The 215,793-nt window shown below is 41.6% G+C and overlaps 1 protein-coding gene and 1 long non-coding RNA gene across 4 annotated transcripts; one reads left to right on the forward strand and one right to left on the reverse strand.

Annotated features, from left to right (window-relative positions):
- Positions 1–29,130: 29,130 nt before the first annotated feature.
- Positions 29,131–35,194, reverse strand: LOC125441074. The gene is made up of 2 exons (XR_007245786.1): positions 34,718–35,194; positions 29,131–29,592 (listed from the first exon to the last, which is right to left on the reverse strand). It is a non-coding gene; the product is annotated as an uncharacterized LOC125441074 (long non-coding RNA).
- CALCR (calcitonin receptor) lies at positions 34,974–191,552 on the forward strand. 3 transcript variants are annotated; one of them, XM_048511375.1, is made up of 15 exons: positions 80,349–80,405; positions 93,683–93,793; positions 94,248–94,286; positions 122,224–122,305; positions 126,934–127,087; positions 134,709–134,819; positions 146,771–146,883; positions 151,518–151,609; positions 153,264–153,390; positions 167,177–167,330; positions 171,359–171,419; positions 171,503–171,569; positions 177,177–177,395; positions 180,886–180,927; positions 189,973–191,552. In XM_048511375.1, exons 4-15 carry the CDS (start codon positions 122,261–122,263, stop codon positions 190,192–190,194), a joined length of 1,407 nt encoding a protein of 468 aa, XP_048367332.1. In that variant the 5' UTR covers positions 80,349–80,405; positions 93,683–93,793; positions 94,248–94,286; positions 122,224–122,260; the 3' UTR covers positions 190,195–191,552. The 3 variants fall into 3 exon arrangements, with proteins under 3 accessions (XP_048367331.1, XP_048367332.1, XP_048367333.1); XM_048511376.1 differs by lacking the exon at positions 80,349–80,405 and having other exon boundaries at positions 93,340–93,793; XM_048511374.1 differs by lacking the exons at positions 80,349–80,405; positions 93,683–93,793; positions 94,248–94,286 and adding an exon at positions 34,974–35,486.
- Positions 191,553–215,793: the final 24,241 nt, after the last annotated feature.

Genomic DNA, 215,793 nt, shown 5'->3' on the forward strand with positions numbered 1-215,793 from the left:
TGTGCTCTCTGCTGCCTCCAAGACTATGTGGACTTTGGTGGCAGTGCAGAGCTGAATGCTGGGCCAACTTAGCCAAGCCTAGCATTCAGCTCCGCACTGCCTGCTTTTTTTCAACCAGATATATGAAAAGACCAAACCAACAGGAAAATGAGAAGGAATAGTTTTTTTTAATGGCAGCAGGGCAAAGTAGCCCAAATAATGCCCCCCAAATCAGCAATATTCAGCATTATCCTTATTTGGGGGATTTGAGCAGGAATTTTTTGCCTGGGGAGGGGAATAATAAACCCCCCAAATATAAATAAGATATTTTTCAGATTTTTTTTCAGTTCAGCATTGCCGAATGCATACCAAAGCCATCTATGCCACATTCACTGAGTAAAGAAAAATGAAAGATTGACCAAAGACACTCAGTGTCAAATTCCCTAATCTAAACTGAGGATTGATTGTCCTACAGTATAGAAGACAAACTTTTGACTTCAGAAATGGATTAAAGTGAATCTACAGAACTGTCACTAGTCAAACAGTGTGCTTCTGGAAAACGATGTTCCACTATACCAGTTGAGAACAGAATGACACAATCTTAAGAACTACAGTGACCTAAAACAAAGCAATAATGGGATGAATTCCACAGACAATTTGTATCCACATAGTATGTTAATAGCACTTCAAAAAAAAATACCGTAAGTGCATTATGTTTCAAATCTATAGATAAAAGCAATGGCCCAGTCATTTTTCTCCCAGAGGGGTTCTAATCATAAGAAGTTGAGCAATTGGGCTGAACATTCCAATTCTTTTAAAACAGTGGTAATATCAGTTCCCAGGAAAATCTATATAGCACATCATCTTAGGCCTCAGAGCTTCCTTCCAACTTTCTTCCATGAAATTTGCTAACAATCTCATCTTATTAAGTAAGGCTGCTTTTGTAAACAGACTTACTTGAAAGCAAAGGCCAGTTTATTGGGGATGCTATTGAATTTCATAAGTTTCCTGGTGTGATTCAAATGTCACCTTTCTAACTTTCCTTCTCCCTTGTGCAGCCTCAACCCACAAATCTTCATTTCTGTGTAATTTTCTGTTTCGCTTTTTTGTCTTTCTTTTTGTCTCAATCAGGAAATATATGATAGAAGAAGATAATTCCTAGTTTTTAAAAGATTAAGGCTACACTTCAAAGCTGAGGAAAAATTACTTCATTGATTTCAACCAAAATCCACAAATTGAAGTAAATCCAACCATCCTTCAAGAAAACTTCCTTTAGTCTAGGGAGCCTTTCTCTAACCTCTGTAAATCTTCCTCCAACAGAATAGCTACTGAAGTCTGAGGAAGGCTCCTCACATTGGAGGAAAGCTTCACACTTTGCTCAGCAGAGTAGTAGAATAGGTATAGGATCCACCCCATTTTCTTTCAAAACTCTTGGCTTATAACCAACCAATCAACCAACCAACCATCCATCTACTGACATATCCAGAAAATGTTCATACTGCCTCATCAGGAAGTGCTCCAAGGTGGCTAACAAAATAAAAATAATTAAAACAAAACATTAAAAGATATTTATTAAAATTCATGGATTATACAGAGTAGAGCTTTCTCATTTTCTTCTTCTGCTGCAACTCAGTGACTCATATATAGTTCCCAAGAGACAGGAGGAAGAAGAAGAGTTTGGATTTATATCCCCCTTTCTCTCCTGTGGGAGACTCAAAGGGGCTTACAATCTTCTTGCCCTTCCCCCCTCACAACAAACACCCTGTGAGGTAGGTGGGGCTGAGAGAGCTCCGAGAAGCTGTGACTAGCCCAAGGTCACCCAGCTGGTGTGTGTGGGAGGGCACAGGCTAATCTGAATTCCCAAGATAAGCCTCCACAGCTCAGGCGGCAGAGAGGAGAATCAAACCCGGTTCCTCCAGATTAAATACACGAGCTCTTAACCTCCTACACCACTGCTGTGGTCTGCAGCCTGCAGTGGGAGCAGGGGAACAGACAAGAATTGCCACCCTTCTTTCACTAACAAAAATGCCCCTATATTAGAGAAACTGCAATGATGGAATTTTTTGTGTGCCACCCAATCACAGCTAACTCATGGGGACCCTGCAGAGTTTCCAAATCAAGAGATGTTCAGAGGTGATTTGCCACTGCCTGCATCCACATCACTACTGTGGTATTCCTTGAGGTCTCCCATCCAAATACTAACCAGGTCCAACCCTGCTTAGCTTCTGAGATCTGACCAGATCAGGCTAGTCTGGGCTCTCTAAGTCTGGGAGCATGCCAGTAAATGTAAAAGCGCAAGATTGTTTTAAAGAAATTCATAAATACTCTGGTGAAACATAACTAACAAAAATCTAATGTAAAAAGATATTTTCTAAAGTAGAGAACTAAAAATCCTAAACTAAAATCAGGAAATGTCGTTTCAATCCTTTGTCGCCAGACAGCCTTGCAAATGTACATACTCTGTGCCTGCTGTTGTTTAATAACTGAAACTGTGCACAACGATACACAACTGCTGCAATCCATAAAGTGATTTGAAAAATGTATACTGCTTCTTTCTTTCTTTAATTAATATTCTAAATAAAATAGGCCCCTTCATACAGTGCTAATTGCTTTTTCAGTTTCCCAACCATTAGCTAAGTAACCAAAATACACCTGTGAAACTAACAGAGTTGGGTAGGCTTGGCACAATTATTTAAAGCCCTTGGCTACTCATTCAATCAATCCACAAACACTTGAAAAATAGTTATATTTACAAGAAGTTATTCCATTCTTCTCTCTTCGCCTTATCTTTCTCGACCAGGTCCTTGTGTTTTCTGGGTGTCTTTGACTACATAAAGGGTGAATATAACTCTACATAAAGAGTGAATATAACTCTAAAGAGTGATTATAACTGTACGAAATGTTGAAGGCTGCTGGAAAATAGGAAGGTTCAAGATGAAATGGATTGGCTCAATAAAGGAAGTCACAGCCTTCACCTGAGCCAGACAGTTAACAATAGAACTCTTTAGAGATAATTGATTCAAAGGGTTGCCATAAGTCAGGAGTGAGCAGATGGCACGTAACAAACACACACTGCGGTTATTTAAAGCCTTTGGTTAATCATTCAATCAATTCACAAGCACTTGAAAAACAATACTCTTCATGAAGACTTGCAAAGCGATTTCATTTTTCTCTCAGGCAATGTGGTCCAAATCCTTGACTTTCTTGGGAATCCTTGACAGCATTAAGAGTGAATCACACACATATACATATTTAGATCCAGGACTTCCTGAATTCTGTGATTATTATCCTACCCACGTGAGCTTTCTGTTCGTTGAACTGTCCCCAGGTCACCTTCTCCCCTTAAGTCACCTTTTCCTATCCAGGAATCTTCCTTTCCAGTGCTGAAAAGCACATGGCAAAGAACCACAGAAATAATGGAATTGTTTTCCACCCCCTGCAAATATCAAATGTTGTATATGCTTGCCAGTGACCCCTGGCCTGTGTTTCAAGAAGCTACTGGATCTCATCCAGTTATTTCTAACATTCATCCAGTGGCTCGTGGATTCTTCACATGCTCCGTTTTTGTCTTCTATTGGCTATTGCTTAGTCTTCTGTTCTTAAATGCATCCATATGTCCTGTTCATTCTATCAGCAAATACAGCAGATTTCGTACACTTATCAAGTCCTAATCTGGTATTGCTTGCCAGCTCTGTTCTTATTCTGTCATTTGTTGTCCAAAATAAATATTTACTTTTCTCTCACATAGGTTGCAGTTTTTATTTTTTGGCATCAGCGGGGCAAAGAAATTGCAATCTGAGGGGAAAAACAGAGTTGAAATCACATAATCTCACAGAACACTTTCTGTTATGTACTGAGGATATAATCCATACATGTTATCCTTCTTCACTTTTTATATTTACCACAGCAAACCCCTATGGTGTCACATGTAGTTTGAATTTGCTCCAAGGGTACATCCACACCGAGGACTTTTTAAAAGTAGGTATATTGATTCCACATACTTGGCTCAGCTGCAAATGCATTAGGACTGTGTCACACCCCATGCTGTTTGCCACTACTCAACTCAAACAGCATGGCCAATGCACACAGATTTGTCAAATTAGCAAGTGCAAGTAACATTGAAATACTGTGTCAGTTGTGATTCACCTCACATATTTCAGATTTAGAATACAGAACTTGTTCCATCTCAAACTGGAACAGCCACATTTTTAGAGAGTCCTCTAAAATCTTAGGAAAAAAATAATCAATTCCAAATGTTTCCCTGCCACCCTTATTGTCCCCAGATCAGCAGCGAAGCTCCCATGGGACAGGGCATGCGCCACGCACCGGGCGCATGGATTTGGGTCACGTGGGGGCGCAAAATTAAATCTTTGGCTGGATAGTTGATTAGTGGGAGGAGGGCCAGATGGTTAGCCATAGCTGCCTCTACCATATGCCTGGTGGAACAGCTCTGTCTTACAGACCCTGTGGAACTGCCTTAGGTCGTGCAGGGCCCTGGTCTCCTCAGACAAAGTGTTCCACCAGGCTCAGGCCAGGGCCAAAAATGCCCTGGCCCTGGTTAAAGCAAACCAAAATTCCTTGGAGCTAGGGATCACCAACAAGTTGGCCTTTGCCCAACTCTTTGGGGGATGTACCAGGAGAGGTGGTCTGAGAGGTACACTAGTCCCAAACCATTTAGGGTTTTGCATTAATACAAGAACCTTGAATCTAATTTGGTGCTCTACCTGAAGCCAGTGAAGCTGGCAGAGTACAGGTTGTTTCCAAATCTGCCATGAGGATCCTGTAAGGACCCTCACCATCAAAGTGTCACAACAGAGCCTTGGGATCATTAATTCTTTATATTGTGTATTTGGGCTATACAATCTGAATTTAGTTTTACTTCAGAAACCTCAACAGGGACATCGCTTGTGAATTAGGCAGATGGTACACCAGCCAGATTGCCAAATATGCCAGGCCAACACATTCAATTCCTTGAATCTCCAGAGCAGGGAGTGTCCCAAAGGAGAAAGACTCCTGCATGACCGCTGCCACGCTGACCCATTGTTTACGACTGATGAAGGACTGAGAAATCTGGTGAATAGAACAAATTCTTTTTAAGGCGACTGTCTCAGCCTCTCTAACAGGAAGCATTATACTTTGAACAGGTTCCTTCTCTCCCCAAACCTTGTAGTTCCTAAGCTCCACCCAGGTATTTCCCAACCCAGAGTTGGCAACCTTATATTGATAGGATTTGGGGGAAAGGGAGGGAAAATGTGGGGGCAAAACATCAAAGAGATTTGGGCTCAGACTGTAAACATCTCATTATTCAAATATGTCAGTTTCTGAATTCTTCCCTTCTCACATATCCACAGGACTTCAGCATCACTGCAGAATGTAGAATGATGACAGTAAATCAGCCATAAAGAAATTGTACTGTGGATACAAATTTGAGCTACTACTCAATAGTAACTTTCACTTTATTTGATTAAAAAAAATCTCAGTCCAATACTATTCATTTTTACCTGAAAAGAAATGCCGCTGATTTCAATGGAGTTTTACTGTCAAGTAAGTGTGCCCCACATTTATCTGATGGTTACTATTCACAATTGGATGATAGAAAGTTATAAATTCTGTCATAGGACTTCAAACCACTGTATTCAAGGAGGGTTATGAAATGAATGTAAAAAGAAGCAAACATACTATTTTATGGTGTGTTATGTGTTGGACTTGTAAGGAATAAATTATATCATAAAAATCATGCTTACACAGGCTGCACACAAATTAATGCAAAACAAATGCCAGCTTCTTTCCAGAATATCAATTCAATTAAAACAAACAAGTCTTTTTTTACTATTTTCCATTTGCTTACAACAGATAAGATATGTGGGGTTAAGAGTAACCATGGAGGGAAGCAAGATATTACATCGGAGAATGATCTTTCCTGTATTTAAAGCTCTTTACAGTTGTTACAGCTGTTTTGACCTTTGATAGAGGACTCATTGGGGCCATGCAAACTACCTGAGCCATCTAAGCCCAGATGCTTCCTACTGCAAGAGCACCCATCCTGTGAAAGCCAGTGTTGTGTGGTTGGTGGTTAAATGCCCAGTGTCTGCCTTCAAAATACACAAGGTGACCTAGGACAAGTCACATACTTTCAGTCTAACTCATCTCACAGGGTTGCTATGAAAATAAAATGGGACAGAGAAGTATGTACCTTCTTTGGATCCTTCTTGTAGTGAAAGGTGTAGTATAAATGAATAAAGAATAAATGTTGCTAAAGATGAGGGGCAGATGAAAGGTAGGTTGGTGGGTGGTAAGAAGAAAAAGAAGCAAGGAAAGGTGGGATGGCAAGAGAAAGAAGAAATAGGGTAGGGAGGATATACAAGGGAAAGTGAAGTTTCCCCCGGAAGTCCTTGCAAATTCCTACTGGCCCAACTGGGCTGAACCTAGCAGCTGGCTTTCCACAGAGATTTCCCAGGAAGTGGCTTCCAGTGAAGGAAGGAGGGAAAGTTGAAGACAAGAAGGCAAACAAGGGTAGGTTGGCTGGCAGGTGGGAAGGAGAGAAGGAAGCAGGAAAAGGAGGGAAGTTATGGGGTCTCTTGGGGAAGTGAAAGAGGAAATAGTAGAGGAGGGGAATATGAGATGCCGCTTAGTCCTCGCCAGTCCATTGCTTGCCCTCGCCCCCCAAGTTTGCAATAGGGATAAAATTATGTATATCAGAGTTATGCCTGTAAACGTAGGATAGACTGTAAATGTAGGATAGACATTCACCTACCACATCAAAATCTGTGGGAGCTTTCAATGGATGTTGTCCTCGACCATATGACCTGGATAATGTTTGAAATACCGCTCATTGCATGTATGCTTTTGCACAGATGTATTTACCACAAAAGAAGAGCTATTGTTCTGTTGGTATGGAAGTAGGATTATCAAGGCCGTTGGCTTATCAAGGCTGTTTCTCCTTTAACTTTCATTATTTGTTTCATGTTGTTAGTTGAGTCAATTGTGATATGTGTTGGGACACACTATTTTCATTGCCCAGTATGGAACATCACCATAGCAAAAGCCTTTTATAGTAGATAAACTAACCTCTTAGAGTAAACTTCCTTTAATTGAGTTCTGATGATATGTTCCCTAATCTTACATGCTCAGTGGGAAAGTCTGAGTGCGTGTATATGTGTGTGTGAAGCTGAAAGATAATGACTAGCATAAGGCTGCTTTGTGAGTTTGGTTACTGATAAATATAGCAAAACTGGAACTGCTTTTCTCTATAGTTTGCAGGCTACCGTTAATCCTAGATGCTCAAATGGGATCCAGGCAGGACGGCAGGCAGTCAATAGTCCTACTAAAATAATAGAAAATTGCCACAGATGTTGGGAAGTCCTGCAGGGCTTAACAAAATGCCAGGATGTAACTGGCCGTGAACAATTCTAGCACAATTTCCATTCATGTCAAAGAGATTGTCTGAAATTTGCTCCTTTATAATAAAAAATGAGCTTGTTAAAATCTACAGAACTTTAGATCCTTTCAGAAATAATAGAAAGATCTTTAAAACAGTCAATTTGGAGCTAGGACCAGCTTAGAATGAGATCAGTTACTTACTATATCCTTACCGTTGTGATTAGATTGTAATCATGATGAAAGGAAAGTACATTTTCACTTCCAGAGTCTACTGTGCTGATATATGGGTGCCACAGGTGAGACGAAAGTAATATTTCACCTAATTATCCCTAAACTTAAAAAATACTTAAAATTCCCTGAATCTACTGTATAGATTCTTAGGATAATAATTAGCTTAGTGAAAACTAAGGTTGTCAACTCCAACTTGAAAAATTCCTGGAGATCTACAGGTGGAGTCTGGGGAGGGAACGCTATACAATCCATCCTCCAATGCAGCCATTTTCCCCAGAGAAACTGATTTGTGTCATCTGGAGATCAGTTGTAATTTGCAAAGACCTCCAGGTCTCACCAGGAAGTTGGCAACCCTACAGAATAACTTAGAGAAAGAAAGGTTGAGAACTTGACTTAAAAGTCATCTGATAAATTATGCTTTCCCATCCCCTACCTTTTGATGGCATTAATGTTTAATTTCTTGACTTTTGCCATCTATTAATATTCTATTTTTGTAAATCTGAGCAATGTGGAAAGATTTCCAACTCACACACAATGATATACAAGGTACCTGCCAATTTTCTTTGAATTTTGCTTTAGGCTAGACCCAGTTACAACTAAGGAATACACCCAGCTCCCTTTGCCAACCCTCTCCACCCCACACACAAACACCTTTGGTGTTCCCTGAAAATCCCTCAGATATAATAACTCACAAAATCATTTAGAACCTTATCTTAGGAGAAATGTTGGCAATGAAGTTTTAGCAGTGTCTTTAAAACAGAAATAAATTAGATATTACAGCCACCGTACTGTTAAATCATAATCATGTACTGTCGTTTTAATTGACAAACTAATTTAGAAAAATGATATTACCTAGTTTCATATCCCCTTGAGCCAACATATTTATTATTGAAATGACTGGATGAAGGGGGCCAGAAAATAGCCAAGTGGGACAGATGTCGCCTAAATGGACTTGGACTGCATTATGAGCAGAAGAGGAAATTGAAACTGCCTGACTCTTTCAGAACAATCAATGCTTGGTTGAACATATGTATGAGGCACAACTAGAGAAAATGATGTAAATCACTTTGGATCCCCAATGGGGAGAAAGGCAGGGTACAAATGAATAAAATAGACAAACTCAGATCCTGAGAACCAGATTAAACCAACCATGATTGGAAGACAGAAGGGCACAATTTATTTTCCTTATTTTAACAAACCTGGTATTTCAGCTAAAGCATTTTCAACCTTTAAAAACTATTGTTATCATATGATTATCATCTATGATCTGAAATGCTAGGTATTCTTATAGAAACCATGTGCTCAGAATTTTTCTGGACGTGATTGGCTGATTTCATCAAGAGCACTTAGCACTGTTAAGGGTTCATAAGAATGTCTCCAGGCTAATTAGTAAACCAGAAGTTTCAAGCAGCAGCTGAATAATTGTATTGACTTCAGTGCATTCGCATTTATTAACTGCTGATCAGATGAGTAATAGCCACTCAGCTGAATGTAGGTGCATCAGAAGCCCCTTTAATCACAAAAACTCAAGAAGTAAAACTGGTCCAATACAGTATTAAGTCAACTTTTTATGCATGAAATGAAGTTTTCAATTGTTTTTGGGGGGTGTTATTGACATCACGGGATGAAACTATAGGTCTCCATCTGATGCACATGTTTTCCCATTTTAGAAGTGATTACCAGGAGCTTACTAATATTTGTAGATTGTAACATACGCTGCTAGCCTGCATCCCTAGTGGCTTCAGGCAGAATTTTATTACAACAATGGAAAGGCAACAATGGAAAGCCATCAGACTGGCTTCAGGGGCCCTCCAGATGACTTGGGTTCCCTTGGGTTCCCCCAAGCCCTGCTCTCTTGGCAGCCCATCAAGCTTTTCTACAAGCTGAGTCAGCTCCCCTACTCATGAGAAGTAGTGGGGGGGGGGGGGCAGATCTGCAGTGACTTATTGCTTTTCCCTGCCATTCCCTCCCTTGTCCTTGTCCTTCTCTGCTCTTGGGGTCCTTCAGGAGACTGGCAGTGGGCAGGTCCATGCTGGAACCTCCTTTCTTGAGGGCCTTGCTGGTGCAGAGGGTTGCACCAGTGCACACACGCCCTTAGGGGAGGCGTGTGTGGTTCCTTAACATTTCACAAGTCTTTCCACATGAGTACCATTACCAGCCCCAGTGTATCACCTGGTATAAGTATAGGATACAGCTGGATTCTCTGAAACCAATTACATAGACATTCCACTTATTCTTCATGAAACTATCACCACAATGGTGTGAAGTACCGATAAAACTCCTCTGTTGCCCTTATCTTTGCATTAGCTCCTGGGTCATTCTCAACAACCTGATCCTCCTATCTGCTTGCAGAAGAATCACACAGGAAGGAAAATGTTTCATTGCAAAAACCAGGCTTTAGCAGAGACATGAGAAACATGCTTCAGATTCCTCAGATAGGCTCTAATTACTACCGGAGCCATGTTAGTCCTGCCGCTATAAATAATATGCGTTTTTTCCTAACTCGCAAAGACACTGGACTCAAACAGTGGTGAAGGAACATAAATTCTAAATTGCTATTTAAAATACAGTTTAAATTAAAAAACTGCATGAAATGAAAGCATTTTTGCAACATGAGCCCATACATGAAATACACAGTTGGCAGAACAGCTATCTAGTGAGTATGTGTAAGGGCCTAGTACCCCAGTCAATAACAAGACTCAAGAATGGCTTCAAGAGCTTTATTGAAACTGTGTCTGACCCATATGGCCAGGTAGCTGAGGTCCCAGCTCTCTGGCTTCTAGTATAAACCTTACAGTCACAGTCAGATAGCTCCCACATTTGCATTCCCCATATCAGCATGAGAAAGGTTAGTTGGAGACAGTTGCAGTAGATACATTGTTTTGGAAATGGCCTGGCCATTAATGGAAGAGGAGAGATTAGGGGCAGGTGAACTCTATTCACGACCTTGCTGCAAAACAGGAAAGCTGGGCCTCTGGCCTGGGGCAATGCTGATACAAGACCAGTCACAGCAGGGCATGCCCAGAAATGTCTCAGGTGCTTTGGCAGGCTCAGAATGGCGGAGCCTGACAGTATATTTCATTTTAACTCTGTGGGCATTTCCCCACTCAGCATGATCCCCCCTATGCCGCGCACTGCTCTCAGTGTGCGGCATCCCTGGTGTGCGCCCGGGCGTCCCCACAATGCTTTGCGCGGGGTCATCAAAAGGCGCCCTTTGCAAGAGCACCAGGGATGCCGCACGCTGAGGGGGTGCGACAGCGGCAGCATCGGGGCGGCTGTGCTGTCGCCGCCCATCTCGTGGGGAGTGCCGGGGGACCTCGCACTACTCTCCTCAAGTAGCGCGGGGCTTAAGGTAAGTGGGAAAAGGTTCATAGTTTCATAAATGATCCATCAAGCTCGTCTGACCCAAAGGCATCTGGTCTCATTTAAAGGCACAGACATTAGAGGCAATACTAATAACAGCATCCTGAAAAGTAGTAATAATGTGATAGTAACATATTTATATTTTCTCTTATTTTCAACCGTCCTTTTATTCTGGACTGTTTTATTGGTCTTGCCAGCTCTTACAAACTTGAATGCCATGAAAAGCTGAATGCATCACAATCACATTTTAGGTTGACTTATGAGTCAGTCAGTTTGTTAATCTCTGTATCCAGTCAGGGCCTGAACTGAACTCTGGTGCTCCTTCAACATCTCTGGCAAACAGTTATCTGATTATCCGTTTTCACCAGAGATGGAAGGATTCTTACAATTGTAAGCAAAGTCAACAGCCTTCTAAATTCAGAAGTCAATAAGTTTGGGAGAGAAGCCTTCTCAATATAATTGACAGCAGATGCAGTGTTTGTTTTCATTCAGTAGTAATCCACCCATCAGTAAAGATACTAACCTATACAGAAGTAACTACCAATGGTCCAAACACGCTGTTTCCAGTGAAGTGAAAACATTTTGCACATGACACATTCCTGAGTGCCTCTCAGCTACATGCAGAAATCCCTAATGAATGTGGATGTTGTCAATTGAGAGATTTGGGCAACATTGGACTGCCACAAGGAAGGGCATCTGTAGAAATGTGGCTTAGTACAGCTAAGTAGGCTACTAGAGCAGAGAAGGAAAGAGTTGAGCCCAGCAGTTGAAACCTCCTCCTGATTCCCCGCTAGAGGTAGAGTCTGAGTCTCTGGGTCCCTTAGGCTTCAGATTTGGAGGGGAAGGGCTGGTGTTAACCTGACTTCTCCTTCTCTCTGGGTGCTGCCTATGTGTCCCCCTTGTGGCCCTCTCTCTACTGGCGCTGAAACAAGGGCAGCCCCAGCCACTTTCTCCCTGGCCTGCAGCTGAGGGAGTTTAAATAGGCCCTCACAACCCATATAGCTTGGGTTAGTTGGCCCTCAGAGGCTTTTTGAATCCCCTCACCCTCTGTTCCCCTTCTAGTCAACGAGCTCCCTGGCTGGGTCTCTGCCCCATGGCTGGATTGGGCCCTCATTGTTCCTTGCCAGAGTATTCATGCTGCTTTCAGTCAAACTCCACTATGCTGCTGAGCTGTGGGAATGGCACTAGCCTCTGGTTGCCATCAGGCAGGGTCCCCGCTTTTCTGGCATGGCCTGCTGAATCTCCTGGGGTTAACTGTGGGTGTCACCATGGTAGGTGGGGGCACTGATGGGGTGGGTACTGCCTGTTCCTGGACATCAATCTATACTCCGAGGTTTTATAAGAGGTGCTTGGTTCATGTCAATGAAGGAAAAGTCTGAATGTTCTGCCAAAGAGGTAATCTACCCATTGAAATGATTAGGGCAGCTGTGCAGTTGAATGAAATCAACTGGATGAAAAGCATGTATAGGATCCTAGGTCATATTTGAATATATATTTTAAAACTTCAGATGATATATGATTAGACCCCCTCCTTGGTTTCTAGAAAAATCGTTCACCATTCCCAAAATGCTTCATTCCAGCAACGAATTTGAATTATTAACAAACACGAAATAGATTCTCTGAAAGTAATATTCAGTAGTTATTGTTTTAAAATAACATTAAGAACACGGAAACAACAAATAAATTTGATATTAACAAAACATTTTTCACAAAAATAATTACAGAAGGGGAAAATAATTGAAAAGAAAATACATATAATTTGAAAACCATCTAATAATAAAAAACACACAGCCAGCATTGATTCTATAAGACCTTTTTACATGAGCAATCATAAACGACTAGTATAAAAAGCCAACTATGTAGTCTTCATGAATGCAATGGACTTTACATTACAGGAAGAAAGATCATACTTTTTCATAATGCAGCTTAATGAGATTACTGCAAACTGTCCTTTGAACGGTATTAGAAATAATCAGTGGGATATTATGATGCCTCTCTGAGAGATATAATAACATTCACAGTTTAATTCTGCCTATGCATGGTAATCTAAAACACCAAGGATCAACAGATTTCTGTATTTACTTATTTTGCAGAAGTTTAAGTGTAAACCTATTTCATGCTACAAAGTAAGGTTCCATTTGACATATCATGTCAGTTATTGGATGTTAAATCCATCAGTACAATGGAGCAGAGAAAGCCGCCCTGAATCCTTCAAGGATGAGCAGGGTATAAATCGAACTACAAATACAATGGAACCTCGGTTTTCATTGGTAATCTGTCCGAAAAGAATCGATGAAAACCGAAACCAATGAAAAATGAGGCAAACTTCTCCGTAGGAATCAATGTAAATCCAATTAATCCGTTCTAGGCACTCCAAAAAACATACCAAAACCACATTTTTGGGTGAATAAACATGGTGTTTAATGCTGAAAACAGTAACAAACAATAACACTAGGGCCAGTTTCAGAGCCAGTGGACCAATGTCACACCAGAAAGCTGTCCAAAGAGGTCTGTTTCTGACACCTCTTTAAGATTTGTCTGAAATTGGGCAAGACATTGTCATTAAACAAGTTGCAGACACGGCCTGCAGCAGCTTTGTCCGGGTGATTTTTCTCCACAAACCCCTGCACCTTACTGCAAATCGATGAAAACCGAGGCAAATCGATAAAAACCGAGACAAATTTTTCACTGAAAAAATCTATGAAAACCGAAACCGATGAGAACCGAAGGCAATGAAAACCAAGGTTCCACTGTACAAAATTTGCTTACAAATAGTGTTTTAATTGTATCTCTATGGTAGATTTCACAGCTGCCAGATCTTTAGCTGGTTGTTGGCCTTCATTACAATTTGAGCCTCACCCAGAGGCCTAGGAAGTTGTAATGTATCTGAGTAGTATTCGTGTGGATCCCAGCAGGGCTGCCTTCTGAATTTGTCAGATGTTAATTTTGTCAATTCGAAGATGTTTCAAGTGCTGCCCTAGTGTTTTTGGGATTATTACTGTTGTTGTTGTTGTTGTTTTGTTGTTTTGTTGTTTTATTGTTGTTGTTATGCCTTTATTGGCATTAAATTGTGTTGCTATACAGGCTGTTTTGTCTACAATCTACAAAGTCATTCAAACTTCCCTAATGGAAAATTATTTCTATACAGAATTGTGGTTGGTTTTATTCATACATTAACTATAGGTTGTGCCCCATATGCTTCAGAGAGAAAAGGCTCTTTATGAATGATTCGAAAGAACTTACATTTATGCAGACAACTGTATTTTATAGAGGAAATTCAATTCATATCCAAGCTAGTTCATGCTGTGTCAAAGGTGCGCCAGTTACTGCAAATTCAACTGTCATCAGATATTCCTAGAACATTTCATTGCCAGCTGGATTAAAAGGTTACAAGTTCTGTGTAGAATACCTGGCTAGATGATAAGAAATATAATAGATAGACTGAATATTTCCAATTTTGCATCAGAAGAATAAGATTATGGTATCTTTGGTAAGCCTGTTAACAAAATTGCTAAATATTGTGCCCCACCAGATTTTTTTTCTCATAAGTGAGAAAACGCACACTCAAATTTCTGCTTGCTGGTTCTACATGATCCAGTCTGTAGATAAAAGCCACTTCCTCCTTTCTAACTGGCTGCAGTGACACCTACTGGAAATGGTCATCATTTCACCCAATCATTTGCTTCACCCACTGGTATTGTTTCTATGAAGATGTCTTCAGAAGTATGTTCCAGAACTGTAACTATGACAGGACCAGTCACCTTAGTTGTAGTAACCTAGTAAATTAATACCTGATGTTCAAAAAACAGATTGTTTTTAAACAGATTTTTTTACATTCTAGATTGACATAATGTCACTACTTGCATCATTCAGAGATTGACTGCTTTTATTCAAATGCCACTGATTTCCACCCACATCTACACAACGTATGATTAAAAAAACTGGTTTACCTTGATCATGTCATTCTCAGCTTTTCAGTGATGGAGCAAAATCAGATCCAAACTCAGTTTCAAATGTTAAATAAATCAAAGTGCCCAGTAGAAGTTAACAGGTGTTCAATAGCAACATTTGAGTCTAGCAGCACTTCAGAGACCAAAGATTTCCAAAGTATAAAGTATGAAAAGTCAAAGCTCCGTTCTTCAGCCAAAGGGAACTTTGACTCTTGAAAGCCTATAACCTGGAAATCTTGGTGTTTAAAGTGCTACTGGACTCAAATTTTGCTCTTCTGTTGTAGACCAACACAGCTACCCACTGCTTGTATAGGAAAATGCAAACATTTGTATCTTATGCAGTGCCTTGTTTTAATAACATTTTTCTTCCATAAACCAAAGTAGTTCTCCAAATCATTCATTTATATTATAGCTCAATGCTACTGTCAACTGCTGTCATTTTCACTGCTTGAAGTATCCTAGTGCCACTTGGTACAAACTGTCTTAACTTATTTAATTATTTAGCTATCTATTCCCACTTTTGGGGGAATGGGTACTTAAAGTAAAAATGAGGGAGTTAAGACTGTCTGGTTTTAAGATAACTGGGCCTCAAAGGTAATTTAGTACTGGGGACATTCTGTCAGCCTCCTGACCAAAGGGCTCAGGGTGATCTAGAGATGGAGAATGAAATCAGGGAGACATCCAAAGGTGATGAAGTAGAGGAGCAGCAGTGGCGTAGGAGGTTAAGAGCTCGTGTATCTAATCTGGAGGAACCGGGTTTGATTCCCAGCTCTGCCGCCTGAGCTGTGGAGGCTTATCTGGGGAATTCAGATTAGCCTGTGCACTCCCACACACGCCAGCTGGGTGACCTTGGGCTAGCCACAGCTCTTCTGAGCTCTCTCAGCCCCACCCACCATGAGTAGGGAAGTGGTTATCCTTCACTCCAGATGTTATGGCTTACAATTCCCATCAGCCCCTTCCAGCATGGCCAATTGGCCATGCTGGCAGGGGCTGATGGGAATTGTAGTCCATAACATCTGGAGTGCCAAAGGTTCGCCACCACGGTCATAGGGTGTTTGTTGTGAGGGGGGAAGGGCAAGGAGATTGTCAGCCCCTTTGAGTCTCCTGCAGGAGAGAAAGGGGGGATATAAATCCAAACTCTTCTTCTTCTTCTTCTTCTAGTCTTCCAGAAAAAGGTGGGGTATCAATATAATTTAATAAATGTATAAATATAATACATGCATACCTGGCATCCATGGCATCCATCCATGGCTTACATACATGGCATCCATACATGGCATCCATACATCCATACATCTATACATCTATACATCTATACATACATACATACATACTGGAAGACTTTAACTACCCTCATATTGACTAGATAAATGCATGCTCCAGTCAAACTAAAAAGATACAATTTCTAGACATCCTGAATGACTGTGCCCTTGAACAGATGATCATGGACGCAACCAGAAGGAAGGTGACCTTGGATTTAATACTCAGTGGTGCTGACAGAGGCTTAGAGTGCAATCCATGAGGGCAGAGCAAAAGGGATGAGGAAGCAGTGTGACTCCAACACCAGTGTAAGGGGCATTTACACCAGTGCCAGGGCACATACACTGGCATGGGGAACAATGTGAGAGCACAATTCAGGAGTGCTGGCGCAGCTATGGTGGGAGCACAGCTCTGGTGCAGCTCCAGCATCACAGGAGGCTTTCCTGGGTGTGAGATGGGATTAGTTCACTTCTGGAACCTTTTTGACCTGGGATACTAGTCATGATGCAAGCCTATTCTCCACAGGATCAAAGGATCATACCTGCTATATTAATAGTGGTGGAATATAGGCAAGATAATGCTGCTGCTGCTGCCTTGTTTTTGGGCTCCCTGGAGGCACCTGATTGGCCACTGTATGAACAGATTGCTGGACTTGATGGGCCTTTGTCTGGCCCAGCATGGCTTTTCTTATGTTCTAAAAGCATCTTACATCATAGGCTTCTCTTCCATTTTTATCCTCACTGCAACCATGTGAGGTAGGCTAGGCTAGGCTGAGATTTTGTGAATGTCTCAAGTTTCCCCAGTGAGTGTGCCGCAGACTGCTGCAGTAGACTGGCCCAGGCACAAACACACACACACACATTCCAACCAGACATGGTCTGAGCCACCGCACAAAACAATTGCTGAACCAGAGCAGCTGAGCAAAGTTCAAGCCAGTAGTCCTTTGGAAATCTACAGTAAAAGGTGAAAGATTGATATAATCTGAAGAGAAACCATAAGTTGGTCCATGTTCACTTTGAGCCAGCAGACTGATTAGGGTGGACTTCCTCGTTTACAGGCAGGGTGGGGGAGGCAGGCCAGAGTCACCACATAGGGCAAGCCTATTTTGGTGCCTAGGATTCCCACCAGGTGGGGAACCTTTGAACTAGAATTGTCATCCTCCTGGTGAGACTAGAATTACAACTGATCTTCAAATTGACAGAGATCAGTTCCCTGGAGGAAAAGGCTGTTTTAGAGGGTATGACTGTATGGCATTCATACCCTGCCTGCCCAGGCTCCAGCCCAAAATCTTCGGGAATTCCCAAACCCAGAGTCAGCAACCCAACTCTGAACAGATCCTCAAGGCTCTACTGAAGCCTGATAGTTTTCAAAGGGTAATTCACATTTTATATTTTTTTCAGATCTGATAGAATGGATTCTTTGGGGGGGAAATGCTGGTAGAAAATAACTTTCAAACTCATAATGGGCTGAAACAAACACCAGATGCACCAACAGGAACTAGATACATGAAATCACACAGATCACAGAGTCTGTAGATGCTGCAGTTTTCTGATAGCTGAAATGTGCTGTTGCATCCAGTCAGTGTAATATAGTGGTTTGCTATCATGCTACGTTCTGAGAGACCCAGGTTCAAATTCCTACTCATCCATGTAGTTCACTGGCTGACCTCAGGTGAGTTACTCCTTCTTAGCCTAACTGGGTACATGGAAGAGATGGAGCGAGCAGGAGTGGGACTGCATTGGCAAGACCATATGCCAGCCTCTATTCACTCAGCAAAAGGTCTAGACAGAGCCTCTATATGTACTTCTTCCATGCTCAGAGACTGTGATTGAGGTTTTTTTTTAAAAAAAAACACAAGCAGACTATGAATAGACTTGCCGCCAACACACAGCACTCGCATTCAAATTACCTTGTCTGTCACCTGATCAGGATTTTAAAAAATTATTTACATTTCTATGGATGGCTCACAGGAAAATAGCAAAATACAAGCCACCAGTTAAAAAACATAATTGCAATAAAACAAACACAAATCCTTTTGACTCTGCTTAACACAGGTCTTTGGTCTGCAAGCTATAGACTGAGTCCTTTAGCTCTTTAACCCATCCCACTCTGGCCTCACAGGTTTTTAATACCTGCAGAAAGAGGTGAACCAACTTAGTCCAGATGGACCTCAGCTGCTGCTAACTTGGGGCTTTCCCCACTAACCTTCTGCTGCGCGCCGCTCTCGCACCCCCTCAGTGCGCGTCATTCCTGGCGCGCTCTCGGGGTTCCCCACGACCCCGCACTCTCTGCGCGGGGTCATCAAAAGGTGCCGTTTCTTCAGTGCCAGGAATGACGCGCACTGAGGTGGTGCAAGAGTGGCAGCATCGGGGCAGCTGCGTGGTTGCCGCCCTTGCAAGTGGGGAGCGCCACTGGACCCTGCGCTACTTTCCCGGAGTAGCGCGCAGCAGAAGGTAAGTGGGGAAATCCCCCTTGTCTCTAACAAGATCTTGCTCACTCCTCTTTGTCAACCAGAGAATATAATCTCTTGTGCACGTTGTACTCTGAAATATAAAGCCAAGACAATATTGAAGCAATGCACTGTAACTAAAAGAACAATTGACTACTCAATAATTCTTGTGAAGGATCATAGGAAGTAAAAGTTTTAATTTCACGCACATACTAATGCACAATATATTTTTTACTATGAGCTTGTCTGTAAGCTAGAAACATATGGCAGCCACCTGGAACTTGATTTATGATATCTTCAGAGTTAATCCAATTGGGAACATTGATGCTGATAATATACACAAAACATTTCTCCCCTTCTGAGCCCTGAAGCAGTAAATCTGACTGATAAAGTGACTTCTGCATACCTCTGTTACATTGTTTTCCATAAAAAGCCCATGATAAGATTGATCCTCATCTAAAACAAACCCACTGAACGAGTTTATGGTTGCCTGGAGTAAATTATAGAGGACTAATCTGCTGGTGTTCCTAGCAAAGGAAACATGGAACAAAAACAAGTACCATATGAAGATAATGTTCTGGGAATGGGCGCATAGAAGAAAGCAGTCCTGGGGAACACCAACAGAAACTGCTGCATCTCTGGAATTCTGCCAACAATTTGGCAATTAAACACAGATTCTCCAGTAGGTGCTGCAAATGGACTAACTAACTAACCAAAAATCTATGATTCAGTAAACTACACTACCTAGTGGACCCAACAACATCCTTCCCTAGTCCCGCCAGGAATCTTACAAAGTACGTCAGTGCCACAACCAATCAGAGTCAATTCAGAAGACCCAGGTATCATCAGGCTACCATTTGGCTGATTCCGCATGGGCCAAAAAAAGTGGTGTGAAAATGGTGTGAAAACAGTATAAACTCTTTTACACTGTTTTAAACCCTTTTACACCATTTTCACACCGTTTTCACACCACTGTTTTTGGCCCATGCGGAATGAGCCTTTGAGAGATAACTGGACATGGAACAGTTTTTTCCCTATGAATGGCAGGAAAGCAGAGTGCACAGTTCATTTGACCTGCTCGCTGAGGAGAGCAACCAAGGTGGCTACTTCAGTAGTTGAGAAGCAAAGGTCACAGTTGCCTAATGTCTCAAATGGCCATTTCTTTGACCTTTGATCTAAGAACCTCTGACCATAAAAGCAAGCACACCAAGACCAAATCGAAGCATTCACACACAGACCACCAGCCTGTAGGCACTATCATTGCTAGATCTAAGCCAGGGAAAGAGTTCACCCTTATACACATGTACTGGATTTTTTAGGGCAAGGATTGCATTTATAGGGAAAAATGGGCTCTAGTAAAATGGTGAAACTATTGTCTAAATGCCCGTTGGAAGAAAGGACTGCTCAGTGTCCCAAATGTTAATGACAAGGGGAAGGTACAGTGAGTTTCAAGGTGACAGAATGTGCTGATGAAGCCATTTTAGTGAAGGGTACTCAAGGGAGTTGGAAAGATCTCCAAAAATACAGAACAAAATTAGAAAACGACTGCATCACAAGGTAGAAGAGATGAGTGCAATAATATTCTAAATCAGTTTAAAGGATGCATGATTTCTCTTCTTATTAATGTTTCATTATAACCAGTTCTGAATGTTTTGTTTTTCTGTTCATACTCAGATTTATTTTCCAAGCAAAAATGATAATGACTTCTAAAATGCTCGTGCTCTGTTTTGGACTGAATTCAAACCCATCTCCCAGTAACCAGAAAGTACTTCTACTAGCTTCAGGAGAAGAGTGATTTTTCTATTTACCTTGTGTCTCATCGGTCCTTTCTGCACAGCACAAATATAATGTCCTGGGGCCATTAAAAGAAGCGTCTTTTAGTGAGGAACTCTCAGCTCAGCTTTCTCCCCCAAGAAATATTCAGGTCAAGTTTTTTCTCCCAACCCAGGTTTTTCAAAAATTGCTAAACTAACAAGCTTCTTTCCCCAGGATAGGTTGAAGACACTTTCCCCAATGCTGTGTGAAAAGCAGTCTGGTTCATTTTTCCCAACCAACTTAAATCTTTTTACTTCATTTTCCCCCACCAGCAATTTGCCACTTGCTTGCTCCATTGTACCCACCATTTTGTGAAGATCTCCTGGGATGTTTGCTCTGCAGGCATTGTGGCCACCTGCCTTTTACTGAATAAAGTACATGATTGAACTTAGGTATTCTTGCAGATTTCAGCAATGTACAGTTTTCTCATTTTTTAAAAATAGCTTTTAGTGTCTTTGAAGCTTCCCAGACTCGATATGAGAATTGGCATGGTAGAACATCTCCATCTTACTAAGTCCCCCAGGGCACAGGTCTCCCTACAGACAGTTCCACTAGGTTGAGGTCAGGGCTGAGAAAGGTTCCAAAATCAATACCAAAACCTTGAACCTGTTCCAATATTTAATCTGGAGCCAGTGCAGTTGGTGGAGCACTAGTTGGATGTAGGCTCTCCATGGTGTCCCTGTAAGCACCCATGCTGTTGCTTTCTGGACAAGTGGTATTTTATGGAACACTCTCTAGGGAAATCCTACATACAGCAAAATACAGTTGTCTAATCTAGAGGTGACTGTTGCATAGACCACTTTGGCTAGATCAGTGCAGGACAGGTAAGGGGTAAGCTTCCAGGCTCGTTGCTGTTGGAAAAAAGCATTCTGGTGATGTTTGTGGCCTTGACTTCTAAAAAGAGACCATTCCCAAACCCCTGGTGGAGGAAGCTAGTGCTGGCTGACCCCCATCAAGAGGAGCAGCAGTGGCATAGGGGTTAAGAGCAGGTGTACTCTAATCTGGAGGAACCAGGTTTGATTCCCCGCTCTGCCGCTTGAGCTGTGGAGGCCTATCTGTGAAATTCAGATTAGCCTGTGCACTCCAACACATGCCAGCTGGGTGACCACAGTTCTTCTGAGCTCTCAGCCCCACCCACCTCACAGGGTGTTTGTTGTGATGGGGGAAGGGATAGGAGTTTGTAAGTCCCTTTGAATCTCCTACAGGACAGGAGAGAAAGGGGGGATATAAATCCAACTCTTCTTCTTCTACAATCTTTTTGAAAAATCTTTAATAAATCAAAATTAAAATTATTTCAAATTTGTGTTGCACTCAGATATCTTTCAGGGCCAACCTACATGGTTCAGTTTTTAACAAGCTCCTGCCTTCTTCCCCACGTTGTTTTTGCTAGGTAGGAACAGTGCTGAAGGTGAGTTATTTCCCTATTTTTGCTGCTCCATGTGGAGTATTATGTGGAAATATGCAGCAGCAGAATGTGGAAATAATTGCCCTCCAGTCCTGTTTCCATACTGGAAAACAGCTGGAGGAAGGAGGCAAGAGTCTTGTCCTCTACAGTGGCATTCTGGGGTCATTTGAACTATCCTTTATTTTTTAAGTCATTCCCTGTACTTGCTGTGTGGCTGCAGGGAATTCAGATCCCCCTCATTAAAAACCTGAACATGTAGTTTGATTCTCACAGTCTCACCAGTGACATTTTCTATAGCACTTTCCCCCCATTAGATATTGTCTATTCTTACTATATTTCTTAATTTATTAGTTTATTTAAAATTAATATCTTCATTCAAACCTCTACCATTAAAACACATTATATAGGAAGCAGCAGCATTAGGAGTTTCACCTACTGAAATAGGTGAAATAACATCTATGTATCCTCCAGAGCTTTAATTACAAAGTTCCAGTTGTGTTAAGTTCCCTGAGTTGTTAACCTGAAAGCCTCAGGCTACATTTATTGTAATGGAGTTCTCAAGCCCTTCTATTAAAATTCATTCCACTACACCTTCCCTTTCTGAACAGACTTTCAAATTAACTTTTGGATCTGACAAAACTTAGATTTCTTCTCTGCTTTTCCATTTGCGTAATTTATTTAAAATATTTATATCCTGCCTCTCTACAGATCTGTATCTGGTTACACAAGATGTTGATGAACAACGAAAAAGTAATTAATTTTTTTTAAGACACAATTTTACTACTGCAGCAACAAAAGCAGATGAACAGAAAAACCACCAGCAATAAAAGTACACCCGGTTGAGGCCTAAACCCAGACCACAGTGCAAAGTTCATAGGGATGCAATTGTTAAAAACTGTTGTGGAGTCTAAAACACCATCTGTGGTCTTAAGAAACATAAGATGGATGGTAGGCAATATAAGATGGATAGTAGACAAATCTCTGTAGGGATAGAATTCCAAAGTATGGATGCCACTACTGAGCAGTCCCTGATCTGGCTACAGTAAATGGACACACACAGCAAGGTCTTCAATGCTGACCTCAATGGGTATACAGGTACATAGCGGTAAGAGAAGGCAATCAGGTACCCTAATTTCAGGCAAAAAAGGGCTTCACAGCTGTTAGATAATCTCCTTACAATAAGTTATTTTTAAGTTTAACTTCTGCACACCAGAGTTTGAACAAAACCAAGGAACTTGGGGTGCCAGGCCATTGAATGGTATCCCTGGGAGGACTGGGGGCCAGGTGTACTAGAGTCACTTTCAGTGAAAACCAGAAGTGATGTTGAGGTGACAATCTATGATGCAATTATTTTGGCAGATCCTAGAGTGTTGTTGTCCCAATGTCATGACATCATGGCTGAAAGTTTTCACTGGAAGTGATATCACACACTGGGGGCTCCATTGCCCCCAGCTTTTCTCCTGGAGGATTTTGAAGTTCCAGCAGGCAACAGAAGAGATTATTTCCCTGACTAGCCTACAAGGAAGATCCAATTTAGTTTACAAAATTAGGGTTGCTAACTTTGGCTTGGAAATTCCTAGAGATTTAGGGGTAGTACCTAGGGAGGGTAAGCCTATATAGATGAAATAATTGTTATTTTATTAAAGAAAATTTCTTGCCACCTTTCTAGGGAAATTGATAAAGGTGGCTGACACAGTAAAGCATGAGAAAAAGAACGTTAAACATTAACAAAAAACAACCCCGTGTGTAAAGGGCTGTCAAACTGACTTATAGCAACCCTATAGGTTTTCAAGACAACCAACTAACAAAGGAGGTTTGGCATTGCCTTATTCTGCATAGCAACCCTGGTATTCCATGGTGGTATCCATCCAAGTGCCAAATAATTAAATGCTAAGAAAACCCACCATTAAAACCCCAGAATTAAAACCCCAATACTGAAATCCCACTGAGAGTAACAGCATAAAGCATCGTGCAGTTTACAGGGGGAACTCTCAAAACAGTTCACAGACTAGAAGACTGTAAAAACAATGGTTAAAAATAATCCTGTTAATTAAAAGAAGTGTTTTGATCTGGCACCTACCAGAAAGCCAGGCAAATCTCAAGAAGGAGAAAGGGCATTCCAAAGGTGAGGTGACACCACTAAAAAAGCCTTGTCTGGTCATTACCTGTCTCACCTCTGATCTCAGCAGCACAGGCAGAAGGATTGAGGGGAGGATTTTAGCTAACAGGCAGCCAGTACAGGCTTTTCAACACAGGGTGATGTCCTTGTATCCCACCCCGGACAGCAATCTTGTTCCCATGTTTTGGACCAACTGAAGTTTCCACACCATTTTCTAAGGCAGCCTCATTTATAGCTAATCCAGTCTAGATGAAATCAGAGACTAAATCATCATGGGCAGATAAACATAAAGTTCTTTTTAAAATCACAAGTCAAACATTCTATGAACTTTCTACCCTGCCATTTACAAACCACAAATTTAAGTATTTAAAACAAGCTAATAATTGTATTTCTGTGCTATGAAGCACAGACAAATTCTCAGGAATGGGATCCACCAAATTCTCAGGAATGGGATCCATTAACTTCAACAAAACTCTTTTAGGATTAATAATAAGTCATGGAATAAGTCATGGCAAACAAGAAGGCCAAGATCTTGTGCAACTTTCGAATTCAAATGACAAAGTGTTAGATATAATACAATGGACAGTGGTTGAAGACAAGAAAGTGACCACCATTGACATAGCAATACCTGGTGACAGAAGGGTAGATTAAAAAGAACACGAGAAGGTCACTAAATACCATGATTTGAAAATCGAGATTCACCGACTATGGCACAAACCTGCTGAGGTCATCCAGTGGTAATTGGTACCCTGGGCGCCATTCCAAAAAAAAAACTCTTGGGCCGCACTTGAAACATCTTCAAATTGACAAAATCAGGATCTGTCAATTCGAGCCTCTGCCAAAATCAGAATCTGTCAGATCTGTCAATGTAAAGGGCAGCCCTGCTGTGATCCACATGAATACTACGTTGATACATTACAACATCCTTGGCCTCTGGGAGAGGCTCGAATTGTAATGAAAAGCCAACAACCAGCTAAAGAACTGGCAGCTGTGAGATTAAACAAAATTAAAATAATAATAATAATGATGACAATAATTAAACATGCATGTACTTTAAGAGTTCAAAAGTGTATTTTCCTTTTGTATTGGCCTGACAGAGCCTCTTTTTTACTTGAGGTATAAATTCCTTTAATTGTTCTGCTTTCCCCCTATAGTAGATCTCTTTAGCCACTTTTGACTTTTATCAGCATCCATTAAAGAAAAAGCTCAGGATTTCAAATTCAATAATAAACAAGTGTAAGAGGCAAAATGACTTATTCTCAGGCAAGCAGCAGCCGAGTCATTGCGGGCTCTCAATAGTGGCAGTCCTCTCCTCATGCTGAAGGTCTTTGGAGTCATGCATTTTTCTAAATTACACTGACAGCTGGGATGGCTTTTGCTTTTCCTGTTCAACTTGCTGTACAATAATTTAATCACTTGCAATGTGCTAAGAGTGTCTTTTAAAAGTAACAAAAAATGAAGGACATGATTTGGAGGTTTCGTTCCATCCTCCTTTTGGGCAGAGTGTTTTTGAGAAATCTCTTGAACGACTAGCGCACAGGTGTCAAACTCGCAGCCCTCCAGATGTTATGGACTACAGTTCCCATCATCCCCTGCCAGCACTAGCGTATTGCCCTTGGTTTCTAATGTGAAGTTGATGACTTCCTGGAACTGACATGGAGCTTGACGTGCCACATCACACTGGGTAAAATATGCCTTTATCAGTCAAGATGTTCTGAACTTCTGGGCTTCTTCATTCACTTCTAGGGATGTCAAACACAAGCAGCCTGCACAGACTGGATGGCACGTCTTCTGACATGGAAATCCAGCATTTCAGTAGTAACACTACTACTTCTGACAGTTCATACGACATGCTGAACTTCAGTATGAAATTGATATGCATGTTCCCCTTTCCAAGATTAGAAGCAACTGCCTTTACATTCCTGCCATATTTGCTTCTAGCCTGGTTTTAATGGGTTTGTTGGTTTATTAAAATTATTATGTACACCTTCTTTTTAAAAATATAATCTGCTCAAAGTGCCCAACATCAAAACAATTACAAACTAATAAAAAATGAATACAAAATACCCAGGAGAACAGCAGGGTGATCTTTGTAATAGCAGAACAAAACTAGAGGCAGAGGAAAGACAGGAAACACACCAGAAAAGAGGGTCTGCCTAAAGCACACCATGATCAAAAGACCTTTGTTTGGGCCTAAATGCTAACTGATGAAGGTATCAGGCAAACATCACAGGGAAGAGCATTTCAAGGACACAGATCCCAACTGAGAAAGTCCCAGTATGTAGCATAATATGTAAAATTGCCACTTTCCATTTTGGCCCATATGGTGCAGAGATACAAAAGCCACTGCTGGAAGTTATACAGAGCTTCAGGGATTTCTAAGAAGCATCATATTGCCAGTTGCATTCAGCTACAGCAAAAAAAGGGTCACTACTAGTTACGATAGTTTAAGTCAGCCTGTAAGATTGAGGTACATTCTGAAACCTACAATAGCTTTTGCTGGACTGTACCAGGTTAGACTGCAACTGTCAAATGTGTTTGCATGTTCTCACTTTAAAAAAAAAAGGCAAACTTAGAAATTTAAGCCAGTATCCTCCTTCCTGTCATGCAAGTTTTGTTGGTATATAGGGAGATTTTTTTTTAACGAGGGCACATTCCAACATGCAACTCTGCATTTGCTGTGTGAAGGACAGTCCAGAAAAGCCATGAACAGTGCCATCCTGAGCAAAGTTATCCCTTCTCAATCCATTGAATTCAATGGACTCAGAAGGGTGTAACTTCATTTAGGGTGGCACCAGAAATGCAGGACTGTCCTTATCTGGTGTAGTGCAGTGGTTAAGAGAAGTGGACTCTAGGTTTGATTCCCCACTCCTCCTCATGGGCAGCAAACTCCTATTTGGTGAACTGGGTTTGTTTTTGTTGCTCTACCTCAAGAAGTCATCGGGGTGACCTTGACTAGTAACATTTCTCTCAGAACTCTCTCAGTCCCGCCTACCTCACTTTTTTTCCTTTTGATAATTAGAAGCCCAACTAGAAGGGCACAAGACTCTTTGTGGAGTGAGCAGTTTAAAATAATATGTAATATCGTGTCTGGCATCTCAAAGCCACAGGGACATAGTCTCTCCTGGAATGGAACATGATGAAATCTTCCTGTCGTCACAGTGGAGGGGAAGGCATTCAGCCTCACTAGAGATAATGGTCTTTGTTGAATCAGACTGGCTAGTGAAGTTAGATACTTTGCTCTTGTTCCATACTGTAGCATTTAGGACACACAAAACTGGTGCTGCAGTAATAATAAAGAGATTCAATGAACAGGAAGACAACAAAATAAACAAGAAGAATAGCTGAAAGTGAAAGACATTATACAACCAGGTTTTTTTAAAAAATAGATGAGGTATCTTTATTGGTCCCCTTCTACATGTTCATGAGTGTTATAAGGTGCTAGATGTCTGTCCAGGTTCTGGGATAACTATTAGTGGACAGATTTCATCTTGCTTGTTTTGCAGAACCCATTTTGACTCTGGTATACTACTGTGACATTGTAATGAAAGGACGATTAAAGATGCCTTTGTCCCAGTTATTTCAAACCTGAACTCTTCCTTCAGAATATCCAAGGCATTTTCATTGAAATCTTGCAGTATGTAGATACCTACATTTTATCTAGTTATTGCTCATGTGTTTTTGTTTAAAGTGAAATTAAAAGAATGCTCCTTTTTAAAAAAAATGTAATTGCTTAACAGCCCATTCTTAATTTGATACATGACAAATGTAATTAAGATATTATTTATTATTAAGATATTATCTGTGGTTATTATCATGGTTTAGATGACACTGCATTTCCTTAGCACTATCAGTGTGTGCGTAGAAGGGTAGAATAGCCCTGAAAGTGGAGTTTTCAGATTATGAATATGCTGATATCTTCATTGTATTACTGGAAATGAATGTTTCTCCTCACAATAGGCTTAAAGTATTCAGGAGCAGTCATTCTTCATGCATGGTTATTCCTTCAGGCACAGATATGCCATTAGGCTCACACAGCTTGATAAGAGCCACTATAAAAGCAAGAGATAAATCAAATAAACACATCCTGCCATTAATCTAGACTAACAAATGTTTCTGCTTTTTGAATTTCACTTTTCAGAGAATCTCAAAGCTCCACATCAAAAGGATCAGAGGGGTCCATTTTAAAATACAATAGCATGCATGTTTTGCCAATCACCTTAGTGTTCAAAAACTTGTCTTCGGGGGTCTGTGAAATATATTTGAAAGGTGTATTTCAAAGCAACAAGAAGTGGTTCAAACATAAACGATTACAGGACGTCCTCCATTATATAATTCAATCGAGAAGAGGTCTTTTTGAATAATATAGGGGGCTAAGGATGAAATTTGGAGCAAATTTTAAAGCCACAATTAATTGAGACTTGTCTCTTTCTCACTGTATTTACTAGGAAGTAAATTCTATTAAGCTCATTAGGGCTTACCTCCAAACAAATTATTTTGGGCCAGAGATGTTAAGTATGCAAACAGCATTATAACATATAAGATATGCCTTGGCTGGAAGTTCTCACAATTCCTCACAGCCAAACCAGTCTGACCCACACTATCTTGGTTACCAGTGTAACTGAGGTAAAACAGATAAACAAGAGTCCAACTTCTTAGGTCAACTGAACTTATAATTGAAGGAAATGGGCTGATTTTAATATTTCTTTTTAGGCATAAATTATCCTTCAGTAGAAACCCACTGTAAATTCCACAATTTTATGCTTTTCACCATTTAAAAAAAATATAAGAGTTCAGCGCAGCTAACTGTAGGACAATAGATGGTAACTTTTATTTATGTACCACTTTGAACAGTTTGGATATATTTTCTTAGTTATCCATGCAACAGCCCTTAAGGTCAGCTGGGATTATTAAACCACCTTAGGGCAAATAATGGACTGAGAATAAAAAAAATAATTGATTGGCATGAGGCCAAGTTCATGGCTGAGAAGATATCTGAATCCCCTTAGCAAACACTGTTTGCCTCTTTTGCCACAAACTGAAGGACAAAGGGGGCAATCCTAGGCAGGTCAGCTCAGAAATAAGTCTCATTTTTCCCCCACGGGCTTAATCCAAGGAAGGTTGTTTTAGAATTGCAGTCAAAAGAATATGAAAAATATGAATAAAACAACAAAACAAATCAGAAATGCATGATCAATCTTGTTTTCTTCAGTGGTCATAAAATATAAACAATATACCACAATAAAACATTAGTAGGATACATAAAGTATGTACTGTTACAATATGCAAACTTAAACAAATGAAGAAATTTTTAAAAAGTTTTACCAGCTAAATACACTTCTCTAAAATGTGATTCTGAACAGAATTATTATCTTTCAACTGTATTGAAGTCAATGGATGTAACTCTGCTCTGTTACAGTACTAAGAATGATATTTGGATATTTTTCTTGAGTTGTTAGAAATGGCTTCATCTTAACTTCCTGTTTTCTTGAGTTGTTAGAAATGGCTTCTTCTTAACTTCCTCTTTTCATAGTCCTTTTCTAAAATTTTGCCCTCTATACTCCTTTCTTCCAGAATGTTCCTTTTCCTCCTTCTGTCTCTAGCAATTTTCTTTACACCTTAAGGAGACCTGTTTCAAATTCTGCAAAAGAAGATGGTGTGAAATTAATTAAAGACAACACAAATGTTCCAATGATGTCTCAGAGACCGTGGTGAAATAGCTTGGTTCCCATTTCAAAGAAGGTGAAGGAAGCATGGATTCCTACCCTTCATTAATTTTTAGAGCTTTTGCATGACTTCCCACCTGACCAAAAGGGATCACCTTTCTGGAGTTGCTCCTAATAGCAAAGACTGGCCATAGCTCAATAGTAGAGCATGCATGACGACAATCTCAGGATCAATTCATGTTATTGCCAGGACTTTTTTTTCCTAAAAAAAAAAGATCTAGGTAGCAGTATTGTGAAAAATTACTATATAAGGTTCTGAAGGCCCTGACCTGGATAGCCCAGGCTAGCCTAATCTCATCAGATTTCCTGGCTAGTACTTGGATGGATGATCATCTAGGAATGCCAGGGTCACTATGCAGAAGAAAACATTGGCAGACCTCCTCTGTTAAGTCTCTTTCCTTGAAAACCATACTGGGTTGCCAAAAGTCAGCACTTTAGATGTACAAGGTTCTAGAGAATACTGCCAGTTGGACTACATAGTGCTAATGGCTTATCTGCAAGGGGGACAGGGGGGTGTCAAATGACCCCAGGTACAATGGCTGCGGTGCTCGTCTGAGCCACCCCAAGCCCTGCCCCTGAGCATGGGGGGGCCACAGGGATGCCTGCGACAGGTGTCATCCCCAGGTGCCATTTCCCCTCGATACGCCTCTGCACAGCACTAAATAAAATGGCTGGCTCATACAGGGCAATTTGTATGAACATCACCAATATGCCTGTTTGATTATATGAACCAGGATTAAGTGCCAATGATTTCAAGAGAAAGGATTTAGATTTTAGGCAGTCGTGTTAGTCATTGGAAACTTCTCCCTTTCTGGATCACTTCAGTAGAAATCAAGTCACTCACATCTAAAAAGAGTCACCCCCACCCCCACCCCCACCCACCCCCCCGGTTTTAATGTAAGCCATATATTTAACATGCACAAAATAGCAAAACTCAGCAATAGACAAAGAGATATTATTCTCAACTTCTAAGCTATCTTAACAAAAACCATGTTTCATCTGTGGTTTTACTAATCTCCAAATGTTAAATCTGTGTGCTAATCAAAGTGGCTGGATTTTTCCAATAAGTATAAATGTCAGATTAATCCAACTTCCCGTAATCTGGAAGAATTTAATGCATCTGGCTCTGACTTCTAAGAGACAGTCCAATGCTTGAACAGAAAAGATATTTTAGCCTGGAACAGAGGCATATTGGCGGAGGTGTATGGTGAAGCTTCCAGGGTTCTCGCACTGCTGTACTTAAAATAAAAATTCTTGATTTCTCAGAACTATAATTCCATTTCCCCTTTGCCAGTACTTTTTTTTTGGAGAAGAAATGTTCACAAGAGAAAGTGATTGAGTTTTGATTGAGCTTATATGTTATGATAGCAGTCAGGAACATCAATAACTCCTAACATGTTTGGGATAGAAAACTCAATCACTTTCATATGAAAGGGACAGGTAAATTATGCACAATAAATGTATTCTATCAGGTAACTGATGCAAAAGTTTTCACAAAGTTTCTTATAAAACTCCTCAGTCATGTAACTAAGTCACATATCTCTGAAACAAGTCTACAAATGAAAGCGTTCCTCCTTTTTTCTTATCCCAACCTCCCAGAAAGCAGTGCCGCAAACACTGCTTTTCACAAAATGGCAGTTGTACTGGGAAGATCTGTAATACAGGAACAGTCACAATATATATTTTAAACACTAACCCGGTGCATTTTACATAAATGATTTTAAGAATTTAAACAAGGCTTGCACATTCTGTTCTCTTTGTAAATAGATAACAGATGAAGGAGCCAGTTTAGAATTTATGGCTAGTGAGATCTGAACCAGGCATTTCTCAAACAGTGCAAAATCTTCGCCATTACTATGTGCATTGTGTTTATTCATCTCTACCAAGAAGAGAGGTGTTGCATTTCAAACCTCTTTGAGTTAATGGTAGCTCCCAAGTAGAATACTCTGCACATACTCAGATGTACTCTAAACTACTCCCTATTATATTATCAGCTAGATGATCCTGGCAACATGTGGAGCAGCCTCACAGCAATCAGAATTAAACCTTACAGCACAAAGATGAAAGGAAAGGTATAAAGTAACATAGGCCAAGACAGGTGTGGGGCACTACACTTCTGTGACAGAGATACAAAAGTCCCATGGAAAACAGAAATAGATCTCTTGGGCTTTTCTCTTGCCTCTCAGATATTCATTATTGTTTTTTTCTTATTTCAATACATAATTTTGTGAATGTGATATCACCAAATATATTAATAACAATTCTGAATTATACCTCTTAAGAGCAGTCATATTGGGCCATGTCAGATTTTCCAGTTACTGGGTTTGATCCATCCACTTTTTTTGCTTAGTATTACTCTATTGTATTGCTATATTACACCCTACCCCCACCTTCAACCCACATAACAATTGCCATGTAGTTTCATGTTCCCCAGCATAGTATTTTTGGGTGATCAAAGGGGACCTCTCCTCCACATTTCACTGCTCAAAATGTTGGCTGGATCTTATCCACTATTCCAGTTTAGAGTGACTATAAATGTAAGTATCAATGTCATCTGTAAAAAGAGGCTCATTTCTGACTTATTTATTGAGTAGAGCTGCTCAGGCAGGCTTGCTCCCCTACAGATTCCTTTCATCCTGTCAAAATCAGGAAATCACTGAGATCCTGCTAGTAATATGGAGAGGAGGGGACCGCACACAAGAATTGTTTGCATGGCTCATTTCCCCAGGTGATAAAAATGTCATGCAACATCTTTACAGCACCAGTTTTCTCTGGACAAGAGAATTCTGGAGAAGTGTAGCTGATGAAATATCTACTGAATTTCAAATGTACAGTTTGAATAGGCAAAAGAAGGAGCCTCGGACTCAGTACTCAGTAAATAAACAAACAAACAAACAAACAAATAAATACTAGAACATGTGCTCAGCTTGTAGAAGGTTCCGGGTTCAAACATAACATCCGTGGTTAAAGTCTCTTGGATACCAGATGTTGGGGAAATTTTTCTTTCTGTCTGAGGCTCAGAACAGCTGCTTGCCAGTCAAAATAAATAGTACTGAGCCAGATAAATCAATGGTTTGGCTCAGCATAAGGCAGCTTCATCTGCTCAGACAGACACAAAGATAAGTAGCAAGAGTAGCGTTGCCAAGTTCCAGGTGGGGACAGGAAATCTCCTGGAATTACAACTCATTTCCATACTACAGAGATCAGGGTTTTGTTTTGTTTTCTTGAGGAAACAGCAGCTTTGGAAGATTGACTCTATAAAATTATATCTTGCTAAGGTCCCTCTGCTCCCCATAGTCTACCCCCAAATCTCCAGGAATTGCTCAAACTGGAGTTGGAAACCTTGACTGAGAATCTAGAATGTTGATCCCTCCAAAGCAACGCAAAACACTGCATTCCTTTCAGCGAGGAAACAGTCTTCTTTTTTGCACTCAAAGCATGCTGTCACCCTAGGAGCTAAGTCTAAGCAGCACTCCTCAGAAGACTCATTCTGATTAATGGGCTCCCTCCCAGAAAGGGTTCTGAGGGCCACAGCCTTGCTTGCCTTTTCGAAACTTCTCATTTGCACCAGCAGAACTAACTCCGGCTATTAGATTGAGGCATACGAAACTTAATGAAAGGCATCATTTTTCTCCTAAAGTGCGGAGGTGCCCATGCCAGCGTGATGTAGTAGTTAAGAGCAGGTGCAGTCTAATTTGGAGGACCCGGTTTGATTCCCCGCTCTGCCACTTGAGCTGTGGAAGCTTATCTGGTGAACCAGATTTGCTTGTGCACTCCAACACATGCCAGCTGGGTGACCTTGGGCTAGTCACAGTTCTGTGAAGCTCTCTCAGCCCCACCCACTTCACATGGTGTTTGTTGGGGGGGGGGAGGGAAAGGAGATTGTAACCCCCTTTGAGTCTCCTTACAGGAGTCTCCTTACAGGAGAGAAAGGGGGGATGATAAAACTCCAAACTCTTCTACTCTTCTTCTTCCATCTCTCCTTGTTCTTACAAAGGCACCCCTGTATTCCAAAGCCACAACATGCAGCCGATACTTCTCACACTGATCAATTCCATTGTATAAAAAAAGAAAAGCTGGTTTTTATACCCCACTTTTCTCTACCTTTAAGGAGTCTCAAAACAGTTTACAATTCCCTTGCCTTGCCTTCCAACAATAGCCATCTTGTGAAGTGGGGCTGAGGGAGTTCTGAGAGAACAGTGACTAGTCCAAGGTCATCTGGCAGGCTTCATGAAGAGGGGTGGGGAATCAAACCCAGTTCTCCAGAACACCATGCTGGCTCTCCACCGCTATCCTCCACTGGTTCCCTGCACGGTGATCTCTTCAGTCCTGTTTTTCACACATTTCCACTTTTCGCCCTTCAAAACCTCTCCTACTCATAACTTTGGTTATGGCCTTTTGAGCGAGAGAAAGGAAGACTGTTGTATTGGGGCAGGCCCCCATTAAAGCAGCCAGGTTGGTATGGAACATGTTCTCTCTACTGGGGCAAAACCCAAACAATTTCTGATTTAAAAAAACAAACAGGAAGGACTTTATGTAATTCTCTCCCAGGATGGATCCTACCAGCCTCACAAACATTGGAGCGCCACCATCTGCCCTGTTGGCGAAAAGCCTGCCGCAACACCTGGTTGGATATTATATACCAGTCATTCATGACTGGGTTAGTTTGTGCCACACAGGGAAATCCAGGAGCAAATGATTGCAATTGCTCAACCAATAAGATGGAAATGCAGGTAGAGTTGCTAAATAACGTGCGTTTAAGGCAGAGCCTGCATCCTGGAGTTTTTTCCAGGAGGACATGAACTGGAGTCCCATCAGCCCCTGCCAATTGACCATGCTGGCAGAGGCTGATGGGAATTGTAGTTCATGAACATCTGGAGAGCCACAGGTTGCAGACCCCTGGCCTAAGGGGAGGGGGTATTAGCAGGACCTGCATTTCATAGGGAACCAACCGCCCCCCTTCCCTCAATGTCTGCAGCGCTCGGTCATTGCAAAACAAAGTAGCCCCTAATGAAATGTACATCCATCTGTAGACATTACCTCTGGGAAGCGACAAAGGACTGTAGCACACGCCTCTCATGTAGCTTCACCCTAGCCTTCTCGTAAAACAGCCTTTCTAAACCGGAATGCAAGCCCTCGCTCCCTACGGAGACCGAGCGCAGCTTCTGATGTGAGGAAGCAGGCGCACTCTGCACATGCTCAGAGACGCTCTCCTCGTTTCTCACTCCTCCCATCGCGGGGTCGTTTTCGGGTCACGTTGCAGGAGCGCTTTCTTGAGAGCTGGGCGTTTGCTCATCCTCCCAGCCGGCCGGCAGCTCCACTCCCTTCCCCGCCCCGTCGCTGCTGCCCCCGTGACGCCCCCTTATCCCCGCTTCCTGGGCCACTCCGCGACGCTTGCCTGCAACCGAGCACGCGGCTCCTTTAAAGCCGGGGCTGAGCCTCCAATTCGGGCTGCTGCCGCTGCCTCCTTCGCCAGCCGGGACTCGGGCCGCTCTCAGCCACCTTCCGCGCCTCCTCGCTGCTTGCACTGACTCGGGGGTGCAAAGAGAGGCGGACGGGCGCTGGCTGGTCCCAACTGCACGAGCCAAGCCCCCCGCTGTGAGCGCCGCTGTCGGGGATGGCTGGGCTCTAGCGCTGCAGGCTTTAGGGCTGGGCAGCGGCACAGGACCCTTGCGAAGCTGCGGCTGCTTCCCTTTGGGATCTGGAAGGGCCAACCCCGCCGATGGTCCCTTCCTCGACATTTTAAGTAGTTGAGGGGTTCGTCTACTGCTGTGGGAGGCGGAGAAGACCCTTTCCACTCTAATTCCAGGCAAGTTTGAGACTTCTTTGTATGGGGGTTTGGGGGGAGAATAACAATCCTCCCGAAAGAGGAAGGGGTCCCGTCGGAAGTCTTTCACTTCGAGGTGCTGCCTTAGTCTTCCCGACTGTGAAAGGGCTCTTCGGGATGAGCCGTACTTTGTTCCTTGGAGAAGGAGGCGAGGTGTCACGGAGAGGCGGCTGGAGAGAAGAATGTGTCGCTCAGTCACTAGCTGTTTCTAAGCCTGGGGTGGGAAATTTCAAGGGGAGCTGATTTTGCACTTGGGTTACCCCCTGCTGGGCTTGGACGACCCCTCCCGCCTGTTTTCTGACCTGGGGGGGGGGGATTCCTTGTCCAAAGGAGTGGGAATATGAGAAAACCCATACCTTGTTGTCCTTAGCATCTGGTCTTCATGACCTCTCCCTGGAGTCTAACTTGGGTGAGGATTTCCCTGTGTTTATGTTACTCCGATCCTTCTCCGGGGATCATCTGTGGACTCCCTGACATGTGTCATGTTGCAAGCACCTGGATTTTTCTGCAGTGCTCGAGAGGGAGCTGAAACCACAGTCTCCCAACACAGCTGCTAGCCTTACACTGCTGGAAGGTTGCTGGACATGCTTTGAACCAGCCGCTTGTGTTGCCCTAAAATTTGACACATGAGAAAGAGTTGCTCTGTCAAGAGGGATGTCTCAGGAAGGCAGCGGTTGTGGGGAATTTAGTAACTTAGGCAATGGGATTGGGAAGCCAGCAATTTTACTGTGGCTTTTCTGACACAAATGCAAACTGAGTTAGATGTGCCAGCAATCTCCATCCCTGAAGCACAGGGGCATTTAACTGGCATTGGACAGACTCTGTGGCTTAGTTTTACGTCTAGGATGATGATTCTCGAATTGCATTCATGCCACTTAGGAAGCATTATAAATGTTTTGCAAACAGGAAATGTCAGTTTCAGAATGACACCTTTTCGTGGGTCTGGATGGTTCTGTATGGCAAATAGATTGGGCATCTGTTTTTCACTGCATACTCAAATGCAAAGCAAGTATTTTTGTGATCCTGGATTTCTGTGGTTATTGGCCCTTCTTCCTTAATGGGTTTTAGGGGGTTTCTTAATAAGAGTGTATATTTGTTACTTTAGAAAAGGTGAGAATTGTTCAAGGAGCTTTTTTCCTTTCTGTATGGATCAGTTTATGGATAAAGAGAAAACGAATGGCCAAATATCTAAATCAGAAAATAATCCTAAGTAGGTCTATTCAGAGTTCTGTTTATCTGTTTGATGGTGGTTAATTCAACAGAAGTGCTTTTAGGATTGCATGATTAGAGACCAGCCCTGGGAAGATCTACTTGGAATCCTGGTGAAATCTCTCAGTAGGTCTTCCTGACTTTAAAATTCCACCGTCAGGCTAAACTAGGTTCACAAGGCAACTTACAGTGAAAGTAATTATACCAGAGAATTGCTCTGTTGCACAGAGGTTTTTTAGAACGTCACATTTATCTCTATATGGCTGCTGCTATTTCTGTGTATTTGTGTGCTGGCTGTCACTCACTTTTGTTAACAGGACCAGGGTCCCCAATTCTGTTAGCAGAAATATTTGCCTCCATTAGGTGAACCAAGTAAATAGGATCGGGGTGAGCTTAGCCATTTAATTTGTCTTGATATATTGGTGGTTCCTGCCCCCACCTTTGCAGAAAAAGGACCCAATTAAGTGTCTTTGTGTGCTTAGATGTGATGTGAATGCATGTATTTAAGCAACTGGCAGAACTGAGCTGCTAGTTCAACATGGATACATTTGCAGAAATGCATTCCTCCTGTGAGCTTTCATAGCTAATAAATAGAAAGATTTCATTTACTGCTAAGACTGGTTTTAATACAGCGGATCAGAACTGGAATGAAATGCAAAGGGGTTTTCTCACACTTGACTATTTTCTGATGCCTGATAACTTTGGCAAAGCTAATCTCTGTGGCATTAACTTGAGGCTTCCAGTTAATGAGTGAATATAACCCTGGAATTTCGTGGCCCAGAAATGAATTCTTAAATAGCATAACTATTTTTAGAACACGTTCTATGAAAATGTACTGAATGAATGGTACTTGTTACCATTCTCAGATGTGGGGTGTATGTGTATATGTTTGGAATCAGCAAAGTCTGAATATGATCTGTTCTGGAATTTACAGCACCTCTTGTTCTCCTTTTTCGCACCACATCTTGAATTTTATAATGATGCAAAATTAATGAACTATTCCATTCTAGAGAAGAAAGAGGAAAGGTAAAGTGGTTCATTGGGATCTACCATTGCTCTTTGTCTTTTGAGGGAACATCCACTCCAAGAAACTTTTTCCATTTTGATTCCCTTATTATTGACAGGGAACAGGATTCTGAAATTCACAACAGCTTTAGAATAATAAAGGTTGATTTTTTGAACTGATGTGTTGTGCTATTGCCATTATTATATTTCTGCGTAATTAACATTTGACAGATGCAGCTGGAGAGACACTATAAAAGAGATAGTCTTGTGAAGAAGAATCTATTACGTTAACTGGACAGGAGATAAAGGAAGACAGGAAATTAAATAAGCATGCATGGTAGAATACCTAGGTTAGAAACCTCTTCTTATTCATTGTTAAATACACTATATGTGAACTACCTTTAAACAAAGTTGTTCTCTTTGTATTTTAGAACTGAAACGTAAATGTTTGAAAAGTATATGTATATTGTTAGCGCACTAACCAAAAATGTTGTGTGTGTGATATATTTCTGTGTGAAGAGCTGTATCCTTGTTTGCTTGGAAGATTTGGTGTTTCTGTCAAAAAGCTCTCATGACCGTGTATTAAAATGTAGAACAAATCTATAACAAAGAAGCTTTGACAATAAAAATGGTGGGCTACAGTACAAACTAATAATATAAAAAGCATAGATTTTTTTTTTAAAAAAAGTAATTTGTATATAAATGCTTGTGCACTGGCAGGCTTCCCTGGGAATATTCTGAAGTAAAATTCCAAGTCCAGCATTCCCAAAAAGTCCAGCATTCCCAAAAGCAAAACTAACTTTCTTCACATGAGTATGTTCTGCGAGGTAAATAGCAACTAGTTTTAGGATTTTTTTTAAAAAAAAATCCAGGTTCTAAAATATGTTGGGAGTAGGTTTCGAAAGCAGAGTCTAAAGACACAGAAAGAACATTTCAGTCTTGGAGAACTGGGGTAAAGCAGAGTCGATCAAAGAAGAATAGGAGACTGTGGGGAAGAACTCTCTAAGGTACTATACTGCTTGAGTATAACTTTCTTATTGCTACCCACATGATTTCAGGATTTTCCCTGCAAATATAAGAGTTAGAAAGCCCAGATACATGTGGATTTTGTAGAACTGTCTAAATTCCACACTCAAGAGCATAATTTGCTTCGTGGCAAGATTGTGGCTGTGTAGATATTTTGGCTGTATTAGTTCTGTCTGATTGTGGCCATACTAGATAGTTAAGCAACTGATAGTAGGTGTTTTCACACTTTTAGACCTTATTTGTCACAGAAAAGTGTAGTTTAATACTGTGCTGTGTTCCTTTGCTTGTTTTGTATTTATATATTTATAGCCTGTTTTTCCCCCTGTCATGGGGGCCCAAAGCAGCTTACAGTATTGTTCTCATCTCCTCCATTTCATCCTCACGACAACAGTCCTGTTAGGCTGAGAGAGAATAACTGGTCCAGAATCACCAAGTGAGTCCTGTGGTAGGGATGAACCTGGCTTTCTCAGAGCCCGTCTGATACTCTAGCCTCTATACCAGTGGTGGCGAACCTTTGGCACTCCAGATGTTATGGACTACAATTCCCATCAGCCCCTGCCAGCATGGCCAATTGGCCATGCTGGCAGGGGCTGATGGGAATTGTAGTCCATAACATCTGGAGTGCCAAAGGTTCGCCATCACGGCTCTATACTATAAGAACTTCTATATGATTATAACCACATAATGAAAACATTTTAAGCAACCTTCATGAGCCCTTCGGGTGAGGGCGGTATAAAAGTAGAATAATAAATAAATAAATAAATAAAAATAAAATAATGCCCCAAGCCCATTGCCCATGGCAGATGGCTTTCGCTAGCTTATACTAAGGTTACTAAAATAATTATTTCTAAGCCTATATAACAAGATCACAATAAATAAAGTTCCAGAGCATACAGGATGTCTGTGTTTTAAAAATGCTTCTTTGCGTGTGGGCAGCCAGAACAAAGTAACAGTTAGGAAAGGGACTGTTTTGAAGAAGGAATGATTTAAGTTGATTTTTTAAATGAAATAACTTCCCTCAAAACATTGACAGATAATTTTCCTGCCAGATGCTTATGGAAAACAGGAGAGAGGCAGAATCATGCACTTAAACTGGTGGTACTTAAAGTCTCCGGTCCCTTTGAATGTAATCCCTCTGTGCCTCAGCCATCATCTGTATTTGAACCAGGCGAATAACAGTGCCTTCTCCACCCCCATCTCCCAAGGATTTGCAGAACTTTAAAAAAGATGGACATGTTAACAGTTTTTCTTACTATGTAGATGTAAGTTATGGTAAAATCTGTGCCGTTACATTTCTACCCTCCATGCAGGTTTTGAAGGCACAGGATGCTGTCAGAAAAGGAAGAATTATTATGATCTAGCCCAAACTATGAAAATAAGTAAAAGAGAGAACATTGATGCTATGGATGTATCTTTGGGCCTTTCATGTGTCTGAGAGCTGAACAAAGGATAAGTAGTGAGGAGTACTTTAGTAGCAACTTGTTTATGACTACAGCATGTGGAGTGGCATGCTCTTTACTCCTTCCTTACCACTTCACTTTCTTAAATGTTAAATTTTAAAATAGAGAGTTGAGATCTGCAGCATCAAAGTTATGCAGAGGGATCATAGAACTGACTCACACCAAAGGCACCTTGCTGATGATGGATATGTACTTAATAACTTTAATAAAAGTATACCTAGTGATGCTATGACTCGCACCAATAACATGCAAATATTGAATTCCTTGACTTGTAATACCCCACTTCCTGTCCCTTGAGTTAATCTCCCAGTCTCAAATTGCTGTTCAGGGCTGAATTCCCCGCTCCTCTACATGAGTGGCAGACTCTATACTGGTGAACTAGGCTTGTTTCCCTACTATACATGAAGCCTGCTGGGTCATCTTGGGCTAGTCTCAGTTTTCTCAGAAATCTCTCAGCCCTACCAACCTTACAGGTGTCTGTTGTGGGGAGAAGAAGGAAAGGAGTTTATAAGCCACTTTGAGACTCCTTACAGTTGAGAAAAGTGGTATATAACTCCAGACTTTTCTTCTTCTCTTTTATATCAGTGTGATTGGTAGCGTCCATTAACAGCCACTGTGCTAGGCAGCCTGCAGGTAGTCACTGTTGTTGCATGCTCAAAATGTACTGTATTGCAGACCATGTGCCGCAGGATTTTATTAGAAGTTACATTATACAGCCACTTGGTTGAAGCTAGCCAGGTCTGGATCTTGTTAGTATCTGGAACTCAAGTATTCCTAAATTTCATGGCAAAAGAAAGGTGGTATCAATCAAAATATAAGTGATTTCAGATTTATGTGCAGCTTTAAAAAATCTGTATGGTTTCTGGAGACATTCACGAGTTATCATTAAAGTGGGCAGCTGACTGGCACTTGCTGTTGATTCTTTCTCAGACTTACTGGCTTGCTGCCACTTCTGCCTAGGGTTTCTAACCTCAAGGTGTGGTCTGGAGTTCTTCCAGAAGAATACTTGATCTCTAGACTACTGAGATCATCTTCCTTGGAGGAAAGGACAGCCTGGAGTGCAGATTCTATGTTATACCATGGAGTCTAAGAGAAAGGGAAGCCCTAACGGTGAGTCACATCCCTGCTGAGTTCTCTCCCCATTCCAAATTCCACTTTCCCAAGGTTCTTCCCCAACTCTTCGGGAATTTCTGAAGCCAAAGTTGGCTGCCCTACTTATACTTGGAAGTCAGAGCTAAGCCAACATCATTTTAAAGTTCTCCTAGGACATTATCAATAATAGAACAAGTTGGCATGACCCATAATGTGCACATAATATTCCTTGGTTGTCTAGGCAATATAATGCTGTCCAATCATAGTTCTGTAGTGACAGTGTGAGATTATGCAGTTTTGCAATCCAATTTAGAACTCTTGCTGTTAAAAAAATGAGCCCTTTTTTGAGAATTTCGTTGTCAGGCAAAGCCATAGCAAGATCCGGTGTGTGTGTGTGTGTTCTAAAATACCTTACCAGTTGTGTCTTGGTATCATAGACAGGCTGTCTCTAAGATTGATGGTCAATCGTAATTCATGGACTTGATATTAAGAGGGGTTTTGCCTGACACATACTTTTCCTTCCCAATTCAGGTAAGTATAGCAGTAGCCAATGCCTTTCCTGAAGGCTCAACCACTCGCTCTGGATAAAAACAGCACACCACACCTGTCCTTGACATCACAAAGAAGTTCCAAATGCCTCACACCTAGATTTAATCAGCAATCCAGCTTGATCACCTGAATCCTTTCTCCCAAACATTAATTTAATCTTAAATTTTATGTCCAGGTATTAAAGAACTATCAGTCTTCTGGGGTTCCTTTCTTTTAACATTTCAGGCTTAGTCTGATTTAGAATGCCCCTGGTCCTAATATCATCAAACTAGTCCTAAACTAATGAGGAGTTGGGTGCTCCCAATGAAGCCTTTTTCGATAGCATTGTCCCTGCCTGGGACCAGAATTCTGCTTTGTTTCTTATCATTTTCCTGTGGCTGGCATCTTCAGAGGTGTATCACAGAAAAAAAGTCTGTTACATGCTGCAATGTGTAACAGTCTTTTTCTCTGTGATACACCTCTGAAGATGCCAGCCACAGATGCAGGCGAAACGTTAGGAACAAGATCTACCAAACCACAGCCACACAGCCCGGAAAACCCACCACAACCAGAGCAGAGGATTATTCATTCATTACCAGTTGTGCCAGTCTAAAGCTATACTTTTGTTTTGAATGTAAAAGCAATTTCACACAGTGTTTTAGGTCTGTACAAATGTAAATATGCTTGCAATAATTAATGGAAAAGAATATTCTGTGTTACAGTATTCAAGGTGTTATAGATAATGCACAGTCCCAATGCAACTGTTGTGATAGGCCACTCATTCTGTTAAAATTACTGCATGAATATGGTACATTAGGCTTTTACATTAGTGCTGTGATATATTAGTATTAATATATTAAAAAGAGGCACCAGTATATGAAAGCCAAGGCCAGCATCCAAAACTGGACTACAGTTTGTGGGCAGAACCTATTGTCATCCTTTGAATTTACATTACTATTTAATACCTAATGAAATTATGATTAACAGAGAACATTAAGCTTAATGGAGTGTAAAGCTGGCATTCCCCATTAATTCTAACCTTTCTAATTGTCCAAACAGAAAAATAAATTTATATTTCTTATCCAGCAGGTGTTTCATAGCATTCTGGGAGCGATGTATGACTAAACTCCATAAAAGGTGAAAAACACTAATCTCCCTGCCATAATTTGGCTGTGACATTTGATAAATTCCTCCTGCTATTGTACACAAAAAGACTGCCTAGATTTAATGCACATTTGACCATTTTAATTGTTATAATTTACTGAGACTGTGGTTCGCCAACTCCACCTGCTGATGTGTCATGGAGAGTGTCATTGTACTTTGCAGTAGTCAACAAGGGTGAGGATTCCTTGAGGAAGATCACACCAGAATAAGTTCAGCGAGTGGTGTGTCCAGACTATTACTGCATCCCTAAAAAAAAAGGATCAAAGCAACTAGGATTTTTAAAAGCAGTGCACCATATTAGATTATTCTATAACATGACATTCATTCATGCCTTGTTTACCCGACTAGCAATCCTTGTAAAATAATCTCTGAAATCACATTAGCCTCCACAATGTTCAAGGGGTGAACTGGAGGCTGGAGTGAGCTGAATCAACACCTCCTGGCAAGATCAAGATCTTTTGGTGTTGCCTGTCTTTCATCCTTCCTTTCATCATCCTTCCTGACAAATGGGTGGATCTTTTGAAGTAACAATGTTCAGTGTGCAAAGGAATTGAGAAGAAGACCTAACAGAGCAAAGGCAAGTAATCAGTTCTATAGGGCTGTAAGGTCAGAAAACCTTCTATCCTTTTGTGTCACCCCTTGTCTGTCCTTATACTGATAATCTCAAATGTGATTTCTTCCTACTTCTTGAAAGTTTCTTTCCCTTCTTCCCTAGCTAGCAAAGAAGTGGAAGGCTTTCCCTGTCTTTCCTGAAATTTAGTTCCAAAATAAACATTTAACTTTACCTTTAATCAATGAGTCTGCTGGTTCTCTGTGTAACTAGCTCTTTGCCAACATGGGCCCAGATTAAGCTATGCTGATTAAATGAAACTTTGCCCCAAGGCTCAGAAGAGCTAGTAGACAAAGACGAAGGAGCTAAGAGAGCTACTTCCTGTGGAGATAGGTATGGCTTCCACACTGAGGCATTAATAGACTTGAATTATGACACTTAGCATGTCAGGATGAAAGTGCTTTTACAAGAGAAGCTATGGCGCTTAATCTCATCAGACCCATGCAAGAGGACCTCCAAGCATCATGAGAGAGGAGAAATGACTAGGCCAGAGGTATTATAATTTCAGATGTCTCTGATGACTTGCTGATGAAAATAGTGAATCTCAAAACAGCCAAAGAAGTTTGGGTTGAATTTGATAAATCCTTGGTCCCTGAATTTCAGGCAGGCTCCATGCTTGCCTTGGCTCCTCCCCTTCCCTGGTTCTCACACTTTTCACTCCTTTCCTCCTCATTGTCTTTCTCTCTCCTGCTTGCTTCCCTACTGGGAAGTCTGATACTGCCAGGGTCTACTGCCTTAATTGTCGCTACACCAAGGCCCTCTTCGGCTGATGTGGCCCCAGTAGCTTGGGGAGGAGGCTGCTGCCATTTCCATGTGAGTTTGCCCCCCCACCCCAGAGATGACCAGAGAGGCTGATCCTGGACACTACTATTATCTTGGAATACAAATAGAAAGGGGATAAGATGGCAGTTACCTTAACAGAAAGCAGAAAAATCCCTGGACTTTTTGAATATGAAAGATCCTAACCAAGCCAGAACGCCTATGGAAACCAGATACTTGAATCAGAAAGGAACCAGTAAATTTACATCCTCCTGCCGGGCAGGACTCTGAGACCAGCCCAATCTTTGCTGGCCCTAGCCTGGGATAATTGCTCCCTGACTATCCCACCTCCTTGGATTGCTGCAGTTTGCAGGTAAGTGGCTTTGGGGGGGGGGGGCGATTCTGGGGTGCTTGGGGAAGTCCAGAGCCCTGGGTTCTGGACAAGAGAAGCAATTAGGAAGTTGCTGTACATAAGCACACTGACATGCCCTGTTAGGCAAAGTGACTGAGTCATCAAACACAAGAGGCTGAAATTCAGTCAAGAGATTTGCAAGATATCTATATGCCACTACTCATCTGAAACTAAAGTTGCCAACAAGTGAAAATCACAGGCTGGTGAAACACATGAATGCAGACTGGACAAGAGATACAAAAGATAGAAAGTCAACTAGTGGACACGTGTTCTTCTATGGAGCAGTCAGTTGTAGCAGCAGAAAAGCAAGAAAGTATAGCTGTATCATTGATGGAAGCCAAATATGTGTCTGCAGCTGAAACATGCAAGACAACTTAAATGGATACTGCAACTGAGGCAAGACTTGTTGGCAAGACATTCGGATAAATTAACCTAAACCAGGGGTAGGGAACCTTTAACACTCAAAGAGCCATTTGGACCTGTTTTCCACGGGAAAAGAAAACACTTGGAGCCGCAAATAATTTTTGACATTTAAAAGAAAGATAACACTATATATATAGGGGTTTTTTTACCTTTTACTCCGCTCATTCTGAGAAGCGCATGGATGCGCCCACCCTGCTGCCTGCAGGGTGGGCAAGGATGAAGCTGGCAGCTCGGCTCGTGGAGCCACAGTGCAAGGGCAGAAGAGCCGCATGCGGCTCTTGAGCCGCAGGTTCCCTACCCCTGACCTAAACCAACACAGCTTTTTGAAGACCACCAAGGATGCATAAAGCTTACACAGATGGTGAAGATAAGCTCCAGAACCAAGCACATGAATGTAAATTGGAAGAAATGTACAGAAGAAATTATTATAGATGCATTTACCAAGTCCTTACTTGGAAACAAGTTTGAAAATCTATGTAAGAAGATGAGTCTTGTGGACTTTGTTACTTCCCTTCTCAGGGTCTAGTGTGCAATGTCTAGCCTGTAGTGGGATTGAGAAGAAGACCCAGCAGGGGCACGCAAGTGGTCAGTTAGATAGGAGTGTAAAGTTAGAGACTCTTTCATTTTTTTGGTCAACTTCTGTCTCTCCTGAGACTGATAATCTCAGGTCTAATCTCCTCCTTCTGGGAAGTCTCCCTTCTTTCCTAGCTACAAGGGTGTATCTGTTAAAGATGGCACACAGAACAAGCATGGAGCTGTGCCCCCCCCCCCCACCTCCCCATGGAATTGGGAACACACACAGTTCAAGGCTGGGCTTGGATGGGTCTAGCTTTAAACTGCAGCCTCCTCCTCCAAAGCTTACAGTTTAAAGCTGGACCCAGCCAGATTGAACCCAGACTTGAACTACAGACTCTCCCCTGGTAAAATCCAGCTATATACTACTGACTCCACCGCCAAAGCTCTGCCTCCAACTTGATAAATATATCTATTTGTTTATTTTGATTTCTATACCTCAATTTTATGTTGGCCACAGTCAGTACTTGGGTGGGACCACTGAAGAAAAGTGGAGCTACTATGTGAAGGAAGGTAATGGCAAACCCCCTCTGATCCTCTTTTGCCTTGAATGCCTTTGTTGAGGTCTCCTTGAATTGGTTGTGACTCAATGGCACATTCTTATTTTTTCTTCTTCAATGGAGCCACAGTTGGCATGTCAGTTACGCGTGGCTCCCAAGACATTGAATATTACCAAATTAAACACTACTGTGATGGACTGCTGATGAAGAGGGTTTTTTTAAGTGCAGTTCTGTCAGGGGAAAGGAAACTAAGGTGTTAATGCTCCTGATTGGCTGGCTGGTACTTCAGCTGTTTATAAAAGGCCAAAGAGTGAGTGTTCATGAGGAGAGTGAGAGGAGAGTGGAACAGAGAGGGAGACGGTAGGAAGCTCTCAAAACTGAAAGAGAGCTTTACTTCTTCAGAGGCTGGATAGCCGGTTTTTGGATAGCCGGTTTTTGGTGAAGGACTGGGAAAGGCCAGGCTGTATGTAAAACCTGAGCCAAGATCCTGGGAAAACATCAGCACGGGAACAATACTTAAAACACACAGCGTACTTGTTTGGAGATCTCTGCAGAGAAAGCACCTAGATATGGAACAGTGAAGTCTCTGTGGGTGTGTGTTATTTAATTAACAGAGTCAGGAGTGGGTTTCCATGTGGAATACCCCAGAGCCTGCTCTGTAAAGCCCAGTATGCCTCTCTTTTAGAGAAAGGAGTTGGAGATTTAAGTATCTGTCAAGTTCTGTGAAGGAAGGATTTTCCCTGTGAAAGAAGTTTAGTAAAAAGAAGTTTCGTTAAAACTGAGTCAAAGAACTGTCTGGAACAACTAAAGCAACATATTCTTGCCAGAGAAAAAGAAAAGTTTAATTCTCTCTGTAATTTATTTTCTTGTAAATCTATAAATAAATGTTCCATCTTTGTTTGCTTGTCAATAAGCCTCAAGGAGTCAATTAAGTGTGCCCAATCCAGCCTGATGAGAGCAGTCAATTTTGGAGGGAAAAGTAAAAATCCCCGCACAGAGCTATCAATATACCCAAGAGGTGGCAGTTAGACTGAGGCTGACAGGATCTCCTGTAGAGCCTTAGGAGTGTGCCTGCACTGTCTGCGCCTAGCCCGCCTTTACAAGTGGTATTTTAGGGCAGAGAGACTTCTACAACTACATATTTTCATGTTTACAAATAACTCTTTAGTTGCTGAACTTTGCTTATGGGAATAAGTCATGCAGTGGAGGCACTGTGCAGTTGGTCTGAAAGGATCGAACACAATTTACATTAAAATAAGTCCCAGCTGAGCTGGCAAGGTTTTCCTCTCTGCAAGGACCGAGTTGAAGGCATTGTTTGGTAAGCATTTTAATGGCAGATGGTGATGATGATGACAATAATTATAGAATTGGCACAATGTAAAATGCAAAATGACATGCTGAGTCCAAAGGAGTGAGTCCTTGTGATTAGAATAGGAGGAGTGATGAGGTGGCAGCATTCTTGGAAGGGTTTCAAGCAGCAGAAAGCAAAGCAGAGGAGGTTGGTGCAGAGGAGAAATCCTGCCATCATACTCCAGTCTTTCATGATGGTTGACTGTTATGGCATGCTTCCCACAAAGCTATAGCATGCTGCCCACAAAGACAACATGGAAGATACTGTTGGTTAATTGTGCTTACCTTCTATTGGATTCTTGGAAATGAGACAATTTTCAGCTGTTTTGAACAGGTTTCAACTGGTTTCCTGTCTTCTTCTGGGCTGAATTGAGGGTTCTAGAACCCTTGTTGCCTGGGGCTTACATAGCTTGAAGACTTCTGCTTCCTTTTTGAATCTTCCGACTGCTATGTTTGGCAAGTTGGGCTTTGCTGTAAGTACGCTTGCTTTCAGAGGTACTATGCAATGTGATCCTTAGCATGTATTCTCAGAAGTAAGTTAGTCCCCTAGTATGCATGCTTAGATTGCAGCCACCATCTGCTGCTGGCAGCACAGCATTGCTTCTATCTCTAGAACTTCCTCCTCAATCAGGTGCAAAATTGTTCCTCCATGGTGGCCTGTTCCATAGACTGGAAGGCAAATATATTTGAGAGTTGATCTTGTCACTACTTGCAGACATATTTTAGTTATTATGCTGACTTTATTATTCTGGTGTATGTTTTATCTTTTGAATGTCTTAGCAGATTTGGTGAAGTGTATGGAAATATGTCACAAAATACCATTGCAGGAGTAAGAGTTTAGTCATTTTCCTCCACTTCTATCTACTGGGACTCTTCCCCTGCTTGCTCTACTTGCCGATTCTGTAGCTTGTTGCTCTTTCAATATTTAATGGTAGTTTAAATACTGAAGGAGCAGATATAGCTCCTGTTAAACGAGCTGCATCAATATTGAATGAAGCAACCAAAAATAATAATCTTTTGTTGGTAAGCTGTAGACAAAATTAGATTTATAAGAAATGGTCCAATTATTTTCTCTCCAACAGTCACCCAAAGTTGCTTACATTGTTCTCCTGTCTTCCATTGCATCCTCAAGACAACTTCCCTGTAGGTCTGGCTGAGAAGGTGCAATTGAATCCAAAGCTAGCTAGCAACCTTCCATGACTGAGTGGGCGTTCGAACCTGGATCTCATTGACCACTGCCCAGCATTCTAAATACATCACTCAGTCCCTGATAGATCAGGGGCAAACCCCTTTGTTTTGTTGGCTTCTTGTGGATTTCCCAGGCTGTGTGGCTGTGCTCTGTTTGTTTTAGCTTCTCACATTTTGCCTGAATCTATGGCTGGTATCTTCAGAGACATGTCATGGTAAGATGTGTTTCTCTCTGTGACCCAGTGTGGAGTGTTTTGTGTAGTTGGGTATTTCTTTTGTCTACCTCTGAGGTGGGAGGTGGAATGAGGTACATTTTTGTTTTGTCACAGAGGAGGTATTTTTACCCTCCCTGCTTGCATTTTCCTGGCTTCTGGAAAGTAAACCTTTGCGAAAATGTTTGGAAGATAATCCGTGCCAGGATACTCTTCAGATACTCTTAATTTCTGGCACTGCAAGTCACACCAGTATCCTGAAGCTGGTGGTCAATTTTGACACTCCCAGGTTTGTTTTCTGATTAATTATGTCTGCCACAAATAGAGTACCTAATATTTCATTGTAAATAGCAAAGGGGGAGTGGCAGTTTGTCACAGTAACCTGCACCAGGATTTTCTGATGGCTTTCAGTCTGGGCACTGCAACTTCAATGATCAACTTGAAGCTGGTGACCTGTTTGAGTCTCCCAGTTTTATTTTGTTCCTAGTTATGCCCGCCAGAAACAGACAATATTTAGCTTACATTGCAAAAGGACCTTCCTGAAGCTGGTCGCCAATTTTGAGGTACCCATCTTGATTTTCTGAGGAGCTATGCCTGTTGAGGAGATGGACAGACAGATGGATTTGTTTATTATTCTAGAAAGATGTCCTTCACTGAATAATCCTTCAGCACAAAACTTCTTGAAGTAGTACATGATGCATTGTGCTTTAATAACTTACACTGTCCTTTCATCTTTGATTCTAAAGAAAATCATAGGAAGATGATGTGCTTCCTGTATTTTTAGTTGAAGAACATGAGTTTGGATGGGTGATATGGTATTAGAGAGAGGAGAAAGATGAAGTGTGAGTGTGGACAAACATAAGTTCAAAACTTGCAGGAAAACCAGACGAGGAGTCACTCTTTCTTCACCTAACCTGTTCTGTAGATCGCTGTGAATGCTGCCTTGAACTCCTAGGAGAGAAGACAGGATACAAATGTAATAAGAAGGCAGCAGTGATATGGGCTGAAGCTGTTATTTGATGGCAGCCATGTTCCTGAAGCAATGTAAGAAAAATGATTTAACACAAACGGAAAGCTTTTCCTCATGCTGAAGTTCCCTCCTAAGAAACCACTTCCAGCTGTTGGCATGATTCTCTCTGACTATGAGACTCTTTTTCACAGTAGCAGCAAAGATACTACCAAACATGGCAGCAGTGGGAGGACTTCTCCAGGTTTTCTCTGACCTTTCCATCTGCTCTAGCTTGACACCCTGGCTTCTGGGAGCTCCTTGCTATGAGTGCAGACAAATAATCTTCGTCTGGCAGACGGGTCATATGTGCTGTTCTGCAGAATGTCTAGATAAGCCCCACCCTCCTCCTGCTGTTAACAGCTAAATTTTTAGATCAGACGTTGTTAGAAATCTTCAGATGGCACCGCAAAGGCATTTTATTGATCATCACCAAAACTTCTTCTGGGGTATAAACTGCAGGTGTCAGGGTGGGGGGGTGATTTGGCGTTTCATCAGGTTTTCAATTGTAATGTTTTAATTGCAACTTTCAAGCTGCCTCCACCCTTGAGGAAAGAACTGATGTAAATAAATGATATAAATATTTATGATATAAATAAATGCTATAAATATGATGTATCAATGATATATCGTTTATATCAATGATATAAATATTTGCCTTGCTGTAGCAGTTTTGACTTTACATATAGGCATGTACATTAGCAGAAGGAATTGGCTTACCTTTAACGAGTGGGCTACAGTTGATTTCCACACGTAGTAGGTCTCTCCTCTCAGCTGCTGAACTTAACATCCTAGGTTTTTTTTCTCCTACCTTATCAGAACTTATCCTGTAGTTCTATCTTAAATGGGGCAGATTTGAAGGCCTGAATTAAGAAGTACTTTCCCCCTCTCACTAAAACTTGGTTATATGATGGTGGTGTAAAATGTTATCAAGTTGCAACTGGCTTATAGCAACCCTGTAGGGGTTTCAAGGTGACTGCATTAAGGTTGCCAGCTTCCAGGTGGCAGCTGGAGATCTCCTGGGATTACAACAGATCTACAGGCAACAGAGAGCAATTAACTTGGAGAAAATGGTAGCTTTGGAAGGTGGAGTCTGTCATTATACTCCATTGAAGCCCCTACCCCCATCACCCCCCCCCCCCCCCCCCCCAATCTTCAGTTATTTCCCAGCCTGGAACTGACTATGTCTGACAGATGAAGGTAATCTTTTAGTTAAGGAGCATATTTAATTATGTCTTCCTCTCAACTTCCATGCATTAAAGTTAGGGCTGGTTCTAGCGTTTTCTACCTAGTTCTGTTTCCAAGGAACTAGGATCCAAGCAGTGCATTCTAGAACAAAGAAGGTCCAGGAAATGGCAGATCAATATACAATTCTATTGTCATCTTTCGGTGGAAAAGAGCATAGTAAACATTGTGCTATGTCACCCCATGAATTAGTAGTGAAAAGAGAAGAAGAGTTTGGATTTATATCCCTCTTTTTGCTCCTGTTAGCAGTCTCAAAGCAGCTTACAAACTCCTTCCCTTCTCCCCACAACACACCTTGTGAGGCAGGTGAGGTTGAAAGAGTTCTGGCACAACTGTGATTAGCCCAAGGTCACTGAGCAGGTTTCATGTGTAAGAGTGGAGAAACAAAACCTGGTTCACCAGGTTAGAGACTGCCACTTATGTGGAGGAGTAGGGAATCAAACCCTGTTATTCAGATTAAAGTCCACCTGCTCCTAACCATGGCCCCACTGCTTGCACAGGGGACCGCTTTTACCTGATTGTCTTGTGAGGGGAAGAATGGTACAAGGACACACAAGAGTGATGCCTGGGACTAGCCCAGCTCTAACAGAAAACAGAAGTCATAGCCAAATGTGGGGCTGAATTTGCAAGTCTGTTTCCACAGGTGTTTTTGCCTGGTTGAGCCTTAACAGGAAGATTTACCCCTCTTTACAGAGATTGACGAAAGCTTCAATGCTTTGAAATACCATCACTCTCTGCTCTTTTTTTTCCTTTTGTGCAGGTGTAGCCAACCCAGCTGCCGGTTAAATGAGCGACCTTAAAAAAGCTACACTAGTCCCTTTTAAGACTACAGTTAAATACTATTTGTAAACTCCCAGTGAGCCCTAAAGTGCTACAATTCCTAGAAAATAAACAAGAGTCTCAAGTGCTACTAATTGAGCTGACCTTAGTTGCTCAATGTCTTTCATGCTAACCTCTAAAAAATATGGTAAATGAGAGAGAGAATGAAAGAGAAAGAGGGGGAGAAATGGGCCCTACTGAGAAAAACATAGTGCTTGGCATTACTCTGCTGCCAAATTGTGCCACTTGGAAATTGGTATTTACTAAACCTGGTATTGTGAAAAGTGGGTATGAAAAATGTCATCCCTGGCATGAAGAAGAAAAGTTGGTTATTACATGCCAATTTTCTCTACCTTTCAGGAGTCTCGAAGTAGCTTACAATCACCTTACCTTCCCCTCCTCACAGCAGAGACCTTGTGAGGTAGGTGGGGCTGAGAGAGTGTGACTAGCCCAGGGTCACCCAACAGGGAGAAGTGGCGGAATCCAACCTAGTTCTCCCAATTAGATGGAGCTGCTTTTAACCACTACACCATACTGGCTCGGAGCACATGTCAGGGGAAATTGGCTTTGAGGCTTTTAAAATGTGTCCCTCACTGTAGAAGGAAATTAAAAAGGATGCAGTAAATGTAAAAAAAGACCTTTATAAAAGCTGCACTTACGCAAATAGAAATCACAGGTGGTGACTAAAGTTGAAATGGTTTTATCATGGACACATATTAAAGTATCTCAAGTGACAGAGAATGGCTAAAACCATAAATCTAGCTCAAACTCCTTTGTTTTTTCATTTGTCTAAAGATAAGAGTGCTTCAATACCTTCATGAAATGCTTGCTCCATCCTAAAGGTAATTTATCATTTCTATTTCCCTTCATTAACAAAACCTTCCTACAGCTAACCAGAGATTCAAAAAGGCCATCCTTTTCTCTTCTTTGAAAAGAAAAATATTTACTGTCACCATTGAAAGCAGGAAAATTGGCAAACACAACTCACTTTTCCATTTATTAATCTGAAAACCAATTTAAAAAATAAAATTCTCTCAGTTGATTATTATTTCCACCCTGTCAAAGCCCAGTTAAATATTTGGAGGAGGCATGGGAGCATCTCTGAATTGGTGTTTTCATAGTGTGAGATATATGTTGCATCAGCCAAGTTATGCTGACATAGTACATCTATACCAGTGTAGCAAAGTTTAGGAGGAATTTTAACACCTCTTCTGACTTGCTCCTACCTTCCCCCTTCCCTCCACAATGGCATAGTCAAGTGCCATATGAACAAGAATCGGTTGATAGGGAGTCACAAAGTATTACACATACACCCATTCCCACAGGCATTGCAAAAAATGGGATTCTGATTAATTCTGGCACATCATTGAGAAGAAATAGGACTCAATGTGAGACCTCATATATCAAAATGGGCAGTGTGGGGCAAGCAGGGATTCCATGATGAAAACTTTTTTGACGTGCAAGCCAAAGGGAGGGCTTTGCCCAGTAGCGAAGACTCAACATCTAGGGAGGTGGAGAAAATAAATCAAAAGCAGATAAATAGTCATGCCTTCTTTTACAGATGCCCCATTTCAGGATTCAAGACACAAACATTTACATCTGTCTGTCTGTCTGTACCCTCTATCTTCCCTCCTGCCCTCCCTCCCTCCCTCCCTCCCACCCACCCACCCACCCACCCTCCATCTATTTATTTATTAACTGCTCTCCCCCAAAGGGCTCAGGGTGGTGTACAACACAAAGCTTTAAAACATTAAAATTATTTCAATTTAAAACCTTGTAAAACATTACAATTATTTCAATTTAAAACCATGTAAGACACTATAAAACTGTAAAAGATGGTGATAAAACCTCCCCCCCTCCACCCATCTGCAGGGCTTCTAATTCTCTGACTGGAACTGGTGGTCCGGCATTCAACCCAGGCATGCCAGAATGGGAGCTTGCATCTCAGAACAGTATCCCTGTACCACCTCAAGAAAAGAAATGGAGGTGCAGATCAGTCCAACATCCATTGCCTGTTGCACTATAGGGAGGCTATGTTCTGACTTGACAACCCTCTGTTAATCAACAGGGTAATCCCATATATCCTGCACAGAGTAAGGATGCACTGCAGATTGGCCAGCCAACCCAGAAAAGATTTCACTGTACACTGATGAACAGAATAGGAAGCACAGTCATACTGTGGTAAGGAGGAAGCCATGTATTTCACACCCTCTGTTGCCTCTGCTGGTCAAATACTCAAAAGGGTTTTTTCCCTTGGAGACAGGAAACATGGAACAGAATTAACAATAGGTGGAAACATCACTTTCTGCGGTGGTTATGTTAATACTGCATCAAAGATGCATTACTTCCCCTAACTGTTGGATCTCCTTGAAGTCTACCTGCATCTCCCAGATGATGGAGGTGGACATAAAGGGCATCACCAATGGTAGAGTATAGCAGAGGCATGTCAATGACTTGGGTCATGAAACCATTTTTTCCTCATTTACCTGTCTGGGTAGAATTATGTATAGGGACGCATGTTGAACAGGTAGGGTAACTTTGTTTTAGCTTTCATGCCATCGCCATTAAATGTATGGCTAATGTGGGCATCCATCTATGTGCATATTACAGTTGATGGGCGACAGTAGAGTAGCCAGGAATTATCAATCTTATTGCATTGCCTCTTGTTTCAACAGCTGCTCTTGCATAAGAACATAAGAACGAGCCTGCTGGATCAGAACAGAGTCCATCTAGTCCAGCACTCTGCTATTCGCAGTGGCCCACCAGGTGCCTTTGGGAGCTCACATGCAGGATGTGAAAGCAATGGCCTTCTTTGCAATCTTTACTTTGTTGCTGACGTTTCATAGGGTTGTGATTTCGTTATGCTGGCATTAGCCCTGGTATATTGACCAGTGGCATAGTAGAAACAGAACTGATATGCCTGTTTTGCAGCTCACTGTAGGGTTTCCCATCCTCTTCCTATGCTGTGAACAATTCTTACCTGTGTAACTACAGATCTCCTCTTAACATGTGCTTCATTTGAAAGTACTCTATACTCTATTCTACTCTTTTCCACTGGAAGATGACAATAGAATTGTATATTAATTTGCCACTTCCTGGACCTCTTTTGTTCTAGAATGCCCCCACTTGGGTGCTAGTGCCTACCTAGTTCTTTTCAGTGCTTAATTAACTACTGCCACAAAGTACAATACAAGGAAGAATGTGGATTTGAGAATACCATTCTAAAATATTATATCAGTTTATGCCTGGTGGAATGCTCTACCTCCAGCTGTCCTGGTTCCAAGCATGTGGACCTTTGCAGTGAGTTCGCCGTGAGGGCCTGTAAGACGGAGCTATTCCACCGGGCTTTTGGAGGGGCTGGCCGCGGTTCTACCACCCCCCACTGAAACTGAAACTAAGCTGCCTTTTTCCATCTTGGTAGGGCCCTGATTCCATCTTGGGCCCTGCCTTCCCCTCCCCTCTCTTTTGGCCTTTAGATCGGGCGCCTGCGTGTGTGTTTTTACACAACCTTTGTTGTTTAATCTATATTTATTGCTATTAATTGCTGCTTGAGTTTTAATGGGTATAGATTTTATGTTCTATTGATTTACTGTTCTGGAAACAGTCATGTTGTGAGCCGCCTCGAGCCCTTCGGGGATGAGGAGGCCTATACATTTAATAATAAATAAATAAATAAATAAATACTATTGATTTACTTACATCCTTGAGGGTCATAGAATAATAAATATAAAACTATCCATTGTTAGTTACTTGTTCATGAATTTGGGCAAGAGAAAAGAAATGTCCCCCTTCAAAGCTCCTTTCTAGACTCGTTTGCTTCACCCTGATTTCATATCTTCTGATATATCATTGCATCTTATGTCGATTTGGAATGAGATTCTTGGTTTCATATAGCACAGCTAGAAGGGGCAGAAGTGATTTTTTTCATTGGGATTAATATTGTGTTCACTGCTGTGCACTGGCCTGGTTCCAAGGCTTATCCTGGGAGCTAAGTTACTATGGCTGCTAGTGGCACACAAAAAATAGCCAGTGGTTTCCCAGCAGCATGGTGAGAGTCTTGATCTGGTTGCTTAACTTCATCTAATGGATGCATTCCCTTTGCTCTGGGATAAGCAGCACTCACCCTCTTGGCCAGAACCATTTTCTGGCAACCTCAGAGTGAGTTTGTCTTTCTGGCATGGGCAGAAGGTCTAGTTGGATATGACTGCACTGATACATGGCACTAATGGTAGGCACCATGGGATCTCACTCACAGTATGAAATTCAGTTTGTATGTTGCTTGGCGCAAAACCGTTGGAAGCAGTTCCTTGGGTACTAAAGTAGGTCGCCCTGCACTACAAAACCATCTACTGAGTTCCACTAAAAATAAAGATAATGTACACACACACCCCATGGAAACTTTGGCTTAAATCTAAAGACATTTCTGTGGTAGGGTTCAACAGTTTTAGTAGCAGAGATTTCCATTACACAATAGTTGTACCCTGGGCAATTGATTCGCAGACCTTGTCACGTATTCTATTTCCTTCCATAAATGAGGCTTGATCTCAGGTCAAGGAAGACATTATCTCAAGATGCTTTCATTTTTCTTGGAATTAATGGGTAGACTGTCACTTCTAGCATACACTTTGAGAACAGATTCATTTTGCAAGAAAAGTTCTTGGTGTAGGCTTTTAACACCACACACTTCAGAATATGCACTGTTTACTACAGTGAAAATTCCCTACACTTATAAAACTAGCAGATTGGGGGAAATTTTGTCTTAGAACCTTCCTTCTGAAGAGCTAGTTTCCAGATACAAGGAGTTTTGACATTTGAAAGCCGTCAAATGAGTGATTCTAGAACCACATTCTGACTTTTCAAGATTTTTTAAATATTCAGGTTGGTTCTAAATAAGGTGTTCTTATGAACATTTTGCTAGACATGAAACAGGGTCTGTAAGCTGGGGAAACCATTTAGGTGACCAAACTTTAGGACAGAAAATCATCAATTCTGTGACAATTGAAGTTAAGGGGTAGGGGTGGTTCCTACTGATTGTCCTTGGTCATTGTGGTCGGGTAATTTGAAAAAGTCTACCAGCCACATGAGAGTGGCACCAGGCAGTTGGAGAATGTCTAGATGGCACTTACAGATCTCATGGATTACATGGCTTTTGATTTGTTTTGTTGGTCTTGAGAGCCAGTGTGGTATAAGCCCCTTTTGCACACGCAGAATAATGCATTTCCAACCACTTTCACAACTGTTGGCATGTGGGTTTTGCTATTCCACACAGCTTCAAAGAGCACTAAAAGCAGTTTGAAAGTGCATTATTCTGCATGTGCGGAAGGAGCCTTAGTGATTAGAATGTTGGACTAGGATCTGGAGGATCCAGGTTTGACTCCTTGCTCTGCCATAGAAGCTTCCGGGTGACCTTGTGCCAGTTACATCCTCTTAGCCTAATCTACCTTGCAGAGTTGTTGAAAAGATAAAATGGAGGAGAAGAGTATGTTTTAAGCCACTTTGAGTCCCTATTGGGGAGCGAGGCAAGGTGTATATGAAGTAAATAAATTATTTTTGGATTTCATTGAACCAACATGAGCCTTTGTGTGGGCTAAGCCATTGTGATCAATGGGCAGCAGGAAGGATGTCAAGTTACCTTCCCTGCTGCACCACACAAACTGCTCTTTGGAAGAAGTGCTGCCACCTCTAGCTACTGCATCACCAATGTGTGAATTAGATCATGCTGTTAAAGGCAAAAATTGTGGCCAGAAATAGCCTTGGCAGGTTTCAGCACCAGTAGTGTATCTATGAGGGGAAAGGGGCAACATTTGACCCAGGTGCCACGTGCCTGGGTCACATGGGGGTACATTTTGGGCCCCACCCCCACTCCTCCCCCTCTACCACTACCCAACACCTGGCCAAACTTCCTACCCCCACCAAACTCCCTGTGCCACCATGCTGCTTCCCCTGAAAACACAACCCCCCCCCCAACAAACCTTTTCCTTCTCTGAGCTGGGCCAGCTGGCAACATACTGGAGGAGGGGGGTTGGCCAGGGCAGTGGCGGGGGAGGTCAAGCAGGGGAGTTTGAAAGGGAGGAAGAGTAGGGGAAATTCAGCAGGGCCTGAGCACAGTGTCTGGGGCTTGCCCCAGGAGCCGCTTTGTGGTACACAACTGTTCAACACAAGAGTGACATGACCTTACTCTACATCCAGATGTTGACAATGGCCTCATGGCCCCATTTTATACCAGCTGACATATCTGGATATATTTCCATGTAAAGCACTTTACAGTAATCTGAACTGGATGTGATCAGCACATGGATCAATTAACCATTTTTTTAAAAAATAAAATACATCAAACTGAAGAGCAGGAAAGAAGGGCTTAAATAAAATGTTATGTGAACAAATTTTCCTAAGGATGTAATTGCCATCACAAAAGAAAAAAAAGAGGCACATTTGAGACAGTTTCTGCAAAGTTAATAGCTGACTCCAGAAACTGACGAATATCAGAGCAAGTGATATTAAGAGGTTATTTTTAAAAATTTAGCACACTTTGTTGCCAAAGGGATTTATTTTGGTAATCTCTAGCACTTAGTTTATTCATAGCCTCTTATTGGAGGGTGAGACCAGTGTCCAGCAGGTGGCAACATATTAACATAGTGTTTGTAGTTTTCTTTATCCTTGTAGATTTTTAAATGAAGTATATTTCTGGACTCCATTTAAATAGTCTTACAGACAGAAGAATGTTGATTATACTGCATCAGTATTTTGTTAACATTGTTGCCAAAAGTTTGGGTATTTCAGTCTTGCTTTCTGGTACTTAAATTCTTGTATTCTTCATTAACTGCATTATGCATAAAGTTGTTGGGCACCTAAATAACAAAGGGAAAGATTATCATTCGGGTTTCTTTCTTTTCAGATCCTTTCAGCTAGGTTTTGGCAGAAGTTATCTTGTAAAAGGGATGTTGCATATTTTGGGATTCCACATAGTAAAACACTTTTAAAAGGGAGAGTTGCTGTCTTTTGACTTGGAAACTGTTGTATGTGTGCTATTTTATTTATTGCTTTAGCATTTGATTTTTTGGCTTTCTATAATATTTCCCAAGTACTTGACCACATTTTATGTGTGAACTAAACTACTGAAAATCTTTATCATTTTGCCGATACGCCTAATCACTTTTGGCATCTTTCCGTACAAAATGAGGGCTGGCACAGGACAGTATGTATAGCTGGCATTCAAAGATCATGAGCAGAGTTCTGCTAGCCAGCGGAACAAATCTTTGGCCCCTTCTTTTCCTGTAGCTGCATGAAAGCAACTCCCAAGGACTGGAGGCTCTTAACAAGAAATGGATCTAACCATTTTTTAGATTTCGTTGGACCAAAGAAAGTTTCAACTGGTCAAATATTTTGTCAGCACCAACTAGCCACTGATTTTGGATTTCTCTTTTTAGTTAAAACAGGTTGCAAGAAAATAATAGAAGATAAGAAGAGGAGTCAAAATACCACATCATATTCTCTTTAATATATCTTCTGCAAACAGTGGCCAGTGCTTATTCTTTTAGTCCTGTGCAAGTAAACAATGATGCAATGCAAGGATTCCAGCAATTATTCTCAATTATTTTTTCTCCCTTCCAGCATTCTTTTACACTAGGCAAGTTTGCACATTATTGTTTGCTAGATCTTACTTGGCCATTTTCCTAGTGAGTGATGGTTTCATAACTGTTGTTAACAAATCAGCACCTTCCATTGGGGGAAAGCCACATATGGACCTCCAGTCTCAAGTCAGCCAACAAGGAAGGAGGTGGTCCCTTAGATATTCTAAGTTAGAACTTTGAAGGTCAAACCTAGAGTTTTGTATTGAGCACAGAAACTAAGCAGCAACTGGTACAAGGGGCACAGAAGTAGTTTATTGTAGTTAGCCTGATATATCTGTATAAGGAGCCTGACTTTTTCATTACATTCATTCAAATAGCAGCGTCTAGAGTGAGAGACAGAGAAGACCAAGAAATAACAATGAGAACTGGCAAAGATCATTAACAACATGAGCAGAAAAAAGGCACCACTTTGTCTGTTGCCTTGAAGGACAGCAAACTCAGGCCCCTTCCGCACACGCAAAATAATGCGTTTTCAAACCACTTTCAGAACTGTTTGCAAGTAGATTTTGCTATTCCACACAGCTTCAAAGAGCACTGAAAGCAGTTTGAAAGTGCATTATTCTGCATGTGTGGAATGAGCCTCAGTGCCATCTGACAATCTCTGGGGAACATTTCCACCAATGAAAATGTTGTGTCTTGGTTGGTTGCTTCTCATCTAACTTCTGCAGGCAAGGTCACTTGCAGTGGAGGTACTGAAGCTCATTTTAAGGAATAGGCCACCTCACATGGCGATGTAGAAATCGACACCATGGTCTTTCAGTGTTCTAATTAATTAATTATTTTCATCCAGACATTAATGTGCAGCTACAACATCTAACATGACAATTCAATATAAATATTCTTTAGGGAGGGATGCTCAGCAGACCACTTTCTGTTTTCTTCCTAGAGGACCCATTAATGCTAGTTGGAACCTTTAGAGAGGGAACGTGGGTGGAACAGGATTCAGGTACAATCCATGCACCTGGTCTCTCTCTCTCTCTCTCTCTCTCTCTCTCTCTCTCTCTCTCTCTCTCTCTCTCTCTCTCTCTCTCTCTCTCTCTCTCTCTCTCTCTCTCTCTCTCTCTCTCTCTCTCTCTCTCTCTCTCTCTCTCTCTCTCTCTCTCTCTCTCTCTCTCTCACACACACACACACACATACACACACACACACACACACACACACACACACACACACCTTGTTGATGTCAGTTGAGAATTTCAGAGAAGGGTCTTGGGTGAAACTGAATCCAGACATAGGGGATACCTGGCTGCTTCCTCTCTTTGCTCATCTGGGTTCTCTATGTAGAAAGAAGATAAGTTTCAATGCAGTTTTGTGCTGTGTACTGTGAAAGATGGAGCCAAGTGCTGTCTATAGCTTCCGGATGAATGAAAGCAGAAGAATAAATTTTTAAATGTGTGCATCACTAGATGAAGAGATATTAGAACATGAATGTACTCACTTCCTGTTCTTCTGTCTCCTTATCAAATGCTCCATCCATTTAAAAATTCATCCCTTGGTTATTAACACTGATTCTAGATGTAATGTTTTCTCTTTTAACGTCATTTTAACATTTGATTATCATATTATTGTGTCAAGAGGCTCCACTTTTATTCCATCTTTATATGAATGAACAATAGAAGCATACTCTTCAGAAGGGCATACAGAATAAAGATATAAAAGAGATTCAAGCAGATGTAAATTGGTTCAGTGTTGAATTCCAGCAAAATTTAGGGGACAAGAGGTGAAACAGGTGTTATCTGGAGCAGCACTTCAAGCCTTTGATCTTGAGTATCAGGTGGAGAAATAGTGCTTTATTCCTATGGTAATGTGACCTCTCCATGAGTAAAATAATTCAGTGCTGTGGAGGTTTTAACGTAATGCATTTATGTGTGCCGTATCTAACTTGCTATGGAAGGATAACTTTGTGGAATGTGAATTTGATGAATATATTTTCATTATAAAACCTCTGAAGACCGAATTTCTAAAAAAAAAAAAAGAACCAGACATTTATGTGGAAATTTATGTAGAGAACTCCCCTTTTTCCAAAAGAGAAATAAAAAAGAGAGACTGAAGTACTCACTAAAATTGCATGTTGATGCTTTCTGTGCTGAAACATTTCAACCTTACAGGGAGGAATAAGCCATACTCTATGGAACTTGCTTCAAAGTTTTGGAATGTTACATTATTAATTAATATAGTCATTGACCAGGCATACAAATAAATAATAACATTTAAAACCTTAAAAGCTCTGAATAACAATTCTGTTTAAAAAAATCCATAATATAAAACTTACATCAGAAGAAAATGATAAAAGGTAATTAAATTTCTAAGGTATCATTATTCCAGTTGGCATTTCTATTTGGCTACCTATGGATGCACTTTGCACATATATGCACAAAATTCCACAACTTGCAGAGAGATCTGGGACTTATCATCGAACAAGAACTTTTTGACTAATTCAGAATCAGATCCACCTGGAATTAAATCTAATAGGGTGTTGGGTTTTTTTCTTGCTGTATGACCGTGTTCCAGTAGCATTCTCTCCTGAAGTTTCTGATAGAAGCCTGAAGCTGAAGCCACTCAACTTCTAGCAAAGCAAAAAATACACACGACAGAGTTGCTTAAGAAAGTTACTTCTCTTTAGAGTTTAAAAATAATGCAGGCTACATAAAAACATATTTACAAAAGAAGAAGTCATAAGACAGAAGTGCTCAAGCACTGGAAAGCAAAAACAGACTTACATGCATACAAAGCATATCATAGCAACACAGCAACACTGCAAATAATAGATGGCAGGCAGCATGTGCAGCAACAGCATCAAGGAGAGAGAAACACACACAAACGTGCATATGAATAGAGGAGAGAGAGAAAGAGTGAGTGTATAGAAGCTACACCACTAATAAGCTGTTGGTAAAGGTCACCCTTATTAACCAGCTGCCCAGCATTAACTTACAATTAAACCCAATGGTGCAACTGACATTGCTCCTACAAACACTTGAAACATATAGCCAAATACTCCCAACAGTTTCACCTGCATCTGTGGCTGGCATCTTCTCTGAAGATGCCAGCCACAGATGCAGGCAAAATGTCAAGAGAGAATGCTAATGGAACATAGTCATACAGCCTGGAAAACCCACAACGTCCTAGTGATTCCAGCTGTGAAAGCCTTTGACAATACATTAAAGCTAATAGTGTATGGATGAGCTTGAATTGAGAGGTTTCATAGAATGAATAGTGGGAAAAGATTCCACTTGCTTCCATTTGATTCCATTTGCTTTAGTTTGCATGGGCATAACCTGTCTATTCTAGGGATTTTTACCCTCCAAAGTACTGCAGTGTTCCATGAGAGTAGCCTGCGATGCAGAGAATCCTGATATTACCATCCTACGACAGAGTCACCTAAGATATCCACCTTACAACAGCTGTTCATGTGTTGCTTCTTGGAACAGAACTTTCTTCTTAGAAGTCTTCTATGCAAGAAAGCTGATGTGTAACTTTTACCAACCACAAGGCAATGCGTCAATTACGGTGGAATCTACCTGGCGGTATTATTTTCCGCAGTTGTCCACTATTTTGAGGATGTGTTGGAAAATTTAAATGGCTCTTAATTTAATTAAGTTTAAACTAAAGCTGGGCAGTGCCTGATTCCCTGCGGTGAAATTGATAAGGACTTCACATTATTTGGTTAATAGCCTGGCTCATTTCATGTAATTTGGGAATTGAATTTTTTTTAAAAAAAAAATTAAGCCAGTTTGAAGTTACAAACTGAGAGATTGCTTACAATGTAATACAATTTGTAATCATGTTCACACTTGGATCAGAATGGCAGAAATGGCCTAATATTTGATCAGAAACACCCAATGATCTATAACATTAAGGCTCACAGATATATAAGGCAGTTACTATTTCAGTTAAAATAATCTAATTAATAGCAAGGACTTTTCATTAACAACCCAATCCGGAGTGAGCAGGTGGGGACAGCACCACTTTGGTGCTGGCCTAGCCCTCCTAAAGGGCTTTCCTGCTATGTGGGAAGCCTGGAAAACAAGAAGTAAAACAATAACAGAATCCCTGCACTCTCCCATACTCATCATGTAACTTCTGTTCATGCTACAAAAATTATGGGTTGGATCCATCAAACTTTCTCACACAGTTATTCTCGTTCTTATTACGCCCTCGCCATCAAATACAGCTTTTGTCCATGCAGGTTCCAAAATCCCCAACATAACATTTTGGGTGGTCTTCCTTTTTCACCCATATAAAACTTTATTGAAACCACATTGACCTGACATGTGAAACCACATATTGAAACCACATTGACCTGGGAAAGTAGGACGAGCACGATGTCTCTTCCCTGACCCTGATATTATAATTTCTAATTTGTTCCTTGGCCATCAGACTATACCTCCTAATATTTTTCTATCAATGTTCTTACTGGTATATTTTTAACCATTTTTATTTAAGTAAAAGGAGAAGGGATAGCAGGTCTTTTCATTGACATTTTAGGTACATATCTTTGGTGTTCATAGGACACTTCTGACTGAACATATATATCCTTCAAAATTAGGTCTGAACAGTTAAAGTTGATAACTCTGGCTTTCTGGGCTGTATTGCACAAAGTTTAAGAAAGAACAGAATGTGACTGATGGCTATAAGTGAAAAAAAATCACCAGCTGTACAAATATGTATTAACAGGTTAAAACGGTTGTGGATAGCACTTTCTTGGTGTGTTGATAACTTTTCTTTTAAAATACTGATTTAAGCTGAAATCCAGAGGTTTTCACTTATAAGACACAACAAGCTTCATCACCTTAGTAACCAAGTATATCCCTATATAATTCAGCCTATGGCTTAAAAGTATTTCTCAAGAAATAAAAGATGACACTGTAAAGTTGAAACTGCAAAACTGGAGAAGTTGGAGAGCATTCATTGGCAAGGCCAGTTGTCTGGCCTGACTTAGATATTCCACATTAAATTTAGTTTTCAAATGTGACTGCACTCTTATAAACTCATGATTTATTATATTTCAGAGGTTACAGTCTAGCCTGTTTTATGTGGCCTCTTGCTCTGCAAGGTGAATGTTAGGATGGAAATAGATGAATGTATAACTGCCACTAAAAAGAGAATTGCAAACTGATGCTTAAGTTGTTCCCTCCTGGGGTCAGAAAAAAAACAACGTAACCATACCCTCTCTGGATTGTTGGACCACACACGTTAAGATGTGTAAAAAAAAATACTGGCAAACAACTGATCCACTCACCAAGAGTTCTGCAGGGTGAGCTTTCCCTTTGGAGCAATGATGTTGGCAACTATCATAGTAGTGCTCTGCCCAGGCTAGAGAGAACACTTCAGGTTTATCCTAAACACTATATTGTTAGTAGATGGAAGGAGGAGTAGAAGGATGAGGAGGTAGGAGCTTGCTGGACTGTAAAGAAGTGATTGTTGCCTGTTGTTGTGCATGCTTGTGTGGAACTTTGATGCTTCTTGAGTAAAAGTTGCCCATCAACGTGGCTGAAACGTTATGTCTGTAAAAATCACAACAAACTTGTCTGTTATGTGAATGAAGTTAGGGGGAATCTTTGGATTCATGGGGTTGTTTCTCCCTCTCCCCACTCATTCTTCTTCATAACCAGCTTATTTGAAGTGTCAAGGTTTATCTAGAGTTACAGTCTGCTGTTATCTCTGAACCAGCAAAGTATGGTTTGTTCTTTCTTGCAAACCAGTTTCCACGGAAAGGGATTCAGGTTTTCAGAGAAAGAGTAGGCCATAGTTTGCTAGTTCTAATATTATGGGAAGCAGATTTGTTATGGACTCAGAGATTTTTAATGTAGCTCACCATGTCAAAGGAAAGAGAAAGAGGATAACTAAAGCCTGAAGATTCCTCAAGCTTAATTTCATAGTGACAAACCATGGTTATGACTGAGTTAAGGCCACTGACAGCTGATGTAGCATAGCGACTAACAGGTTGAATGTGAGGTGTTGGAAGAAGAATTGGTTTTTATACCCTGTTCCTCTCTATCTTAAGGAGTCTCAAGGTGGCTTTATGTAGAGGGATGGGAAATCAAACCTGGTTCTCCCAATTATAGTCTACCACCCTGAACTACTAAACCATGCCTGCTTAGGAAGTAAATGGTACAAAGTCCTCTCACTCAGTAAGTCCTCTCACTCAGGTTCTATTTACTAAATAACCAAAACATACTGTTCTATCTAGTCAGCTGTATTCATCAAGAGCAATGTAATGAATTAAAGAAAGGATGAATTGCTGCCATTTAGTAGATCTCCAGATCTGTCACCTGAAGCAGCTGCCTCACTCTGACTAGGAACAGAGCTGGTCTTTATGTGGACTGAAATGCTTATGGTTCTGTCTGGGATGCCTGACCAGTTGAAACAAGTAGGAACTGGGAGTAGAGTATGGAATATTTATTTGTTTTGTGCATTTGTATCCCACTTTCTTAATTTATATTATTCAACATATTTAGCTGTTCCTCTTCTGCCAGATTGGCTGCCAAAGCAGTTTAAAATTAAAACAAATTTTAATTAAAGCGAGTTGCTGATATATTCACTTTAAAGGGATCAACAAATATTGCAAGATCTGTTAGGATCTGGCAGAGCCATGAGAAGCTGAACTGGGATATGAGGGGGGGGGGGTTCGTGTCCCAAGTGGTAGTCATGCAGTCTCACCCCCTTCTGATAGTAGGTTTTAATAGCTAAGCCCTCTGCTATAGCTGCCCATTGATAAAGCTTTCTGATCTAGAAGTGTACCCCAACAAAATTAATCCAGACAGTGGAAATGACCTCCCTCAGGACAGACTCGGGAACTGTTAAAGTCTAGCCAGAGACTAAAATAGCATCGAACTGCCCTCCACAAACTGTGCTGGAAGAATATGACAGACGTCTCAGATAGAAGAGACAGAAAACAGAAGCCAACGAAAATATTGTGACTATGTAGAAGGAGTGCAAGAGGGAGGAAAGATAGCCTTTTGCGGAACTCTTAGACTGGCATGCAACAGAGTTGGGTGATAAAGCCCTGAGGTAATTGAGACAACTGTATACCTTCCTACTCCAGGTAGGGGATGCATGATATTTTGATATTTCTGGCATATACAATAAGAAAACTAGTATGAGAGGATTTAACCTTCTCTATGTTACGTTAATACATTACCTTCAGATACTTTTTTTTAAAAAAGTATTTTCTCCTTAAGTGATACGGTCTATTGTCACCTCGTGACTCTATTGGCCCATATCAGTGTGTGGATTAACTCTCACTGGCTCTCATTTGTTAGCCAATGCTAATTCTTTAGTTCATGCATAAGAAGTAAAAAATGTTCTGTTCTAATATAGTACAATTCAGACCAAAAATATGGTTACACTTTCAGGGTGGCATATTTGAAGCATTACTCTGTCGGGGGTGTTATATGAATGTGATGAGTTGGCTTAGTTCAATCTTTAATAAATTCTGTGTAATGATATACAAAACATAGCATCATAACACCAATGCTTAGAACAAAGCTTGTTCAATTCAGACATTTTGCTTCCTTTGTCTTAATTATTTTCTTGTTCTTCCTGGTTAGAGGGATAGCAGTATTTGAGTGAACTTCAGTGCCAGTCCGTAAAAGCAAAGTCCAATCACTCCACTGATGCTGAGTTCAGAGAAAAACACAACTCTGTAAAGCAAAGGAAACCTACACAGTGATGCCTTCTGTTTCTCTCATGGATGTATTCTGGCCACTCACACAAATTAATGTCTCATTTGGGAATGCTTTTCCTGCTGACAGCTGGGAGAGAGGAAGGCTGGTAGAGTCAGCTCACAAGTGTAAAACATGAATTATAAGGAATATGCTGTAACAATTGAGGTCTGTAGCTGTTAATAGATCCTAGAGAGCATATTTGGCTTGAGAAGGTACTGTGAAATCAGAAGCAGAGGTTCCCAGATGAACAATGTGGAGAACATTCTAGCATTCCCATGGATCTAAATATCCTCCTTTTTCCAGCTGCTCAGTTATAAGACACAGTTAAATTCTCTCTTTTGATAGCAATGAATGGGAATGCTCAGTATATTCAGTAAATGATGAAAAATGTCAAAGAACTAACAGAGTCACAAAAATAACCCCAATATCATAGGGTTATGATAGGTACAAGGTACAAGGCTAGATTCACTGTTGTTCTTAGTTGCCTACCACAACTATTCACTTTATTATTACTGTGAAGCAGATTTTCCTGCCTTTTCCATTTGGGTCCCTTGCAACTAAGTAGCCTTTCTGGTAACCTGTGATAGTTTCAGATTATAGTTCTAATATTGTCCCACCCTAAGGTGTAGCATGCTTTTTTCTTTCAAAGCAATTCCCTTAAAAATGGCACTGGAGAACTGAAGTAAATTAAAACAAATTAAAATAAAATTTATTGAACAAACAAAATGTCTGTCTTTTGTTGCCTGGACACTACTTTTTGTATTTTGACTCAAAATTTTAGGTGGGAGGTGAGTGTCAGAATGTAATGTAAAAACAGCAGTTTAATCGCAACAGCTTTCCGTGGATCTTCCCTGGACAAAAGCCGCAGAACTGGATTTAAAATGGGCGCAAGAAAGAATCCAGTAATTGACGCGAAACGGCTTGCACCCCCCATCCTGGGAAAGCGCGCCTAAAACAACGGCAAAGGAGATAACAGTGAAGATGCCCAACCACTGACCTTGAGCAGCACCTGGGGAATGAAATCATTCTCAAGAAACAGATCAGAGACAGACAGTATTGCAATTAACCCATTCCACCATCACCCATTATACAGAAAGCAGCAAACGCAATCCCAATATAAGCAGGCCTCCTGACATTCCGCTCCCTCTAGTGCCCTCCCCCCAGCTTGCTTGGACAGGAATAATGGAAAGCTTTAATGAGGCAGGGGACTTTCACATTTTTGGCAAACACCCATTCATTCTGTCCAGGTAAACACCCCATCTAGGAGACCAAATACTGCAAGCGGTTTCAATAGAAGCGAGAATCCAGAATGGCAGAGATTTCGAAGTAAGCAAGCAAGCCTTTATTGGCATAGACAACAGTATAATAGTAAAAAAACCTGATATGTTAAGTGGAGGGAAATCTACTGGCATTTAGTAATTTCCAGGAGAAAGTCTGCCACTATCATACAGAGAGAAGGATCAGGATTGTCCAGGACGTAGTGTAATCTAAATAAATCGGGGAGATTGGGTAAATTTAAAGGAGTAAGATTCACATATCATATTTCAGATCAGATTCATTCTCTGACTGAAATCCTCTCAGGGTATATTTTCACACACAGCCAAGGGACTTGATGTTAATATGCAGGAATCCAAAGCCAAATCTTTCTCATCTCTCAGAAAGATACCTCCTCCCTCTATTAGTCAGCTAGCTGCTCCCCCATCAGAGTGCAGGTCAGCTTACCCAATCAGAGTGCTGTCCAGTTCTGATGAAGATTTTTTCCCTTTTTCCTCTGTTTGTGACTGCACTTCCAAACCATATTTATCTGTGCAGTCTATTGGCAAGAACAAATGCATTCAGAGATGTGTAGTCCACAATAGTGAGAAACAATAAACAGAGGGTTATTTCACCAACTGTAGGAATTTTTGTATAAAGAAAACTGGCAGCATGACCACCATGTTTCTGTAATTCCATCTTTGGGTCCAAGTCACATATTATATGTTATCGATGACAATCCAAAAGCAGTAACAATTAGGAAAGGTAACATCAGCCCAGATTATGCGTTGATACATAAAAATGATGAATAATAGTAGAACATATTACAAATCTGTGGCACAAATTAAACATGTTTTTCTAGTATGTTCTTTGTATGATGACAGAATAGCTACAATAAAATACTTTAGTAAATGATGCGATTTCTTAGGCTGAGGCCCCTTTCGCACATGCAGAAAAATCTACTTTCAATCCACTTTCAATCCACTTTCCAGCTGAATTTTACTGTGCGGAATAGCGAAATCAACTTTCAAACAATTGTGAAAGTGGATTGAAAGTTTATTATTCGGCTTGTTTGGAAGGGGCCTGAAAATTTCAAGAATCTTCATATTGTGCGTGCGTGCGTGCGTGTGTGCGTGCGTGTGTTGCCACTGTTCAACAAATACTGCACAATTTCCCCCATTTACTTACCTAGAAAATCAGCTTGGCTTTCTTTCACAGAAAATCTCTGTGTTTGTGTGTGCCATTTCTTGCGTGTTTGCTCTTAGTGGATCGTTTTCCATGGTTACTAAATCATACCTACAAGGTATGTGGCCTGTTCTTAACAGCAGAATGTAGCAGTTATTGTAGTTGCCAAATAACCTTTGTATAATTCAAGATCAGGAAAGAAACATGAAGATTCATAAATTTCAGTAGGCAGAATAATTGGAATCTTGTAAAAAAAAAAATTCTAAAACAAAAATCCTGGAGATAAAATTTAATTGTGCACATACTTAGAGAAAGGGGGGTTCTTTTCCCTGTACTGAGGTCGATTCCCCACTTCGAAAATAAACTGTGTTTCCTCTGGTTCCATTAGAAATGGCACCTTTTCATCCTGGGCTCTGCCCTCCCTGCATCATAGAAAGCTGCAAGTGCATCCATTACGAGGGTCAAAAGCGTTAATCCCAGGATCGGGAAACAAATCAACTCTTTTCCCACAGGCTTCCACGAATCCTGCTATGTGGCTCCTTCTAAGTTCAAAGCATCTCTGATTGGCTGTTGTGTTGAGGTGGAGGAGATGACCAGTGAAGTGGGCTTCCAAAGTTAATTTAGCACAACCGGGTTCTGGTGGTGAGTATTTAAATGAATAATTTAATTCAACTGGTTCGTTTAAAAAAGCATCATTTCTTAATCAAACCGGTTCTGCCAAAGTGGTGCGAACCTGCTGAATCCCACCACTGAACGCGACCTCTCCCCTCTGCCTCAGGAAAACCTTGGATAGGCAGGGGAACATGCACCAGGGTTGGGGCAGAGTTAGGCGCTCAAGCCGTGGGGAAGCCTTTTCGAGTGAGTATCCCAGATTATTTTGACCATGGGGATTCGCCCCAAGTCTTTCTTTTTAGAACCTATTCAGATGTGTATGCTTGATTTATCCAAGTATAATGCTCAGTTTTTTCAAAAGCAGATTTATGTTATTTGTGTTTCATATAATGCACTGATACAATTTAAGTGATTTCAATTTATACATCATCAGCCTTGAAGTTTTATACTTCTCCAGGAGTCATTACTTTTGTCGTTTTGATGTTCAGCCGTAATCCTGCTTTGGCACTTTCTGTTTTAACCTTCAGCAGGAATCATTTCAAGTCCTTGCTATTTTCTGCCAATAGTGTGGGGTTATCTGCATATCTCAAATTGTTCATGTTCCTTCCGCCAGTTTTCACTATGCCTTCATCAAAAAATTATCTTTGGTGCAAAAAGGAAATTCAAATTCTGTGGATGAGAAATCCAGTATTTTGGTGAGATAGTAGATTTCAGCATTATAGCTTTCCATTTCTCACTGTTTATCCTGTTCTTATTCCAAAGAACCCAAGGTTCCACACACCCACATTTTTTATTCTTGCAAGCACTCTTTGAGGTAGGCTAGCTCAACTCCTCCAAATAACTGACTCAAGGTCTTCCAGTAACATCAACTGTTTGGGGGGTGTTAGGAAATATTTTATTATGCACCCAGGCGCGAGTCATACGATACCCCCATTGCTATGGCTGAAACCCTGCTCCACATCAGCAACGCCATTGGGGCCTTCTCTGCCAGTCCAGTACACCAAACCACACTCCACCGAGGTTCTTTTTTAGCTATTGCCTGCAAATGAGATCACCATCCAGCTTTCGCAACCAACCTTTGCCCCATCACGTAATTTCTCTCTTTTTCTTTTTCAAATCACTCCGCCCCTAATGCAGCAGCCCAAATTAGGGGTGCCCGTCCATGCCGTTGAGGTCTTCGCAATCTTACCAGAATGGTTTTCTGGCCCACGTTTGTGTAATGTGTCCTATACTGTTAAGAGGAGAGCATGACTGGTATCTTGCAGCTTGATATTCTTGTTCCAATTTCTGTCCCCGGTGCGCTGGATTAACATCTACGTTTTATGAATTTGGATCACTCGGTTGCTTGGTCGCGCCTGGTATATCTGACTTTCTTTCCTGAGTGACATTTTCCGCAATTAAAAATTTATTGTCACCTCATTTTGAATGACTTCTATCCAAAAGTACCATTAAGTACTAATTTTACTAGTACGTTGTCACCAAGACTTTTTTTCAGGATCCTAACTATTAAATTAAGTGACACCGTAGTAACACCTTTCTCCCCGTGCCTTTTAGTTAGAAGTATTAATTTCCAGCTGGTACTCTTTCGAAAAGGACTGCTTATTCAGGAAAATTTCCGGTTGACTTCTGGCTGGGTGTATTTAAGCACTGCCGCATATAAAGCCCCGAGCGGTGCCAAATCGTTCCAGTTCCTAACCGGTTAGCTAAACGATGCACAACAGTAGCCCTAATAGAGTTCACAGCCTCTGCCAATCTTCATCCTATGACTATTTTAGCTCTTTGATTATGAAGATAATTAAAAGATTATTAGTTTTAACTGCTGTGTCCCAAAATCTATGGGCGAAGCTTTGATCAATTATATTTCTTTATTCTGCAGTGATAAGCCGTTCAGTACAATACGATTTATGCCCAAGTCGTCAATCTATAGAATAATTTCTGCCGTTTTCACAAGCAAACAAGCGTGCCAGTTATTGAAACAAGATTAAAAAGTATCTATTAGGGGATACCAATTGTTTCTCCATTAATAATGGACAGGCAGTATATGACTATTATGTTCACTCCATTAATCTGCAAGACCAGTATGCAAATCCTGTTCCTACCAGCAATGCTGCTGGTTGGCTCATATTCAAGATCTTATGAGCAAGATAAGAACATAAGAACATAAGAACAAGCCAGCTGGATCAGACCAAAGTCCATATCGAAGTCCAGCTTCCTTCTGCTACTCGCAGAGCGGGTCTACCTTAGGTGCCTTTCTTTTGGGAGCCTGTTACATGTAGGATGTGTCCAAACAATGGCCTTCTGCCGCAGTTGCTCCCGATCACCCGGTCTGCCGTGTTGCTACCTCAACCATCAAAGAGGATCAAGATTTGGTAGCCATATAACCGGATTCTCCTCCATAAAATCTGTCCAAGCTTCCTCAAAGCCAGGGTCCAGGTTAGTGGGTCATCATCAAATCTCCCTGTGGTGAAGCATTATTCTAATGAATCTTCAATCACACTGCTTGCGTGAAGAAGTGTTTCCTTTTATTAGTCCTAATTCTTCCCCCCAGCATTTTCAATGAATGCCCCCTGGTTCTAGTATTGTGAGAAAGAGAGAAAAATTTCTCTCTTGTCAACATTTTCTAAATTCTGGCGCATGCATAATTTTGTAGTATTCTAATCGCGTCCTTCCTCAGCCGCCTCTCCTGTAAACTTTAAATAGAATCGAGTCCCCAAACGCTGCAAGCCCCCCCCCCCACAGGTGGAAGGTGCTCCAGTCCCTCAATCATCCTTGCCGCCCTTCTCTTCCGACTTCCCTTTCTATCTCCCCAACATCCTTTTCGAGATGCGCCGACCAGCACCGAATACAGTAAAGCAATTGCGCGCCGCCCACCACCGCTCGATATAAGGGCTTAATAATATACGCTAAAAGCCTTTATTACCGTAATTCCCTTCTTTCCATAAATGACCTCCCGCTACAGAAGCCTGGTACAGAGCTCGGAGAGTTGGTTTCTTTTTTTTTCATTAGGCTGGTTATGTATTTTATTTGTCATCCCGCCATGGAACCATCAACCAAATAACGCCTAAATCCCTCTCCACAGGTCCGGGTGACCGACAGCACCGACCCCTGCAGCCGTACAGAAGCCTGACGTATTCAGCCCCTATGAACATCAATTTACGTTTTCGAAGTTTACATTGAACTGTAGGAAATTTCCGCCATTTCGGAGCCTCCACCGCCCGAATTTATCAAGGTCCGCCATGGAGCTCTTCGCAATCCTTTGTGGTTCCTCAACACCCTCTGAAGAATTCGGGCATCTGATTCCAGGTAACTTTGGCTACCACGCTATCGGACGTTTACTCCACCTTCTAAAGGAGCTTATCCAGTCAGTATCCACCGAGCAGTTCAATCGTTGGAAAGAAAAATAATAACTTTAGAACCAACTGCTCCGAGGTATCGCAGTTGCCGGAAACAGTAGTAGAGCTGTTAATTTGCCGGGCGAAGCCCTTCCCTTGTAGAGTGCGGAATTAACCCACGTTGTTCCTCGGTTTCGCAAAAGGTTGGGCAAGCATGCCGATCTTGACCGCCCACAGCCTACAATTGAAGTCACTTTTTGCACACACACAAAAGCTCACAGGAGAGTTATTTGTGCCCAACCACTTTTTGTAGAAGGCCTTCGCCACCACGGAGATGATAGTAAAGGTAGTACTATTGCCATTGCATGACTAATCGTAGTTTTTAAGCAGTACACACACATAGTCCTAAAATATAAGCAGTTTTGAGTGGACAGGTCTGGAATAGAGGAGGAAATTGGGGGAAGTAAGGGTTTTAGTCACCTGATCTTGGAGTGGAATTTCTCGGTGTGGATGACCAGGAGCTGGAGGGACTCCAGGCGCTTAGCTTTGGGAAGAACAATGCATTGTGGGAACAATATCATTGCGGACAGAAGAGCGTCCACAGATACGAACACCTAGAGATCAGGCAAGCGCCAGAGCAAAAAGTGACCCTCGGGTTTTATGGTAGAGCGACTCCACCTCCTATGGCAAGGAGAAGAGCTCAAGTGCCTTCTCCAGGGCAAGTTACGAGATTAAAACATCAACCTTAATGGTTTCGGGGCCAGCTGATTCCATTTATTTTTATTTCTATTTATTGTTTGGACTTTGAGCATCACCAACCCCTGTTGTGGGCTCTTTAATGGGTTAATGCACTGGCGCCTTTGATGTTCCCAGCTCCGCAGTGCCTTCAAGGAGGAAGCTAGCTGGTGAAATTACAGCTAAGGAATAGTGATGATGCAAATGAGGCAGCCATTAAAGGTATTCACCAAAGGAAGAAGCATTGGTTAGAATAACACTGGGTAGCTTCATAGGGTTTTTTGATTTTGACTCAGATTCAGTAAACAGCTTTGCACAATTCATAGGAGGTTTTGACTTAAATATCATGTACAATCTCCATGCGTGCCCGTCCTCGCGTCGACCTTACCCTTCCTTCGCTGATATTTTTAATGCATTTTTTTTGCCCTTTCTAAAGTGACTGCAGAGCAAAGAAGATGTGCAGTTTCCAAATGCTTGTGTGTGTGTGTGTATGTATGTATATATATATGTATTAAAAAACACTGCTGGTCTAATGTTGGAGCAAGGGACTGATCTAACACTGGAGCCGCCGAGTGTGCAGCCTGCATGAAAACAAGCGCTGTTACGCAGGACTACAACTTCGTAGTTCCTTTTGGACCGGCTATGCTAGAGTACCCGCAGTATTTAAAAAAGACCCTGCAACCCAAAATACTTGTTAATTCCAACTCTTTGTAGTAGATTACCACTCTATTTACTCTTCCCTTTTCTTTTAAAAAAGAATGTCTGGAAGCTTAATCTATCAAACCATCACAAAGAAGCCTTTCAGATTGAATTGTATTCCTAAAATAGCATATTTAATTGCTTCAAAGTTTGGATGGAAATTTAATCCTATAGGATTACTGCAGAGAAACACAATACTGCTAACTAGGATCAATTTGTGGTTCAATTCTATAATCTCTCTCCACCCATTTGGGCTACCATTCTAATATACAAAATTGTTCCCTGTCCCCAGAAGGTCAGAAATAGTAATTAAAAAGACACTTTTAATGTTTAATTTTTAATATTTCAGCAGTCTAAGTTGTATGTGAATAAATATGTTCTACTTAATAGTGAAGTCTCCACAGAGAAGACTCAGCTTTCTCATTTCCATAAGAAAAATAGTTATATTCCCATATCATTGAATTTTCAACAGTAAACACTGTCCATGTTTATTCATTCTTTAACACACAAGGACAGATGGAAGTAAATTATTATACATAACACACAGAGGCAAATTCTTATTTAGCTGGCACCATTGCAGCCTTGAACACATTTGTAGTTCTTTGTATCAACACAAGCAAAAACAATAAGGAAAATAACCTGCTATGATAAAAGTGCTATGGGAACGTCTGTCTGTCTGTCTGTCTGTCTGTCTGTCTGTCTGTCTGTCTGTCTGTTGTTGTTGTTGTTGTTGTTGTTGTTGTTGTTATTATTATTAATTCAATTTATTAGACCGCCCTACCCCCGAAGGACTCAGGCAACCAAACACAATACATTGCACAAAACACAGGCAACCAACACAATACATTGCAACTAAAACAATTGAATAATCCCAATTAAAACAATAAATACAATAAAAACAGTAGCAGCAATTACCTTTCCATAATTAATAAATCAGGTGGATGATGTCCGGTAAAACCCTGGGAGGGGACTGGCAGATTTTCAGATAAGCCAATGACACATAGGGCAACAGAAAGGGGCGGACTCAGTGGCTAGCCTCCCCAAAAGCACGGTGGAACAGTTCGGTTTTACAGGCCCTGCAGAACTCCCCAAGGTCCCGCAGGGCCCTAACAGCTGAAGGAAGAGCGTTCCACCAGTCAGGGGCCAGGGCTGTAAAAGCCCTGGCCCGGGTGGAGGCTAGCCGCATCATAGAGGGACAAGGGACCACCAGTAAATTCACCTCTGCCGAATAGAGAGGGCGACTCGGGACATATGGGGTAAGGCGGTCTCGCAGGTATGAGGGCCCCAGGCCATAAAGGTCCTTAAAGGTCAATACCAACACCTTGAAGATAATCCGTAACTCCACTGGGAGCCAGTGCAGATGGCACAACACGGGGGTAATATGATCTCTAACTGAACCACCCGTGAAAAGACGGGCCGCTGCATTCTGGACCAGCTTCAATTTCCAGATCAACCGAAAGGGAAGGCCCGCGTAGAGTGACAATACCATGTAGCCTACCAAAAACATCTACCATGTGGCCTACCAAAAACAAACACTAGGACTAAAAGGGCTACATTAGGTGCACCAGATTTAGGGTTAGTGGGTTAGAGCGGAATTTTTTATCTTTGTAAAAAACTTTGTGCAATGGATCCTTGAACAGGTTTTCAGGGCCATATACAAACTTTCTAAATAAGCAAGCCATTAACCCAAACAAATTGCTCTGTGTCAGAAGTGGTTTGCTGATAATTAATGTACACAAAGGGCTTTTGTTCACTTACTGCTTTCCTTCAGGCTGATTGCTTTGTGATGGGGTTTTCCCATGATTTTCTGTCTACACAAAAGATTTTTATGTCTACACAGAGTACACACACAGTTCTCAGGTCCACTCAGCAGAAACAAGCTGGTCCATGACAAGAGTGTTTATTTGCAAGGAACCATCTTACAACCATCGATATTAGCCATAAGAACTAGAAACTGAATCCAAGAGCTTCAATAGGACCAAACTAAATTACACAGATAATAGGGGATGAGCAGAGTCTTCTATTCTATACATACATACACAATAAATTTATCACCATAGCAAAATCCCTTTTGCCTCCAGTATTTGATTTTACAGAGTCCTTTATTCTTATAACTTTCCTGTTATGATACAGAGATGAAGTCTTATAGATTCAAGTAATGCTTGGGGACAAAAATAGGAACAGGAGAATTTGAGTCCACATGAGGCTGTGAATGCAACCACTGATTTCTAGTAAACTTTGGATTTTGATTCATTGACCAGGAAGACTAATTCTACTTTTTATTGCTGTTCCTTTACATTAGCTATACTTTCAGTGATTGGTATAAAGGCTGTTATATGGAGGTTGCCACTTTGATCCTTGGGCCCTATTCTGAAACCATCTCTGGCTTCCAGGTAGGTGGAGAAGTTCCTAAAGATAGCTGACCACCTCTCTCCTATCCCCAAGCTTGATCAGGGGCCCTAATTTCCTATAAAATTGACAAACAGCTTTTTTTCTTCCAAGCTGAGTTTCAAATTCCAAAAATGCATGTAAGCCCCTGATACTTTCAAAATCTTTTCTCCAGTTTAACTGCTGTTGCTGTGGTAAGCAATGTAGCTACTGCCTCTAGAATAAATAAGGCACTTGGGCAATTAGTTTAGTAATTTATAATGCCAATAAAGGCTTTGGAATTGGCATAACTTCTCAAGTCACCACTCTCCTCATTGTGTAAAAAAATGGAAGGGGCCATGACTCAGGAGTAGAAGACAAGCAGATAGAGCTCATTTGAGGAAGACCTCGATAGAAATGTTTGTGTGAGTGAGAATGCATCCTAGATATTTCCAGTGAAAAGATATGAGGTAGCAGGGCTAAGATTGACCTCTGTCTGAGACCTTGGAAAGCCATTGCCAGACAGATAGGTAGTTCAGAGCTAGGTGGGCCAATAGTCTAACTTTGCCTGAGGGAGTAGTAAACATTGTTTATCTGGAAAATCAATAATCAGTTCCTGGCATGAACATTTATTGCTACCCTGAAGGCCAATTTAAAACAGTAAAAAGTTTAAAATTACCTCACTGAAGGAGAAAAGTGAGGTACCACAGGTGGCCCCAAAGCAAGGCATTGTATAGGTCAAAACAATTCCCGACACACAAGCTGATCTCCATTTCAGAAGATATGTCAGATTTTTTACCCAGTTTCCTTCAATTACCTAGGGGCAATATTCATGTCAAACCAAACTGGATAGAGGATCTTATTTGAAGACAGAAATTCTTGACAACCTTTGTCAGCTACTGTGTCAAACTACACAGGGAAGACACAAACACTAGGTCACTTTCAACAAAAAGGAAGATAGTCTGAAAATCAACCAAACCAGGGTTTCAGTATTAAAAAAACCCCACCAAAACCAAAAACCGTAGACATTCAAAGGCAACTGCAAATGAACTCCACCTAGACACATGCTAATACATTAAATTCATTTGCAATTGTATGTGCAGTTGCATGTGCAATTGCAGCTGTGACTGTGAGTGCTGTTGTGAATGTGATTGCAAATGTTACTGTAAATGAACTCCACCCAGACATGTGCAAATGTGCCCAGAAAACCCACAACAGACAGCCGGCCTTTCCCCACTTACCTTAAGCCCCGCTCTACTCGAGGAGAGTAGCGCGGGGTCCCTCGGCACTCCCCACTGAGAGGGGCGGCGACAATGCAGCCGCCCCGAAGCTGCTGCTGTCGCGCCCCTCAGCGCGCAGCATCCCAGGCGCTCTTCTTAATGGTGCCTTTTGATGGCCCCGCGCAGAGCGCAGGGTCGTGGGGACAGCCGGGCGCGCGCCTGGGATGCTGCGCGCTGAGAGCAGCGCGAGGCATAGAGGGGAAGGACGAGACTGGGGAAAGGTCCAGCGATTTTCCATTCCTCATTTTATTCTCATAACTGCTGTGTGAAGTAGGTGAGACTAACTGGCCAAACATTTCTCTGTGAGCTTCATGGCCAGCATCTGGATGGAATTTTTAAGTCCGCTCCAATACGAGCCTCTGTACCACTCACACTCTGTCTTTCCTTCTTTGTTATCCTTATAAGATTTTTGGCATCTTTATAAAGACAAAAGATGTAATGTTTTTACTTGTAGGTCAAGATTCAGGTACTCAGTCAGATTCCTGCTCTAAAGGTCATGGAGCAGAGACAGGTATTAGAGAAACTAGGGTCACCGGATCCCCCTGCAACCAGGGGGGCAGGGGTGACTTTCTGGACAGTCAATACCTTGATGTTGCCATGATGTCCTGATAGCACTTCCTGGGCACACTGCAAGCAAAGTCAGTTGCTATACTGGGGATGCTTTAACACTTTATGGCTTAACTGTAGAATTTTGTCCAAATACCTAGAATCCCCTGGCAATGTGCTTATGTCACTTCTTGATGCATGTCTAGTGACATTAGTGTGCCAGGAGAATATCAGTCCATGAGACTAAACCAGCTTGCACAAATATCAGACGGGAAGCAGACTGTTCTATGATAATATATACAACAAGTATACCACTCATGTAATTTATCAGCTCCTATGGTTTCATTTGAAATGGCATACAGGTTTAATAGAAAGTATTAAACAGGAAAGCTGAAATAACAGCCATTTTTGTTATGGGTACTGGTGGTGTTTTGGAAGCCATTCTTCTACAAGTATTTCTCACCCAGGTATACAAACTGTAACCACAGTTTCGCAGACTTTTTCGAGGAATGAATAGCTTAAATATGAACCTTTTATGAAGAAACCAGGCTTAATGGGAAGAAAAATCTGTTCTACAAGTGAAGGTGTTGCTTTTCACAGCCATTTTTGAATAGTTAAAGTATTTGCACATCTTTGCACAGAACTTGATAAGCATTTTTGGGTTATGAAATAATGTATCTTCAGTAGCTTAATCGCTGGCTAATTAATCAGTTGATCCAAATTCAAATTAGTGGCAATTTCTTTGTTATTTCATTTTCTGTCTTTTTTTTTTACACTGCTGTCCAGAATAAATATCACAGTCTGCTATGGAACATTTGGAGAGCTCTGATCTTTTATTTTCTGCAGTGGCTTGAGCTTCTATGGCATGTTATAGCTGGCAAGAGAAGGAGACTTCAGTCCACTCACTGTTTCAGTCAACATAAGTCCACAGGATGTCATCATTTCCATTTTGCTGTGTCTTTTGTACATCCATTAACTATCCATTTCGGAACAAAGTAGTTTCTCAAAACAAGTAAGTGTTTCCTAACTCTCAGCATTACTGATTAGAATTTCCTCACTTGTTAATCAACTAAAGTTTTAGTTAAATAGTGTGCAAGTCCTAGAGTAGCCTTATACCCCTACAGTTATCAATGGAAGTTGCTTGATATTAACATTTAGTGTATGTGTGTAGGGGAGGGGGGAATTCTGAAATGCATAGATCAGGCATAAATTTACATATTGTCAAAGTCTTAATACAGGTATGCATTAAGATGTGTAAAAGGAAGTTTGAGATAAATTAGCTTTGATCAAACAAAGTAAATAATAAATAGGAACATATTGTAATAAGGAAGTAATCTTTAGTGTTTTCCCCTATGCCTGGGAAAGAGGTCTACTTCTCTTAAACAGTACAGGATGCCATGAGATTTAAAGCCAGAACATGGTCAAGAAAATGGAAAAACAGAAATGTTGTTGAAATTGGTACTTTCTGGGTTCAGAATATGAGTTTCAATACACTTCAAGCCATAACAGGGACCTTCCTTTCTCCTGCTGCCTCCTCCTCCTCTTCCTTTTTCCCAACCCTCCCACTTGTTGCTGATGTTGGAAATGGCTGGCAGATTGACAGCAGTGGTCAAAGAGACAGGAAACTGGCCAACCTGTAGGCAGGCTGGTGGCTTTCTCGCTGCCTCCCCTTCCTTCTGTTCTACCTTCTTTGGGTCTTGGACACTTTTTAGCAGTGTTGGATAGCCAGAGGAATCTGCTTGACAGGTTGTGTTTCAAGAAGAAGAATTGGTTTTATACTCCACCTTTCTCTACCAAAAAGAGTCTCAAAGTGGCTTGCAATCAACTCTTCCCCTACAAAAGCCATCTTGTGATGTGGGTAGGGATGAGAGAGTTCTGAGAGAATTGTGATTAGTCCAAGGTCACTCAGCAGGCCCCTCACCTGGAGGAGTGGGGAATCAAACCGAGTTCTCCAGATTAAAGTCTGCTTCTCTTAACCACAACACCACACTGACCCTTCCTGCACAAACCTTTTAAAACAGAAACAAAACTTTTGTTCCATGGAGTTCCACACTGTTTTTTCCCAATTACATTCTGAAAAGATTTCATCTCCAGCTGCAAAAAATTGTATTGAATTCCCTTTTAAAATTATTTTGAAATGTTTTCAATAGTTTGAAATGTTTTCAAAATATCTTCACTTTCTGTGCAATCTATTTACTACATTTTCCACACCTCTGTCCCAGAACTTTCTCCTTGGTGCCATTTTATCATGCTGCTGAGCTCACTCCATTCCTACTTGCCTGTTTATTTTCATCATTTCTGGGAGAGGTAAAATCTTCAAATCCTTGATTATATGAGCTATAGAGAATTGTAACAAGAAGAATAGAAGCATCAATTCAAAAATAACTCCAAGGGATGAGTGCAGACTAACATCATGGTAAAGGGAGAAGACTGAAAAAGTTTTACAAATGCTTTGGGTGATTTGTACAGAAAGGACCACTGGCACAGGGAGAAACTAGATCCCTATCTACCTGCGTACCAGCTTGTGTATCTGCCTGGATCCGTCATCAGCTTGCTTGCCTGCTGGCCTCAGAAACAACAGCACTCACAGCATATCGAATTGGAGGTGATGGAATGGCTGAAACCAGGAGGTAGCTAGTATGGGAGCAGTCAGAACATTTGGGAGTTTGGGAGAAACAACAGCACTCACAGCATATCGAATTGGAGGTGATGGAATGGCTGAAACCAGGAGGTAGCTAGTATGGGAGCAGTCAGAACGTTTGGGAGTTTGGGAGTTAAAAGAAAGTACGTTTGGGAGTTAGAAGAAAGTACAGCCTCTTGAGGAAAACTTTTTCAGAGAGTTGTCCAATATATTGGACCCTTTCCAGACTGAGCCTGGAGCAATTCTGCCATCTCTAAGTCAATAATAAAGAGTTACTCATAATTCAGATTAGTGGCATCTGCTTTTCTGTATCATTATCTATTGATATTTTTGACACTTCTATCCCTAATAAATTTCATAGTCTGCTAATAACAATGTATTTGGAATGCTCTCATTTTCTTCTGCATCTTGATAAGGCATTTGACATGGTCTTTTATTTTAGTAAATCAATTCAGTCGAGCATCAAATGGCATTTTAAATATGATTAAGTCTTCTCAGCATCAATAAAAGAAGGAATGGCACTTTAGTATTTCACATTTCCTGCCAGCGGTTTCTCTTTTGAGCATCATATGACTATTAATTGATGGAATGGATTTTGAAAATAATAATAAAAAAGCATCTCCTAAAATCAAGAAAGGCTGTAGCAGCTCTCCCATGTGCTCACTGGTCTGCGGACTTAAAGCATTATTAACACAGCAATAAAGATTATAAAAATTAGCTGGCTTTCCTTGAGACAATTGTTTTGCAAGATCATGCCATCTCTGGTGTCTGGGTAAGTACCAAAAATGTGAATTTTGACAGCACATTTCTGTCTACAAACTGGCTGCATCAGCATGCCTTAAAGGGATTTTTCAGACGGTTTGGGAAAGAGCTGGAATGGAATTTCCTCTGGCTTCAGATGGTGGATGTCACATCAATTAATGTTGGAGAAATTTCTAGGCAGGTCTGGCAAGCAAAATGAACAAGAAAAATGTGGCAGATAGAGACTGGCAAATCCTCCAGCCTATACAAATCTTGCCATTGCAGGGACTTCAAGTTGAAAGAGGTTCACATAAGTGATGCTTTACCAGGGGAATAAAATGCTAGGCCTTTGAAATAAGTGCCTTGGATCCACCCTTGCCTCCATCTCCAAATTGGCCAGTTCTGTGGTTTTGACATCTATTTGTGTCAAGCTGAGCTTTGGCAGCAATTATTAAATGTTCAGTCCTCAGTTCTTAAACCATGGTCTTCTTTCTGTCTTGGCAATATCCTGCTTGATCAAGACCTTCAGTAGACAGCTGAATACTGTTAGATTCTCCCTACATACCTGGGCAGTAAAAGGTTCCAGGGATAGTACTTATGTGGGTAGATTCCCTTATAAATCAGGTGCACTGGTTGCTTATTGGTTTCTGAGTGAAGTTCAAGATGCTGGTTCTTATCTTTAAAGCCCTAAATGATCTGGGACCTTCATACCTTCATATCTTTCATTTCTCCCCATATGCACCCTTAAGAATATTTCATTCTTCCTTTGAGCTACTGTGGTAGCCACCCAGTTTGACTGTCCTCAAAGAAGGACAATCTGCCAGATGTTATCTGGGTCCTGCAGGATGTTCTAGATTCCAAAGGCCTAGAAGGTAGCATTCTGCTGAGGACAGCCAAGGCCAATTTTCCATCTTACTGGCAGTGCTGCCTGGTTTTGATAGCAGTCTGGGATGTAGGCTGCCTGTGCCTACTGATGATGGCTTATTGAATTGTTGTGAGCCGCCTTGAACCCTGTGACCCAGATAAGAGGCGGGGTATAAGTCTGAAATAAAATAATATTTAAAAAATAGTACAAAGGAAACTTTTTACATATTGTAGTATTAGTTTTATTGACAAATATACAAGTAGAGAATATCTGAGATGATTATGCACTCCTGCAGCCTGCTAACCCATATCAGATCTTTAGAGAGTGTTCCTACGCTCCTGAAGTGCTTCATCTTGCTGCAGCTATAGCAGCAGCAGCTGCCAGCTTCTCTTCCAGAATCAAAACAGCATCTTCCACACAGACTCAAAACTGACCCCTCTCTTGAGCTGGGGGTTCTTGGCAAGCTCTGATGGATGCATGAACAGAGCTGTATCCTGATGATCAAGGCCCATTGATGAGATATCTGCAATTTTTAGGAAATATTACCATTCCTTTTTTCTTGGGCTCTGATTTCTCCTGTATATTCAAGCTTACAACAACAATGTGAAATTCACATGGATTTACTACACCTCTTAGTTCTGAGAGGCTTAGTCTTTGCTAATCAAAGGGTAGTGATAGCGTCTTCAACCATGGCAGATGCTCCACCAAGAGAGTGGATGATTGGAATAAAGTTGGCAGCTCAGAGGAGGAATCATGTATCTGATGTTGGTCATGGCTGTAATGCAACATTCAGAAGCACTAGGGCAGGGGTGGGCAACTATGGCCCTCCAGATGTTCATGGACTACAATTCCCATCAGCCCCTGCCAGAATAGCCAATTGGCCATGCTGGCAGGGGCTGATGGGAATTGTAGTCCACGGACATCTGGAGGGCCATAGTTACCCACCCCTGCACTAGGGTATGGTAAAGGAAATTGTTTCAGAGACTGACTCACCATGGGATAGCACTGGGACGTGTGACCTGAATTTCAACTGGTTACATCACTATTCTGAAGCTAAATTGCAATCATTGATGCATATGATGAAATGATACCTTGCTTGAACATGGTGTTACTGTTCAGTTCTTTTTGCAACCTTCTGGCAGTTTTAATCATATTATTTATCATCTGGAATCACTGGACAATGACTCATGTGAAACTTTCAGTAGAGTCCAAAGTAGGCTTCTTGGGGGAAAAAAGAACTTGGATTTGTTTTGTGCCCCAACTGACCTTTCCTAAACCTATTAAGAGTTTCCTCCCATTCTCTATCAACTGAAGAAAGGCCAATAAAGCATCTGCTGAAACAGCATGACCTAAACACAGCCAATACATCTTAAGTTTATATTCGTCTGTGTATCATGTTCGCACATCTGCCCAACTTCAGTGTATAATAGCATATCTATAAATATTGCTTGGTATTGCTAATAAACAGTTCCCTCCTCCTGGATCAAGTTTAGAGTAGGAAAATTGAACTGCCCCAATTTATCCTAAATCTTTGCTGGGGTTTAGGGAGGGCCTTTTTTTGTGATGGCATTCTTGAATAGTTAGTACTGACACCTCTTTTCACAGCTGAGTCAAGTTCTGCAGAGTGAATTGGTGGAATTTGGTATAACTTTACATATGAGTATCAGTGCTTTTTTCATTTTATCAAAGAAAAACTGTTGTAGGCAGGCCCTGTTGTAGGCAGGCCCTGACCAAGCAGAGTCAAAAGCAGTTCACAGCTAGGTCAGTAGTTTAATGGAATCAAGTACCAAGTACAGAAAGGTGAAGCAGTCTGGCTCCTGCAAAGACTTCTTGTCAACTCCAGCTCACCCCAGAGCTATTCTGCTGCTACGTCTTCTTCCCTGCAAACTGGCATGCAGGTTCCTGCACCTTCTTCCTTGCAATTGGCATATAGCTTCCTCTGGCGACACTCTTGGGGTGCTGGGGCCAAAGGGGATAAGAGGGCTGGCAGGGCTTCCCCTCCTTTGGTGTCAGGGCACTGGAGTATCTTGGAGCTGGGGACTGGTTGTTGCTCTCAGTTTCCTTGCTCTGTCGGAGCCTTTGGTTCTGCAGAGACTAGTGAAGGTTCTGCCTGAGCATCTGGGCCAGGTCCTGCAGAAGCCTCAGGCTCAAAGCCTGCAGGCATAACCTGGGACTCTAGGCCAGGGGTAGGGAACCTGTGGCTCTCCAGATGTTCAGGAACTACAATTCCCATCAGCCCCTGCCAGCATGGCCAATTGCCATGCTGGCAGGGGCTGATGGGAATTGTAGTTCCTGAACATCTGGAGAGCCGCAGGTTCCCTACCCCTGCTCTAGGCCAAAGCTGTGCCTTTTCCCACGATTACTCCTCTGAGGGGTCCCCAGACCTGCTGGACTGGGCCACAACACACACACACACAAGTAGCCAATCCAACCTCTAGAATTGTCTGTAAGTGCCTCTTTCTGCAAGCTCTTCTCCTGTACCTTACATTCTGCCTCTCAGTAATGTTTGGACTCTTGCCAGATTTGCAGTGCATACTGTAGTACATCAGTATGCGGCATTTCCAATATGGAGTCATGATTTGTGACACTGCATGGGTGCAGCTCAGTTGCATAGTCTTCTTTCAGTGGGTCTATTTGCTTGTACCTCAACTACTACAAAAAGGCCTGTTGTTTGATACAAGTTCCCAACATGCAAAAAACAAATTCTTTGTTCAACACTGCACAAGTGTAAATATCTTTTTTTAATGATAATATTCTTTGTGTACAGCAGGTAGGGAAAAGAGAGTCCTAAATGTCTGCCCTGGAGCTGACAAAATGCTGTGTCAACCTTCTAGTTGTAGTGTGGCTAGCATTTATTTTCACCATAACCTTCCAGAGTTTGCATTTCAAATTGTGACCTTTTACTAAACGTTCTTAATTTTGAAGACTACATAGTATTCTTTAATACAGCTTATTCTGTAAACAAATGGTTTAAATTGAGCTGTAAACCTCAAACCACAGGTTTATGGGAGAAGAAAAGAGCAGTGACGCACTTGTTCCTACTACCTTTATTCACATGTTAGCTTGACTTCTTTCCAATTGAGATCTCCCATTATAAGGAGAGTGCAAATCACTTCTAGGCAGCCATTTAGTCCTTGCTGATACATTAAACCATGGAAAATTAAAATAACTGCTTTCAGCACAGAGGCTGATCGAAGAGTCATTTGAAGGAGCGGCTGGCACCAGTCCCGTGCCATAAACCATTGGAGAGTGGAGTTTAAAACACGCTCTGCTATAAAACATCGGTCACAACTCAGGTATAAAAGGGTTAACTGCTGCTATGTAAACAAGTTGCTTAAGTCACTGTTTATGACCTGATCTCTTGATGAGCTATTGGTCAGTGAGATAGCCATTGCTTATATGTTAGTGAGCACGTACATCTGAAGTTATGAAGTTAACTCTGTTTCTTTGTTTGGGCAGACACTCCACCAGAGAAGAGACACGAGGTAGACGACATCATGTGAGACAGCAGATAGGTAGCGAGATGTAACCAAACATACAATAATGTACATGTGTAACAGGAAAGAAAGAATTCCTTATTATATCCCCATGTAACCCTCCCTTATAGTTAGTAAACTCATTTATATATACCCAACAGAAACTTCTCAGGGACATTCACATAGCAAACCCTGTTGCTTGCATAGTTATGGTAATCCATGAACATAACTGGGTTCAGGAATTATTCAGCACATGATGATAAAACCCAGAATTAAATAACATGGTTTATACAAGAGAACAAATGGACTGGAATTGTATTACCACATCAGGAAGTCTGAAAAATCAACTAAATGTAATTCCTCTTTCTAAATGGCACATAACACAGTTTCCTCTGTTTATTCAATAGTTTCTTAGTTTTATTTTGTGATGTCCCAAGCTGGCAGAACATGATGAGACCATGCCAAACAAAATTATGATGAGAAAATAGGATCCTTATGCTGTGAATCTATTTTTTGTCATTTATAATGTATTGCATCATTATGTCCACGGTAAGACCATAACTAAACTTGTCTACTTTAAAATAGAGATTTTTATATTAGTGGAGATGACCAAGGGAGGTTATCAAGGGTGGAGCCAAGGATAACAAACAGAGAGGGGGTTGAATAAATGCATTCTGGTGAATTTAGTCTGGTTCAAATCATTCCTCACAGATTAGACTCAAAAGATTGGTATTGGAAACCAATTACAGTATGTTCAATGTGGGACTCAACCTGTGGAGTTCCACCAGTGCAGTTTTATCCCCCATGCTTTTCAATCTCTATGTAAAGCCCTTAGGATAAATCATTCATAGCTTTGGGTTGGTTGTCATCAATATGTGGATGATATGTTCTTATATGTTCTTATCCAAGTCACCTAGAGATGTGATAGAGGTTCCAAATCGCGGCCTGGCTGCTGTGGTAAACTGGCTAAGAGTGAGTAAATTGAAGCTAAACCCAGAAAAGATAGTGATAGTGCTGGTTTGGAAGGTGGAAATCTTGAAGGACATTGGACGTCTAGCTTTTGATGGACTCTTGCTGACTTTTGCTGACTAGGTTAAGAATCTTAGGGTTATACTGGACCCAGTGTTGTTACTGAAGAAGCAAGTTAATGCAGCTGCAAAAAGGCTTTCTTCCAACTCAGCATAGCCCGAAGGATAGCTATTACCTCAATATGGCTGATCCAGCCACCTGGAGCCATTCCACAGTAACATCAGGGCTAGAATGCTGTAATGCACTATACAGTAATCTATTCTCAAAATCAATATGATACTCCAACTGGTGCAGAACACTGTAGCTAAGCTACTATTAGGAGCTAGATCGAGTGTGCCTATTACTTCCTTTCTGTAGTTATTTGACTGTCTTCCCATCAGTTACAAGGCTCAGTTTAAGGTAATGGCTATCACATACAAAGCCCTTCATGTCTTTGGACTCTTGTATCTGCAAAATAATCTCTTCCCCATGCTCTACTATGATAGCGTTGCTCATCTGAGCAGAGCTTTCTGATTCTAGATTTCTTATTGGTTCTACAACCCCAATCCTATTGTATTGTTTATGGAATATTCCATTCTGTTGCTTGTATTGACTCACTCTTTGTAACCCCCCTTGAGTCCACGTGAGAAAGGCAGACAATAAATAATGTAAATGGTGTTAACCTTTAATTCTGTGAGCGGTCTTGGACCCAATACGTGCAGGATCGTGTCTCTCCTTGTTGCCCATGAGGTCCCTCTGCTTGTCAGAAGAAAACCTGCTGGTAGTCCCTGGCCCAAAAGACATCTGGCTGACTACTATAAGGGCCAGGATCTTCATGGTCCTGGCCCCCATCTGGTGGAATTGGCTCTCCAGTGAGATCAGGGGCCTGCAACACTTAAATTGTTTCTGCAGGGCCTGCAAGATGGAGCAATTTCGCCAGGCTTTTACATCTGGCCAGCCAGGTTTGAATTGATTTAATTTCATCATTAGTGGCCTCCCGCAGATGCAGAGCGGGTGGAATGTTGCCATCTATTGTTACTTTTGATTTTATGATTATTTCTGATTTTGATTGTTGATGTTTTATGCTGTTTTATATTATTGTTGTTTGGCACCCTGAGCACCTACGGGAGAGGGCAAGATATAAATCGAAAAATAAAATAAATATAAATAAATAAATATCTGTAAAAGTAATGTTCTGAAATGAAGTGTGGCGTCTCATAAGAATACTGATCCCCCCACACCAATTGCTAACCTTAGTCAATGGCTTTTTGGTCCTTCCAATCATCCAAAGTCTTCTTTCCTTGCACAAAAATTGAAAGAGTAATCGGGCAGTGCTAGATATATTACTCTCGTTGGCTAATAGTAGACATGTTTCCAGCTGTTGCAGGCTGCTTGAGCACCTTAGGAATGTAGTTGCCATGGTATTTTCCGGGTTTAGGCAATAGGAGATAATTATATCATTTGAACCAAACATTCTTCCTTTCTGATTTGTATTTGGGACCAATACAGATGTGTCAAAGTATGGAAATTCCCTTTTGAAGCATGGAAACATCTGGAAAACCACAGTGTTTAGTTCCCATGCAACTAAACATGATGATTTGGTGTCTATTTCTGACAGGCAGATTTATTCCTTTGTTGTAAACAATATATTCCCACTTGTTTTTTGCTTTATATCTCACCATTGTAACCACCATTGTAACTTTTAGGAAAAGCATTGGCAAGAAAATGCATATATCAGTATCACTGGGGAGTTGTGAAATGTCTGCATGCTGGGGAAAATTGGAAAATACTCTCAAACACACATATGGGACTTTGCAGCTGCAAGTCTTAAAACAAAGGTGAAGGAATGCAAAGCATTTCTACTGCTGGTGAATTTAAAAAAAAGAGAAGAATTAAAGTACCCTTAATAAAATTAGCCAATATTTTAAGGCAGTTTTCTTGATGAAATCAATAGGGATTGTTGTGTCCTGATATTATCTGGAGAAGATTAAAAACCCTTTATAAGCTGTATATGTTCATTTTTTTCACATCGGCATAAAATTAATGGCATAAGCCTCTAATTTTTATGCAGAGGAAGGCAGTGGCAAACCACCTCTGTTAGTCTTCTGCCTTGAAAACCCCACCAGGCTTCCATAAATCCTCGGCAACTCGATGACACTTTACATTATCCACCTGAAAACACAAAGATGTCTTGGATTGGAGGAAAAGTTCTAGAAAAACCCTGGATGAATAGTTTTGGATGAGGAGAGAAATTAAGAAGCCAACATTGGTTTTCCATGGAATAGTTTGTCATTTTCAGTTACAGTCAACATGCATATTTTTCTTCCATTCGGAAGAATGAAAAGATGGAGGCATACAGCTTGCAGGAGAGGAGGAGACTGCCTTTCCTGGGTGTGGTCAAACAAGAACTAATATAATATAGGTAATGGTGGCTGAACTAGATCAACAATCAACCACAACCTTTATTGCATGAACGTAGGTAAGGGGGGGTTCTCGGGTTTGAACCCCCCCATTCATGTCCGAAGCTCCGCCCCTCCGTTTGTGGGTTTTTAAAACATTTGAGTGCTTTTTTGGTTTTTGGCCTGCAGGGGGCGCATTGTTTGGACTAGCAGCACCAGACTTTCAGAGATTGTTTGGGGGACTCTCCTGATGATTCTACCGGGGTTTGGTGAGGTTTGGTTCAGGGGGTCCAAAGTTATGGACTCCCAAAGGGGGTGCCCCCATCCTCCATTGTTTCCAATGGGAGCTAATAGAAGATGGGGGCTACACACTTGAGGGTCCATAACTTTGGACCCCCTGAACCAAACTTCACCAAAACTGGGATGTATTATCAGGAGAGTCTCTTATTGATACCACCCGTGGTTTTAGTGTGTTTGGTCCAGGGGGTCCAAAGCCATGGACTCCCAAAGGGAGTGCCCCAACCTCCATTGTTTCTAATGGGAGCCACAGAAGATGAAGGCAACATCTTTGAGGGTTTACAACTTTGGAAATCTTGAACCAACCTTCACAAAAACTGGGATGTACCATCAAAAGCGTCTGTTCTTGATACCAATCTAGAGCCTAGTGAAGTTTGAGTTCAGGGGGTCCAAAGCTGGGACTCTCAAAAGGAGTACCCCATCCCCCATTGTTTCCAATGGGAGTCAGTAGGAGATGGGGGCTACTCCTTTGGGGGTCCATAACTTTGGACCAGCCTGAACTCAAACTTCACCAAACCTAAGTGGCATCATTGGGAGACTCCCAAAGATGCCCTGAAAGTTTGGTGCTTCTAGCTTTCAACAATTGCACCCCTGACAGCAGGCACCCTCAGAATTTCCCCAGATTCTTCTTTTAAATCCACCCCCTTTGGCATAGATCAAAGGGAGAATCTGAGATCCCGCAGTTTAGAAGAAGAAGAAGAGTTTGGATTTATATCCCCCCTTTCTCTCCTGTAGGAGAGACTCCAAAGGGGCTTACAACTTCCTTTGCCCTTGCTCCCTCACAACAAACAACACCCTGTGAGGTGGGTGGGGCTGAGAGAGCTCCAAGTGTTGTGACTAGGCCCAAGTAAGGTCACCCCAGCTGGCATGTGTGGGGAGTGCACAGGCTAATCTGAATTTCCCAGAGGCCTCCAGGCTCAAGTATAGAAAGCAGGAAATCAAACCCAGTTCCTCCTGTGATTAGAATGCACCTGCTCTTAACCACTACGCCACATTGAAAGTGATTCTGTTTCAGAGTGGGGAGGAATTATTCTGAAACAGCATCACTTTCAATGTTGTTTAACTAGGGACCCCAGATTCTCCCTTTAAGGTGGATTTAAAAGGAGAATTTGGGCCCTCTAGTTTAAACACCATTGAAAGTGATGCTGTTTGGGGGTGGATTCCAGCATCACAGCGTCTGCCCAGAGTGTGTGTGTGCAAAACTCCGATTTTGCACCAGGCTCCATTTTCCCTCTATGCCTCTGCCCAGAGTGGAGGGGCAGGGCAGGGCAGGGCAAGGGAGTCTGCCATCCCCGACCTCGGAGAGCTGCTTTTATAAGCGCTAGGCATGGGGCGGGGCTTGGGGAGGCGTGGCCATGCCTTAGGGGCAGGTGGGGGTGTGGCCCCACCTCGAACCCCCCCCCCCCATAAAAAATCTATACCTACGTCCTTGCTTTATTGCCATAAAATTAGGCTGAAATGTGAATTTGCACTTAGATTTTAAACAGAAAAAGACATAAAGAGAAGAGATAGAAGTAGGTATTAAGAGATGTGCTTTGGATTGTTTCACGTGTTCCTTATGGGGAGAACTCAGAAAGTTTATATAGGGGATATGTTTTCTTCAGCGTGAGACTGTCTTGTGGATTTCCACAAGGTTCACTCTTGTCTCCCATGACATTTATTCTCTATATGAAACCTTTGGGATAAATCAGTCATGGTTTTGGAAAAAAATAGGCCATTGATATCTGCTGACATCTCTACATTTCTTTATCTAAATCACCTGATAATGCTGTAGACTTTCTTAATAGGTGCCTTACTGCTGCAGTTATAAATGGCTAAAGGTAAACAAGCCCATACTCAATCCTGACTAGATAGAGGTAATATTGATTGGGAAAGCCAAAGCCATGAAGTTCATGTGGCTCCCTACTTTTGATTGGGTTCAGCTCTCTTCTGTGTCCTACTGCAAAGCTCCATTCATCCAAAACCTTCTGAAGTTGCCACCCTAACAACAGGTAAAACTGCTGACTACCTGTCAGGGGGCTTGCTACGTGTGGGGTAGGAGTTTATGATATGTAATAGGCATTCTATTGTACCTCCTGATTTCCTTGGCAAATGGAACCATTGCGTCACAGGTGATAAGAAAAATATAAATTTCTGTAATCTCTATGCTGCTTTGAGTAGAGCAGGAAACATCACCTGCTCTGCTCCCTTTATTAATAAAGCTGCTTTGAATACTGACCATTGGGCTTGATGATTTGTTTCTCCTGATCCTGATAGGGCAGGTAACAGGTTACAGAGAGTCTCTTGAGAACCTGGTAGAGCATAAGAACAAAAGAAAGAACCTGCTGGATCAGACCAGAGTCCATCTAGTCCAGCACTCTGCTACTCACAGTGGCCCACCAGATGCCTTTGGGAGCTCACATGCAGAATGTGAAAGCAGTGGCCTTCTGCTGCTGCTGCTCCCAAGCACCTGGTCTGCTAAGGCATTTGTAATCTCAGATCCAGGAGGATCAAGATTGGTAGCCATAGATCGACTTCTCCTCCATAAATTTGTCCAAGTCCCTTTTAAAGCTATCCAGCTTAGCGGCCATCACCACTGCCTGTGGCACCACATTTGGGTGACTGAGAGTTTTTATAACATAATGGTAGAAGAATGTATGAATATGTATGCTAATGCTAGATGGAGGGGAAAGTACTTGATAGAACTGTGTAGGTTTTATAGAGATAGCTGGTGGAATTATGAGATTCAATAAGATAGATTTATCCCTAGAAGTGCACTAGAAATGAAGCTATCAGCTAAGCAGTAGAAAGCAAAATGTTATAGAATAAAAACAATTTTTAAAAGTCTAGAGCAGATCTCTTGGCAGACTTTTCCTTTTACAGAATGCACAAACAACTTTGAAAAGACCAGTAGCTCAAAAAATGCTACCTGATGTGGACCCCTTATCCAGAGACTTCGTATGGCCTTCAGATCACTGAAGATAATGCCCCTTGGTATGTTACTACTGGAGATCCGTAAGGTGTGCTTTTCATATGGTCCTTGCTAGCCTAAGCCCCGGCCTCAGAGTAGAACCCTGTGTACAGTGGAATGCAGACATTAATAGATAGCATGCATTTCCTATATGTCAGAAGCATTAAACAATACATAAGAAGACAGCACATAATTGTAAACACTGCCTTTCCTAAAAAGGCACGAGAAAAGTGGAAGTGCAGTGCAAGAGGAAAAACTTGACAGTCTTCATTTGATGGACATTCTGTTCCTGAGTTCCGGACAGTTCTGACTGCATTCTATAAATAGACTTGATGGATCAGTGAACTGAGTGCATCTGAGTCTATGTGCAATACCCTTTGGTACAGAGCAGGCGTTTCACATGAAAGGGGGTGTGAAGTTTTAGCACTTTTAGCCAAACATATTGATGGTGGCTTTGTTCTCTGTTTTGTGTTGTAGGTCTCAGGAGCTTAAAGTACCTTGACACACATCCAAGCGGTGAGCTCAAGTTTTGAAGAGGACATTAAAATCTAAGCAAGGTCTCACTAGCATCAGGATTATATAGGCCATTGTACGGGGCAGAAGGGTAACCATGACAATGGGTGTTGTATCCAAATAAATCATGTTTCTGTTCTGCCTTTCATCCAAGGGGCTCAAGGCAGCATACAAGGCTCTCCCCTCTTCTAATAATGCCGCCATTTGCTGCATTTGTTGCAAAGTAAGAGAATTTGACTCTCCATCTTAGGAATGGTCGTTGGGGTGGATCCTACCCAGAGGTGGGATTCAAATAATTTAACAACCGGTTTCGTTGGTGGGGTTCAAATAGAAGAAGAAGGAGAAGACGAAGAAGAGGAGGAGGAGGAGGAGGAGTTTGGATTTATATCCCCCCTTTCTCTCCTGTAAGGAGACTCAAAGGGGCTTACAATCTCCTTTCCCATCCCCCCTCACAACAAACACCCTGTGAGGTGGGTGGGGCTGAGAGAGCTCCAAAAAGCTGTGACTAGCCCAAGGTCACCCAGCTGGCATGTGTGGGAGTGCACAGGCTAATCTGAATTCCTCAGATAAGCCTCCACAGCTCAAGCGGCAAAACGTGGAATCAAACCCGGTTCCTCAGATTAGAATGCACCTGCTCTTAACCACTATGCCACTGCTGCTCCATTTTAACAACCGGTTCTGCCAAAGTGGTGCAAACCTGCTGAATCCCACCACTGATCCTACCCCTTTCCTACCACTCTGTTTAGCAAAGCTGGAAGCTTTCCTCAGGCCTAAGAAGCCTTATAAGATCCTGTTGTGGGCAGTGGATGCTCTGCTGTTTGAGGGCTCTTTTCAACTACTGCTCAGCTGGTCAGTAAGGAGAGGGGAGAATTGGTGGAAAAACAAGGAGCAGCATTGGAAGATGAGAAGTAGATAGGAATGAGTATCCCCTTCTCCCCTTGATGTATGTGAATACTGGAGATCACAGTGAATCAAATGGATGCACATGCAAAATTGCATTCGTTAAGTGTTATAGTGGATCTCTACCTGTAAATGCATGTCTTGCATTCCTTTGACTTGCATGCTCCCAGAGGCAACTGGAAAGCCAATTCTTGCATCTGTTTATTTATTTGGGTTGTAGTTTTGGTTTGGTGTAGTTTTGGGTTTGTAAGCCCCCTTACCTCAAGAAAGATGCTCCTTTGGAGTGCTGGAGTGCTAGCATACTGTTATCCTTTTAAAACAAAGTTTGATAAAAAAATTCTAAGGATATTTTAGGGCAAATTATTTATCACTATGGATTATTAAGAAACTGTTTTGAAGATAATGCCCTGGAAGAACTGAATTCTGGGATAAAGTAGAGGTTTGCCAGAAAGGTGAACATTTTGTGAACTGGGGCTGATGCTCATTGCATAAGTTAGATAACTTTTTTTTTTTACATTATAGTAGTGACTTTTTAAAATTTAGATGTCATCCCCCACAGTACTATATTGTTAAAAGCTTTTATCAAGTTGCTTTTCCAATAAATAAATAAATCTAGACTGTATATCACAATAAATGAAATTCCAAGTTGTAAAAAGGACCTGCTGCTAGAAAACTACTTTATTTTTATCATAGCAATCATAAGCACCATCTCTCTGAGAAATATATAAATTGCTTTTCTCAAATAGATTTTTGCTAGGAAAATAGAATTGTTTTCTTCAGTCAGACACTGTCTGAATACCATAACTTTCCTGGAACTTGAGGTAATTTTCAAAATTAAAAAACAAAACACCGTCTACTCTAGGTGGAAGGTTTCCAAGAACCATTGCGGAAGACATAAGTTATTTAGAAGAAGCAGTAGCTCTGAGATATAATAACCATTGAAAGTTTAGAAGTATCCTGAAAATTTCTTAATAGTAGAGCCCACTTTGATTCTACTTATGTCAAACAGCTGTTATCTGTGTATTAAGTTTAAAAAATCATAGCCAGTGTTTTAATCTAAACCTGAGTGTCTTCCAATGTTTATTTTTGCTCACAGCCATCTGAGGGCAGATTCAGACCAACAGATATTTGATACTGAGTCAGATCATCAGTATTGGCACCTCTAGCCCTTCATCTTGGTTGCCAACCTCCCAAGTGGTGCCTGGAGAGCACCTGGATTATAAGGGATTTTTGGATTACAAAGGACATATCCCCTGGTGAAAGTGACTGCTTTGGAGAGTGGAATTATGGCATTATGCCCTTGTGAGGGCCCTCTTCTCCTCAAATCCTGCCCTCTCCAACCAGCACCCACAAATCTCAAGAAATCTCAACCTGGAGATAGTGAACCCTAGTCTCAATACAACCCTGCACACTTCAAGGATTAAATTGCAGTGGTGGCCATCCATATGTAAATGTGTTTTTTAATCAACAGTCTCTGACAAAGTACAAATGCAGAGACCTGTGCAGGCCCAACACAACTGTAAGTCACAAACTTCTGAACAAATTTATCTTGTCAGTGCTTAACTGACAATACTTTTCCTAATTGTTTTCTGATATGTTGTTTGTCTCACACTGTGCATGATTTAACAGGCTTTCAAACAAATCAAAGTTTGGCTTACCAGTTCTGCAGATATTCATGCCTTTTAAATGTGTGGTTTGGCTCACCTTCCCTGTATGACACCTCATTCTCCATTTCCCTCTTCAACACTGTAATCTAGCATCTCTTTAGGTTTACAGAGGAGGTTTTGAGTCCTCATCTTGGTTTTTCCATGCATAGGCTCCTCTTGTGCAGTTTCCGTTGAAATCCTTCAGGCAATAAAGAGTGTTATTTTCAGAAAAAGAATATTTGCAAGGACCACTGGTTTACAGGGTCACAGGCTTCGAATAAGTTGACGCTACCTATGAACCTGGGTAATTTTTATCTCACTTCTGTATGCAGTGGAGATCACTGTGAGTGAGCCACTGCAGGGAAGCCAAGGAAGATTCACAGTTAAAAGAGAAAGGGTTGGATCATCTATGCATTCATTTGTGGTAAAAATATAAGCAAGAGGCAAGTTACTGTGCTTAGAATACAGGACATGGAATAACTTGGGTAACAGTTCAAAAGGAGATGAGTGTGTAAGTGCTGAATTAGAGTTCATCAAGAAGTTTAACACAAGCCATGGTTAAGCTATTCATCTGTTTGTTCTGTGTCTTAACATTTTATATTTTTTACTTATGTATATGTCTTTTCTGAAGTTTGATTTTTATGTTAATTCTACTCTGAATATCAATCAAGAGTTGGGAATAGTTCCCACACGCCAAGTGGATGTATTCTTCCTTGGTTCTCGTTTTATACTAGCCTGTCCTTGTAACTTCTCCATTTACCCCTTCCCGCTTCTACAACTTGAAGTATAAATGTAGCTGTTTTGATAGGTTGCTCTAGGCATCTAGTAAAGTAAGGAGTTCTGACTTTAAAAAGCTTGTGCTAGAATAAATTTTGTTATTCTTTAAGATGCTTCTGGGCTGTTTAACTTAGGCATCATAGGCATGGGAAAGTTCAGATACTTTAGAGACATTTTGCTCTAAGCAGGTTTCTTTAGCAGACTACCGTAGATTAAACTTTTAATTTCATATTCATTACACTAGGAATGCCAGTCACACCTGAACACTGCATGCATCCATCCATAAGGAAAGGTAATTTACATAGTGACCTTCACTTATAACAAATAGTGCTTGATACCATAACTCCCACAAAAGATAAGAGAGCTGACTGCCAATTACTCCTGCTTAATTTTTGAAGCGCTAGAACAGGGAAGGCAGCAGTTTATGACTTCCTGTGACAAAAACAGGGTTTTTTTAAAAAAATTTAATTATGAAAAGATGGTTCGTTTACCAGCCTGGAAACAGTTTGATGACAGATTTTAAAAACTGAACTACTTGCAAAATAGCAAGTTTTTTTTTTTAAAAAAAACCTAAATCATTGTGTATGCTTCCTTTCCACAAAAAAAGAATGCCTAAAGAACTACATTATATTAATTGGGTGCTTTTCACAGTTTGACAGTTTTTGAAAATCATGTTCTAGTTTTAACAGATACACATTAAAAATGTGCAGTTTGGAACAGGTAAAAGTTTAGCAATTGAAGTACACACATATTTTTAAACTTAACTACAGCTTCGGGAAATACCGTTGTCTCAAGTCTTCTGGCACATGTTTTGGTAGCATATACCATGTGCAAAACAGAGTAAAGGCATGAATCCAAGACATTTTAAATGGATCTCCCCCCCCCCCCCGCCCGCCCCCCATGGCTGATGACTCACTCTCTTTTGTCTGCTACCTCTATGCTCAGTGCTTGAGCTAAAATACTGAGGCAGGATTTCTGGGGCAAATTTCATCCAGTTTGGGCTTATTCACTGCAAGCTGGACCAGAACCAAGATAGTGCCACTACCACCCAAGGAATCTAGTTAAGGAGGAAATGTTTCCAATATGTTATTAGAAGAGATGACCTGGGTCTACTTCAGCTAAGCATGAGAACTGCAGTTCAGATTGTTTATTTTGGAAAAGTGGCATGCAGACAGAATAATTTAAAAGCTTGACATAATACAGCCTTGTTGGCTGAAATGACAAAAATAAATAAGTCAACCATCTTTCATGGACGAACCTGAGCATTAATATTCTGGAAGTAACGTGTCTTTGGATTTAATGTTATAGAATATGAATTAATGTTTTATAGCTTGAGGTGAAATTAATATTATAGCAATTATGTAAATTGTTCCGACTGACATCTAAAAGAACAGATTTATGTCTCGAAAGGAAATCTCAGTCTGCAGTAGTCCCAACACACTTGAAATACTTTTTGTTGTGTGACGCGCTCAAATGAACTATCTGTTCTGTCATTAGCTATATGTGTTAATTACACATAAAAAAATCAGTAATTATAATATAAATTCATCTGGCAAATCTACTTTGCACAATCTTCAGGTAAGTCATTGAGAATTTTGACCTGAATTAATTGATGCTTTAGAAAAAATATTTTACTATGCAGACCAGTATTGTACATCTTGGTCAATAATGTACAAGGTGCTCAATGGGGGCAAATGTCTGTTGTGGCAAGATTTCTTGTATGGACATTTTCTTTGAGTCTCACTTTCACTTTCCATTCTCTCTGCAGCTAGCATGACTTTAATTAGCTTCACTGCTAGAGTAAGCAGATTTGCCAGTAAGCACAGGTTTGACCCGGACATGTTCCCTCCGCCCACAGCCAGCTTATCTAGCTCCACCCTTCCCATTCCCTCACATTGCTGTCCAAGCCTTCCCCCTCATCCCCCTTCCATGCTGCCAACTCCTTCCTGCTTCTCTAAATACTCATATTGAGATATCAATATCTTGATGTAATAATAACAGAAAGAGCTTTACAAGTAAGATTTCTCTTTGGCTATATCCCACCTCCCGTGCTGTACTTGACTGCAGTGGCTGCTGTGCCATAACAGTGTTTGAATCCAGATTGGGGGAAAAAATAGATTCTTTGATTCAGATTAGGAGGGTTGGGAGCTGATTGGCCACCAAGATTTTCCCCAGAAGTCTGACATTAGCACATTTTAATCCTTTAGGTACTGTGCCTTCCCACAGCGAACGATTCATACAGATCTTATGGGCAAATGTCCTATCTATATCTTCAACTTGAATTAATTGAAAAGTTATCTGTAAGAACTTGACAAGTAGAAGCCTCTGGAATATTTGCCGTAACTGTTCTTGATGCAGAGTCCAAGTGTATTACATATTGTTATGGAATATATTACCCATGGCAGCTGTCGTGCTCAATAGGCAGTAGCACAACCAATGGCAATTAGAGTTACTGTGATCTACTAGCTCAGAGCAGATCAGGCCATGGCTTCGATCCATGTGGGTCAGGCAGAATCAAAAAGCTGAGCAGTTTTTAATGGAAGAATGGAAATATCTGGCTCTTGGTTGCCTTTGGGATCTTTGACAGTGCAACTCAAGTGATGCTAGAAGAAGGCAAGACCTTACCTTACCTCTTCCCACTACAGCCTCCTATGCCCTCTCAGAAACTATATTCTGACACATCAGCTGATCAAAAAAACAGTGAAGGGAGTTTGCAGCAGGAGGTGGAAAGTGGTAAAAAATCTCTCTTGCCCTTTCACAGTTGAAAAAGCCATGCCATTGGACAGAACAGCACCTTAGGATCCAAGCTCCAGCTTTAAAATATTCAAAAATGCTTAATGATCCTGCTAAAATAAGTTGGACATAAACACATTTAACTTTGGCTGGATCATGCTCAGGTTCAGTTAAGCCAGCAAGAGTGACTGAGTCTGGTGCTTCCTTCATACAGTTCAGCTTTCTTACAATGCATATAGTCAACCACTTTCCCCCTAAGAATACTAATTCTTTCTTCAGTGGAATGCTATTATTCATTTTTTGGTGCTAATTTGATTTTTATTTTAATGATACACTGATAGGCTGCTTGATTTGCAGGATTTTACTTACTTTGTACTGACTTCTGATTTTCTTAGCTCTATCCTACTTTTCAGGGATAGGGGCTTAGAAATCTTATAAAGGATAGTTATAAAAGCCTTAAAGAAAGATTGTCATAAATATTAGCATGTAAGTGAACATGAACGCAGTATCAGTGGGTTTTAAAACTGTATTAAAACTGGTTATTGAGCACAGTGTAGAATTTAATTAGGATTCTTGCTGTGTTCAACTATATTACAAATTCATTTTGCTTCATAGATATGTTTTAGTAAAACATCTGACGGTTAGAAATTAGCCATAATTCAGTACAGGAAAGTTTATTCCATGCATGATATTTCCTTTGAAATAACCTAGGTAATATGTTAGGAATTTTTAAACTTTAGATGGTCGTCAAAAGGTGGGAAGGTTTGAATTCTTCAGCCTTGCTCAGCTTGCCTGTAGAATGTTCAGACATGTAAATAATGGACATGTCAAAGGGGTCTCCAACATGGTTCCTGTGGATGTCATGACATGCGTCAACACTTTTTCTGATGCCCCTCAAGTGTTTTTAGGAAGTGGGTAGGGCCAGGTAGGACTTTTGCCCAGCATGGCTTCTGATTGGCTATTGGAAATTTGATTGGCTGCCACCACAATGCAAGGATCTGCACTGTGTTACTGAAGTTAAGCTGAGGCAGTCATTTTGTGATTAGCACTACTCCTGGAACAGCCCTTGTGTGGCAGCCATTTTGTAGAACCCACGATTCCATATCAAAATTCCAAAGGGGCTCACGGGTTCAAAAAAGTTGGGAACTCCTGGTCTGTAGGCTACTCATGTAATAATAGCCTCTAAATCTTCACTGAGTCAACCTTTTCCTTACTGCTATTCTTAGGGTGAAGGAGATGTTTATTTTTTAACTTTAATCAAATTAATCTTTCATATCTCATTTATTTTTAGCTTATTTAATGCTCAATCTATATTTGTTTTCCAAATGAGAAGTAGAAAATGCACTGACTCAGTTTGCTTTTTTCCCTTCAATCATTTTTAATCACAACAATTTGTCATTGAAGTAATGCAGAAACCCAGCTGGAATATTGTAAGAGGGCGTAAAACCCACAGCTCAATAGATATTTATTGTGTATGTATGATCACAACTTGCTATTGCTGGAAATAGCATTTCCAATTAAGATTTATATGTTTGATTTAGGGCTGACCCAGCTACATCTTGAGTCTCAGTAAGAAAAACAGGTTGTAAATAAAGCAAACAAAGTAAATAAAATACATAAAACCTTTTTTAGCTATACTAGTATGGACAAAATAGAGGCATCTGCCAGACAACTAAACTGATTTTCTGACCTTGATTAAAGGGATTAGAAGTAGTTGTCTGCCATTTCCACTGTAGTGATGCTTCTTCACTTTCAGCAAAAAGAGACCTTACAGACTCAAGCAAGATTAGCAGAGGACAGAATTGTCCTGCTTGTCTCTAACTAAATGTCATACTCAAGAGGCAGTTGCATTGAACAGAAGAACATACAGATCAGGGATTGTATCCAAAGATGCTGTTTCACTGTTGGAAGGGCAGTAACCCCAGCAGAATCACACCCCTGTTGGTAGGTGACTTCTGTTGATTCCTCCTCCCATTACAGACTCCCCACTTTACCCATCACATTGTTCATCAGAGTCCCTTCAAAGGGACAGAATTTCAAGTAAAAAAGTTTGGAAACAGCAACTTCAAAAATTCATGCTGTCTACTTCTGTTTAAAGATTTTTCCCAGCTATTCTGTGTCTACTTCTTTGGAAATAGATCCCACTGATATGTGTCAACTTTGTGAGAATGATAAATTGTCAGTTAACAAACTGAGGCAATTTGCTTCACAGGTTTGTACAGTAGAGATTTCAAAACGTAGTATGCACTAAGTGTTTGAGAAGCTGTAATACTGGTGGGCACAAACATTTTGGAAGGATTTCATAGGCCCTTTCTGCACGGGCCAAATACAGCCTCCTGGGGATGGCAAAAATGCAGTCCCTAGGGAGTTGTTCGCATGGGGGGCACGGCTGCTTCGCAGCTGCACCACCCTCGCACCTCCCCAGTGGCGCGAAGCCACCATTTTCCCACCTCGCTCCCCGAGCGAGGTTGTTGGAAAACAGCAGCTTCCAGCCACTGCCAGGCGAATGGCAGCGGCTGGAAGGCGCTATCCCTCCCCGCTTTGCCCGATCAACCTACCATCTCTGCGACCATCCGGCGCGTCACTGAGGCCTGGGAACACGCCCCCCTGCCCTGCAGCTCCGGAGCGGTTGTGCAGGGAAGGGGGCGTGTACCCTGGCCTCGGCGACACGCCGGACGGTCACAGAGAAGGTAGGTCGATCGGACGATGGCGCTTTGCGGCGCCGTCTTCCTGTTTGTTACCGGGACCGTTCGTGCTAATGGCCCCGGGGGGGGGTTGGGTCGACGTCATGTACGCCAACCCAACCCCCAGTGTGGCCGTGCAGAAACAGCCATAGACTGAAACCCAAGCCTTAAATTGATCACAGAAACAAATTGACAGCCAATGCAAAACTTCCAAAATAAGTAGGAGATAAGCTTGTCCCTGACAACATGGGCTGCTGTTCTTTGCACTGACTGCAGTTTCCAGGTTGTCTTTGAAGGCAGCCTCACATACTGTGGCAATCCATCCTCAAAGTTACAAAAGCAGGGATCAGTAGAGCTTGACTAAGGGAGTCTGGAAGCAGAACTAGTCTACAAGATCAGAGACCATTGTCCCATTTAAAGAAGTCAGCTCACCTGTTGGAAGCACTCCTACAGCTATTGGCAACCTAACATTTAATGTAATTATGATAAAAAGCACACATCTCAGAAAAGCTACAAATTCCCTAACTAAATATTGCTTCTTTTGTGCAAAGAACTGCCACTTTTCACTCAATGTGCAAAAGTATTATGTTCTCCCTTATCAGTAAAGAAAATGGGTTGGATACAGTCAACATTTTCTCACATTCACCTAACCCTCCTTTGTATTACTGCCCCTGTTCCATAAGGGAAATTTACATGCAGATCTCGTGATCCCCAACATTTTCTTTTTGGTGGTCAAAGCAAACACCCTCTCCTTTTTTTCACTAATGGGTAATATCAGAATAAGGCCATAGTTGTCTACTCTCAAAGCCAGCTGCTCATGGGCTCATCTCAAGGCCAAATAGAGATCTGCAACAAATTTATTTATTTATTTATTAAACTTTCTATACCGCCCACCTCCGAAGGGCTCTGGACGGTTTACAATGTATAAAATGGTAACATAAAACCCAATACAGTATAAAATCACTTCAAATTAATACATCAACAGATATAATAGTCAGCATAAAAATTTTAGATGGCAAGATGGCAGTCCTGTTTGCATCAATGAGGGTAGAGAAGGTGGTAACAGCATCAGATGTTACAAATTCAGCCACCAGATGGAATGTAGGGGATGGCACGTCAATGGCTAGCCCCCTCCCACAAAGGCCTGGTGGAATAATTCTGTCTTATAAGCCCTGTGGAACTCTGCAAGGTCCCATAGAGCACGGACAGATGGTGGCAAGGAGTTCCACCAGGCAGGCGCTGAAGGCAATCAATTTTTTTTTAAATGGAATACATTCTATAAAACGCCACTTCTTTCCTTTACCAGCATTTTCTTTCACAGATGAGCGCTGCTGATGACGGGTCTTGAAAGACAGTGTAAAAAAAAAAGTGCAGCTCTTCCCACCCTGTCTCCTCCACCCGAGAGCAAAAATGAAAAGTGTTTTGAATTGTCAGCCAGCTCAGAAAACAGCTGCCTGTCTCCCGCTGCACTCTGCAGTTGTGGATCGAATCTGCCATGCTATTAGTTCACTATCACAATCCACAGTTCACCTTCTCAGCAGCAAGAGTAATTTTTTTTATCTCTAAATGCCAAACCCTGGAATGCACCCAGATAACAATGGCCCTTGGAATCAAATTTCAAGGAAGCGATGATAGGAGCATTCATGTAAACATAATCCTCCTCCAGATTTGAAATGACATAATCATCATTCTGGGATTAATGGAGCTTCATGCTGTGTGTTGATGAGGTTCTCACAATTAGAATGCTTCCTGCGTCTTGCAGCCTTGTGATTGAACCTACTTGTGAAGCTGAAGGAAGCAAGACATCCTTCATAGCGCTAAGACAGATGTTATGCAGTGTTAAGAGCACTAGAAATTCATTAACGGGGCCAATCTCTTCTTCTTCTTCTTGGCAAAACCAGAGGCCCAGGCTACATGCTGTAGACAGGGACACCTGCAGTTTTTGTGAACACTTTGCAAATTTTCCTTTTTTTGATCCAGAAGTACAAGTGGGAATTGGGCAAAAGACTGAGAAACCTTAATCTTAAATCAGTATATTTAAGATAGGAAAGGATGAGATAAAGCTGGCAGTTGTATCCACTTCAGTTCATTTTCAGCAGTTGCTTTCTGGCAGCATTACAGCAGTCTGGAACATTGTGAGCCAGAATTGTCAGACTGTTTTCGGTTTCAGACAGTCTGCAGTCATCTACTGTAGTATTCCTACTTGTGGCCTCTGACCAAACTGGACATGTGTTTATTCTTCTTCACCTGTTCTTGATCCATTACAGTTGCCATGTCTAGGCTGGGGAATATCTGGAGTTTCTGAAAGTGGAGCTTGGGGAGGGCAGGGGAGGGGGAGGGCAGGGTTGGGGGAGGGGAGGGGAGGGTAATGTCCTCAGTAGAACATAATGTCATACCGTCTGCGCCTCTCAAAGCTGCCATTTCCTCTAAAGAAAATGAGCTTTGTCACCTGGGGACCAGTTATAATGCTTGGGCATCTCCATCCACCACCTGGAGATTGACGACATAGATCTGTTGCTTGTATCGTGTACATAGGTGCTTTGCTTTTAACATACTTTAGAAACAAGCACAGCAGAATATTCTCACAGTACAAAATAGGCAAGAAATCATGTTGATATGGGGTCAGCACAATATCTGACCTCTTCAGGTTAACTGTTTCTGAGTAATTATCAGATATTGAACAGCTGAATCGGATTCCTTGAAATTGATCTAAATCTGGAAATCTTTTTCTAACTTGCCCTGCTCTTTAGATTAGAGATATTAACTCTAGATTAGAGATATTAACTCATCAATTATTATTTGTCAGCTAGCAAAGTTGTAGCTATACATCATTCTCACAACATACATACTTCCTATGTTTAATCTCTATATCGCCAAGACAACAGTGGTATCATAAGTAGTCGCCAGGGCAGCAATGTTCAGAGAATCAAGGAGCTAAGTTTGATGGCTGAATTCTGGTAATGTGGTAGAAGCATGTTTCTACCAGCTTCTTGTACCAGAAGAGAAGAATCTTGGATTTAATACTAGGTTCTAAAGATAAATTCTATTCCTGTATTTCCCATCACAATCTGCTAGGGAAGAGACAAGAATAGGATTAGGTCTAGGACAGGGGTAGGGAACCTGCGGCTCTCCAGATGTTCAGGAACTACAATTCCCATCAGCCCCTACCAGCATGGCCAATTGGCCATGCTGACAGAGGCTGTTGGGAATTGTAGTTCCTGAACATCTGGAGAGCAGCAGGTTCTCTACCCCTGGTCTAGGAGCTAGTGTCAGTCAAGGAAGAGAATGAAGGATGTATGGATTTTTCACATCAGCAGTATACATGACTGGTGCATTCATTCTCTTCCTGAGTTTGCTTATCTGGATCATTTCTTGTTATAGCAAATATTCGTTATTGTATAGCAGAGCTATAGGAGGACATTCATGTTAGCAAGGGTCTATGCCTTACCCTCTGCTTGCTGGAAGGTCGATTAAAAAAGACCCCGAGGTCAGAGAGAGAATGCCTATATAAATCCAAAAAAAATGAACTCTTGAACATTTTTTCAGATGCCTCTTTTATGAGGTACCCTGCTCTAAAATTATTGCCCCTCTGCTGCACAAAATTTTTGAGGACTCAAAAAGAGATTGGATTAAGGTGCCGCTGTCTAGTGGAAACGTTCAGCAGATTGCTAAGTTTTATGCAATAATGTGAAAGGTACGGCAAATTCAGGATTAATTGGGAACTAAATATTTTTATGATATAAATTAAAAATTACCTTTTTAGCTATTAAGAATAAATTAAATTTTAAAATTCGCATTGTAAATTGAAATTTGTATATTGGGTCATCTGATATTTAATTCTTAGTTTATATCAGTCATTTTAGAGTTAGGGTGAATTTTACAATCGTATAAGTTCTCTTGTGTATACATTTGGCTGGATGCCATATTACACTTAACTAACATTATAATGTAGCTTGTAACAATTTATAATTCTTGCCTCTAGTTTTAAGAAATGCTGACCATGTGCTTTGTCCTAGGAGTGTAAAGCAAAAAGGCCCTCATATGTGCGCTGCAGCGTTTCCTTTTTCCTCATGATTCAGCATAGTTATAAGATTTCTTTCCTATTCCTGAAAGATTAGCATTCAAACATTGTGCTGCTAACTCACAACAGATTATGTGCCATCTTTGAAATATTGTGTTGCCAGGCAGTGCAGAGGCTATCAACAGATCTAAATGGGCTGAAATAACCCATTATAATTTGCAGCCTTTCCCATCATTTGCAATGTTGATCTAAAACTACAATTAGCTAGCATACATCTGAATTGAAAATGTCTCCATCTCACATTAACCAAAATCTGGAAAAAAAGGCTCACAGATATATTGTATTATTGCTGCTGCTGTTTTTTATGGTTATCGATTTGTAAATTGTTTTAAATTTGTTTTAAAATTGTTGTTTTTAGCCTGCTGTGTTTAATGTTATTATGTATTGTTGTTGCAGGCCTGATGTACGCCGCCCAGAGCCCTTCAGGGATGGGCGGTTTAAAATCTAATATATAAATAAATATAAATAAATAAATAAATAGCTTAAGAGGGGCTCAAAGTTCTTTTTAGTGTCATGGACAAACATCAAGTAATCCCAAGAAAATGAATACAGGTCATGTTTTCACCTAAATAAGTTTAGGGAAAGAAATGATGCTCCATTACATGAATGGAGGGGCTGTTATCCTGGTGACAGGGCTCTGCACAACTGTGTGGCACCCAAACCCAGAAGCTGCCATGCGCACCAGAGCCCCTCCGCTGCTGGAGCCCATGCTGGCAAGGATGGGGGTGTTCCAGGAGTGGAACCAACTTTAGTGTTGTTTCCAGTGCCCTTTCAGCCTGGGAATGCCTTTTCTAGTCACAGACTTAGCTACCCAAAAGGATAGTGAAAGCCATCGCCCTCAATGAGACTTTTTACCAGCCAACAGGTTTTTTCCCCCTTTTGTCCTTGGTGGCTGTGCTATCTCTGGAGGCAGTGTGACAGCACCATACCCAGCCACTGCGGATTTACCCCCCTTTGGATTGGGCTGTAAATTTCTTTGAAATAAATGTGGCTTTTTTAGAAGTTTAAGAACTTGCAATGAATGTACCTGTGGTCATGTACCTATGCGTAGAACCGGTTAATGCACAGCTTTGCGATTTGGATTCATTACTTTTCACATGCTGAGAACCCCATGTGTGTGCTCTTATGTATACATAGGTCATCTGCTTATGTTCTGATGAACTTATGTAGGTCCAAAATGAAGTTTGCAGTGATAACTGTGATCCCACCCACATGCCTGAATTATGCACACTTTGCTGTAGAGCAGAATACGGAAAAAGGGTACATATGTGTGTTTGTTTATCCTCGGTCCTGACTGACTTTCAGTTCAATTCCCTGTCAATATTATGAATTAATTTCATGTTTCCCTAAAGTGGCAATAGGACAAAGTAGTATGATACACACACCCCATAAAAATAAATGAAGACAAAAATACTTATTATTTCAATTTATTTCAGAATCTTTTATATCTGATCTTTTTCCTTTAAGTGATTTTAATTTATTGAGCTTTGTTATTTTGTAACCATTGTAAGACATTGTTTTTTGACCCAAAACTAAGAAGAGGGGTTTAAAAATAATCTATGTTTGGCCTTTCCAACATCTTTTACTCTGTCCTCACAGTTAGATGCCATGTCAGTACTCAACTGGCTCCCAAAAGAGACCAAGGCCCTGCGGGATTTACAAGCTTTTCGCAGGGTTTGTAAAATGGACCTGTTCCGCTGGGCATTTGGCCAGCAGGGTTGATTAAGACCCCAGTTGATCCTGACCTTCAGTGGGCTCAGTTGGGGGGTGAGGGTGGGTTTATCGCCATCTGTTACAGTTCAAGTTCCTTTAGTATTTATTGTTCATGTTTTAAATGGTTTTAATCTGAAATAATTTTTAATGCTTTTATAGTTTTATGTTGTACACCAGCCTGAGCCCTTTGGGGAGGGTGGTTTAAAAATCGAATGGATGGATGGATGGATGGATGGATGGATGGATGGATGGATGGATGGATGGATGGATGGATGGATGGATGGATGGATGGATGGATGGATGGATGGATGGATGGATGGATGGATGGATGGATGGATGGATTTAGCTTACATCTGTGATTTTTTTTCCCATCTGCATGCAACATTGTTAGATACATATGAAGTCTCTGTAAAGCTATGGTAACTCTTGAATCATAACCACGTTTACATAAAAAATACTGTTTGTTTCAGTGGGATCTACTTCCAAGGTAGTGTTTTCAGGATGTGAACCTAAGTTCCAAATTTCTGGTTTCTGAACTATAGTTTGTAAAACATCACATCTCTGAAGAGACTTGAAAGCACCAAAGCATGTTCTCGTTACAACTTTCTTGACATTACGATTTTTAAAATACATAGAGAGGGGCTTTAATCCATGGATATTTTCCACAGATAGAAAAGATTTCCATTTGTGGAGCATGACTTCCTCACTTGAATCATTCTCCTGCAGACCAAAAAAGGTCCTTAAAGGCTGCTTATGGGGGACAGGGAAAACCACGAACAGAATGTGGGAAATCATAGTTGTGCACCACAGAGAATCAGCAAAAATCATTTCCATCCACATAAATCTTGTCCTGAATCTAAGCCTGAGCCTTGCCAAATACGGTATAAGTAATATCACTGGAAATAACATCAAAACATACATTTGGTTATGTGCTACAACCACCCAAGTACAGAATAATAATTTATCACTTAAGCCTTTGGTGGTTCAAATGCCATATTAATGCACAGTTTCCACACTATGCAGACCAATTTCTGCAAAGAAATTCAGCCTAAATACAGATGCTAGAAGCTATACCATGCAGAGCAAATGCAAATATAATGTGTTCAAGATGTGGAACCGAGGCTGATGGAATACAAAATGCCCTGCTTAGCAAAATAAGAGTAGCAGTAATCTTTTTTTTCTTATCTAATTTTCAAAGTGGCTAGATACAACAGAGGACAGAACAAGTAATTCTGGTAGGCACAGATTGTCATGAAGGGATAAAAAGATGCATAGTAAAAAAATTCACTTCAGTACAAAAATTATAGATAAAGAGGGTAGGTCGTCCTTTGGATTTGTTTATTGGCGCTAGGTTTTTCATTCTCATCTTTATAAACAACCACATCTCTCAAAAGCATGCTGGTGACCTTGCTCAGACTCATTTTAGGTAGGGATTGTACCTGCCTGTTGGTCCCCAATTGCTGGTTGAAGATCAGGACTGCAGTTCCATTCAGATGACTGAGATGCTTTTGGTCAGTGATGCAGCCATTTAAGGATTAGGAGTCAAACATAATTGGATCATATTGCAATTCCCCCTAAAAGAGCAGAGTAGCTTGAGGGCTTCAGCAAGTGAACAGAAAGCCTTTATTGGCATATTAAAAAAACACAATAGCTACAAAACAAACCAATACAGCAAAACACATCCAATGCAAACCTGCATGACACATCGATCCATGTTCACATCTTCAGCAAAAAGAAGGCCCCCAGTTCTCATTCCACTGGGCCCGAACCACCCAACAACAAGCAAATTCTGTCTGCATCATACTGGCCATGTTTGTTATGATTACTATTAGCAAGAGACAGAAATTGAAACACATATTAAATCTAAAATTAATACCACATGTAAACATTTCAGAGCTGCTACAGAGACATGCTAAATTCCCAGGTTAATATATTGGTAGTACTAACAATAAAAAATATTAAAGTAAGGTGGCGTGATAAGGAAGGGAGAAGTTAATTACTTATGCTCTAAACATACTTAGACCCATTGCTAGATTATTTGCATTCAATTATTTCAAGGAGAAAGTTTGCCACAATCTCAGGGTTGGTATTATTCAGAAGAATTGGAATTGCGTAAACCAAGTCAGCCTAAAGTAGGGCCATGGTGAGGTAGTGGTATGGAATTCTACATATACTCGATCTCTGACTCCCTTTGGTTCTCGAAAGAGCAGTGAAACAGAGAATGGGCTATGGTTTCAATCTGGCGCTTGGTTGCAGGAACATAATCTCTTTGAGTTTTATCAAGATTATTGAACCTGCCACGCAAAAAAGCCGTGTGAGGGCATAACATTAAATTCTGGCAAGCCAAGGCTCGGGCAGTTGTGCTGGGTTAACCTAGAGTAATTAAATAGTTAGCCAGTTTGGCCTTGGATCGGGGGGTATTGCTAGATTAAGTGGTGAGCATGTCCTTTTGCTGCCTTGGTCAAGTAGTTTGGAATTCCACATCAAAGCAGTTTCCCACTTTCAGGGTGGTTATAAGCCCCAGTAAGGGTAAGCATTACTCGAGCGCATCTCCCAAGGATAGACCAATGGTTTCAATCTTTGTTTTTGATAATATTTTGACCATAACATTGATTTGCTATCTTGTAGAAAAGAGTGAATGAAACTGGAAGAGTCCTGTTGATAATGTATTTTGAGCCAGTATTTGAATGCTATTAACCAAGCCAAGGTCTCAAAAGTGATCTGTCCCGTTTCCAGGCAAATAGCAGCAAAGGGAACACAGTTAGGTAGGAAACCATTATTTTGTGTAGTGAAATTCTGATTGTAGAGTGTTAATGGTTTTATTAATCTGTGAGATCCAAATTGGGGACCCATATAATATCTTTGTGTGTCGACTTGGCATTAAATACCTTTAACTGCTGCAGGTATATATCTATTACCAGTGTTGTAAAGAAACGGGAGACTGCTCTAAACGCTTATTGGAGGCCATGGTTGAGGAAAAGATTGGCGATGCGGGCGCCAAGACAGATTATAAGAGAAGGTGATTCCTAGGTATTTAAAATTGTTTTGACCTGCTCCAGAGTAATATTATTGACTTCCTAATTCTGTGCATCTTTCAACCTGCCGTGGAAAAAAAAACTAAAAATTTTGGATTTGTTTATAATTACTAATCTCCAGTTTATTAGTTTTACAATACTTGGGATGCATCGCTTCTAATCAAAACGGAGAAGGCCCACTTAGATCTTGAAAGTAAAACTCGCATCATCCGTGATATAACATTAATGGTATTGGCAAATGCATTTAGAATAGGAGGATGACTATTGGTTTCTGATAATGCAGGGGCTAAATCATTCAAAAAAATATTGAACAGTGTGGGGGCTAGTATGCAGCCTCGCTTGACTCCTTTCGGTGGATTGCGATATTTTTCTGTTAGCAGGCTCCTCTTACGAGCATTTGACCTGGCAAGATGTATTCGGAAAGTGGAGCTTGTTGGATCAGTGAGGAGCAGTCTTGGGTCCATTCTTAAAACCCGGAGTTTCTGCCATAGAAGTTCTCTAGAGATGGAGTCAAAGGCTCCCTTGAGGTCAATGAATGCTGCATATAGTTTTCTCTTTCCCATGGTAACATACTTGTTCGCTAGATGAAACAAAATAAGGCCGTGATCTAAAGTTGCTTTTCCTTTTCGGAAGCCAATTTGCTCAGCTCCAAGAATTTTATTGTGTAGCAGCCAAGATTCTATTTTGTTCAGCTTCAGCAAGTGAAAGTTCCAGTCATCTGGAGAATGGTCTCAGGGGAGACATGAGCAGGACTCAGCAAATCTCAGCTGACAAACCATAACCCCCAAGAACATCAGTGGGACAGGTGTAGTTGGGAAGTGGTGCCATGGCGGGATGTTGGTGGTCTGTCACAGCCACTGTTGGAAGGGATAGAATTCTCCTGGGGCTGTGTGGAATGTAAGATTATCAGACAGAAGGAGAATTCTAGCCATAGGGGTTTCTCCAGAGGTTGGGCACAGTCTTAAAAGAGCTAGTCAGTATGGCATAGTAGTTGGGAGTGGATGACTCTAATCTGGAGAACCAGGTTCGATTCCCCACTCTTTCACATGAAGCTTGTTGGGTGACCTTGGGCCAATCACAGATCTCTCATAACTTTCTCAGCCCTACCTACCTCATAGGGTGCTTGTTGTGAGGAGAGGAAGGGATTATGATTATAAACCGCTTTGAAACTCCTTAGGGTAGAGAAAACGACCTCTTTTTCTTCTTTTAGCCAGGAAGAGCCTGTAGTGGATGAAGAAAGCAGGGAACTAGCTAACTCATTGAGAACCAGGCAAGTAGGAAGAGCAGAAGCTTTGTACTGGAGCCATGATGAGGAACTTTCCCCTGTATATACTCAGCCCAGGCCATTGTAGATTTTGGTCAAAAGGAATGGGAAACTGGCCAAGCCCAAACCTGCTGCTCACATCCTTGTTCCAGGGCCTTCGGGCTTCTACCATCCCACTTACAAGTAGGTTCACAGCTGTAGGTGCTATTGGATCCCTGAATGCATTTGGAGGGGCTCTGGTGTCATTTGTGAATGTGGCTCTTTCAGCAAAGCAGTTCCAGCCCTTCCTTGAGAAGGGTGATTTGGCTGTGCATGTCAAGCAATTCCATGTCTTGCACAAGTTGGCAGAGGCGTAGCAAGGGGAGAAAGCGCCTGGTGCACTGGTGCGGCCCCTCCGCTCGAACACTTTTGGCCTCACCACACACCCCTCGCCACACCCCACAGTGGGCATGTGTGCCTGATGCGCTACATCGCGACCAAGCATCCGCCCTGTCCCCTTGGAGCTACGCCTCTGCAAGTTGGTTATTTTGGTGATCTGAACCATACAGCGCTGGGGAATTCTGTCTTCCTGTGAACAAGATTGTTCTCTTCTTAGCTGGCAAAAGCAGTCACATGCTGTGATTACCAGATGGCTACCGTATAGTTACAAAGCTGCTCAGCATGGTAATTTTGCCAGGAACATCAAGGCATTATATAATTGAATAAATTCAGAGAATATATGTACACCTGGCAAATATGTTTGCGGGAAATTTCTTAGGATAGCTGCTTCTGAATGCATGCTGAAAGCCAAGTGGTTTATGTGGTTCACCACCTTTTAAAACTGAATAGCACATTTTGAATTTTTTATTCTGCTCCTGCATACTACCTTATCATTCTCGAAGAAATAGTATGGTGTGAGGCTTACAACCAGTATGGCCAGGATGTAATGTTTGTTAAGTTTTACATTTACTTTTAGACCTCCGCTATGTGTGATTTGTTATGTATGATTTACCTTAATTGCTATGTATGATTTACCTTAAGCAGTTTTCAAAAACCATCCTTTTCTCCCCAGGAGAGGTATTACCCTTAATTAATAACAATTTAACATTTCTACAGGACAAGCACTATGCAACAGATATAACGTACATGCTAGGATTGAGTACATCTTATATTAACTGTTTCAATATTCTTCAGGTAGAAGAATGATGCTAAAATAAAAGAACGTGAGAAAAGAAGCGGACCAGACTTACCTGGGGGGTCGCGGTTGCCGCCCGGGGAAGGGCGCTGCGTTGCCTCCTTTCCCCTCTTCCGCCAGGCTGCCGTGTCACAGGGCCGCCCTGTGCAGGCGATGGGTGGCACAGCCCATTGGCTGTGGGGCGGGGCTGGCCAGGACGCAGGGTTTTGACGCCAGGCCTCGTCGCCGCCCATCGCTGTTAAAAGCCAGGGTGGGCCATGTGCAGGCCCTCTTTGCCTGGCTGCCAACCGATCGACCCACCCACCCTCCCTGTATTTCCCTGTTGGGGTTTTTCTAGTTGTTAAATTGTGGGGTCGCGGTTTGCGCATGGGGAACTGATCCTTGGCCAGGTTAGCTCCCTGCTAACCATTTTGGGAACCTCCTTACGAGGTTTGGGGTGAAGCAAGCCAGGACTCTTAACGCCCAGGTGTGGGCTGAGCTGGCTTGCACCCCACAGTAAATGGGGGAAATTTTCAGGCAGCGGTCTACCACCCATCTGATATTTCCCCCTCATTGCTGCCAGGTTATCGGTTCGTGTTTCATTTCCTCAAACAGGCGGGTTTGAGGAATCCCGGGTTGGGGGACAGCCTTCTGGGCTGCCCAACACAAGGATCAGACCCCATGCTGCGCCTTATGCTTACTATTCTGTCAAGCCAATAAACTCATGGCAGTGGCCATTTTTTATCCCACAAATAAAGTGTTTGTCTTTTGTTTAACTGCTATCTTGTTCGGTTCCTGTGAGGCATACAGCAAGCTATCTCTCCCTCTGGTGGCAAATCAAAACTGCAGGAAGAATCAACAAGGCATCCATAGGATCAATCAATTATGCTTTGGTACCTTTCCCAGGACTGGAATAAATCTCTTGCCATGATAAATGATAGCAAATTGTTCCCTCGTGTTTCTTTTCTTGCCAAGGGTGGCTTTAAGTCTCTTTAAAGCACAAGCATTAGGAAAGGTTAGTAGTAACTCACTAGACCTTAAATTGGAGCCAGTATTTAGGTCCAGAACCACTTTGCAGTGCCATGGCTTTGACTCAGAATCTGTGAAGTGAAAGATGGATGCATTTACATTGGTTTCAAATGCTAAAGAAAAACAGATTCAAGCTGAAGCTTTCCCAGATACTATCATTTGAGTTCTAGAAGTGGAATGTACCTTGGGGTTCTGGGGATTTTCCCACCTCCATCTAGATCATAAATCATTCTCGTTTACTCTTGGGTTTTTGTGCCAGAAGTCTTCTATCAAATGTTGTGGGACACTGAAGAACACAATTCAAGAAATAAAGAGAAAAGTTTCCTTTCCAGGAACTAGTCTAGAACTAGTCTTTACTGTGTGTTTTGGCATCCAGGATTCAAATTGCATACTTCCTACCATGCAGTTAAAAATATTCAATTCTCAAAGAAAATGCATGTTAATATTATGAAATGTTTACTGCATTGTAGCACAAGTGGCTACATGCAAAAGAAGTGGCTGAAGGAGAAAGTAATAGGGGTGGGGCTAGGAATGGGATGGGATGGTCTGGGGACTGACCTTTGTTGCATGACAGATTGTGGCAGAACACAACTGTTTCCTCCCCCCAAAAAGCTTTAAACTGCCACATCCTTGGGACAATGTTGAATGCAATAATGTTCACAGAACATCTGACTCAAACAAGCTGTCCCAGGGGCTTTTCATTACAGGTCATTGGTGCCTCCCTCTCCACCACCTCATTACAGGTCATTGGTGCCTCCCTCGCCACCACCTGGGCATACGTGGCATACGTGGCATACGTGGAAAGACAAGAAGCCAGCACCACTGCTGCTAGTCAAATGGCATGAAACTAGCAATTGCCTTCTATTTCTTTCTCATGCCCTTGGAGGTAGGGCCAAGAAGGGGATGGTCTGGGAGAGGTGGAAGACAGACTAGGCATGTATGCCATTCAGTTGCTACATGTTCTATTGGGGTGGTCTATCCTGATTTTAAATGTAATCCTTTGGGGTAAGGTGAATACTTTGCTTGTAAGATTTTCTATGCCTTTCATTATTTGTAGGCTGATGTTAGCATCATGTATTTCACAAAATGTAGAAAAATTGCATTATACTAAATAATCTGTTGAGGGTTTTATTTTTGTATGGGGTTGGATCCTGGTTTGTATGGGGTTGAATTCTTTTGGCGTAATGGAACTTCCCTGCTTCATCTTTCCTTTGCATCCCACTGATCTTCACAAAATGATGCTCTTGGGGGACAGGAGACTCAGAGGGAAATTTCAGGTAGAAGAGAACGTGGCCAAACTAGAAGCCATTTATCAGATTTATTTGGCCATTAAAAATGCCATAAGGGCCCAGTTCTAATCAGGCCCATAGGCCCCTTCCGCACACACAAAATAATGCGTTTTCAAACCACTTTCACAACTGTTTGCAAGTGGATTTTGCCATTCCGCACAGCTTCAAAGAGCACCGAAAGCAGTTTGAAAGTGCATTATTCTGCATGTGCGGAATGAGCCATAGTGTAGTAGGATCAGGAGATCTTGTTCTTCTCCCCTCCCCAAAGGACCTTTTAAAATGCTGAAATATATATATATATATATATTCTTTCTGCCCTACTTACTTTCTGCCCTATTGTTCTTTCTGCCCTACTTACACTGACTCCCTTAAACACATCAATCAGGCCAAGGGATGTTTAAGAACTGGCCTTGAAGTCAAGACGATGGAAAGGAATTGCATCTTGTCCTAGAGCAACAGTAGGAGCGTACATTAAATCAGGCCAAGTCCTTGCTTAGGCTATGGACTTCCACTAACTATTTGTATCAACCTTGTTCCATGCAATCACACTCATATATAAACTTATGAAGTTACCTCCTATCTATAAGACCCCAGATTTATTTAGTGCATTATTTCATACTCTTCAACTTGTCAGACCAAAAAAGATCTTGAGTCCAGTAAGTGGAGATGCCAGCAATTGAACCTAAGACCTTCTATTTGTTTGCCATCACAAGTCCATTGCCTTTCCCTGTACACACAGTAGAGGAATGCAACATTCAGTGGTTTCCTAGTTAAATGCACACAACTTTGTGCTTCGATTTCAGCAAAACTTTTTTCTTTAAAAATCCTGGCCTTGCAACCTCTAACACTGTTCTCCTGCGCTTTTCTCTTCTTTGAGCTAGAACTTCTGTGTATGTAAAGGGGAGCTAGAACTTCTGTATATGTAAAGGGTCTCTGAGAAGCATTGACCCTGTGTACCCAAAGGTACTGGCAGCAAAGGAAATGAACTCTGCAGTGGAGAAAAGTCTCTGCACGGTCTGGGAGAGAAAAACAAGAGGAAAAATGTTAGAGGATCCAAGCATGGTTATAACCTGACCGACTAACGTAGAGGAAAACTAAATCAAGACCAAACATAGATAAAGCACTGTGTTTCTAGATAATTTTCAAATGAGGTTTCTAAGGCGTTTTCCCCATAGCCAGTATATCCTGGGATAAGGAAGTGAACCATCCTGATTTGGGCATGGATTCCACAGGGGTTCCAGGCCTAACTTGGGCCCGCACCGTGAGATTTCCCTTACCTCGCACCTTTCAAGAAATGATGACATTGGGGCTTCTTTTTTAAAAAACTGCACCTATCCCGTTCCTATGCAAACATCATGGGAGACAGACCAGTTTATTTTTCCCACCTCGCCGGCTGCAGCCAATCAGAACGGTGGAAAAACAGGACAGTTCGCGCATGCATGGCAACATCAACGAGGAAAATGAAAGTAAACCGGAGGCCATGCGTAATCACCTAGAGTTCTTCCTCCCGACCTGAACACGCTGACGAGCTGCCGTGTGTAGGGAGGAACCAAGATGGAAACATCCCAGTATGTATGATCCGGGTTTTCCCCCAGGATGTTTTGGCTGTGGGGAAAACGCCAAAGTCTGCCACTGGGAGACTGGGAACCTGTCTTAAGAGAATCTTTTGATCTTAGTGAAAATTTCAGGTTTCTCCCCAATCATTCGGTAGAACAGGAAGGAAGGAAGGAAGGAAGGAAGGAAGGAAGGAAGGAAGGAAGGAAGGAAGGAAGGAAGGAAGGAAGGAGCTACACATCATAGACTTACTTGTTAGCTACTGTGCTGTGCCAACCATTAAGATTGAAGACAGGTTTATTCTAGGAGATTTGAACAAATGTGACAGCAGCAATTCCCACTTCCAATTAAGATAAAATCATTGCCAATCCCATTGCATAGTTTCTACCACTCCAAACAGAACCTGCTCCATTAATTTCCAAATTATGGAAGCAGAAAATACATGATGTGGTAGGATTAAAATTAATGATTTAAGAGATTATTTATGAAAGACTGAAGGCAAAGATCTTGTCTTTAAGATGTGCTGTAAGTTATATATCAGTGTAGCTGTAGTGTTTTTGGAGTGGTGCCCAGGATGCTGAGTACCATTGGGACGACCTCAGCTGGTTTGTGCCATAGTCACTGAATCTCGATCTTCAAATCATGATTTTAAGTGCCCTTCTCACGTTCTTTCTCGTTGACCCTGCTAACATCAGGTATTGCTATGTCGATGATGGTTACTTGCTTGTCCTCGATCACTGTGATGTCTGGTGTGTTATGCGCCAACACATTGTCCATTTGGACTCGAAAGTCCCACAAGATCTTGACCTTCTCATTTTCCAAGACTTTCTCTGGACAACGTTCATACCAGTTTTTAGCTGTCCTGATGCTGTGATTTTTGCATAAATTCCAGTGAATCATCTTGGCCACTGTAAAAATTGTGCCTCTGTTTATACTCAGTCGGGGCGATCTTTTTGCAGCAGATGAATACATGATCTACAGTTTCATCGACTTCCTTGCACAATCATACTGAAGTTCTGAGTGCACAGAGTTGTGCTCTGGGCCTCTGTCCTAAGTGAGATTATCTTTTATTGTTCAATGGCTATTGATTTTTATTTTACAAAAATGTTTAAAAATTTCAGAAGTAATATCGAGGAGTGCATCCAACAGAAGACTTCAGCATTTATAAGTCCCATTGATTTCTGTTAGAAGGGTTGTATATTTGTCTCATTGAAATCAATTAGACTTTGGAATGCTTAACTTATAACTAGGCTGTGTCCCAATAAACTGGATATAAAGTGTTATGCTAATATTGAACTATTTTTGTGAGTTAACAGCATCCTTAAGCATTTAATAACAAAATATTGACTTACACAAATTAAATATGGTATGTGGAACATACTGGAGGAGAAATTAAAATACATTACTATTCTGTCACAGCAGTCTTGAATAGCATATAATGTAGAATGTAAACAAGACACCCCTAATGGGATGACCATGTGAACGGTCCTGGAGGGGTACATCGGCATCGTTTATGCCGATGCACCCCTGCTCAAGGCCCATGCAGAAAGGGCCAGAGGCAGCGGCCAAGGTGATTTTATTTTTGAGGTGCAACAGCCTCCCAGGTGGCTGACCTGTTGCTAGTCTCCTGTTCTGCCAGCTGCCTTCACTGATGTCTCTGCTGCCCATGGTCATCTTAATGCATGGGCACACTGGGCCATTGTCTGGGGACCCACAAGCATGGTAACCCCATGAGAATCTATGTATGTTGTAACTCGCTGTCAATAAATAAATACACTATTCTATACTAAATTATAAATATTTGTTTTTGGAAAATGCCTATTTCACATATGTTTTACTAAAGATAATGAACAATATGAATGTTAATTTTTATGATAAGAAATGGACATTGGTGTTCACCTCGGATTCAGTATCATAATCACCTCTGCACCCACGTGGGCATGTACGTGTACACGTCTCATGCACTACATAACATTAAAACATATATATTAATGTCACTTCAACTCACTTGATAGTTAATAGCAACGATATTGGTTATATTTATATGCCATTGGTTATTAGAGATTGAATCTGAGATTCATTAGGATTGCTTGTAGGGCAAGCATGTAGTAGTTATTCAAGATTATGAATTTATGATGCAGTACTAGTAACCAGGTATTGACAGTCTGTGATATGTAAATGGACAAACTGTTTATAAAAGATGTGAAAAATTGCTGTACACCATGTTTTTAATGAAACACTGATTAAGTACCAATAAATTATACGTTACATTTTATCAACCATTTGCATTTTTATTCCTATGAGTGGTTGTGTAGGTAGGGGCCTCGGTGCACTGCTTTGCCCAGGGGCCTATAATGCTGTTAGGACAGCCCTGCTGCTGCCTCCATCTGGAAGCTGCTACACCTAACACACTTCTCCTACTCTCTCCCAATCCTTTATAAAAACAGAACTGTGGTGACATGTAGTAGGTTAACTGCATTTTGAAATGACCTTGAGAAGCACTCTGGCAATCTTTTGGAGAGGGGAGGACAGAACAGCAAAGGAGAAAGACTGGCAGAGAGGAAAGTGAGAAAAGAGGAGTGGGGGAAATAAAGGTAATATCTTAATGTGATCCCATATTAGGAGGCATCCTATTATATTCTGAGCAACAGGTTGTTTTGTAAAGAGCGCAAACCAATCTTATGTTTGAGCAGTTGGAACAATGATCTTTAAGTGGGGACATACACTTCCCTACCTCCTAAGGGCTACCTAGAAATCTTGGAGAACTTTTGGAGGCAAAAATGGGGGTGTTTGGAATTCATGGATTTTAGACAGCTCCTTCATTTAACTCACAGTGGCTTCTGAAAGCTGTCGAAAGAGCACAATCCTGTTCCTGGAGGCAGTTGGGGATGGTGCTGCTACCGCACCAGGGGCGGAGTGAGGGAGAGCTGTGCCCGGGGCACTGCGTGCCCTGCGCCCCTGCCACACCCCCACCCACTCCGCCCCAGAATGCCCCCTCTATGCCCCAGCCATGCCCGCCGCACCAGCGTGTACCTGGGGTGTCACACCCCCGCCCTTCCCCATTTGCACTACACCACTGTACCACACTGCCCAGCTTCCCTGCCACAGAAAAGCCCTCAATAGGGATCAATGGACTTCCGCAACCCAAAAGATGGACTTACACCACCCAACTGGCCACAAACCCAGAGTAGAAACCAAATAACATTGGCATCACTCCTGAGACTGCCCAGGTCCACTCCCATCCATGCTGGTGCCCAAATGCCACCAGCACTGCTCCACAGCAGCCAGGACTTCCAGCTTTCCCTATAGTGGAGCTGAGCAGTGGACAGGGGCTAAAGATAAAATCCCAAATTCCAGATTTCTCCCCACTTCGATAGAGCTGTTTGAGTATCATGAATTGTGGGACATCATGGAGACTTTAGGGTCAAGCCATTTACTTATGTCCAACTTAATATAAAAGAGCTGCCCGATGTTTCATAAAATGTGTGCCTGAGAGATCTTTGTATATCATATGCATATATCAGAAATGCACTTTGGCAAACAAAGATGCTGTGTTGGAGGTGTTCTTCGGTCCTAAATTTTTGTTGTCTTAGGGAGGGAACATTTGATGATATTATTGCATCCTTAAGAGTGCTGAGATGGATTGCAGGTTAAGAACTGCTCACTTGGAGCTGTTTTCCATTGTAAGAAGCTACATATTTTTATGGGCTATTTAGGTATTACAAAAGGAAATCTTCTCTGTGTTATATTTGACTGGCTCTCAGAGCACCTGCACATTCAGAGCAACTGGCTCGCAGAACACCTGCATGTACATACATGTAGAGCAGTGGTTCCCAACCTTTTTTTCACTTGCATACCCCTTGGTAACCCATTTTGCTAAAACTGTACCCCTATATTAGCAAACCCATTACATATTTTTCACTTACCCCCAAATGCTGTGGCATGAACCCTGGGGACAAGCTTACACCAGGTTGGGAATCACTGATGTAGAGTGTTTATGATCCCAGCTGAAGACCAGGGTATTCTCTCGATTGCCAATAGATAAATTAGAACTAATAGTGTTTTTCTTCAATTCCCAGTAGATCCGGAAAAGAAATACTGCTCTACAGAGGATCTATAATGGGCAAAGAAAGCAATGGCTTCTTACTAATTATTCTACTAATTGTAAGTAAAAATATCAGACTAGCAACCAAAGTACTGCTATTGTGTGCCATAGGAATTAACAGAAATGCCTGAAATACATATTCATGGAGACTTGATTAATGATGTTCTTATCCTGCATCAAGGGATTAGTTCTTTTATACACACACACACACACACACATGTTTATCTATTTATTTACAAAATTTATAACCTGCCTTTCTGCCCCTTACGAAGGCTGCCAAAGCGGCTAACAATTTGAATTAAACATGATAAGATACATCGTAAAACCATTTAAATACACCCTCCTCCCAAATATACCTGATTAAAACAGTTTTAAAAGAATTTTAAAAAACAGTTAAAATGCATATAAAATATAAAAATGCATGCAAAACATAAACTATTGGTTAGGAAGGTGGGATCAGTGAAGGAATGCCGAACAAAGCAAGAAAAAAGTCTTCACCTGCTGGTGGAAGATGGTAACAGAAGGGAATCAACAAATATGCCTAGTGAGAGCGTTCCAGAGCATTGGTGCCATGACCAAGAAGGTCCTCTTCCAGCTTGCCACCCAAGTAATCTCAGAAGGCAAAGGCACCCAAAACAGAACCTTTGAAGATAACAAGTTGGGTGAGCTCATAAGGGATTAGGCAGTCCTTCAGGCATGTTGATCCCAAACCATATAGGGCTCTGAAAATCAAGATCAACCCCTTGAATTATGCCTGGAAACAAATTGGAAGTCAGTCAACATCCCAGCTACAATGTTCTGTACCAGTATAAGTTTCCAAACACTTTTCAAGGGCAGTCCCATGTAGAGTGCATTGCAGTAATCAAATCTAGATGTAACCACCTTAAAAACTAGGGACTTTTTCAGACATTATAATTGAATGGACCAGGCGGTCATCAACTTCACATACTGTAGTTGTCTCGATATGTGCAGCAGCCATTTCATCTGAAATGGATACCATGTGTATTTTCTGTTTCTGTGCATGCTACCTCAAACCCTGATTTTGAGGGTTCGCGTTCATGTGTATTGAAGCTGAAGATATCTGTGGTGCTTTTTTTTGGACAAAATGGCAACCATGTGTACTAGGATATTTACCAGTTGTGTGAGCTTCTGGAATTCAGAGTTTGATACCCTCAAATGTGATGCCTAAAAAGGTCTTTTGATTTCTTGCCATTAGCTTGAATATTTATTATTGTGGACACCATTGAAAAGTCTTCAACACTATATGAGGCGTTTTCTCCATGGACAGAATATCCTGAGATAGACCCAGGATCATATATCCCAGGGTGTTTTTATTCCAGTTTCTACCTTTGCAAGGCTGCCCTTCAGTTCGTTCAGGCCAGGAGGAAGAACTTCAGTGAATTATATATGAGCCTCCGTTGGGCCTGGAAGCCAGGGAGAAACCATGCCCAAAACGGGATGTTTCACCTCCTTATCCCAGGATATTTTGTCCATGGGGAAAACGCCTGAGTTAACCAAGCATCAGCTTTATGATGTTTTACTACAGTGAAGATTAGTTAAATATTGACTGAGTGATTTAAGAATACCAGCATTTGGAAAATAAGAGATTTTATAGATTTTGTGTAGTAAAATACGATAAATCAAATTTTGATATTTTAAAGCTGCATGTTGCTAAAGTTCACTGATCTTTTTACAAAACTGAATGATGGTCTTTTTAAAAAATCGGAATTGTATGAACTTTGGAGGATTCAGTTTACTATGCATCACTTCTAATAGTGTTGCATTTGTAGATATAACTTTTTCCCTTTCTAAATATTCACCATTACTCTTGTAGGCTCAGTAATTGCTTCTCCATAGATTTCTGTTGACTTTTCCATGTGTGATGGGACTGTTGTTTTTTGAAAACTTATTAATTTTATTTGTGAATTGCATGAGGGGAAAAGTGTGGGTGTAAAAATGTAAAATAATTTACAGAGTAAATCACAGACACTGCTGGTTAGCTTAAATAAAGTTTTCTAAGAAAAATAGAAGGGAAGGGTAACATGGTAGAAAACAATAAAATAATCCTCTTGCTGCTTTTACATTGTGAGGTGTGGCTCCAGCTGATTTAGAACAAATAAGTTTCTATCCTCCTCTCAAGTGGACATGTGCTTGGAAACACATTATCTATGGCAATATATTGACTAGCCAATGACAATCAGTAGATCACTTCATTAATGCAGGTGCACTTCATTAATGCAGGTGACTAGTTACTCGACACCCCATTGGCTGTGCTAATCTAGCTTATGTGTACTAACAAACAGCATCGTTACATCTTTCACAACTGAAGAACTGACACTTGCATATACCAATGAAAATTTTGTGTGTAGTGGAGAATGGGTTACACATTGTAGTCATCTTTGAAATGTGTACATTTTGTATGCAGTTTTCCACACCCTTCCAGAACTAGTCATTAGCAGCACTCAGAGTATGAACGCTGACAGCATATTGTGAATTTTTCCATTTGTTTTTGTCCTCTGGAGTCTTGGCTACAGAAGCTGTGAATTCTCCTCTTCTTCTGATGCTGTTCAGTTGCGGGTTATTTGAATGTGTCCAATATCAAGTCAAAAATGTGAAAATTGCTTCTAATTAGACTACTTCTAACACCTTTTAGGTTTGAAAAATGTCATCAGTCACAGACATCTACTATTTTATTCTATATTAATGTAATTATTATAGCAATCACATGATGCGTGATAGCTTGGTGGTCGTATGTATGACGTCATTTACTTGTACTTTTAGGAGTGACATCATATGTATGGCTGCTAAACTGCCACATGGAACATCAGTTAATCAGTTCTCTTCCAAAGGGTTGTGACTGACTCCTTTCATCATATGACAACTTGATTACAAATCTGTGAATTACTTATTTTTCTTTAATAAAAGTTATTTTCTGTGTATATGTGTGTGAGGTATTTCACTTTTTTCAGGTCCTTTTAAAATACTGCCCTGGGTAATGGTTGTTTTTATATACTGTGAGAGTGAAGGCAGTGCTCAGGCAATGCTTAGTGTTAGCCAGGATCCAAAGAACAGTGCAAGTAGGTCCATACTTTTAAGGCAGCTTTGGGCTTGTAGTTAGGGTGGTGTGGTGTGATGGTGTGATGATACCTCCAGTCAGTGGGCAAGCAGGCAGTGACCAAATGCATGTGGGGAAGGAGGCAAGGGGGTTCAGAAAACTCTTACTGCCCCTGGCAATGCTGAGTGGTGCCATGAGTGCTGAAGCATGGGAGTGGAGGTAGCCTAGGAAGGAATGAGAAGTGTGCGAGCAAGGCAAGCCTGTGCTTGATTCAGTAGTAGAGGGACCCTTGCATGGGCAAGCTTTGGCAGCTGGAAAGAGGGGGGAGGCGGGGGGGGGATGCAGTGAAAAGGGAATGGGGCACCCTGACAGGGGGGGAAGACTCCACTCCCTCAACACAGGCACTCCAAGAAGACAGGCAGAAACAGAGAAACTTCTAGTGTGCCCTATTCCTTTGCCTACTACATACAGAATAGTTCTGTAGAGCTGAGTTTGTGGAAAACTGACCTTGTGAAAACTCAGGAGGGTTTGCCGCTCCCTTTAAACTGCTGCCTGAACTGTTAATGCAGTCCTTGACCACATCTGATTCACTGTGTCTGCTAATTGGCTCTTCTGCATGCTTACTCTGATTGCAGTGACTGTTCTGAGTGCTCCTGTGTATTCACAGTCCAGCAAGAAAACAGGATGGTTAGGCTTATAGAATGTGCATTGTTGAGGTGAAGGCCAATGAGTTGTCAAATCTCAGGGCTAGGACTTAACCACTCTCCAGTGTAAATGGAGCTCTGAACTGTGCTCTGAACAATAGCACTTTCGAACTATGACAAATGATGTACAGCTATATTATAAGAACAGGAACAAAAAAATCAGTTACCACAATAGGTTGCCAATGTCACAAAGTCTCAGAGTTTTAATTCCTGCTGAGTAACATACTTATGTATATGTGGTAACATACTTATGTGTATTCCATTCTGGCAGTCTCCCATATAGAAAACGGACAGTGTAGCTAGCACAGTCATTTCTGTTGAGGAAATACCCAACGATGACAGTAAAACAAATTTGTGATCTAGCAAATTCCTTTTTTTCACTGACTGGCCCACTCACAGTGGGATGTTTTGTTTCTGTTTTCTTCCAAGCAGCTGCTCAACAGGAAAAAAAAATCTCAGTACACAGATGCGCTCACAGCATGAGGTTGTGGCTCCAGTGTGAAATCCATGCAGAGTTAGTGCTGATCTGCTTTCCTCCATCCATAAAGGTCAAGTCTGGAGTTCCCACGCAAGTCCTACTGAAATGAATGGATGTTGAAGCCATGACTCCTTTTGGATCAGTACTGTTGGGAAGCACAAGAGATGCTGTTGTTGATCATCAAAGCCAGCATCTCTTGGCAGTGTTTTATTTAATCTAGTATTTTGCCTGTTCTAAAGGAGCCTGTTGTGAATGAAATGGTATATACATTTTGCTAGCAAAAATGGAAACACACACACACACAGAAACCAATTACATTTCCATAGCAACATTGAGTTTATGAGCAGTTTAAAAGGTCTTTGAAATACAAAGGACAGGCGACTCTTGCATGTTTGATTCTTTTCTCCCACTTTCCCTCACAAACTTTGATGGGTTTTCCTCTTTGCACAGAGAATGACTCCAAGTCTCTCTTCTACTGTCAATGATACTGAAGCCACACTAGAACCTATAGCAACCGAAAATGCAGCAATTCGCCAGAAGATAGTTGATTCCCAGTTCAAATGCTATGAGAGGATGAACAGAGAGCCGCCTTATGAGAAAAAAGGTAAAAGAAGAATACAAGACTTTGAAGTTAATTTGGGATTAATCAGGGTTACGGGAAGAAATGATGATTAATGTAAGGCCAGAAATCACAAGGGAAGTTCTGCATTGAAGTTTTGTAATGGTTTTCCTTACAGCAGTTTTGTGAGCAACAACATAAATATTAATATTAAAACCTAGCTGGATACATTGTAGTAAACTGAGATACAGTTTTCTAAGTACAATTTATGAGGGTTTTAGGAGGGTGTAATATTTTAGGATTGTGCAGTTGGTGAGGCAAACATTCTTCTTCAAAACTTGATTGTGGATTTCTCTGCTATTAAATGATCCTGAAGCTTTTCCCAAGCCTTTGGTTAAATTGTGCCCTTTTCTTTTGCCTACTACATTTGAAGGATTTAAAAAATATCTCTGTTTGCACAATAAAGTCATTTTCTAGTGTTTGTTACTGGATTAAAGCTGGATATGCCAGTTTGTAGGGGATGTTTTGTCCACTAATAGACTGCTTTCAATGGTTTCTAAGTCCTGCTCTGCTGTATTTTATGCTGTTGGTTTTGCATGGTTTTCATTTTTTTAATTGCATATTATGGAAGATAAGCATTTTAAATAAACAAAACTTGTGGAAAGGGATAAGTAAAAATAAGGGATAAGAAAAAAAAAGAAAAAAACCTGTAGCCTATCTAGATTGTGCATAAATCCGGCTTTGCTTCATCTCAAGCCCCATTCTCTTTGCCTCCAACTGCAGAGGAGAGGTGGCTGAGGATCAGAGACAGGGCTTTTTAGTGGTGGCCCCTTGCCTTTAGAATGCCCTCTCATCTGAGGCTCACCTAACACCTACCAAATTGTCCTTTAGGCACTAGGCCAAAACAAATATTTTTACTCAGGCTGTAAAGTGTGGTTCTTGATTGTATTAATTCTTTTATGGGATGCTGTGTGGTTTCCGGGCTGTATGGCCGTGTTCTAGCAGCATTCTCTCCTGACGTTTCGCCTGCAACTGTGGTTGGCATCTTCAGAGGATCTGATGCAGGCGAAATGTCAGGAGAGAATGCTGCTAGAACACGGCAATGCAGCCCGGAAACCACACAGCACCCCAGTGATTCCGGCCGTGAAAGCCTTCGACAATAAATTCTTTTATGGTTTGTTTCTAGTCTGAATTTTTTAATGACCCTGGCTTGTTTTTTATCTTATTCTGATATTTACAATTTTTATGCTCTTAGACTTATGATTTATTGTATATCCTTTGTGCTCTGCCTTGAGTACATCTCTAGAGAGGCAGAGCATTCATTTTCTAAATAAATCAATCAATAATCCTTGTCAAATACAAAATGTTCCATGACAGGCTATAAAGTAGAATATTAAGCTGAGATTTGATTTAAATGTGACTTAGGGTTATGGTTGCCAACTTATGGTGGGGAAATTGCTGGAGATTTTTGAGATGGATCCTTGGGACAATGAAGTTGTGGAGGGGACAACCTTCCAAAGCAGCCATTTTCTCCAGGGAAGCTGACCTCTATCATCTGGAGACTCTAATTCTGGGAGATCTCCAGGCTCAGTCTGGAAGATGGCAACCCTATCTGGGACGCAGGAAAGAAATTGCAGCTATGGAGCTGCTCATATTTGTCTTATTTTACATTGGGTTTTCAGCTACTATGCAAATGGTGTTAGCATTGCCCGTGATATGAGCACAGCTAGGCACTGCTGTGATGTGCTAACAGTGTACACATAGCCGGTGAATGCCCAGTTAACAAGGTGCTGAATTGTACAAAGTGCATACACAGGTGAGTACTTGCTCGCCCACTTCATTTTTCAGTCAGACCTGAGAGAATTTCACTGGGGAAAAGGACCAAAAAAAAGAGAGAGTCTGATTATTTTATTGCAGCAGCCAATAATTTGAGATTAAAAATGAGTGAATTTCAAATATATGTGTAAAATAGCATTGCATAGAAACAAAATTAGTTTACCATTTGTCATAAAGCAAGAATAATGGGATGGTACTGTTTATTTCCCCTGGGGGGAAATGTGTTGGAAAACTCTTTTTTTCCCTATTTCACTGAATGACAAAAACATGTTAGAATTTAAAACAAAAACCTATATACCCCAAACGGTTTACTTTCAGAAATGCAGCCAGGTTCTTTTGCTTATCTGTTTCATTGTTTGTATGAAATGATTATTTTTCAGCTCATGCAAATACAGACAAGTCCTGGGAGAAAACAGTGTTGTCAGAAAGAAAAATGATTTTGCTGGGGGGAGGCGTAATTGGATACCAAATAGAAATTCTACCATGATTTGTTAATAATTGGACTAAGTATTTAGTTCATCCATCTTTATACAGAAAGGAAAATATATACATCCCTCTTGGATCACAAGTGAGACAAAATGGACTTGGATTGTTTGCCGGTTTCTATTATCAGCCAAGCCATCTTCTTGCCTGTCAAGAGTCAACACTAAGTTTCCATAGTCATTGTCATCTTTTAAAATCTCCCTGTGTCTGTAAATCTGATTACTCTGCTTCTTTCAGAAATGTTTGCCATCCTTTGAGGGAAGAGTAAGAGCTTTGAAGGCTCAGTTCAGGATTTATTCAGAGCTTCCTTCTCCAGTATACAGAGGCGTTTCTAGGCAAACTGGTGCCCAGGGACAAAAACTTGGCTGGGCTAGTCACAGCTTTTTGGAGCTCTCTCAGCCCCACCCACCTCACAGGGTGTTTGTTGTGAGGGGGGAAGGGCAAGGAGATTGTAAGCCCCTTTGAGTCTCCTGCAGGAGAGAAAGGGGGGATATAAATCCAAACTCTTCTTCTAAGACTGCACAGCTTAGAGAGTGGCAGGAAGGTGAGGAGGTACAATCCATGAAGAAAAGAGACTGCACATTTCTGGTTATAGTTGCTCACTTTTACCAGTTCCCCTGACAATTGTGCGAGCTATAATGCCCCAGCATGTAAATAATCCTTCCCCTCCCACTTTCTCCCACTGTAACTGTAAAAAAGAGCCCATGCAATGTGCAAGAAGTAAAACAATCAAACGGAAGGCTTGCAATTTAGTAGTAGTAGTTGTAATAATGTGTGTGTATGGGAGTGAGATGAAAATAGAAAATTGCGTTAAAACAAAGTGGGACTGCCGAGACTGAATCAAGATGGTATAATTGAGGGGGAGGGGATACAATTATGTGGGTAGCAATGGGAAAGGGGGAGGCAGGTTCTGGCGAAGAAGCCCAAGGAAAGGGAGGGGGAGCGCAAAGGTGATTGTGCAAAGTGCGTATTGAAGAGTGTGCCTTTCTACAATCAGAACATAACAGCCATTCTTCTGTGATCCTAAATGGCTTTACTCGGATTTCCATTCCTTGCGCCCTAGTAAAGCGTGCACAGCACTGCAGGAATAGCCTCTGCCGCCCAGCACTCCACGCTGGAAGGAGGCTTCCTTCCATTCACAAAAAGAAGAAAAGAGCCCTTCTACTGTTTTTTGAATGGAAGGAAAGGAAATCCACCTGCAAAATCACCTCTTTTCCCGCAGGTGGTGCAGGGGACTTGGGAAATGCAAAGCCCCCGTGCACCAGCTGAGGGGAAAGAGGTAGTTTTGTGGTTGGATTTAATTTTTACAAGCCTCATGAGGCAATCCCCCCCCCAGCTGCCCCACGAGGCTTGTAAAAGTTTTAAAACACCCCACAAAACTACCTCTTTCCTCTCAGCCAGTGCACGGGGGCTTTGCATTTCCCAAGCCCCGTGCATCAGCTGAGAGGAAAGAGGCTCTTGGGGCTGGGGAAATGCATGGGGTTGAGCACCCGATACTGGCTGGCCTGGCACAAATGGAGGGGAGTGGGCAGCGCCTCTCTTCTGCAGGGAAGGGACTCCCCTCAAAGGGGAGGGAAACAGGCTGCCCTTCAACCTCACACCCCACCTGAAAGGGCCCATCGGCCAACGTTGGGAGATGGAGACCCAAGAGAAAATGCCCTCTTGAGCGCCCCACCCCATCGCCAGGCCGCCCTTCGCTTACCTGGGTCTGCAGGGGCTGGCTGGACTTCCCTTCCCTCCCATGCTGCTGGCCAGGCAGCCGAGGAGAAGGCTTGTGACCACACACAGGAGAAGGCAAGACATGTAGGATTGGTGGGAGGCGGAGCTCCCCGTCCTCCTGCTCTGGTGGCTTGCTGGGACTGGGAGGCGGAGCACACTCAATGCACAGTGGGACTGGGCCAGTGGGCCACCGTACAGAGTGGGCGGGGCTGAGGCAGCCTGAGCCGGCTGCTCTGTAAAGCTTGCCGGTGCTGCTTGCTTGAACTGATGCAGTCTATGGGGGACATTTTGGCGCCCCCCACGTGACTGAAATTGTTGCGCCCGGGGACAAGGGGTACCCCTCATCCCTAGGCAAATTCGCCACTGCCAGTATATAAGTATGCAGTACAGGAGCACAGCCCATTACCTAACCCCAGCCCATAAGCAAACCCATTGGAATGTAAGGAAAGAACAAAGGATATGAGCGTGAAAGACTTTCACTTCATTTTCTGTTTCTTTTTTATCTTGTTTTTATCTGTTTTTTTCCTCAAAAAACAAAGCATCTGGCTGCACAAAAAATTAGGTCCTGTTGCACATTTTTCCCCACAGCACAAAATGTGCCCTTGTATATGAAAGAATAAGCCCCAGCTCACTTCAAGCCTGGCTATCAAAACCAATTAGTGTTTCCTCCCAGATGACTATACAAAGGATGGTGAATTCCTTATGATCTCAAACACGCTTAGGAGTGCTTATAACCTCTGTAGTGCTGGGTCTGCTAAATAGCAACTGTTTCCAGCAACAGAAAAGTAATTCTACAGCCTTGGAACATCCCAGAAGTATTCACATTGAAGCTCCAGAAACGAGGACATGATTGTATTTAAAAATATAACGTAAGAATCTCCAGTCATATTCTCAGATTCTTTTAAAAAATATATGCATATAGTAGCATCATTACAAGGTGACTTTTACTTATATTTTATCCAGCATGTGAAGTGGGGGTTTTCCCCTTGAATGTGTCTCGCATTTTAAGGGTTAGAAAAAGATCTTAGCCATTGTGCAGCACATCTCCAAAAAATATTCACCATATGAAAATGATTGGTAACAGCTATAATAAAAATCAATGTAAAGAAATAGTAACCATCAACAAAAAAAGAAAGAAAGAACAAGAGATCTGTTTCTGAAGATCCAGGAGATCAAAGAGATATTTAAAGTATGGGTAGGCATGTTGAAAGATCAATATAGAAACACATTAACCAAATAGGACAAAAAAAGATGGGACCAATACACTGACGAACTGTATCAAAGAGATGAAAGAATGGCAGATTCCTTCCTAGAAGAATCTTTTGAAGAAGCACTTGCAATTCAAGAAAGTGAATACTGCACTCAAAGCAGTTGGGAGGAGCAAATCACCAAGAGTAAATTGAATATCAATAAAGCTATTTTGAGCCACAAAAATGCAGTCCATTAGAATCTGAACATGAATATGCCAACAAATATGAAAAGAAAACAGTTGCTCATAGATTGGAAATGCTCAATCTACATTCCATTTCCAAAGAAAAAGATGTCAAAGACTGCAGCAACTATTGGATCATCACATTATTTTTATTTATTTATTTTATTTATATTTTCGACTTATTGGCCGCCCTCCCTAGAAGGGCTCAGGGCGGCTTACAACATAATAAAACAATAGTCCATTTCCTAGAATCATTATTATTAAAATCAGTCAAAGAAATAATCTAAAACCAGAATAAGATCCACAACAGTTTGGATGGCAATAAAATCCAACCCTCACCCCTACCCCAAGCCTACCGGAGGCTGGGACAATGTAACCACACTTAGCTCGGCTTGCCAAATGCCTGGTGGAACAGGTCCATTTTGCAGGACATTAATTTATCATGCTAAGAAAGTGAAACTCAGGATCTTATTTTTGTAATTGTAAAGTTGACACTGAAATAGTTGATATTGTTAAAAGATTTTCTATTCCTTGATTTGATCATGAACCAAAAGGAAGACTGCAATCCAGAAATCAGACAAAGATTGTGACTCAAAGCAATCCATGAAGGATTGCTCAGACAGCCTTGACAGGAACTAAAAAAGATCTTTCAGTGTAAGGATATGGGCCACTCCCCACTTACCTCGTCTTGAGTGCAACCCCGCAGCGACCCCTCGTAGAAAAGCTTCCGTGGCTTTTGACAACGGAGACATTTGTTCCCCACCCATTTTCCATTCAGGAAATAGCGCGGGGTTCCACATCAAGAGTCAAAGAGGCAATCGAGCGTTCTGATTGGCTGGCACTCGTGTGCATCATTTACACGTGGGAGTTGCAGCCAGCCGAAGGCGGGGCTCCATTTTGATTGGCTGACCCGAAAAGTTCGGTTGAATAAACTGAACGCATTGTTTTGAGACGTCTGCACATGCTGACGTCACTACCTGTTGCAAATTGCTTGGGCAGAAAAATGAAAGTAAAAATCGGTTTCGGTTTACACCGCCGACAACCCTGTGCTCAGCGGCACTTTGCCAAGCTGCAAAACAGTGGAGCTCGAGCAAAAAAGAGCAAAAAAGAGCAATGTTGGCACGTCTTGTTGTGCACACGTCTCAATTTCCGAGCACTTTCTGACGGGGACACCCTCCCTAAACAAAATGGCGGTTCCTGTTTCCTGATTGGCCGGAAGCTGCGCGTCAGAGTGAATCAGCCGCGCGTAAACAGTCGAGGTTCCCCACCCCCCTGCGGCACCTGCGGGGTTTTTGAAAATGTTGCTCTTTTCAGAGCACCTAATTTTCCACGCAACAAGGAGGTGGGAGAGCGACAAATTAAGGGCAGCTGCGCAGTGGGCGCTGGTGACGTGGGGAACGTCCATCCTCCTCGTGTCTTTTAAAGAGGTGACCCTGCGGCTTATGGTGAGTGGGGAGTGGCCCATTGTCTGTGGTGACCAAGATAAAGATAATTCATACTAAGGTATTCCCCATTACTATGTTTGGGTGTGACATCTGGACAGTGAAGTTGCCAGGAAGAAAATTAGTTCATTTGAAATGTGGTTTTGGAGGAGAGTAGTACAGTTACCAGGCAGTAACGGTAGTAGATCAAATCAAGTCTGAACTCTTCTTCAAAGCTACAATAGTCAAAATGATAATGGATTCTTGACAGTGATGGGGCCAGCTTTCCATGAACCACAACTGATACTTTTCAATCTCAGTGTGCAAATAGATATTATGACCTTTGTGATATTTTGGACAAACCTTAATCCACATCCAGTTTTTAGATTTTTGCTGTTATTTAATGTAATTTCCAATTTAAAATAATAGAAGTGTTAATGGCCCTGACCTGGACAGCCCAGGCTGGACTGATCTGGTCAGATCTCAGAAACTTAGCAGATTTGTCCCTGGAAAGAATTTGTATGGGAGACCTCCAAGGAATATAAAGGCCATGACACGAAGCATGTCAAGCCACCTCTAAAGATCTCTTGACTTGAAAACCCCACCAAGGAAAACCCCACATAAGCCAGATGTGATTAATTTTTGTGAATGCTATATTTTATTTGGTAATCAAAGCAGACAGATCATTTTTAGTATAGAAAAACAACAGAACAAGGTAAGTCGCGTGTCCCTGCAAAAAAACTCTAATGAAGTCTTGCTCTTTCTGATTTACTAGGTCTATTCTGTAACCGCACATGGGATGGATGGCTCTGTTGGGATGACACCCCTGCTGGAGAAGAAGCGGAGCAAAATTGCCCTGATTATTTTCCAGATTTTGATCCAACTGGTAAAGTGCTCCTTTTCCCCACCTCTTTTCTTCTTCTTTTTTTACTTACTTAGAGAATGTGGTGAAGAGTTTAGAAATGAAGGTGAAAGTCAATTATACATTTAAAAATGAACATTTTCAAAGGGCTTGAATCAATCTATGTTGCCACAGGAGGTGGTGATGGCCACTAACCTGGATAGCTTTAAAGGGGGCTTGGACAGATTTATGGAGGAAAAGTCGATCTATGGCTACCAATCTTGATCCTCCTTGATCTGAGACTGCAAATGCCTTAGCAGACCAGGTGCTCGGGAACAACAGCAGCAGAAGGCCGTTGCTTTCACATCCTGCATGTGGCCTCCCAAAGGCATCTGGTGGGCCACTGCGAGCAACAGAGTGCTAGACTAGATGGACTCTGGTCTGATCCAGCAGGCTTGTTCTTATGTTCTTAATCTTATTTATTTGTAGTCTATCTGAATTGCCTGTCCACCAGCTAGACACCCAAGAGGAATGCTTCTCTTAATAGCCTGTTGTCCCTTGACTTTATCTGTGTGCTCACTGAAGCCAAAGTAATGAAAATGGCGGTGTTTGTTTTTAATGCCTGCCTTCTTTTATAATCATTTCATTTTTAGATGTAGCAGCTGCTAAAGCTGGTTCTATCCTGTAAAATGAATCTCGTTATTCCCATGGTCTTCCTCTTGTATTTCATGCTTCAAGACAGCTTTACAAAGTTCCTGGAAGAACAGCAGCAGCAATAACACTTTATTATGCCACAGAGGCCTCTTGCCCATTATTGCTTCATGCATTATGCATCAATGTGCATGTAACCAAACAGACTGACAGATTGCAGCCTTCAAAAAGATTATTGTAAGTTGTGTGTGTGTTGTCAGTAAACAGACAACGTGGTCAGCCTGATCTACATTCATTGTAGTTCAGCAGCACAAAAGTAGCACGTGTTGTTTTAGCGCAGCTTCTGAATGGTTGAAACTGCAGCGCATCTGGAATCTCCTAACCCTTGAATGTTATCTAATACATGTGCACGGATTAAAAACTGCATACACTGGTAGAACCAGAAATATTAGCTTAATGGTTAGGTAGGAATAAAATGACCTGGTACAAAGGAACTCAAGGTTTTTGTACAATTGATGGCTGCCCAGAGCAGAGAATTTTGGCAGCAGATCAGGCAGAAACTGGATCTGCTGAAGTTCCCCCTTTCTACAAGACTGTGAAAGATGTGCCACTCTGTGCCCACTCTGATTGCTGAGTGGGGAAATAGTATTGCAAGCTTCCTGAAACTGCTGAGAACTACTTCAGACATTGCACATTTATTTTCTAGATATAATTATCAGTTAGAAAATTGCATTCTATGTATGATTTATTTGTTTATTTACTTGTATCCCACCTTTATCAAATCGGAACCCAACAACAAAAACATGAGAAAATAAATTTAAAAAACAGGAGGAGGAACAGTTTCTAATTATGGTGGAGATACCCTCCCCCCCCCCCCGCCCCCCGCCTCCTGCAAATCTTCCTGCTGGATCTAGGCTATGACTCTCAAGCTAAGTACCTAATGTTAGGTCTCGGACCCTTAAGCCAATAAACAGACTCTGAAGCATTGATCAGTAGCATTTATTGAGTAGGCATCAAAGCACCACACCAGTAAAGCCAGTTCTGATGAAGCTAGCATTCACAGTCCCCATTATCGTCCAAGCGAGCCCTCCTTCCCGTTTTCCCAAGAATTTGTGAAAAACAGCCTTTGGAGCAAAGGCGTCTCAAGGTTGCGAGCAGATAGCAAAAGAAAGCCACCTGGCTTCCTGCTCCATGAGATAATGAATACAACATTGTTGCCACGGGACAAGAGGACCAGGGAAAACCTTGTTGTCTACAAGCATGTGAAGCCCTAAAACAAAAATCAAGGAAAGAATGCGCAGATGGCAATGGATGCATGTAGCAGGCTGGTTACATATATTGTAATAGCAGCAGCAATGTGTTATTTTAAGCAGTTACATAGTTCCAGGAATGCATCTCAATCACTAGATAGCATCCCCTGTCATAAATAGCATCCCCCTGACACCTGCACAGGAGAGACACAAATGCTTAGCCTGACTTCCCTTCTCATTTGCTTTGCTATTTTTACATGCTGTGGAGACTCATTATGAATCAGAGTATCACACCCCATATACTTGTCAATAATCAGATCTTCACATATATAAAATCAATGTTTTCACTCTATTTAATATGCAGATGTGGTATCTGCAATTTGCCACATCAAAACGCTGTCTGTAGGAAATTTATAGTGTATGTATACACCAGCCCTGACTGAAAAGGTGTACAACTACTGGTTAACAGGAGAAATGGTGCGGCACATCCATGCCTTCCCTCCATCCATTCCTTTTAAAAACTACAGTGAGCATTTTTGGTGATTGAAAAATGTACTCCAGTTCTTTTATCTGTCATTTTTTCTTTGTCTCATAAGATATAAGATGGAGAGGAAGACTAGAATATAGAAATGGTTTAAACTGTGCCCACATCAAAGCCATGCATATGAAATATACTTCTACCGTAGCCAGCTGTAAAAATATGAAGTTACAGTAGCAGACCATTGATGGAATGGTCTGTGTCACTGCCCTTGGGGAAATGGAACATCATTTAGGCTGGGGGAAAACTTCACTCATGGAGTTAGATGGCTCAGCTGGGAATTGAGCTGCAAGGAGGCCAAGTACACCAGAATTACATATGCTAATTAGAAACAGGCAGTCAGATTTTAGCATAAAATCTTTGTTTTTATTATGTCAATTTTACAGCAACCAAAAATGGATAAATCACCCTAGTCTGGGCATAACAGATTAATTCTACATCCTAATTCATGCTAAAAGGGCACAGCAGACACTGGCAGCATCAGATACCCCCAAAACTGAATTACTTCCTAGTATCTTCCTAGTGACCTTAGGAAAGGCAGTTCTCTTCAATGACATGCGCACTGCCATTTTGGATAGCCAGTTCGAAACCAAATGCAACCTTAAAATTCATTATAAAAGATGGATTCCCATTATTCTTTCAGGGTGACATTATTTGGCATTAACGACAAATGTCTGCACCATATCTTACATACAGCTTCTTCTATAAAAGCTGTGTACCAAACGAGCTTTTGGAAACATATAATTCATGTTCTTTCTTTTATTTGAAAAGTCCAGATTTTCTTTCACTTTCCATTTTTTCATACTGTGGTTTCTGCCTACTGGAGTCAAGGGCTCTCTTTACTGCTACTCTTATGGCCATTTAAAGTATGTATCCATAGTCATCACATTTCCCTCCATGCCCACCCATTCTTTAGCTACCCTGAACTTTTTCAACTTGAGGCTGTTCCCTTACCTCTCTGACCTACTCATTAACTTCCACTTCAACTGAAGTGCCTTCTCTGCAGGGCAGTTTATCAGGTTTCACTGGTGCACATCACAGTTACTCAGCATGTCGGCCTGAAGTGAGAAATGGACTTCACAGGTGATTGATCATCACAGCAGGGTTTAATCAGAAATAGAGAATCAGGAAATCTCGTAGAGACTGCAAACCAGTTCCTGCTAATAGATGTGGCTGCCACTTGATTGTGCCTGTAAAAAACATGTACTATACTGCATTGTCTGAAGAAATGTGTTAGGCACTGACATACAGATAATTGTCTTCAAGCCTGATATGTTCCTGCCAAATGAAACCATATAGATTCTCAGATTGAAGGTTTCCTGTTGTTGTTGTTTTTTAATTCCTTTTTTTAGAAAAGGAATTGATAATAAAACTGCAAAGATTGTCATGCCCTTATATAAAGCAGTGGTGCGACCGCACTTGGAGTACTGTGTCCAGTTCTGGTCGCCGCATCTCAAAAAGGATATTGAGGAGATAGAAAAAGTGCAGAGAAGGGCAACAAGGATGATTGAGGGACTGGAGCACCTTCCCTATGAGGAGAGGCTGCAGCGTTTGGGACTCTTTAGTTTGGAGAGGAGGCGGCTGAGGGGGGATATGATTGAAGTCTACAAAATTATGCATGGGGTAGAAAATGTTGACAGAGAGAAATTTTTCTCTCTTTCTCACAATACTAGAACCAGGGGACATTCATTGAAAATGCTGGGGGGAAGAATTAGGACTAATAAAAGGAAACACTTCTTCACGCAACGTGTGATTGGTGTTTGGAATATGCTGCCACAGGAGGTGGTGATGGCCACTAACCTTTATAGCTTTAAAAGGGGCTTGGACAGATTTATGGAGGAGAAGTCGATTTATGGCTACCAATCTTGATCCTCTTTGATCTGAGATTGCAAATGCCTTAACAGACCAGGTGATCGGGAGCAACAGCCGCAGAAGGCCATTGCTTTCACATCCTACATGTGAGCTCCCAAAGGCACCTGGTGGGCCACTGCGAGTAGCAGAGAGCTGGACTAGATGGACCTTGGTCTGATCCAGCTGGCTTGTTCTTATGTTCTTAATTTTACATAATCAAGGGTCTAGGCAAGATTTGGAAAGACAATCTGTTAGTAGATCCAACGTCATTTTTGCATATAGGTAAAGGGTGATGTTCCAAGGAAGTGAAATGCGAATGAATAAAGAAATAGAGCACAGGCTTGTATCTCTTCTGGGCCACTTCCTAGTGCTAGGAATCAAACCCTTTATTTCTGTGTCCCCCCCCCCCCAAAAAAAAAATAGAAGCAAAGCCAAGACTTAATTGGTATGAGAGGTTCATTGAACAGAACATTTCAAATGGTGTGCACACAGCGCATCAGGTCTTAGATTCTTGGCTGTAGAAAAATAGATCAGAATCTTTTCCATTCATACCAATAACCACAAAACACTCTCTTAAGAAGAATGGCATTTTGGATTCACATCCTTAAAACCATGTCCCCGTAGGACCTTAATGATAGGCTGGCTCTATTATTATTTGTATGGGTTAACTGGAAAAATGACGTTGTGTCCTCATTTACATTGAGTACAATTAGAACATGTCCCTTTAAGTCATTCTTTAGAAGCTGTTTTCTAAGGCGAGCAGCTGTGTCTTGTTAATTCTTATTCATATCTTTGCCATGTATCTTATCTTATGCATCATACCTTCCACTTTAGTGGTGGACACAGAAAAGGTGTTACAATCTTTTCCTTGATTTAGATTTCATATGCACCTTTACCACCTGAGGAGGGAAGAGGGGTGTTGAGGGCACAGAAATAAGATGCAGAACAAAACATGTTGTGGAATAAAATTTGGCCACAGCCTGTTTTACTGGTTATACTGGCTAAGGAAGCAGAGGCGCAGCATAGGGGACAGATCCAATCACTGGACAGCCTGTTGCTGTCCTCCATTGATAGTTGTTTTGTAGCGTATGACAATTTGTGCAGTGTTTTAAAGTGCAAAGTTATTTTTAGGCCTGATGTTAATTTTGGGTTGAGACCAAAATGATACCAAAGGGTTAGACTTCAGCAGTTTTATTTTTATTGTCCTTCTATGACAATGTTCATAGTTATTAAAAACAACCTGTATTGACTTTTTTGTGTTTTAGTTACACAGCACTTGAGTAGAACTGCCATCTACTTCTGTGCTTTCAGGGTAAAAGAAGTGAATTACTTTATAGCTGGTTAGTATTACAATAAATTAGATGCTCTTGTAATATCATTATATTGATATTTCAGATTGCTAAGAAGATACAGTGCTTTCCTATCCACCACTACTGTGTCTCTTGATGTTATCTATAGCTTCATGAATTCCCATGAGGATACAGTCTTTTAACTTAGGAATTTTTCAATATGGTCTATATTATAATCTGAAAAAAATACTGTAAGAATATTTAAATGATCTTGTCATTCTTCAATCTTTCGTGATTTATTATTTGTATATTACATATTATTTGTATATGCTTAATTGTGGGAAGATTATTGTCTGTCATATTTGTCATTTTGTATTGCTCATGTTATCAATGGATAGCATATCTAACATATAAAAATATCCCTTGGCAATTTTATTCCTGTGTTATCTATCTTTATTATTCTAATATGTTGTGTTATCTTGAACTATATCTTGAACTTGAACCCGAGAACCCCCCCCCCCCACTTATCTACGTCCTTGTCACCAGGTCTCAGTGTTCTATTTCTAAATATCAGATCAATTAATAGGAAGACTTCTGTTCAGGATTTAAATCTTACTGAGTAGACTAACCTGGCACACGTCGCCAAAATCTTGCTGAAGGAAGATACAGGAGTGGGAAATGATGGCGCTCTTTTCACAGCACAAATAAAACATCTTGCAGATGTTTTTAAAAGATCCATTTCAGCTTTTTTTGTCCACCTCCCACCTCTCCCTGCCCCCAGCTCTCACTTTGGATTTCTCCACAGCTCACATCTGCCATTTTCTTCCCCCTTAGGAGGCTCCGTGCTGCTGCCATTTGCAGAATGTCCCCACGGAGTTTCCTCATATCATGACGACTCATACCATGATGTCATAGCTTTGCAAAGAAAGAAAAAAGAGCATCACATGCATACCAGACACCCACCATATTACACCAACAAAATAAAACCTCTAGTAACCTTCCCAAAAAAGACAACCCCGCCAAAAGAAACTGGAATGGATTAGACACAGGCCGTGGTTGATGCAGGTGGGCTACCTTAAATGGGGAAACAACCATTAAATGGCAGCCTGACAACCTTAGTAAGTTCATAAAGATGTTACGTGAACAAACGGTCTTTAATTCTTTCCATTTATATACCAATAATGTGGTCAAAAAGTATGTAAAATAGATGTCTTAGCTTCACTAAAGGTCAGTTACTAGATGGGAGATATTTTAGAAACTCTGTGGCATAAAAGTTTGATAGTAGAGTATCACATCCATACCCAACACCTACCATATTGCATAAGTTATACAATTTCCACAGGGTATGGTACCATACCATTGCTTAACACTGTTCCCTTATAGTAAACCTACTGGAAATTTTTGAAAAATATTTTAAGTGGTCTTCAGTGTTTCCAGATCTGTGACCCACCCATAACAAACCCAGTGAAAGCTAGGACCTACTGAGCAGCAAGCACATGATACCACATGATACCATAGTCATGTGATATGAAGAGTTATAGTCTCAGGCCCCTTCCGCACAGGCGGAATATGGCGGCCTGGGGACGGCAAAAACGCCGGCCCCAGGCCGCTGTTCGGGGCGCAGCTGCATTGCAGCAGCGCTGCCCAACCGGCAAGAAACTGGCGTTTCCCGGGTGTGCTGGGAAGCGCACTTTTGTTGAAACGCCGGCTTGAAGCCGCTGCTGTGTGAACAGCAGAGGCTTCAAGGCGCCTCCCCCCCACTCCCTCCCTGCACTTACGTTGTCCCCGGGCCTCCGGCGCGTCGCCGAGGCCTGGGGACACGCCCCCCTGCCCTGCGACACAGGAGCAGGCACGCAGGGCCGGGGGTGTGTGTCCTCAGGCCTTGGTGACGTGCTGGAGGCCCGGGGACATGCCGGATTGGCCGGGCGACGGCACTCTGTGGCGCCATCGCCCTGGCTCTTTCTGGGACCGTTCATGCGAACAGTCCCAGCGTCGTCGGGTCGGCGTCAAGTACGCCGACCCGGCCGCTTCCGCCTCCGTGCGGAAACGGCCTCTGACTTTTCCTTTGGTAAAAAGGAATCTTTTGCACCAGCAAATCATTCTGCATTCCTGTTCTGCTGCTCCTGTCAGAATGCTGCTCCCTCAGAGCAGAGCTGATCGTTGTAGTCTGGAGATCAGTTGTAATTCTGGAAGAGTTCTACGTATCCCATTGGGGTTGTTAACCCAATCTGAGATTGTAAAACCAGAGGGATTTCACCCCTTTTTTTCTCAAGCCATTTTACTAATGAAAATCACTTTCAAGTGGCTATTTTTCAGCAACTGCACTGTGCCTGTAGAACATCCTCACAGAATATTTCAGGGGGCTGCTACGCTTCTGGCAAACAGAAAGTCTTATTCAATGGAAATTTTGGAGCAATCTTCTGGGGAAAGGGAACACGTGTTCAGAGTGTTTGTTTTTAATGTTATTTAATTGTATGTTTTAATTATATTCAATGTGGTTTTATTGTGTTTCATTATTTTTTTACCATTTAAATGTTTTAAATAAATATTATACCTCAAAAATGTGTGTGCAGTGCCTTGGATGTGAGTTGCAGTCATGCAGAGAGCTTGCAGCCTTCACCCCTTTCCAGTTTTACAAGCAGACCACCCCCCTTATTAGCCGTTTTAAATGTCAGTCAAAAAGGCTAAGAGGAGCATGGGAATAATTTGGAGTTGCAAAACCTTCTTCCCTCCTCATAATGCCCAGTGAAACTGTGGAGCTATAGTTTGCCTTTTAAGGACCAAGGGGACTCATTATTTCTATCAGGTCTAGCTTGGCTCACTGTCCACATCTTTCATTGCCTAATCTGGGTTTAGACCAGTGACTTGGTTTTCCATGAAGAGTGGTGGAATGAAGCGATCACTCCCCCCCGCCCCCCAAATCTGGCAACTTGCTGGTAATTAAATCTCCAAAACCTATCTTCCAGCTACTTACTAAAGCCATACAGAGCAGAGAGTTGTCAAAGGAAATGGCTTCTGATTGATTACTGTTGTTCATTGCCAATGAGTGAGGCTCGCTGAATAGACTCTTGGGAAAAGAGACATATTGTTTGGATTGCATGATTACCACCGCAATGATTCTCCAGTCCCGAATCACAAGACTTTTCTAAGCATGTAAAACTCTCCAGCTACTGTTGTTGTTGTTAATGTTATTATCCCTTGGATATCAATGGAAGGACATGAGGTAAATTTTTCAGTACGTTGTGTTCTATGGCAGAGTCATCTTTAATATGTTTAAGAGTTCTGATGCTTTCCAGCTTTAGATGGTATCTGGCATCAGATGCAATGGAGAAGACAGTAAGAAAGCAGTCTAAGATTATCTGCAAGTTAAATTGATGGGCAGCTAAGATAATATGTTCTTTTTTTTCCTTGTATTGCCTGTGCACGTACTACAGTTGAACCCCCAGTGTGATTGTTCTGAAATCCAGTTATTCCATAATAGTTTCCTTTTGAACTGCTCCAATGTGTTTATTCCAGGTGTTTTCATATAACTTGTGTTCCTGATCATAGAAAGAAAACACATACCATCAACAGCTGGGTCAGCACATTTTTTTCTTAACATGGGTCAAAAGAAGAAAAACACTACAACGTTAGAAAAATATTTATTATCTGTTTAGAACATTTTTATGCCACCTCTTCAGAAACCTGTCCAAGATGGCTGACAAAATAAAAGAGCTTACAGTGCAGTCCTAAGGAGAGCTATACTCTTTAATGTTCAGTGGATGTGGCAGAGAGGGTTACTTTGCCTTTAGACAGGGTTGCCAACATCCAGGTGGTGGCTGGAAATGTCCCAGCATTACAACTGATGTCCAGGCAACAGAGACCAGTTCTCCAGGAAAAAATGTTTTCTTGGGAGGTAGACTGTATGGCATTATTGCCCATTGAAGTCCTTCCCCTCCAAAACGGCACCACCCTCAAGGTTCATCCTCCAACTCTTCAATAATTTTCCAGCCTGGAGCTGATAGCCCTAGTTTTAAATGTAGTACAAATTCCTCTACAGATAAATGCGCTCAGAATAGAATAAAATTTAAAAAATGTTAGATCGGTTGATATTAGACTAATAAAATAATATTAGACTTATAATAAAAATGTTAGATTGGTTGATATTACTTACCAGTGTGTGAGCCTGTAATAGCACACTAGTAATTCACGTTGAAATGTGTGAAATCTGTAAGGTGAATAAAGTTATGTAAAGGACAGTGGGATTGGAATAATCACGCTAATGTTAGGGTCATTTGTTTCTTTCCCAACACATCACTTCTCCAAAGCAAACAACAAGTTCTGGATTTACCGCCCTTGAGTTGCGAGATAGTCAGGAAATATAACTCTTAAAACAAATTTAAAATATCGAAAATAACTGTTCTCAAATCAAGATATGTAGAGAGACATTACTTGGTTTCTATCAATAGTTTTAAAAGATTTCATAAATAAATGAATAAATAAAATAACCACTGTTTAACCATTGATAAGAGTCCTGAACAGGTGTGAATGAGAGGTCAGAAGTGCCAAATAGATTGAAGTCATAGCATTCCAAATGAATGAAAGCAGAGACTGGAAAAGGCCAGATTATTGTGTTCATTAGAGCAAAATAACGAAGGATGATAATGACAAATTAATAGGTGCAGTTTGTTCAGCCTTTATTATTTTGCTTCCTCTTCTTCATCTTCCTCATTGGCATACAGAATGATTGTTTCTGCTGCCACTAGGGTTGCCAACCTCCGGAGGGAGGTATGGAGTTCTGCTGGAATTACAACTGATCTCCAGACTACAGAAATCAGGAGAGGCTCTATGGATTAACATAGTTTAGGAGAAACAGAAGTTCTTCCTCAGGTACTTCCCCAGATCTCCAGGAACTTCCCTGGTGTCTTGGGGTTCCTTCCTGAAATATGGCAATCAGCTTAAAACTACCGGATCCAGAATGCACACACACTATGAATTGGCAAAGGATAATATTTATATCCCAAAATGGGTCCTGAGGCAATGTGAGATAAGCTGGCAGGAAGGCCAGAGACAAAGAACCGATTGCCTTCTGAGGTTCCAACAAAAAGATAGGAAAGGTCTGATGAGTCTTCAGGACCCAAGAGCATGCCTGAGCTATTCTCCTGAATACTGATTGATTATTAGGATGAGTGACACAATGACACAATGTGGATTAGGGTGACACTATGGAGATTAGCTATCCCCTTTGTTCAGCCAGGCATACTTTATGGCCAGGAGAAAAGTTCAGAGGTCAGCCACCTTCCTGCTCAGGCTTGACACACAAGATGGATCCCAAAAGTCTCAGAGACATGTCCATTTCGTAGGGAGCAGTATCTTGCTCTGTTGCCAGTCTTCCTTCCCCCCCGCCCATCGTCCACTTCGTGTCCCCCGCCCATCATGCCATCTTAGTGGAAGAAGGGGTCCAACTGCTTACAATGTTTCTGGAAGTGAGTCCCATTTAATAACATTAGGTTTATTTATGAGGTCAAAACATTTTGCCATGGCTCATGGCCCATGAGCTCCATTGTTATCCTGGCGCAAAACAGCTATGGGAAGGTGTTATTTGCCCAATTGGTGGCTGCGCACATATCCCATCAGCACACATTCAGTCCTCCAGTGGGAGAAATGATATCCCCTGGGTCTGTTTTGGAACTGGAAAACAGCAAGGGAGGAGACTAAAGCTGCTGCTCCTCCCATGCCACAGTCCCAGTCTGAATCAGGTCCAGGCATACTTAGAAACTTGGGTCAGGGGGACCACAAAGAAAAACATGTTGCCCTTTTGGGACTTGAGCAAGCCTGAACAGAATTGTACCCATTGTTTTTGCATTCTCTTTCTCAGTTCCCATTTTCTGACACAAAAATATGTGACATACTTTGAGTTGCCATTTCAGCCAGCAGCACCACTTGATTCAAAAAGAACTAATTGGTAGATAGGTGGGAGTGGATACAGTCTGCAGCCCAGTCATGTGAGCAGCTGCATCAATGCACTAATTCATAGAATCAGACTGGCATTACTTTCCTCTTTCAGGAAGAATGTGACACAAGGAATTCTGTCGGTGCAAGGTGGTTTTCTCTTCTTCTGTGGCAGCCCAGATTCTACTCCAAAAATCAAAAGCATTTTAGGATGCCACTTGAGGGAGAAGATGGGAGACTCATGCTCTGCAGAAAGGTGTTATTGTGCCCATGGAAACAAATGTCTGAATCCATCTTGTGTACCGGCCAAGTTTTGTTATTTTGCTCTAGCTAAGTGAACATTAATGCTGTGGTATTTTATAGCCTGTTTTCACTGAGATAATAAATGAGAGAGAAATGTCATTTGTAATTAATTCGATATTTAAAAACTAAGCATGTAGACAGTCTTATAAATGAATTACGCCCACTGCCTTTTTTAATTCACAGAAATGGCCTCAAAGTCCTGTGATGAGAATGGAAACTGGTTCCGGCATCCTGACAACAACCGAACTTGGTCTGATTACACACAGTGCAATTCCTTCACAAACGAAAAGCGTAAGGTAGGCTATTAACAAATCCATGTGACTCTGGCTGCCGCTCAAACTCTGCACATTTTCTATCAGGAGGGTGGCAGCTCCTTCCTCTCCCCCCCCCTCCCACATCCCCCTGAGTTTCATGCAAATGTACCTCAGGAGCACCTATATCAAAACTCACATGTTGTAAATGACAGATAGGTATACTTTACAAACTGAATGAGTTTATCTAGTAAGTGGGCATACTTTAATCAGGTTTCAGCAGAAAGCTGGAATATCTAGAAGAAAGGAGGATTGCCGTCACAGCAATAGTCTGTCAAGTATCTCTCAAGCCAACTGAAGCCTTTCTAAAAAGCAATCTCTTTGCAAGGTATATGTGCAGTCATTCTGTCAGGTAGTCCAGCTGCAGATGAGTGCTGTGATGGCTTGAGCAATCTTTGCAGTAGCAACCTGTATGTGGACAAAGGTAGCCAGAACTGCTTGCCTGCACTGAAGATCTCTGTTGACTACGTCTCTCTCTTTGCCTTGCTCATACGTTCCAACAGGGCGGCCCAGCTTCCTGCCCAGCCAATATGAAAAATGTATCAGCATCTGGAGAAAGAGGCAGAGTCCAAACATGTCAGCATATACCTTTCCTTTATTTGTTGCCTATTTCATCATAGTTTGGGCAGTACATATATGTTTTGTGGCTTAGATTGCATTGCCACAAGTATCACTTAGCAGTAGATTAGTGCCCCAGCTGTTGGCTTTGTTCCCCATTAAAGGATGTGGCTGGAACTAGCTTTGCTTGCAAGAGATTTGGCAGCCATTCTTTCTTTTAAAAAAAGTAAAGAAGATATCAGGATACATGCATTCCACTACTAGAGGTGGGGAATATTCAGACTTTACGGAAAAAGAGAGTCAGATCACACACACATGCAAATTAAGACAATTCTGTGGGCGAGCAAGTGGTTTTCCTGGCATTTGCCAGCTGGTGTTTTTATTTAAAAGGTTAAGAGAGCATTCTCACCGAAACTGCATATCAAGAAGCTGGAACCCCTAGCGAATAACCCTTAGCAGCCGAGAGAGAGAGAGAGAGAGAGAGAGAGAGAGACAGAGACAGAGAGAGAGAGAGAGAGAGAGAGAGAGAGAGAGAGAGAGCAGTTTGAAAAGCTTGAAAATGGCACAGGTGCTAATAAGCACAAACAGAGCCAAGTTTGTGGGTTCTAAATATAACCAGGTCACCAATTATGGGTGGCATCTGTGATTGTTGCTGTTTTTTTTAAAGATAAATGTTTATCAAAAGTTTTAGCTTCCCTGGGTTTTTCCCCTTTGACACATGTGCATTGTTCTATTGCCACTGGGATATTCTGGTGATAGGAGAATGCAGCATGTTGCCTAGGCAACTGTGTGATGCTTCTTTCTCTGCATGTACGTTGTGTGTCTCTACTAATGGCCTATCATCTCATGCTCCACATTGACCAATATGGATTATCTTATGGAAGAGAAGAAGGAAGCTGCAGCCACTTTGATGGCTTTAGAATTACATTCACAGAAAGTCCTTTTTAGCAATCAGGACTGTTTAACTGGTGTGGAGGACTTGGAGGGCAACCATAAGCAGGTCTACTCAGAATCCTACAGAAGTATTCTCAATGGATCTTACTCCCAGGAAAATTTTCCTAGGATTGGACACTAAATAATCTGCTGCTGAGAACAGTAGGTTAGACAACAGCAATGGCCCCAGCATCTGCTGTCCAGCATGATAAACGGCAAGTGTATAGTTGCCAAGCAAGCACATAAGCTCAAAATCACATCTTATTTTGAACTACAAATGGATTAATAATTTTGAGGCACTGGGATATAACTCAAAATAAAAATTCATGCTTGGAGCAATTTAAATTTGTAATAAATACTTATTAATTCAAACTTTGGTGTGCTACTATTTATGACAGGGAGAGGCCATGGCTCAGTGGTGGTGTGTCTGCTTTGCATGCAAAGGCCACAGGTTCAATCCTTCACATCTCCACTTAAAAGAATAAGATAATAGGTGATGTGAGAGACCTCTGCCTGAGGCACTCTGCAGAGCCACTGCCAGTTAGAGTAGACATACTGGTTCTGATAGACCAATGGTCTGGTTAAATCTAAGACAGTTTTGTGTCTTCCTATGACCTTTAATATTTCCACCAAACCTGTGACTTATTTCTGCAAGAAGAAATAATACTCTCAAAGGCTTTCAAGTGAACATCTGTTTAGATTTCATGGGTCTAGACAGCCAATGGAGAAAGGCATGACACCTATTAAGTGTGTCATTCGTGGGAACACATATGAATGGTATTGATCTTAAATGTAGAGGAGAATAAAGCGGAAACAATATGCAGCAGAGCATGAGTCTTGTTCTCATGGGTTCCAAGCATCTGAAAACAATTGCCACTTATCGGGGGGGGGGGGGGGGCTTCATATATATCAAGATCTCTTTCTTGAAAAAAAAGGAGTATTTGCCTTTTTTCATTTTCCTGTGGTTATTTTCTTTTAGCAAAAGAGTTTTGAAAGTTTTCTTGTTACACCCACGTGGTTACATAAGGAACAAGTTGGGTAATTAGGAATTTGCAAAGATGCTAATTGAGTTAGATTTATTTATGGATCATTCAAAGCCAAATTATATGTAATGAACACAGAGCCATTATTTACGTACAGGCCTGTTCCAATGACATATAAGGTAGATGGACAGAGAATGGCACATGAAGAAAAGAAGTGAACTCTCCCTTGGCCATGGTTTACCTCAAAACAATCTGTCTCTCCTCACTCAGTATTTTTCTCCTCACAAAGTTCTGAAGCAAGTTTGACTAGAAACATAGCCTGTGGAAGAAGAGGGAATAGGGGAGTAAGTAGTTGGAACTGGGAAGATTCAGCTTTCCTCACCCGCCTCCTTCCATTTGCTCTGAAAATTTCACATCCACCCCACTTAATGTTTAGTTTATTAAATGTCTATACAGGAATGGTCTTAGTCATGCTGTGGCAACTATCCATGACCCTGTGGTGGAGTGTGAAAAAAATGGAGGCTCTTACCACTGCTACTTGTATCTCTCTCATTGAGAGGTCAGACTACCTGGTCACGGTGACAGCCACTCACTCCCACCCCATCCCAAGCTCAGGCAACCAACTTAGCAGCAGCAACTTGTGCCTACTTCATTTGGACTTCCAGCAATTAGCTCACAGCAATGGAACTACCTACCTCATATAAGGTCAGGACTCACCATTTGCTTGTCCCTGGCAGGATGACCCTAGTGGGGGGGTGAACTTTTGTCCAAGACCCTAGAATCACTAAGACATCCTTGTATCCATAATTCATCTTTCCCTTTCAACTCAATGCAGTTTACCATATTAAGTTTTAAAACATCTATAAAATAAACCCTCTGCTCGCCAAAAAAATGCCAGCAGCTTAAAGGCCATTCAGAGTCCTCACAAGAAAGTCCTTGCCATACCTTTTGAAGTCTAAAGATGATTCTTTCCTTTCCTCCTCTCAGCAGGTTCAGGATCACTATAAAGAAGGACATGCCCCAGTAAATGCCACATTGGGCACCTTAGCAGTGCAGCAAACAGGTGGCATATCAGGGCAGACCTAGCTTTAAACAAATGAGTTGTTCCGATCATACTCAAGTTGGCTCTCACTTTCTATTCGTGTAACAGAATGCTTGCAAAATATGCTCCCAAAACAACAGAATTCCATAATGCTTCATTATGGAATATGGTAGGGAAATAAGCCCATGGCAACCAAGTCAGTTGTGTATTGTTTGAAGGGCATGCTTTTCTGGCATGTTCCGGCAGCATACAGTCTTTGTAGACTACACTCATGTGGTGACAGGACAGGGAAGGGGAAAGAGAAGGAAAGGAAAAATAATGGCAGATTGGAGCCAAAGGAGACTGTACTAAGGCTCTTGAGATGTACATGGACACATTTCATGAGGGATGTGGGCTGTAAATGAAGATGAATTGAGTAGACCCAACCCATCCTGAGGACTCTACACAGTAATAAATGGATGAAGCCAAGTAAACTCTCATAGCTGAATGAGGTGGCACAAAGTGGTAAAGTTCTGAAGTTGTATAATTGATTGCACTGTTTCCGGTGTGAAATTATATTTCCAAATGCTTCCCTGCATGGGGCCTAGAAGGAATGTGTAACCCCACCTGAACTGGAGGATACATCTGAACAGATCAATATATGTTTCATGAAGGATGCAGTGTCTTCATGCAGGATGCAGGAGCAGCAGTGGCGTAGGAGGTTAAGAGCTCGTGTATCTAATCTGGAGGAACCGGGTTTGATTCCCAGCTCTGCCGCCTGAACTGTGGAGGCTTATCTGGGGAATTCAGATTAGCCTGTACACTCCCACACACGCCAGCTGGGTGACCTTGGGAGACAGCTCTCTCAGCCCCAGCCTCCTTCGGAGCTCTCTCAGCCCCACCCACCTCACAGGGTGTTTGTTGTGAGGGAGGAAGGGAAAGGAGATTGTAAGCCCCTTTGAGTCTCCTGCAGGAGAGAAAGGGGGGATATAAATCCAACTCTTCTTCTTCATGTGTTCTACACAAAAATCAGCCATAGTAGATCCGGCAACATTATATTTACCTAATATATATCTGAAGAACTTCTGAATGCCTTGCAGTTAGTATTCTTTTTTGAATTTCAGATGATAATGATACTATATTATATGGCCATAGTAGGACATGCATTATCCATAACTTCCCTACTGATTTCCTTGGGGATTTTCTTCTACTTCAAGTAAGTATTTTCTTCACGTTTCTGATTTCTTCAGTGACTTAATGAAGTTATCCATGTTTATGCTCACCAGTTTTCTCTGCATCAGTCCCTACCATGCAGTAATATATCAATTAGATAAGATGCTGGGCAAAGTGGTCTAAAATAACCTCTCCAAGTGCCATTTTGAATTATGAAAATCTGCAACTGGTTTTGCAATCTGTTATCACTTCTAATCCATTTTATTTACTATTTGTTCAATTCAATAACAGCCTGCCTTTCTCACTGAGAATCAAGGCTGTCTACAAAATATAAAGAATTCAATCAAAGAGCCTAGAATATCCAATCAAAATGGTTCTCTCCTGAACTTTTTCATTCTACTGCAGTTCCAATGCTTTTATGAAATGCCCTCCTGAACAATTCTGTATTAAACAATCTGCATAATGATAGAACTGTGGTAGTCTTTCTGACCACCTCAGACAGGCCAAACCACAACAGAGAACACACATGTAAAGGCAGTTGTCAATCTTACTCAGTTTCACCTTTGGAGGGCTTTCCTTTGCTAATCAAAGTTATTGCAGCAGAGCAGAGAAGGAGAGACAGTCTTGAAGATATGTGGATCCAAACCCATGAAGGGCTTTGCAGGTGAAACCCAGTAAATGACTGGTAACAAATGGAGAGATTGCAGAATGTTTGCACTCTGCATACCACCCAGCTCTCAAAAATAAATGTCTTCAAGGGCAGATCTAAGAAACAAAATCTTATGCAAAGTAGATTCTTATACTGGACCTTTTATTTATTTACTTCATGTGTTTATTCATTGATAAGCTAAATATCTGAAAGGTGTCAGTTTTTTAAAAATTGTATCACATTGCATGGTATTTTCACATCCTTTTACTTTAGGTTAAGAACTCCCCCACTTGTACTGACACTGCAGTTATCATGGCTTGTCATGTAGCCTAGTATATAAGAACAGGCATGTCAACATTGGATCTCTATACCACCAGATCCTGAATAAGCAGCAACTAGAGTTAAGGAGAAACCATGCTTGTAAACCTGAAAGTATGCAATACCATATAGTTAAACAACCCTACAACAATTTGTGATTAGTTCGAATACAAATTTGGCTCCAAAGTGTGGAAATGATGAAAAACAGGCCCTTTTCTTGATAGTCTGGGCCATAACTAAACGGGGAACAGTCTCTTCTTGTCATCCAAGGAGGAATCAAAACCATGCATAATATGAATTCAAATATTCTGTCATCCAGAGAAGTTCCAGGTCAAGGTTCTTCCCTCTGCTGATTACCCATTCCTACCAGATTGTGTCATTTCCATTTAAACGCCCCTAAGGACACGTCCTTATAGAATAGTAATTCTGCAGTTCATCATTTGTAGTCATGCATACATTCTCACTTACCGTAGAGTACTTTTTTGGCCCGTAATGCAGGCTATGAGGTCTTTACAATGGGATCTGGAAAACGTGGTTTTAAACAGGTGTTTAAAAAAACAAAACAAAACAAAAGCCTTTATTAGCTCCCAGGGCTTCAGTGCCAGCCATGTGTTCTGCAGCTGCCTGTTGCCAGTTTGCATTCTTCAAAGTCAGTTGCCAGCATGTGCTTGTAACAAAATGACATCAGAATCAAAACACTAATTTGCAATTTCTGGTGCTTACCTTTCAGAAGCCTCAGCTGTCAAAGGATAACACTGCACAAGAATTTGTTTTTTTCGTATGTTCTTAACTCTGTGTTTACACTCGCCTACCTCATTGCCGTTGTTTCTGAACCAGGCCTGGTAAAAAAAGATCCAGTAAGTACTTTGCTTTCCCCCTGGCTTTTTGGAAAGGAGAATCTGTGGTAGATAGAATGACTGGAACTGAAAGCTTAGACAGCTAAGACAACGCATTGATTTCTGCTACAAATATTCCATGAAAAAAAATTAGATCGTAGGTGATTATTGTGGGAAGAACTGTACATTACTGAAGATGGGTTGGATGTGGAAAAAGAAGAGGCGATCCCATTTGATAACCAAAAAGCAGCATAGAATCTGCATGCACAAAAGCCATGTGTGAATGATGCTGCAATAAAGAGGGGAGTTGGGTGAAATCAAGCAACAATCTGGTTGGAGCGTCTATCTGTCATCCATAACAGCAGTTCCATGTCAGTTTCAAATCTTTCCATCCACTGGCATCACTGACTGCTATATTGTGGGTTCTACAATTGTGGGTTCTACAATAATATCCAGACTGGATATTATTGTGGGTTCTACAATATTGTGTCTATTGTGGGTTCTACAATAATATTGTGGGTTCTACAATAATATCCAGACTATTGTGGGTTCTACAATAATATCCAGACTGCTGCTGATAACAGACTTAGTTTCTTTCACACTGCTCTGCACAGCCACTTAGATCATGCTTATAATACCAGCTGCTTTGTGGCAATTCCATCAGTGCACTTGCCATTTGAGATGGCGTCTAGATGTCAACTGAAGAACTGGTGGCTTCTCCTCCAGACTGTCTGGACCCTTGGTAGCAAACTCTTGCTGTTTCAATTTACACATCAAGTTTGACTATTATGAATTATGAATTGAGCAAGACTGGCTCCATCAGGGCCTTCACCTTTTAACTATGGCTGATTCCGCATGGGCCAAAAACAGCGGTGTGAAAACGGTGTGAAAACAGTATAAACCCTTTTACACCATTTTAAACCCTTTTACACCGTTTTCACACTACTGTTTTTGGCCCATGTGGAATCAGCCTATGTCAGAGGTGAATTTCACAAGATATGTATGCAGGCAGTGGGGGGCATGTTATAGAGAGGCTCAAGGACATTCTGACTATACTTTTCAAGATGTTCTCCTTGTCTCAGAGGATGAGGAAAGACATTTATTTGCCTCTTGGATGATGGGTATATGAGTTCTGTGACTGAGAAAATAATTAGTATCTGATATAGACTGTTATGGAATATGCACACTTGATGGCTAACATTTTATCTGATTAGGTAGACCATTGTGCTATTTTTCAGAGTTTTAAATTTGTTTTTATGGGACATCTACATTTTCTTTATATTTTTTGAGTTTTCATGGTTTTTGCATAGCCCTTGTATTTTTGTTTTAATGCCATAAAAGAGGGGAAAGAGGCAAAGCCATGTGAAGACAAGAATACTTTGTTTTCATTTATATAACAATAAGTCATAGGTTCTAATTATGTGTCATCTATGCCATATATCCATGTAGTAGAATGTCACTGGTATCTACAGAAGAGCAGTGTTTGAGAGAACAGTTGGAGATTATTTGCAACAGTTTTCACTTTTAAAATATGCCTATTTTAGGAAAATATGAAAATACTTCTGATATTTGCAGATTACATTCTTGCACAACATATGCACCAAAATGTCCATATTCTGCTGATAAACTACTGTCTAGGAAGATAGTTATTTCTGCATTCAAAATTTAAAAAATTAGACCTTTTTCCACATTCCAAAATATTGGGAAATAAGGCAGGGAACTGCACATTTAATTCTTACCCATTTGTCAAAAACATTGTCAAAGCTAGCAAGTCAAAAGTTTCCAGCCTAATCCTCCCACTGATATGGTAATTTGCTATGGTGCATGGAGATTTTTGAGAAATGGGAAAGCATTTGTGACTGGGGTGGATGGACCCAGGGCTACCTGAAGCAGCAGGAGGTATAGTAAGATATTGGGGTAGGGTGTTGGGGTAGGATGCTGGTCCATCTCTTCTCCTTCCCACAAACTTCATTCTAGGCAGGTTCCAAGCAAGCAGTCTTTAATCAGTTTTTCACAAGGTATGTACAAAGACTCCACACTGTCCTGCCTGACCTTTCCTTTCTCAGACAGGGTTATGCTGCCCCAATCCAGCCTCACTCACCCATCTCAGGCTCCTCTTTTAAGGCCTGCCCCAGAATTTGGACCCTCTCCTAGGGCAGGGTCCACCCCCAATGGAGCATCTTAATGCTTAGTGTAAGTCCAGAATAATGTCATCACTTCTGACAGCAGCAGCAGTGGCCACTCATCTGTGTCCCACTGCATTGTTCCTGGGCCACTCCTGCTCCATGTTGCTGGGAATTTTAATACTGTATCAGGATTGGCAGATTGCTGTCTGGCCTGCCTGTATCCCTACTATCTATGGTTTCTACCTCATTGACTGGGTTGCTACTCAGGCTTCTCTGGGGACAGCATCCAAATATCTGTTTGCACCATCCACTGGAAGCATAAACCTACCCATTCATTCATGAGACCCGTCTACTTTGCAATTCAGCTTCTTCACATAAGGAAAAGGAGCCAGTTGTGCTGTTTCTCATTTTCAATGCCTTCTTACTCTCCCACTGTTTCTATGAACTATTTTGATAAATTCCAATTTGCGGTAAAGTAGATCAGGCTGAGAATCTCAATTCAGCCAGGAAAATCAACCCTCAAGGCTTCTTGCTAGCTGTATCCTCTGTTTTAAGCAGCTGGTAATGCTCAGCCAGGGCTGATGTTATTCCACAGCCTCTCCACAAAATATATTGTATTGATTGCTCCTATTGCCCTGAGTAGGTAAGAAACTTTTCATCATGTTTACTCTAATTCTGTCCTCCTGTTTTTGTAAGCAATCGTCTTCCCAGCAGACTGAATCCCCTCAGCACTTTCAAATCATGTTAACATCCTTTAAAATTCTTAGCATGTGCCTCCCTTCTGTTCTTTGACTGGATATATCCAGTTGCTTTAGCCTCTCTTCATATCATTTGTTTTCTAAAACGAGCGTCTCTCTTTTTAAATAATTTCTGCATCACCAGCATTCTCACTAAATTGCAGCATACAGAATTTAAGAATGTTCCAAAGGATATCTTACAAGGGCTTAAAACATGGCAAAGGCTACCTGTGTATTAAAATGAGGCAGATTAAATTTACAAGAAAATCTGTCATAATAAATTGTTCTGGGAGATGAGAATATAGATTCTAAAAGAAATTTAAAGAACTGTCCATTTCTTGCTGAACTTGGTCACTGAATACTAGATGTGGCCAGTTTGTCAAAGGTCAGCCCTGTTGAGAGGAGCTAGTTCGGCATGCCTGAACTGGGAGGAGCCTGAGAAAAAGGAGGGGGGATGGGGAAAGGAGATTGCGGGGAAAGAGGTTGGATTTTCCTCCCCTGTGAGTTTTGCAGGCACCCAGCTTGTCTTCTAATATGTTCCAAATTTTAGGGACTACAGACCTCCTTTCTGTTTTGCCACAACAGACAAGCTCAGTAAAATGAAATTTATAACCATGAACATTTCTAACATTAAAGATGATCTGCTTATCCTGAACGTTTAGTCTCTTTTATTGCACTACGTTATGTTTGTATCAATGTCAGAGAGATGCTATCTAGGTAATTGAGATACATTCCTGGAACCATGCAATTGCTTAACATAACAAATTGCTGCTGCTAGAAAGATATATGTAATCAGTCTGCCATATGTATCAACTGCCATCTGTGCATTTTTCCTTGATCTTTACTTTATGGCTTCACACACTTTGTAGTTAACTAGGCTTCACCTGGTACTCCTGTCTAATGGGAACTGTGTTACATCCGTTACCTTGTAGGGCAGGAAGCTAGGTGGCTTTCTCTTGCTATCTGCTGCTGACCTTGGGGCGCCTTAGCTCCAAAGACTATTTTTCACAAACTCTTGGGGAAACAGAAGGGGGGTTCTCTACGGGGGATAAAGGAAACTGTGAATGCCAGTTTCATCAGAACTGGCTTTGCCAAGTGTGGAGCTTCGATGCCTATTCATTAAACCCTACTGATCAATATTTCAGAGTCAGTTTATTAGCTTAAGGTTGCGAGACCTAACAATCATTCAACTAGCTTCGTGTATATAATTGCATTTTATTGAGCACTCATTTAGTTGTGACATGCACAAGAATAATATTGTCTAAGTTCATTCATCAGCTTTAATCATGGGTTTCTACTGACTTCTGGTTTTTTCAATAAAATATCACTTTGAGTGTTAAGACTGTATAGCATGGTGTTTAGAAAATCATAGTTCTCTAAAACAAATACCATATTTCCTTGCAATAGTACTGTATTTGAAAACATCAGCTGTATTTTTGTTTGTTCAGTCATCTTTTCCCCTATTCCTTAAATTTTTTGATGCATGATATAGTTTCAGTTATTTTTAGTTAATTGAGTAAAACCACTGTTGAGTAACTCCAGCACAATTTTTTGTGTGTCTTTTGTCTCATCACTGGTATCTTGATGTGATGAGACAAGGCAGACAGTGATACTTATCCCTATCATATCCTCACCCTTCAGTCATATTTTTAATAAACTAAATTCCTTCACTGCTTTAGCATTTCCTTGTTGGGAAAATGATCAGCTGATTATTTGGGTTGCACTTCTATGATGTCCTTTTTGAAATGGACTATCAGAACAGTAAACAATATTTCAAACACAGGCGCATCATGTAATTATAAAAAATAGATGATATTACAGATTTTATTTTCAGTCATTTTTCCCTAGCATAGAATTATCCTTGCTCTGTGCCACTTCACACAACGCTGATAGTTATATTAAGCCAGCCATCATGTTCCCAAAATCCCTTCCCTAATTAGCACCAGTTCAGACCTCATTAGTGTTTAAGTAAAGTTAGGATTTTCCACCATAGTATAATCACTTTACCCTAAATACATTGAAATTTCACTGCCATTCTTTGCCCATTGTTTAGCGAGATCTTTTGGGAGCTGTTTACTTTCTACCATCGGTATATCTAATTCTCAACATGGCCAGATCTGTTGATACTTAAATCTAGAGACTGGAGTCATGAACAAGCAAGACAGAAAAATCTGAAATTATTAAAAACGATTGGAAGGGACTGGTTGTTGTGGGTTTTCCAGGCTGTGTGGTCGTGATCTGGTAGATCTTGTTCCTAATTTTTCGCCTGCATCTGTGGCTGGCATCTTCAGAGGTGTACCACAGAGAGAAGTCTGTTATACACTCTGTCTAGTGAGAAGGGAAAGTTTAGTGGGGTCTATATTGCCCATGTCCCAGGGTGGGGAACCAATCAGTAAGTGTTTGGGTGGAACTTGCTATGCAACGGTGTGGTTGACTGCATTATAATGCAGGTGGGTTTTTTTCAGTCCAGGGAGTGATTCACATTTCCCTGAAGCAGCAATAGTCTTAGTGAATGCAACCCCTGTATCTGGGTGGAGTCAATTGTCCACAAACCCAGCATGCCCTTGGCCCTTGGTTCTGGTGTTTTTAAGTACTGGTAGCCAAGTTCTGTTAATTCTCAGAGTCTCTTCCTTCTTGTTGAAGTTTTCTTGGAGATGGAGATGAGATGATCCCTGCAATTCCTTGCAGGTCCCCTACTTGTCCTAAATAATTTCCTCACCATTTATTTCACTCCATTAGAGGAAGTGTTGATTTAACCCTACACTCTGCTTCTTTTTCTCTAATTAATGAGAGGCCTGTCCTCTCATCCCATTGCTTCTGAACTCCAGAGTATCTTTTCAACAATGTTATTATAATTTATTTTACAAGATAGATCGATGGATTGACAGACACACACACACACACACACACACACACAGAGAGAGAGAGAGAGAGAGAGAGAGAGATCCATATCAACCCTCTGGCAACTTAATTCTATCCACCATCAAAGACTGGATGGCAGTTGTATAGACCTTGTTTTCTACTGTAGTCTTGCTCTACTTGTACATGCCTGATAAATATTGTCAGAAGCACCAGCTACCCTAATATAATACCTTGTAAAGAATCAATTTAAAAATTATTTTTTAAAAAACCAAACTTAATAGTCTTTGGAGGAGAGTTTTAATTGTCAAATTTTTTTACAGAAACCAATAGCAAATAATTCCTGGTCTGAAAATAAGCAGTGGCTTAACAACAGTTCTAATATGTTCTGACAGAAAATGATTTAAAGTTACACTTGCTTAATCAAGTGGTATTTTGGAAAAGGTCTGTTTCTTATTTATTCCAAGTTATGGACACTTGGAATTTAAGCACTCTGTCACAGAGCAATGCTCTAATAACCGGAGCCAGTTTGATAATCCAGATTCAATGCAAGCCTGTTTGAAACAGAATTATATTGTCCAAGGAAAATGTCTTAGTGTCTTCTTCAATCTGAACTCAGATGAGAGATGTAATGAACTGTGGGACATTTGCTGTACTAACAGATGGTGGGACAAATATTCAGCTGTATGCCAGCCTCAAAGAACTATTGATTTTTTGAGATGATGTGACCAGAGTTGTGGATATTATGCAAAGTTATTAATTGCACTGTCACAAGGGATATGTCTATCCCTAAATGTTATGCATTGCTTCGCTGTGATTTGAGTTGCATCACATCAAAATGGACTTGCAGCAAATGGGTCTGTTTTGATAAAGCGTTTTCAGAGAACTACATGCTGGAACTGTGTACTTGGGTTATAATGTTACAGCTTGTTATGAACCAGCCCTTGGGAGGTAAGGAACCAGATAAAAAGTTTGAAGACACCATGGATCAGGAACTGACTCCTCAAGAGGAAACTTAAGCAACAGAGCCTGCTCCAAGCCTTTCCCTGCCAGCTGAGGCAGAGTCAGAAGAGCCAGGTGCTGTGCAGCTGGGAGAGCCCTCTGTGGCCTCAGATGAGCTAAATCATAGGTGTCAAACTCGCGGCCCTCCAGATATTATGGACTACAGTTCCCATCATCCCCTGCCAGCATCATGCCGGCAGGGGGATGATGGGAACTGTAGTCCATAACATCTGGAGGGCCGTGAGTTTGACACCTGTGAGCTAAATAATGACCCAGCTGCCTGAAGAAGGCAAAGACAGATGCACCAGCTAAATAATAGAAGGAGAAGTGCCTGCATTGCAGCTCAATATAACAGAAGGCTCTGTGAGATGGAAACATCAGCATTAGAGGAGAACTGAGTCTTTTTCAGGATTCTTTAGGAAAGGGTGTCTTATATAAGCCTTGTCTTGGGCTTGTCTGTGTCTGGGTACAATTAGTATGTTTCACATGGAAGCTCCACACACCTGGTTCCCTGCCTGGCTTCTCTGAACCTTGGTTCCTAGCCTGCTTGCTTGAACTTCTGATCTTGGACTGCCTGAGCACGCCTGTGCCTGTCATGACATTGGACAGCCTGGCAATGCCTGTACCTGCCTTGATCTTGGACTGTCCAGCCACGCTTGTGCTTTCTGCCTGCCCTGACTTAAGACTTAGCTGACTTTCTGCCTGCCCTGACTTCAGACTTAGCTGACATAGAGACTTAGCCAGCAGCACATCTTTGTGGTGGCCAAAATGTCTTCTGGTGCCTCTCTGTGATTGTTCCCACTCTGGTCTTTCAGAGTCTTCTACAAATGCCTGTCTCCAAACAATTAGCAAAAAAAATATTTTATTTATTTTTATTTATAGTTATGTTTACTCTGTCTTATACAGACTCATAATAAAATTAAAATAATCTCTATGGGACTCATAATGAAGTTAAAATATTAAAAACATCATAAATAAAACAGTAGCAATTTAAGAAGATGATAAAATATCATGCAATTAACCCAACCCCCTGCTCTCTCACCCCACCTCCCGCCCCAGATCAACATCTATAGAGGGGCTTCCAGAGAGGCTAGCCAAATGCCCAATTGAAGAGAAAAGTCTTTGTCATCCACCTAAAACTGTGAAGGGTAGCCCCCCCCCCCTGAATCTCCAAAGGGAGACTATTCCAGAGCATGGGGGCAATCACAGAAAAAGCCTTCCCATATGCCCCTACCCCCCGCATCACCTGTAATGCCTCCACTTGTGACCTCAGTGCCCCAGTAGGTACATATGGGCACAGGCACTCCTTCAGGTAGGCAGGACCAAAGCCATTTTGAGGTGTGCCTGGGAGTAAATTGGGAGCCAGTGCAGTTCCATAGGAATGACATGATGTGTGTCCTACCACATTTACTGGCCCACAGTATAGTTGTGGCATGCTGAACTAGCTCCAGCTTCTGGACTATCTTCAAGGACAACCCGACATAGAGCACATTACAGTAGTCCAAACAAGAGGTTACCAGAACATGTAACACTGTGGCCAGCTCCCCTTTGTCCAAAAATCACTATTCCTTGTCCAGTGAGGATGAATATTGTATGAAGGCACTGCCAGTCTATTCCACTACCTTGGAACAATGTCTTGGTTCTCCTCACAACAGCAGAGCCTGTTACAAGCTGGCGTTTATACAGCAGTGGCTCAGTTCCATCCTAACTGCTCATTTATATTGTGCATAATTGCGGCTGGCATTTGCTTTCATACTCTAGTAACTACATTTCTTAAAATGTAGTTCTTTTTTCAAAATCTACTGTATATGTATTCAGTCAAGAAACTGGATTCATCAGTCCCCTGCTGTATGACAAGAGTAAGGCCATGGTGAAAGAGAAAGATACACTATTATCATGCTCCTGCCACTGAATTTGGCACCCAGTTTATTTCCACTGATCTTGTAGTGTATTTCCACTGCAATTGTAAATGAAGTTACACCTTTCTAAGGTCTATAACTCCTGTTCAGCAAAAGTTTCATTTCTCCCTTTTTGTTCCTGTTTTTCCAGCATTTATATTTATTTAATTAATTTGCTACTTCTTCACTAGTGGTGACTGGCATTGCTAAACTTAATCCTTAATGTATTGTTCCCTTGGGAGAGGATGCTTTAATTTCTTTTGCACTTGGTTTGCAAACAACTACAGTTAAGCACTTTTAAGTCCCATGGGTTCCATCAGAATTATACATACGTGTATATCTACCATTGACTTCGTAGTTCTTAATTTTTGGTTCCTTTCTGTCCTGGGCAATCAGGCCTGTGAAGCTGTACAAAATAGGTGATTTGGCTGCTACTTTTCAAATATGACTTTTAGACATACCAGTATTTGTTTCATACCACTATATAACACTGTTGCATTTCATTTGGCAGTAGGTATAAAATAAGGCTATAATCTCCATAGTGTTCTGTTTGCCTTTACATTTTCATCATGTTAAGCTCCAGTGAACACACTTGAAGACCAGCCAACAAAGGTTCACTGGATTATTGTAGCAGTGGCTATCAGTAGCAAAAGCTACAAATATCTGTGGATAAATCTTTTCCAGGTCTCTCAGCACTCACACCAAATGCTATCTATTGCCTACGCATCCTCCAAAAATGCTTGAGGAGCAAATTAGTTGCAGTGATTTCTGTTTAATTTGACTTTTTTGTTTCTTTTTACAAAACTTCTTTTGTAAAAACTTCTTTTAAAACAGTAAGTCTGTAGTGGAAGATAGATGACGTGCTAAAGTCCTATACAGAGTGAAATCCTTTAAGCCCATTGATTTTAATGGCCTTAGACTGGAGTAATTCTTCTTAGGACTGCACTAGAAGTAAATGAACCATGGCAATAGCAGGTGGTAACACTGACAAGGAGTCTGCAGTTGTTGATGCCTGCAGTTGTTGATACTGAGAGCTACCTGGAGGTTTCTGGCTGTATAATGACTGCCTCAGTCTGTTTTGTGAACTTTGATTTAGGATACCTAAAACAGACTAGGAAATCTATTGCACTGAAGATTAGAAATAAAGTACCTTTAAGCCACTTCCGTATAAATGAAGATGCTATAAATCTTTGTAAGTGAAGTTTGATGTTTACTCTGTTCTGAATAATATTTGTGTAACACAATTCATTTTGATATATTGCTGAAGCTGAATGCTTCCTTTTAGCATATTTTTTTCAATTGATGAGATATGGCTTCAAGCACTAACCTGGTTCAACCTTCGTGTCTTATCTAGTAGCTTTTCCCAAATCTATTGCCCATCAAGGGAGTAAGCCTCTCAAAAAGTCATAAATTGAAGTGGATGAGTGAAGATGGCTGCAGAATTTAAATCAGAAAGCTAGAAGCAGTGATTGCTGCATGTGACAGGGAGTATAGAAATATAGATGAAGTATAGAAAGTATTAATATAATTAAATTTAATGGAATTAAGGCTTCCCAGAAACCTACAGTTTGTGTAGTAATTCTGGCAAGGACAGAAAAGTCTATCCTGTTCAGTTTGTCCCAGAAAGACATGGACCTGTTTCTGACATTATTGTGTGCTACTAGTCAAAATGACATAGATTTGTATAGACCAGTGATGGCGAACCTTTGGCACTCCAGATGTTATGGACTACAATTCCCATCAGCCCCTTCCAGCATGGCCAATTGGCCATGCTGGCAGGGGCTGATGGGAATTGTAGTCCATAACATCTGGAGTGCCAAAGGTTCACCACCACAGGTATAGACACTTCATAGAAACAGAGCAACTTCAAAATGATTTCAGCAGGAGAATCAAGCTATATGCTCCAGAACTCATAGGTCCACTAGTTAATCAGGTTTAGGAATGGAGGCTGAGTAAAAGCAAGGCTTGTAATTTGAATTCCACTGTTTAACGTTTCACCCAATTTAGAATCTTTCCTAAAATCTTCAGATTACAAAAACACCCGCTCAAGCCTTCCCTGGTGAAATGGACCCCCTCACCTTAACTCACTGAGGCAGGATAACTACTTTCTGACCAGGTTTGTCAGATTTCCTGTCTTTTCTCCTTAGGGATTGAGCTTCTTTAGATTGCAGCATGTGGTGATTTAAAATCACTTTACCTCAGCCCTTTAACTGTCCCAAAAGGTTAAAGGTGCCCGTTATTTTAATCTTCTGGCAAATCCCTTCTCAAGGCACAAATAATAATAATACTGAGACAGATTTCAAACTCAAACAGAATCAAAGCTTTATTTAAGAGAAGGGAGATGGGATTAGGAAGGAATGGATAAGGCAGGAGAAAAAAATACAAAAGTCAGTTTTTCGTTTTCAAGCACAGGCTTTACAAGTTCTCAGTTAGTTTATATGTTAAAGGTATTTCTTAGATGGTACAGTTTCAAAAGATGGTACTGGCTAATGGATTACACGTGCTAGGTCCTAACACAGACTAGTACATATGCTCAGTTCCTACACTCAGCCTAGACTCCATTAGAAAACCTCACTCTGTAGGTAAAATAAAGCAAAAAAACCCTTATACTCGACCAACTGGCCCCAGGAGTTCTTCTCTTTCTGCAAGATCTGTTCCTCCCTGGTTGTATATGTGGCCACATAAGCATTTGTAAAGTGGGTGCCTAACTTTTTGTAAAGTGGGTACCTAAGGGAGAGGCTGTTTACTGAGAGAAAGAATACCAGCCTGTTAGAACCCAGAGTCTTTTGTGAATCCATCAGTAACATCAAAGAGTAACTCAAGACAAAACTGCACCTGCATATAAAATATAACATCTGAGAAACTTAGAAAGCTTGATAAAATCCTATGCCTGTGACAGGAACCTAAGATTGTACATACCGTATAAACTCGTGTATAAGCCGGCTTGTGTATAAGCCGAGGCACCTAATTTTACTACCAAAACCTGGGGAAACGTTTTGACTCACGTATAAGCTGAAGGTGGGAAGCCAGGAGGCCGAGGGAGCTCCTTATTTGGGAAGTGACTCCCCCTCCTTATTTGGGCATTGCCCAAATAAGGAGCTCCCTCCACCTCCTGGCAGGCTGGGCTTCCTCAAACCCAGCCCCAAGGTGGAGGGAGCTCCTTATTTGGGCAATGACATCAGGGGAAGTCACTGCCCAAATAAGGAGTTCCCTCCACCTCCCAGCTGGGTTTGAGGAAGCCCAGACTACCAGAGGTGGAGGGAGCTCCTTATTTGGGCAGTGACTCTCCCTGATGTCATTGCCCAAATAAGGAGCTCCCTCCACCTCTGGGCAGGCTGAGCTTCCTCAAACCCAGTCCGGAGGTGGAGGGAGCTCCTTATTTGGGCAATGGCATCAGGGGGAGTCACTGCCCAAATAAGGAGCTCCCTCCACCTCTCAGCAGGCTGGGCTTCCTCAAACTCAGCCGGGAGGTGGAGGGAGCTCCTTATTTGGGCAATGACATCAGGGGGAGTCACTGCCCAAATAAGGAGCTCCCTCTGCCTCCCCAGGTTTGAGGAAGCCCAGCCAGCCAGGGTTCCCCTTCACCCTCCGAGGAGGGCAGCAACAAGCGGCTTGTGTAGCCGCAGGGAGGTCATCCCAGCCACGCCCCCAGCCTCGGCAGAGGCCTGGGGAGCCGGCTCATAAGCAGTGACTCGTGTATAAGCTGAGGGGGCATTTTTCAGCCTTAAAACAGGGCTGAAAAACTCGGCTTATACGCGAATATATACGGTAGCTTATATCTACGGAATTTGCAGCTGCAGATTTTCTTTAAAATCCCATCTTTGTTTTTTCCTTTTAATTTGTTTGAACCTGCCTCAATTCTCCAGTGCCAATTTTGAAGGGATTTGTTTGAAAAGAAAAGGGCATTCTATACCTTAGGGTGGGACAATATTAGAGCTATAGCATGAAACCATGACACACTACCAAATAGGCTATTCAGCCCTGAAGGACTCAAAAAAGCAAAAGGCAGGAAAATTTTCCTTTCAGTGATAAAAAGGTGTAAAGTGACAGTTGCACTAGCAGCCCAATCCAGGGGAGGGTGAAGTAAGTTGTGGATGTGGCAGGGCTCTATAACAGCAGATTTATCCTCCCCAAGGCATTTATCCCATCAGTGGACAAATCTGCCAGCAGGTGGCCACCATGGCCCTCCACGATAGCCCAAGGGGGTGTAGAGCACCACATCAGCATAGCAGAGGCTTGCCAGTGGTATGGCTGGGGTGGAGCCAACGCTTTTGCGTGGTGTAAGCCCATTGAGCTTAATAGAATGATTTTTGGCAGTGAGGAGGGTTTTTTTGTTTTTTGTGAAAAACCCCTTTGGAGGTGACACGGCAGTGTTGCAGCAGTGCCGTCCTCAGCTGCCCCAGGGCTCTGGGTTGGGCTACACAGCTACCATCTTAAAAATGCTTTCTTGGGTGCCGTGTAAGGCCTATTGAATAAAATGAGGCTCACTTCAGAGTAGACCTACTTAGAATTTTCCGTAAATGTGGCTGGAAGGCACAAGTTCCAGCAACCTAGCTGTAGCTATGCAATTTGTGTTGAGCCTGTGCCTACATAAGAGATCTTGTGGGAACCTCAAATATACCTCACTTCAAGTTTCATGAAAGGAGAAAGGCAGCATTGAAATATAATAAATTATAATTCATGTAAAAGACCAGCAACTATATGTTTAATGAGAGTTTAGCCTGAGTAACCAGTAAGTGTTCAAAAAATAATCTTCTGTGTCTTTGGAAATTCTGTTTAGAAACATATGACTAGTAAATGCTTATACTTAAATGAGTAATAATCAAGAAAAAAGCAGGCCACCATGACCTTTTGGAGGATTCAGCTAATTCTTTTCCAAATTTATCTGGGCTTTTTAAATGTCAGTCTGGAAAAAAGTGTTTTGAAGTGTCAGTTTCTGATAGCAACTTTTGGAATTTTGGAAACTAAAGCTTTGTGATTTAAGAGGAACATTTACTCAATACGTCTGATTTATTAGTTGCTCATTGTGACTGAGAAATGTGGAAAACATTTAACGAATATTGGGGAAGTAAAATCCTTTGTATCTGAAGGATAGTATTTTTGCTTGCTTATTTATGGTATGCAGAATGTTGTCTGCCCAGTTCTTGTCTGTATATATTTTATTTTTCCCCCATTTATTTGACAGGTAAGCTGCAAAGTGCTCCAGTTTTTTCACCAGTACATGCTGGGCTGTAACTATTTCTGGATGCTCTGTGAAGGCATTTATCTTCATACTCTCATCGTGGTGGCGGTATTTGCTGAAGAGCAGCGTTTGCATTGGTATTACCTCTTGGGCTGGGGTAGGTGTTTTTCCCCTCATTCTATATAAATTACACATTGCTTCTTTCTTCTGGTGCTGTCACAAACTGCCTTTCCAGTTCGCATGAGCTTGGAACACCCACAGAAAAGCACAGCAGGGTCCATTTTCTGAGTTATGGTCTCCCACCCTAAACCTAGGAACCTAATGCTTAGTGTTTCAAAAGCACATTTCCTAAAGGTTCATAGCACTTCATATACATTGGTAGTCGTGACAGCTATCTTATCAGGCTTGCCAATGTTAGTGTCATATTTAGGGGGTGCCAACCTCCAGGTAGGGCCTTGGAATTCTCTTGGAAATGCAAGTGATCTCCAGACTACCTGGAGCAAATGGGCTGGGCTGTATGACATCACATGGCTGCTAAATTCCCTCCCAAAACTCTATTCTTCACAAGCAGCACCCCCAAATCTTCTGGCATTTTTTCTAGTCAAGTTGGCAATATGACTGTAACATTAGATGTGGGGGTATAAGTAAGGCTGCCTAATTATATATTTGGGCCTATACTGTTTCCACCAGTAGCACAATACAGATTTCAGAGGGTGAGGGCCAACAAGGGAATGAATGTAAAGGTGGAATGCCCTTAGCATAGTTTAGAGAATGGCATATATCCTATTGCTGTAGGCATACAGTGCAGAATTTTCCTGTGTTCTTTTCTCCCATCACAGTTCTTCTGACCTGAGAACCCCAGTTCACCAGTACCATACAACATGTCTATAGGTTTGCCCTGGGGCAAAAAATTGCTCCACAGGTCCATTTCAGGTTGGCAAAAATGTCATAGAAAAGGAAATTATTTTTTCTGCAGTTCAGTCTCAATCCAAATTGTATAGATACTATTTACGAAAAACAAGCCTCTCATCTAGTTTGACCCTCAGAAAATTAGCTGAGTTGCAGTATACAAGCAAAGGAAGACATTTGGTTTATTTGACGAAGAGTCACCCATGTTATCTAAGGCTGAAATTAGTGTCTTGATTTTATTTAAGAAATATGAATGTAGATTGCTTATATAAGATATTAAAATGTTGTTCCTATATCATCAAAACTAAAGACATGTTAGAAACACTGACATGCCAGAAAGTTGATGTTTTATTTCAAAATTGTTCAGAAAAACTTCATCTAAAACCTATGTAACTCTGGGCAAAACTAGCGGGTACAGTGGCCACTCACAGCTACCAACACCTTTTAGAAAAGAATTTGGCCATTTCCAACCATAACCTAGCCGCCATTAGTCACTTTTTCTTCACCAAAGTTGGCTAAAATGTCCCATCGATTATTACGGTCTATAAATCAAAACTTCTGCCTCAAATTCTATATAGCATCCCAATATGGGTCAGTGGCAACATTGCAAATCTTGAACTAATACAATCAAAGTTCCTTTGTAGATTGCTGGGCATACCTAATTGTGTTACCTACTCCACCTTGTGTCTGGAAGCGGGTTTGAACTACTTGGAGACCAGAGTTTGGTTAATTACAATGAAGGTTTGGCTATGCCTACATTTTAAGGCTAGACCTGGTAGTTTAATTTGGGCCACATTATCTGACCCATACTGCTCCAAATGGAACGAACAAATAACTAACAAAATGAAATATTCAAGCTTACTTATAGACCAATTGGCCATGTTGGCAGGGGCTGATGGGAATTGTAGTCCATAACATCTGGAGTGCCAAAGGTTCGCCACCACGGCTATAGACTCCCTTCTTGATCAGGAGGAATCATATCTATATAGAATATAGAATAGAATCTTTATTGGCCAAGTGTGATTGGACACACAAGGAATTTATCTCCGGTGCATATGCTCTCAGTGTACATAAAAGAAAAATACATTTGTCAAGAATCATAAGGTACAACACTTAATGATTGTCATATAGGTCTAGTAAGCAATCAGGAAATAATCAATAGTAATGAAAACATAAAATGTAAAATCATAAAATAAAATGAAATGAAATGTCAGCACAGGCTATAGTCATACAATCATAAGTGGGAGGAGATGGGTAATAGGAATGATGAAAAAAGTAGTGCAGTAATTATATAATAAATATATAATAAATAGTTTGACATTATCGAGGGAATTATTTGTTTAGCAGAGTGATGGCATTCGGGAAAAAACTGTTCTTATGTCTAGTTGTCTTGGTGTACAGTGCTCTGTAGCGATGTTTAGAGGGTAAGAGTTGAAACAGTTTATGTCCAGGATGCGAGGGGTCAGTAAATATTTTCACAGCCCTTTTTTTGACCCGTGCAGTATACAGGTCCTCAATGGAAGGCAGGTTAGCAGCAATTGTTTTTTCTGCAGTTCTGATTATTCTCTGAAGTCTGTGTCGATCTTGTTGGGTTGCAGAACCAAACCACACAGTTATAGAGGTGCAGATGACAGACTCAATGATTCCCCTGTAGAACTGTATCAGCAGCTCCTTGGGCAGTTTGAGCTTCCTGAGTTGGCGCAGAAAAAACATTCTTTGTTGTGCTTTTTTGATGACATTTTTGATGTTAGGTGACCATTTTAGGTCATGAGATATGATGGAGCCTAGAAATTTAAAGGTCTCTACTGTTGATACTGTGTTGTCTAGTATTGTGAGAGGAGGTAGGATGGGAGGGTTTCTCCTGAAATCTACCACCATTTCTACGGTTTTAAGTGTGTTCAGTTCTAGATTGTTCCAGTGGCACCACGAGGCTAGTTGTTCAACCTCCCGTCTGTATGCGGTTTCATCGTTGTCTCGAATGAGACCAATCACACAGAATGTATTCAATACAGAATGTATTCGTATAAGACCTTTAGACGAAGAATCCTGGACATGGAAAAGCAAACTCTATTCTCATTTGTCAATAAAATTTGTTCCCCGTTGAGCCTTGGTCTTACCCCAAAGCACAGAGCAATACTCACATACTTCCGTAATTTAACATCACCAGCCCTGAGGCGCATATTCATGCAAGGTTGAATGAATATTTTGCCCTTGGCGGTTCTTAGTAAAAAATACCTGCAGATCCCAGCACAGGCAAGAACATACCTTTGCCCTTTAAAGCAAAAAGAGACAACAGAACACATTGTGCTCCATTGTGTCCTGTACAATTCCATAAGAAGAGACTTATCAAACCCCATCTTAATCTCGATCTTTTGAACTCTGATATGGACAAGACTTGGTTTCTCTTAAACGACTGCTGTCCAAGAAGAACAGAGGATTTTGCCAAGTTTTTGGCAATGGCTCTCTATCCCAGACTTTTATAAAGTTTTAAGTATTTATTTATTTATTATTAATTGTATTTCTATGCCAATAAAGGTTATTTGAATTTGTATTTTTGGCCATTTAAAAATGCCTCAAGAGTCCAGTCCTGATTGGGTGGGTCCAGAACATAGAGGGAAGAGGGGATCTTAGCTGTCCACTCAGATGCTTCCACCTTGAAGATGTCTAAAAATCCTGTGTGCATTGTACATAAATAGGACTCTTGTCCATTACTGAGAAATGTGCCTTTTCAGGACTCCATAGCAAGTCTTTTTTACACTGGTCCATATTAATTTATGAACATTGTAGCCATTGGTTCTGGTGGGTTTTCCAGCATGGTCTGGAGGCATGGTCTGGAGGATCTTGTTCCTAACGTTTCGTCTGCATCTGTGGCTGGCATCTTCAGAGGTTTATCACAGAGAAAAGTCTGTTTCATACTGTGTCTAATGAGAAGCCATTGTATACAGTAGCTACCTTCCAAGTAGCCTTTTCAGGCTGCAGTCCTATGCACACTTATTAGGGGATAAACTACAGTGAGCACATTGGGACTTACATCTGAGTAATCTGTTTAGGACTGCATAATCTGAGTTACGGAAAGGGAGCCCACTTTTGTGTTTCCTTACCAAGAAGTATAATTGTTACAGCCGCTGATACTTCTGCGCTATCGAATGCTTGGATTTGTTGTTCTTTTGTAAATCATGTGGAGATGTTTATGCTATTTAAAAGGTTATTTTTTAACCAATACAGAATGTATTCTTAAATAATATGTAATCTGATATACGTAATTAATTATTCTAGGGTTTCCTTTAATACCAGCATCAATCCATGCTGTGGCAAGAGCAAAATACTTCAATGATAAGTAAGTAGCAAGTCATTCAAAATACCTTTTTTTATTTAGCATTTAAACACCTAGTTTACTCATTTTGTAATCTTTTCTTCCAGCTGCTGGATGAGTGTTGACACTCAATTATTGTATGTCGTTCACGGGCCAGTGATGGCAGCGTTATTGGTAAGAATATTCGGTACATTTGTGTTGAGAGTTCTGGTTGTTACAGTGCAGTCCTGTTTACTCAGAAATCAGTCTTGTATTCAGTGGAACTTACTTGTAGGAAGTATTGTATGCAGTTGGGGTGTTCATCTTCTTGTACTTATAAAATATATCACATGTTTGTTCTATTTTGTGGGTCTGCCCATGTTCACGTGGTGAAACTATTAGTGTAAGTGCTTTCCTATGTGTGATTCTGCTAGTATGGTTGAGAAATCTATAATCTCTGCCAGTCCCTTGGAACCCACCCTCTGCCTCCCATACACACAAAGAAGTAGGATGCCTCATTGAATCTTGGTGATGTATTTTCTACATGCCATGTTTTCTATTGGATCATGGCATTTTGATACCTTCAGGTAAAAAACATTCTAGACATTAAGAGCCAAACTTTATGTGATCTTAGAATTCCCTGTTTGAAACTTCTATTGTGTATTTCAGCCGTAACATGTATTTAACGTTGAGAATTCAAGGCCCATGAGGTGACTGTGTGTGTTCTAGCATTTGTGTTCTTGTTTTTCTTTGAGTAACTCATTGTAGCTGTCAATGTTTCTGACCACAAAGCTTGTCTTAGTTTCATGAAATAGCTTGGAATGGACTTTGGACTAATCTAATGTATAGAATCATGTCTACATTTGAGTTTCTGGAAAAAACATGAGGTATTTAAAAGTTCAGAAACTAGAAGAAGAATACCCACCAATAGTTACACAGATTTAACATGCAGATTGTTATGTCATGGAAATAACAAATTCTAATTTGAGATCCCTATGCTTACTCAAACTCTTTCTTTACAATAACTATTTGGAAGAGGGGGGAAAACCTTAGACTGGTGTAATCTAATACCAACACAATGATCTTATTCAGCTTATTTTGGGCCTTTCTCTTTTTAGACCCTTTTAGTGAAAACAGTCACAGCTACTGTCTAAACATGGTATATGTGCTACTCAGTCACAACCCTGGGAAAAATGGCTTTAAAAGCAGCTGCAAATCAGCAGTGCTGGCATGCCGCATTCTTGTGTAAACAGCACTGATTAAAAAATACGAGATGACTGAATGTATGCTGCGGGTGCCTATTCAATCCCACATACATAGGAGCAGAGTTGTCTGGGACAACAATATCCAGAGGACAGGAAGACCAAACGGTTCCTTTCTTCCCCTTAGCATCTTGTTACATATCTGTTGGCAGCTACCATATGTTATCCACCCATTCTGCAATCATATCCCCCTCCTTAGGCAGATTGTGCACAGTTCCCTCATGCTTTTCTCAAACATTTTACCTTCCATTGCTTTTATTATTGTATCTTGATAAATCTTTATCTTCTAATTAATAAGTCTCATGAAGTGCCTTTCGGCAGCTGATTCGTTATTTTACTGTACGTGTCATTAATAGCACTAGGCTCCTGGTGATTGCATATGACTGGGAGGCACAGATGGTAGCAAGGAGATTTTTTTTTTCAAGCTTCCCAGTATGCCAGTAATTATTTCATTGAAATGAAATACCTTCTAATTCAGTGTAAATTATATCAATTATGTGATATTATATAAATACAATACCAAAAAAAACCCCGCTTTATTCGTTTAAACTTTCAGCGTGTCCCATGGAACAGAACAGATTGTTTCGTTCTGACAAGCTGCCATCATGAACAGATGTAAACGAAGTGACTGATAGTTGCCAGAGCTTCTTAAGGCAACAGCCGACGTTACCATAATCAACCAGTTATTCTCTCTAGTGACACAATGCTTTCGGGCTAACCCACTGTCCCGTAGATACTCATTTTTCTGACCTGAAAAGGATGGAACCCTGAGTCACCCTTGATCTGGCTACCTGAAACTGACTTCTGTTGGGATCAGACTCAGGTTTGGCTGCAGGACTGCAACTTACCACTCTGCGCCGTGGAGCTCCTAACATTCAGATTACTTATCAGTTATTTGATATCTGTTTATTTTACTAACTCTACGGTAACTTGAAAGCTAGCCCTGTTCCTTTAACGGTATTTGCTGCCAAATAAATGTGCTAGGAGGACCACAAACTTGCATCCTAATCTGTTTAGGTACTGCATGGCCAAGTGAGTGATCCTAATGGAAATTACAAACTACTGCCTCTGTGCCACATCATGAGTTCCAACTATTCCTATTTGCCAGGGATAATCCTGTCTGGTTTTTATCCCCATTTTTACTGTTTGCTAAATTTTTGGTGTGGGTTCTAGAGTTGCCATGCTTCCAGGTTCAACTTTCTCTCCATGGGATAGTGAATGGGATAGTGAAAGAGGTGGTTTATTATTCTTGTCTCCAATGGACATGCGTGGGAAGACATGTATGAAAATTAATGATGCATGCAACAGCCTGCTATTGCACATACCTGAAAAACAGTGTAGGATCAAGTGGTATAGACTGTATCCTGTGAACACATTCCAAATGCACTTTGCTCCAACTGCAGCTGACCTTGCTTCCTCTTCTGCTTGTAGTACAGCCATTTGCAAAAGATCGATGGTTTTTGATGAGCCATTAAACAAACGGAAGCAAAGGAAGCAGGAATCAATGGAAAGTCTATCAGCAGTGTGTAATTCGGAAGGAGGGAGCTTAGGCAGTCATGTTTTATATGAGCACAGGTGTATTGAAAGCATGTTCTTGTTTTCCTCTTTCGGAAGATATGTCATAACTTTTCCATACTTAATGCCACAATGGCATAATAGCATGGTTTGGTTTCCTATACTAGGAACTATCACAGCATACCTTGGATCCTAAACTGATTTTTTTGCTTGTGCATTCCTTCCCGCCAGTATTTAATAGGAACATTTTACCATGGTATTGCAACTGGCAGATTTAGCAAACAACAATTTCTGCTGCAGCTGTTTCTGCAGCAGTGACGTAGTGGTTAAGAGCAGGTGCACTCTAATCTGGGAATCGGGTTTAATTGCCTGTTCTGCCACTTGAGCTGTGGAGGCTTATCTGGTAAACTAGATTAGCCTGTGCACTCCAACACACTGCAGCTGGGTGACCTTGGACTAGTCACAGCTCTTTGGAGCTCTCTCAGCCCCACCCACCTCACAGGATGTTTGTTGGGTGGGGAAGGGAAAGGACATTGTAAACCCATTTGAGTCTCCTTACAGAAGAGAAAGGGGGAGGGGGGATAAATCCAAACTATTCTTCTTCTTTTCAAATCATTCTCTATCCTAACGAGAGATTTGCATATGTTGGCTATTGTTGGTTTTCCAAGCTGTATGGCCCTAGTCTGGTAGTTTTATTTCCTAATGTGTTCCATGGCACAGTGTTATGAGCAAAAAAATATCAGACCACATTGATTCTGGTCGCGAAAGCCTTCAACAGTACTTTACATACGCTCCTGTAAGACCGGGATATGAATCAGTGTAATGAAACGTTCAAATTCAAATGACCTGGAGGCTGAACTTTGTCTGCAGACATAGATGCATCCTCTGTATATAAGAATAAATTGGTAATGAGTACAGTGGAAGTGACAAAAAGGTAGCCTCAGTCCATCTTTTGGAAATTAATTTAGATTTCAATTGCTGGACAGAGGTATAAAACCTTGGGTCGGGGGACCCAGTCTGCTTAGAATATTATTTGGTTGTCTCATTCAGCTTTAAATGACTCATTCTGTTTACACTCAATAAAAACCACACATGATCATTTTCAGTGTAATGGTTTGTAAAGCAAGCTGCTGTGCTTAATATCATAATAAATTTTATCATCTGGATGGGAATTCCTTGCAAGCTGCTCACTCTCTCAAGAACTGCAGCTGGCTCCAGATTTACTGCAGCAGTCTACCCCACCCCCCCCCAATTATGTCTGGCTGGCATTATGCAAACTTTTTGTGTAGCTTTTTTAATACCTATTATAGAACTGTAGGAGCCGCGTGGCGTAGTGGTTAAGTGCTTGCACTGCCACTCACACAGTCAGGAGTTCGAGCCCTCTGTGGGTCAGATATCCTGGCAGCTGGCTCATGGTCAACTCAGCCATCCATTCATTCCTTGGTCGGTAAATGAGTGCCTAGCACATAGCTAGGGGGTAAAGAATAGCTGGGAAAAGCAATGGCAAACTACCCCACAAAAACGTTTTGCCTATGAAATCACTGCTTGCAGTGGTGCCCCAGGGTAGAACACGACTGAAGGGGAAACTTTACCTTTATAGAACTGTAGACTTCAGTCACTCTAAGAAAGAAAAACATAATATTAATTTTTTAAAACCTTTCCAAAAGAAACTTAAATTACTTTATTGATACATACATTGTAAGTATTGATTTGACTGTCTAACTTGCTCTTTAGTATACTGCCGTTCAAAAAAGTTTACTGGCTATCACTCAACAGGCATGAAAGGATAGACCATTGTGTTTGAGCTCAAAAGTGTTCTGTTGCTTTTCTGTAATATAGTATCAGGAGTTGCCTCCAAAAATGTTAATTGGGGCTCAAGCCAAAGTAATGATTATGCTCACAGAGAGGAAAAACTGGTAATTTTGGGAAGTGCACCCATCTAGGAAGAGTTCAGTAAGTATAAGGGCATAGTATGGTTTGCTGGGGTAGCAAGGAGGCAAAGAGAATTAGCTGTTTCATAGTTGGGAAAGAGATGATACAGGTGACATGAAAGTAACGTAATCTTATCGAAGTATTCATTATCTTAATATGGCATTTTTGCTTGCCTCCTTCCCCATGTTTTCTGTTACAGTGTAGCTTCTATTGCAGGGCTCAGAAAGCCAAGGTGGTATAGTGGTTAAAGTGTTGGACTAGGAGCTGGAAGACCTAGTCTTCAAATTCAAATTCCCTCTCTTCCATGAAGCTCAGTGGGTGATCTTGGGACAATTGCTCTGTCAGCCTAATCTGCTTCAAAGGATTGTTGTTGTGAAGATAAAATGGAGGAGGAGAGAATGCTGTTGTTAAGCTCCTTGGTGAGAGCAGCAATGGTGTAGTGGTTAAGAGCAGGTGCATTCTAATCTGGAAGAACCGGCTTTGATTCCCTGCTCTACCACTTGAGCTGTGGAGGCTTATCTGGGGAATTCAGATTAGCCTGTGCACTTCCACACACGCCAGCTGGGTGACCTTGGGCTAGTCACAGCTTTTCGGAGCTCTCTCAGCCCCATCCACCTCACAGGGTGTTTGTTGTGAGGGGGGAAGGGCAAGGAGATTGTAAGCCCCTTTGAGTCTCCTAAAGGAGAGAAATATAAATCCAAACTCTTTTTCTTTGGGTTATCATTGGGGGGAAGCAGGATTTCAATAAATAAAATGGAAACACAAAATGCAAATTCTGCAGTGGCTGAAAGGGGAATTCCAATTGGTGTAGCAGAGAGTATCAGTATGGAATCTTCACTTACCCTCTCTGCAAACCTTTTTTCTGAATTCATTAAGTCATATATCCACACTGAATACCATGAATATCATGTAATCATTTTATGTGCCAGGAACATTTTTATTCAGTGGAATTTCAAAGAACTTATTTTTAAACCATTTGTGTTGAAAACTTACAATATATTAGTATGTTTAAAGTTTTATAAATTTGATTGTTTCTAGTAATTTTTTTTAAAGGAACCAAGCTTTTATACTAATAAAGATTCTATTCTTGCAGGTCAATTTTTTCTTTCTGCTTAACATCGTCCGAGTTCTTGTCACAAAACTAAGAGACACGCATCGGGCTGAATCCAACATGTACATGAAAGCTGTCCGAGCCACTTTAATTCTGGTGCCCCTGTTGGGAATTCAGTTTGTCATTATTCCTTGGAGACCGGAAAACAGACTTGCCGGAGAAATCTATGATTACGTCATGCACATATTGATGCATTACCAGGTAGGAGTTGGAAACATTAACTAAGAATTTTGGATGATGTATTAGCTGGTAAGTTTCATCTGGCAAAGGCATTTTTTCCCAGGAAACACAGCTATGTTCAGCTAATGGATTAGTGCAGCTGAAGTCAATGAGCTTAAGTCAGCTTTACACCACCTTAATTGATTTGTGGGCTGGTATTTTCTAGATAAGTGATCCATCCTTAAAATATCTGTAGCAGCTTGCCAGTATGTGAGTTGCAATTTTATATGCATACTAACTTGAGAATAAGCCTCATTTAAATCAGTGGGATTTATTTCTGAGTAAACAAAGATAGGATCATCCTTTCATGACAAGGTCTCTACAAGCAGATAATCACTGGATTTTACCACTTCAGATTGCTTGGGGACAAGAGCATGCTGAAATGCTCCCCACAGAGTAGATCCTATGCAATGAAAGCCGGCTAGAAGGAGAGAAGTTTTTTTCCCAGAACCGTTCTCAGTGGCAAATCATGATCTTTTTGCCTAATCTACTATTTAAGAATAGCTTGGAGAGAAACAGTGCAATCCTAAACAAATCCTACACCATTCCAAAGTTTTAGGGATGTGCATCAATATTTTTAGTATTTGGGCTGGAGCCAATTGGGCTGGAAGATAGTCCTGGAAATTTGTTTTAAAAAACCCTAAAAGCATAAACCTCCTTTTTGGCTTTTTAAGTTTTTCAATTTTTTCAAATTTTTCAGTCTATTCAAAAACCCCAAAAATTCTTCTGCCTCTGAGCTCCATGTTCAGCCCCGTCTTCCAGAGCTCAGTGTTGACCCTGCAATTCTTCTACCTCCCAATGGAGCTGGGAGGCAGCAGCATTGATGGCAGGTCTGAGGCAGTCTGAATCACTGGTTCAGTGATTCAGGATCTTTTTCTGCTTCCCTTAAATCACTGCTTTTTGGAGAAGGGAGAAAAAAGTATTTTGCAGGTTTTTTCAGTTCACTTTGACTGAATGCACACTTCTAGTTGGTTTAGAAGGGTGTATTTCAGTTTACAATCACACTGTGAAATGCCACTCTGCACCTTGGGGGGGGGGGGATGGGAAGATGGGATACAGACAAAATGTATTTTAATCCCATAATGGAGTGGTACAACCATGGAAAGAGGGTAACCAGGGGGATTGGGGAGAAGAAATTTATCCACTGAACTTGTAGGGGGGATGGAGAGAGATGAATTTTTAAAAACCCAGTGAGCATAGTTCTGCCAACCTGGGGGGCTGCAAATCAGCTATGTGGAAGACAGCGGTTCATCCTTTCATGACCTAGCACTGACCTACCCAGAATCCTTCACTTGCTAAACTTATGTAGTCACTTACTGAGGTACAAATAAGGAGGCCCACTGTCATGGCTAGAAGATTTGGCATCAGCTTCCCCATGGTCCTATCATATTCCAAGTATATAAACCTGATAGACACAAAGATTCCAAGAACCAAAAAAGAAACCTTCTCTGTGTCCTACCTTTCCTGTGATTTTCTCAAGTCAGTATTTATGATTAGTTATTATAATATCAGCATGTGTTGCAGTACCTATGGATCCATTCCATTTTATACCTGTATGAAGAGACAGCTACTCAGGAAGATTCACCACCACCACCACCACCAACACACACACAATGGTTTACATCTCTCTGTGTTTATCTGTTGTGAGCATATTGAACAGAAATGTTCTTTTATGTCAAAAGTACTTGCTATCCCAGTGCACTCCACAGTCAATAGGACGATGGAAAATGCTGAACCAGAAACTGCTTGTTTCCAATTGAAACAGCATAATAGCATTTTATCCACACAGTGGTATTCTCAGCTGGAAAATGACACAATAAAGCACTCCCTGACAGGTTTCCCAGACAAAAAGTGATTGTGAACAATAGGAGCCAGCTCAGCTCTAACTGTCCTGTTTGACAAGATTGTCCTTAACACATCACATTTTCAGTCAAAGCAGCAACGATCCTGTCTTGCTGGTTTCTTTGCTTCATAAATGCTTCACTATTATGAGACTGTTCAAATATTACGAATGGGTAGAGATTTCATATCTGGTAAGTTGAGCAGTGTAAAAATGAGAGGCAAAAATAAAGCAGACGTTTGTTTTCTTTTTCAGCCCAACGGTATATTAAAAGAGTTTCTAAAATTTAACAGCCATTTCTCTATTTCTAATCAGCTTTACTTTAATTGTTCCCTTTACAACATAGAGTCTCATGTTTTTCAGTTCTCTGTGGATCTAAGGTTATTGGTTCAATTGGTTTTGTGCTTTCTCCCCATTACTGTGTTGTTTAACCTCTTCCTTTTATTCTGTCAGTCATTATCCATTAGGTAAAGAATGTCCATTAGGTAAAGAACATTGCCCCCCACGGCAGCTGGTTGACCCCTGTGTGAACCAAGATGCTGGGCTAGATAGACAGTGGGTCTGATCCAGCAGGGTTAGGGTTAGGGTGTTCCTAAGAATACATGAATACTTCTGGTGTTCCTAAGAATACATGAAGAAAAATACATGCATGTGAATCAATTTGTCATACATCCTGTTCCAGATAAAGTACTCCAATGGAGAAGCAGAGTTCTCCAGATATTTCAACCCAGTTTAAACAGAATCATGTTGAAAAGCTCATTTATCTTTAAAAACATAAACCATAGATCAGGGGTCGGGAACCTGCGGCTCGCGAGCCGCAAACGGCTCTTTAGAGCCTGTGGTGCGGCTCCACGCCCCTTCCTGGGCAGCGTGGGATTCCGCCCCCTTCCCCCGCGCAGAGACTGCCGCCGTGCCGCCGTCCCGACCGGGGGGAGAGAAGAAAGCGGCCTCCGCTTACAATGATTGTAAGGGCTCACCTTTCAGGCATCCTCAGTCAGATGCAAGCAGACAACTAGCTTCACTCTATTGCTGACATGCTCAGTTGCAGCATGGTCTCTGAGACCCTGGGATCTACTCTCTAAGACTGTGTTCTTTGTACACTCTTTTGCTCTACATGATATCACAGACCACAATATTTCATCAATTTGAGGGGTCTTTCAGTGTGTGTGTGTGTGTGTGTGTGTGTGTGTGTGTGTGTGTGTGTGCGAGTGTGTTTGAGAGAGAGCGGGGACAATATTACATGCATTTTATGAAGTGAGAAATTTATGCCATAATAAATCAATGAAATTTATGTTATTGTCCTTCTCTGTAAAGCTAAGATTCCTTTCACTTCTCTTTAGTAGTGGCACCATTGTAGTTTGTCCTCAGACACCTTTCATTTTTTTAGTTTGTACAGAATAGATGATATGCTATTTAATGTCAACCAGTCTTGATTTTACACAAGAAGGGTGGTGACGAGGCTAGTATTGCTGGAGTGGAGAGATCAGAACTGATAACTGTCTGTAAAATAGTCCTTTTTAGCTATCAGAGTCTCTGCAATACAAAATTATGGCAGTGTTATGTTTGTGACATTAATTTGTACTATAAATGCAAAAAAATAGAACAATCTAAAGCATTTTCTTTTTTCTTCAGGGTCTACTTGTGGCAACTATTTTCTGTTTCTTCAATGGAGAGGTAAGCATAGAAAACAATTTCACTGCAATGCACATAATTTAAACATGCATTAACGATTCCAACATACAATTGAACATACAACATACAATTAACGATATCACTGCATCTTCCTGAATAACACAACTGTGTGCATGGATCTCTGTGTCACAAACAGACCCTGATGCAGAAGTCATGCCTGTGTGCAACAGACTCTTACAGAAGGGACAATTTGTTCATGGTTCCTCTTCACGGATCAGGCAAACATTCATTCATTCTTATATTTTTGTCCTGAACTACACCAAATTAAATCCACATTTATTTTATTTTTATTTTAAAAAGGCAATATCCATAATTAAAATAATAACATGGATGAAATACCGAAGAGCTACTTTAGGTACGTACAACGGCTTTATGCAGACATTTAAATGCATATGCTTTGAATGTACACTAGGAAGCAAAATCATGTCCACTGGCTTCGCCTGCCAACCTCCATGCTTTGAGGGGAAAGTCTGAACAGAGTCCAAAGTGCTTGCAAATGTTCACAGGCTATGTATATTAGGGATGCATGTTCAGATATAACCAAACTGAATATATATCCACAAAATACTAAGGCATTTTTCTGATATAGTAAGGTCTTTCAAGTATATCCATGATTATTCAGGATACTTAAAATGACTGTTCTGTCACACATATCATTCTATTCAATCAATTTTATACATATAAAAATCTATCAGTGCGTTTTTCTGCTGACAGGTAATCTCCCAAACTACTGGACTGATTGCTTTGAAATTTTCACACAACGTCGCATTCGCGTGCAGCCAGGTTTCCATACTGTTTCCACACCTCCTGTTGTGTACATGTCTCAACTGTGCCAGTTATTGTGTACATGCCACACCTGTGACAGTTGGAACCACAGTTCTGTTCTGCAACAGCGCCATCTGCTGGCCGTCAAAGCAACACTCTCTGATACAACATCCTCTGATACAACGCCCTCTGAAACCATGCCTTCCTTGAAAACCACTGCCATCTGGAGTGAGAGGGATGGGGTGGGCCATCTGCACATGGCCCACCCACCCTAGCGGAGGAAGGGGAAGGTGAGGGAGGGTCCAGGGGTTTGCTGGATCAAACGCTCTGAAATTTGAACACAACATAGCTCATGCCTCCCAGCGTGTTTTACGCTAGATAATTTGCCTGCAAGGTAAGGGAGTGAAAGGGACAGGATCAGCCCACCTGCACATGGCCCACCCACCCTAGCAGAGGAAGGGGAACATTAGGGAGGGACCGGACGGGTTGCCATGCAAGGGAACGGGAGAGAGGGAGGGGAGCGAGGGGCCCCTTGCCCCTCCCCTCCCTTGCAATCATTGTGCAATGACACATGTTCGAATCGTTCATTTCCCCTTTTCTTTCTTTTCCACTTCACCAGTCTCAGCCACAGCAACGCGTGGCCGGGCCCGCTAGTATTTTATATGCCTTCTTGGCTTTTCACTCCTATTTTTCTTTAATGTATTCTAAAGTGTCTTGCAAGGACTTATAAAGTACCAATTTACTACCTACTAGAAGCTCTTCTTGAAAGGGACCTGAAGAAAAAAAAGTTGTGATACTGTAAGAGCACTAAAATAAGTGATCCTGTAAGAGCACTAAAATAAGTCCTAAAATAAAAAAGGGTCTGCTTTAAAAAAAAAAGTAAACCAGCTTTTATCTCTATGCAAAGCAAGGCAGACATTCTGTAAAATTTAGAACTGTTACCTGCACACACATTTTAACAGTTCCTCCAGAGTAGTGGCATTTATTCTTACAGAAAAAGAGAAGATGAAGTCTAACTATAGCTTTCTTTAGGCCATAGATTGGTGTGTGGAGGAGGCTTTGGACTTACGATGCTAAACTTTCACATGAATAAGCAGTGGGCCAAAATTATTAATAACACTGTTAATAGCTAAACATTTAGGACATTGTGCAGTTTGTTAGACATGACAAAGAGAGAGAGAAGCAAGTTCATCAACTCATGAAGCCATTAAACTGCTTTTACAGGGGATATTTTTAATTCATTAATTATGTGTTTAAACGTATGAAAAGTTCAGTTGACTGCATTGTATTCTTATTTTAACTTTGAGTAAGATAGGCCATACAAACTGTGCAAAATTTTAGTAGTATTCTGTGAGTATAGATTCTCTTAATGTTTAACTATGGCTGATAATACAGCCCTAAGAACTCTTTCCTAAAAATAAGGCCAGTTGAATATATGTGACTAGAATTCTGTGCAGACCTGCTTTGGATATCCATATTCATGCTTAAAAGCTGTACTTCACAGAGGTTGACAAGAGTTTGCATTGATGTAAACTACTTTTCAAACGTCAGATATAATAGGAACCCTGATTGTGGAGTCAGGGTTGTAAAGTTTTGGGTCTGATCCCTCCAGTACGGCTTGACGCTTGACTCTACTGAAAGCTAACCAGTTTAGGATAGTTAAGGGGAGAAAGCAGTGATTAAATTACCCACCTTGAATCATCTGGTTGTCAGTTGCACACATTTATCAAGAATTCTCCACTGGCTGACAGTATCACACAAGCACAGAATTTGCTATTACCAAGGGCATTTTCTGTCCCTATCAAGAACAATGGTTGCAGCTCAGGCAGAGCTAAGCAAATACCTCTACTGTTTTTTTCAGAAAAGTAAATAAATGTTTAAATTGTATCTAGATGTGAAAGTCTTTTGTGCCTCTTGGGGGCGAGAGGGACAGTTTGAACTTGTAACCTTTATGAATTCCATAAACCAAGCCATGAGAAGAGGTGCCATTTGGCACATTGTTGAAAGTGATTCCTACATGACAGCTCAATTATAGCCAGCATGGTATGGTGGTTAAGAGCAGGTGGATTCTAATCTGGAGAACCGGGTTTGATTCCCCATTCCTCCACCTGAGTGGCAGAGGCTTATCTGGTGAACCAGATGAGTTTACGCACTCCTACATTCCTGCTGGGTGACGTTGGGCTAGTCACAGTTCTTTGCACAGAGTTGGGGGACATCTATACCTCCATTTTACATTCTGTATTAATTACCGAGACAAGTTGCCAGAACATTCTGATAAACTGTTGCCTCCCCTAAAAGGACAGCATTTAATCATGTCTTCTTGTCCAAGGCCTAAAACCTAAAAAGACCTTAAAAACCTGAAACTTCTTTTGCTCATTGACATTCTAATAACTAAGTTGTTTACTGTATATCCTCAGCGGAAAAAAAAATGCTTTAATTTCAAACCCTTCCCAATTACTCAGAATGCAAGTTAGGAAGTCAAAATTACTGTTTGAGATACTATTTTTTCATTATATGTTTTTAGGAAATGAAAGCTACAATTTCCAGATGAAAGCTACACATGAATTCATTATTTTCCACAGATGTTTAAAAAAATAAATATGCAATAGAAAGGCATTTGGGAACTCAACTTAATATATTTGGCATGCAGATCTAGATATTTCCATTGACTGCTCAGAATCAGAATTGCCACTAGTTTAATTTGCTTGTTAAATTGATTTTTGTGTGTGTAAAAAGCAGTAAACTGTGGGCTGTAATCTACAAAGAAGCCAAATTTGGTTTTAGACTTTACTGGTTCTAAGACTACAATTTAATTTTACCTCCCACAGCTAAGTCCCTTTTTCAATTAGGCTAAATTTCCATTCAATGGAAAACTCAATAGTAATTCAATGGGAAATTCAATAGTATTTCAGTTGTATGCTCAGAATACAGACTGAGCATGTTCATTGCCCTCTAAGAGCCACAGAATATTGTGGACAGTTAAGTTTAGTTGTAGAGATAAAAGTAAAACAGAAGATGTTACTCAAATTGGTCGGGTCTGCCTCTTGGAATAGTGAAGGAATTAGCTAGAGGTAGACCAATGCAAGAGACAGGTAAAGGGTCTAATACCTATGTACAGTCTTACCTTGGTTATCTTCGCCTTCGGATATTATCGGTTTCGGTTTTTGCCAGTTGCCCCCGGCCATTTGTATGTCTTGGGTCGAATCCCCACTACCATCTTAGCCAGGTTTCAGAACACAAACTAACCAGGTTTGAGGGACGACCTCCGCGGTAGAATCCCCACTACCGTCTGAGCCAGGTTTCAGAACACAAACGACCGCATTTCTCACAGAGAGTGACACTGGGCACAAGGAGGAAGTCTTGGAGCAAAAGACTACAGCTTTTGGGGGTCTAGTTATGGGGGAAATGGACCCTCTGGCAATGATAAGAGGGGTAATTCCTTGAGACAAAGCAAAGTTCCATTTGCCGGTATGGACAATGCTGTTGGAAATGATTTGATGAGATTAAAACCCAGGAAAGCCAAAAACTAGATTAGTTTTGGGCAGTGCTGGTGAGATTAAAACAAAGAAACTTGGGACACTTGACGACCTTCAGTTGCTGAATAGGAGGTTTCTAGGATATGGTTAATTTTTTGTTGAAGGCTTTCATGGCTGGATTCAACTGGTTCTGGTGGGTTTTCTGGGCTGTGTGGCCGTGGTCTGGTTGATCTTGTTCCTAACGTTTCGCCTGCATCTGTGGCTGGCATCTTCAGTGGTGTATCACAGAGAAAAATCTGTTTCACACTATGTCTACTGAGAAGGGAAAGTTTAGTGTTGTATATTGTCCATGTCCCACGGTGGGGAACCAATCTAATCTAAGCCACAATTTAATCTTCAGTATCCAGTTTCCTCCAAATTATCCAGTGAGCTGTTGCCAAGTGTATACAGATCAAAGTGATATTTCTTGGGGGAGACTATTCTATGGCACAGAAGAGGGCTCAGTTGTAACATAATGGAAACACAATTGCTCAGTAATTTATTAGTTATTACTTGGCCATTCACATTAAGGAAAAAGAAGATGAAATCCATCCAACATACATAATTTCAAAAACAATGCAATGTTCCATATCTGCCTCTGGAGCACAGGCTATTTGTTTCACAAGAGTTCAGTACCACAAGAGCTTGGCTTATACCACCAAGAACTCAGTAAACCCAAAAGATTGGATATTTTAGTCAACAAAAAAACTTGGTGTGGTTTTATTCATCTCACTATTATGTTTTCCTTCCACCATTTCAGAAAGATTTTATTGTGGTAAAGTAAACTGAGAAATCCCCATTTCCCTAGCTGGCTGAGAGTATGTATGAGCTGCAGAAGGCATGCACATACACACACAAACACACACACACACACACACACACACACACACACACAATGTTTTTAAGCTTCAAGATACAAAATCTGTCAAGAGTCAGTCCCTGGAAGATGAGAAATCTGACATGGCGCCTGAAGGCACTGTGGACCAGGAGCTGCAGGCAACAGAGCCACCTTCAAGCCCTTCCCTGCTAACCAGGGAAGCCATGCAGCTGGGAGAGCCATCAGTTACCTCAGAGGGGCTAACGAGTCAGCTGCACGAAGAAGGCAAAGACTAAGATAGCAGCTAAGTGCTAAAAGAAGTGCTCTCATTACTGCTAGCTATGGCAAAAGGCTCTGCAAAATGGAGGTATCTACATCTGAGGCCTGAGGCCTTGCAGGATCCTAGCATCATTAACCAGGATCTCCTGTGTATGTATGGGTGTGTGAGTATATGTGTGTGTCTGTGTCTGTCTGTCCGTCTGTCTGTCTTGGGCTCAAGTATGTTTCACTGGAAAGCTTCCTGCACCAGGTTCCCTGCTCCATGCCTTCTTCCTTAGTGCCTAACCTGCCTGCCTGCTTGAACTCCTGGACTTGCTTGACCTTGGACTGTCTGACTACACAGTTGTCTGCTGCCTGCCTTGACTTTGGACTGACTCACCACACCTTTGCCTTCTACCTGTCTTGACCTCAGTCTGACACATCATAGCTGACACCTGCCTGCAGCACAGTATCAATGAACACACACTCTTGTTTAGATTTTTTTTTAACTTTGTATCATGGTTTACATTGTGACATGACGTTAACAGTTGCAAGCTTTCTAAATGAAGAGATTATTTCTAAAATAAATAAAAATTCATGTTATTATAATAACCAGTGTAAAGAAATAGATGGTAACAACATACCGGTAAAAGGAAGAACAAGACATCTGTTCCACAACATCCAAGAAATCAAAGGGAAATTTAAAGCACAGTTAGACATGCTGAAAGATCAACATGGAAATACATTAACTGAACAAATAAAAGATGGGAACTATACAGAAGAGATTAAAGGATGACGAATATCTTCCAAGGAGAATCTTTTGAAAAAGAACTTACAGTTTTAAAAAGTGACGTGAATGCTGCAGTGAGATAAAGGTCGTTTCTGCACGGTGGCAGAAACGACTGTCCACTGGCATAGTTAATGCCGGTGGTGCTTCAGGACCACTCACGTGGTACTGTGCAGGCAGCCCCAAAGCTGCTGTGAACCACAGGAGCTGCCCAGGGTTCATCCACCTACCTCTTCTCCCTGCACAGCTCTGGACAGCTGGAGGGACACGCCCACGCTGCCCTCCGACCTCCAGGGGTGAGAGGGCAGTGTGGGCATGTTCCTCCAGCCATCCAGAGCTGTGCAGGGAGGAGAAGCAGGTGAATGGAACACCGGAGGGGCCAAAAGTGATGTCCTCACACCAGTGCGCTTCGCACCCCAGGAAGATGCCGCTTTAAAAAAAAAACCTCAGGGAGCAAGTTTCAAAAGTGGCATTTTCTCACCATTGGGGGGGGGGGTTGGCACAGCGCTGCTGTGAATCAGCAGTGACAGCTGTGCAAACAGCACCCCAGGGACAGTGTTTTACCATCCTTAAGGAGCTGTTTTCTGCCCATGCAAAAACACCCATCTTGAGAGAAACAAATCACCAGGAGTAGATGGGATATCAATAGAACTATTCCAAGCCACAGAAACAGAGTCCACCAAAATCTTAACAAGAACATGCCAACAAATTTTGAAAATAAAACAATGGTCCACAGACAGAAAATGGTTGATTTACATTCCAATTCCCCCAAAAAGTCAGTGTTTGCAGCAACTATCATAACATCACATTAATTTTTAAGTGAGTAAAATTATGCTCAAAATGTTCCAACAAAAACTGTTACCTTATATGGAGCAAGAAATGCCCGCTGTTCAAGCTGGATTTAGAAAAGGAAAAGGCGCTAGAGATCATGCTGCAAATTTACATTGGTGACTGGAACATAATGACAGAATTTCAAAAGAAAATCAGCTTGTGTTTCATAGATTGCAGCAAAGCTTTTGACTGCATAGATCATGAAAAGCTATGACTGGTTTTAAAGGAAATGAGTGTGCCACAGAATCAGATCGTTTTGATGCACTGTGGACAAGAGGATATTGTTAAGACAGAATATGGAGAAACAAAATGGTTACCAATTGGCAAAAGTTTTAGACAAGGGTGTATTTTCTCTTCCTAGCTCTTCGATCTGGATGCAGAATGTACAAGGAAAGCTGGATTAGATTTAGATGAAGGTGGAGTGAAAATTGGGGAGACGAACTTTAACAATTTGAGATATGCCACTGATACTACATTGCCGCCAGAAAATACCGAAGACTTAACATGAAGGCAGCAAGCAGTAAAAGAGGAAGACACAAAATGAGATGGATTAACTCTATAAAGGAAGCCAAGGCCCTCAGTTTGCAAGACCTAAGCTTGTTAATGATAGGACATTGATTCATAGGGCTGCCATGAGTCAGAAACTACTTGGCAGCACTTAACACACACACTTTTTGTTTTAAAATCTTTAAAATCTATAGACAATAAAACAAAACAGACAACATTTGCAATCTGTTTGCTATTCATGTCTGTCTCCATTGTGTTTGTGTTTGTACAGCAGTCAATGTGCAACCAATTTATAGCAATCCCATTGGGTTTTCAAAGAAAGTGATTGTAGACAAAGGCAATGGCAAACCACCTGTACTTAAAGCCTTCCTTGGTGGTCTCCCTTCCAAACATCAACCCTGCTTAACTTCTGAAATCAGACAAGTTTAGGCTATACTATACTATTTCAGATCGCTTTGTCTCCACTACTACTAATTATTTCACTATTTTGTAGTCAAGGAATAAAATCTAAATATATTGTTCAACATGCAGTATTTAGGGTGTGAACAATCAACTAACATTCAGTGTTAATGTTGCATCCGCACATCAAAAATTCTTTAAAAGATCAATGAGCAAAGAATTAAAACCAGAATGTTCGTTACTTTTGTAAAAAATACCATCAGTTTAGAAGAATTCATACCAATGTAGGAGGCAGTATTATTTCACTTCAGTTTCCATCACCCCCTCCTCCAGTGCCCCAAACAAATATTTGTACAAGTGCATTCTGTTACATAGGGGCTGAAATAGTCATCCAGCAATCTATAGTATTAAATGTTTGCTTTTCAGAACTATTGTTATTTAAATTAAAACAACATTTTTCTGTATAACCAGCTAACATCCACAATAGTTTACAATGTGATTTATTTAGAATCTGTGCAGTCTCTCTATTGAATACATTTCTCTTAGGAACAGATTATTTATCTAGTATTGTTTGATAGGTCTCATTTTACTTTAGAGGCAGAGCATTAAAATAAATGAATTTTTGATAGACAGTGACTGCATCACTATATTGCAAACATGAATCTTCACCATAAACTCTGTTTACGAAAAGCTACTTATTTAATCTTGTGAAAACATTCAGTTGAAGGTTTTATGGAATATTGTAGTTACAATGTATTAAGACTGTTCAGATTCTAGCACCCCTGTTCCAGATGGGCTTTGGAAGGAGAATAGGCATATACTGGACACTTAAGCCCTCTACATTCTGCAGTGAAAAACATGTACTTCCTGCATGTACATATAAACATCTGTTGTAAGAAAGAACAATAATAAGGTTAATTTACAAATTAAAACAGAGTCCAGATAAATGTGGGGTTTTAATCACACATTGAACTACATGTGCAGTAACGGAAGTAACATGAGAATTACCAAAGATACATATAAATAAAATTAAAGTGTTCACTGTACATACAGTCACTGTAATTTGAGAACGGGGCTTTTGTCTGAATTTTTACTAGCCCAAACGCTCTCTTACCACTAGTTTTAAATTCTGTTTCTTTCATTTACAGGTCCAGGGAGCTTTGAAAAGGCAGTGGATGCAGTATAAAACCCAGTGGGGTCAAAGACGACGAGAGCATTGCTCTACACGATCTACCTCCTATACAGCAACATCTATCACTGAGGTTCCCATTTATCTATATCCCCATGACTCCAACAGTGAACAGTTCAATGGAAAGTATATAGATGACTCTGAACTTGTTGCATTAAAATCTGGAGAGACATCTGCCTAGCTTACAAAAAGAGGATACGGTTTTCTGTTTGAGCAGGAGACCAGAAGGAGAAGATTTCGGTGTCATTGCAAGAGCAGGCTCTGTTAGATGACAAGATGCATCATATCTAAACCACAGAAATGCAGCTTTCTGATGGCGGCAACTTCAAAGGGATCTGAAAAAGAGAGAGAAAGAGGTGCTCACTGGATCCGCTTGCTGTGGAGAAAGAACCAAGGCTGAGTTACTCAGTGAGAGGCATGGAATTTTTTAGAACACAGCCATTATATGAAATGAGGATGCTACGGTAATAAAAACTTCTACAAGATGTCACATGAAGATCTGGGAAATATCACTGTTTCTATAAATGGATTTTTTGTTGTCTCAACTTAGCTAGACACAAGAAGGAAATGGTCAGTAGTTTTTGCATAAGATTTTTTTTTTTACAATAGACTTCTAATCCATAAACATGAATTACTCGTCAGTGTCTTGGGAAACATTGCATTTGAATAGCTACAGTGCTTTTTAAGGGTTTTTGCACTTAGGGCAAAACAATTTTTAAAATATCATTCCATTTTATTTAAATACTTACTGACTCAAGAGGATATTTTACAGTATAATTGTAATATCAAGCACAGGACAGAACTGAAGGTAAACTATTTATTGTGCTACCAGTGTTCAAGATAGATGAAGCACATGGGAAATACAGTGTGGAACTGGACAATCTAATGCAGGGCTTGAGAGACTTTGTTCAGAACAATCAATAACAGTTGCTTGATAATAACCACTGGTAGGGAAATGGTCAGCCATATTTTTCATCCCAGCAATCAGATATAGGAAACAATAAACTGTGAAATGTGCTTGGGAAATAGTTTTTTTTTAAGCTTACCACTGACATTTCTCTAGTTTCAATCATTCAAGCTTTCTTTTACCAATGAAATCGTTCTGTTTAAAGAGCTCAAAGTTCCATGGCATAGTTAACATTTAGGCCCGTTTCATAAGTTATTGCATAAATTATACTACTGGTATAAAAGCTACTTCAGTGTGACTGTTCTAGATATAAGAACTGCATAGCAAGGGGGAATGCCAAGGTTCACACCATTCCAGTGTTATTCTTCTGAGCACAGAGAAGGTTTATCATGCACATGTGGTCCCTACAAGCAAACCTTAAGGGAATAGTGTGGAGCACAGAAATATGGCTCTTGTGCTGCTGCATGCAATGTATCATTCCTAAATCTAGTACTGCAAGTGAACAAAATCCGATAAGGTGTACGTCAACATTTTGTGTAGTTATTACATATTATCATTCCATGCCATCTGTTACTTTATGGTTGCAAATGTTACATGGAACTTCTCCTTCCACAATAAAAATTTCCCCTGAAGAGCTGCATATATACTCTTTTATGCATGGAGAATGGCTCCTTCCTTTGGAATTCAAGTGTATTCAAGAAATGTTTGTGTTCTTGCTATGTTGGAAACAGTATATCTTTTATATAAAAGGTAGTACCAGTACATTTTTTGGCTTGGGTTGACATACAGCATAGCTAGGAATTCCTTAATGTGATTACCCATGTGAAAATACTTTTCATATTTCATCCAATACTAGATAAGTTCCTTAAGCACCTTTGGCTCATCTGCACATGCAGAATAATGCACTTTCAAACTGCTTTCAGTGCTCTTTGAAGCTGTGCGGAATAGCAAAATCCACATGCAAACAGTTGTGAAAGTGGTTTGAAAACGCATTATTTTGCGTGTGCGGAAGGGGCCTTTCTTTTATTCTTCTTTTTTTTTTGGTGGGGGGACATTTGGAAAAGTGGTTAAATGTCTTGGCACTATATGATCTACTTAAATTTGAAAGTACACAAGAGGCATTATCCCCAAAAGCCCGGAGGCAACTTTATTACTTCCAGGCGTTTAATTTAAAGATACACTATTTAGAGATACACTATTCGGCATGTGTTGGAATCCAAAATGTACAATTTTGCCAAATTGACTACTATGAATTGGTATTTATTTATTTATTTACTAGCAGGGCACACTTGCTTCGCTACGCATACTTCATCACAGGCTCTCTATGAATTTCGGGGTGACATTCAACATACTTCTTTACAGCCTGTTTGTGAACTTTGGGTTGACATGCAGCATGTTTCCTCACAGCCTGTCTGTGGACTGATGGGTTTGTTTTCGCATATTTTGCAGCAGCTTCCTGTAGTTGTCTTTTTCTAATGCAATGTGTTATTGCTCTCTTTCACCTGGTGGGCTCCAAAAGACGTCATGTGGAAGCAGCCGTTGTATTTTCGGGATGCAGAAAGAAAGTGTTCTGCCATTGGATGCTGATGAGTGAGAAGGCTGTGAAGAGGTTCAGGGTAGGGTTGAAGGGCAGGGAGCTGGACTATACTGCCACTGCAGCACATTCCTGGGGACTCATCCCGCCACTTCAGAGCACAACACCAAGCACAGGGTGATCGGAGGCCGAGAGCAGTAAACTTGTCTGCACAGTAATCAATCTGATGTCCATATGCAAAGCCCGACAAATGTTTAGTAGTCCAAGGTGATAGTGTGGTTTGTAATCTGTTTTGATTGTATTTGGCTGTAGTGGTGTTGTTAACATGAGGGTGGGTGGAGGAGTACTTTTTCACAGCCTGATGGTAACTTCAGGGTGACATTCAGCATACTTTTTTGCAGCCTGTTTGTTGAAGTTAGTGGTGTTTAACTGTCACCTTTAGAAAGTTCGTGCAACTTGTCTGTGGACTGAGGGGCTGGTTTGCCCTTAGAATGTTCACGCAGATGGCCAGAGATGAGCAGTTAAAACAGTAAATGTGAATAACTTGAGTAAAACTGAATATTTTGAAAAATGCTTTCTTAGTGAGCACCTAAACCACATAAGGAACCGGTGTGCCAAATTTCAACATTGTAGGTTCGGTGGTTTTTGAGTTCTGTGCATGAGTCAGTCAGTGAGTCAGTGAGTGATATTTTGCATTTATAGATATAGATTTTATTACATTTCTATCCTGCCCCTCCCTTTGTGGGCTCATATGTGGTGATCCACCCATGGCCCTCTCAACTCTCTTTGAAATAGGCCACTCAAAATTTATATTTTGGACCTATTGTTTTTCAATTGCTATTTATTTTGCACATTGTCAATATGATGTTTTGACACTGCATCAAAATGGTATATAAGATGAGATGTTTGATCGTAACATTCTACAAGAATGCATCCAAAATTGAATATAGACATTCAGAAGCATCTTTTCTTACACAATAAAAGTTTAGCAAGTGCAGTGATATTTCTGCAGTCAAACATTATTTTCGTCAGAAAAAACATGGTGATATTCCAAATCTCCATAGACCTCATAAAACAATGCTGGGCAGATAAATATAGCAAGTATTTTTATAGATTTTTATGCCTTATGTACAATTTTGTCTCAGTAGAACATTTTATTTACACTGAGAAATTATATAAACCTGCTGAAGCCCTAGGATAACATTCAAGAAGCATAAAATGCTCCAAAATATAAATTTCCCAGTAAAGTTTACCTATTTTTTAAAAAAGCGATGTATCTTTCAATTTGTGCAGAATCCTAGGAAAAATAGGAATGTGTTTACAGAAACTGTTCTTGTTTGAAATACGGTATCTAAAATGAGAGAAACTATTTTTGACAAACAAAGCAAGAATATTTCTGCGACAGGTATTTTAACTGTGCATTTAATTGCTACATTTTCTTCACCAAGCAGGTCACCAAATTAAATTTCAATCTGTGACTGAAATTGCCCAAAATGTGTTGGAATTTGGACATGAGCAGGGCCAGCATCAGAGATCAACTACGGTATGCCATGAAGCCCATGGAGATTCACTGTTGATTTCTCAGCAACAGACATAAAAGAATACTCCACTTAGTTCTTTCTCGGAGTTTCCCCCAACTAGACAGCAGTGAAGTTATTGCATGGTTTCTTCCTCAGAAGTAAGTTAAACTGAAAGGGATTTCCCTGGCCTAAGATGAACCAGTGAAATTTATTGTCAAGGGGAGCTTCCTCCTTACCCATGTTCAAGTCCTACCATATAACAGAAGAGTAGACATGATACACGACCATGTTGGGTAGAACGGTCTTTTACTGAAGTTGGATTTACACTGGATTTAATTAATTGTTCAGGAGAATAATGTAAGGACGGGGGTATCGACCATCCATGGAGACACCCAGGAATCCCTAGAAAGATTTCTGGCCCATTACCTCGAAGACCCTCCTCCCGAAGACCACTGGCAGAGCACCGGAGCATGCCTGAAGGGCTCACGTCCTCCACCACCCCGCGACTCCGGGGAGGATGTTTCGGAATTACCTACAGGGTCCAGAGTCAGACTTACCTTCACAGAGGATGGCCGCGCTCGCGACCCCCCGGACTTACAAGAACTCGAGGGGGCGACTGCCATGCCTTTTGAGGGTGCCCGCCCCCGGGATCCCCCGGATCTACAAGAACTCGAGGGGGCGACTGCCCTGCCTGCCATAGAATTGCGGCGCCCCCCCCCTTTGGAGCCGGATCTTTGGGAGCAGCTCGAAGCCCTCGAGCTGGCCAAACGTGACTGGGAACAAGAACGTAAAGCCCTCGAAAGAGAGCGCGAAGCACTAGAACTGGAACGGGAGCAAGAGCGAGAAGCCCTCGAAAGTGAACGATTGGCCTTCGAACTAGAACATGAACAGCAGCGCCGAGCCGTGGAAGCGGAATTGTCCCGTGAGAAGGGGGTGCCTAGAGGCCAATTTCTCAAAGACCTCACTGCCCGTGATCATGTTCTGGAACACTCCAGACTCGAGCTCCAGCGTCAGCGCGAGTGTTTAAAAGCACTGGAAAATCAAGGAGAAGTTGAAGCAGCAATGCAACAAAGGGAACGCGACAAACTGCAGCGGGATTGGGAAGCTCTCACGCGCCGGGAGAGAGAATTGGCAGCAAGAGAAGCGTTGATCCGGAGGGATGTCGGAGCGCCTCGGGCAACCCTACCTGCTACCGACGGCGCGTCTTGTCCCCCTATTCGCACCGTTCCGCAAATGGGGGCTCCTTTGCAACAACGTAGAGTTGTTCCCCCGGTGCAACCTCCGCCGCCAATCCCAATTGCGCAACCACCGCCTGGACAGGTCCCGGCCCCAGCTCCACGAGTGGCGCCGATAGCCGGTAGGGGCTACCCGCGCCCTCACATACTGGCGCGGTTTGACGGAACTGCTTTCAGGTTGCCATATTTTATCCTACAACTGGACGCACACATGCTCGAATTTGATGATCTCTATCGATCTGAAGCCGAGAAAGTGCGTGACATTGGATCAGTGTTGGACGGGGATGCTGCAGAATGGTTTGTGGAATTACATGAACTTGGAGGAGCCCCTGAACTACAAAATGTGGCGGCCTTACTCCAAGGTCTTCAACTACGTTTTCAGGATCCGGAGGAGGTTAACAAGGCTATTAAGACTATTAAAACCCTCAAGCAGGGGAACAAAACCTTTGCAGAATTTGCTTGGGAGTTCCGCCTAGCCGCGAGCAAACTCCCCGACTGGCCCGAACGCATGAAGTGTGAATACTTCCACGATGCTATCGACCCAGAAATCTGCACCTGGGCAGATATGGTGCGGGAACCACAAACCATTGCTGAGTGGATTATGACTGGCAACCTTATTGCAGCCCGCCTTACCCGTTCCAAGACAGGGAAAAACCCAGCCAGCAAGCCTACTGCCAAACCGGCGGCGGCTGCCGCCGCCCTGCCAAAAAAGGCGGGTGCGGGACCTCCTGCAGCCGAGTCCACCTCCGACCGTTGCCGCCGCCTCGGATTGTGTTTATATTGCAGGGGCCCAGGCCACATGGCGGCTAATTGCCCAAAAAAACAAAAGGCGCCCGACCCCGCTCCTCGCAAGTCGAAGGCTCGCACCCTGCGCAAACCAGGACCTCGGGGACCCCAAGGAGCTGCGCAAGCCGCCTCTAAGGACGAGCCCGGGGATGTCGATGACGCCGATCATGAAGGGGTGAGCCTCTCGTCGGGCCCCGCGGAAGAGATCCCAGCGCCAGATGCGGTGAGTGAAGGGGGAGCCCCCATAACTATTATGACCACTTTGACCAATACGTCCAAGCACACTCGTATTTTAGCACGCGCGCTCGTGGACTCAGGTTGCTCCCACTGCCTTATGAGGCCTCAGGTGGCAGAGCAATTAGGGCTTGAACGCATAGCACTGGCCAAACCCATCCCCTTCACCCAAATGGATGGCAGCCCATTGGGCACTGATGGCCCAGCCCGTTTCAAAACCCAACCAGTGCTCCTACGATGCACTGAGCACTGGGAAAGGTGTAGTTTCATCCTGGCTCCAGTTGCCAAACACCCCATAGTGTTGGGGATGCCATGGCTTCTCTCCCATGAACCCACCATCTTCTGGGGGCAGCGCATAGTCCAATTCACTGATCCCCCTTGTGGAGATCACATGCACGAGGGGGAGCCACCAGCGGAGTCCAAAGAAAACTCCGATGAACCCCAGCCGATGGCCCTCGACATCGCCCCAAGCTCGGAGTTGTCCGGAATCCCCAAACAGTACTGGGATTTAGCCAAAGTCTTCGAAGAACAAGAGTGCGATCAGCTCCCCCCCCCATAGGGACACGGACTGTAAAATCCTCTTGGTCCCAGGGGCGCAACTTCCCAAAGGTAGAATATACCGGATGAGCCCGGCCGAGGAGAAGGAGCTTCGTGCCTTTCTCGATAAGAACCTGGCTCGCGGTTTTATTCGCCGGGCCACCAAGAGCACCCACACAGCCCCAGTTCTGTTTGTGAAAAATAAGGATGGGACCCTGCGACTTTGCACTGACTATCGTGGTTTGAATGCTGTCTCTCTTTCGAATAAATACCCATTGCCCCTGATCAAGGATCTACTCGATGCATTGGGGAAGGGGCGTATCTTCACCAAGCTGGATCTGAGAGAAGCATATTACCGAGTACAAATCGCTGAAGGATTTGAACACTTAACAGCGTTCAACACTAAATTTGGACAATATGAATACTGTGTAATGCCCTTCGGGTTATCCGGGGCCCCAGGGGCTTTCATGTCACTCATTAATGACGTTATACAGGATTTTCTGTTCAAGGGGGTGGTGGTGTATTTAGACGATGTCCTTATATATTCCCAAACAGTGGAAGAGCATGAACGACTGGTCAGAGCAGTTTTGCAACGTTTGCTTGACAATTCCCTGTTTGCAAAACTGTCCAAATGTGCCTTCCATCAGACCTCAATGGATTACCTTGGCTATCGGATCTCTCCAGAGGGTCTAGAAATGGATCCGGCAAAAGTGACAGCAGTTGTAAATTGGCCTGTCCCCACCACCCGCAAGGAACTTCAATCCTTCCTAGGTTTTTCCAATTTTTATCGAGACTTCATTCCCCAGTTTGCCAAAATTGCCCTCCCGCTTACAGACTTGCTGCGAACCAAGGGTAAAGGACCGCAGGCATCCAAACCTGGGGCTTCCCTCTCCTGGTCCCCAGATTGTCAAAATTCGTTTCAAGCTCTTAAAACTGCCTTCACCACGGAGCCAATTTTGAAACACCCAGATCCCGCCTTGCCCTTCATCGTGCACGTCGACGCTTCGGATAAAGCCTTGGGATTAGCTCTCTTGCAGAAAAATAAAAATAATAAACTTGTGCCGTGTCAAAAAAGCTGTCGGGTCCTGAACTTAACTGGACTGTTGGTGATAAAGAAACAGCCGCCATCAAAGAGGCCCTTAGTACGTGGCGACATTGGCTGGAAGGTGCCGCCCACCCATTTCAAGTTTGGTCGGACCATAAGAACCTGGCTGCTTTGTCTACTCTGCTCAAAATGTCGGCCAAACAGTTGAGATGGGCTGATTTCTTCTCCAGGTTCAACTTCACAGTCCATTTTTTCCCTGGTAATAGCAACAAACTGGCTGGTGCCTTGTCCCGCCTACCAAAAGGGGCAGATACCTCCTTACGCGCCATACCTCGCACCATCCTATCGCCCTTTCAGTTGGGATTGGCGGTAACCCGATCCCAGACAACTGCGTCCCCGGCACCCCCCTAACGAATATTTCAGACGTTGTATCACCGTTTCTACGCCTCTTGGAAGAGGCGGGACGACAGGAGGTTCCGAAGGAGGAATCCGATCCCCTCCTGCAATTGCAAGGGGGAGTCTGGAGGCGGGGTGACTGTTGGTATGTCCCGCTGACCCTACGTAAACAGGTCCTCCTGGCGGTCATGACGCTCGCCAAGCGGGGCATTTCTGCTTTTTAAAAACGCTCCACTTGCTTAGACGGCAGTTTTGGTGGCGCACCATGCGCAAGGACATTGAAGCATACATAAAGGGGTGCCCGACATGCGCGGAGGCTAAGGCCATCCCTGGTAAGCCCCACGGATTGTTACACCCCATCCCCCCAGCTGCCAAACCCTGGCAAGTGATATCCATGGATTTCATCACAGATCTCCCCGAGAGTCACGGGAATACAGTTTTATGGGTGGTGGTGGATCTTTTCTCCAAATAGGCGCACTTTGTTCCATGCCCCACCATCCCGTCGGCGCCCAAATTAGCCAAGTTGTTCATCCAACATGTCTACCGTTTACACTCGTCACCGGAGAGAGTGATCTCCGACCGCGGCCCCCAGTTCATATCTAAGTTTTGGAAAGCATTCCTGGAGATGTTGGGAACCGCATCGGCTGTCGCTGCTCCGTACCACGTGCAAAGTGATGGCCAGACCGAACGGACCAACAGAACGCTAGAGCAGTACCTACGTTGTTACACCAACTATCATCAGGATAACTGGGTTGAACTTCTCCCCTTCGCTGAGTACGCCTATAACAACGCGGTTCATAGCAGCACCAACAAAACACCGTTTGAGGTGGTGTCGGGCCGTTCGTTTCCACCGTTACCCCAACTCCCCGATCATGCGCTTCAACCCCCTGACTTTGGTGACTGGATCCAGTCTCTGGCTGAGGGCTGGAAAACCGTTTCTTCCTCGCTTTTGCAAGCGCAGGAAGCTCAGAAAAAACAAGCGGACAAACGTAGAATTGATTTTCCCTTGCAAGGGGGCATGGGTTTATTTGTCCACCAGAAACCTTAGGGATGTGCATAAGTATTCCAAGCTAGGCAAGAAATTCATAGGGCCGTTTCGGATCACCCAGGTGATCAATGGTGTGACTGCTCGTTTGGAATTGCCAAATTCGCTCAGTAACATTCACCCTGTATTTCATTCTAGCTTACTCAAGCTGGCTCCAAATTCAGATGCCTGGCACGACCCAACGGAGGTTCCCCCGCCGGTGATCGTTGATTGACATAAACATTACGAAATCGATGCTATCCTGGACTCTCGTTATATTCGCAAGCGTTTGTAATATTTGGTTTCCTGGGTGGGATATCCCTCGGGCCATAATCAATGGGTGTATGTAGAAAACATTGACGCCCCCCCCCCCTTTGATTTTTGCTTTTCATAAGGCTTTCCCTCATAAGCCAGGTGGGGAGGGAGCTTTCATGGGGAAGGCGGAGTGTAAGGACGGGGGTTAGTCTCTGCTCCTTCCACCTGACCTTGGCACATTCCACTGTTCCGGGCTGCGTGCCCGGGAAGGTTGCTGCTTTTAACTTTGCTGCGCTTATCATATATGTTTGAAGCTTGTTTTTGCTGTGTTGTGGGAATTGTGCTTGGGAGTTTGGGGAGGGGCTGTTTTGTTCGTAAAAGCGACACCCTGAGCCCAGGAAAGTCAGAATCCGCATTCCGTGTAGTGCGATCGTTGAAGTTTATGAAATAAAAGAACTGAACTCAGTTACTATATTTCGAGTCCTTTGAGGTTCCTTACAATAATCAGCTGAATAAAAATTTTGACAGCATGTAGTCTTTAATGCAATGGATCAGCAATAGTTTTTCCAAAATAATCATTGCACAAATCTGTCAACATATTGTGGGATACTGATGGGATAAAAGCAGAACAATTAATGAACAAATAGAACTCAAATTATGGAAACAAAAATACAATTGTTTTACAATTCATGATTTTAAGTCATCTTGATTGGCAGCCACTCAACAAACAACATTGGACATATATTGTTTTTTTCAGTGCAAATGTATTTATGCAGACTGATTAGTAACATCCTTTTCATTTGTAATCTTGACATTAGTCATAATTAATTTGGAGCTCTGAGAAACCTAATTACTGCTTATTTCTTTAGGGGTTTCATTTCATAGTACTCTTGCCTAATGAATAGCTAGGGCATATGTACAATAGATATTTATTAGAATCAGTCTGACACAGGTTAAACACCATAATTTATCCTTCAAACCTTTAAAAGCTGTTTTTTGTTACAAAGACTAAAAAATCTTGTCCTATGAAAACATGTCCTCTCCCGTTAAGTTATAAGTCCAAGGTTGCTATGCAGAGGCAAGCAATGACAAACTACCTCTGAGTGTCCTCTTGCCTTGAAAACCTCATGAGGTCACCATAAGTCATCACTGTATCTCCTTATTGATGAGAACTGGCTTTGCATATCTTGTAATGGAGAAAACCACAGCTCAGGGCTATCATGGAACCCAAGGAATTAGGTCATACTAAAAGGACACAGACCACAGAGGCAGAGCCAATAGTACCACAAATCAAGGGCAGAACAAGACGATACAGGGTCACCTAGTCCACCTCAGGGACATAACACCATTTTGTAGTAATAAGTTCCCACAAGTGAACTCCTTTTAACAGCACCATGGGAGCCCAGATCTGGTTGGGCCATCATGGGGATGTGGAACTCCTGCCTTCCCTCCATGCCATTTTTCCATTTTGAAATGCCTCCAGGGGCATTATTTGTCTATGTCTGGATTTCAGTTTGATTGGAAATTATCCCCTCAACATAAAAAGTTTGCTTTTTCTTAACCTTTGGAATTGGATCATGAATGTCCTGCAAATGTGCATTCCACACTTTCTTCATCTCCCTCCTTCAGTCAGTTGTTGTATGATGGAAAAAAATTGTGCAATAAGAAGAGGTACTTGCTGTGGGGAGGGTCAGCTGTGTGGTTTTTACCTCTGTTGTAGCCTGGCCCATTTTACTTGATTGGTGTCCTTTCATGGGAGCATTCCATCCAAACAAAAATATTTTGTGTGTGTGCATTCTAACTCTGCTTTCTCTGTAGTTTGTTGTTGTTTGGTCATTGTTGCTCTTACCCTGATCTGCCAAATGCATATTGTTGTTAATAGCTTCCCAAAGAATCATTTTAGTCCCGTTTATGTGAGGGAGCACAGCTCGTTTCCTTGGACAGTATTAATCTAATCGCTTGTAAACATTCCTGCCTGGCATATCACTGAGTCCTGTTTTTGAGTCTTATGTGTCATAAATTGGTAGAATAACCAACGACAATTATCGTTCTAGGTGCATAATCTGCAGTAGCAGAATAAACCCAGAGCTCAGTCACACTTCAAAGACTGACAAAATCCATTCTAGTATAAGCTTTTGGGAGCTTGGTTCATCTGATGCATGAGGTATATGTCAATCAGGGTAATTTGTATACACAAAAGAAAGGGAAGATGTTACAAAGAGCCAGTTCAAAACAAGATGCAGCTCAAAGGCCATTTCTGCACAGCAGCAGAAGCGGCTGTCCACCGGCATAATTAATGCCGGTAGAGCCACAAGACTGTTCGCACAGTCTCATGTGGGCAGCCCTGAAGCTGCTGCAAACTGCAGAGGCGGCTCCATTGTTTACCTTGTCTTTCCTCCGAGGATACAGAGGGAGGAAGTGACACGCCCACGCTTCCCTGTGACCCATGGGGATTGGAGGGGCAACATGGGCGTGTCCCTTCTCCCTCTGGAGCCTCGGAGGGAAGACGAGGTAAATAACACACGCAAACAGGCAGCACCTGAAAGTGGTGCTCTCACGCCAGTACCCTTTGCTCAGCGCTGGCAGGAAGACAATCCTTTTAAAAAACACACTCATGGAGCGTGTTTTGAAAGCAGCATTTTCACACCGTTTGGGGAGGTAAGCACGGCGCTGTTGCGCTGCAGCAGCTGCAGCAGTGCGAACAGCGCCCCAGGGACAGTGTTTTTACCGTCCCTTGGGCACTGTTTTGGGGCCATGCAGAAATGGCCAAAGAGAGATAATTTCACTCAATGTAGGTCTTAGACTCTCCCAACAGTTGTGAGATAGGAAAAATATATAACCTAGTGCAGGGTGAAATGACATGAGCAGACATAATAGAAAGTTTCAGAGGTATAGTTGAAGTCTGTTTGGGGTAATATCTGTACAGGGTGATTGCCAAGACAAAGTTGCATAAGAATCCTCACCAAATAAGGACTGCAAAAGCCTCTTGGTGGCTTGAAGATGGATCTGAATCTGCACATAAAAGCCACCTTCATTTAAAAACTTTTCTGGCATATAAGCACTGGATAAATATATGAGCAAAGCCCACAAGAATAGCATTTACTGTTCTTTATGGCAAAGTTTTCTGAAGCACATCCCATTATTTTTGTTAAATTGCATCCATCTCCTTACACTCAGAACCTATGCATGAAATGAGAGACAAGCAATTTAAATGGCCTCTGCTGTTGTGGGGACACAGCTTCTATATAATGATCAAGAAGAAAGAAGCAAGCAGCAGAACTGCAAAACTGCATACTCCAGCAAATATTCTGTCTCCCAAAAATAAATTCTTCAAAGTTGCAATTGCAAAGAAGAAAAAGGTTACTCGTTTCATTTTTGCATGACATTTAAGGTTCTGAACTCATTTAACTGCTGGGGTTTTGGCCTGCAGGGGGTGCAGTTTGTAGGCTTGCAGCATCGAAATTTCAGGGATTTGTTGGAAAACTCACCAAAGGGGGTGCCCCCATCCCCATTGTTTCCAATGGAAGCTAATAGTAGATGGGGCTACCCTTTTGAGGGTCCATAATTTTGGACTCCCTGAACCAAACTTCACTAAACCTAGTGGAATCATCAAAATAGTCGCCTTTTGATACCACGCAGGTTTGGTGAACTTTGGTTCATGGGGTCCAAAGCTATGGACCCCCAAAGTGTGTGCCCCCATCCCCATTGTTTCCAATGGGAGCTAATAGGAGATGGGGGCTACGCTTTTGAGCGTCCATGATTTTGGACCCCCTGAACCAAACTTCACCAAACCTGGGTGGTATCCGAAGGAGAGTCTCCTGAAGATACCCTGATGCTGCTGCTAGATTACACCCCTGACAGCAGGCACCCCCCAGAAAGATTTCCCCAGATTCTCCTTTTAAATCCACCTTCTTCGGCATGGATTTAAAGGGAGAATCTGAGGTCCCCAGTTTAAACATTGCTCACTTGGTGAAGTAGTGTGAGAAGTTGTCTCTCTTCCCCAACTTTTTAGGATCTTTACTTTTAACCAAATCTTGCTCTGCAGCCATCTCAAAATCTCTTAACTTTTCTCCCCATAAAGGGTTTGTAGTCAAATTTCAAGTCCAAATTCTCCTGATTTTACATAGAAATAGTCTAAATCGCTCTCTTCTTTCCCAAAGGCTTCCTGTTTTTTCCTGCTGTTCACTGTTGCTTGTTTTAAAAGTCTAGGCAGAAATATAAGCCTCAGCATTTCCCCTTCTGTCATTTTACTTCCTTATTAACTTCTGAAGTTCTGCTTCACTTAAGGTCAATGTTTTTCCCTTCTGGATCACCACCTTCTCTCCTCCTTCTCCACAGACTGTCTGCTACTGCTTAAGCATCAGATGTTTACTTCTTCCGGCCAATTAAAACCCTGTATTATCATAAGTTTCAAAAACAAACTTATATTGCCATTAATCTTCTCCCAATAGCTCTTTAAACATTCTCTGCTTTGTATTTACAATCTCTTATCAGTTACTGGATTCCTTCATTCCCATTATTAAAATTTATTGCTTTTTAAACTCATAGTGCACTGTCTGGACCTCCAATCAATGTTTATTGAAGAAAAACAGTCGGCAGCTTATATTTAGGGGCAAAAATCAAATTCTGAGACAGCTTCTTTAATAAAATAAATCCACTCTTTCCAGGTTGAAGAAATCTGGCCTGGAACTGCTTCAGTCTTCTTCAAAACTCTTCAGCAGGGTTTAGCCAAGATGGTGTCCCATCTCTAGTAACTCAACTCAAGAGGAGACAGATGAATCTTTTGATTCACCATATCCTTAAGGAGTAACCTTCTGGAGCTCAGCGGGTAATATTAAGGTCAGGGGTAGCCCCCAGTCTTGAAAAACCCTGCCAGGTTACTCTGCTAGCACAGAGGAAGTGCAGCTGGTTCTAATACCAAGACCAGAAGTTAAAAAAACAGTGTTTCATAGCAATTAGATGACTGATTCATCATGTGCAATCACACACTCCATTTTTTTTTAAATGAACTATTTTCAAAGATTATATGGACAGGTGGAGGCTTTTCACAAATGAAGCCTTCCTTTGTGAAAAGAAACAATGGACAACCACAAGGGAGGGTTGCAAATGTAATTTTCAGTGATAGTTTCTTTTATTGTCAGTCACTGTAAGCTTACATTAAAAACAAATGCAGACAGGATTTTTAAAAAAGATTGTAGCTGGTGCTATGCCGCTGGGCTGCTGTTATCCCTCCCCCCCCCCCCCCCCCATACACACTAGGAATCAATGGAGAGAAGTACACTTAATCAGCTAGTTTGGCGGTCTGTATAATAAAACTACTTGGTCCATTCTGATTGAAACTCAGAGAATCTCTAGGTCAGAGCAAAGACTGTGTTCTGTGCAAATTTGGTGCGGCTATTTTTACAAGCAGTTGCCCCAAACTCTCATATTGGTTTCCCGTTGAAAATAATCTTGAGATTTCTCTCTCTTTCACACACACACACACACACACACACACACACACACACACACACACACACACACACACACACACACACACACACAAGATCAGCAATTGGAACTAAGGTCCTCTGTCCCAAATCTCAATCTACCTATAATTATAACTAATTTTTCCTCAGAGAACGTATACCTGAGAGTCAGCTTGTTCACATGTGTTAGTGCAGTAACATAAGTACACAATTTGGACCAGGGATTGGCTTTAAAACATCAGTGAGTGAAGTCCATAAAGCTCACGGGGTGATAGCAATGAAGTATTTCAAGCTAACACATCTCACGGGGTTCATGTGCCAAAAATGGAATAAACTCATCAATATATGCATCCCTGTGCTCTCTGGAGGAGAGGAAGAATATAATTGAATGTACGAATAATCTTCTGTCACATGCAAAGTCAGGCATATCAGGTAAGGAACTCATTGTAAAAAGCACTCCTTCACTCAGAGCTGTGAAAGAGAGAGAGAGGGGAGGGGAGAGAAGGACCTTCCAGTTTCCTTTCCACCACCCTTTCACCAGCAGAAAGGTTGGCATGTGGGGGGTGGAGTTATAGCTCTTTTCTCTGACTGCATGTTTCTCTGGGTCCTTCCCTGTCCCCACCAGGCTCTATCACACGCTGAGCAAACAATTGCTTTTTAAGGTGAATTCCTTCTATGTTCATCTCTCTGCAAGTGACCCAACACATGCCAGACATATTGTCTAGTTTGGCCCTTTAAAAAAAGAGACTACAGATGGCTGCTTGTTTCCAAAAGTGTTTTGCTACTATTTATGGTCAAGTACACTGGAGGGAGATTAGAGAGCATGAAGGCCTTCAGATACTCATTAAAAGTATTTCTAATAGGCTAAATATGCTTTTTTGCACTTTTAAGATATGATGTGGAATGGAATAAGTCATCATAACATGCCCTTTTCACAGTCTTTATGCATTATGGCTCATTAAGGACATTTGTTTTGCAATGTGATTGCCCGAAGGAAAAAGAAGATAAGTTGATTCTCGATTGTAAGGAATTGTAAGGAAAGTGGTTTAAAATTCCCTTCACACAATAGACACCCTGTGAGGTAGATGGGGCTGAGAGAGTTCTGAGAGAACCGTGACAAGTCCAAGGTCACCGAACAGGCTTCCTGTGTAAGGGTGAGGGGAAAAACCTAGTTGACCAGATTAGAGTCTGCCACTCATGTGGAAGAGTGGGGAATCCAACCATGCTCTCCAGATTAGAGTCAGCAGCTCTTAGCAACTACAACACACTGATCATTTATTTTATAACACTAGAAGGCAAAAGAAGACATAAGGTGGTAAACCACTAGGTGTTGCAGAAGATTTTGTTGAAGCGGGACTGCACTGAGTCCATTTACATTTCCAAGCATACATCACTGGATCCAAGCCAATGGCAAATATAGTGCTGGTTCTATAATGTCAGCTGCTATGGGGCCACAGCAGAATTTAATGAGTCTCATGAAACTAGGGCAGTTCTACCTTCATGGCATAAGGAATTCATGAAATGAAAAGGCAAGATGCACATCTGGACAAATTAAGGTAGAATTGGTTTAGCAGAGTGAGATGTTCTAATCTAGAAGCACAAGAAACTACTGGAGTTTTCTAGTATCTTTGTAATATTTGCTTTATTTAAAATATTTAAGTATGGTACAGGTGAAAGTCCTCACTGGGCAGGAGATTCTCTACCCTCATCAGCTTCTCAGACAGAAAGACTCTGTATTCCCAAAGTTTTTCACTTTCAGTCACCTTGCAGTTCTCTGCCTTTTCCTCTGTCTCTCCTCAAAACTTTCACATACAGCCAAGGCCAGCCCAAGAGCACTCTAAAGGGAAAATAGTGTCTACTTTTCTCACTTCCCCCTCCCTACTCTGGCTGCTATGGTCAGGTGTAGCAGAGAGGCATAGTGCAGTTGAGGAAGAGAACAGAGAAGGAAATAGGACACAGGTCCCTGCTGGCCACCTACTGGTACCAGAGACACATCCTGTGGCAGATCTCATTGCTACATGTGGGCAGCTGGGAGGTGGAGCATTATAGGGTTCGTTGGGACCCCTCTTTCACTGGAGAATGGCCTGAGCATGCCCACACCCTTCCCCTTTTCTAAGTCTGATGGGGTTTAAGCCAGACCTAGAAACCATTTTCTAACAGTTAGCTCCCACTGGGGAGACGTCTACAGCCGTTAGTAACATCCTTTCAGTGGCACTTTAACTTACCCCATTGTGACAGCCCCCTTCATAGCACCCAATCAGCAGTCTCATTTTAGGTACCCATATCTATGCAAAGAGAGAAGGCAATGACAAGCCACCTCTGTTAGTATCTTGCCTTGAACACCCTACTGGGTTTTCATAAATAGGCTGTGACTTGATGGCATACACACACTTGTACAGAGGAGCCCAAACTTACAAGGATGGTGAATTCCAGCTGCAGAATTTAAAAAAAAATATGTTAAGTGGTCAGAACCACTGATCAGTAAGCCCACGTATAAGGAAAGGAGGAGAGAATTGACCCCAATTCTTGTATGAAGAAAGAGATATGTCTTAAGTTTCCTCTGTAAAACACTGCAAAGTATGAAGCTGCACTTTCAAATCTGCTGTTTTGATCTACATTTCTCCATTCTTTTTTTAGAAAAGTCTCCTCATAATCAGAAGCGTTAAAAAATCAGTAGGCTTCTCAGACAGTATGATATTCTGCTGTAAAAAATAGACAGGCATAGGAATGCTTAATTACATTTGCAATCAAAAAATGGACTAAACCAGGCAGTCAAATTTAGAAAGTTACCTATTTCCTACCTCCAACTTATTTCATGACTAAGATGAAAAATGCCTTTCTTTCCATTAACAGGGAGTTAATCCATGTGTTTTCTTTTCTTTTTAAAAAAATCTCTTTTAATTATTTTATCATTTAGGAATACATATTAATTGGCAGACAATCTGACTTAAGGTGGTTCCATCCATGTGTTTTCTTATACCTTTGGAACAATTAAGTGTAAGGATAGTTTTAGAACAGTGGGCAGCCAAGATAACAAAGGGAAGTTGCCTTAAAGCCATTTGAAATGAAGTACCTTTTTGGGATGATCCATGACATGGTTCCTAATTTTTTTAAATGGGTAGTTTAGGAGGTCAAACCAGAAGCTAGTTAATCCTCAGTCCTTGAATTGATGCTGGGTTAGTCTTACTCTCAATAAGATTACAACAGATCTCACTACATCTACAAGAAGTAACCATCCATACAAAGTAACCTAACTTCCTGATATATAATGCAAATAAGATTTGAAAATGAGCTGAAATTAGAAACTCAGCCAAGTTGTTTTTGGTAGCTTCTCTCACCGCAGCTAGTACTGGCTAAAGCAATACTTGTTTTGTTGTGATATCAGAATGATCTATTCCAAATTTGGGACTATGAACTTCTCCAAGAGAATGCTTTCTGTCTGATCTCTAGGCCCAAGTAATCTCTGGGGCGGCCTGACAGTATGTCCTGCTTTTTCAAGCACATCCTTCTGTCAAAACATATGCTGCCAGTTTGCAAAGACCAGCGTCTCCACTGACTCACCATCTGTTCCTTCCTTTTGTTGATTTCCATGTACAAACACTGGCCCTTTTGTGGCTCCTTTGGTTGCAAGAGAGACAGAATGCATCCTTTCAAAGAACATTCTCAGCATCACCACATCTCCTCCTAACAGACATCTCATTCTGTTGCTATGATTTTAACCTAGAAACGTCAATAGAATACGAATACATCCTTCATGTCCTTGCTAACAAAGCAGCATTCTTCCAACTTAGATGGTTCTTCCACTGGAAGAAGCCACTGAAATTGGAGGAAGTCTCCTTGGGTTGGATGAAGGTTTCAAACTTGGCCGAGTGGAGTGGCAAGATAGGGCCAACCAGGGCATGTGCTTTGGGCCCCTCTTGAAGGTGGGCACCATCTCTGCCTGCCTATGATGCCACATTTCCGTGAGCATGTGCAGAATGGCCAAGCTGGCTGGGAAAGTTCTGCAGAGGGCCTGCCAAAAGAGATGTGCCAGGCATTGAAGGAAATGCAGGCCAACCTGGTGAGGAAGACAGGTCAAGCCAGCCTCAAACACTTTCTGGCATTTCAGGAGGTGCTGTTGGAATGAACCCCCTGCTGAAGGTCTTGGTTTCACAGGCCGGTGTTGCTTAAAGTGCATTTTGAGTGTGCACTTCAAAGGTGCCTTTCTGGCCAAGCTCCATTCCATCTCACTCAAATGTATGAACTGCACAGTGGCAGCAGCAGAGGATCCCCCAGGGCAAAGGGAAAGTGCTGCATAGGCCCTACTGAGCAAGAGGACAGAGTGGAGAGGAAAAAGCAGGTACCAATATCGGGGTAGTCCTGTAGAGAGCACTTCTTGAGCCGTCCACTCCTCAGTAGCTTCTGCTCAGTCTGTCCAAAATGATCAGATGGAGCACACCAAACAACAGCTTGTTGCATGACCTGTTCAGAAAGAGTGGATGGATGGTCTCCCCTTTCCCTCTGCCCCCATGAATCTGTCCAGTTGAAGAGAAGTCATTGTGCATACAAACCAGGAGGAGGGACATTGCTTTTTGACAATTGGATGTCTAGTGAAACTCTGTTACAATCTGCAGGGGGTAGGTTCAGGACCAGTTCTTATCAGATCCATGAATAAAAGTCCCTCTAAGGGCGCAATTTCAGTGCTTATCCCATCTTCCACAGACTCTACCCCAAATCTTCTGGAATTTCCCAATCCAGAATTGGCAATGCCAACCCTACATGGGAGTCAAGTCCATGGAATCTAATGGAATCTAACAGACTCTGGGATCTGTTCAAGATAAGATCCTGGCCCTGTGACTATTGTTGAACTCCACAAACATCATTGTCAGAGAGGGACCATCCATATCACTCAACAGATCACGATCACTACTTGTTAAAGACATCCATATAACCAACCAGGCTTCCTTTACACTGGTAAAAAACCTAGCTAGAGTGGAGTTGTAGCACTTTCAGCTGTTGATTTGGCACTAAGTGCATTCAGCCATCATTGTGCATTCTTCAGTGGTGGAATAGCCTCTGGCAACACTAACAGCCCAACTGGTACAGAGTTTCCATGATGTGCTCGCTGGCTCAGCAGCCCACTTCCTCTAGGCAAAGAATCCTTTCCTGGCTTTTGCCCCCTGCAATCTTCCCTCCCTTTTAACCATAGCCTCTATTGTAAGCTGAAGCCAAGAGCAAGATCCTTCAGGTCTCACCCCAGATGCACTCATCATCCCTTCCTCCCTGCTCATGTTTACTGCCAGCTGGGGAAAGTGAAGTAGAGCAAGGACATGCAGTTCTGAGGACCACAGCATCTCATGCTGGCATAGGCTGGTGGTTTAAAAAAATGTTTCTGACATACTTATTTCAGAATATTTCCCTACAATTCAAAAAATGAATTAATAGACCAACAGATGAACAACGCAAGTGTGTACCCTTTGATCTCCACACATACCATGCTAAGATAGTAAATGTTTGAGAAAACATGAATTGAACCATTAGGGATGCATTCCTTCTCAGAACTGCACATGCCTATCAGTATATCCGCAGGGTTCAGTGGAATCCTGTTGCCTCCCTCTCCCCAGCCAACCTTCAGACAAAAGACTTGGTGCTGGACACAACATGCATTTATCATTTCCAACCCTTGAAGTACCATGCATGCCTCCCTAGTGTGCATCACTAGGGAGGTACTGATTTCTTCTTGGAGGGACCAACAGTAATATTGGTATTTATGTTTGTACCATGAACATCACATATGCTTCTGTTTTGCAACCACTTATATGCTTCAGCTTTTCTCATTCAATCCAGTCAACCCTCAGCAGTGATTAAATATTCATTAACTCCAACAGATTTTGACAATTTTATTGTTTGCAGTAAAAAAACCCAAAATGACAGAATACCCCTGAGTCAGTAAATATTTCAAATAAACAAATATAAGGCATAATTAAAACCATCCCTGATTTGTTTTGCACCATCCATTGTTTTATGTGTTGTAACTCATATCTTTAGCAGTTATTGTGAAGCGCTGCTGAAAAAAATTATTGACATACATAATAATGACAGGAGACATTCTGCTAAAATTGTTTGTTTTACAACAACCTGGTGAGGAATTAACTGGGCTGTGCAAATAGCCACATACTGTGGTCATTGTAGCAATTATTTGGCTAAAGAAAGAACACTCAAGGCTTTAATGTGGCAAATGGGAGTCCTGCTGACACGGTTACAGATTTCTAGCCAAATTACCTCTAACTCTCCTCACTTGCAAAAGTCTGAGAATCAGAATTCACAACTTAACAACACATGACTATATCAATTTTTTTTCTACTCCTTGCATAATCTCCTATCAATTCAGCAATCAGTGTAGGTCCAAAAATGTTTAGGATTACAAAGATATTTCATAAAGAGGTCGTGATTGCCCTGATGATCGGGAGTTGTTTTAGATTTCAGAAGCAACGGGGTGGTGGAAAGGAGGGGTCATTCAATCTTAAAAATATCCAAGGATGGCTTTTTAAAATATTGCAATAAACATTGACCCTAACTGAAATCTGAAATTGCACTTCTAATAGCACCAAGTTTTTATTCTCCTTTTACCGCCTGATGTTCCTTAGCAAACAAGGGAGAGGCTGTGGCTCAGGGATCGTGCCACTGTTTTTCATATAGAAGGGGTCAGGTTCCTCTTCCTGCTTTTCCTGTTAAAAACATTTAGTATTTGGTGATGTGAAAGACACGGGAGAGTCACTGCCAGTCAGAGTAGACAACACAGACTTAGGCCCCTTCCGCACGTGCAGAATAATACACTTTCAATCTGCTTTCAATGTATTTTGCAGCTGGATTTTACTGTGCCGAACAGCAAAATCCACTTGCAAACAATTGTGAAAGTGGATTGAAAGTGCATTATTCTGCACGTGCGGAAGAGGCCTTTGGTAGTCTGACTCAGTATAAATTAGTGTCCAGCAAAAGAATGCACACCAAATCCATGCTAGGAAGGTTTCATACATAAACTGTAGTAGCAACATTGCTTGACCCCGTGATTTAGCAGTACATTTGACTTATTCTGGGCTAGAAATGCAAATTAGCCTGAAATCACGTCACAGACTGAACCTCTGTTCAAAATATCTATGCACATAAGTTATAATGAAATTCCAACTGAGCACAAACAAAGTTTGTAGTTATCCTCACACGCACCCCTTGCCCTCCTCTTCCTCAAGCATGCCGAGATTGATTAAAAACTTCCTTGCTTGACTGAGTTCCAGTCCACTGTGATATCCCCATGCAGGTGCTGTCTTGAACTGAAGTTAATCGACTATACACAAAACAACGATTAAAATGTCAATTTAATCCCAGTTCGAAAACCCGTTGTGTCAAGCAAATGCATTCCAATTTGCCGATGCCTGCATTTGTACATCACAGTGAACTGGACCTCCAACAACTTATGAAGTGCTCCCAGATGAAGGGGAGGGGAGGTGAGGGGCACACATAAGCATAGCAACAAACTGTTTTTTGCACCCAGTTGCAGATAAAATTGCAGCTTGTTGGAAATGCACTCAAAATATGAAGATAGTTACCCTTTCCCAACAACTGCGGGTGTTTCAGGGCCCATGGAGAGCTCTTGTCCCTTATGTAGTTCCACATTTATTTCAGTGAGGAAGCATGCACGGCTTTTCACTGTTTACTGAAATTGATGTACTAACTTTTCCTCATAAGAGTACCACCTACCTGAGTATACACACATTTCTTTGAAAGGGAATTTAATTAATATTAATTTGACTGGAGTCTATGTTTTGTGCTCACAACCAGGGTAGAAATGCTCTGAAGCTTTCGCTAAGCTGAGCCTTGCAAAGACATGGGAAATAGTCAGTTTGGATGTTTAGGTTGTGGATTTCAGCTTTCTGAAACTGACAATCATCTCAGTGCTGCCTTATTAAAATCTATGGGAGGTTCTGGAGAAAATGGGCGGCCGACACAATGCATTAGTAACTTTTCTTTCCAAGTCATTCTGTTTGTTTCTCAATCTCCTTACCAACTGGTGGGTATTTCAGGGTCATTTTTAAAGCTTTTCTTTGTTCTCTCACTATGGAAGCAATGATTCATTCAAGAGGAGAAACTGCAAAAACACACCAGCAAAAAGAGAGAAAAATATATATTTCTAAAAATACTTCTTTGTTCAAACCACAGAACTCATTGAAGCTGCAAAAAAGATACAGAATGAGATACAGAAGTCCCAATTTTCAGTGCATTCCAGGTCTTGCTTGTGGTTTTTTTTAAAGTTAGGAATGGTTGCACTGTATAATTCTTGCACCTTAACATTTTCATTCACTGGGTTCTACAGGACAGACATTAGTGTAATATGTTTATGGCAACTTACTTTTGTATGTATTCCTCAGTGGATATGCATCCACATAGACTTGTTTTCTGGTGCTATGAAAGCCACAAATCTATTCTACACGTATGAGAAAGTTTGTGACCTTTTGGACTATCAAATGTCAAGTGGTGTTTGGTAGCATTGGCCTCTGGTGCATTAGAAAGGTAGTGAGAAGGGATGCAATGAATTTCTCACTGAACCTGTTTGAAAGACAAACTTATCACGATCAGTCTGTGACCTGATCAGAGCTATGTTTGGATTGAATTAGTCAACTCAAACTGCAGCTGCCAGTAGGTCAGAAACTGACTGACTGGGCAAATCAGCTTGGAATTAGGTTCTATGCTGCCCCTCAGAAAAATAGCTAACAGAAAAGTTGCAAAAGGGAGCTTTTCTCTCCCCTCCAAGCTAGATCAGGACAGAAGATTTCAATGTTTGCGTTGTGAAAGGAAGAGAAGAAAGATGAATCTCTCTACTTTTCTCTGCAGCATGTCCCTTTCAGTGCAGATGATTATCTGATGGATAGCATGACAGGGATATGGAGAGGAGGAGAAGTGATGCTCAGACAGTTCAAGGTAGCAAAATGTAAAGTGATGCACATAGGGGCAAAAAATCCAAACTTCACATACACGCTACAGGGGTCAGTGCTGTCAGTCACAGACCAGGAAAGGGATTTGGGCGTCTTAGTTGATAGTTCCATGGGAATGTCAACTCAATGCATGGCAGCTGTGAAAAAGGCAATAATTAGGAAAGGAATTGAGAATAAAACTGCAAAGATTGTCATGCCCTTATATAAAGCAGTGGTGCGACCGCACTTGGAGTACTGTGTTCAGTTCTGGTCACCACATCTCAAAAAGGATATTGAAGAGATAGAAAAAGTGCAGAGAAGGGCAATGAGGATGATTGAGGGACTGGAGCACCTTCCTTATGAGGAGAGGCTGCAGCGTTTGGGACTCTTTAGTTTGGAGAGGAGGCGGCTGAAGGGGGATATGATTGAAGTCTATAAAATTATGCATGGGGTAGAAAATGTTGACAGAGAGAAATTTTTCTCTCTTTCTCACAATACTAGAACCAGGGGGCATCCATTGAAAATGCTGGGGGGAAGAATTAGGACTAATAAAAGGAAACACTTCTTCACACAACGTGTGATTGGTGTTTGGAATATGCTGCCACAGGAGGTGGTGATGGCCACTAACCTGGATAGCTTTAAAAAGGGGCTTGGACAGATTTATGGAGGAGAAGTCGATTTATGGCTACCAATCTTGATCCTCTTTCATCTGAGATTGCAAATGCCTTAACAGACCAGGTGATCGGGAGCAACAGCCGCAGAAGGCCATTGCTTTCACATCCTGCATGTGAGCTCCCAAAGGCACCTGGTGGGCCACTGCGAGTAGCAGAGAGCTGGACTAGATGGACTCTGGTCTGATCCAGCTGGCTTGTTCTTATGTTCTTATGTTCTTAGACCAGAATCTTCAATTGACAGAAGTATAGGAACTTCCATAGTACAAATCTACTAACAACTCATGATGAATCAAGACCATTGGGAGAATCCAGCAATACATAAACCTCTTCCAACTCTTCCATTGACTGTTATTTGCCCTTGACATATTTGTGTAGACAATTGTACCTAATGAACTGCAGATAGTTTGTGCAGCCTCTTGCATCCATAAGACAGCCATTCCCAGACAATGAATCACAGACATTGTGTTCTCAAGATGACAGCAAGGGCTGTGGAAAGTGGCACAAGGAACAATGGGTTTCTCTCCACATTACTGTATCACAGAGGAAGCTGTTTCTTTGCATAAACTCATCATATCCAACTGTAGCATTTAGTGCACATTGTCCTATGAAGAGAGTTTCCCCAAAAATATTGGACATTCCTGGTAGAAATGCTTCCAGCATTCTCCTCTTCTGAAATTCTTCCCAAATTTTTGGACATCTGAATTGTCTTATTTCTGAAGCAGAACCAATGTATTAGGAATTCTCCCTCATTCTGCTTTTTCATTTTTGAAACTGTTACAGAGTGGTGTGCATGTGCAATATGCCATGTTGTTCCTTCCATTCATTCACATTTCATATAGATGCAAAGTTAATGGGCATGCACATGTCAATGCAATGCTACAAAAGGTAGCATTCCTAGACCAAAACCCAAGAACCAGCAGCCCAACCACCATCACTCGCAATCAAACAAAACCCCTTAACTACAAACTGCGCCCCCTAACAGCAAAATGAGGGCCTCCAGGCAGGGACCCAACACCCACCTGGAATACCTCCTCTCTCTCTCACACGCACACACACACACACACACACACACACAATTTTACTGCTGTGGTTAATTCTTCCAGCAGGCAGGCTTGAGGAATTGGTGGCACCGGGGGACAGCATTCGGGCTGCCCAGGAATTGGTGGCACTGGGGCACAGCATTTGGGCTGCCCAGATGTGTGGATCACTTTTGCTTCTTT

Source organism: Sphaerodactylus townsendi, linkage group LG11, assembly GCF_021028975.2.
Source record: "Sphaerodactylus townsendi isolate TG3544 linkage group LG11, MPM_Stown_v2.3, whole genome shotgun sequence".
Lineage (NCBI taxonomy): Eukaryota > Metazoa > Chordata > Lepidosauria > Squamata > Sphaerodactylidae > Sphaerodactylus > Sphaerodactylus townsendi.

Bases quoted from the DNA above. Each gene is read 5' to 3' on its own strand.
- CALCR (XM_048511374.1), top strand. From the start codon at position 122,261: ATGGGCAAAGAAAGCAATGGCTTCTTACTAATTATTCTACTAATT. The intron at 167,331-171,358 runs GTAGGTGTTTTT...TAATTATTCTAG, and splicing joins GTATTACCTCTTGGGCTGGG to GGTTTCCTTTAATACCAGCA. The intron at 171,570-177,176 runs GTAAGAATATTC...CTATTCTTGCAG, and splicing joins CAGTGATGGCAGCGTTATTG to GTCAATTTTTTCTTTCTGCT.